Source organism: Engystomops pustulosus, chromosome 2, assembly GCF_040894005.1.
Source record: "Engystomops pustulosus chromosome 2, aEngPut4.maternal, whole genome shotgun sequence".
Classification (NCBI taxonomy): Eukaryota; Metazoa; Chordata; class Amphibia; order Anura; family Leptodactylidae; genus Engystomops; species Engystomops pustulosus.
The window spans coordinates 225,926,904-226,215,261 of NC_092412.1; the positions used below are offsets into that span (position 1 = coordinate 225,926,904).

Consider the following 288,358-nt stretch of genomic DNA (forward strand, 5'->3'; position numbering starts at 1 on the left):
AGAGGTCCGTTTGTAACTATGGGTCGTATGTAAGTCGAGTGTTCTTAAGTAGGGGACCGCCTGTATATACTTTGTCCTTTGCCTCCCCACCTATAAATTATATACTGTGAACTACTGTGCCCTAATTTCTACAGACTGTTACTACCTACTACTTCTAGACACTATTACTGACTGTGACATTATTCCTATATAACAGTGGTGGCGAACCTATGGCACTGGTGCCAGAGGCGGCACTCGGAGCCCTTTCTGTGGGCACCCAGGCCTTCACCCCAGCATGAAGTTCACCAGACAGGACTCAAAGAATCTGCCTGCAGAACCTTCCTACAATGATAGGCGTATTTGCCCTCCTCCTGTGTCCTTAGGAGGCTGAACGACTGAAAGTTGTCAAAGAACAAGGAGAAATAAATTACTGCTTAAATTGCTGTGCTTGCACTTTGCAATAAATAAGTGGCTTTTGGTTGAAGTTTGGGCACTCAGGCTCTAAAAGGTTCGCCATCACTGCTATATAATATGACCCCCATGTACTACCAATTTTTATACCACCTTGTGCCCGCACTAATAGCAAATACAGTCCGGATTTTGCCTTCTCTGAGTTTCATCCTTATGTCTCCATTTGTAGTCAAGTACAATTCCTTATAGAGGTGGTTGAAGGGTGAATACCAGCTGAGACCCTTGACATTATTTCAAAGCCAAACCACTATGGGTGCTCATTCTAGGGTGTCCCTACTCTGCCTGATACTGTCAGTTTGACACACTCCAGTGTCAGTAAGGAAACACCTACTTGAGCCTTATGTTTTATACCATGCAGCCTCTCTACTATTCCATTTTTACCCAATGTTTGCTGAAGGGAAAACACATCCATCCATAAACAGAAGTAACAAGCTGCAAATGTTTATACTGGAAAAAGATACATCCAAACCGATTATAGATGTTAGTCTAGTATGGAAATAATTCTCAAAAATTTTTTTTTACATCTTTACCACCAGATGGTGCCTGCTTGTATGTAGAAATGAATGATCAAATGAAGAAAATACTGGGTTTATGTTCTAGTGTACTATCTACTTGATTTAGAACATTTATTAAAAATTCACTTTAATAATAATTCTTTATTTATATAGCGCACACAGGTTCTGCAGCCAAATAGATACCTGTCCCCAATGGGGCTCACAATCTAATCAACCTACCAGTATGTTTTTTTGGAGTGTGGAATCGGAGGAAATTGGGATTGTGCTTGTAAAGTTGCACCAAGCATTTCTACATACAATCTGCCTGGAAATTAGAACATTTATTAAAAATTCACTTTATTATTGTATATTAAAAATGAGGCCACTCTGCAGCCACAAAAATCGTTATTCAGGCTTCCAGTATGTAAAGGAGGGAGTGCTAAAATCCAAATGAGCTCAGAAGGTCCCAGACTGGTTACAACACCCCTGAACAATAATGAACTGATGTATTTCACACTAGTGCAACACTTTCATCTTTTTCAGATTGCTGCACCGTGCCTATTTGTGTGGTGTTGTAATAATAATAATAATTTTCTATTTATATCGTGCACACAGATTTCGCAGCGCTGCACAGAGTTTACCAAATCAGTCCCTGTCCCCAATGGGGCTCACAATCTAATCATCCTACCAGTATGTTTTGGAGTGTGGGAGTAAACCGGAGGACCCGAAGGAAACCCACACAAACACGGAGAGAACATACAAACTCTTTGCAGATATTCACCCTATGACTAGAACCCATGTCCCCAGCGCTACAAGGCTGTAATGCTAACCACTGACCCACCATGCTGCTCCTTGTAACCAGCCTGGGACCTTTTGAGCTCATTTGGATCCTAGCACTCCCTCCTTTACATACTGAAAGCCTGAATAACGATTTTTGTGGCTGCAGAGTGGCCACATTTTTAATATACAATAATAAAGTGAATTTTTAATAAATGTTCTAATTTCAAGGCAGATTGTATGTAGAAATGCTTGGTGCAACTTTACAAGCACGATCCCAATTTCCTCCGATTCCTTGCGCTGTCCATGATAGATTCATAATAGCCTCAAAAATGCCATCAGACAGAGACACAGATATAATGCAGGGCGGTAGGCCTTCTAGTTGTATGCTGATGTGTCTGTCTTGTTACTTTCAGTACATAATTCTACGGATTGGCTATGCTCCAGGTAGTTTCCTTACATCCATGGGATTTCCCAACATCCAAGCGGAATGATTAGATTTGGGTGTCAGTCGTTGTTAGATCACAGGTGAGACAGACTGTGCACACTGCTCTCTTTATGTCAAGTGGAAATACAGTTCTATCTCAAGAAATCTCGTTGCTTTTTCTACTGAGGAATTAAAGGAGCAGAGGACATGCTGTACATGAGTATCATTCTATCTCAGCTCGAAGATACAGATATGTATCAACATGAAGATAATTGCAAATTTCATATATAGATAAATATGGAAAGATCGGACACAGTAGGTCTTGTAGAATGGCTTCCTTATCTGTCAGAAATTATGCCACAACTCAGAGTTTAATATTTCTAAATTGGAACCAAATTCTATGGTTTTCCTGAGATTAGGGCTTATAATTGAGAAGGGGAAAGTGGCACCACCTAAGGCTCTTCAACTTCCAGACTTGTAAAAAAAAGAGTTTTCATTTTATACCTTTATGTTGCATGAGGTCTGGTTTCTAACCTTCTTCCCATCTATTTTGTCTGCATTTAGGAGCAGTTGTACTTATAACATAAATTATGTACCATATATACTCGAGTATAAGCCTAGTTTTTCAGCACAAAAAAATGTGCTGAAAAACCTTAACTCGGCTTATACCCGAGTCAAGAAAAAAAAACAAAAAGTGAACTCACCTTCTGATGCTCCCCGGCATCCATCGCGGCTCCGACATTGGGTCCTGGTCTGTCACAGTCTTCGTGACGTCAGCCGCTTCAGCACACACTATAATGTCAGCTTGCGGCTGACGTCATGGTGCCTGCGACGGACCGGGAGGGGCTGGCATGCTATATACTCGAGAGGGCAGGCAAGCTATATACTCGAGGGGGGCAGGCAGGGTATATACTCGAGGGGGCAAGCTATATATTTGAGGGGGCAGGCAGGCTATATACTCGAGGGGGCAGTTTTGGCAATATACTTGAGGGAGCAGGCAGGCAGGCTATATACTTGAGGGGGCAGGCAGGCAGGCTATATACTCCAGAGGGCTGGCAGGCTATATACTTGAGGGGGCTGGCTGGCTATATACTCCAGAGGATGGCTGGCTATATACTGGGGGTGCTGTGACCAATGCATTTCCCACCCTCAGCTTATACTTGAGTCAATAGGTTTTTGCAGTTTTTTGTGTCAAAATTAGGGGTCTCGGCTTATACTCGGGTCGGCTTATAATCGAGTATATATATGGTAATTGATTTCTAGAACCCAGAGAGAGGGGAAGAGGTCACATACAGCAATGGGTTGGAGCCAGTTCTCCCAAGCAGGTTGTTAAAATAAATAGTAAAGGGAAACAGAGAATACCAGGATGCCGATCAGCATCCTTCTTATAAAACTAAGGCATAATTCACACTTTTTGCGGCCCCCACAATCGGTAGTGTGGAAGACGCCCCGCACTTTATCGACAATCACGGGACACCAATACAATGGCAGAGAAGGGAGTCTCCATTCCTGCTCTGCTGTAGCTTTAAATTAAAATAGTGTCCTGTCCTATATGGAGCAGAGGTGTGTATTATGGTGACCTCTCAGAAATCGGTCTGTGGTGTAGGGTCCTGGACAGGACATCAGAATGATATATGATGCAAAGTAGCTACCCCTTACCCTGGAACAGCAGTGCAAAGTGTTATCATGGTTGGTGCTGCTGTTTAGCAGGTAAAATGGGGACTCCTTGCATCATATATCACACCATGATCCATGGTTCAAGGCAGTGTCAAACTGCCCTTTCAAGCAGAAGAAGAGACATTTAACTTTTTTGGCCTTACACTTCACCTCACACCCTGTACATCTCTTTCAGCATTATTTATCAGCAATAGTGGATTATAATATAGGGGGTGGTAGTCCGGGGTCCAGGCTTTCTAGGGGGCCTACAGCCACCCAAACCACCCACCAGATTTTATACTGAGAAGAGCCTTCATCCATGAAATCCTCATGCATCTGTTCCTGCTATGTATTGAGTAATTTTGGGACTTTTGTACTGTAGGTCCTCCTTAAACCGCAGATTTATAGTGGCTAGAAAGGACACATTCTCCATTCTCAAAGATTCTAGCCCCATATGTAGGAAGTGCATCCCAGGCTCATAGGGGTATAATATTCATTCAGCCCAAGGGTCCATGTGAGCCTTAATCTGTCCCTGCCTATCAATTTTGCAGTAGCAAGAAGGCTTGTTACTAGGGTTTAAAAAAAAAAAACCCTCACCCAGGGGCGTAACTAAGAGAGGCTGGGCCCCATAGCAGATTTCTGCATGGGGCCCCCTTCCCCATAAAAAAATATATAAATATTTAGGCGGCATTCACATAAACATATGCCCACCTGGCTACAGCCTGGCAGGCACATGTCTGGAGTGCTGGAGAGGTGATCGCGGCTCACCCCTCCACTCTCCATAGAGAATAGAGCCGCATGGTCGTTGTTACGGCCATAGATAGATCAGGCTCCATCTCTTTTGCGGACATGGCTCAAAACAGTGGGTACTCGTTGTGCTCACTGTACCGAAGCACTATAGATGCCTGTGAGGGATGTATATCCAGCAGCAAATTTGCAGCCAGAAATACGTCGCTCACACGTACTTGTGAATGTACCCTTATACATGTTTATACAACTACACACATTTATACACTCCTATATACATACATTTATATACACACATATAAATTTCTACACTCGTATATTCACACCTATATACATACATACAAGTATACACTTATACACACACACATTTATGCACTCTGTTACACTGTGTATCCAAACTCATAAAGTATATACACACATACTGAATATAAACATCACATATACTGCATACACATTATATACTATATATATGTTAAACACACTTACTGTATACACTGACCATATATACACATACATGCAGCATAAAAACTCCATGTGCACACATGCTACATATACATACAGCATATACAAACACATACGGGAAATACACACACAGATTCAGTACATAGATCATTTACATACATACCATATACATAGCAAAAACACACATACATCATATATGTGCATATATTTAAATGCTTATATAAATATGTGCATGTATAAATACAGTAGATGCATATATACACTGCATATACTCAAGGAAAATACAAACACCACACAAAAGTAGAGAATAGCGGGTGCAAGCTCAATAGGACCAGGCCCTAGGGCAGTGATGGCGAACCTTTTAGAGACCGAGTGCACAAACTACAACCGAAATCCACGTATTTACCATGAAGTGCCAACATGAAATTTTAAGCAGTAACTTATTGCTACCTGTTCTTTCACATCTTTCAATTGTATTGGCGGTCTGAGGCCACCAGTTAAAAGAAGGAGGGCAAATTCAGATTATCTTTGTAGCTTCTCTCCAGGGTCTCTCTGTAAAGGAACAATGGTCGGGTCCCACATGATGACCTCCAAAGATAATGCAGTTCTGTCAAAACCTCACTTTTCCCGCAGTTCCAAACAGCCAACGAAGTGTCGAATAGCACTGAGAGAGCAGCATCCCTTAATTTGCCTGGGACTGCAGGAAGATTCGAAGTGTTTGGTGAACTCTGTCCTGGGGTGATGGCCTGAGTGCCCATAGAAAGAGCACGGAGTGCCACCTCTGGCACCCGTGCCATAGGTTCGCCATCACTGCCCTAGGGCTTTCAATATATAATCACGAAAATAGGCAGCACTCCAAGACGTCCAGCATTAGGTGAAAAAAATGTTCTTCTTTATTCCATGTTTGAAAAAGGCTCCTAGCGAGCCGAAATGTGGCTGTACTTTGTTGTACTTTTTAAACATGGAATAAAGAAGAACATTTTTTTCACCTAATGCTGGACGTCTTGGAGTGCTGCCTATTTTCGTGATTATACACAGATATATGCATATATACACAGTATATACACAGTATATACATACATACACAGTATATACACAGTATATACATATATACACAGTATATACGCATATATACACAGTATATACACAGTATATACGCATATATACACAGTATATACACAGCATATACGCATATATACACAGTATATACACAGTATATACGCATATATACACAGTATATACACAGTATATACGCATATATACACAGTATATACACAGTATATACGCATATATACACAGTATATACACAGTATATACGCATATATACACAGTATATACACAGTATATACACAGTATATACACAGTATATACATATATACACAGTATATACGCATATATACACAGTATATACACAGTATATACATATATGCACAGTATATACGCATATATACACAGTATATACGCATATATACACAGTATATACACAGTATATACGCATATATACACAGTATATACACATATACACAGTATATACACAGTATATACACATATACACAGTAGATACATATATATACACAGTAGATACACAGTAGATACATATATACACAGTATATACACAGTAGATACATATATACACAGTATATACACAGTAGATACATATATACACAGTATATACGTATATACACAGTATATACGTATATACACAGTATATACGTATATACACAGAATATACGTATATACACAGTATATACACAGCATATATACATATATATACACAGTATATACACAGTATATACATATATACACAGTATATACACAGTATATACATATATACACAGTATATACACAGTATATACATATATACACAGTATATACATATATACACAGATATATACATATATACACAGATATATACACATATATACACAAAGATAAATACATAAGTATATACTTACCTTATCAGACGCTTTGGGGCTGTATGGGTGATGACCGGGCCGTGGCTTCAGGCTGGTGTTCAGGTGGGTAGGTGGGTGATCAGATGGGTGCTTGTTTGTCCGTGGGGGGGTCGTGGTGATTTGGGCAGGTGCCGGGTGCTTGTTCAGCCGCCGGGGGGGCCGTGGTCGTTCGGGCAGGTGCCGGGTGCTTGTTCAGCCGCCGGGAGGGTCGTGGTGGTTTGGGCAGGTGCCGGGTGCTTGTTCAGCCGCCGGGGGGCCGTGGTCGTTCGGGCAGGTGCCGGGTGCTTGTTCAGCCGCGGGGGAAGGGGTGGCGGTTTGTCACACTGGGGGAGTCAGGCGGTTGCCTATTATGCTGCGCTGGGGGTGGGAGGAGTGCAGGAGTCGGCGGGTACTTGTTAGCCCATGCGGGCTGTAGAGTGAGGAGGAGGGGCATCAGTCCGCTCTGTCAGTCCGCTCTGTCTCGGCCGCCTGTGCCAGCATGCAGCGGGATAGGCAGGCGGTCACCTGGGGTCGGGGGGGGAGGGGCTTGGTAGTCACCTTCGGTCTCCCTGTGCAGGGGGCGGGCGGCTCACGGAGGGGGCGGGCGGCTCACGGAGGGGACGGGCGGCTCACGGAGGGGGCGGGTTTAGGAGCGGACACAGAGGTAGGGGCCCGGGGGCATGATCCGACACTGAAGGGACACTGAATGGAGTCCGTGCATCCCCGGGCCCCTTAACCTCACGGGCCCCGTAGCAACCGCTACGGCTGCTACGGCGGTTGTTACGCCACTGCCCTCACCCAAAAAATAAAAAAAATAATACTAAGGACATCACAACTTGGCTGCGACCAGCTGTGGAGGGTTGAGATATATGTTATGTTGCGTCTGTCATGCCAGATATATTGCTGGTTTATTGTTCTATGTCACTGTGTACCAATGGTGTAATTGTATAAGTGTATAAGCGCGACTTACTGTTTCAAAAAACTAAAAATTGTTAATAAAAATGTTTGATCAAAGAAAAAAAAAAAATCACAACTACAACTTTGTAACATACAGACAAATACAATGGGGCACATTTACTAAGGGCCCGCACACCGCATTTCCGCCGTGTTTCCCGACTATTTACGATTTGCGCAGCATTTAACAGGTTTTTTGGCGCACGCGATTGGATTTTGGTGCAATCTCGCACAATCTGGGGCGTGGCTCTCAGACAACATGACTGATTCGAACTAAGCGCAGGATTGAAAATTCAAATTGTGTCGCAAGACATGCACTCACATACACTGGGAGGAAGAAGGTGAACTCCGGCGGACATCAGCAGGGAAGCAACACATGCAGGATATCGGGCGCACGATCTTAGTGAATCGCGATCTTAGACTTCATCCTTGTCGGACAACACACCTCGGGGATCGTGACAGGACCGGGTAAGTAAATGTGCCCCAATGTGAACTATGTAAGCCTTACAGCTGCATTTTTCTCCATAGCCTCCTTACCAGTCTATGTACTGGTATACTGCTACTCCTACATTGAAAGCCTTTATAGTATCAATACCACCAACCAAAGGACTCCTTATACTTAGATATTAAAGGTGAAGATCTGAAAGCTTATGGGCCTGTTCCGAACTGCATCTACAGCAGCCACAACGGCAATGCCACTGTGTAGACAATATACTCTGGTTATTCAGAGAACAAGTAGAACATGAAAACTGAAACTTAAGAAACGCCATGTGGAGAAGATCTCCATGTGACTCTGTGTGGTCTCAGAAGGCTCTTTTATATCTACTACTATGCAAAGTGTACATGATCTGGGGAAAAAAAATAATCAGATAATGTAAATAGCACTAACGCTATCTAAGATAATAAATATTTTTGGAGCTTTGATTGTTTTCCCAGGCGTTATTCTGGTGCTGTCGGAATATCGTTTTCAAACATTAGAGCGGATTGTTAATTCGATCCATCTTATCCTTTCTATAAATTATCACACGGCTTTTTCAAGTGGCCTCCAAAAAAAACATAAGATTCTGACACCTGATAATTTCCCGTTGCTATATACTGTGTATACAGAGACAAAGGAAGGAAGGAAAGTGTCACATGGGCATCTGTCAAATGCCTGCTATAAATTTCATGTGTGATGGACTAAATATATACTGTCACTTCCCTGAGTAATATACACTGATCAGCCGTAGAATGAAAACCAGGTGGAGCCAGCTGTTTAGGAAGCCGCCATCACTGGAGTTATACATTGGGCGGAGGGGTTCTGTCCATATTGCTTGCACCATGGCAGGGAACCACTCCTAGTCCAGCAAAGAGATCTACACTACCTATATAACTGCTATACTACAAGCAAAGAAGTCCAAAATTCAGATCACCTCCAGGTGAATTCACTCCCAGCGCTCGGATCAAGAAAACCCCACGGACTCCGGGCATAAACACAATCTTAGAAGAATAACCACCGCTTCAAGAGACTGTCATCCAAAAACTTCTTACTTTATTATGTTCCAAAGGCAATGGCAATGTGCATAGATGTACAAGGCACGGCATCACAGGAAAACTACCTACGCGTTTCGCTGATGCAAGCTTTATCATAAATCATGGATTCATTTAAAGACCGCACTCTTTACCGGCGTGTGACGTCATGAACAATCGTCACGTGGCAAGACTAACACCGCCCGTTAAATGTGAACGTTTCATATTATTTTATAAACCCTTATGAAAGATACAATACTATCCTAAACAGGTGAAGGCATTCTGTATATATTATTTTACTATACAATGTTACATATGTCACACAAACAAGTCTCAAACAAAAAATAATGGATTAACTCGGTGCTTCCAGGAAGAGCCATGAGTTATTCTACGCTATTAACTCTTTGCAGATTAGCTATGGGTTATATTTGACTATAAATTTCTTTATAAGCATTAACTCTTTATAAACCAACTATACCACAAATTATCATTCATTAAAGTATAATTCAATAATAACATAAAATGAAATCTTGCCTCGGGTTCATACCATGCAGTTGGGTGGTTTTAAGAACGAACATTCAAAAAGTTTCTCTGTTCATTAACTTTTTTCTATGATCCCCTCCCCTAATGGGGTTTTTCACCTTCTCTATCCCTTTCCACATGAATGAATTTACATCAGCTTGATGGATGTCTCGAGGCAGCAGAGATAGAAATGTCTCGAGGCAGCAGAGATATTTGTTAAATTAGTGTTCCTTATGTCTGAAAGATGTTTTCTTATCCACATTTTTAAGGTTAGTTTATTGTGCAACCCACTTATTGGGACACATTTACTTACCCGGGATCCCCGAGGTGCATTGTCTGACGAGGATGAAGTCCGGCGCAATTCACTAAGATTGTGCGTCCGATATACTGCATGTGTCGCTTCCCCGCTGAGGTCCGCCGGAGTTTACCTTCTTCTTCCCGGTGCTTTGCGACACAATGGGAAGTTTAAATCCCGCGCTCAGTCCGAATCAGTCGGGTTGTCCGCCGGCCCTGCTGCCCGATTTGTGTTGCATGAAAGTCGGTGCGATTGCACCAAAATCCAATCGTGTGCGCCAAAAACCCCTTTTAAATGCGGCGCAAATTGGGAATAATTGGGAAATCTGATGGAAATGTGGAGTGCGGACCCTTAGTAAATGAGCCCAATTGTGATTTACATATAGCACAAGTTATCAAATATACTACAAAAGTAGAATTTCGACATATTGGAAGAGAAAGACACACGGAAGCAAGGGAATCGGGAGCTCCGGTCAGAACTCATTTTCAAAAGTAGAATTACAATTAATGTATGTGGTTATATCATAAGTTTTGTTACACAAGAAGAAAATTGATTTATGGTATATAAAAAAAACACACACACTAGACATCGTAGATGGCCACATTTATGTTTACCTGGAAAATGCAACCAGATTTAATTGGTTTGATTGTTAACTATACTTACTAGGGGAGAGTAAAGATCCGATGGTGGGCACCTTTTTGGATATATATCTCACTCCATGGGAAAGACACATTTTTAAATCCTTGTCCTGTTCTAAAATTGGCAAAAACTTACTAATGATTTTTTTGAAATTGGTTACTATATGTGGTGACAAATGAGATTGGTTTACTTATATTCTTTATATTGTTAATATTATCCTTTTGTTTGTCTTTTAAAAGTGTGTTTCTTTTCATTTTTGCAATTCTATTTTTTGCTGAGGACAAAACTTTACATTTATATTTTCTCCGTCTGAGTCTATTTTTCCCAGTCTGCAAGTTGATTATTTAACACTGTGTCAGTGGAGCTATTTCTATGTAAACGAACCAATTCTCCAAAGGGAATATTATCCATGGCATGTCTGGGAGGGCATGACGTGGCTAATAAAATAGTGTTGCCTTCTACCAATGTCTGGTAAGGGGATATTGTAATAATTTCATCCTGGCTCATTAAGGTGACATCCAGATAATCTATGCTCTCTGGGGGCGTAACTTTAGGGGGTGCAGAGGTTGCGATTGCACCCGGGCCCAAGAGGTTTAGGGGGCCCTTATGGTGTCACTTTCCCATATGAGAAGACTATTACTATAAACCATACATTATAGTCGGGGGCCTGGAACAGACTTTGCACTGGGGCCCATCAGCTTCTAGTTACGCCACTGATGCTCTCCCCACCGAAATGATGAGTAAATCTCAAATTCATGTTGTTTACATTTAGATACCTCAGAAAGCTACCAAACTCCGGAAATTTTGCTCCCATTGGAGCCCCCTCCACTTGCACATAAAATTGATTATGAAACATGAATAATTGTTTTTTTTAGAAGAAATTCAGTTGTCATCAAATTAAATTCTTTCAATTCTGGCGAGTAGGTACTAAATTCAAATGCTTGGATAAATAAATTGAAGCTTGATTATGTGGAATCGACGAATATACTATGATCATCTCCAGCCTCAGCAATGGTGGGTATTAGGTAAAGCTCCCCAGAAGTAGGTTGATTTAACGCAGCCAAGGAGATGATGATATGCATATGTTGTACTGCCAGTACTGTGCCTGTTGGGACTTAAACGGGGTTGGTCACTTTAACTCATGTATGTGTGTGTAAGTGTTAGGGGCAGGATGTTAGGTAATTTACTAATATACATGTATGAAAAGTTCTGCTCCACTTTCTTGATTTGTGAAGTGAAGTCTCCTGTCTTTTACCTCATCAACCAGAGATTCCTTACCATAAAATGGCCGCAGATGGAGGGTCATGTGATCTCTAACTGTCCATCAACAATCACTAGTTGATCCTCCATGGTCAGGAATGTGCGGCTGATGAGATAAAAGTCAGAAGGCTTCACTTTACATATCAAGGATTATTAATAGATGTGTATTTTGTAAATGATCTAATATCCTGCCCCCCACACCAGGGGCGCACCTGCCATGAGGCGAGTTGAGAATCTCACCTCATGGGCGCACCACCTGCTGGACTAGGGGGCGGCATTATGCGCCCGCCTGTCCATGCTGCCGCCCGCCAGTCGCCTATGCTGCTGCTGGAACCCCCACCCGTGCTGTTGTGCTGCCGCCCGCCGGCCTGTGCTGCCGTCCACCTGAGCGCCCGTCCAGGATGACACCCCCCTTGCATCCCAGCTGGCACATCCTCTTTCCCGCCAGCTGGCACATCCTTTTACCCGCTGGCCGCCGCATCCCCCTGAGCACCTGTTTGCTCGCACCCCCCCCTTCCCCTGGTCCGGTCCGCTCCCTCCGTCCCGTTCATCTCTGCTCCGCTCCCCCCCTTCATCCGCTATGAGTTTATATGTGTATATATATATTCCGTATGCATTTTATACTACATGGCGATATTCCGTATGCATTTTATACTACATGGGGGGAAGCTGTATGTATTTTATGCTAAGTGGCGATATTCTGTATGCATTTTATACTACATGGTGGCACGCTGTATACATTTTATACTACATGGCGGTACTCTGTATGCATTTTATACTACATGGCGATATTCTGTATGCATTTTATACTACATGGGGGGATGCTGTATGCATTTTATACTACATGGCAATATGCTGTATGTATTTTATACTACATGGGGGGACGCTGTATGCATTTTATACTACATGGGGGGGGATGCTGTATGCATTTTATACTACCTGGGGGGACGCTGTATGTATTTTATACTACATGGGGGGACACTGTATGCATTTTATAGTACATTGTGGGACGCTGTATGCATTTTATACTACATGGGGGGGACGATGTATGCATTTTATACTACATAGCAGTACACTGTATTAATTTAATACTACATGGCGGTGTGCTGTATGCATTTTATACTACATGGCGGCACTCTGTATGCATTTTATACTATATGGCGGCATGCTGTATGTATTTTGCATTGCTTTATTTTCACACCAAACCAATATGATGGATCTGGTCTTGGCACTACCTGATATATAACATATATGGGCGGGGCGTCTCTCTATGGCTCGCCTTAGGCAGCAGACAGGCTTGGTACACCCCTGTCCCTCACTTACACACACATTACAAAACACATGAGGTAAAGTGTCCAACCCTTTTAAGCTTGGCTTATGGTACCTTCTCCAACAGGGGCTTGCTTGCACTACAAAGAACCAACATAGTCATAGAGGACCTTGCAGCCATCTAGGGTAGGGCCAAGAGGCCCCATTTATTATAGAATTGCCATATAGACGAGAAGATGCTACATCACACTGGTTAAGGTTAACCTAGCTGATCCTGTCATTTTTACTTGTCTTATTTTCTTGAAAAGTGCTGTAATAGAAACAATGAACTCAAGATGGCCCGAAATCTTAGAATGCACCCAAAAGATCGAGGCTGAAGAATTCCAGAAATTCACTATGGTGACGTCAACGCGCGACAGCAGCGAAGTTCTCCAATCAAGAAAATGTCTGATATTGTTATGCTTTATACGCTCCTCCCTGTCTGCTTCTTTTTTCCTATTTTTCTATATAGACTGATAGAACAAATAAAGCTTGCGCAGTGCTGATTTTCCCCGGGCAATGGCATGAGTGAGACTTGAATCAGCAGAGTCATTTCTTACAATATGCTTTATTGATTGGAAACACATGGCCAACGCACACTAAAAGAGGATATCTTAAATCCTACCCTAACCCCTAGATGAAGCCGCATCATGGAGGCGAAACGGCCGTAGGGTATCAGTAGGGAAAGTTCCTAATAATATAACTGAGGGATAGACAGTCAGAGAACTCAGAGCTGCGAGCTACTGTGAGCATATCAGGAAGCTAAGAATAGTCCGCCAATAGATCAAGAAAGAGCGGGGTTCAACTCACGGCACTCCACACAACAGATAGAGTGTGTGAGTGTCTCCCTGGTAACACCAGGTTCAAGCACGGCATTCTGCCAACTCGCGGACCATGCATGAGAGTACCGGGACATACAACTGAAAAAGACCGCGTGGACTCATGCAAGCGGGACAGATATAAACATAATCCCGCGGCAGGTACAGCGATTAATAGTGGCAATTAAGATTCAACTTACATGTACCTCCTGTACAGCGTTCTAAAAAATAATACATTGCTATCTGTGCATCCCCATTAAACAAAGTGACATAGCCAGGGAAACTTGATAAACATTCTGGTGCGCTTCAGTTCGAGTGGACACATTTGGCTCACTGTAATGCAACATTGTTTCACTAAAGGATATGCTACAGATTTACTTAATCTCCAAACAGAATAAGGAGATGTCTTTGACATAAGTGTGTAACAGTCTGAACAAAACAATAAAGCTTTTGAGCTAAACAGCATATGAGTTAAGACTGTAATAATTAATAAATAAAGAATATAATCAAACCCTCTTACCAATCCCTCAACCTTTGGGATTACGTACAAAATTAATGACAGGGGTCTACATTTGCTTGCAGGGGAGGAATACCCCCAGAACTTTCCCTAATAAGTTCTTTTGAATTTCTTTAAATTTATTTTAATCACTTCCACATTAAACACAAAGAATTTTTTTAAATCATCAAATAAAAGTTATATTTTACTGCCACTTCTTCCCCCTTTCCCTATATTGAATATAGGCCCATTCACATATATTGGTTGCCATTTGTTTTTTATTCTTAAATCAGCATCTTCGCATCAGTTTTACCATCAGTTGTGCTGTTTTGAGGTGAGAAGACTAATGGCAACTAACATCAACATATTCTAGCTTTTGTTTGTATTTTCTCATATTTCCTTGGCTCGCCACAAACATTGAGTGATTTTAAAGGAAATCTACCATTTACTTTTATGCACTATGAACCAAACATATCTTGAGAATGTTGTAGCTACACGGATGCAGAAACATTTCTTGTATCATCCCTAAACTGCGTGGTTTTGCTGAAATAACAATTATAAAATTATGATAATGAGGCTCTGTTGCTCCTGTGCCTGGCTCGGCGCTTCTCCTCTTACCCTAATTATGCACTGCTTCAGAGAATGATGTAATCACTGTGTTGTGCCTGACAAAACAGAAGTAATCAATCACTGGACCATCCTCCAGCTGCTGTGTATGAGTCATCCAGCTCAGGTTGATTAGTCCTGTCTGGACAGTTCAGGAAACCCTGTGTAATGTGTTTATGTACAGCAGCCAGCATGCAACCCAGCTTTCCCAATGTACGGAATTTTATAATTGTTTTTTCAGCAAAACCACTCAGTTCAGGGATTAAACAAGATATGTTTCTGCATCAGTGTAGCTACAGAATTCTCAAGGTATGTTTGGTTCATAATGCATTAAATCAAAAGGGGTAGATTTCCTTTAAAGTGAAGGTCACCAGGTTTTACCCCACTAAATTACCAGCTCCCTCAGGTAGGGTGCAAATGTCTTTTATAGCATTCTCTGTTTTATGTTAAAACTTGTGTATACCTGTAGAAAAATCGCCTACAAAGTTGCATGCAAATGAGGTGAGAAAAGTCGCTTTGTGTCTGAGATGAGTAACTTTTAGAGGCTGAAGGTGGAGCTTCGATTCATATGCTTGTATCTTGGGCTACATAGTACCGAGAACCTTGTTTTGAATCGTTTGAATATAATTTTTCAAAATTTCAGGCATGTGGTTTTGTGATCTACAGAACCAGAGAGCATCCGGTTCCCTCCTAATTCTTTAAGTGCCTGTATCTCTGGTTTGGTTGCTCCACAAACCAGAAGCAGAAAATGGATTATTATACTGTCTGAACCACTGGTATTGCAGCTCACAGATCCACAAGTGTAATGTAATCTGAAATATGACATTCTTATCTTTAATATGGTATTAAAAGTACAGTTGAATGTAGAATAGATGATAGTGGCATCTGCAGTGACGCGTATCCTACTGCCTCTAAAAGTGTCTCACCTCAGTCAAAAAGTGACTCTTCTCAGCCAATTTGCATATTAAATATCTTGTAGGTAAACAGCCACATTTATACATAAAATATGGAATTCTAGAAAGGACATTTCACACTCTTCCTGATGGAGATAGTAGTTTAGTGCTGTAAAATCTGGTGACAAGTTTCCTTTAAAGGGAACCTACCACCACAAATCTACCTAAGGTAGATTGGGTGGTAGGTGGATCAATGGGACGTGAGGATAGCCCTTTTAAGGGCTAATCCTCACGTCCCCACACTTTTTTGATAACTTTTATTAGATATATATTCAAATTTACTTATGCGGCTACTGGGGCGTGGAGTAGCCGCATCTGAGGTTACACGAGGCGGCTACTCCACGCCCCGGTAGCCACTTTACCCCTCCTACTCAGCCATCTTCGGCTCGTGTAACCTCAGATGCGGCTACTCCACGCCCCAGTAGCCGCATAAGTAAATTTGAATATATATCTAATAAAAGTTATCAAAAAAGTGCGGGGACGTGAGGATTAGCCCTTAAAAGGGCTATCCTCACGTCCCATTGATCCACCTACCACCCAATCTACCTTTATAGGTAGATTTGTGGTGGTAGGTGCCCTTTAAAGAAGATGTTTCACAAAAGTTACTTATTTCCATATGCTGAGGAAAGTTTATTGGCTTTCATTTGGCAGAATCAGATCATATGGTGACTAATTTACTTTGCCAGCATTATGTATGTATTACAGGGCATTGAAAATATGCAGTATAGATAAACGTAGACCATACAATCAGATGACCGCCAGGGATTTTAAGAAAACACTTTTCCCCACAAAGTGTATAAATGGCAATCCATAGAATTACAGGTTTGGGTAGAAGCAGCAAAGTCTATAAGCAAACCCTTTCCACAAAAAACTTCAATACAGGAGGGGAAGAGCATTATGTATTCTTGCCATAGTGAGACCTACATTGTCTCTACAGGAAATTAACTAACCCTTTCCACGCTGGAGCAAAATAGATTCTCATTACCTGTATTCCTGAGCTTCAGAATGATTGGACTCATCAATAAGAAACACACATGCAATATCTGACACCATGGATGAGATATGAATGTCGTATTTTATACATTGTATTTTTTTATGAATACTACTTTATTCTGATGATTGCACCAATCTATTCAGAACCCAAAGTCTAAGAGCCTATGATCTACCAACAGCAACTACTGTTGTCCGTATGTCTTATCGTATAGACATCCCAGGTGTACCCCATGAGCCAGTATCTAAACAGTAGCCCCTGTTCTTGTGAACATTAACATGAATTGTTAAAGGGAACCTGTCACCTGTATACCCCGATTTTAGCCCTCCACACTTCCCCATAGAGCATTGCATGTACACTACTAAACATCTTTTGTTGCAAAAATCGGCTTTACAGAGAAAAAAAAAAACTTATATTTTATCTTTGAAAAACCTTTGCAGTTTGACTACTCCAGTCGCCAAATGGGCGGGGTTGAAGAGGAGTATATTCCCCCCACCACCCTCTGGAAACGTCTCCTCACTGCCGCATTTTCAAATAAATATTACCGCCCCTCATCCGCCCTTCGTCTTCATTTCAACGCCCCCTTGCTTGGCCCTACTGTTGACGTCACCTACTCACGTCCCGCCTGCTGCCCGCAACTCTCGCTGACCGCGTCTGGCATTCTCGCGCCTGCGCGGTCAGCATCGCTTGTGCTCTGCGCACGGACATGCGCAGATGAAGCGGTGTCGGCCGCAAGGTCCCCGCATTCATCTGCGCATGCGCCACACTACGCTGACAACACGCACTAGTTACGTTGTTTGCGTAACCCACGGCGCCTCTCTGTCTATTCTCCCAGTTCCCACTCAGTGATTGCTCCTGACAGGGTGAGGCTGCAGATACAAACCTGTGAGGGGGCTGACTGTATTAGTATAGTGAGATCCAGACTGGCACATTATATACTGGGCAACTTCATGGCATATAATAGACTGGGCAGTGTGGCTGGCATATAAAATACTGGGCATGTGGATGAAATATAATATACTGGGCATTTGGATGGCATATAATAGACTGGGCATGTGGATGGCATATAATATACTGAGCAGTGTGGATGGCATATAATAGACTGGGCATGTGGATGGCATATAATAGACTGGGCATGTGGATGAAATATAATATACTGGGCATGTGGATGGCATATAATAGACTGGGCATGTGGATGGCATATAATATACTGGGCATGTGGATGGCATATAATATACTGGGCATGTGGATGGCATATAATAGACTGGGCAGTGTGGATGGCATATAATATACTGGGCGGTGTGGATGGCATATAATATACTGAGCAGTGTGGATGGCATATAATAGACTGGGCAGTGTGGATGGCATATAATATACTGGGCATGTGGATGGCATATAATAGACTGAGCAGTGTGGATGGCATATAATATACTGGGCATGTGGATGGCATATAACATACTGGGCATCCACATGCCCAGTATATTATATTTCATCCACATGCCCAGTCTATTATATTCCATAAAGTTGCCCAGTATATAATGTGCCAGTCTGGATCTCACTATACTAATACAGTCAGCCCCCTCAAAGGTTTGTATCTGCAGCCTCACCCTGTCAGGAGCAATCACTGACTGAGTGGGAACTGGGAGAATAGACAGAGAGGCGCCGTGGGTTACGCAAACAACGTAACTAGTGCGAGTTGTCAGCGTAGTGTGGCGCATGCGCAGATGAATGTGGGGACCGTGCGTCCGGCACTGCTTCATCTGCGCATGTCCGTGCGCAGAGCACAAGCGATGCCAGACGCGGTCAGCGAGAGTTGCGGGCAGCAGGCGGGACGTGAGTAGGTGACATCAACAGTAGGGCCGAGCAAGGGGGCGTTGAAATGAAGACGAAGGGCGGATGAGGGGCGGTAATATTGATTTGAAAATGCGGTAGTGAGGAGACGTTTCCAGAGGGTGGGGGAGAATATACTCCTCTTCAACCCCGCCCATTTGGCGACTGGAGTAGTCAAACTGCACAGGTTTTTCAAAGGTAAAATATAAGTTATTTTTTTTCTCTGTAAAGCCGATTTTTGCAACAAAAGATGTTTAGTAGTGTACATGCAATGCTCTATGGGGAACTGTGGAGGACTAAAATCGGGGTATACAGGTGACAGGTTCCCTTTAATGTTACATCCACACATAATAATAATTCTTTATTTATATAGCGCATACAGATTACGCTGCGCTGCACAGAGTTTGCCAAATCATTCCCTGTTCCCATGGGGCTCACAATCGAATCAACCTACCAGTATGTTTTGGAGTGTGGGGGGGGGGGGGGGGGGACCGGAGGATCCAGAGGAAACCCATGCAAACACCATACAAACATTTTGCAGATGTTGACCCTGGGACTTGAACCCAGGTCCCCAGCACTCCAATGCTGTAATGCTAACCACTGAGCCACTGTGCTGCCCATGTCGGGTTTGTAATAATGTAAATACAATGATATCTAATGCCAACACAGATTCCACATCTGCTCAAGGATTAGCCCCGTTTAACCGGGCAAGCAGGGACTCTGTGTATCTAGGCTCATTCAGATGGCTGTTATGGGAGCCATGATTTGCGACCAGATCACAGCCCCCATAGACTGCTACGGGTCCTGCTGACGGTGCAGTGACTGGCCGCGTGTCTGTTTATGGAGGGAGAAGGGGTGAAGAGCGTTCCCCCCTCCCACCACCTTCTCTCGGCCGTCTAAATGCACCCCAAGATGAAAGAGTCCTGTCACTGTGCTCGGCTTTTACCCCACTAAACAACTAACTCAGTCAGGAAAGGTATGAAATGTCCTGTCTAGAATTCCATCTTTTATGTGAAATCTCACCCATTTGTCTACAAAAAATGTAATCCAAAGTCAGGGAGTGGTTGCAGGGGTAGTGTCATTTCAGAAGCCCATGTAGAAATAAGCTTTGTGTGTCATATTAAAGATAAGAATCTCATCTTTCAGATCATATTAGGCTTATGGCTTTGTGATTTACAGAATCGGACAACTAAAGAAAATGCAAACTGCAGATAAAGATCCAGTTGCCCCCTATTTTTTAACCCCTGTTTGTCCAGTTCTGTAGCTCACAGAACCATAGGCTTATCTTTAAGATGACAAAAAAATATTGCTTGTAAGTACTATAGATACAAAGCTACTAAAATGACACACTACACAGAGACACGAAACTTGACTCATCTCATGGGAAAATGAGGTGAGAAAAGTCGTATTTGTCTCATAGACATAGCTCCACAGACAACCTCCCCCAGACTTTATAATCTGTTGGCCGCATGTGGAATAGAAATGTACATTAATTTCAAACAGACCATTGCTCATTTTTTCCATTATACCATTCCCATAGAATTCTTATTTTCATCCGTATGGTAATCAGGCAGTCGTTGCACTTGGGCTCGTTCTCTCAGCATATTTCCTTCCTGGACTATCCACCTTCTCCCAATGAGCAAGATATGAGCAGGGAACTGTACAGGGAAGAGTAGTGCTCTGGGTGCTGAGTGTACTATATGCACCAACTGCCTTATTAGCATATGGATTTTAACAGGAATTTCTTAGAAATTGCATAATGGATAGGAATAATAAAGGTTTATTAGAAATCACAGAATATTCCTTTCCAATATGCTGCCAAGAGATTATAACATGTGGGAAAAGTGGTTGGCTCCCTTTAATATATGGTGTGTTGCTTTAGGAAATAGATGATCAATAGGAGTTTCAACATTACAGGGGAGTCCTCATCGGAGCTATAAATGACATATCCACAGCTGATATCACACCTGATGGTTGCAGATCCCACCTTTGGGACTTGCACCTATCTCTAGCATGGCTGCCCTCTGCACAACATTTCCTATTCGACTCTATGGGAGAGCAAGAAATATTATGTGGATATGTTGTAAGTGAATTAGATGAGGATACCCCTTTAACTGCATTATTATAGTTTATATGGTTGATTATGTGTTTTATCTCTATTGTTTTATGTGTATTTGTGATTGCTATGAATAAGATCTTGGTGTAACGCTCGAAACACGATGGTGACTCTATGTGTGTTTGCACTTAGCCTGAAAATGGGACATATTATGGGATATATTTTGTACTTTATTACAATAAAGAGTCAATTTATACAGAGAAGATCACCAATGTTATGCGTTGGATTCAAGCCTTTTTGCTCTCATTGCATCTGTGGTACACAAGAGGCACCCTGGCATGCTTTGGTTATCCTGATGCCATATTTTAGGTGTTTTTTTGTATCCTGATGCACCATCATATGACATTTCCTATCTAATTTTTAGCAGTGGTCCTGTAGACACACAAACTGAACCGATATTACTACAATTTCTTACCTGCAAGCATTATGTAACATTATTAGACATGCAGAGTTTAAGATCCTGGCTACTTTTACAGAACTACCTTTAATAATATATCCAAAGGATAAGGAATCATTGTTGCGAACCCTTTTAAGAAATAATAATCTATCAGCAAAGGCATGTTTGCTTTAAAATTCGAAGCATTTTTAATTGTATGCTTCTCTACATGATATATTAGTATATTGTGACAATTTAGTTATATTATCTCAACCAAACATTAACTTAATTAACCAGAGATTTGCTTATCTTTTATGTAACTAACCTGTTTATGACCTGTCTCCTGCAATATGGGGATGCACCCATAGAGGGCGCTTGTGAGTCACCAATGGAGCTCACATAAGTTTACTTGCCTGAAAGTGACGCAAAGATGTCTTAAAGAGCCCTTTGGCAGTAGATTTATCTGCAAATCAGACCATGTGAGGGGGGTTTGGTGTACAAAAGCTGTGCAGGATGCTAAGTGCTGCACTGAGCAGCTGAGAGCTCAGCCAGCAGGTGAGGACAGGGCAAGGGATCTCCTCCCAAGAAGACTTTGATATTTCCAGTCTCTGCTGCTCCTCCACTATCCAGGTAACTTGCTGCATCTGTCCTGCCCTGGACCTGAGCATGTACTTTCACCTCTTATCTGTGGGCTTCTGCTCTGATTAATAATTCACCTCTTTCTGGATATTAGCTTATCAGGGTTTTACTACTTCTTTATCCCTTGGAGTTGTGTGTTTTATTATAGAGGATTTATCCTGACTGTACTGATCTATCAGGACACTTTGTGACTCCAGATAACTGATTTGTAGAATATTTTATTTTGCAGTAAAGAACAAGTATTATTAGTATTGTTATTATTATGGTTATTATTATTTTTGAATATTTGTAAACAGTAATAAACTAATAGAAGATAGTCCCCTGTGTCAAAGAGCTTACAATCAATCTAAAAGATGACTTTTTACTGGATTGTTACTTGGTTTCTGGAGTTATTTATGCTTATTGTCTGATATGATTTAAGAATATCGGGACTATGGAAATATTCTCTATGTTATGGGCTAATGGTCTGACATGGTAAAAGGGGTGAGGGTAGAGGTTCTCATTGAAAAGTAACTGAAAGGGAAACTTTTTACAGTAAATGTTCCATGGGGAATGCCTCACGTGGAGTGTAGTTTAATATAAAGTTCTATCTTGGTATATAGTGAAACCTCTCCAGGAGACCACTCCTTTGAGAAGACCCCCTTCCTCAAAGTCAAATTATTTTTTCCCATTCTACTTTTTGGATGCTTGCCCTCTATGAGCAGACCACCCCTGTAGAAGACCATTTTTCTGTGCAAAATTGGGTGGTCTGCTCATAGAGGTATATATATCATGCAGACATCTATCTGGCTCTATCTATAGATAGATCTATCTATCTATCTATCTATCTATCTATCTATCTACATAAGACTGGGCAGATCTAAACCGATATACAGCACCACTATAGGCAATGGACCACTGGAAATTTCTTACATGTATATTTTAGATGAATTTTTAACTGTGTTTTATATGTAAAGTATAGTTATGTAAACCAGTTTTGTCCCTAAATTTATTGAAACAATAAAACATTAGTCATGCCTATAAAGAAGTGTGCATAGTGCCTATTCCACTTTTATCAATTATAACTTTTAAGATTAACTATGATTTTTTTCATATATATTATTATTATTTTATATTAGATAATAGTCCTGTAGTTAATAGTGCTGGGTCAGTAAAGGCTAGAGACTGAAAACTAAGAAAAAAACACACACACATCTGTTCATGCTTTCTTCCTCAGACTGGAGAATAGGTTTTTATTAATTATATATGCCCCTTAGGCACTTTGTTAAGTTTGTTTTTATTGGGAATCTCAACTTCAAGGAATGTAATAAAGAGATTTTAAAGTGGATCACCAACTGTATCTATATATAGACATATAAAAAATCACTTTGTTGAGGTCTATGAGTCAGGATCTCTATTAGTGGCTCATTGACTGAATGTTTGCGCCAGTGTTGAATGTGCCAGGGATGATGGGTGCAGTCATTTTGGAGGTTTTTAGACCAGATATTTTTTATAATGTGTCAACATCTACAGTTTATATAATATTAATTTAAAACTTCATAATCTTTTGCAAAATGAATTTTAGAATTAAGCGCCACTTAAAAAGTTCTGTCTCTCTAGTGTTTCTTCCACCATGTTAGTACTACAAGCTCTGTTGAACTGCATGCCCAAGACAGTTATGTCATAGCTAGATAATAATGGTGGGATACAAAATATTGACACCTTGAGGGACACTTAGGGTTGTACTTACTTTTGTTGCCAGTGGTTTAGAATGTATTTTCTCTGTGTTGCCTCATTTATAGCCACACCAAATTTCTACTGTTACAAGTTGTACACTGACTACTATACATTGTATCAAATTGTTATATATTTATTATTATCCTATGAAGATATGATAAAATATTTCCTAAGAGAATCAGGATGCTCTTACATTAGATACTGTATATGAACAATGTTGTCATAAACTGACTCGCTGGGTGTGATGTATCATTGTTTTTTTTTTGTCTATGTTTGCCATTGTTTTGGCACAGTTAAGGTACAAATTCTGTTTTGCACCTTTCCATTGCGCCAAATAAACATAGGACTGTGCAAAGTCACTTTGGCATAAACCCTGCTTGCACCAAATTCATTCAACTTTCATAGCTAAGTTTTCACAATAGGACTGAATTCATGTATTGCGACTTTCCATTTCGGCGCAAGTTTCAGCGCAGATTGGCTCTAATCCCCACCCTGGTGTGTGAACTGTGACATTTGATGGGTTTTTTTTGCAAGGTTTTAAGTGACTCTCGCAAACAACATAAGAACACTGCAAACAGATTTCTAAAGAGCAAAATCCAAGGTTAGACATAGAACTGTCGTGAGGACCCAGTGTAATGATAAATTTCTCCCATTAACTATGTGGAACTACAAATACCAGCATGCCAAAGTAGGACTTCTGTTTAGCTTTGACAACAGCAAAACAAACAGAACTTGAAAAATCAGAAAGTCTTGGTCTCTTGGTCTGTCACTAAGGATAAGGTTGAGATGACGTGAATCCGCTGTTATCTTACCTTCTCTGTGATACATCATCTAGAGAACATTTATTAACATGTGTCTTTTGAATATGATCCAAAAGAATCTGGATCTCACTTGTTACATAGTAACATATTGGGGCACATTTACTTACAATACCACTCGAGTTCACTGAAAGTGCATTGTCCATCTATAGTACTGCGTGCGGCGATTCACTAAGAACAGAGTTCACCATCTTTTTTGTGGTGGATTTTTAACATAGGGCGTGCAACCCAATTTTAAAGTTAAATATGGTGCTCAGTCCGAATCAGTCAGACCACCTGACGGCACGACCCCTAATTTGTGCCGCATGGAAGCCAGCGCAGCTGCACCACAAAAGGGTCACGTGCAACACAATCGCTGCACAGACACTTCTTAAATACCTGTGCAAACATTTTAGCCATGAAGAACGTGCACAGTCCGACTAAAGTCCGGCACAAAGCCCTTAGTAAATGTGCCCCATTGTGCTCAAATACACTCTTCTCCATCTGTACAAAGAGAAAAAGCGCATGTCTGGGGTAATCTCTGAACGCATATGAAGACAGATAACATATCACTTTTTTGTGGTCTTTTGATTTACTGGATAGAAGAACTGAGGACTGAACTTCTAAGTGAAAACAAACCATAGAAAAACAATCCCGATTGTGCCCATATATTGCATAACAGCTAAACCTGCTCATTTTGGTAGACCAGCTGTTATATGGAGCTTTCTCAACTCCCTCAGGGGTTTCAGGACATTTTAAATTTTATCATGGCCAATATTTCTTTTTCATGGGAGATATACCAGGGATTCCCCCTTACTTGTGGAGCGCAGGTGCCCTATATTTTGGAGGTAGGTGCTACTTCCATTCATAAGATAGGGGATAGATGTCTGATCATGGGGGATCACAATTCCAGGACCCCTACAATGGGAAGTACAAGTCCCCCTGAGCTGCTCTGTTCACCTCAGGATTTCCAGGATAAGCCCTTAGAGAAACCTGATATAAATCAATAGAGCACACGATGGTAGAGATACAGGACTTTAATGGAAAACATCTTTAATTACTCTATATAATGAAATGTTATGTAATGTTGTAATATACCTCTTTGTGCTTTAGTTCCTTCTTCTGTTTCATATCAGTTTACATTTAGGGACCGAAATCATCTAAATCTAATATTTCTGACAGCTGTGCTTATTATTGTATGCAGCCCAGGCAATCCTCTAGGATCTAAATATATCCACAGCGCAAATGTCTGCCCTACCCTGATAGATAGGAAATAAGGTCAGGAAGGTGTCAGTATCAACACGAGTCCTGGTTGTTTGATCACTGCTTCGCTTGGTGGAGTATTTAGAGGTAATCATTAACCAAGAGGCTCCATAGCAAAGCTTGGAATGGGACCCTCAATACAACATGACATTTTCAGTATGAAGACTTAGATAATCATAGATAGCATTGTCACAGTACACAGATAATCAATGCAGCGATGGATAATGCACACAGTGATGTCACAGTACAGGGATAATACACACAGTGATGTCACAGTACAGGGATAATACACAGTGATGTCACAGTACAGGAATAATACAAACAGTGATGTCACAGTACAGGGATAATACACAGTGATGTCACAGTACAGGAATAATACACACAGTGATGTCACAGTACAGAGATAATACACACAGTGATGTTACAGTACAGGGATAATACACACAGTGATGTCACAGTACAGGGATAATACACACAGTGATGTCACAGTACAGAGATAATACACACAGTGATGTTACAGTGCAGGGATAATACACAGTGATGTCACAGTACAGGAATAATACACACAGTGATGTCACAGTACAGAGATAATACACACAGTGATGTTACAGTACAGGGATAATACACACAGTGATGTCACAGTACAGGGATAATACACAGTGATGTCACAGTACAGGAATAATACACACAGTGATGTCACAGTACAGGGATAATACACACAGTGATGTCACAGTACAGAGATAATACACACAGTGATGTTACAGTACAGGGATAATACACACAGTGATGTCACAGTACAGGGATAATACACACAGTGATGTCACAGTACAGAGATAATACACACAGTGATGTTACAGTGCAGGGATAATACACACAGTGATGTCACAGTACAGGGATAATACACACAGTGATGTCACACTACAGGTATAATACACATAGTGATGTCACAGTACAGGGATAATACACACAGTGATGTCACAGTACAGAGATAATACACACAGTGATGTCACAGTACAGAGATAATACACACAGTGATGCTGTAGTACAGGGATAATACACACAGGGGCATGTCTGTACTATGTGCAGTTTCCCTGTGTAGTGTGCAGGGGACGTCAGATTTTCTTTATAATATATTATTATATATTATTTTCTTTATAAACCTGGCGCCCCCCTAAACGGCTCCAACAGTGTGCAGAAACTTTTTTTAGGTGCATCATGGACAACACACCAAATAGCGGTGCATCACAGGGAACACTTCTGTGTTGATAACGTTTGGACCCGAAAAGATGTTATAAACCTGATTGTGGACATAGATTTCAGAGCTGATTCTGACTACCTTCCTATTGGAAACACTTGCCCTTCATCCAGTATGGCAGCCATGTCCTGGACATAGCCTAAACATAGGTCCCCTCCCTTATTACGTTCTGGGGTAGTCAGATATGTAATTTTCCTTATAGTTCTGAAATAAAAGGGCGTCCTGTGCCTTTTGTCTCACTTGTCTAGTATCATGTTTGTTGGAGAAGGATCTTATATCTGTGTTATGCATGTGGGACAGGCAGGCTATGGACACATATCATAGATAAAGGCTGGTGCAGAGGTATTCTATAATAAGCCTCTATTTGTAAGGCTGGACATACTGTAACCAGCGAGAACAGGTGTTTCCATAAACCCCGTCACAATATTTCTTCATTATGTAAATGCAAGATGACAACTTTACTCAACTTTAAGTATTTATTTTTTTCCTATTTTTAAACCCCAGCCCCACATACGTAAATTGAGTCAGATAATATATCTTGGTTTATCTGTATTTATCTTACAACATAAACAATCTTATTATTTGCTTACCTCTCGTTACTCTGGCGACCTGTGTTTCAATCATTTTGTTTTGTCATCTATGTATATATTAGGCAATATATCGTTTAAGTTTATTCTCACTTTATTACTTTGTATTTGTTGATGTAGTCTGGTTGTGTTTAGTGGAGTTACGTGTCATGAGTGCTTCTATGTGTCATGAGGTTTGTGTATATTGATGTTCTGTTGGGTTTGTAACATTTACCTAGAGAAAGTTTTCATTGCCTTTGGTTTGCTTCCAGCAGGTTTTAGTTCTTTAACTTTAAGATGAGATTATTTCTTTTTTACAGGGACATTTACATACACAAGAGTTTTAACTGAGTATTTCCGGTTTTCTACTGATCACCTATCTTTAGGATAGGTGATTAATATCGGATTGGTAGGTGCCCCACCAATCAACTTGAAAGAAGAAATTGCAGTAGTCTTGGGGGAGATTTATTAAAGGAAACCTACAACCACAGATTACTGCCCTAAAATGCTAATTTTCTAAAAAGGCTACTGGGGCGTGGAGTAGCCAGAGCTGAGGCTAAACGGCGCGGCTACTCCACGCCCCAGTAGACTCTTTGATCCTCCTACCGGCATATCTTCGGTGCGCAGCTACGAGGAACTGCGCGCTCTCGTCCGCAAAGCCAGTGCTCTGCGCATGCGCAGAATGCTGGTCGGCAATTGGACGGTCACTTCTCCGAAGCCCAAGCTACTGCGCATGCTTCTCTTAGCTGCATTCTGAATATATGCCCGTAGGAGGATCAAAGAGGCTAATGGGGCGTGGAGTAGCTGCGCTGTGTTGCCTCAGCTCCGGCCACTTCACGCCCCAGTAGCCTCTTTAGAAAATTAGCATATTAGGGCAATAAAATGCCCTAAAGGAGGCACCTACTGCCCAATCTACCTCAATAGGTAGATCCGTGGTGGTAGATTTTCTTTAAGTTTCTGAAAAAAGAACAGTTCTAATTGCCCATGGCAACCAATCAGACTATTTTGACAGATCTCCCCCAAAGAGCACATTGCCTTCATCACAGTCCACCAAGAACAGCACCATACATTTTATTGTGGCTTTGCAACTACTCATATGAGAAACAACTAGTCATATGAGAAATTATGTCGTAGACCAGTGAAGACGAACCTGTTTAAGACAGAGTGCCCAAACTACAACTAAAACCCACTAATTTATCACAAAGTGCCAGCATGGTTATTGAATCAGTAATTTATTGCTCCCTGTTATGTCATAGTTTTCAATCGTATCAGCATTCTGGGGACACCAATACAGTAGAAAGAACACGGACAAATTCAGGGTCCCCTGAACAGGAAGAATTGTTGTTTCCGGAATCCCTGTGTGAAAACCCCTGTGGGAAATCCCTCAGCCATAGTGCAAGTTGTGCAGATACCCTAATCGGTTAGACTTCCTCTCGTAGTTTTTCAATATAAGACTGCCATTACGAGACTATTAACGGTTGTCCCTCATTGTTGGGCTGTACCAAGACTTGCTATTGCTTAGTTACATCTGATGAAGAAGTTGTTGCTAATTACAATTCATTTGCTAATTGGCAAAGATTCAAATCATCAAATGTCACTTGTTGATAGGGACATTGCAAGGTATAGGGCTTCTGTTAGAGATTTTTATCTAGGGCTTAACCGCCCTTACTTCATGTTGTAAAGGTTACTTTTAAATTAAATTAAATTAAATTTTAAATTAACTCTTTTACCTCTTGGTACCCGGATGAGAACAAACCTAGACACATCAGTCTCTAGTGTATGTAGAAAATCTTCTCCCAGTTTATTAGTCCGCAGTTGCACATATAAAAGACAGAAACATCATCATCAAAGGGGCATGACAAGGAGATAGAATACTGTAATGCTATTGGCCATAATGAATTTACCAGCACATTCTCTAAGACATTCTCCCAAACGGTTAATGAACCATAAACTATTTATTTTCAGACATGTTTATCTACAGAATGTACAGAGAATGGCTCCAGAACCCAAATATTTATGATAAGAAGGAGAACATACCGAATGTCAATCATCTCCCACATGTGCCAAGGAAAAACTTTTACAGGCAGGTTAGCTTGACAGTGGTCAGCGAACATGTCCGCTGTATCTAAAATTGCTGACAGTACGCAAGATGGCATCCGAAACCAGTGCGATCTCCTTAACAGCTTCCATTTAAAATATCTGGGTTTCGTACAGTAAAATAGCCCACCATTATTGGGTCAACAGAAGAGTTTGCAATCTTTGGGATCCTGCAAGAGGAAATATTGGGGTTGAGTAATTAAAATGTGCGCTTTGGATACCAGTTTTAAACATCTAGCCCCCTGGCATTAGATGCACCAGAATTATTAACTGGGCGGCACGATGGCTGAGTGGGTAGCACTTCTGCCTTGCAGCGCTGGGGTCCTGGGTTCGCATCCCAGGTCAACATCTGCAAAGAGTTTGTGCGGGTTTCCTCCCAGACTCCAAAAAATACTGTTAGGTTGTTTTGATTGTGAGCCTCATGGGGGCAGGGACCGATTTGACATGCTTTTTACAGAGCTGCGTAATCTGTAGGCGCTACATAAATAAAGAATTATTATTAACAGGACCCGTGCATCCACGGGGGTCCCTTGTGTCAGAAATAAAATTTACGCCATCCAAGCACTGGTATAGATTTTATCTATAATAGAGCACAAACAAGCAGTTTTTCTGATACTTCCAGAATGGGTGTGGAATTAACTTTTTGCTACATGTGCAGATACTGTAAGCCTTTATTTTAAATCTATTGGGTTGCGGTGTCCTTGCAGCACCCAACCTTAATCCCTGACCTACTCTGTCAACCTTTTTCCAAAAGGGTGAAACATGGTAAATTGACACAATAGTTATACACATAATTTCTTTTTTAAATCAGCCGCCCCGTGTTTTTCCCTTACAAGCTGCAAATAATGTAATATATTCCATTAGGTCGTTTGGGATAAGTAAATAAGATAAATACTGTGACGTGCCATGAGGTTATACAATCATCTTTATGTATTTAGATGTAATCATGTGTCCAACTTGTTTTCCCCAGTCTTGAAGCAAGTTCCAACGTTACTCATTACAGTGGTCCTTGTTTTAGTCTTGTAACCTCGTGGTGTTAAAGTTGAGATCATTCATGACGCACATAGACATAGAGATGTGTGTGGATGAAAATTAATGAGTTTTTCATTTTGTTTATTCATTTATACGTATTATTAATATATTAGTATGCTTTGCAAATGCGCTTTAATGGCCACGCACTTTTCAGAAAAATTTTGAATAAATCAGCATAACAAGTAAATACAAAAATATACAAATATATTGTATCAGAGCACGCTGGTTTTCTCAGTACAATCTCTGCTGATTTCTACATCACTATTCATAATCTGCCACTGCCGTGTCCATCAGGGCCGCCAAGTGGTATGTGATGGCGTCATCGCGCCTTTATCGCGTCAAAGAAGAGAACTGCAGCAGAGGAATGGGGAGACATGATTTTATGCTTTCTTTTTTACTACATAAGACAAGGCATGGTGTGATTGGGAGACTGAGGGTTACAGGAAATATTGAGAAGCTACCTAAATTGGAACATGAGGTGGGGGGCCACCTAAAATGGGGTATAAGGTGGTGGTTAGAGAGAGGAAGGCTTAAGCAGGGGGAGGCTACAGAATGGACAGGGGATGGGGGTACAGTAAAAAGAGAATACATTTTTGGAGCAATAGAAAGGAGAGCATTAGTTGGGAGCCAAGGAAAGGGGAGTGTAAGTTTGGGGGGGGGGGGCTACAGAAAGGACAATATAAGTTTGGGTTTAAAGGTATTTTAAGTGCGTCCAACAGCAAGGGGGCATCCTAAGCATCCAAAGAGATGCTAAAAGTGGTGGCAGGGCAACATCAGTTCGATCTATCAAAAAGTGGAAACTATACTATGTGAGCAATAAAGAGGGTTATTATATTTTGTGCGCAGACTAGGGGATGGGGTTAGGGAGACCGCTATATTTGCACACTACAATGCACATTTGCTGGGAGCACAGCATAAAGTTTGCTGTGAAGCCCAATCAATTCTTGATACAGAAGTTACTGGGGTATCAGATCTGGTATGATATCTGGTCAGTATTACTAGTTGTCAGGTCCTGCTTTATAGCAAGTAACTGTGCCCCTTATGCCAGTGGTCTCCAACCTTTTTGTATCTGGGGACCGGCTACACCCAACATTTTTTTCCAGGGACCGGGTCAGGTATCCCTTGGAAAAAATTGGTTGCCCCACAAATACACCATATCTAACCCCAACCCATATAATGTGCTATTTCCAGCAGCCCCTGATATAAATTGCCCCCTTTTCTACAGCTGCTACCCTTTTCTGTAGTGCAGCTTTTTCTGTTGTCTGTCTATATAAGAAAGGGGCTACAGAAAAGAGGAGATTATAATATTCCTATTTCTATAGCCCCACACAAACCTATAATGTCCCCTTGTCTTATGGCCTATGAGGAAAAGAAATATCATACTGTAAATATATGCCAAGGCACCTAATTTTACTACAAAAACGGGAATAGATATTGGCACAAGTATAAGCCTAGGGAGTTTTTTGTAGGGAGTTGAAGCTTAAAGGGTGAGACAGGGAGGATAAGACACAGAGCGATAAACAGCAGATAATAGTGGTGTCAGACAAAACCGGGTCAAATTCACATTCAAAGCGGCTAGGCACAGAATCGAATAGCGTTAGAATGGTGGACTAAACGAACATTAAAGCAAAGGCAAAGGGTATGAAGGGACTGGACAGAATATCAAGGGAGTAATGGACACTACCCCCAGCACTGACTGGTTCAGCCATCCATCACAGCCACAGCTGCAGACCAAACAAATTCAAACTCACACCCAGCTTTCCCTAAGGAAAGATCCTGAAAGGGAGCTGTCAATCACAGGCAGCTCATGGTTTGGTTTCCAAGCATAGAAGCCTGAAACCTAATCTCTTTTAGAGCAATTAGATAATTCTGACACATATCATGTTATAAAACATTTATGAACAAAAGGCTTAATAAATATATTTTTGCTTTCGTTTTAATAGATTGTATGTAAGATGAATCCTAAGTAACAGTAAAGAAGTGACTCCAGTACTTGTAACTAATACACTCAATTAATAAACCTAAGACAATTAGTATAAGTACATTATTAGAATTTTCTAAATGTTATAATATCTATCTCTAATATCTTGTGGAACAGGGCCAGGCCTCAATTAGTCTTATAACTTTACAACAGACGCTGGTTAATGCTGCCTTAATTCCCCTCATAATTGACATTATAATGTAGATGTTCTTTTCTTTTATACTAGATTTGCTATATTAGAGACTGCTTATGCAACTGTCCTTTAAGCTAATCCGATCAGTAGCAATTAGCTTGATGTATTTTCTTAATATTCAAGAACAGGAATTACCTGACCATGTGCCACAACTTATCTTCATATCAATTTGGAGCGCGTGTTGTCTGCTTTGTAGTATATTGTGTGTTAGAAAGCACCCTGGCTCTTAATTTGTCTGCTAATTCCCATCTGTAAGAAGTTATTGCAAATACTAAATTGCTTACAGGGTAGGCCGCCATTTTCACAATAATATAACCATTACACTTTCCTTGGAAAGCCCCTCCACGCCATTTACAGCCGAGAAGAAACCGGATTGTAAGGGCAGTAAGTCCTCAGGATGTATCTATGTCTGGGCACTCATTCAAAGATATTGGGGCTCATTTACTAAGGTTCCAAACGCCGCACTTCATCAGGATTCCCAAATATTTCCGTTTTGTGCCAAATTGCCCCGGGTTTTTGGCGCACACGATCGGATTGTGGCGCATCGGCGTCGGCATGCACGCAACAGAAATCGGGGGGAGGCCGTCGGACAACCCGACGGATTCGGAAAAACCACGGAATTTAAAAAACGAATTGTCTCGCAAGAACATACACCGGGAAGAAGCAGGTGAACTCCGGCAGACCTCAGAACAGCAGCGACACATCCAGGTACTTGCCCGCACGATGTTAGTGAATTCCCGCAGACCTGAATCCTCGTCAGACAATGCACTTCGGGATTGCGTCAGGACCAGGTAAGTAAATCTGCCCCAATGAGTAACTCTTTTGGTAAATACGGATGATCCGTACATTGTTCTCAGAATAAGACAGCTAGCTTGGTGGTTTCAATCCAATCTTATAGTTTTATAGTCGAAAGAAGATGTACTTACCCGGCTACTGCTCCCATTTCCTTTGGTGCTCTGGTTCTTCCAGTCTTCGGTGTCTGCATCAACCTTGGAGTTTCAGGGGGTCATGGGCCAGTCTGTCTCTCCTTGGATGTCACAAGTGATGTCCCTTGGTGTGTTTATGTGTGTCAAAGTGGGCCCCTTGACCCACTGAAAGTTCCAGATAAGCGCAGGTGCTGAAGACTGGTAGTGCAAAAGTTTGTAAAGTCTGTTATTTTTTCCCCCGTAATATGAGTTCTAGGTCTTTCCCAGTCATGTGCATATGCATTGCCTTTCAGGTCTTCAAGGTTACCCCTTCCAATTGTCCTACCCTCACTGCTGCTTTCTGGCATAGTATAGAATGTAATAAGCACAACTTTCCCCGTATCTGCTGTCTTGCCAAAGGACACATTTCTGCCCTTATATATTTAACCCAGTGGTGGGGAACCTATGGCAGGGGTGTCAGAAGTTGAACTCTGAGCCCTCTCTTTGGGCACCTGGGTCATCACCCCAAACAGAGTTCACCAGACAGGACTCTGTCCCGGGAAATTTAAGAGATGCTTCTCTCAGAGACATGCTAAAGCAACACATCCTAGGGTGGTTGGGCCTGCAGAAGGAACGAGAAGGTGTGGACAGGGTTGGTTATCTTTGGAGGTTTTTCTGATGGCCCCACGAATTCTTTCCTGGAGAGAATAGAGATTTGCCCTTCTCCTTTCAGCTGTGTTGGTATCCGCAGGAGGCTGAAAGTTGTGGAAGAACAGGGAGCAATAAGTTACTGCTTAAATTCCTGTGTTTGCACTTTGTGATGAATAAGTGGCTTTAGGTTAAAGATGGGCGCTCAGTCTCTAAACGTTTTGCCATCGCTGATACAACCCATTGGTCTGCATGGAACCTAAAGGTAAAGTGCACATATTGGGGTCATTTACAAAGGGGCCGAATCGTGTTTTTCCGTTGGTTTACCCAAATATTTCCGATTTGCGCCGATTTTCCCTGAATTGCCCCAGAGAAACCTCCGTATTTTAAAAAAAATGTGTAGCTTGACACGCGCTTACTGCACCCGGCCTGGCTTGGTGAACTTCAGTGCACTCAGACGGAATTCAGCGCAGCAGCGACACCTAGTGGACATCGGGGGAACTACCTTAGTGAACCGCCGGAAGACCCGAATCCTGCACAAAGAACACGCCGCTGGAACGCGAATGGACCGGGTAAGTAAATCTGCCCCATTATCCTATTATAGTGCATGTAAATTTGTACACATTATGAAAATTTTTTAAAGCAATATAAGTATACAGATGTAATCTGTTTAGATTTAATTATTTATTTAGGGACTGTATAAAGAATTCACTGTTCTGCCCCTATCCTCTTTCCAATAATATATTTCATCCCAAGTAATATCTATATTTTATGTTTCTAGTTATATGAAATGACATATGCAAGATATTTTTAAACTAGCCCCTAATGTGACTTCTGCTTTGGATCTCAACATGGCAAATTCAATTGCTGCTTAGTAATTTTGTTAGTCACCGGGATCTAAACTCCTGTGCTGTCAGGGGAAAAAAAACAATGCTTCGAGGAACCTAATATGAAGCAGTTCACTGATGATTGGAGAATGAATGACCGTGACGTGAAGGGTTTTTCCTTTCAGCTCAGAGACTGAGGCATCTCACTGGTAGGAACTACAAATTATTTTTTCAAAAATATTTCCAATCGGCAGTATAAACAATTTTGTTAGTTCAGATCTAAAATGTTTACAAAGAATTAGCGAAGATTAATGACCACAAAATTGAAAATATACAGGAGCAGATGAGAGTGGGAGGCAAAGATAAGTAGTGCATACATGTTACACAAGTAAAAGAGCAAAATATATAACAAATTAATAAAATATAATACATTTAGCAATATTGTCTAGTAAAAAAAAGTTTTCTCAAAAATTTAGCCTATATGGGAATTAGGGCTTTCTAGCTTGTAGATATTGAGCAATCGTGAGGTAAATTCATTACTATCAGACTGGTTCACATCCAAGACCCAGCATTCCCGATGACCATAGTCACAGGTGCCAGAAGCTGATGGCTCTGTATACTGAATAGTAGCCGTGCCCCATTACTGCCACTCAACACCCCACCCCCATTAACTTTTGTCCACGATATAAGAGGTGACATGCAGAACACAAAAAGACTTGAATACTAATGGATAGTAGTAGATTATATTATAAGCGGTTTGGGCAATAGTCCGGGATGAGAGCCTTCTAGGGGGCCCATGGCCATACAAATCACCTACCAAATTGTATACTCGGAAGGACCTTCCCTGTTACAATAGTAACAATACAGTTAATATATACTATGTATGTATACCATTGTAAATCCCTGTATCCCTGTGCTCTCAATACACAAATACATAAGTGCCATTTTAGGACCTTTGAAGGTCCCCCAAGAAGCTGATTCTAGTACCATGTGTAGGAAGTGAATTCTAGACTTGTAGGGGCTATAATATTATTACAGCACAGAGCCCATGGCAGTCTTAATTCACCCCTGCTAATGGAGCACGGCATATGTGGCTATTTTTTTTGGGGGGGGGGGGTCCACCATATATTGTCACAACAGGAGTCTCCTAATTCAAGCAAGAGATGAGATGCTGCTCATTCATGATGATAAGTATCTTTAGCTATTGAAGCTGTCATATAAATCATACTGGAAAGAGATGCATGGTACATACATGGTCTTTTCTTTTTATAATTGCAAATGGGGATATTGGAGGTAACGGGTGACAGTACTATTCTCCTCCTAGGTTGGTGTTCTGGAAATAGAAATCTTTACCTATCAAACATTTATAGTATGTAATTTCAATTTATTTGGTGCCTCATCATTATATAGATAAGGGTGAATATAAAGGATGGTCCATCAAGTGCAACCTATAATTCCACAGTGCTAAACAAGGATGATCGGGCCATAGTAGGGAAACATTTCTTCATTGACTTCAGTATGTATCATAATAAATCCCTGGATGAATAGAAAAAAAACTTTTTTTGCTGCAATAAACTATAATATTTTTGCTCCAGAACATGTACAAAGTATCAACCACAGGGTCGGCTCCAGGTTTCAGTAGGCCCCTGGACGACAGAGCCTCAGTGTGCCCGTTTGCAGTGAACTCACGTGACAGTATCAAAAATTCAGAAACTAAAACCTCCTGTTACCTAAAACATTCCCTATTTATCATCCCAAACAGCCACCTCATTGTTATTTTATATAAAGCCCCCCTCCCTCCTATGGGTTCATTAGATACAGCCCCCCTCAACCATAAGGATTCCTTATGTATAGCCTTATGTGGGTCCCCCAGCAGCTCTGGGCCCCGGCACTTGCCCGGTTATGCCCAGTTCTGGTGCCGGCCTGATCAGCCATCACAATATCCTGGGGAAGTGAGTTTCATAGTCTCACTCCTATAATTTGTTATTGATGCCCTTTGGATAGGATTAATCAGACAATGTGAAAATCGGACCAGAAAAAAAGATCAGGATACAGGATATTGTCTTGCCTTTGCTTTTGAATAAACCTTCCTTTATTAGGCTCCACTGTCAATTTGCTTTGCTTTCATGTAGCTAAAATTATAATTTTTCTCTAGATATATTGGTTTATTGCAACATTCTAATATGACCTTAAATAATCAAAATGTTTACAACGTTTGCCATTAAATCTATTATATTAAATCATAAGTACTGAGCCATGATCTGAAGGAAGGAAATATAACCGCGTGTGAATCACTTTGTGTTTACAGTACTAGCCAGGCAACGCAAAAGTGACCTTATAAAAGCCTGACCTGAACATGTAATGTGTAATTCTAGATATACTGTAGTACTGAATATCAAAGTGGACTTACAATTCTTACATTTTGCTTTCTGTTTCTGTGTGCATCAGTTTTCCATCACACATCAGTTACTTGTAATACAGATAGCTGTCCGGATTTTAGGGCTTGTTCCATCATGGGGCATCTGCATCAAGGTCAGATTGGCCTGCAGCATTTGTCTTGCGGTGGCAGAGAACTGTACACATTGTAAATGACTGCTGTGTATTATCGCATGATAGCTCCTGCCAACTCAGGAGTACTAATCTGTCAGGACCTTGTTGATAGATCATCTATTGGTTCGGAGGGATGGATGTTGTCATGAATATCCCCTTCCAGCTGTTTCAAAGTTGTACTTCAACATACCCGACCCCTAACCTACTCACCCATTGGTTAACAGGTCTCGAGAATATGGGTCACTAACTTCATGAAATTACTTTGACTTCTCACAACCTTGGACACAACATTTTGGATTCTTCATTCGCATGCACCTTGACTATTCACAATACAGGCGGTCCCCTACTTAAGGACACCCGACTTACAGACAACCCATAGTTACAGATGGACCCCTCTGCCCACTGTGACCTCTGGTGAAGCTTTCTGAATGCTTTACTATAGCCCCAGACTGCAATGATCAGCTGTAAGGTGTCTGTAATGAAGCTTTATTGATAATTCTTGGTCCAATTACACCAAAAATGTTGAAACTCCCATTGTCACTTGGGCAAAAGAAAAAAAATTGTCTAGAACTTCCATTATAAAATATACAGTTTCGACTTACATACAAATTCAACTTAAGAACAAACCTCCAGACCATATCTTGTATGTAACCCGGGGACTGCCTGTATTCACAATTTAATGTCATCTTAACCACCTGTGTTTAATTTGTAGAGGACTCCCCTTGGTGCAGAGCAAGTTAATGGCAATGTTTGCTTCTTATATGCATATGCTATTGTGTGGATGGTTTATTTTGCTGTGTATTTACCTTTGATATTTTACATCCATTGCTTCTGGTGAGGGAATAACACTGCCCATGACCCTTAAATGTAAAATGCATGGAGACAGCGATTGACTGTGCACCTCCTTGTGAAAAGCCATGTAATAAGGAGAAGGGTCATAGTAGAGTTAAAGAGCTTGGACTCTCCACAGTGTTAGACTTGGATCCCTTAAGCCAGCCAATAAAATCCATTTTTGGGGTCCAACACGGCCCGACTACATAATAATAATAGTCTTCATTTATATGGCGCCATCATATTCCACCACCCATTCCCAAATTCCTTAAACATTGCCAACACAGATTTCTTTCTGTAGTAGCTTACTTCATATCCCTTGCCTTGGACTCTTATAGTTCTGCTAACTGTCTCTAGCCTTCAACTTGCCTACTGGAATATTACATTACCTTGTACCTATTAAACATTCCAATTTGACCCTATAGTACTTTTTAAGAGGCTACAAATGTATACATATGGCCCCTTTGAATAAAAGTTAGGACAGGAAAGAGGGCAGACATGTAGATCAAAAGTCATTAGTTTTGGGCAGAATCCACAATGTGCCATTGGCCTGAGGAGATGCCACCTTGTCAATCCTTCAGGTATTCCCTCAAATCATCCAGTAGCATATCTTAAAGAAGAGAGATTGGCTTCTTTATTTGAGGTAGAGACAAAAGTTTTTAGCTGAAGTATAAGAAGGACAAGACAGAACAGACATATGATTGACTGAAGAAAGAGCGCAAGTATAAGGGCTACATAGGGCAGTACCACCAGAGCTCATAAACAAGAAGTGCTCACCTGAGTTAGTTGTGAGAGGCCACAACATCAGTATAGTGCACATTCAACTACTGAGCTTTATCACCATGCCTATAAATGCACATTGCGTAGCGATATTGGCTTGGACTGTAAACATCTTTTAATGATTTTTGCTATTTGCTTAAGAACTTAATAACCATCATCTATTCAGAGAAGTCCCCTCGGATTTTACTATGCAATCCTGCAGAGAATTTCCTCTCATTGTGGATACCATCGATATGCAGTCAACAACCATATGTGCCTCCTACAGTAGCGTCATTTCAGAAGGAGAGATTATCACATGAGATGCGATATCACAGGTGATTCTGTCACCACTGGAACCAAGGTAGAAAGTAGAGATTTCGGGGAAAAAGATAGTAGGACATGGTCACACTAGACAGTAGAACCTATATCTGCTTCAACTAGGTTTCTGATGGAAGGAATACACTTGGGCTGTGTGATTGCTTGAGGTCATAGGGGAATGTGAAATGTGAAAGGCTATTAGTGGAAAAAAGGCATGGATCAGTGTTTTTAATAGTAACATCCCTTGCACAGCGTCTTCATTAGGTAGGAAAGACTAGGAGAGGAAAAGGATCTACGGTATATGTATTTATATACACAAAAATCATTTAGTGGGTAAAACATGGTAGGGGACTTAATAAATATTGCATATTCATATACATGTGACATTTTTGTCCGTTGACCCTAATACACCCGAAACCAGGGAGGCTGCAGCATCCGAGAGGTAACATTCAAGCTAAGATTCTCCAAAACCTAACTTCACCTGGCAACCTGTCTAGTTTTATCTGCACCAAGTAGCACCTGCTATTTTTTGTAAAGGAGTAAGGTTAAAGGGGTATTCTTATCTGGGCATTGACATTTAATTTTATTCATCTGCTATATATATATATATATATATTATATATATATATATATATATATTTATTATTATTGTTATTTTTTTCTTTAGTTAGATGTTATTCATACAGATACATAATTTTTAATAACATCAGATGAATTTAATTAATTGTGAATGTTCAGATGGGAATATCCCTTTAACCATCTTTCCTATTTTCAGATCCTTGCCTATCAGTGCTTTAAACTGGCCATACACATACATGCATGTGTATTCTGTATGGGTAAATGGATAAAGCCACTACTGGACACCTCTCCAAGAAAAGAATCAGGTAGCCAAAATCCTTACCCAGTATCTATCTCACTGACATTAGATGTTCAGCTGGTGCCAACTAATGTTTATGGTCATGGTAAGATTTATCTAGTGGTGTGTGTGATAGATAGATAGATAGATAGATAGATAGATAGAAGATGGAGAGTTCAGAGCAGCACAGCAATCCTGGTTGGTGCAAAGTCCATATGTCATCTGGCAGGAGGGCTTCAATATATAATTTCAAGAATAGGCAGCACTCCAAAGTAGGTGTTCAAAAAACGGGGTGTCTTTATTCCATGTGCGACGTTTCAGCTCAGAGAGCCTTTCTCAAGCAGGCTCAAGATGCTTGAAAAAGGCTCTCTGAGCTGAAACGTCGCACATGGAATAAAGACACCCCGTTTTTGAACACCTACTTTGGAGTGCTGCCTATCCTTGAAATTAGATAGATAGATAGATAGATAAATGCTTGACAAAGGCTGAACACAGCCGAAACATTGCGGGAGGTGCAATAAACACCAAGTTTGTTTTTCACAATTTTGAAGTGCTGCCGTTTTAATTATTAGATAGATGGATAGATAGATAGATAGATAGATAGATAGATAGATCGATCGTACGAAATGTCTATCTATGTGCCGAGACTGATTCGGCCGTTCACCTTGAAGGGGTAGAAGTTTCAGTCTTTGACACCTTTCTTGCTGAGTATATTACACATGCTCATTCTCCATGAACTCTTGTATAGTATAAGTTATCTGGTTGGAAGCCACTAAGGAGCAATGATGAAGAAATGACAGGGCCTGCTGGCAATAGCTGTCTCCCTCCTCATGTCATAGAGCAGGATGAATCACAGTAAGTGAATAATACAGTAATGCAGTAAGACACAGGGGGATTCCAATATAGACACACAGACACATTCAATTACACCTAATACGATAACAAATTCTTTATCTTAGATTTGATTCTTCACTAAGGAAAATCAATATAATAATGACATTAAATATCACATTTATTTGCCTAAATAAGCAAAACTGTAATATTGTCCGTTTGATTAATTCCAACTTGTAGAGAAATAGGATCTCTTCATAAGGAATATCTCATATTTTACCTTTTAATTCATTAGTTGAATGTAAATTGGAAGAAACTTATCACAGCAGATTTGTTATTGTTACTAGACTAGTAACCGAAAATGAGTGGTTATTATTAGATTAGTGAATTTGGTGCATCTTCTGACATTTCCCACTAACTTGGTTGACTTACTTTGGAGCAACCTTTATCACTTTATTGACTCTGTAACTCAATCGGGGCAGTTTCTAGCACCAAGTGGGTGCCTCTACCTGTTCTACACCATACACTGAATCAATCGGATCCTTGCATTTAAGACATGGATTCTATTGGTAATCAGTGTGTCGCACAGGACTCCTTTTCTGAACTACTTAGGGGTGCACAAGATATTTTAACTACTTAGAGAGGTACTGTATACATTAATTTAAAATAGGTGGCACTGTATACTTCATTTTATTATAGCAAGCTTTGAACACATCAATTTATGATAGGGGGGCATTGTATTTCTCAATTTATTACAGGGGGTACTGTGTAGATATAAAATAGTTTTTAGGGGACACTACATAAATTTACTTGGGGGCTGTACGTATGCAAATAGTTTGAAGACAGTATTATACCGTGCCCCAATGCATTTTCATACATACAGTGTTCCCAGTGCATTTTCATATCTATATATGTCTATATATTGGAGGCAGAGTATATATGCCCTTCCCTGATTATGCCCTTTCCATATAGGGTGTGATCACTGTTAGCTCAAGTTGTGAGTATTAACCTTTTAAGTCCCACATCACTTAGAGGACGGTATCACATGCTGGATGACCCTATGATTTTACAAAAATGAAATGATGCAACTACATTTTGGGGCACATTAACTTACCCGGTCCCTCGGAGTTCCCAAGAGTGCTTTGTCCGCTGACAATGCACTGTGCCGCATTTCACCAAGATCGTGCGCCCGATATCCTGCATCTGTCGCTTCCCCCCTCAGGTCTGATGGACTTCACCATCTTTTTCCCAGTGCGTTTAAGTGTATTGATTACGACACAATTTTAATCTTAAATCCGCGCTTAGTCCAAATCAGTCGGATCGTCTGACGGCCTGCCCCCCGATTTCTGTCGCATGACAGCCGATGCCCCAAAATCCGATCGCGTGCGACACAATCCCCTGCTAAATCCCTGTCTCAGCGGCACAAATCCCGAAAAACATGAACAGTCCGATGGAAATGCGATCCGCGGACCCTTAGTAAATAAACCCCTTTATTTTTCGTCCAGCTTCCCAGTGCATTACATGTAATATTAAATGCTGAAGAAAGTACAATTTGCCCTGCATGTAACAAGCACAAATATGGCTTTGTAAATGGAAAAATAAAAATGTTATGGCTTTTGGAATGCAGTTAAATGGAGTTAAAAAAAGTAAAAGCAATTTGGCGCTAAGGTGTTAATGTACGCAGCAGATCCCCTTCTCCCTATCTAGAATTGTGGGGGGTCATTTATCTTTATTTTTCTTCCTGCTTTTTTGAGACATATTTTGGCGCCTTGCAATTTTTGTGCTTTTTTGGAGACATTTTGAAATATCCACCGGACATTTGTTTTTCTTTAATAAGCCACATTTATCTTCTATTCCAGATGTGCTAAATGTCGCAAATGACATTTATCGTTTTAAATTGTCTCAAATTTGCGACATTTTTTGGCACAAAAAACTCCACATTAAACCATACTTAGGAAAACTTACAGAATGGAAAGAAGTGACTTGCGACATTTTTAACAAATGTCTCAAAAAGGGATCTTAAATTAATCCTCCATTTAACACAAGGAAAAAGTGAGATTGATTAATTACCAAAGCAGACAGAAAAACGACAAGAGATGAGATAAATGACCCCCATGGAGTTCAGAGAAAAAAGATCAGAATAATGTAATAAATGTGATTCCCAGATTTAAAGATACATTTGGGTTTTACAATTAATCTGTGTTTTCTATGGTTGCAGGGTCAGCTCTGGAAGATAATACACTCATCTGTAACGGTCATCAGACATAATTCATACAAAGTGCCAATGGGATTCCTCTAAATTTCTTCATAAAAACCCAGAGGATGGAAAGAAAACCAGCTTGCACTGAGAGCCCGTCCTTGGGTTCTGAAAAAGAGCCCCTGACATGCAGATCCAGGTCAGAATGCAAAAAAGATGGACAACTTCTACGGAACTGCAAGCCCTCCCTACGGCTTTCTGAAGAGCTTAATAAAGTGCACCCCAGTCCTGGAGAGAGGGCTGACTCCGAGCATATGTCTAATAAATACTTAGCTGTTCAGAGTCCTGATGTGCCATGTAATGGAACCAGGAATGGGATAGATGATGGGTCAGCGCCAACGCTCACCGTGGTTCCCTCCTGCAGGGCAGAGGTGCAGCATCTGCAGACAGATCTGGGTGAAAGAGAGACATGGAGCAAAAAAATAGACTTTCTCCTATCGGTTATTGGCTATGCAGTGGACCTGGGCAATGTATGGAGATTTCCTTACATCTGTTACCAGAATGGAGGAGGTCAGTATTCAGATTATTTATCTCTATATTTATGTACTATGCATGATAATCCAACAAAAGTCAATACACTTACTCAATACACAGTACTTTCCCCTCTTACTATAGATATACAAACACAGACACGGTATATACAGGATGTGTCAAAAGTTCCAGGAATCCTTTTTATTGGGTTGGAAATTACATATTTTAATACCCCAGCAAGTAATGGGTGAGGGGGCCTATCTTTTAGGATATATTCAGAACATGGCCTGAGATCTTGAAAACCGCCACATTGGATCAAGGCCACGAATTTCCACGGGAAGGTGGTTATGTCTCATATCAGAGAAGACCAGAATTACTTCAGAAATCAATTGCCGCAACCGGATTTTTAATCACGTTATCAACACAAATATTGTGGGTCCATAACTATTAAATCCAGCACCTTTAGCTCTTGTGTTCAGCACCATGGACTACTCCGGTCTAATAGCTGTGCATCACAATGTTTTCGGATGTTGTTGAAACTTTCTGGCCCACATTTATTAAAGCTTTGTGCCAGTTTTCTGTCTGACTTTGCAATTAACTGAAAATAAAGTACAATTGGCTTGTTAGTGCTTAGTCGAACATTTATTACTGACTGATGCTTTCCGAGCAGTGCAGGGGGCACCAGATTCATGAAGACCGGGCACCAGTTTTTATGAATCTGCTGCCCCATGCACACTCCACAGGCAAACTGCACATATTACATACTGCGCTAGATTTGATAAATGTGGGGACGTGTTTGTATAGGATTGCACACCGGAATAGGTCCACCACCACTTTATTGCATCCATTAATTATTGTCCTAGCACCTGTAAGTGCATCTAATAGGAGAAATAACCCTGCTAAACGGTGGCATAACTTGAAGCTGATGGGCCCCCAGTACAAAGTCTGTGCCAGGCCCCCATCTATAATGTATGGTTTATAGTTCTAGTCTTCTCATATGGGAAAGTGACATCTTATGGGCCCCCTAAGCATCTTGGGCCCTGATTGCAACCGAAATGCTTTTCACCCCCTCAAGTTATGCCCATGCTGCTAAAAGAGATCTGCCACCGTAAAAATGATCTGGAACTGCTTTAAAGAAAATTAACCACAAAAACAAATCCTAGAAATACTCATCTCCACTCCTCTTTGTCTTGTCTATCACTAGTCTTGACACGCTGGAATCACCTAGAAAAAAAAATTATAATTAGCAGGCCAGAGTGCGGGAAAAGATGTCCGGCGCTCCAGGCTGCTAATTATGCGTATGCTCGCGAATATACGCCTCTTATGTGACGTTGGCTCCCTCTCCCAGCAGCCCGGAGCACCAAACATCTTGGCTCCGCGCTACATGCTTTTCAGTGGCTGATTTCCTGCCTGGATTTAGATATAGGTTTTTGTAGAAAGTCAGACATAGATGTAGAGGGAGTTTCCTTATTTAAGGTAGAACTTGAGATATAGGGGGACATTTATCATAGGTCTGGAAATGTGTGTCTAGTTTATGGGCCATTTTGTAAGGTTTTGGGTTTGCCTTATTTATCTTAGTGGTTGATAAATGAGCGTCGTGAGTCTATTGGATTTTTGAGACTTTTGTATGAGAAAGTCTCAAATGTTTAAGCAACCCCTTACTTCACCTGCTCTGCACTACAGGTAATTTTGAACAAATAATTCAACTTTTTCAGATGTCCACCAAGCCATACAAATCAGGCTTTCCACTGAAAAAACCAACATGAGAAACAGCAATAAAAGTTACAAAAAAAAAAGAAAACTCCCCCCGAAAATGTTATAAATTCCGACTAAAACTTATTTACATGTTCCTTACTCAGCGGAGCATACATGGTTTTTAAGACTATGTAGGCCTAAAAAGGTGGCCGACAAGGCAATCTCCTTAAGGAGTACGAATCCCTTGCTGTAAGTGTCACAGTAAGCGCAGAAACAATACAAAAAAAACAATACTTGGAAGCGAGTTTAGAAATGATTCTCTCTAGAAATAACTCAGACTTACCTTTCCAAACACCAGTACTGCATGCCCCATCTCCAGGGCTTCTGTTCTCATGAGACTGGAACTGATGATATCCATGGCTTATCTGACCACTCAGCCATTCACTGGCCTCAGCAGCCACATGACATTTATACACAAGTTACCACTTAATCCAGTGATTGGATATATCACCTTTACTTCTGGTCAGATATATAACTAGAGGTAGTGGAGGGGTCTTCTCGGGAGGTTTCACTGTAGGGGATCATTAGTGGATTATAATATAGGCAGTTTGGGCGGTAGCTTGGAGCCCTAGTCGTTTAGGAGACCCATGGCCACCTAAAGCACCAACAAAATTTTGTAGTCAGAAGGACCTTCATCCAAGAAATCCTCACACATCTGTTCCTGCTCACAATATACATGTACACAAGAACCATTTCAGGACCTTTGAAGGTCCCCCAAAGATCCTGAAACCACAGATTGAAAGCAGGCAGAAGGGACACATCCTCCATTCTCCAAGAAGCTTGGTTCTAGTACTAGATATAGGAAGTGAATTCCAGACTTGTAGTTGCTAAAATAGTCATACATCCCAGGGATCATGGCAGTCTTAATCCGCCTCTGTAGGGGATAGCTTGCCGATCGGTAGCGGGACCCGAACAGATCAAGGGAATGGGGGTCAACTGATCTCCAGATGAATGGAGCGGCAGGTCAAACATGTGCGCTGCTCCATTCACTGTCTACATCACTCTCTCCTCTCTGTCAGCATCATCGAAATGAATAGAGTAGCAGATGCACATGCGACCAGCTGCTCTATTTGTTTGGGAGTACAACGGTCTCCAATCCTCATGATCCACCACTGGGACCCCCACAATAGACAAGTTATCCCATCCTAAATACAGTAATAGACTGTATGTATTTTAATCGGAGCTTGGCTCGGACTTAAGCATTGTATTGTAGCACTGTAAAGTGTCTTTGGAAGAGGCTGGTTTTTCAAATAAGATGTTTAGGGTGCAAAAAATATGGTGAAACTGACTGTAGTAGGAAAGTGGTCATCTTCTCCAACATGGGGAAAAGTATATGTATGTGGATGTGTTATTTTGTCATCAATTTGTTACGTCCATACAGACTCGGACTGGTCCACAAGTGGAGAGGTGGATCCCCCGGTGGGCCCCTGAGTTAGGTGAGCCCCAGGCCCTGCATAAGTAGTGCTGACAAGGTACCCTCACTGTAATTTATACATAAATATAGCATAGAGCAATCATTTTTATATAATTATATTAATAGATTACGTAACAAAATTATAGCTGTGGTGGGCCCCAAAATCTGATTTTACAGGTGGGCCCAAGGTATCCCAGTCCGACACTGCGTCCATAAGTATATTGTGAAGCTTATTATAAGGGCAAGTTCACACATCATCCGCCTCCAAATCCGACCCAAACACACAACCTTGTATCTGTGACAGAAAGGCTGAGCTTCTATGGTCTCAGCTGGACCTTTGCGTCCAGATTAGCCACCTATAATGCTATTAGTTGTTATTAATAATCAAGTATTAATAACAATAATTAATAATATTAATTTAAAAAAACTTTGGAATATGAAAGTTTATTTTAACGCTAATTTATTGTTTCATTTATATTGTTCAATATTTTGTCTTGGTATAATATATTGGAATACAAAAGAAAATGTAAATGAATATTATCTTTTCATTGATTTACTAACTGGATTAGTACACACTGCTTCTCCAGCATAGTAAACCTATTTGATTTAATTGGGACATCGAACTCTTCAATGGGAACGAGAGAGTTGCAGTCATCCGTTGTATCCCGTGACATTCTTGCTGCTTTCAAAGGCTTCTAGCCAGAGATTCAGCCCAACATTCCTGGCAGATTTTTACTAGAAAGTAGTTAGATGATGATGAGTAAAGGGGGTATTCCTTTTAAAATATTCACTTATTAATGTGTAAGAGGGCATTTAGCATCAAATTAATTTGGTTTTACTTAGCTAAATTTTAATGGTTTACAATGTACAGGCAGTCAACCTACAGGATAGGTTCTTTAGGTTTGTACTTAATGTTAAATTTGTATGTAAGTCGGATCTGGTATATTTTATAATTGTAACTCCAGTCAAATTTTTTTTTGTCCCAGTGACAATTAGATTTTCAAAATTTTGTGTTTTTATGTGAACAAGGATTATCAATAAAACTTCATTACATACACCTTGTTACGGGGGGTCCCGCGACCCATATCGCGAATCGCGGGCTCACCCGTGCTCCCCGGGGCTCGTAGGCGCAGTGCCGGCGCAGCTCACCTCTCCCCATTCCGGAACCGCTGCTGTGTGTTCCTCCGTGCTGCTGTCCTGTGTGCTGTGTTCCCGTAGCCTTCTGCTTGGACCTCCTGTTGCTGATCCCGGACCGGACTCTGACGTTGCATCTCTGCCGCCTGCCCTGACCTTGTGCCTGGACTTTGACCACGAGATTGACTTCCGTCTCTGTACATCTACCTTGGCCGCCACTGCAGACAAGTCACGCCTGAGGAACGACCTGGTGGTACCATGCCGCAGCTTGTCTAACCCGCCTTGCAGCGGGCTCTTGTGAAAACCGTTTAGACCACTTAGACTCCGGTCCCAAGTAGTGGCTTGTGTCATCCTCTGCAGTGGTCCAGAGGATCCACACCTGCAAGCCTCACACACCTTACAGCTGATCATTCCAGCCTGGGACTAAAGTAACATCCATAGAGCTTCACCAGAGGTCACAGTGGGCAGAGAGGTCCGTCTGTAACTAGGGGTTGTCTGTAAGTCGGTTGTTCTTAAGCCGGGAACCACCTGTATTCAGCAATGGAAAATTTGCTAAAACATTTTTTTTTTCATGAAACCACCCACTTCATGGCAATAACATATACAGGAAGTCCCTGGTTGATGTCCCGGAGAGGTTCTTTTGGTTTGTGACTGCTTATCATGTGTATTGTTGTCCTGGTTAATATAAAATGTAAAATTCTTTTTTGTGTCTCATACATTTTTGTTACTTGAATTTCATTGTATTAATTACATGCTTTGAAAAATGTTTAAAAAGGTCAATTTAGGGGTGTCTGTCTCCATTATAAAATTTGGGAGGTATAACATGCAATGCAACATTTTCACTGTGGTGGTTATGCAGGGTTATGTGTTTCTCCACAGTTCCTAATATAAGGTTACTAGTAGAGGGGTATCTATGTGATCAACCTATTATGAATAGACCTTTTTAATAGAAACCCCCTTTAAATGCTAAAAATGTTCAGTACAGTCATCTCTGCACCGCAAGAGGAGCTCTACATGACACCTACAGGCTAGATCTGGTACTGCAAGACATTTTTGGAAATGGCAACGTCCTACTCCTAATCCTTCTTAACCACTTTTAGTTACAGGACTATGCTTCTGGTATCTCTACTGTGTATCTTGTATAAACGTGTTAGAGACTGAGACTAGTGTCTTGTTTGCAAAGATCAAGTGCCAGATGCCATTTAGTACGGAGTGGTAACTAGGTAAATATAGACTGTAGAGTTGTGCTGTGACTGGAGATGGGATCGCCAGCTCATTGTATTTGTGCATCTATTTTTATCAATTGTATAAATAATAAGAGGAGTAGACCAGCATGAGTAAACCGGGAAATACTGGACTGTATTTCATAGAAAAATAAATCATGTTGAGGATAACCTTATGCCATCAAAAGAAATCTAACACAGCTGCCTTGTCTGGTCACCCTGTCTTTGGACTTTGTAATAGCTTACTTTCACAGTTCAGCTGTTCCGGCCATTCAGATTACAGAGAATGAAGCCAAAAGCAGCTGGTACTGTTCTCACTCTAGTGGCTAGAAGCGGTAACTGCAGGTGCAGTGCCCATTAAAGTGAATGCAGAGTGATGGCCCCTCATCAAGGACATTAAAATGTATAGATAGCCCCTTCGCAAGATTTTTATTAAAGTGTTTTTTTTATTAACCCTATGATATATGTCATGTCATGTCAGTGGGGTCTACTAACTGATACCCCTAACTATTAGCTAATAGGAAGGAATGGTGGTTGTGCAACACCCCTGCCGATGCAAAGGGTTAATAGGTGTTGGGAACTTCCCCCTCTCTATGTCAGGAGCTGCCTGGTGAGACTGATCACCTCACTAGGAGATCTCTAGCATGGGCTAGGTAAATGCAGCCGTAAGTCTCTGCCTGGGAGGCTAATTGTTAATTGGACCAACCAATTATATGCTCTGTATTTGCTGAGGGGAAGGAGTAAGTTAGTTGGACAAGTGTTAGCACCTCACAAGGGGAGGTTATAAACCCTATTTTGGAAGAGAGAACATGGTCAGTCCTGGTCAGTCTGCTGTAAGAGGAGAGAAGAGAGGAGTCTAAGTCCAGGAAACTGAAGTATCTCTGGCCAGCTGCCTGACACCTTGGCCAGTCATAGGAGACTAGGCCCAGAACAGAGGTCCACATCAGGACTATGTTTCATCCCTACCAGTCCAGCCTGAAGATACTTTAACAGGCTACGTGAAAACCTCCTGAGGACCTGCTGCCACCAGCTACCTTTGCAGCTGTTAAAGCCATTGTCAGTTTGCGGAATAAAGAACTCTAAGTTATTCTTCACCAAAATGCCTCTGAGTGATCCCTGGATTAGGCTGTGTACCATCACGGTCACCCCATCCTTCATCACCAAGGATCCCATATATACACTGAGGTTTCCCCAGAGAGAAATCTACTCTGTCAGTCTCTCCCTCCATTTTCTTGCACACACCACCTGCTGGAGACCTGCCAAGCTGTGGAAGAAGCCTCCACTCCTTATACCAAGCCCTGTGATAATCGCCATGCGCAAGGCCATACTAGCCAGCCACTTCGGTATTTTAGGACCCCGACTTCCTCCAGCCACCAAAAAAGGTCAGGCCCTGGTGGGGGATGCTGCAGTTGTCAGAGTCCAGAAATCAGATATCATTGCCGTTATGGAATAGAGATAATTAATCCATAATAATAATATACAATAATAATACTTTAGTTGTTTATGTATATAAAAAAATCTCACATAAAGTGACTTTTCAACAAGCTCTGAAAAAATCAATAGTTCAAGTGAATATTAGAGGATATAGTCCGCAACTTTGATAAAGTGATACACTAACATCACAGACAAATTTAGTCTTGCTAGACTGAATTCATCCCCTGGGAGTGGCTAAAAAGGAGCAGCCCCCCCTCAGGAAACTCCTCCTCCATGTGTTGTTTTCAAATTTATCACCCGGCATATCATCGCCCCCTGCCCCCCATGGACTTCATCAACGGTGAGAAACAGAATCAAAGTGGAAAATTAATCATTTCGTTTTTGGCCTTCTTTTGTTGTTATTTTGACACATTCTCCTTTTAAGCCAAATTGCCATAGACCAGCGATGACCCAAACTACATTCAAAACCCACTTATTTCTCACAAAGTGCCAGCAATGCAATTTAAGTTGTAACTTATTGCTAACTGTAAAAGCTTTCAATCATATCAGCATCCTGAGGTTGCCAATACAGTTTAAGGAAGAAGAGGTATTATTGATAAAGGATTCTTCTAGGGTCCCCACAACAGAAAGAATTGGAAAAGGAGCTCCATTGATAATCCAGAACTGTCTACACTTACTCGATCCTCCTGCATCCCCAGCCAGCCAAAGATGTTCCACTTTAAAATAGCACTGAAAATGGCATGTCTTGGGCTGCCTGGGACCAGAGGAAGATGCCACTTTTGGCACCTGTGGCATAGGTTTGCTACCACTACCGTAAACTTTTTCATAGCCACTTACCCATGCTGCAACAAATTCACTATTGCCTTTCCATTTGTTCTATTGCTTTGTACTGCTCTCAGGATTTGTGTGCAATGTGGATACTGTAATCAGGGACAACAGAGAGGACAGGGGCCCTAAGGTCAAGCGCCCCAACAGCCCGTCTGTGTACCCTATTGATACGGGACAACCATGAAGACAATCCTTCCCTTGGTTACATGTTACAAAATAAACAAATTGAAAAACACAATAAGTGGTGGTAAACAGTCCGGGCCACAACGGAGAGAACATATAAGAAACAGAACTGCAAATATAAAATAATATTCACTAAACAAAGCCAAGAATCAAATACCAAGAGTGAGAAGTAGTGAATAACAGCAGAACAGAAAATGAGCTAGCAAAAGAATTTCACCAGCAAGGAATGAGAAGTGTGCAGGATATTTATAATGAGTAGGAACTCTGTCCCAGGTGGTAGGATCAGGCACTTACAGTCACATGGTGTTAACTCTTACTTGTCCAGAGTATGGCTGCAGAGGGGTGGTATGATGAATACCATTCACAGCCAGCCACTAGAACACAGTTCACACTGCAGGACAAGAGTAAACCATAGGAACAGTCAGCATCTCCCCAAACTATTAGCACAAATGGAGGAAGATGCAGACACAGACACAACATTGCTAATGTTTAGGTGCACCATTTGTCTTAAAACTACTCCAGTCCTTTGCTGGTAAAGAGGCAGCTTTACAAATTAATGCCATGTGAGCAGTGACTAGTCGATTCATCCCCTGGGAGTGGCTATAGAGGAGCAGTCCCCCCCCCTCGGGAAACTGCTCCTCCATGTGTCATTTTCAAATTTATTACCCTGAATATCAACTCCCCCTGTCTCCCCCCCCCCACCTTCATGGACGTCATCAATCAATGTCTGTTACTGACCGTGTCAGGAATTCTCGCGCCTGCAGAACCTGCGGCCGGACACATGCAGATAAAGCAGGGCTGGCCACTCGGTCTCCGCATTCATCTGTGCATGCGCTACTCTACGCCGCCGCTTGGTACAGACTGTAAAACCATCACACACCAAAAGCCACAGATATACATGTGTCCCGATGACTGGTTTCTGCAGCAGCTTTCCGTTTTCTGCAGCAAGGGAGCAGATTTTAACTTTTGCATTGAATTCTTCAATTAGAATCTGCAGGAATAATTGATATGTGCAGATTTTTTGCAGCATTTGGATGGAATTTGTTCTGCTTCTGTAAATTCTTCAGATTGACCACCATCGATTCTGTTGTGACTAACAACTATTAAGTGGGGGAAATTTATGAAGCGAGACCTTTAGCGTAACACCTGCATACACATTTATGAAGGCTTTTAGACCCTTTTCCCCCATTTTCCAACTTGTCCGACAAAGGGGTGTAGTCTATGGAAAAGGAGAATGACAGGGCGGCACAAAAGTCAGTGTGCAAACAAAAACTAGCTGGAGTATAGATTAGCTAAAAGCAATCCTAAAATACAACCTGACAGTCTTATACTGCACTAGAATTCATCAGGTGTCCCTGGCACTCAGCTGTTCTAACTTTTAGAAGGTGGTTGTCCTCCTAGTTAGACAATCCCCATAAATAATTAATTTATTAATTAATATTGTTAAAGGTTGTAATGCACCGTAATCTTTGTAATTTTAGGAGCATTTCTTATCCCCTATGTCATCATGGCTGTATTTGGTGGAATTCCTCTCTTCTATATGGAGTTGGCCTTGGGTCAATATCACAGAAACGGCTGCATTTCCGTATGGAGGAAAATTTGTCCCTTATTTAAAGGTAAGATGTCCTAAAGCATAGATTCGATTCACCTTACCCTAGAAGATAAAGTTTAAAGATTTGTCTCATTTTGTATTTGTGTGGTAGTGGGTACATTTCCTCATTTATGCTACAATTTTACATTGTTCCATACAAGTACAAAACAACAAAAAGAATTTGACCACAGTGTGGTTTCAAGATAGAAGAACACGCCTCTCTTGTAGGGACCTTAAGAAAATACTTAAAGGGCTTGTCTAGAGATTGACAAACACAACTTATGTCTTCCTTTACTGGCCATGGGTAATGCATGTTATTGCAAGTAAGTTCTGTACATTTCTATACAGTTCAGCTGCAATACCAGCACAAACTATGGTCAGGCGTGCCATCATTTATGGAAGAAAGTATTAATGTTTTTGATACTCCGGACACCCTCTTTAAGTTGGACGCATAATAAGGAGAATGGGTACAACGGTGTAGGGTCCTAACATCTGCCCCACTTTTGTCTTTGCTACCGACTCTCTTATTATTGCCTAGAAAGAACATAAAACTTAGAGTTTTCAGAATTATTACTGAATTCCAACAAGATCAACGTATTATTTGATATACCCTTCAACATGACCCTGACATACTTGGTTAAAGGGGTTGTCTGGAGGCTGAAAAAAATGGCTGCTTTCTTCCAAAAACATTGACACACCTGCCTATGGTTTGTGGCAGCAGTAGAGGATTATAATATAGGAGGTTTGGGCAGTAGCCGGGGGTCCAAGCCTTCTATGGAGCCCTTGGCCACCCAAACCACCCACCAAATTTTATAGTGAGAAGGACCTTCACGAATGAATCCACATACATTTTCCTGCTCTCAATACACATGTACACAAGAGTCATTTCAAGACCTTTGTGGGTCCTCCAAAGGTCCTGAAACACCAGATTGAAAACAGCAGAAGGGAAGCATCCTCCTTTCCCCAAGAAGCGTGATTCGAGTACCATATGTAGGAAGTGACCTGTAGGGGCTATAACATTCATACAGCTTAGGGCCCCGGTAGTCTGGTATTGCAATTCTGCTTCTTAGAGAGGAATGGAGCTGAAGTGTAATACCGGCACAAATCATGGTCTGGTGAGGCACTGTTTTTGGAAGAAAGCAGCCATGTTTTTCAAACTCCGGTCAACCCCTTTAAGTTTGGTATATCTAAACCTTTTCTGTTTACTCTGCAGGAATCGGCTATGCTATCTGTATAATAGCACTTTATGTAGCATCTTATTATAACACCATAATGGCCTGGGCTCTCTACTACCTCATCTTCTCATTCCGGTCTGAGTTGCCTTGGACCAGTTGCCACAACGAGTGGAACACAGAAAACTGCACCAACTACTTTCATAACAGTAGTGTGACATGGATCAACAGCTCAATCTCACCGGCAGAGGAGTTTTACACGTAAGTGCATGTAAGTGTGGTGAAGTCTAAGAGACTATTAGGGGATTTGGAATTTTCTAGAATATTGAAAATGTGTCCTAGTGAAAAGTATCCTGAAATAAGTAACCCGGTAATGAGTCTGTACGACCTCCACGCCAGACTGATGCTTCCCCGGTCTGACGTAAGTAGACTGTCAGAATAAATAGAGCAGACATAACATATAGGATGTAATATTATGTCATCCAATAATATCACTGACTGCACCATAACAGATGATGAACGTGAAATATACGAGATGACAGTTTCTATAAGTGATCAGATGTTACAGGGAATATTGTGGGTTGTTATTTCTGGAGGTTATGTCTTATGTAGAAAAAGGTCTTTAGAATCCATACAAATTTCCGAATATTTCTTACAATATTTTGGTGAGGTGGTCCAATTCTGATCGGACCTGATAGTGGGAATTGGTTTAGAGTGTGATACCAATAAGTATTTATAAATAATGGGTCACATTTATCATTAGGCTAGGTTCACTCCTATTTTTTGGTATGCTCTGAGCTTACATGCCAGGAAGGCTTTCAACGTATATGCTCAGCTTATACTGGCAGACAGAGGCAGCAGCCCTCCTGCTGAGTGACACATATACTCAGTGGAGGACATTGAAATCTATGGGGGTTAGATGCAACAATAGCGTTTATGCAGCTTACCTGGGCGTAGAACCCCAATTTCATCAGCAGCCAATCACTGGCCGCTGCCAATGTTCCCTCCTCCCCCTGCATCCTTCTGTATAAATATGCATTAATACTATCTTATTTTTTGGACTATAAGGCGCACCGGATTATAAGGCACACCTGATTATAAGGATGAATGACCAGCAGGTGGCAGACCTGTGCATAGTTCAAAGCAGCTGTTGTCTGTAATTATGGTTCATATATAAGGCACACTGGACTATAAGGCGCACCTTTGATTTCTGAGCAGATCAAAGGATTTTTTGTGTGTCTTATAGTTCAAAAAATACTGTATATAGGTATATATCATCCCTATGTATCCTTATAACGTATTGCAAAAATGTGATGTGACTCTATCCTCCTTACTGCAGTTTTAAGTAGATCTTTTGTATGTTAAATGTGACAGAGTGGATTAGACAGCTTGATAATTTTGGGACATGAGGTATTAATGTCAGCAGTGGATATGAAACTTCTTGGTCACAAATTTGGGGCAACTAGTTTCTACTAGAGGGGACTGGTGTGGACTTGCCCCTAAATTGCAATTTCATTGAGAAGTGGTATTTCATAAATCTGTCTACCACATCAGAAATCACATGATACATCCAGAGTGAGGCCTCATGCAGAGGGCCGTAACCCTGGTGTAGCATGTGGCTGGGTGGAAAAGGGGTAGGGGTTGTAAGCGTTCCTCACCCCTCGCCTCTTGGGTGGCTTAAAGTGACCACTAAACCACCAGCCTCATCAGATTGGGTAATATCCTTTTTATAAATCCGTCTTTTATGTTAAATCCTTTCCATTTACCTATATAAATTCTCATCCAAAGTCATATGCAAATTAGCTGAGAAGAATCACTTTTTGCCTGAGATGAGTCAAGGGTGGAGCTTCCTTCAGAAAATCCTATATTGGCTTTCTCAATCCTATATGGCTTTATAGCAGCATATTAAAGATGAGAATATCACCTTTCAAATTATGGTAAAAGATGTAGCTAGGAATGAGAGCTGCAAAAGTTTCTCAGACAATCCACAAGACACCAAAAGCATGACGCTAGCTGCATGGCCTTGAGACAGAAAGTGACTCTTTTCGGCTTATTTTCATATGATTTTCAAGGAAAATAATTTCAGTAAGTTATAATGGTTAATTTTACATGACTCCCCGCCAGTAGCGTGTGGTGAGTCCTGGTGGAGAGGCAGCTGCAGCCTGTATGTGCCTGTATCAGTCTTCTCTCCTCTATACTCATCCAGCTCCCTCCCCCCACCCCACTTCCTGCCATGTGCATTGGGCCAGCAGGGGAGGGGGGGATGATGTGTAGGAGAGAGAAAAATGCATGAGGAGACAAAGGCACACACAGGCTGCAGCGGCCCCTCCCCTGGGACTCACCACATGCTGCTGGCAGGGTGCCAGTTAATGGAAATAAACTATTATAAACTACTAAAATTAATCAGAATGCTGACAAAAGCATTTTTAAAATCGGCACAGCATAGACTACTAAAACCTGTTACTAGCTAAAAATTAAAAATTACATTACTGCTGACAGGTGCTTTTTAAATGAAATGATACATTACTTTTGAGTGACCTAAATATATAACCAAATAGCTGAAAGATAGATCATACTCAAATGTAACCAGTGCCGGCAAGGCTCTTTCTTTCTAATCTGTGTTCACTATTTATGACATTTAATAGCCGCCTATCACTAATTAGTGATTAGATTAATGGTTTCACTTCTACTTCCAGTCGACTCGTGCTGCAAATACACAAATCAAAAGGTCTACAGGAACTTGGAGGAATCAGCTGGCAGCTGTGTCTCTGTCTACTCCTCATCTTCATTATTGTGTACTTCAGCATATGGAAAGGGGTCAAAACCTCTGGAAAGGTCAGTATAAAACTTTGGACTTTCCTGCTTTCCATTTTGTGTAATATCAATATATTTTTACTGCACTTCAACTCTTTTTTTTTACATTTTATTTGGAAATATTAATGTTTATTTTTAAATATTTATATAAATTTTGTGTGTGTGTGTTTTTTTTACTTTATATGTTCCACATAAGTTAATAAAAGATGCCTGAAGGATATTTCTGCCCCCTGTTGGGATGTCTGTTCAAAGCTGTATTAGACCCAGCAGCTCTGGGTAAGGAGAAGGCAGAAGTGGTAATAAACCGCTTTTACCTTCTCCCTAGGGTCTCTGACACAGACGGTGCTGCTCCTGCAATTAGCAGACAGGCACATGGGTTGAAAGGGACGACTTAAGGCACTTTGCCCATCAGATCATACATTTTACAAAGAACTACTGAATGCTCACTACAGGAGAAAGAAGAAGCAGAACATATCAGAGAAGTGGTTTTACTTAATGAAGCATATTACAAAGTTTACTATTATGACCTTCTGTGTTTATTTTTGCTATTACCCCTGGTGGGGCCCTTCTCACTACTCTGTTTAGCAATAATGTCCATGACCAGTTCTATGATGATGACCCCAGCAGAGACTAGCAGAGAGCACTGGAGCCATGCCACTTAAATGGTTGCAGAAAACATGTAACTTGGGCAGCCATAAAAAGAGTCTCCCACTTTGGAGGAGCAGGCAGGTTCATAAATACCTGATAAGAGCTTTAATATAATTGGAAATGTATAATGTGTTCTTCAACTTCTGGTGAAATTACTGCTGATTGCTAAGTATTCCTTAGTATAATTTTGCACTGATAAGTAAATACTAATGTATCAATAAGGAAATTGAGTTTCATTGTCTTTTTTACAGGTGGTATGGGTTACTGCAACATTTCCATACATTGTGCTTTTCTTGCTGTTAATACGAGGGGCAACACTACCTGGTGCTTGGAGGGGTGTTATATTCTACCTGAAACCTGACTGGAATAAGTTGCTGACCACTGAGGTAGGATATATTATTGAAAAGACACAAAACTACAGTATATAAAACATTGTTGGTTCATATCATTCCCATTTGTCCCTCTATGACCTTCTGGTCCCCTTTTTGTCATTTTTCTTGCCCCAAACTATTAGTGACCAATCCATAGTATAGACCATTAATACTTGATCGAAGAACAACCAAGCCCCCTCACTGCTCCTCTACCCGTGTGATCCAGTGCATGGAAGAGAATCCAGCAAAGAAGAAGAGTTCCAGCACTTGGATTCTAAACACTGTCCGTACTTTTTTTTTTTAGATATTAAAGGGGTTTTTCCTTGAAACAATTTAGGGCCTAACTTTCTGATCAGTGGGAGCCTCAGTGATGGACCCTCAGAACAAGGGGTTTGTTGGGGTCTGATATACCCCCCCTGGACACCTTCTCAATCCCCAAGATGATCCCCTATGGAGCTGACAGAGATTGCAGAGTACAAGCTCGGCAATCTCCATCAGCTCCATAGAGATGAACGGGGAAGCCCGACCATGTGTGACAAGGGGTACGTCGAACCCCCGATCTCATGATCTGAGACCATCACCAATCAGCAAGTTAGCACCAATCTGCCCTAACTTGTTTCGTGGGAAAACCGTTTTAAATATACACAAGAAAAGAACAAGAAAATAATCAGATCAACAAGTTTAAGCAAAAAAGAAAATTGTCTGCTTTCAATCTGTGGTTTCAGGACCTTTGGAGGACCTTCAAAGGTCCTGAAAAGGCTCTTTTGTACCTGTGTATTGAGATCATGCACAGATGTATGAGGATTTCATGGGTGAACGTCCTTCTCACTATAAGATTCGGTAGGTGTTTTGAATGGCCATGGGCACCAGGATACCGGGAAATCCCCTATATTCTAACCCAATACTGGCTGCAAGTACGTATGTGTGTATCAGACTGCCGATACATATTAATAAAAGTTATTTGACCAGAAATCAGACTGTATTTGCGGTTTATACATATGTCGCTGCTTACACTTCTCTTACATAGATGAGGCAATTTATCAGTGAAATATTTCTGATTTTCTTAGCAGCCTCCACTCAGCATCATGTCAGCTAATGATGGGATGTCATTCCACATTACATCAATCTTATTATCCCAGTTATAGGACCAGATCTTTTGTTTGAACCTGTTTTCTTTTAGCTTCACTTAATGAGGGGATTGGTTTTTATTAGTCTCTCCAGTAGTGATGCAATGCAGCTTGACAGCATTTGAACATACTATACATTTTTTTCTGGTTCATAGAAAATATAACCTTTTTCTATGCTGTGTATTTGTGGGAGCTGCAACATGATATAAAAATTGATGAGTGATATAAACTACTCTAGATATCTACTTCTAGATAATAATTTTGAAACCTGATTTTATTTGGACTGTAAAACACCATAGGGAATTTGTGTAGTTGGAATTTGACCGCACATCACTGTCTGCACTTATTCATATATATATATTGCCAGGGGTGAACCTAAACTTTCTGCTGCCTGAGGTGAACTATACGATGGTGCCCCCTTTCAGTAGCTATATTTTAGGTGTGACATTGGATGTGATGAGACACTATTTTTAAGTGTCAGGTCCTGTTTAATAGCTGGTGACCGTGCCCTTACGGCTACCTCCCATCTTGCTGCAGTTGTTGCTGCCTGAGGCAAGAGGCTCAACTTGCCTCATGGATGGTGCACCCCTGCATATTGCACCCACTTTTTACAGTGCATCACCTTTTTTTGAGTCCAAGAAAGGCTCCATCTTGATCATTAGATTTGCCCTCCATTTTTTCTCCCTCCTTGATTTGCTATCAATCCCATGATGTCTCAGTTTAGTACGACATGACCATTTAGAGACAGAAACATCTCTGTGTCATGTGATTACCCCCTCTAGTGAGCTCCTTATTTATAACTGTTTAGGTGTTTCTCTTTGTACTTTTGGAGAGCCTTTGCTTGAAGACAAGTAAAAACCACAATGGCTCAAGTATAGAAACCATCTCATGCAGCTAATCAATAAACCGAGTGTGATAAAGATAGAAACTGCAAGAAAAAAGGACACAATGGAATACGAAAATACATTTCATGGGAAGCTTTACTTTTTGGATGGAGTGTACCTTTAATAAAAAAATACTCCTGATGTTCGATATTTGACATGTTCCTCCATGTTTCCTTTGTTGGCTTCTAACCAACCAAAGATGGGAGGAGCAAGTGCTTAATAACTTAATATGAAGACTTTCCGGCCTTTGTTAAATTGATCATTTGTTAGTTTTCACAGCCGTACACTTTATGCTTTGAACACTTCATTGCTCCATGATGACGGATGCTATAAGTTTCCCTCTAGGCTGTTTTTTAAATTTAATTAAATCGATAAACATTGATTTTTTTACAGTTTCGTGGCAAATGGATGAAGTTATATTCTTTTTAATGGAGTTACAATGCTCTGTTACCCATGTCACATGTTTTAAAAACTTGGCCGTTCAGCATTCATCTACTGTTGAAATCAATAGGATTTGAATCTACTATACGGAAAAGTCCCTATAGCAGATATCAACGAGTATTGAAATCGAAAAGGACTGTTACCTAACACTCGGTACCACCTTATGTACAGGTAAAAGTCTGATACTAGACCATAAAGTCAAACCCAAATCAGCCATGAGGGAGAAAGGCCAGTGCAGTCAACCAAAAAGATTTCTGGGTCATCTGAACTCCCCAGAAACAACCAGAACCTGAGGAAATGGAGTGATGAGCCATGTAACATACTTTAAAGTCTGGAAATGCCTTCTGCTCCAAACCCTTAAGACAGTGTGATTTTGCCAGTAGAAGCTAAGATCTACCAAAACCCCAAATAAAGGTCCCTTGGTGGAGCTAGAATTTGAATCCATTTTATACACCTGCAATGATACAAAGATTTATTGTGACTTTCCAATTTTGAATTTCTTTCCCGTACTATGGACCAATGGGCATCTTCCTTCATTTTGGTTGCCAGCTATTGGATCAACAGGAGTATAGATAGGAATTGATGGACCTATATCTTTATTCAGGCTCATCTTCTATATATACTCGTACTATCCACTATCAACATAAATGTGCATGCTTGCATTAAAGGGAACCTGTCATCAGGTTTTCACCACTAAACCTAATGACAGGTTCTCACAGAAGTCTTCATACTACCCCCCATGATGTTTTTGTTGTATAAAAATCCATAACTTAGATCTGTCTAAAATCACTTTAAAAAATTAGCTGGCATCTGCCAGGAAACTTAACAAGTTTTTATTATTCTCAGCTCCCTCATTCCCTCCTTCCACAGGAGTTGAACTTAAGAGAATTCCTGAGAGAGAGATACATAAGGGAGCTGATTTCTCTTTAGAAAGTCACACACAGCCAACGTCTCTCTTAACATCCTCATTCTTCCTTCCCTCAGGACTTCTCTTCAGCAAGTCACACACAGCCAACGTCTCTCTTAACATCCTCATTCTTCCTTCCCTCTGGATTTCTCTTCAGCAAGTTACACACAGCCAATGTCTCTTTCAACTTACTCATTCTCCCTTCCCTCAGGAATTTTCTTTAGGGTGTCATACAAAGCCAACATCTCTCTCAACTCCTTCATTCCCCCCACTTCAGAAAAGAGGAAACCGAGCTATGTCACATTGTTACTCGGATGAAGAGAAAACATGCTCCTGTGATTCTGTGCCAGCTGCTTCTTTCAGATTTTAACTAGATCTGAGCTATGGATTTTTATACAGGAAAGGTATGGGGCACAGTATGAAGACTTCTGTGGGAACCTGTCATTAGTTTTAATAATAAAAACCTGATAACAGGTTTCCTTTAACCAATTGTACACATTTGTGGTGGAGAGGGAGGTTGTTCAGCCAAACCAGCTGATGGCTTTCTCAATGCCTCTATATATCACTTTGTTCTAAGAACTAGAGTTCCAGAGAAGCTTCATCCCCTCATAGGCTAAAGAAAACAGTTAAGATCAGGTTTCGGTCTATTATTGAATCTAAATAAATAAAAGGCGCACACTTGAAGCATCTGTCTCGATTAGACCACGAAGCGTGCCCTGCCATGATTTAATTAGTTTTCTCTATCCATAGATAAATATTACTTGATTTCAACCGTAAAAATTGAATTTCCTTTCATCCGTGTATTTTGTCCTTACAGGTCTGGGTGGATGCAGCAGCACAGATCTTCTTCTCCCTGGGCCCAGGGTTTGGAGTTTTACTGGCCTTCGCTAGCTACAATAAATTTCACAACAACTGCTACCAGTTAGTATTGTGTGATCATTGTCCTTCACTTTCCTGGTGATTTTATTTTTTAAAGGTCCTGAAATGGCTCTTGTGTACATGTGTATTGAGAGCATTAAGAGATTTACAAGGATTGAAGGTTCTTGTCAGTATAACCTTTGGTGGGTGGTTTGGGTGACCATGGGCCCTCTAGAAGGCTTGGGCCCGGGGCTACCACCCAAACCACCCACCAAAGGTTATACTGACAAGAACCTTCAATCCTTGTAAATCTCTTAATGCTCTCAATACACATGTACACAAGAGCCATTTCAGGACCTTTTAAAAATAAGGATTATAATATAGGTGGTTTGGGTGACCATGGGCCCTCTAGAAGGCTTGGGCCCGGGGCTACCACCCAAACCACCTATATTATAATCCAATACTGCCTACCAATACACATAATATACAAATCAGAGAAAATAGGTCCACAAATGGTCCATTCAAAAACCAACAGAACTGTGAAATATTACATATATTTCACATGCGTTAATATCACTTGTTTGCACGTCATAATCTGTATATGATTTGGACACTTGTCCTGAATATTTCTATGTTTATCCCAACTTGATCCATACATGTGTTATACATTACAGAGATGCACTGGTGACAAGTACAGTAAACTGTATGACCAGTTTTATATCGGGCTTTGTCATATTCACTGTACTGGGATACATGGCTCAAATGAGAAACTTGGATGTTTCAGAAGTTGCCAAAGATACAGGTAAGAAATGTTTTCTAGATGTTTCTAGACCGTTTTCCTTATAGTATTTCCATATGGCACAACTCCACTGATACCAGCATTGGATTGGTTGGAAAGCTAACACCACAAACCCAACCTAATAGTAGTTTTTAATTTTTCTCTTCTGTCAGTCACTAATCTTTTATTGATTCAGCAACCCATCAAAGCTCTTGTCTGGGATCACAGATTTTTAAATATAAGTCCAAGGGGGTATAAAAATAACATCCAATCTATACTAAACCATCTCTGGCACTCTGATTCAGCATAGCAGCAGTTTCAGGCTGTAGCAGGTCTATGTTAATTCATCACTGGGACTTTGATTCAGCATGGCAGCAGTTGCAGGCTATAGGAGGTCTATACTAAACCATCACTGGGACTCTGATTCAGCATGGCAGCAGTTGCAGGCTATAGCAGGTCTATACTAAACCATCACTGGGACTCTGATTCAGCATGGCAGCAGTTGCAGGCTATAGCAGGTCTATACTAACCCATCACTGGGACTCTGATTCACCATGGCAGCAGTTGCAGGCTATAACAGGTCTATACTAACCCATCACTGGGACTCTGATTCACCATGGCAGCAGTTGCAGGCTATAACAGGTCTATACTAACCCATCACTGGGACTCTGATTCACCATGGCAGCAGTTGCAGGCTATAGCAGGCCTATACTAACCCATCACTGGGACTCTGATTCACCATGGCAGCAGTTGCAGGCTATAGCTGGTCTATACTAACCCATCACTGGAACTCTGATTCGGCATGGCAGCAGTTTCAGGTTGTAGCAGGTCTATACTAACTCATCACTGGGACTTTGATTCAGCATGGAGGCAGTTGCAGGCTATAGCAGATCTATACTAACCCATCACTGGGACTCTGATTCAGCATGGCAGCAGTTGCAGGCTGTAGCAGGTCTATACTAACCCATCACTGGGACTCTGATTCACCATGGCAGCAGTTGCAGGCTATAGCAGGTCTATACTAACCCATCACTGGGACTCTGATTCACCATGGCAGCAGTTGCAGGCTATAGCAGGTCTATACTAACCCATCACTGGGACTCTGATTCAGCATGGCAGCAGTTGTAGGCTATAGCAGGTCTATGCTAATTCATCACTGGGACTCTGATTCACCATGGCAGCAGTTGCAGGCTGTAACAGGTCTATACTAACCCATCACTGAGACTCTGATTCAGCATGCCAGCAGTTTCAGGCTGTAGCAGGTCTATACTAACCCATCACTGGGACTCTGATTCAGCATGGCAGCAGTTGTAGGCTATAGCAGGTCTATACTAACCCATCACTGGGACTCTGATTCACCATGGCAGCAGTTGTAGGCTATAGCAGGTCTATACTAACCCATCACTGGGACTCTGATTCAGCACGGCAGTAGTTACAGGCTGTAGCAGGTCTATACTAACCCATCGCTGGTGCTCTCATTCAGCATGACAGCAGTTTCAGGCTGAAGCAGGTCTATACTAACCCATCTTTAATGCTGATATTCAGCATGGCAACAGTTGCAGGCTGTAGCAGGTCTATACTAACCCATCTTTAATGCTCCGATTCAGCATGGCAGCAGTTGCAGGCTGTAGTAGGTGTATACTTACCCATCTCTGGTGCTCTGATTCAGCATGTCAGCATTTGCAGGATGTAGTGGGTGCATGACTTTATTTTTTCCGAAAAGTTTTTTATAAATCATAAGAGGGGAAAAAATGCACCTATTGAACAGATATGAATGGAAAACTTCTATCTAGGGTCTTACACAAGGATTTTGTGGAAAATGCTTTAAAATTGCAATAATGAGGCTCTACCATGTACTAAGTGAGAGAAAATATACCTGTATATATAGCTGCAAAGGGGTTCCCTATGTCTGCTTCCACTCTTGTACCCGGCAGAAGTTTTAGGTAAAATATTACGTTATATGTGTTGAATTCACTGCCCATGATGTCAAGCCTGTTGTCATTGTGTAAGTAATACTATGATCTCCTCCTTCACATACGGAAGATGCGATTCTGCAGATGTGTGCACCTTATTTCTTTCCTTATGGCGGTCAATCTGTTGAGTGATCATGTAGTAAATACATAAGAACTCAACAGGCAACTACATTAGTCATTCATGTTAGATTATCAGTGGTATTTCACTTTCCAGGACCTATTTATACCAGTCCAAGGCATCGGCCAGGGTGGAGATTACAGATGGGTTAGTCTGGCTTAGTCTGCACATTTTACTGTCAGAGTCATTGACCATCAAATCATCCAGTGAACTGCAAACTATTTCAGATATCTGACTGATGTAGGAAGACAGTGTAAACACCCAGCGCTCGGTGTCCTTAATGAGGACAACAACATCCCCCAGCTATGCAGCCAAAGTAGTATCAGGGAGAATATAGTATCCTATAGTCTATCACAGTATATACGTGTGTATGGTACTTATGTTACATGTGAACCTCATTGCTGAAATTAGATCATGTAATGGAAGTCTGCAAAACCCCTTAATCCCCTCTATTTTTGCTGAAGTCCTTACTGTCAGTCCTTAAATTCTTTTTTGAAGAGTTAAGGTCCATGACTGTAGTGGCAAAAGATAGATTATTTGGCTCTTTAGAACGTTTTTGATAGATGTTATTTTTTTTCATTGATGTTTCATTTTGATGAAAATGTTGTTGACTAATAGCTGTATAAACCTACAATTAAAGTAAAAAGCTGCGTCAGATTTATCATTCATCATGAGCCACAGTGATAAATCTGCCGTAGTCTGTCAAGTTTTAGTTTACACTGTGCAAATATTGGTCAGTGTTATGAAAGATCCCTATTGAATAAGATATAATACTGTTAGAGTGGCAGTTATTTACTGATAAGCAATGACCTTTCATTCATTTATCATCAGCAAGTGTGACCACCTCTGTAAAAGCAGAAGATTTGGTATTTTTCTGGTCTAAAATATGGAATTGTGTTTTAACACAATATCCAGTAGATAAGTCAGCTGTTTCTGACAATCAGTCTTGGATTACTTATAAGACCAAATAATTCACATTGAGAAAGACTGTGAGTAGGAAGCATTCAATAGAGTTGACAATCTTCCCAGGACACTACAGGCCTCTGTCTGTATTTAAATTACTAAATTAATGACACCTAAATTATTAGATTATTGATCGAGAGTTGTCAAGCGAAGGGTGGTCAAAGAGAAAGCCTCTTCTTTCTAAAAGATGGCAACACTTTTTAAAGGGTTTCTCCATCCATACTGGAAAACCCTGTGTGGACCGGTGAGGGGAAAAGAAAGATTAGTGTTACTCACGTCTCTCCAGCTCCCTGAATCTGTATCAGACTGTTCTGTCACACTCTTATCACTACTGGCTGAGCCAGAAGTGTTGTAGGTCAAGAAGGTCAAGTGGATGTAGAAGTCAATCAGTGGCCTCAGCAGAAGAGAGACGTCACAGTGACGTTGGTGTCCTCTGTTGTGACTTCTTAGACCACTGATTGGACTCTGCGATCTATCGGTCAACTAAGCGTCTCAACAAAAGGATAGAGTGGCGTGACACGAAAACAGAAACTCAGTGGGTGGAGTAGCTTTTATTTTTTCTTGTCCTCACTCATGCACCCATAGCATTTTTCATTAATGATAAATGAGTGTAAACATGGCCAACTTCTTTCCACATTATGTGTAAAATTCTCATCTATTATTTATTTTTGCCTGATAAGTATCTTTGAAATTGTCAATTTTCATCAACTTTCGACTAATGTTAATAAGCCGCCCCTATGATTGTCCGGTTCATAGTTGAATTTTGGTATGAACATCTGCCTAGTGTCCTCCAGAGAAGAGACAATGTTATCAGCTTGAGGCGCCTTCCAAGAACTCTGGTTCTGATAAAGTAACACTGTGTCATGATCATTTTTTTTAGTTGGCGATTATGTCCTTGCAGAGAGGAAATGAAGATAGAGACTATGAGTGATCTGTACTATGTGAAGTATTTGCAGAAGATTCCTGAGCTCACTGTAGCCTGATAATCTTATCATCACACTGGGTCACCATGAGGCTGACAAGATATATTGGCTATGAAAACGTGATAGTACAGATTATATAACAGCAGTGCAAGCTTAAACGTATGAACATGACTGAATAGCTTTATCTATAATAATTATTCTACCATAGAATGATCATCCATAACATTAAGCTGTGCTAATTATAGTGTAACAGTTACCTCATGGCACCAAAACATCTCTGACACAGTCCACATGTTCCACCAGCCGAACTTGACCAAAACACTGTTGGTGGTGCTCAATGACCCCACATTTTGATGGGTAAAGTTAAGATATTACCTTCTACATGGTACACTCCTTGGCCACAATAGGTATGCAGGTCTTTATGTGCAGCTGCCACAACATATGTAGAATAAACTGTTTAATCCAGGTGCCGTATATTTTATTTTGCATACTTTCTGCATACTCTCCATCTGGCCCGAAACACCATGACAACTTCTCCTAGCTCCGGAGTTTGGTATCTCTGTGCTTTTCAAGCACATGCCTAGATAAAATGATTAGTTTTCCCATCATTTACATACTACTCATTCTAAAATCCCTTTATTAAATCCCAATCCCAATTAAATCCCAATCTAAATCCCAATTAAATAGCGGTGTGCCAAAAAATAACCTTTTTATGATTTTGTCCCTTTGCTGTCAAAGTGTGCCATATAAAATAATGATGCTCATTCCATATGATGGCCATACACTATATGACCTGCAGAAGGTATATGCACCATGAGAGAACATTATAATCAGATGCATATATTTACAATATTTTAAAATAAAAGTTATTATGTCTTCACTCTCAGGGGGAGATGTATCATAAGTCTCTTAGAGCACAACTATTCTAGTGGCCCCTGGCAACCATTCAGAGTTCAGCTTTCATTTCCCCACAGCTGTTTATAAAATTAAAGCTGAGTTCTAACTGGTTTCCATGTGCAACTAGAACAGTTTTACCCCAGAAACTTGATGATAAATCTGCCCCCAGTGTGCATGTGTTGCACCTCTTGTCTAATGGCTAGATGGTAAGGAGTCAGTGGTAAACGAAATCTGTAGTGAGTAGCATACAGCACAACCCACGTGCACTGAGAATGGAGAAGGGGCGGACTGGTCTTCAGGGTGGGAGCCCACCGCTGGAACGTGAGAATTGCTTGCTGCGGTAAGCTTGACGTCAGCGGCGGGAGGGAGAGGGCACTCAGCACTCTATCCTGGCAGGGAGCCAGGTAAGCATAAACAAATGATTATAAATAAATAATATTGTTCTGTAAATAAGACAAAAGCAGCTTTGGTATGATGATATAATATGCTTTTAGAATCTGTCATCATTGAAAAATTACCTACATGATAACAGGTTCCCAGGGGCGTAACTTGAGGGGATGCAGATGGTGCGGTCGCACCAGGGCCCAAGTGGCTTAGGGGGCCCATAAAGTGTTACTTTCCCATATGAGACTAGTACTATAAACAATACATTAAAGTTGGGGGCCTGGCACAGACTTCGCACTGGGGCCCATCAGCTTCAAGTTACGCCACAGCAGGTTCCCTTTACGTTGCTGCACTCTGATGCTTTGTGATTGGTGCACTCTGCTTCCAGTCCATTAGACAATTAGGGATGATCTCACATACATCAAACATAACCATTGAGGCCGCCCATTGGAATGCCCCTAAACTGGACAGGCACCTACTTTGAAATAGGGTCAAATAATATCAAGAAGTAATTCAATTCCTCAGATACACATTCAGACGCTGTACTATTGCTTTATGCAATGTTTTCTTGCATCATATATACTAAGCTTCATACACTTGTAATATCTCTTATTCCAGGACCCAGTCTCCTATTCATCACCTATGCAGAGGCGATAGCCAACATGCCAGCGTCCACCTTCTTTGCCATTGTATTTTTCTTAATGCTGATTACACTTGGACTGGACAGTACGGTAAGAGAAATACCAGCGTAGACATATCGCCTGCGGTGCTACAGATGTGCTCAGATGTGTTTGAAGCTTCTTCTTCCTTTGAACATTTATGGCCACATTTTTTTTTTTTGTATGAAAATTAAACATTAGGAATGATGGCCCTGCTCACAAGAGCTTATGAGAAGAAATAACTGAAAGATTTTTCTTAAACGGGATCACATCTTGGGGGCTCCCGCTATGCTAAGGGGCTTTGCAATCACAACAAGGCAGTGGAAAATAATTTCAGCAATATCTGAGCTGCAAAAGCGAAGCCTTCCCTTCTGAGCATTGATGTGTCCCCAGGCAGTGGATTGAGTGTCACACGCTGAGCCAGGGGCATAATTAAAGGGGGCAGAGGATTTGCTCGCAACTAGGCCCAAGAGGCAGTTTAGTAGGACAATAAGGTGTCTCTTTCCTATATGAGATGACTAGTTCTATAAACCATACATTATAGTTGGGGCACAATATTTTTGGCTCAATGAAACACTACAGGTTTTTAAATGCATCAAAAGATGAGCTTCAAAAGCTAAACGTCCTTTAGGTGATCCCAATTTTTACAGACTTACAGATTTTAGTAAATTGTGTTAAACTTCCTTACTGTGAGTATTTTTTGGAACATCTGCATATAAAGACCCATCAAAGTCACTGAATTGTTTCCTTAAAATATATATACACGTTTTTTGAAATTTTCTTGAAAATGTTGCCAGTATTTCTATATCTGAGAAGTGACGCATTTAAAAAAATGCACTTTTTCCTATATTTTCACCTCTCTAAAAACCTCTCTTGGGTAAGAGTTATAAAAGTTACTAACCCATAAAGTGACACCTGTCAGATTTGAAAAATGGGGCAATGGCTGCAACTGGTTGTGTCCTTAAAGAGGTTTTCCCTCAAAAAAAGTTAGGTCCTATCCACAGGATAGGGCCTAACTTGCTGCTTGGTGGGGGTCTCAGACAGATCACGAGAACGGTGGTCCGATTAACCCCCGTCGAACCCCATGTTGTTCCATAAGATGAGTGGAGCAGCCGGTCGTGCATGGCTGGGCTGCCCCGTTCTTCTCTATGGAGCTTATGGAGATTGCTGAGCGCTGTACTCTATCCTGTGGATAGGGCCTAACTTGTTTTGTGGTAAAACCCCTCTAATGGGTAAAATACGTAACAAAATAGTGATATCTAATTTTATGGATTATCATGTATAACCATGTTCTCTGTGTAGTTTGCAGGACTGGAAGGTGTTATTACTGCAGTACTGGATGAGTTCCCACACGTTTGGGGCAAAAGACGAGAACTTTTTGTCTTCCTTTTAATTACCCTCTGCTTCCTCGGTGCCCTATCTACCCTGACATTTGTAAGTAAGAACAATGCCCCAATCCACAGAGATGTGTGTTTGCTATTTATTACTGTGTATTTTTAAGCATAGAATTGGTGGCGGCGATGAGGACAATGTGGTTGTTGGAATAGAGAGATGAAAGTGAACTTAATGAACTTTGTGGTTCTTTAAATAACTACAGAGAACTTTCACAGGGAACACTTGATATTGAATTTTAGCCAATTAGGTTGATAAAAAGCTGCCAAGTTCCCGCTCATGCCCAGATGTGTTTAAGGCCAAAAGAGAGAGTTATTCATAACAATACGGTATTATATTTAACCATTCAATGAATAATAATAGTGTCAAAGATATGCTACATTGTTTTTCTGTAAAAAGGGATGGTCAAGATTTCCACCAAAACTTTGTGTCTTGCTAATAATAAAAAAACAACTTGGATATGATTGGTGGCTAGATTGCATATATACTGTAAATATAGTATTATACTATACATATACATAGTATCACCATACCATACATTTACTAGTCATATATAGTACTGCTATATCATACATATAAATAATAACTATATGCATATAAATAATACACATTCAAATAATAACTAATATTTTATATGTACAGGCAGTCCTGGGGTAACGTACAAGAAAGGTTCTGTAGGTTTGTTCTCAAGTGGAATTTGTATGTAAGTGGGAACTGTATGCAGGGCCGGTTCTAGAGAAAGTGGGGCCCTGGGCAAAACTAAAAGTGGGGCCCCAAAATAAAACTATTTTATGACCAGTCACAGTCAGCAAGAGGCTCCTTTAGTTTGGTAAAACAAACTGTAATATGGAAGAATTTTATAGGAGATAGATAAATGATAGAGAGGTTTATGGGCAGCACGGTGGCTCCGTGATTAGCACTACAGCCTTGCAGCGCTAGTCAACATCTGCAAAGATTTTGTATGTTCTCTCTGTGTCTGCGTGGGTTTCCTCCGGGTCCTCTGGTTTCTTCCCACACTCCAAAAAATTACTGGTAGGTTGATTAGACTGTGAGGCCCATTGGGGAGAGGGACCGATATTTTCTGAAAGCAGACACTTGCCCCATTTTCAAAATTGCATCAAAGATTTTATAGACATAGGCGCCTTCATGCAATTTTGATTCAAATTGAAACATTTTATTAAAAATACTTAAAATTTGACTTTGATGGCAGAAAAATTGATCCAAACATGGACATTTGTAGAGTTCACAAATGTGCCCTATTGATATGTTCACATGAATAAATCCACATAATATCACTAAAACTGTAATAACTAGATATCTGCTTTTCAGCTAGACATTTTTAGACAGTCACAACCTGCAAAATATATCAATAAAACAGAATAAAAAGTAAAGGCGCCATAAAACCTATAGAATTTTGAAAGTAGACAAACAGGCGATACATTTGGCAATTCAAAATTTCCTCTAAAATATGTACAAATCCTGATATTTATATAAAGAAAATCTACTTTCCTAAAACAGTAAGATGTGAGGAGAGCATACATACCCCACATGTGTATATTCACCAAAATATGCAGCAAAGGGAACTGCAGAAAATTCACACAGATGTATCATTGTCTGTTCCTTACACAATGGTAAACCAAATAATTAACTATATATCCATTAACCAAGCTAATGAGATAATAAAAGTCACTTATAGATGTGCGCCAGTGTATTAGCTGCACAATAACAGAACCCTCCGCGCTTCATAAGAATGAGAGTGAGAACGTCATAACATCGGTGGAAATAATGGAGGATGATGCGAAATAAAAACTTTATTCCAGGACATGTGTGTTTTTGGTGTTACATATAACTTTATGGACACGTTCTGGTCGCTGTGTAGTCACATTAAGCGAAGAGGATTGAATGTACATCGTATCAGTCAATTTTCCCAACTAAAAATAACTATCACAAAATAAAAGGGAATAAGAGAGAATGGGCCACATTTATCACTTTTGTGCGCCAAAGTGTAGTAGTTGCGCCTAAATTCTGGCGCACTGTTTTCCAGAATTATCACAAGCTACAACCATCTGTGATAAGTATATTTCCTGCCTCTTATTAATCACTTTACTTTAACACAGTTTAGGCGCAGTTTAGGCGTAATGTTAGATTCAGGCACTTACATGTAATCCTGCTGCAAGCTCCTCTCTGCTTCTCCCACAGCCCAGAATGAAGATAACCCTCACAGCAGCACCCAGGTGTGTGACACCCAGCACCCAGTGACCTCCTCAGCAGTGGCTTCTCCTGGAGGGGATCCCCCAGTGCTGGTCTCCTGCTGCACCCCTGTAATTCTGGGTGAGGGTATCCCCCTCAGACACACTGGTGATGCTGTGCAGAATTACATGGGGGACACTTGTCAGTAATATGTGCAACATTCTGTAACGTTCTCTTCTCTCTTGCTTTGAGCTCAGGATTCTGCAGAATGTTTTGTAAATAGAAGGTGATGAAGTGTAAATAAAGTCTGCAGCTCCTGTCTGCAGAGTATCTAATGACTGTATTATCTGTACTAGTGTCTGCAGAGTATCTAATGACTGTATTATATGTACTAGTGTCTGCAGAGTATCTCATGTCTGTATGATCTGTTCTAGTGTCTGCAGTGTCTGATTGAGCTTTGCTGCTAGAAATGAGCTCTTCTGCAAAGGGGCTCAGTGCTTTCTTCTCAGATAACGCCACCTTTGGGCTGGAGTGTTTTTGTGCCCGTTTTTGCGCCTAAATGAAAAGTCGCAAGTGATGAATATCATTAGGCGCATCAAAACATCTGGATTGCTAGGATAAATGAGGGAAAGCTGGTTATTTTTGCTGCGCAGCTAGTTTGGCATTTAGTCGCAAAAATGGCACAAAAACGGTGCGCCTGAATGAAAAGGCGCAAAAACAACAGGAAAAAACGATTGATACATGTGGCCCAAAGTGTGTTCTTAGATTTGCATAGAGAAGGGTTAAAAACATGAATATTAGTTGATATTATCCCTTCTCAAAATGTAGTAACATATAAAGTGAATATTTCCATTATCTGTGAGGTGCAGCAGCTCCTGTGTGCAGCAAATGCTCCCTGCAGCCTGATGGCTAAGAATCTGGAGATGGGGGAGACACTTCAGGGGGCTGTATCTCTGGTTCTGTGACACATAGAACCTCACTTCTTTTTTCCTATGAAAGAAGAGAGTCTCCTCTTTTATATGAATCTAAATTTGTGTTTCTAAAATGTAGGAAAACGGAGATATTTATATATAAAAATGGCACCTGATATTCTCACTTTAAACCTGAATATCTCTGGATCCATAGCACCTAGAAACAAAATTCAAGATTCATTTGAAAGAAGAGATTCTCCCCTTTCTCCCCGGGGGCCCTGGGCCACCTTTGCCTACCCATAGCGCCGGCCCTGACTGTATGTTTTATAATTGTAGCTCCAGACTAAATTTTTTTGGTCTCTGCGACGATTTTATATTTTAAAAATGTTGGGTTGTCATAAGAATCAGGATTAACAATAAAGCTTAATTACAGACGCCTGTGATAACTGTTATAGCTGATTATTGTAGCCTAGAACTAAAGTACAATAAATTACCAATATCCAGAGGGCCGGTTGTAACTAGGGGTCGTCTGTAAGTCAGGTGTTCTTAAGTAGGGGATCGCCTGTATTTAGTAGGGCTTCACTACACAGAAAAGTTTTATTTCTATGCCTTACAAATACGCTGTACTTTTACATAACTATCACAACTATAATATCACATCTATAATCATAACCACTTATATTATTTCTCCACCACTGCAGATACAAGAGCTTTTGTTATCTGTTCATAGTGAATTGAGATGGAGTGACCCCTTTACTGCTGTTTACATAGACGTATAATATTATTTTAGAAGAAAAGCTACAGGGGGCTTTGATTTAGTCGAAATGAAACTTTGACATTTTTAAACTTGTACAATAGTCAGCACAAGTGCACAGGTGGGTTATCTGAATGAGGAGGCGCTGACAGCCATAGCTAGTGGGAAAGCACTCCGGATATTGTATGACAGATAACACAAGGATATTAGGAATGATGGTGGTACAGCGCAGGTGTGAGGGGTAACCGAGACAATAGACGCTCATTGTAGCTTGGTGTTTGAATTAGTGTTATTACAGGCAGTCCCCGGGTTACATACAAGATAGGGTCTGTAGGTTTGTTCTTAAGTTGAATTTGTATGCAAGTCGGAACGGAATTTTATCATTGTAATCCCAGCCAGAACTTTTTTTGGTCTCTGTGGCAATTGGATTTTAAAAATGTTGGATTGTCATAAGAACCAGGATTAACACGAAAGCTTCATTACAAACACCTTTTATAACTCTTAGAGCTGATCATTGTAGCCTAGGACTAAAGTACTAAAGTACAATAAATATCCAGAGGTCCGTTTGTAACTAGGGGTCGTATGTAAGTCGAGTGTTCTTAAGTAGGGGACCGCCTGTACTTTGTTTTACTGCAAAGTGGATGTCTGCTTTCATGAGCATTATGTCATGTATAGCTTAGAACAGTGATGGCGAACCTTTTAAAGACAGGGGCCCAGATTTATTAAAGCCCCTGCACCAGTTTTTGCACATGTATTTATAAAGTGTCCGCGACACATTTGTGTCATAGCCGCACTATTCTACACTGAAATGGGTGTTCCGGCGCTCAGTTGGACCGTGCAACACATTTATCATGCAGTGTCCGACAGAACTGTGTCGCATGCTCTATGTTAAAAAAAAATTCGTGCACTTTGTTGGGGAAGTGCAGGGGGTGCTAGATGTATAAAGAAGTTGTGCCAAAAATCATGAATCTGGTGCACCCGGCACAGTTTGCACTGCTTTTGATAAATGTAGACCAGGGTGCCAAAACTACAACCAAAATCCACTACTTTATCACAAGGTGCCAGCATGGTTATTTAAAGGAAATCTACCACAAGGATGTGGTGCTACTAAACAAAACACACTTACATGCTTCTAATAGCTTAGTTTTTGAGAAAAACATCTTTTCAAATTATGCAAATGAGCCTCTGGGGCTCCTGTGTACATCAAAGAAGTGTGAATAATTAGAAGATGATGTAGCCAAAAGGAGCTTCTGTGATGTAGACAGGATCCCCTGGGGCTCATTTGCATAATTTAAGTTTTGTAACCTAATTGAAGGAATAATTGTCGGGCCTGGAGCAGAAGCTACAATAATCATCCAGATTTGTCAATACCTTCCTGTATCCTGGTCCTGTAGTCCCAGGCAGCGCTATCTCTGCCATATGACATTTATCAAACACACCAGATTCATGATTTGTGGCGCACGTTCTTCATTTATCTGAAGCTCCCTGCACTACTCCGACAAAGTGCACCACTTTTTTTTTGGTGCGCCTTTAACATAGAGTGTGCTACACAATTCTGTCAGGCACTGCATGATAAATGTGTCCGACTGAGCACCGGAACGCCCTTTCAGTACAGAATTTTGTGTTGTGCCAGGTACAGTGACACTTTATAAATACAAGCGCTAGCAGTTGTGCAATGCCAGGGAAAAAAATGGCGCAGGGGTTTTGTCACGAACCCGACTCACCGGAGTTCACACACGGGGATACCTACTCTATGGAGTCCCAGAATTTAGCCCTTAAAATCCGCCCACTTCCACAAAATGGCGTCCTTACGCTAAATTTATTCCACGCAATCTCAGCATCCCATCAATCCACTGCCACCACCCACGAGTTACTTACGCAAAGATGGCCGTAGGCACCTCAACCACACAGACAATGCACCCTGATGATAACTCAGCACATGCACTCACTACTTACACGATATTACAATTATAAATTCACACAGAACATGCAATCGCTTACTACATGGACTATGCTAACAATGACCTCTGGTAACGTGATTCCCTTCAGAGACTCAGATTCTTTAAGGCTACAAGCAGAGGCTTATTAAAAGTTTTTAATTTACATAAAAATGCAGTACACTCAAAGAATTAAATTGTCAGATAAAATAAAAAAAAAGATTAAAACAATACACATACGATACTTACAAACAGTTAGGATGAAAGAAACAAAAAATTCTTACTAGTGGAATAGGAAGAAATTCTTTGGCCTGAGGACAGGGCATAGACATCGATCCAGCCTTCTATTGTCATAGAGTCACCCAGACTGAATGACCCCATGTGGCTGTTTCACTAATTTAAACCCAGGGGTATTTTGACCCCCACCCCTGGCTGTGATGTCGCTGTGAGGGGGGGGGGGTCTATCCCCCTCCCATCAGTGAGGTACTTTTTGGGTCTGGGTTTTTATCAAAACCATAACTTTTGATTGGAAGATGGCACAATTGTGCCATGGCTTCCGACCAAACGGGTACGTTATTCCCATCAACCACATACCAAACTCGGGGTGTCTTAGCCTAACATCAGGGGTGTTGTGCTATTGGCTGCCTTCCATTGCAGCTAACGTTCTGATTTTCGGTCCAGGAGTGTGTCTAGACCCCATAACTGTCCTGTGTAACTGGGGACCCATAATTATGAACTATTCCCCAGTTATGGACAGCTTTGATATTCCCTTTGTCTAAATTTGGAGGGAAAAACTAAAGTCTGCGGGTTCTTTTCATCCCCCACATCTCTGGCCAAAGGTGTCAATTCTACCACTTAAGAAGACCATGCTCCTCTGATTAAACAGAGACTCCCTGGGGTGTTATAGACACACTGCCAGGCTCCTCTTCCTGGCTGGTCTTAAAACAAATGGAGCCTAATGACTCATAACAGGCAGAATGAAACAACACAAAATAAAAAATATAAAACAAACAAACTGTGGAGGAGTAATATTATTATCACAGGCTTTAATAAATCTGGGCCTCTGTCTTTAAATGTTCTAATAGCACAGAGCATGGCAAGTCCTGGGCTGTCTGGGACATGAACATTCCTCTCCGGTGATGGCTTGGAAGGAGGGGAGGGCTCTGAGTGCCCCCTCTGACACCAGTGTCATAGGTTCGCCACCACTGGCTTAGACCACGTGATCATGCTGATTATTTTCATTAGGTGTAATAGTAGTTGATTATTACTTATAGATTGGTGGAGTATGGTCCCACTAGTGCTGGCTAAATGAAGCAATAATTTTGTGCTTAAAGGGATTGTCTGGTGACAACATACTACAGTTCCTTGGTTATAGAGTGGCCGTCTCAAGGATATATCAAGAGGTTCATCAGCATTTGACAAATTCCCCCCATTGTCCAGTAGTAATTGATTATAAGCTTTTCATCAAACTTTGCAGAAATCAGAGATACAAGTTAATCTAAAAAAAACTTTGTAAAATATCATTTTGGAAGATAGTGCTTCTGTATTCTCTTATATCGTTGTTCTCATGCTCCTTCCCTTCTTCCCTGATGACTCAATCTTCTTTCCTAAATGTTTTCCAAATTCCATCTTACTAGCAAAAAGGATAGAAGCCCCTGAGGGGATGTATTACATTACGGCTCCATGCAGAGGGGGGCATGGAGTTACAACAGCTAGGTCTCCACCATTACAGAATTGTTGAGAATAAAAGTCACATTTTGCACCTCATATGTACTGAACTAGTGATCCTGAAAAGTGTATTGAATAATTATGTACAAAATTGTGCAGTGTTGTTGTGATTAACATTTTGGAACTTGTTCTGCATTGCAGGGGGGTGCTTACATGGTGAAGTTGTTTGAGGAGTATGCTACAGGTCCAGCGGTTCTCACTGTGGTCTTCCTGGAAGCCATAGCAGTATCATGGTTCTATGGTAAGTATTACATTCTGCTTCACTGTTCTTTTGGACTATGGTAACGTGGGTCTGAATGTTATCTGTTGTTTTGTTATTTAACATGAAAAGTACCTTTGTTTTAGGTATTAACCAATTCTGCCGTGATGTAAGGGAAATGTTGGGTTTCACTCCAGGCTGGTTTTGGAAGATATGTTGGGTGGCTATATGTCCACTGTTCCTTCTGGTAAGTCACTTGTTTTTCTAGTGTCTAGTGATCTTAATTGTAATAGTTGTTTTTAATATAATATAGAGTATACATGTTCTTTATTGCTTATGTGGCATATTATGTGTCACATATTCTTACAAATGTAAGATTATGTGATATATACAGGGGCACATTTACCTACCCAGTCCTGTCACGATCCCCGATCCAGACTGCCCGACGATGGTGAAGTCCGGCGCGATTCACCAAGATCGAGCGCTCGATATCCTGTATGTGTTGCTTCCCCGCTGAGGTTCAGCACAAATCGGAAATAGTCGGGAAACCAGACTGAAATGCAGTCCGTGGACACTTAGTAAATGTGCCCTACAAAGTTCTCCTTAATTTCCCCCTATTTGGTTTAAGAGGTGTTAATAAGGTTGTTTTCCTGGGTACCTGATACCTTCGTTTCCAGCATTCGGGAAAAGGTAGACATGTAGCTCTGTGGGAACGCAGGAGAACCTGGTCCTGACAAGTTATAAGGTATCCTGGTGTTAGTTCCAGAGGGAGCTACTAAAAGTGTGTCACACAAGTAGGTCGGAATACACCGTAAGATGCACCGGTGGACTGCGGACAAGGGTAAACTAGTGCAAAGTGCTGTGGCAAGAGTAGAGTAGTGTTCCTGCAAGAGCAAATGGTTGACTGAAGCCAGAGGTTGGGCTGGGAGACCGAGGAGAGACAATGCAGATTTTCATGGGTGCAGAGTATTCAGTCACATAGACACCACATATTGGCAAATAACTAACAACCACATTGAGTCAGCCCAAATCTGATAAAAGCTGGAAACCCCCCCATGAGAGGCCACAGGCACTAATACAAGAACTTAGGCATACATCTCAACTTCTAGGGCCCTCCTATGGACAAAGCAAATATATAATGGCCCTAATGCAACTCAGCAACAAATAATGCCCCTCTTCCCTCACATCTAATGTGTAATTTTTTCCCCCCTTTTTGGGACCACCACTCGTTTTACTGCTCACATAGGTGGCCTGCTTTACCCCCATCCCCCTTCACTGCAGATAGGGCCTAAGTTATTTCCTAGGAAAATCCTTTAATGTAAATGGTTGACGATTGCCGGTTATCTGCAGACATTCTCCTGCGGTTGTGCACTCTACGGGCCACAACCAGGTCATCTTGATTCAATGTTTGTGGCCAATGTCAATAAGAAGTGTCTGTCTGGGCCTCAACCACCACAGGGATAGGACGGCAGTGAAGGGTGTGAGAAAGTGAGAGGTATTGTGTGGGAAAACCGCTATCTGTCTTACAGGCAGATGAAATGCTGGTGGTAAAAGCCCTGGGTTTGTCTGCAGTAACCCAAGGGTTAATGCAGACATGATAAGCAGGAATAGTCTGTTTTGTCTGTGTTGGCCTAGCTAACACAGACACATTTGTAATGTCCGTACTGGGCCTGCTTATTATGGAGTAGGGGTAGGCTGGTAGTGGGACTCCTACTCCACCCGGGCTTCGGTCCTGGGCTTTTGTATAGCCCACAGGTGCAGGTCACAGGCCTCGTTAGGGCCTGATTTAGTCTGCAGGCCAGAAGCAGTAGGGGAGGCCCTACCTGGAGAGCTGAAAGCGAGATTGCATTCTGACAGCAAAGGTAACTGAGGGTCTCCTGTCTTGCTGCTGGCCAAGAGCGTGTGCCAGGCAGCCTGGTACCCGGATAGCTAGGGTCCGTCAAATGTATTAGACAGCGCCTAGCCGGGCAGGAATTACTTTTATAATGTTTTTGCATGTGCCTAAGCCAAGGCTGAATTTGTGTTCTGTTTGGCAAGTGTGAATAAACACTTAAGTTGGACTTTTAAACCTGCGTGTGTCACTGCTTCCTGCACTGCTACCTGTCAACTACCAGAGCAATTCCCCACATATGGTGGATTGGAGCGGGCAAAGTGCAGTGAAGTATACACTAGTGCATGTCCTGGAAGTTGACAGCACTGAAGCTGCAATCCACAGCCATGGAGGAGTTAATCAAGCAGCTTGTCCAGTCCAACGTGCAGCAGCAAGAGACAAACAGATTGCTGCTCCAGCAGATAACAGCCCTGACCGCTGCTCAGCAAAGGACTGTCCCAGCAATGACGGTGAAGGACGCCAGGAAAGAGGTCCGCAAAGCTATGACCAAGATGACCGCCGAGGATGATGTGGAGGCCTATCTGACAGGCTTTGAGAGGGTGGCCACCCGAGAGAGGTTGCCACAGCAGCACTGGGCAGAGGTGTTGGCCCCCTTCCTCGTCGCTGATCCCCAGCAGGCATACTACGACCTGAGAGCGGAGGATGCCCAGGACTACACCAAGGTAAAGGCAGAGATCTTGGCCCGACTAGGAGTGGATCAGCATCTACGCGCTCAAAGAGTGAATAGCTGGAGATACCAGGAGGCGCTACCACCGAGGGGGCAGATGCACCAACTTGTTCACTTGGTCCGCAAGTGGCTTCAGCCGGAGACATCAACCCCAGCCCAGATGGTCGAGAAGGTTGTTTTGGACCGTTTCCTGAGGGCCTTGCCGGGTGAGATCCAACAATGGGTGGGACACGGGGACCCGTCTGATGCCGAGGCACTGGTGGGGTTGGTGGAGAGATTTTGTGCCACCCAGGCCCTAACAAAGAAAGCCCCTTATACCCAGGCGGGCCCTAAGGCACGGAAGGTCGTGTCACCCACAAATACTTGGCGCAGGACAACGCCCAATGTCCGTGAAGTACCCCAGGGGAGGAGGAGGGGGGAGGCTCCCACCTGTTGGACCTGCCATGAGCCAGGTCATATTGCAGCCCATTGCCCCAATTCCTCAGAGCCCATGGACTGCAGTTCTGCCAGAAGGGTTTCTCTCTATGCTGCCCCTGTCTACACAGCTACTAGCCCCGACTCTGCTGATGAGCGCCACCTGTGCCGGGTGACTGTGGCAGGGCATCCAGCGTTGGCCCTGCTGGACTCAGGCAGTCGGGTGACCTTGATTAATGGGTCCCTCACAGACCCCAAGGCGGTCACAGGGCGCACAATTGGAGTCCTGTGCATCCATGGGGACGTAAAGGACTACCCCACCACAGTTATTAACTTCCAGACCTCTTGTGGAGAGACACTACATGAGGCAGCGGTTGTCAAGAACTTGCCCCATGACCTTATCTTGGGACGGGACTTCCCCATGTTCTGGACTCTATGGCGGGGAAACCAAGAGTTGGGGGGTTGTTCTCCTGTGTTGTCTGGTCAGATCTCTGAAGCCGAGCCTGATGACTCAGACTCTGGAGTTCCTGCCGTAGGGGTGACCGCCACAGAAGATGGAAGTGTAATGTTTCCCCTAGATGTTATGGCAGGCGAAACTGAGGAGGTAGTGACAGGACCGCAGTTGTCTGATTTGGAGGTATCCCGTGACAACTTTGGTACTGCCCAACTCCAGGACCCCACTCTGGTCCGCGCCAGAGAAAATGTGGTAGAAATTAATGGCGTACCTCAGCACCCAGGTGCGGATAAGTTGTTCCCTCGTGTGGTGGTAAATCAGGAGTTATTGTACCGCATTGATAAGGTCCACGGTGAAACCCGGGAGCAGTTAATGGTACCTCAGCCATATCGTCAGATGGTGTTAGACCTTGCACATAAGCATGTGATGGGAGGGCACCTAGGTACCACAAAAACTCTGGAACGCATCTTGCAGCGTTTTTACTGGCCAGGAGTATATGATAGGGTAAAAAGGTATTGTGAAACTTGCCCTGATTGTCAATTGCATGCTCCCATGGTACACTTTAGAAGTCCGTTGGTACCTCTGCCCATTATTGAGGTACCCTTTGAAAGGGTCGCCATGGATTTGGTCGGTCCTTTAGTTAAATCTGCTCGGGGGCATCAGCATATCCTGGTAGTCATGGACTATGCTACCCGATATCCTGAGGCCATCCCACTGCGGCACACCTCTGCGAAACTAATTGCTAAAGAGTTGTTTGCCATGTTCTGCCGGGTGGGACTTCCCAAGGAGATCCTCACAGATCAGGGGACTCCTTTTATGTCAAAAGTCACCAAGGAGCTATGTCGGCTCTTTAATATTAAACAGTTACGCACCTCTGTGTACCATCCTCAGACGGATGGATTGGTAGAACGGTTCAACAAAACTTTAAAGAGTATGCTAAAAAAGGTGGTAAACAAGGATGGGAAGGACTGGGATGTACTATTGCCATATTTAATGTTCGCCATCCGAGAGGTCCCACAAGCCTCTACTGGGTTCTCACCGTTTGAGTTAGTGTATGGCAGACATCCCAGGGGTCTCCTGGACATAGCCAAGGAGACATGGGAACAAGAGCCCACCCCCCACAAAAGTGTAATAGACCATATCGCAGATATGCAGGACAGGGTGGCAGCCGTCATGCCCATTGTCAAGGAGCATATGGAGGAGGCACAAAGAACTCAAAGCCGGGTTTATAACAGGTCAGCAAAAGTAAGGAGCTTTAGTCCCGGTGATCGTGTGTTGGTGCTAGTCCCCACTGTAGAAAGTAAGTTTCTCGCTAAATGGCAAGGACCGTATGAGGTTATAGAGAAAATAGGAGAGGTGAACTACAGGATACGTCAGCCCGGACGGAGAAAACCCGAGCAGACTTATCATGTAAATCTGTTAAAGGCCTGGAAAGATAGAGAGAGTCTGCATACAGAGATGGTTCTGGCTAGTCCACCTCCTGCGCTACCCTCACAGGCTGCAGATAAGCCTGTGCCGGAGGCAGAACTGCGAATAGCCGATACCCTTACCAAAGAGCAACAGCGAGAGGCTCGAGAGTTTGTAGCAAGAAATACAGATGTGTTCTCAGAGTTGCCAGGCTACACATCTGTAATTAAACATGACATTGTCACTGAGCCAGGGGTAAGGGTAAGATTAAGGCCGTACCGAGTCCCTGAAGCTCGTAGACAGGCCATATCAGAGGAGGTTCAGAAGATGCTGAAGCTAGGGGTTATTGAGGAGTCCAAAAGTGAGTGGGCCAGTCCAATTGTTCTAATTCCCAAACCGGATGGGACGTTGCGATTTTGCAACGATTTTAGAAAATTGAATGAGGTGTCTAAGTTTGATGCCTATCCCATGCCCCGGGTGGACGAGCTTATTGAGAGACTAGGGGGTGCTCGGTACTTCTCCACCCTGGATCTAACTAAAGGATATTGGCAGGTACCCCTGACAGATAGGGCTAAAGAAAAGACAGCCTTTATCACCCCTGAGGGCCTTTTTCACTATGTTGTATTACCGTTTGGGCTTCATGGGGCCCCCGCTACCTTTCAACGATTAATGGACATAGTGTTAAAGCCACATAGGAGATACGCCTCCGCCTATCTGGATGATATTATCATCTACAGTCAAGACTGGGCGAGTCACTTGGCCAAGGTACAGGCCGTAGTGAACTCGCTAAGGGCAGCAGGCCTGACTGCAAACCCCAAGAAGTGTGCGCTAGGAATGGAGGAGACACACTATTTGGGGTATGTGATCGGTCGAGGTATAATTAAACCTCAGGTCAACAAGATTGATGCTATACAGGGTTGGCCTCAACCAGTGAGCCCAAAGCAAGTCAGGGCATTCCTGGGCATTGTAGGGTACTACAGACGGTTTATACCAAACTTTGCCACCGTGTCCGCTCCCCTGACAGACCTGCTGAAGGGTAAAAGGCCTGTCATGGTGCGGTGGAATGAACAAGCAGAAGGGGCTTTTCAGGCATTGAAGTCGGCGTTGTGTGGATCCCCCGTCCTTATTACGCCAAACTTCAAGAGAGAGTTTATTGTGCAGACGGATGCGTCAGATGTAGGGCTGGGAGCTGTCCTGTCTCAGGAGGTGAATGGCGAGGAACACCCCATTACCTACCTGAGCAGGAAGCTCACGCCAGCTGAAAAAAATTACAGTATCGTAGAGAAGGAATGTCTGGCGATAAAGTGGGCATTAGAGTCCCTACGGTACTACTTGCTGGGACGACAGTTCCGTCTCATAACTGACCACTCTCCTCTCACGTGGATGAGTAGAACTAAGGAGAAGAATGCCAGGGTCACTAGGTGGTTCTTGTCCCTCCAAAATTTCAGTTTCATGGTGGAGCACAGAGCCGGGAAGCTACAGGGCAATGCGGATGCCTTGTCCCGAACGCATTGCTTAATGTCAGGAGTTCGCCCCGGTGGGTCTGAACTGAGGGGGAGGGTATGTGAGAAAGTGAGAGGTATTGTGTGGGAAAACCGCTATCTGTCTTACAGGCAGATGAAATGCTGGTGGTAAAAGCCCTGGGTTTGTCTGCAGTAACCCAAGGGTTAATGCAGACATGATAAGCAGGAATAGTCTGTTTTGTCTGTGTTGGCCTAGCTAACACAGACACATTTGTAATGTCCGTACTGGGCCTGCTTATTATGGAGTAGGGGTAGGCTGGTAGTGGGACTCCTACTCCACCCGGGCTTCGGTCCTGGGCTTTTGTATAGCCCACAGGTGCAGGTCACAGGCCTCGTTAGGGCCTGATTTAGTCTGCAGGCCAGAAGCAGTAGGGGAGGCCCTACCTGGAGAGCTGAAAGCGAGATTGCATTCTGACAGCAAAGGTAACTGAGGGTCTCCTGTCTTGCTGCTGGCCAAGAGCGTGTGCCAGGCAGCCTGGTACCCGGATAGCTAGGGTCCGTCAAATGTATTAGACAGCGCCTAGCCGGGCAGGAATTACTTTTATAATGTTTTTGCATGTGCCTAAGCCAAGGCTGAATTTGTGTTCTGTTTGGCAAGTGTAAATAAACACTTAAGTTGGACTTTTAAACCTGCGTGTGTCACTGCTTCCTGCACTGCTACCTGTCAACTACCAGAGCAATTCCCCACAAGGGTCAGGACTGGAGCATATGGAAGCAAAACAGCGGATAAAAAATGTTGCTGCAGACTTGGAGCAACATTTTTTCTGGAACAGGAAAGGACAATAATGATGAACCTTTCAAAGATCAAGTGCCCAAACTACAACCAAAATCCACTTATTTATCACAACGTGGTCAACACAGCGATTAAAGCATAGTATAGGCATCCTGTCAGCAAACGGTTAAGAGGAAACATAATATGATGGTAATTAACACTTTTAAACTTTACTAAGAGGTCATTCCTGGGCTAGAAAAAAGGAGGGTCTTATGATGGTAATTAACACTTTTAAACTTTACTAAGAGGTCATTCCTGGGCTAGAAAAAAGGAGGGTCTTATTTTTTTTAATGTCTTTAATGTCACTCTGTTGGCTATAGAAAGTATGGCCTAGTCCATGAAAAAGAATTCACTGTGAAATTTTTACAACCGTTTGAGAAGGTCCTGCATCACACTGCTGTGGGGATAACATATTCAACCCCTGCATACTTCTGTTCATTATTTAGTTGTGAAAATGGACTTTTTAAAGTATGTAAATGAGCCTCAGGGGCTCATGGATACGACACAGAAGCCCTTCTCGCTCCGTTGGCTACTAATTATTGATGCCTTCCTTTAGCACTCTTGCTCGCCTATCCCTCCTTTCCCTTGCCAGAGAGCCAGTGACAGCGGACAGAGCCAGATGTGGCTTCTGTGATATACAGAGGAGCCCCTGAGGCTCATTTCCATAAAATCTTTTTTTTTTTCAAGAAGAATAACTCATTAACAGTTAAATAAAGAACTGATCTTGTTTCAGGGAGCACAGGTATGTTTGGGTTAAAACAGCTAAATCCATATGGTTGATTTCCTATAACTCTGTGACCTTACACAGTTGCATATAATATAATTCATTTGGGGAAAATTGGATCTCGACAGGAGGCCCCATCCATGATTGGTGGGTGTCCAAGACCTCCCTGTAATCAGTATTTAAATATGTTTTGCTATCGGGAAAACCCCTTTAAAGACGTTTTATTGTGTAGCAAGTAGTAGCCAAAATGTATTCATGTAGTTTATCCAAGCACAACATCACTCCGCATAGTGGTCGTGATAACAACTCCGAGATCATTTAGTCTACTTGGCACCAGAGATATATGTGTTATAAAAGCTTCAACACATGCGCTGGAATACAGAGGTCTGAACATCATCATCCTGGAAGCTGACATGGAGCTGGCACCTATCTGTGGCTTTAAATAGTGTTTTAACCCTCTCTAGCCAGTTTTATTTTGGTTATTAACCTCTTGTCTGCCTTCTTCACCCTAGAGAACCTGGAGGATGGCTGATGTGGGAGTGCGCTGTAGCTTGTAGCATAGGGCAAATGAATTAGGAGAACAGGTTTACGATGAGGTGAAACACTGCAGAGGCTGCTGTTTACTCTCTTCACTTTTATTACTAGTGTAAAAAAATGGAGAGATCCATGGAAGATGAATAGAGCAATGGTGCGGGCATTAGACATTCAGAGTACAGTGGAGCGAGGGTAGAGATGGTTGCCTAAGAGTGAATTCTTATAGAAAGCACAGACTTCTTCAATCAACTAATTATACGTATCATTGGCTTATATACCTTGCAGAAAAAAAACACTTTTAAATAATCCATCGTGATAAACCAGGGACACTTACTCATAGATCCAAGCACCGTGACTGTGGTAATCTTCTTATATTTGTTATCCATGGCCTTCCTTCTAAAATCGACTTTTAAAATTATGCTAATAAGGGGGTGATACCAGAGCCCCCCAGTGCTGTAGCTTTAATGACTGTTTTACTGTCTCCCCCTCTGCATTTCCCCCTCTCTCTGCCTGCTGTATTCTCACTGCAGCAGAGAATGTTTCAGCACACAGTGGAAGGGGATAGTGCTTCTTGCACATTGTAACAGCCTGTGAAGCTACAGCAGGGAAGGGGCTTTGGTAACACCCCCCAGAGCCTTTGGCTCAGTTGCCTTATTGTAAAAGTTGATTTTAGAAGGGTAATTATAAGAAGATTACCACAGCCACAGGCCCACATTTACTAAGGTGCTTTTCTGTTGGACTTTTCTGCACGTTCTTTTCAGTTAAAACTGCTCGTACTTGTTTAAGAAGTGTTTGTGGCTCATTTGTGTTGCACGCAACTGTCTTGTGTTGTGGCTGCACTTTTCTTCATGCAACACAAATTTCTGCACTGAAATGGCCGTTCCGGTCCAAATGCTAAGTCTGACAGAAATGTGTCGCACTCCCCATGTTAAAGGTGCTCCAAAAAAGAAATGGTGCACTCTGTCGGAGCAGTGCAGGGAGCAGCACAAATCCTGAATCTGGCGCCCCCTGCACACTACACAGGCAAACTGCACATAGTACAGACTGCACTGTTTTTAGTAAATATGGGCCATTAAATGGAATCGTACCTCTGTGTGTGTTGTTGGTAACAGCAGGATTGTGAAAAATACATTTATATTCCATGATTGTAGCTGGGCTTTCCTATTTGACATCCCTCAGCACAGTAGTGATGGGTCGATCACCTACAAGAAAGGCTCTTTTAGGTCAGATGTCAGCTCTTCTCTGTGAGTTAACAGCTCACTTTGTCCTGCCCCTAAATGGATCAAGCCCAGTCCTATTGTGCGATCAAGCCCCATTTTAACCCCAAAAAAATGTTAGAGGTTCACCAAAAAAAAGTGGTACACAGTACAGGTGGCGCTAGATTCATGAAGAATGTGCACCACAAATCCTGAATCTGGCGCCCCCTGCACTATACACAGGCAAACTGCACATAGTGTAGTTTAAACTGTTTTTGACAAATGTGGGCCAGTATGTTGTCAGTTGACAGTAACAAGTGTCCATGATTAAATTTCATCTAATGAACATTTAATATGAATTATTTGATATTAAAAAGATTTTTTGAACTTACAATAGAAGCCTTAAGCTGCTAGTTCATTGGAAAAACATTGAAAATAGGCCCCCTTCTACGCTGCCTTGTCATATGACCCAATACCCTCCTTTTATAGTCGTGGATGGACCTGATGCGGTGAGGAACCCATTATCATAGGGGCCAATAACATGAGCAAGAACAGGGACATTTAGCAATGATCCTCCTCACTACTTCCAGTCTGACTAGAGGAAAGACTGGGCTGTGCTATAGGGGGTCACAAAGGATTTGGATGCCTGAGGAGGGTAACTGACCTTTATTTTATTATTTAACCACTATCCCTTTTCAGGGCCGGATTAATGGTGGTGGGGGCCCTTTGGCGCAAACTGGTAGGGGCCCTTCCAACAATGTTTTTGGAACTATATAGCCAGCCCCTGTAGTATATAGCCTGCAGCCCCTGTAGTATATAGCCTGCCAGCCCCCTGTAGTATAGAGCCAGCCAGTCCCCTGTAGTATATAGCCAGCCAGCCCCCTGTAGTATATAGCCAGCCAGCCCCCTGTAGTATATAGCCTGCCAGCCCACTTTAGTATATAGTCTTCCGGCCCCTATAGTATACAGCGGCCAGCCCCCTGTAGTATACAGCCGTCAACCCCCTGTAGTATACAGCGGCCAGCCCCCTGTAGTATACAGCCGCCAACCACCTGTAGAATACAGCCTGCCCAGCCCCCTGTAGTATGCAGCCTCCAGTACTCCCTGCATCGGTGATCTCCCCCAGCGATGGCAGCTGTGTCTCACTGACACAGCTGACATCCTAGACCCCTATGTGCGATGCGTATCGCACACAGAGACAGTCAGTGATTGAGACTGACTGTCGGAAACTGGTGGGGGTCCCTTTAAAAGTGAAAGTGGTGGGGGCCTCAGAGCTCAAGCCCTGGGACCCCTCCTTTAATCCGGCCCTGTCCCTTTTACCAAAACCCCTTAATGGAATTTATATGATGCTCTACTACACAAATACAGGCAGTCCCTGGGTCACGTACAACATAGGTTCCATAGGTTTGTTCTCACGTTGAATTTGTATGTAAGTCAAAACTGTATATTTTACTATTGTAGTTCCAGACAAAAAAATTTTTTTGTCCCAGTGACAATTGGAGTTTCAAAATCTTTTGCTGTAATTGGACAAAGGATTCAGTACAGACACCTTACAGCTGATCATTTCAGCCTAGGAATATAGTAAAGCATCCAGAGAGCTTCACCAGTGGGCAGAGGGGTCCGTCTTTAACTAGTGGTCATCTGTAAGTCGGGTGCCTTAAGTAGGGGACCGCCTCTGTGTCCACAAAACAGGACATGCCCATGCTGGCCATTTCACTGAACGAAGAAAATTGTATAATTTCATCTGTAAATGGACTGGCCATTAAGTAACTGGTTTCCAAAATAGTGGTGTATAAAACCAGTAGAAGATTAAGCTAAAAAATCTGCTAAAAATAATAAAAGCAATAAAATATAGGTACAATAAAATATGGAGAGAGAGGTGCCTGAGGAGACAAAAAGCAGAAGTAGGGTTCATCTTCATTCTCTTTCCCCGGGGGTGAGAGGAGTAACAGGAGGACACATGCCCCTCAGTCCTTCGCCATGTCATATATATATATATCAGTAGTCTGATGCTTACTGTTAAAGAATTAATCCCATCAAGATAGTTAAAGAATGTCATCCTAGGCTGTATGAAGCCTAAGGGCCATATGTGATATAGCAGATGTCTGTGGAAATGATTTTACAACATGTTGAACATCTCATTGGTCAGTCATTGGAAATAGATGTTATTGATACAGGCAAGTGTTCTTCCATTGAGAGGAGCAGACATCACAAAGGCATCTCTAGGTCATCTCAATCATGGATACATTGCCTTGAAGATTCAACAAAAATCAAGTAAAAACACATATTCGCAGGATATGATGTTAGCTCTTTTCTCTATTACCTAGAAAAAAATTAAACACAAATTTAAAATCAGTAGTTCTGTTGATAGGAGTAAACTTTGTAATATACTTTATTAAAGAAATACATCCCCGTGTCCTCAGCATTCTTCCTTATATAAGCAGTTTGTGTAAATCAGCTTTCTGTCCTGTATCCACTGACAGCTGAGGGATAAAAAAACCTGATAAAGTGTCTAATGACTTAACTCTGTACAGACAGTCCCTGGATAGTCTAATCTCCACATAGAGCTGAATCATGGAAATATTCTCTAGGTATGGAAAGAGTTAATCTTTAGTTTCCTTGTCTGGTGGACAGAACTTAGATACACTGCTCGCTACAGGAGAAAGAAGGTGAAAGAAGGCACAGAGGACCGTACCTTAACGCTTTCCTTAATGATGTATATTACAGAGTTTACTATTATCACCTGCTCTATAAATTTCCACAATTTAATAATTGATTCAAAGGTTTAGTTACTCTTTAATTATTACATTATTACTACTTAAAGGGAACCTGTCACCACACTCACCCCCTCAAGCCCACAAACTGTACCTTCTTTTGTAATATGGTCATGACGTGGAGGTGTTTTAGTGTATTTATAGGTTGCAGCATAAATGAAAAATCATCCTTTATTCTTTTGTAGGATGCAGTTAGGAAGTCAAGTAACTCCGCCTCCTGCAGTCAGTTTACTCTGCCCACTCCATGCATCTGGTGTCCCAGCCCTGCTTCCTAGATCTCCAGATAGCTGGAGAATGACATTGCAGTAGGACCCCTGATGCATGGAAGGGGCAGAGCAAACTGACTGCAGGTGGCGGAATTACCTGACTGTAGGAGGCGGGATTGTCTGACTGCATTTGGTGGGGTTACCTGACTGCAAGAGGCGGGATTATGTGACTGCAGTTGGCGGATTTACCTGACTGCATTTGGTGGGGTTACGTGACTGCAAGAGACGGGATTATCTGACTGCAGGAGGCGGGGTTACCTGACTGCAAGAGACGGGATTATCTGACTGCAGGAGGCGGGGTTACCTGACTGCAAGAGACGGGATTATCTGACTGCAGGAGGCGGGGTTACCTGACTGCAAGAGACGGGATTATCTGACTGCAGGAGGCGGGGTTATCTGACTGCAAGAGACAGGATTATCTGACTGCAAGAGACGGGATTATCTGACTGCAGGAGGCGGGGTTATCTGACTGCAAGAGACAGGATTATCTGACTGCAGTTGGCTTGGTTACCTGACTGCAATACTTCAAAAGAATAAAACAAGATTTTTCATTCATGCTGCTACTTGCTAAGAACACCTCCGGGGGACGTACATATTACAGAAGAAGGTACCGTTTGTTGGCTTGAGGAGGGGGTTAGTTTGGTGACTGGTTCCCTTTATAAAAATGATAATCTCTAATATGGAGATTTTTATCCTTAAAATACAAAAAACTAAAATGTTGGATCAAAAGAGATTTTTAAAAAATTGTCTAATTTTAATATTCATTGACTTCATTCAGTTTATAATTTCAAGCACATCCGGTAATACATTGGAAAAACTGATTACCGTATAATTGTTATGAAGAATTCTGTGATTTAACCGCTGGCCTCACGAGCTGTGCTCTTAATCTGTCAGAACTTTCTTAAAGGGGTTTTCCTCTATACCTCATGTTTTTTTTAAGGTGTGTATAAGTATGAGGGGGAAGGGGCAGGATATGAGGTAATTTCCCAATATACATCTATTAATAGTTCTGCGCCACTTTCCTGATATGTAAAGAGAAGCCTCCTGTCTTTTACCTCATCCGCCGGATATTCCCAACCATAAAATGGCCGCAGATGGAGGGTCATGTGATCTCTATACGTGGCACACAAATATACATCCTATCACCAGATTTATAGAATGTTTTTCAAAATGACATTAAATAGTTTTTGCTTTTTTTCTCCACAGTTCATATTATGCAGTTTTCTGTCCAGTCCTCCCGAGCTGCGTCTATTTAACTACACCTACCCGACCTGGTCTGTGGTGCTTGGTTACTGCATTGGCACCTCCTCATTCATCTGTGTGCCCGTGTACATGGTCTATCGGCTGTCTAGCACTCCGGGGTCATTAAAAGAGGTAAGTGACAGCACTGTTAATTATATTGCGCTAAGAATGATAAATGAAAACAGGTATTAATGGAGAGTTTTGCCCCTTCTTGTAAATTGAGGTAACTTCTTAAAGGGAACCTGTCACAAAAAACAACGACTATGCTTTTGCTTTTAGAGCAGGACGCGCTGAACAGGTTTAGATAGGATATTATAGAATATTTATGTAGTTTAACTTTCATTGAATTAAATCCTATTCTTGAGTCCAGTGGCCTTTCCCACCATACAGACATCATATCGTTTATACCAACTCCTACTATTCCTTTATAACTTGCTGCCTGCAGATAGGACACTACGTAATATCTGCTCAACTTCTCCTGCTCTGTAACATGCTGCCTGCAGCTAGTACATAATGTATAATCTGCTCAGCTCATCCTGTTCTATAACATTCTGCCTGCCAATAGGACACTATGTACAGTTTGCTATGGTCATTCTGCGCTATAACATGCTGCCTGCAGATAGAACACTATGGGGCACATTTACTTACCCGGTCCGATCATAGTGCATTGTGCGGCGATTCACTAAGATAATGCGCCCGATATCCTGCATGTGTCACTTCCCCGCTCAGGTCTGACGGAGTTCACCTTCTTCTTCCCGGTGCATGTAAGTGCATTGTCTTCGACACAATTTGAAAGTTAAATCCTGCGGTCAGTCTGAATTAGTCGGATCGTCCGACTCCCGATTTCTGCCGCAAAAAAAAAAAAGATTGCGTGCGACACAATCCCAGTGCAGACCCTTGTTAAATACCCGTCAAAGCCATGCAAATCCCACAAACAGCAAACAGTCCGACAAAAGTTGAGCAGCGCGACCCTTAGTAAATAAGCTCCTGTGTACTTTCTGCTCTGCTCATCCTGTTCTATAACATGCTGCCTACAGAGAGGTAACTATGAACTTTCTACTTAGCTACTTCTTTTCTATAATAAACTGCCACAAATCAGATTGCACGTAATATCCTATGCAGACAGGATGCTATAGAGCAGTATTTGCTATGTACAATCTGCTCTTGCTCATCCTGTTCTATAACACGCTGTCTGCATATAGGACGCTATATCCAATTTGGTCGTCTCCACCTGCTTATACAAGCTGCCTGCAGATATGACACTATGTCCATTCTTCTCGTCACCCCCTGTTCTATAACATGCTTCCTCATGATAGGGTCTAATGTGAAATCTGCTCAGCTCCTCCTGCTCGATTACATGCCTGCAGATAGGACACTATGAGCTGTTTGCTTAGCTTCTTCTGCTCTATAATATGCTGCCTGCAGGTAGGACACCAAGTACAACCAGCTCAGCTGCTCCTGCTCTATAACATTTGGCTCGTAGCTCCCATTTGTCTCAAAACTACACTTTTAACCAGTTCCAACACATTTCTCTCTTGTCTTGTGTCTTGATATCTAATGCAAAATACAAAGTAATTATGTAATTACTTCAATTAAGTTAGTATTTTTTTTATAATCCATCGAAAGGTACAGTGCTTCCTTTTTAACATATAAAGGATTTAAACACCTTGGAGGTTTATTTTGTAGTAAAATAAGAAACTGAAAGTGTTTCAAGCATTTTGAAAAAAAAAAAAAGCTTTATTTGGCAGGAGGGGCCTTATTAAACTAAATTTATCTAATTAAATTACTGTTATTAAACTAATAATAAATATTATACTTACCTCTCTCCCTGCTGCAATGGCCGGTAGTGCCGTCCTAACCACTCCTGCATCTTCTTACAACAATCGCCTTCGCAGGGGTGTAACTAGGGCTTCTGAATAGGGCCCCCCCTTCCCACTTAAAAAATATGCATATTTGTATACTGACACATGCAAGTTACAATCACACATGTATACACTCATGTGCACACATATAGAGCATATACACACACATACAGTGCCATATACAGCATATATACATAAATACTGTATATACACACAGTATACACATACAGCATCATATACATATGTACAATGTACAATGTGCAGTATAATATGTATGTAATGGTGCACATCCTCTATTCTTTAGTGTGGCATGTCAGATTATGGGTTCCCCTGACACTGCAGGGCCCCATAGTAGCTGCTGTGACAGCTACCCCTGTAGTTACGTCCCTGAGCTTTAGGTTGTAGCAGGCGTGCCGCTGTGGGCACCACACTCTGTAAACGAGCAGAGACCAACAGTGGCCCGCACCATGAGGAGGTGGTATATAGAGGAGGTGAGTAGAAGATGTTTAATATTTTCATAGTTCCCACAGCTATATAAAGCTTTTAAAAAAAAAAAAAATCCCAGACAACGTCTTTAAATAAAAACTAAACACAGAATTGGTTGCTAACTTTATTCTCTCTTCTTCTTGTCTTCTGATAGCGTTTCATCAAGAGTATAACCCCAGAAACGGGAACAGAAATACCACTGGGAGGTATTCACATGAATGCGGTGTAACCTGGAAACAAAACATTGTCCTCTCCTGTTTGCAGACGCACCCCATTCTGTGCCTAAGGGAAACTTTTTAAACCTCGGACTGTCTATGGTTCAACTCTCCACACTGCAGTGGATCATGCAAAAGAGGCTGACCGGGCACAGGTTACGTCCATACAGTTATAACCCCAACAAGTACAGGGTGCAGAGTATTAAATGTCTATGATTGAATGACAGTATGCATGCGTCTTATAATGTCGAGAACATGTTCTTATTTTGATAGTGGGCACCATATTCTCTGACATGAGAGCAAACAAATCATTGTATCTTAACCATTTTTAGTAGCTGATACACTAGCGCTCGATGTAGGATCGGAGGCAGGGGCACAGTATTACAATCAAAGATACACAAAAGTCATCAACCATAAAGTTAGATAAAGCTAGTAAAAATAATACAGAAAAACGAATGAAAGACGGATATTTACATATAATAGGTTTGTGTGGAACACCCATGCTGCTCCAGGATTCAGTAATGTATCAAACTCACAAGTCCAGAGATAATCATATGCAGGCGCTGGTATCTGCAGGTTCTTGGATCTGTATAGGGAGAGTGGTAAAACTGAAAACCAGTAAAGGTTTCCTCTGAAGTGCCATAAAATCGTACCACTAAAGAGTGTTGGACTGGAGATATATACCCTACCAAATTCACTTTGTCTTCTGCTGTATGGGGCCCACCGGATGATCCTCCGATTCCCTGGTGGGCCAGTCCGACACTGCCAGTAAAATATGTAGAAATAATAAACATGCTAACAGTCTCAATTTTGCAGGGACAGTCCCGGGTGTCACATTTGAAATAAGCAGGTTTTACACAAAGGACACCTAAAAAATTTGCCATAATTTAGCTGGTTTGGGGGTATACCGTGAGGAGAGGGCTTCCATTTTTGCAGATGTTAATGTTGGCAAGTATGAGATATCTGTTCTGGTTTGGAACTACTACCAGGATGAATTCTAAACATTGTATTTTTACGTTTTATCTTCTACAGCTTTGAGGTTGATGGCTTTCTGTATTATAATATATGTCTGCATGTTGAGGTATTTTATGTATCCCTATCATAATCTGTTCCTGACCCTCCTACTGCTCAATCTGCGGGGTAAAAGAGGCAAGAACATATTTTGTATATCCCTAAATATGCTGGTAAGACCATCCAAACCACTTATAAGAAGACATCATAGTGCACTTAGCACCATCACAAAGCACTTACCTGTGAACTCTGGTTTTACATTTACATGGAACCCTCCACATTCCGTACCAATCTCAGTCGCACAATACACATAATACTCTCATAAGTGGAATAATAAGGGAGCATTTGTTATGGAAGGTACAGATAGATTCTGCAGAAATTTTACAATGTAATTCAAGGCTTACGGGAAACGTAGGGAGCTAGAGTAGTGCTACAGTAGTGGAAGTACCCTACAACTCATAGCTAGTATGGAACTTTGATCTGCCTCATAGTAGAAAAAGTATTATATAATAATTTAAAGTATATTTAATATATCATAACAGTTTATATATTTTTGTATTATACTGAGGAAGATGTCATACTGCACAGCATTGTGTCAGCAGAACATTGCATATGACGTGTATTTACGACACTTATTACAATCTGTGGACATTTTATTTTCATATAAATTATTTTTTTTCTGCATAGGATTACCATAAAAATGTGTAAAATAAAAATAATAGACAGACACATTATTAAGATTTGTTGGAACATTCCGCGTCGCCGATCACACGTCACATTATATCTTTCCCATTGAAGAAAAGCATCCTAGATGTGGTCAGCTGTGTACAATACTATATGTATGTAAAAGGTGTGATGACGTCTTCCCCTTATGTAAAGTGTTCCTGGAAATGTCCTTCAATACAAATGGAAGATATTAATAATGTGCTGCTTTGTGGATTTCCTTGTAGCTGTGCTGTTATGCTATATCTCAATTCTACAATGTTCTGTGCAAGTAATAAGACTCTCCAGAATCTTGAGACATAGACCAGGGTTTGTTACTCACATAATACTCATTCGATTCATAGTAAATAATGAATTCTGTCCTTGCCCTAACTCCTGTTAAGATGCATATCATCTTCTTTGGAACTGTGCACATCTAGTGACCACTAAAAGTACAATATTGCCTCTAATGAATCTATTTTTTGCTCCTATCTGCAGCTACAACAATCCTATCTGTCCTTAAAGGGGTGGCCACTATTTTACACAAGTTGTCCATGTGCCTTTGTTGGCTTAAAGGACATCTACCACCAGGATCAAGGATTGTAAACCAAGTACACTTACATGTGGGACCCCTCTGATCCGCTCTTTATTTAGATTCCTATATCCTGGTTTTTACAAAAAACTCTTTCAACTCTTTTAATATTATGCAAATGATCCTGAGGGGCCCCAGGTACTATAGATGTTAATGGATGATGGATCCCCTCAGGCTCATTTGCATAATTTTAAAGCCTTTTTTTCTTACAAACAAAGGCATAAGAAGCTTAGAGAATAGCAGATCCTGCCCAGGGAGCACACACCAGCATGTCAGAGTGTTTGGTTTACATTACTTAAACCTGGTGGTAGATGTTCTTTAACAATAATCCCCGAATGTTCAGGGATTCAGCTTTCCTGCTACTTACATTTGTGCTGTCTGTAGGCTCTCCCGATTCTTTGTTTACATATGTGAGCACTGATTAATAGGAGCTGCAACAGCAGAGTTATGGCTCATCCTGCTCCCCTCCCCTCTTCTGGTGTCTGTCACTGAGGATGGACATTCAAAAGAGAGACACAGTGGGAGATGCCACGAGACTGGGCTGGAGGAGTGAAGAGAGATGAAGCTGTGTATATACGTAGATGGTAGCATGCTGAGTATCTCCGCATCCGCATTGTACTGGCATACAGTTACCACTGTACATGGTATTGCATGTGTAGGGACTGTGTGCCTATGATTTTAGGATAACTCTCCAATGTAACCACAGAGGACAGATATAATGGACCGACCAAAGAGCAGAGGACAGGACTCTGAGCATCATAGTGATATATGATACAAGGAGTCCTTCCTTCCCCTGGAAAAAAAAAGAGCAATGCCAAACTGTAATCCTGATTACAGCAGGGAAGAAGGGACTCCTTGTATCATATATCACTATGATGTACCAGTCCAATCAGGTCCAGTCCCTGGCACTGGGGCCAGTCTGTGAAATTTTTTCATACACCGTGGTAATGTTGCTTCATTCAGTGAGCAGTGACAAACGTCTATGACAGAAGCGATAGTTGCGATAGCAAATTGTAACGAAAAAAAAATTATGGTTGGTTTTAGGGAAAGTGAAGGGTTATAGAGACAATACTGTGCATTCTGGAGAGCAAGGGTTCTGAAGTGTCTGGTACGGTCCCAGTCACCAGGACTCCTCATGAATACAGTAGTGGGGATAGCAGTGGCCAGAGCCCCCCCCCCCCCTCCTTCCCTGTCCTAGCTGTATTATAGACACATACTTGATGTATATTACACATCCCAGTGTGAATTAATGGCAGCTTATATGACTGGCAGCTATCTACTGCAATCTCATCATGAATAAGGCAGGCGAGACCAGGGACCCGCAGCCTGAGGAATCCCAGGATGTTTTCTCCTCCATATGACAAGTCCAAATTATCTGCCATAGTTAGGGCCCCCTGTTACAGGTGTCACATAATAGTTACCCAAAAATTTTTATACCTCGATAAATATTTTGCGATTGATATGTTCCTGTATGTACATTGTAAAAGTTATGATACATGTAGCTCATGCAATAAGGTATTTGTTATTTTTATGCATACTGTAGCTAGAGACTGCAGTGAAAGCCCTTTGTGAAATACGCAAAAAAATAAAAACATGATAATGACTGTTATCAGAAAAAAGGCAGACCTTTCATGAGAAAAAATTGAGTTCTGCAGAAACCCACACTTATCCTTAAAGGACATCTACCACCAGGATGAGGGATTGTAAACCAAGCACACTGACATACCGGTGTGTACCCCCTCTGGTGGGATCAACTTTTCTTTTACCTTCTTATGCCCTGGTTTTTATAAAAAAAAATGATGCATATGAACATGAGGGGCTCCAGGCTCCATTAACACCTATGGAGCCAAGAGCCCCTCATGCTCATTTGCATAATTTTGAAAGCCTTTTTTTCTTAAAATCACGGGCATAGGAAGCTTAAAGAAGATCAGATCCTGCCAGAGGGGACACGCGACAGTATGTCAGTGTGCTTGGTGTACAATCCTTGAACCTGGTAGTAGATGTCCTTAAATGTTGCTAACTTTTTATTATATTTTGCTCTTATAGGATAAAAGAAAATATATCTATATATAATGCACCATATTTTTCGATTTAAATTTGTTTCTTATCATCCTTCTTCCTAACCTGCTTTATAATCTCTGCTGAATTCTGTGTTGCTAGCAAGATGGACCTCACATGGAGAAGGGAGGAGGTGTAGTGAGTCACAGCAGCTAGGTCTTCTCCTAAAAAACTAAAAGGGTGCAGAATAGTAAAGAGTATCATCCTCCTTGTTAATCTACTAATCATTTCTGCATTCTGTGTTGCTAGCAAGATGGACATCACCTCAAAAAGTGTTAAATTACATACAGTATATTGAGAAAGGAGGGGGAGTGAGTCACAGCAGCTAGGTCTACTCCTAAAAGCTAAAAGAGGACCGCAAAGTAAGAAATACAGGACGCAGTTAAAACGACATATTTGCTTTAAGTAGTAGAACACTATTAGAATCATGTCAGCCATTTACCTTGTAGATGTTGAAGTTATATTGACTTTTTTCATATGTAAAATGTCTACAAGTAGCTACGAGGTAGGTCAGCAAGTCAACTGGTCACACTATGGTGGTGCATCATGCTCTATGGGTGTGATACATGCTTTCTTCAATCTTGCACATGCATCTTCTTCTCACTTTAGGAGGCGGACGCATGCGCACAAGAGCTCCTGAAACCATCAGTAGGGAGGATGCACAACATTTTTGATGATCAGGAGCCAAGATTTATTAGCCATTTAACCAAAAACGATTGCTAAATTATTCAGGTTAAAGCTCAAATGAAACCTTTTTCATGATTTGTTTCCTTAGATGTCGTGCCCTTTAAAGGAAACCTACCACTTGTAGTGGCAGGTTTCCGATGGCAATACCGAGCACCAGCTCAGGGTGAGCTGGTGCCGGAGTTTATTTTAGTCAGTGTTTTAAACCGCGGTATCGCGGTTTAAAACACTTTTTAAACGTTGTAGCCGGCGCAGGCAGGTACGCGCTCGGCGCTTACCGTGCGCGCGGCTACATAGGAAGTGAATGAGAGCCGCGTGCACGGTAAGTGCCGAGCGCGTACCTGCCTGCGCCGGCTACAACGTTTAAAAAGTGTTTTAAACCGCGATACCGCGGTTTAAAACACTAACTAAAATAAGCTCCGGCACCAGCTCACCCTGAGCTGGTGCCCGGTATTTCCATCGGAAACCTGCCACTACAAGTGGTAGGTTTCCTTTAACACTTTTGGTAACGCCAAACAATCCAAATGATCATAATAATCAATATCATACAACTGCTGCGATATCTCCAATCTAATGATGTGCATCACATTATATTATCTAAATTGTTGTTGCAATTTCTTTTTTTTTATTGCTTTATTATTTTAACATTCATTTATTCACTGTCTGTAGCACGAACAGAGAAAAATGAAAGTAAAACAGCAAAATCCCCCTACATTTTATTTTACACTGAATTTCTTTCAAACATAGAGATATAAATCCATTGACACAAAGGTAATAAGTAAAACCAAAAATATTTTTTTAATGACTTTTTGCAAAGTTGCCTAATGTATTTGTTTTCTGCAATGATGCAGATCTAAATGGAGGTGCCCTTTAACCAAAGAGACAGTCAAGGTTCAGTATGAATTGTACGATATTACTTTGCATAAGGCATGACCATAAAAAAGGCTCATCCTTAAATTTCCGGGAGATTACTTGGTTGTCTAAATGTATAATAAGAAAACATGCTTTTTTTTGGATCTTATATTCCAATTGCATTTTTCACTTTTACAAGTAGCTCCGGCAGACACCCCAATGACAAGCGGCAGCTGTGAGATAACCACAAGAAGTATCTGTACATTACATGACATTTGTATGGTTTGTGTTACACTTGTTGCTGTGATTTATATCAGTAAGTAGATATAAATAGTGTAATATGAGGATTACAGTACAAGCCAATCACAAGCCTCGGGGATTTTTATTGGTGTTACAATTGACCACTTAAAAGGACATCAGGATTAAAGACTGTATGCAAATGAGCCTGAGGGGCTCCAGGCTCCATTAACAACTATGGAGCCTAGATCCCCACTGGCTCATTTGCATACAATCCTTCATTCTGGTGGTAGATGTACTTTAATAGCGCTTATATGCCAGGTCCTGACTAATGAAGAATCACACCATAGCCCGAATTCACCCATCTCTACCACCAGGTGCACTACCTTTATGTCCATTTGGCGTGGAGATGGCATAAGGTAGTACAATTCCTGGCTTTAGGGGCTTATACACCAGAAAACTAAAGGGAAGCAGTCAGGAGGCGATTTGGACGACTAAATTACCCAGGTATTTATGGACTGGTGGTTCAGTGTTGTGTAGCATCCTATATCATGTCTAATGAAAAATCAAAAATATCCCTTATACTTACCTTGGTCCACAGCTACCAGAGCCTGTGCAGTGCTCCATTGAGTGCTATGAAGGCTTCATTGAAGCAACGCACAGTAGCCAGGAGAACCAGAGATGGGTCCAATGTGCCTCTTCAGACTCATCTCTAGGCAAGTAAAAGCCAAAGACCATGACGATTTAAGGTGATTTGGGAAACTAATCTACTGGACAAAAAGTAACGAAGTGGGAAATAAAGAAGATTAGAGAGTGGATTGAAAAGAAAAATGGGGGGTGTACTTTCCTTTCATAGCAGCCCCAGCACAGCGCCAAGGCTAGTCATTCTTATGCCAGGGTCACAGCTGAGGCTTGTGGTTGGCTGCAGATGTTATCTGGCACAACCTGGACATCTCTACCGACTAGTAACCGAAAGGAAGGAGAAGCTCATGCTGGAAACAGCCCTGAGAAAGGGAAGTAAGAGTTCTCCTTACAGAGCCGCCATGTAGGCATGTCTTTTCTATTAGCCATGCACACTCCACTAACAGATTATGGGAAAATATGCAAAGTTTTCCAGGATGGGATAAGAAAAACCACGCCTCTTTTAGCTACCATGTAAGGCCGCTCCCTTGACACGAAACAGCCCTGAGAAAGGGAGTAACCCAGACAAACAGTCTGTTTTTCACATCCAATTTGTTTCAGTATGCCATCCAATTTTCTTGGATCCTCATGAACCATAGTTTATAATTGTTCCGTGAAAAACGGTTCTAACTAGGACTTGCTCTACATGGGGGATGATCTATTAAAAAGTTTTGTATTTAGCACCCTTCAAAAAACAGTTGGCACGTGGCTGATATTCACCGTTCTGTGTATCTGCCTTTAGTCTATGTAAAGTATTACGGGTAGAGATGATCGCACCCAACGGTTGGGTCCGGCCGCACAACCCGGAAATATTGCTGGATTGGCTGTTCGGCTGATGCCCCTAGCCACTATGATTGGCCAGCTAGTCTCTAGGGGCATCAATTTGCCAGATTTTCTGTTCAGCCGCCAATCCAGCAATATGTCGGGGTCGAGCCCTGAGCCCAATCGTCTCTAAATAAGGGGAAATTGCATGAATTAAATAGACATAGTAGGTTACTAGGAGGTCCGTAATTTCCGCTATATATAGTTACTACAACAGATTTGGTTTTCTCATCATTATTATGAGTTGGGTATTGGTTGATAATTGATATGATCTGCAATATCTACAATTGTCACATCACATCATACTAAATAAGACATACAGTAAGGGCAACATATAATATTTGAAAAGAAATGACCTACGTAGGAATTGATTATTGACTTTGAGCACTTGATCCATCATATTTCATTCCATAGATACTCGATGCTATCCATTTCAGAGAATATAAGCTTTTTCCAAGACTGTTATTCGGTGTGTAATCAGATTGCTGATTCTTTTTAATAGCACAATGGCAGTGTAATACTAGGAGCTGGTTCTGTGTGAATAGTGTGCACCCAAAGCCATCCTGTGGTATCACAGAGAGGTACCAGCTATTGGTATATACATAATTATATTTATATATTTGTGATGATCAGGAATAGTTAAGCCTTTAGTAGAGCATGTAATTGGAGTTCTATTTGTATATACCTATATATTCTATTCATTCACCTGTACATTACGTCTCTGTATTAAATTATGCAGCCATTCCACTTATGAATGTTCCAAGACGGATTGTAAATCATCAGTATGTGCCTTGTATTGTAACTGTTACTGTAAGAAAATTACTGCCATAATAAATATATCAACATACAAGCACTTGGTCTTATGGATTATTTCACATCTTGATAGGGGCTGTCTTACTATAATATAATATGACATGATATTACTCATATACGGTAACTCTGTTTAGATAGTAGAATAGGGTCTCTTTTCTTCTAAAATCAACTTTTTCTTAAAGGATGAACTTAGTCTTTTTCCAGCCTTATATACTATGAACTTTTAAAATTATGCTAATGAGCCAGGAGTGCAACCCTTATGAAACTTCCTGTGCAGAAACTTCCTCTCCTGCCAGGGAATTACTGCAGGCAGAGGGAGCAGGGGTAGGGTGAGAACAGTGTAACCCCCTGTGAAGCTACAAATTGGAGGGGCTCTGGTAACAATGCCATACCACTCCTAGTTCATTAGCATAATGTTAAAAGTTGATATTAGTAGGCGCCCATGGATAATAAATATAAGTAGATTTCCACAGTCACGGTGCCTGGATCTAAGAGTAAGTGTCCCTGGTTTATCATGATGGATTTTGATGGTAGATTTCCTACCAAACAGCAATCCAAGTTGTTAAGAGTGGGTATAATAGAGAAGGCACCAACCCTATTTAGAGAGGGATGAGTCAGCTTTACATATATAGTGCACAATATTAAAAGAGTAAAGAGAAAACATTTTTTTATTTTTAAAGGATTTCACGGCGAAGATCGGGATTTTATGTGACCAGCCATTGAATTCAATGGGAGATATATTACAGCAATTTTGCCGTTAAAAAAGTGCCAACATCCAAAAAGATAACTATCAGTTGCCAGACCAAAATCATCCACAAAGTTGTTTTTTTTCTTATAACTTGGTTTTGTTAGATTAAAGTTAATGGAACTTTAAATACGGATCCATCTCTAACTACACAAAAGAGACTTTGACAAAAGAAGGATAACACCACCGGATCCAGGTCACTGGACAGACTCACTACAGTTAACCCACTGCATAGCTCTGCTCCCATTGAAAGAAATGGTCGTACAGAGGGCACAGCTTACAGGTGGACACACAGAACAGGTGAGCACTGAGGAATCCTAACAGCTCATAAATATCAATAAACAGCCAGTAGACCAGACCCCCTATAAAAGGAACACAGTATAGAGAACACTAATAAAATGATACAATCTTGTACAAACATTCACAAACTGTTCCGTTTATAATATTGCGGAGCATAACTAACCTATGGGGAGTTGTGGTTAGAGATATCTTGAAAATAATGATCAAAGTTTCCTTCTCAAAAGAGATGTCCTGTAAGTCTATTATACCGAGAATAAAATTCTGTCCTAGGAAATCTGCTCTGAATACGGGGCTACAGTTTGGAGGCTCTGACACTGCTGTATACAGAGAACTGAGCACAGCATGAACAAGAGCGTGTTTTCCACCCATGTATGACTTTGTAGAATACAACATAGAGCAAAACCCTTTTAGTCAGGCACAGGGTAATCTAAGTGTAAGGAAAGGAAAAAAAATAAAAAATGGTGAAATAAGATGAAAATGTCAAAACATGTGATACATCTATTAAAGGGGTTTTCTCACGAAGGAAAGTTAGTCCCTATTCCATGAATAGGGCCCTAACTTGGAGATCAGTGGGGGTCTCAGTCCTGAGACCCCTGCAGATCGTGAAAATGAGGGGTCCGTCGCTCCGTCAGACTAATGAAGCAGATGGCCGCGCATGACCCTTCTGCTCCATTAATCTCTATGGAGCTAATGGAGATCAGTGAGCGCAGCGCTCGGCAATTTCCAGCCCCTCCATAGAGATTAATGGAGCAGAGCGGTCATGTGTGTCGTTTTGGCGATCTGCGGGGGTCTCAGCACTGAGACCCCCACTGATCACCAAGTTAGTTGTGGGAAAACCCTTTCCCCTTCACACTTCAGTCACACTTGCCTATAAAACATGGAAATGTTTGAACTGAATTCTGATTTCATTCCCAAATGAAAAAAGGTTTTCATTGTGTAACTCCCTCTCTTAGCTGGTTGTACTGCTGCTCCTGGCTGTGTCAACGCTTTCTCACAACCTTTTAGTTTACAATTTGCAGGGTGGAAAAATTGTAGATGGAAAGACATCCAAGTCTTTAGGGAGTGCAGATCTCACATACTGCTGTCAGTCTGTAGAGGAAAGGGGCGACCTCAGCAAGGTGCGCAAAGAGAAGAGCACATACTGCACTACTGTCTATGAAAGGAAGGGAAAACTAAATCTCTTATAACAGGAAGAAGAAATACCGTATATAAAAAAGGGAGGCAAATATAACCCATAAGCCGTAATGGTATCCAGGCTTTGTGTGGGGTTATTTAATAGATAAAGCGCAGAGGAATCCCACACTTCCAATCTTATTTCTATACTGAGACCAATTATACCAGTAATTAACATGGAGGGTGTTTATTACCTTTTCTTCCTGCACTGGGTATATACTCAAATAACTATAAATAATTTGTTTACTTACCGTATACACTGAAGTATAAGCCGACCGAAGTCGAGGTCCCTAATTTTACCACAAAAAACTGGAAAAACTAATTGACTTGAGTATAAGCCTAGGGTGTGAAATTTAATAAAATGTCCAGCAGAGCCCCCTCAATAATACAATGTCCAACAGAGATCCCCCATTAATGAAATGTCCAGCACAGCTCACTTAACCCCTTAGTGAAGTGGCCTGAAAAGGCTCTAGTGATCGGGGCATTTTAGAATTTTTTTTTTTTATTTGCACGCTACCATAAAATTTTTTACGCTGTTTTTTTTCGGGACACATATCGCTTGTTAAAACACAATAAAAATTCGTATTTTTAGTTCTATTTGGAGTTGAAATTGGAAAAAGTCTTTATAGTACATTTTTTTTATATTCAAATTAACTCAAAACCGACATAATTAATGAATTCCCTATTTTGTTTCAGTCGTTTACATAAATAAACGGGCAACCGGCTGTTTTTTTTTGTAGTGCAACAGGTTTTTTTTTTTAATTGGGAAATGTGAATGTATGAATTTATGAAGTTTTCCCCTGTAACTGAGGGCGCCTTCCAACGTGGCGTTTTTATCGCGTCTTTAAAATGCATCCAAAAGGCAAGTGGGAGGGGGGTTTGCCTGAAACGCATGTGTTTCCAATGACCCCCTTTAGACCCGGCGGTCACATGACCAGGCTCCTTCAGCGCGATGCTGTGAAGTGAAGAGAGAAGCGATAATGAGCCGCATCTCTCTTCTCCCTAGGGTGTCCGGGTGTCTCTGACGTGTAAAGTTAGCAGGCCGTCCATAGGGCGTTAAAGATAATACACTCTGTACTTACCGTCGGTTTCCTCTTCTCCCCACGGTTCCAGCTTCTTCTTGTAGCTTCCCAGGAGTGCTGTCATTGGCATGCCTATGCGTTCTGGCCACGCACGTGCTATGACGTGTCCAGGTGACGACACCGCTACGTCATAATGAGCGTGCACACAGTACTCATACATTATGCCCTGCTGGGAACCTGCGAGAGGAAGGTTCAGCTGCGAGGAGAAAAGGATCTGCAGGGCGCGCTGGAGATAAGTACTGAGGTTTTAAAAAAAAATAAAAAATAAAATATACTTGAGTGTAAGCCGGGTGGGACTTTTTCCAGCACAAGAATTGCAATTAAAATCTCAGCTTATACTCAAGTAAATGTGGTAGTTTAGATTTGTCTATAATTGTGATTTAGATAACAGTAATGTTACACTTTATTCCTAGATTTCCCTGCATCTCCTGCAGATACAGGTTATTTTACATTCATTTGAAGCCAAAACCACATTGGGCCATTATAACGAATGTTTACTTAGAAAGTACAATTTACCATTTGTCCAAAGCAAAACAAAAAATCCAAGTAACACATAAATATATCAATCATTTTATCAATCCAAAAATGAGCATTTCTGACCAGAGAAATGCGATGGTGACATTAAAGTGACTTACAATGTCATCTGCAGGTAATTAAGGTCTTTAGTCCTCCTCTTTCTCTACATAGGATTTTACTGCAGTTCTGGCCATTTGTCTTGCAAGATATCTGTCTCTGGCTGATACAACAGTTTCTTCATTACTGCGTTTTGCAAATTTGTTTGTGGAGGAGTTATCCTTCTCTGATATTTCCTCTACCTTGCGCTTGGATTCAGAAATTGTTTCATTATCGGAAGCCGGATCCAACTGAGATGGTGAAGGACTGTCTTCTCTTTTCTCAGGGTTTTTGTTAATTTTCTCTTTGACTGAACTATCCTCCTTCTCGCTGTCAGTTTTGTCTCGATATTCTCTTTCTGGCCTGTTGGTACGATGGCTTTCTGCCCTGTCTCTGCTATCTGCTCGCTCTGACCTGTCTGTGCGGTCCCGGTCCGTGTCATCCTTGTCTGACCTTTCTGCGCGGTCCCTGCCTGACTTGTCTGCCCGTTCCCTATCTGTACGGTCCCTGTCCGACCTGTTGGCGCGATCCCCATCTGCATGTTCCCTGTCCAACCTGTCTGCGCGATCCCTATCTGTACGGTCCCTGTATGACCTGTCTGCGCGATTCCTATCTGTACGGTCCCTGTCCGACCTGTTACGATATTCTCTATCCAACCTGTCAGAGCGATCTCGGTCTTTACCAGTTCTGTCTTTTAAATTTCGCTCATCACTTGTTTCCTTATGTTTTTTCCTCTGCTTGTCTTGGTAACATTCATCATCGTCTCTGTGACGATATTCTTTTTCTCTTTTCCCACCCTTGTTATTGCGCTCTTGATCTCGCGCTCTCCTATAATCTTGCTCTTCCCTCCTGCTATGCTCCTTAGGTCTTATCCCTTCCTCATAATCTTCAGTTCCTTCTTTATCATAACCCTGTTGCCTGTGAGATTTGCTTCTCTCTTTTGTGTTTTTTTCATCAATCTTCTTATTTTTTGCCTTGTGTTTTTGGGATTCATCGTCCTCGCTCGAGGAGCTTGTGTGCCTATCACAGGTTTTTCGGGCCATTTTGTCACTATTCCTGGATCGATTTGAAGTATCCTTCTCATCTTCACTGGACTCGGTTCCCAAGTCACTATCGGCGTCAATGTTTTGCTCATGGTTTCCATTATTAGGTTCATCGGAATATCCTCTTGTTTTTTCCTGTTTCACCCTACATAGGGAAACCAAGAAGACAAGAAGAATATATACGTTATCGCAATGAGATGTATTCAAGAATATCAATTCTAGTTTACCATTAGGTAACTGACGTGTCCTAGACAAAGGATAGTAGTTTAACTAGAAATTTTTAACAAACATAGAAAAATCTACCCTAATGAGTCTGCTGTAATGTAGAATTGTAGGATTGAATTTTCCACAAATCTGAATAAATACCCCTATTCTTTCTGCTGGCACAAGCAGGCAATCCTAAAAAGTGCATATCAACAATGCCAAACGTAGAAATGAACATGCTACTCACTCGGTGCTTCTGAAGCTGCACTCGGGAGCTTTCTCCTCACCCACCGTCTGGTTTAGCAGATGTCTATAAAAGCCGCTCAGGTCTCTTTGCTTAGTCACATCCAGAGAAGCTAAATCAGGAGACAATAGGACAAGGTATTTAATGTAACATCTACAATCTTTCATTAGATGCAGTAGTAGATATACTAGAGATGTAATTTCCTTAACATGCCATTGCAGTACTAACAATTTACCTCATCTGACACAGCAACTGGATAAAGGAAAACTGGTGCCATTTTAGGGCCGTTACTTGTGGTTTATAATGTTTTTAGAATTGTCACATAACACATAACAGCCGGTCAGATACAGAAAATTACTTGAACCAATTATAGGAGCACTAAACAAAAAGGGAGAAAATATATAAGAAGTCTATATCAAGACTTCTTTTTGTGTCCAAAATTATTCAACCTTACTTATACAGGCAGTCCCCGGGTTACGTACAAGATAGGGTCCGGAGGTTTGTTCTTAAGTTGAATTTGTATGTAAGTCGAAACTGTATATTTTATAATTGTAGATCCAGACAAAAAAAAAATTGGCTCCAGTGACAATTGGAGTTTAAACATTTTTTGCTGTAATGGGACCAAGGATTATCAATAAAGCTTCATTACAGATATATTACAGCTGATCATTGCAGCCTGGGACTATAGTAACATCCAGAGAGCTTCACCAAAGGTCAGAGGGTCTGTCTGTAACTATGGGTTGTCTGTAAGTCGGGTGTCCTTAAGTAGGGGACCGCCTGTATCTGGCTGAAAGCTCCTGCTACTGCCAGTTGTCTATCAGTAGGAGACAAACATTGTCAAGCTGAACCCCCAGGCTGCGTTCACATGTGGCATTTACAATGCGTTCCTGGGTGACCACTGCGGCCCAATACTGGGATAAGCTAAGCACTGCTGGGGGTTCTAATGGTCACATGTTGTTGGGATGATGTCACCGTTGCCACCTAAATTTGCAAGCGACAGACGGTAAATAACTTTTTTTTTTTAAACCCTTTACTGCAAAAGGCCACATATTTGTCCATCCCAGACAAGCCCTTTAAATCCTCACCTTCTATGGCAGCTTCTCTCCTCTCCCGCTCTTCCTCTTCAGCTTTCTCCTGAAGCTTTTGTTTATAAGCAGATGTGACAAAAGCCTCTTTGTCCTTAAACTCATCCCCTTCCATTTCACGTTCTTTCTGGATCTTTTTCTCCATTCTTTTTTCCTGTTCCTTCTTTCTTTCCTCCACGGCTTTCAGGATGTTCTGGATATACTTAGGCTGAGTGAAACATACGAGGTTTAATTATGTCAAAGCTAAAGAAAATCAAAATCCTTCATGATAAACCAGGGACACTTACTAATAGGTCTAGGCACCGTGACTGTGGTAATCTTCCTATAACTGTTATCCATGGCCTCCTAAAATAAACTTTTAAAATGATGTTTATGAGCCAGAAGGGGAGTTACCAGAGCCCCTGCATGCTGCAGCTTCACAGGCCGTTACACTTTGTAAGGAGCACATCCACTTCCCCCTGCACTCTAAAACTTCCTCTGCTGCAGTGAGATTACATCTGGCAGAGTAGAGATGAGCAGTCCCGAAGTTTCGGTTCGGGTTCAGGCGGAATTGGGGGCGGGCAACCTGGACATATTGCTGGACTCACATCTGAAAAGCCAAATCTGCAAATTAATGCCCCTTAGCTACTAGCGATAGCTGAGATTGGCCAATCATAGCCATGGCTAAATTCTAGGGGTGTTAATATGCCAGATTGGCTGCCGAACGGTAATATGTCCAGGTCGCCTGGTACTCCCCCCTAAACCAAGTATTGAAGACTTTGGGTACACTAATCTCTACTAATGATGCAAGAGGGCTTTGGGGGACGTTAGCAGAGCCTCTTTGTACTGCAGTTTCCCTGACTATTACAGCATGACGACTTCTCCTGCACATTATAAAAGCTTGTGAAGCTACAACACAGAGGGGCTTTGGTAGACGGAAAGAGGCCATTGATAACCACAAAGAGCCTGGATCTATAATTAAGTGTCCTTGGTTTATCATGATATATTTTGATGGTAGATTTCCTTTAAGAAAATTCCAAAGCATGCACCAAACATTAAAAAAATTACATTGCAAACATTAAAGGGAACCTACCACCACAAATCTACCTATAAAGGTAGATTGGGTGGTAGGTGGATCAATGGGACTTGAGGATAGCCCTTTTAAGTAAGTAAGCACTTTTAGTAAGTTTTATGAGCCTTGTATGCAAATTTTTTTATGCAGCTACTGGGGCGTGGAGTAGCCGCATCTGAGGTTACATGGCGCGGCTACTCCACGCCCCTGTAGCCTCTTTTCTCCTCCTACTCACCATCTTCCGCGCGCAGCTGCTCGTAGCTGCACTCCCTCGTCCGACGAATCTGCCGTCTGAACATGCAGTCTCAGATGCGGCTACTCCACGGCCCAGTAGCCGCATAAAAAAATTTGCATACAAGGCTCATAAAACTTACTAAAAAAGTGCGGGAACGTGAGGATTAGCCCTTAAAAGGGCTATCCTCACGTCCCATTGATCCACCTACCACCCGATCTACCTTTATAGGTAGATTTGTGGTGGTAGGTTCCCTTTAAAGGAAATCTACCACCAGGATAAAGGACTGTAAAGCAAGTACACTAACATACTGCTGTGTGCTCCCTCTGGCAGGATCTGCTTTTCTCTTAGCTTCATATGCCCTTGTTTTTAAAAATAAAAGGCTTTAAAATAATATGCAAATGAGGCTGAGGGGCTTCAGGGTCCATAGATGTTAATGCTTTTTCTTAAAAACAAGGCTATAAGAAGCTTAAAAGAAGACTGGCTCCTGACAGAAGGCGCAGACACCAGTATGTCAGTGTGTTTGGTTTACAATCTTTCATCCTGGTGGGAGATGTCCTTTAAGTAAACTTGTACTTGCTATGTGTTGATACCTAATAAAAAAAAAAATTAGTTTTCAGCAAAAAAATTAATCATTCATAGAAGTTAAAATATTTTAGACTTGAGATTACATTAACCTAAACCAAACAATTAAAGATAGTACATAAAATGTAACTTATATTAATCAGTATGGAGATACCTTTCTATCTTTTCCAGCGAGCACCTTAGCTGCGGTTTCCTCCTTGGTCTTCTGCATGTCATCATATACATTGTCGTATTCATACACGGATGCATCCTCCTCCAGGGCTTTCTGCATTTCCAGCTTGGTCTTGGAATAGTGAGATATATAAACATGAACATTTCTGCAATTCATCATATTTTATTACAATGATCTCAGCATGAAGAAGATAATCCCCCATTAGATCTCCAGCAGAAAGGTCAAGTTCAACATCCCACCTGCGCTCTTCTAGGTAATAGTGAGATTAACCAGACTCCTACACAAAATATATACGGCGAACTGCGATTTACACAAGGCGCTAGGTTGCAACACTTTATATGATATACGATCACTGCTGAGATACTAAAGAGAGATTTAGTTTCCAGTATACAGAGGAGTGCTGCTAGCAGGGCTATGGTTTATAAAAGCCACATAGTGGAGGGTCCCCCGTTATGGACCTTTATCATTGAGCCAAAGTACAAACAAATCTCTCTTTTGAGAACACACAATGAGGCTTATTCATCAAGGGTCCTGCGGCAGCAATTTTTTTTCGAGGGATCGCAATCGCGCGGCTTTCAGGTGACACAAATTGGGGGGCGGCCGTCGGACGATCCGACGGATTTGGACTAAGCGCAGGATTTAACATTTAAATTTGTGTTGCAAGCCAAGCACTTACATGCACCAAGAAGGTGAACTCCGGCGGACCTGAGCGGGGGAGCGAGACATGCAGGATATCGGGCGCAGGATCTATGCGGATCGCGGCACAGTGCACAATATCTGTATGAGTCTCAGGCACTTCTTAAAGGACATCTACCATCAGATTACCTGATGATTATTACTTACCTACCCGTCCCGTCCTTGTGTGTCCCAAACTTAATTTGTTGTAACTGTGCAAGCCTGCATTTCTATGAAAATCAGTATATAACATATGCATCCCTGTGGATAGGGCCTAACTTGTTTCGTGGGAACACCCCTTTTTAAAGGGTTAACACCCGCAATCACTGGTGTTATTGGTAGGTGTTTGCTGCATTACGCCTACTTTACAAGAAGGTTCAGAGTTTGCATTGGACTTTTAATTGGTGAAGAAATTTTTATCCAGCAAATAATTTAGTATTTAGTAGTTCTAGTAGAAATATTAGGGCAATAGTCTTGAAGTAGGTTGGGCAACTGCGGTCAGTATTCCCAATGCAAACCTATCAAACATTATCTTGTCAATGTCAGTCTGATTAGAAATGAGCGGCATGAATACTACTTCCACAAGTGAGTTCAATCATTGCGATGGAGTGGAGAGGACGCCTTGAGCTGAGCCTTAGAGAGAATTAGTATAACCTGGCTCAAGAAGCTGAAGGTTCTGCAGAGAAAGTATATACTTCACGTATTCTTCAAAATGGTGTAAAACAAGAATTTTACCATCTCTACCCTTTATTATACTGTCGTTTTAACTGATGCATAGTATAAGATACCTGTTTCATCACACGTTTCTTTAGGGCTTCCCTCTGTAGGGTCTCTCCGACGGACAACTAGAAATACATAAAGGAAATAAGACACAGTTTGAATACATTTGAATACTTTCGCATTAAGAAACATTTTTAAAAATTCTACACAAAAGTAAAATTGTTCCAAAACTTAAGTAAAGCAAACTTTGGAGTAGTTTTTGATAACCATCAAATCTTTATGGCTTTCCCCTGAAGCAGCTTCTTGTCTATGTGTCAGATTTCTAGTGACTACCACCACATTTCCTGCAGCCTTGTTATCTGCAGCAGCCTACAGGGGGGTCATGTCTTCAGTTCACATGTCAGAAATGTAGGGAACTAAGATACAAGGCAAAAGTTGCACTGAAACAACACCCCCCTACTTGTGAAAAAAAACCCTGAAAATTAAATTAAGAAACTACAATGGTATCTCGCTGAAAGACCAATTATTTTGCTATCGCAAACCATGCAGAGTAGATTTCTTCTTACTGATGTATGGCTCCCTGTATATATTAAGCATATTAGTGATTGGGAAGACTACATTTTTATGCAATTTTGAGTGGTTGTTTGAAGGAGGTTTCTTGCTTAAATTTTTATAAATATGCAAACCATGCAAATGTTGACGCAAACTGCAGGATAAGATTTGTTCCCCACTTGAGTCCAATAGGTGTATAGAATACTCATGTCTACAGCAATGGTAGGTATCGTCTCTCCTTTAGGCGTAGAGGATTCCCCCTGTCTATGGTGATGGTAGAACTGCCTATCCTCTAGGCATAGAGGATTCCCCCTGTCTATGTGATGGTAGAACCTCCTCTTTTCTAATTGTTGAGGTTGCCCCCTTGTCTTCAAAAAAGGATTCAGGTATATTTACATTCAATGTGGTCTCCTCTTAGTCGTCTTTATACTAAGTTGAATCACCCCCAGTTTTGTAATCTGTTATTTCACTCATTGCTCGCTGTTTGTTATCCACAGGATACGGAGCATGTGATCAAGAGCAGTAGGATTGCAGGATGGCACCCTGTCACTCCACTCTATGCGAGTGCCATAAGCAACTGGACACAGTGTTCGGCTATAATGGAAAGGCAGGACCTACTGATTTACCAATTATGGCAAATGCCCAGCCCCTATTATCGTGACCTGTGTGGATACACTAATCATAGTGTTACAAAAAGGCACAACTGTTAAAAGTCTTTGTACATTGACTACAGCACCATTTACTTTAGTCATCTTTCAATCGGACTGAAACCTTGTGTCCTCAGAACATTCACTCCCTTATATTAAAATAAACTGTAAATAAACCGAGTGTGAACCAACAATATAACTAACAATTGTATATTCTCATACAGAAGAACAAAATCATGAAAATAACAATTGATTTGTGAATGATAAATGAAAATATTAAAGCCTTTGGAGATCTGCAAATGTTTGTTCTTCGCTGAGAATAATCTACATTACATTAGGTAACATAAGATAAAAGATACACCACTTACAAGTTGTGTCTGCAGCACAGGAATACTTCATGCCTCATCAATGACATATATCCCGGCAAGTGCAGTACACAAAGTACATGTCAAAAAAATTGCAGAAAAGAACCACAGACATCAATTTTCAACAGTAAATAAGTCTCTGCTGTCAGGCTATGATGACTATAGAGAAGGCTCCTGAGAGTGCAGGTGGCAGAGCGCATTGTGTGACTTGCATTCAGCTGTTATAAAACACTGGATATTACCTCTCCTGTCATCGGCGCTCACTTACATACACACAGCTGGATGCTACATATGTATCCCACAAGACCAGAGCAAATAATTGCACATGGGGCCTTTTCTTACAAACCTCTAGAAAAATATTTTTTTCATTTTTCATCTTGTTATTAAGAAAAAAAATAAAATTAAGTGAACGAAAGCATCTAGAGTCATGGTTGTGATCAATAGACCTTCACATTCTGTGTAAAACCTTACTAAAGGCCCAATGGGCTTTAATCATCGCCCTCCATTCTCCACTTTAACATTCCCCTTCGACAAGTCCAAACATGTTCGCAGGGATAAATCAATAGTACAGAACAAAAAAACCCCCAATAAGGCAACTGATATATAACACATGAGCAGCCCAGGACTCTGTAGGTCAATTGCACCTTATTACATAATATCTAAATGTACTAACATAATACACTTTATAACAGATGGAAAATTATGCAATTTTCCACAGGTAGTCAGGTCTAACAACGCTGCTTTTGCATTGCACAAAAGTTTTACAAAGTCTTATAGGTGCACCTACCACCCAATCTACCTTTATAGGTACATACGAGGTGGTAGGTTTCCTTTAAGGCCCAAAATAGGCCAGTTACCAAGGGGTTAACTTATATAAAAGGTTTTCCTGGTGACAGCTGTATTCTCTTTATAAAGTTAATCAGATTCTGTACTTCTCTGTACAGTGTTCCTACGTTTTCCCTGGAATTCATATCTTGCATATTTGTAGAATTATAATTGACATAAGAATGGAACATTTCTGCCCCCCTTGGCCTTTAGTAGCCCCCCCTGTCCCAGATTAATACAACTGTTCCGACACACAAGTTATGGCACCCGTCCAGTAATTCGTACAGTATAAAGGAAACTAGGGCAGTGCCTTGTTACACACAGAGCTCATGTGCCAAGAGGAATTGATGAAACTTTAACTGTGTGTTGGCAGGTTGTACTACATATATTCTCACGGCTGTGACTATTCCCTCACCGTGCATAAAAGGGGTGTCCTCCTCAGTATGCTCTAGGTCGCATGTTCACGGTGCACAGAGATACGATGAGCAACACTGTACTGAAGGTGCTACTTCATGTAACTCAGATTAAACCTTCACTAGAGAACATGCTTCTAGCTGATAATAAAATTTCAGGGGAAAAAAAAATTCCGATGCACCACATAAGAGTCTTACCTTTTATGACCATTACATTTTTGTCTTCTACTATGACTAATACCTATGACTTAGCAGCACAAAAACAAGATACGCTGAAATCCACCACTCGTGTAAGAGTCTCCGAAAGGATTAAATCTCACTGTAAACTGGTCTGATAAGGCTCGGAGTACCAGGTACGGCTCATTTATAAATGAAACAACTGCGCGTGAACTTAAACAAAGGCCAATGTTGCAAAAAAATGCGGAGAATCTGCCAATATGTACGTCAAGCTGAGAACAGGCTCGTCATACGGGAAGGATCGGGAGGCCTGGACTGGTCAATGTTTTCCACTCTCAGGGAGCACATTAATCACATGTAGCCCGTGGTGGGGGCTTGCACAACCTATGCTTACAGGAGGATAGCGAATCTAGCTCCCCAGATTTTATTTTGGATCTTGCACGTAAAAACCTGGAATCTGATTTCGTTCTGAAATGATGACTCCTACTGAAACATGTTGGAGAGTCATTGTATTTAAATGCAGTTAAACATTTTTGGAGCTTAAGTGACGTCAATCAGATTTCGACTTCTTTACAAAAAGGCTTCCTCTTACATAGAAGATCTACGTATATTTGATGGTAAGCTTTCGAGAATACTAGTTCTCTTCGTCAGGCATGATGTTAGCTCACCATCAAATATACTCAGCCTCAAAAAGGTATCGCCTGATTTCTTCACTCTTCTTCTGCTCTCCATGGCTAACACCATACTATATCTACACTAAAACATCTACTGGAGACATAAGACTCCACCCTAAAACTATAAAAACCTATTGCATGTACAGTACATTTATTGCAATTGCTGTGAAATTTCTTGCCATACAATACATGCGTCAAACATATTGAGAAGTAGAGATAGAAAGGGTAGATTACTGACCACATTCCAAAAAAACCTCCCCGGAAAATAACAAAATGATCTTCTCTTTCAGTAGATGAGACGTAGATGAGACAACTGTGAGGAACATATACATTCATGTTTGTACACTAGACATTAGAACCTCTTTAAGAGTAACTAAACCTTTGAAGTATTTTTTTTTTATTTCTGAATTAGATTAAACTTTAAAAATATAATTTATTAAAGGGGTATTCTCATTTCAACTATGGCGACGCTGACAAGAGGCAATACATCCATAGAGCTGAATGGAGAACGCCTGAGGTTGCATTTCACTCTCTCCCTTGAACTTGGGTGTGGGACGGAGGCCAGAGGACCCCAGTTCCTGGGATATGTGTGGATCCAAGGTAAAGACGCCACATCTATTTATGACATACCCGGTGGATAAGTTTTAAATGGTTAAGATGGGAATACACCTTTAAGAAACAAAAAAGCTTCCCCATGCCTTTTTTCTGCTTCTTTCTTCTCCAGCAGTGAGCAGCTTCTCTGAATGACTTCTCAGTCCTTACACAGTAAATAGTTAAAAGGAGGCTGAATATCCTTTTCTGACAAAGATAATATTTCACTTGATAATTCAGTCACTGTAACAAAGAAGGAAAGGCTAGTATGTATAGGCATAAAGTACATTTCTTTTATTAATTCAAAATATTTCTTTAAACAAACGCCATGCATAAAAAATTGCTTAAAAACAATTAAAAGTGTGGAGACACACATAAAGAAACAACGAGTGGACCAAAGCAATACATATGGGTCCACACTCAGCCACGAGTACTTAGAGGTACACAATCAATTCCCACAAAATCACAATAACCCATACAAAACGGTCCTGGATGACTAGAATAATAGGGTACAAACAACGTCCTAGGTACTCAAATCAAAAAGGAGGTCACAAAATCAAGAGATGGGAAGCTTGGGTCACAGTGTTACTCATGGCTGGAGGCACCCCACGCGTTCCGTCGCAGACCTGCGACTTCCACAGTAGACTTCCTCTTGATTTTGTGACCTCCTTTTTGATTTGAGTACCTAGGACTATGTTTGTACCCTTGGGTTACCCTATCACTCGCCAGTTGTTTATCCTTCTACTGTTGAGTACCTTAGTGAACTAGGGACCCATGTTGATTGATGTAGGGACTACTGCAGAAGTCTTCCTATCTTCTACCTCCTATTATTCTAGTCGTCCAGGACCGTCTTGTATGGGTTATTGTGATTTTGTGGGAATTGATTGTGTAGCTCTAAGTACTCGTGGCTGAGTGTAGACCGATATGTATTGCTTTGGTCCACTCGTTGTTTCTTTATGTGCGTCTCCACACTTTTAATTGTTTTTAAGCAATTTTTGATGCATGGCGTTTGTTTAAAGAAATATTTTGAATTAATAAAAGAAATGTACTTTATGCCTATACATACTAGCCTTTTCTTCTTTGTTACATATTATATTTAGTGTGTGGGCTACTTTGTGACCACTTGGTTACTACACACATCTCCACTTATTAAGTGTAAAGAATTCAGTCACTGTCGGTAAAGTCGTCAGAAACTTTATCAGCCTTTCCTTATCTATCTGCTGTCGGTGTGAGTAAAGAAGGGAAAGACGATTTGGGCACGAAAACCTCTTACCCTGGAGCCGGTGAAGTCAATGAAAATCACTTGGTGCGCTTAGGATCTCCTGAACCAGGCTTCTGGTCATTGGAATGAATTGACATGCTGAGTTCATTCCAGTAATCAGAGGTCCAGGTCGGGAGTTCCGATCTGCGCATGAAGTGATTTTTTTTCTGACTGCACCCGATCGTGGGAAAGAGGCCTAAGTAGACTACAAAGTATAATACAGTTGTGGCCAAAAGTTTTGAGAATGATACAAATGTTAATCTGCATCAGGTTTTATAATGGTAATTTGCATATACTCCAGAATGTTATAAGGAGTGATCAGCTTAAAAGCAATTAATTGCAAAGTCAATATTTGCCTAGAAAAAGAACTTTTTCCCCAAAAACACATTTCAACTTCTTTGCAGGCCTGCCTTAAAAGGAGCAGCTAACATGGTTTCAGTGATTGCTCCAGTAACACAGGTGTGGGTGTTGATGAGGACAGGGCTGGAGATCAATCTGTCATGATTAAGTAAGAATCACACCACTGGACACTTTAAAAGGAGGCTGGTGCTTAGCATCATTGTTTCTCTTCTGTTAATCATGGTTATCTCTAAAGAAACACGTGCAGTCATCATTGAACTGCACAAAACTGGCCTAACAGGGAAGAGTATCGCAGCTAGAAAGATTGTTGACTGAGGTGCAATCTATCGCATCATCAAGGAATTCAGGGAGAGAGGTTCCATTGTTGCCAAAAAGGCTCCAGCAGAGGTCGCACTAACATTTTTCCAGAAGGGTAAAAATACTCCTCTCACCATTTTTGAGGAGTATTTTTACCCGAGGAGGAGTATGAAAATTTCGGTAGCACACTGCGCACACAGCACACACTACACTCACACACTGCGCACACACACTACACACTACACTCACACACTGCGCACACAGCACACACTACTCACTACACTCACACACTGCGCACACGCTACACTCACACACTGCGCACACAGCACACGCTACACTCACACACTGCGCACACAGCACACGCTACACTCACACACTGCGCACACAGCACACGCTACACTCACACACTGCGCACACAGCACACGCTACACTCACACACTGCGCACACAGCACACGCTACACTCACACACTGCGCACACAGCACACGCTACACTCACACACTGCGCACACAGCACACGCTACACTCACACACTGCGCACACAGCACACGCTACACTCACACACTGCGCACACAGCACACGCTACACTCACACACTGCGCACACACTACACGCTACACTCACACACTGCGCACACACTACACGCTACACTCACACACTGCGCACACAGCACACACTACACTCACACACTGCGCACACAGCACACGCTACACTCACACACTGCGCACACACTACACGCTACACTCACACACTGCGCACACAGCACACACTACACTCACACACTGCGCACACACTACACACTACACTCACACACAGCACACACTACACTCACACACTGCGCACACACTACACACTACACTCACACACTGCGCACACAGCACACACTACACTCACACACTGCGCACACAGCACACACTACACTCACACACTGCGCACACAGCACACACTACACTCACACACTGCGCACACAGCACACACTACACTCACACACTGCGCACACAGCACACACTACACTCACACAACACTACACCTACAATCACACAGAACATTACACTACACTGCACACACAGAACACTACACCTACAATCACACACTCACCCGTCCGGATCTGCGGGCAGGTAGAGATGGAGCAGGACAGGGAGCAGCAGCCCCGCTGTCCACAGGTATCGCGGGGCCTGCGCTCTCGCTCCGGAGCGCTGCTGACACAGATCACTGTGTCAAGCGTCGCGCTGAGCGGTCCGGCGCGCGCTGTGATCGCGCGACATTTACCTCTTTTGCAGCGCGCGCCGGGCCGCTCAGCCTGCGCGCTGCAAGGAATAATTGCCAAGCGTAACTTTACGCATGGCAATTATTTTGGGGGGTAATGGCGCCTCATCACGCGTCTATGACGCGTGGTGAGGCGTTAATGCGACCTCTGGGCTCCAGGGTGCCCAAGAAGGACCAGCAAGCGCCAAGACCGTCTCTTAAAAGTGTTTCAGCTTGGGGATCGGGCTACCAGCAGCGCAGAGCTTGCTCAGGAATGGCAGCAGACAGGTGTGAGTGCATCTGCACGCACTGTTAGGTGTCAAGGAGGGCAGCAAAGAAGACATTTGTCTCCAGAAAAAACATCAGGGACAGACTGATATTCTGCAAAAGATACAGGGAGTGGGGTAAAGCCATTTTCTCTGATGAATCCCCGTTCCGATTGTTTGGAACATCTGCAAAACAGCTTGTTAGGAGAAGACAAGGTGAGCGATACCACAAGTCTTGTCTCATGCCAACTGTAAAGCATCCTGCAACCATTCATGTGTGGGGCGGCTTCTCAGCCAAGGGAATCGGCTCTCTCACAGTCTTTCCTAAAAACACATCCATGAATAAAGAATGGGACCAGAATGTCCTCCAAGAGCAACTTCTCCCAACCAAGAGCAGTTTGGTGATCAACAATGCCTTTTCCAGTATGATGGAGCACCTTGCCATGAAGCAAAGGTGATAACTAAATGGCTCAGGGAACAAAACATAGAGATTTTGGGTCCATGGCCTGGAAACTCCCAAGATTTTAATCCCATTGAGAACTTGTGGTCAATCATCAAGAGACGGGTATACAAACAAAAACCGACAAATTGTGACAAAATGCAGCAGCGATTGTGCAGGAATGGACGGCTATCAGTCAGGATTTGGTCCAGAAGGAGATTGAGAGCTGCCAGGGAGAATTGCAGAGGTCCTGAAGAAGGGTCAGCACTGCAAATATTGACTTGCTGTATTAAGTCATTCTAACTGTCAATAAAAGCTTTTGTTACTCATAATACAATTGCACTTGTATTTCTGTATGTGATAAAAGCATCTGACAAACCAGAGGGCAACAGATTATGTGAAAATATAATATTTGTGTCATTCTCAAAACTTTTGGCCATGACTGTAATCATGTCTTATTGACTACTACTGTTTCGTTAAAAGTTTAGATGTGCTTGAAAATATGACTTTAAAGGGGTGGCCGCTGGACAGGGGACTGAGGAGTGATGTGCCATACTCAACGGCTTAGTGATGAGAACCAGCAAGTAAGGGAGTATGGCACTGTGGCTAGATGGTCATGTACTGGATTGCCAAAAAGAGAAAAAAAAGTCAACAACCCAGATGACCCCTTTATAAATATACCAGAGCTAAAAGACTTTTAATATATAGGTCAGGGGCAGAATAGATGTTTTTAGCTGATTGATAGCTTTGTTTCACCTCTACATGATAAAATGCTCCACCTGCCTCTTGTTTGGCGAGTTTGTCTACAGTACAAACAGTGCATTGTGAACGCTTTATAGGGACAATTTCCTGTTGTCTTGCAGGCACTGATAGATTACAATTTCTTGTACCTTTTATATTACTCTCACTTATCAACAGGTCTTTTATTAAAAGGTCTATGAGTATAGTCACAAGTCAGTCTTCTTTATTTGTCCACACAAAGTCTTTTATTTCTAGGTACAAAGCTTTCATTTGAGTCTATTTTTTTTAAGGGAACAAGATTTTCACCCATACTGTTTAACTAAAGACAGGCTGGTCCATAGTCACACAGCTTCAGCTATGGATCATTGCCAGTGACTGAACGTGGATTAACATGTCAGACTACATGTTACTAATGTTACTTACATGCAATGAGGAGGGATACCGTAATAAAATACACATGGCTTAAGATAATTATGGCGATGTCAAGATCACTGCACTTTTACATGGGTGGTGTCACATACAGCTTATGTCATGTGCCAGGAATCCCCACTTGAAACCATACCCATATGGTACAGCCAATGAGTGCACAATGGGAATCCCTTTCAAGGTAATCTACTATCAAAATCTATCATGGTAAACCAAGGACACGTACTCCGTGACTGTGGTAAGCTTCGTATACCTATTATTCATGGCCTCCAGCCTTCTTAAATCTTTTAAAAGTATGCTAATGGGCCAAAAGGGCTCTGGGGGTGTTACCAGAGCCCCTTCATGCAATCTCCACCTCCGCCTAAACACCTATCCCCTCTGTCTGCCTGCTGTAATCTCACAGAGTGGGAGGGGTGGTGGTGTTCTAGAACAATCTAACAGGCTGTGATGCTACAGCAGGTACGGGTAACGCCCCCCCACAGAGACCTTCTAGCTGGTTAGAATACAGTTGATTTTGGGAGAAAGGAGGCCATGGATAACAAATATAACTAGATCAGCACCCTCTATGAGTAAGTGTCCCTGGTTTATAATGATGGATTTTGATGGTAGATTTTCTTTAATCCCTCCTAGTTACCTGCAACTTTTTATAGGGGTTCGCTTATATTTATGTATGTAGAATAAAGTATTCTATTCTATTCTAGATCCATGTCTACGGCCTCGCATCTTACCTGCACTGATGTAGAGTTGATCTATAGGGAGCTGCCTTCTTTGAACCTACACTGGGGCACATTTACTTACCCGTCCAGAGGATTTCACTATGCCGAGATTCACTAAGAACGTGTGCCCAATATCCCGCATATGTCGCTTCCCCACTCAGGTCTGTAGCAGTTCACCTTTGTGGTGCATTTAAGTGGTTGCATTGAAAGTGAATCCCGCACTCAGTCCGATGGCACACCCCCGAATTCTGTCGCAAGAAAGCATCAAAATTCGATCGCGTGCAACACAGTCCCCTCTTAAATACCTGTCACAGCTGTGCAAAACCCAAAAACTACGGAAAGTCCAACGAAAGTGTGTCCGCGGACCCTCAGTGAATAAGCCCCAATTACACTGAGTACAACTAGACCTTTTGCTCCTGAGAAGAATATAGAAGAATATACCAGAGAATTTACATGCCATAAAAATGGCACTTTGTCGTATAAATTACCAGAACGATCTGGTAGTTGTCCTTTTCTCAGACCTAAAGTAAAGCCTTCTATACATAATTACTACTTTTACATATAAAAACATTTACAATACTAGAACTATATGTCATAAAAGGAACTGTATACAACAGGTTCTTCCCGAATATGTCACAAAATCGTTTGTTGGCAACCAGTTCAGACTACCCGTGTGCAGTGAGGTGCTACAGTGTGGATATTATCCTTCTCAATGTGACCCGTGTCCTTCTTCTTTAGAGAACATATTTGGTGTGGCTTATTATCACATATTTTACTATGTGAATACAACAGGTGGACAAATAAAAACCTAATAGGTAAAATACAGCTACAAAATACTAAGAAGAAGGGAGGAACCGAAAACAAATAGAATACTCACAAAAAGTTATATTTGGCTTTCAATGAAATTTATGGAAAAATGTTAAACATTCATGCAGCAGTGATACTATATCACGAAAGCAGTGAAAGCAGATAATGGAGACTTCTCCCTCTCAATCTAATTTATTGAAATGAAAGCCAACATCTGGGCTGGGTATACTTCCACAAAAAATTATCAATTTATAAATAACTTTTCATGTAGCCTTAAAGATCAATAACAGCTTGACCATGACAAGCTCTTCACGAGTCGACTAATTCTCTTCTGAGGCTGAGACATCCCTCTCTTCTTGAAGGGTGGCCCACAAGGCATTGAGGTTGTTGAGCCTCTACATGGGACTCAATGGGATTCAATTCTGGAGAAAGTGAAGGTCACCCCATCTGAGGTCCACAGTCTCCAGCAGTTGGTCCCTAATGAAGTGACATTGATGAGGTTGCATATTTTCATCCATAAAGATTCATGGAGAGAGACAATGACTGAATTATTGATGTTATTCAAGTAGTATGGACTTGACACTGTACCATTCACAAAGAATAGGGCAGTTCTGTATTGTCTAGACCCCTTGCCCACACTATAACATCAACTACAAAAAGCTTGTCTAGTGACAACAGTGGCTAATGCATATCGTTCTCCTTGATGTCTCCCACATTATTGGCACCCAGCATGTATGCTCAGTGAGAATTGACTTTCATCAGTAAACAAAAATGGGGCCCTTTAGTCCCTCGTCCAGATATAGATGTTCTCTGTTCTAAGCAAGATGATGAAGCCTGTGCCTAGTTGTATGGTCGGCTATTCTTGCAGGTCGTTTAGCATGCAGACCACACTGATGTAAATGGTTTTTAACGGTCTGACGTGATATTTGGGTGCCTCTCATCTCCCTCAAATGTACTTGGAGTTGTGCAGCATTCATCAACTGGTTCCACAGGGAATTGTTGATAATCGAGCGGTCATCAGTGTGCCCAAAGAATGTCCAATTCTGTGCCCTTCTGTGACTCTTCTAGTCTCTCTGTATCTCTGTCACAACCTGTCTTGGTCTCATGATGTCAAAATGTGAACAGCATGATGAGGAGGACTGTCTAAATACCCATTCTATATGAACAAGAAAATGTATTGGGTCAAACACCTGTTGTGAATATTATACATAAATGCCTTGTCAGAGAACAGCAAGTTGTGCAAAAAGTAATGAAACACTGAGCAGCTGGCAATATGTATTCTAAGAATATCATGATGGACAACAAAATCAACCTATTATAGGCAATGAGAGTCATTGCTAATAAATACAACAATACCATAAGTTAAAAGAACAAACATGTGCGTCTTGTGTGTTGGAAAATCCTGATGTTTTGTACTGTCTATCTTCACCAATTCTGTCGCATCTGTCAAGTTGAATTCATTGAAAGGTGCAAAGCAGAATATTGAAATATTACAGGTTATGGTAATTAAATAACTGGATATAGGGAGCATTTGTCTTCCTATAAATATGGTAACTTAACTGATGTTATCTCTGATGGTAAGCAGACATTTTCTTGCTGCCCTCATTTAGGACTCTTAAAGGGGTTTTCCCACAAAACAAAATTCTCAATTTTCAATCCCCTAGTGATCTTTGCACAATAAAGATCATTTTAAGCCCTAACTACAATTTTACTTAGTTTTATTGCTATTTTACTCCCTAGGCTTGCCAGTGCAAAATCCCAGGATGTGGGTGGGGACTCTCTAAGCAGACACTTCATGATCCATCTAGTTCTGTGAGCTGACAATGTGGTTAGATTATCAGGGTACAAGTTTATATACACTTTCATCTGGCTTCTGACTTTGTACTAACACACTGACACATAAAAAGAGAGATGAGACAGATGAGAGATGCAGGAGATGCCTATTACACAGAGAAATGACAGAGGCTGACGGACTTTTACACTGTCAGCTCTGCTACATCTCTGTTCTCACAGATATGTGCCTACCTCTCCCTTCCCCCGGATCACTTATTTGCCTGGAGTTTGTAGTTTGCAGCTTCTCTTTCCTCACAATGTGGTGCTGGCAGGAAGTGAATCAGTGTGAACTCTGTGCAGGGAGGGTGGGGCTACAGGCACAGAGCAAGAAAGACAGAAATCTCAGCTGCACGGAGTCACACAGGAAGCCAAGATGGCAGCCTGACCCTAAAGTTAGAAGTTACAGGGCCATGTCCAGGCCACGGCAACTGAAATTGTGTACAGCAGGAATGATAGTGACAGGTTGGACTTGTATCTGTGAAATGCTGTATTTTTATTAATAACAGTGAATTGTTATTTTGCTATCCTGAGTACATATAAGAAAATTGTCTTCCTGGGAATACCCCTTTAAATTCTCTTGAACAGATACCCAACAGTTTCCCTTACCTTTGCTTGCTAATTTACTATCACTAGTTATGCTATCAAACACAGAGGTGCAAGTTGATAAATAAATTTCATGGTTTTTGGGAGATTTTATGCAGCTAATAATGGCTGATGTATATAAAATGTTTCCCAAAAGGATAAAAAACCCTGAGCACTAAGTTGTTGGCAGGATGCCTTTTCAGTTGTTCTTTGATGTGTACCTGTAATTTCCGTTCTGCCCAAACTCACTGAATCCTCCTTCTATATTAAATATATAAAACAGGAAAAAAAGTTACCTTATAAATGGAGCATGACTCTCATAAAACATTTATGGGAACACTTTACACAAATCACACTGAACCTGAAACAATGAAATGACCTATAATAAAACAGAAGTCATGCTTGATGGTGAGCAAAAGAGGTGTGGTTATCGTTGTCCCATTTATGAACACGTATTTACACATTTCCCCAGAATCCCCTAGTTAAGCATCAATGGCTATAAGTCTCCACACGCCTGCAAGGCGGCCTTAATTGGCAAAGTCTCCTTAAGGAGAACTCTTACTCCCTGACAGAAGTAATATAAACAGAGGAGTTAAAAATCCTAGAGGATCAGCAATGGAGAAGAGCAAAGAACTACTCAAACAATTGATTATTGAGATAAAGTTACCTAAAAAAAAAGTTTTCCAGGGGTTTGGAAAGGGGTTAAACTGGATAAACTGCAAAGAACTTTACAAATTAGAACTTTCCAAGATACAAATCTAAAGCCCCAAGTTCATAGGGTTCCTATATGAAAAGCAGTTTCACATCACGTACAGGCAGTCCCCGGGTTACGTACAAGATCGGTTCTGTAGGTTTGTTCTTAAGTTGAGTTTGTATGTAAGTCGGAACTGTATATTTTATAATTATAACCTGAGACAGAATTTTTTTGGTCTCAATGAGACAATTTGGTTTTAAAAATGTTGGGTTGTCATTAGAACCAGGATTAACAATAAAGTTTAATTGCAGACAACTTTGGTAACTGTTAACCCCTTAGGGACCCTGGGTTTTTTCGCTCAATTCTCGCTCTCCACCTTCAAAAATTTTGCAAAATGAGCCGACGTTTTTATTGCTGCCATTTTGAGGACTGTGCGACATTTTGATCCCCTTTCATTACATTTTTTATGTCATGTAAAAAAGTGCTACGATGACTTTGGGGGGAGTGATGATCAAAGGAAACATGGTGGTGCTCATGCGCCAGCATGCTTTCAGTGCCGCACCCGCCTTTGCCGGCAGCAAAGAAAAGGTTAGCATCCGCGGTCGGTGCAAGCGATGGGTCTTTGCTGCGATATGCAGCAAAGCCCATCTCTGTATGAAGAGGGTTCAGCCCGTGAGCCCTCTTCATACACCCTTCACTGCTCTGTGGTGGATATATCCGTCACAGAGCGTGAAGGGGTTAAAGCTGTTGGTTGTAGCCTAAAGCTTAAGTACAGTAAATTACTTACATACAGAGGTCCGTTTGTAACTAGGGGTCGTCTGTAAGTCAGGTGTTCTTAAGTAGGGGACCGCCTGTATTCTGAGCTTCAGGACCATTTAATCTAATGTTGTTTTACAAACAAACGATGGTCCATTGTTGTTGCATCCGCTCGCATTATCAGTGTCCGATCACATGCTGATGACTGTAGAAAAGACTCCCTGAGCCATGGGCATAAAAAGCCCCTGCACGGTCAATCAGAACATGCAAAGGCCCATAAAGTGCCACGTGAATGAGCCCATAGAAATGAATTTCTCTGTGCGACAGCCATAGAATCAATACATGGCACACAATTGAAAACGTAGAGGGCTTAATAATAATAATAATAATACTTTATATAGCGCACACAGATTACGCAGTGCTGCACAGAGCTTCCCAAATCAGTCCCTGGCTTAGAATTAGATTTCCATATTCCTTTACAGATCGTGTGGTGCATACCCATTACATGGTAAAATAATAGCCTGATGAAAGGACAGGAAAGAACTTAATATCAATGAACCCGTGTGATTTACCTAGGAAAACAAATACTGAAAACTCTGATAAATGTATTAACTTGAAATAAACGGCTATAAAAACAAGGTAAATTTTGTAGGAAAAAAAAAATGCGGATGGTAATAATGAGGGAATCATAAAGATAGACACTACATCTGCGATGCTGGGTATGACAAAACTGCTAAAATATCTCATATATATATATATATATTCAAAGAAAACTATTATACCACAATAGCCCCGCTAACTAACAAACCTCACAGGAGTAATTGTCTTTAGATGCGAATAACAAGCCTTGTTTCAGAGAAAAACACGGCCACCCTATCAGTTGTGGGATCGCTGTGAAGTGCGAGCGGTCCCCCGGGCCGGACTTTATTAGAGCCCAGTTATAAATACAATGGAGGGAGACAGAGATGCTCTTCCCACTGATAAGTCTCAGGAAATGAATCTCTCCCTGAGCGCTGCCCCTTATCTTCTAAACGCCAGGAATTAATACCTTACTAATAAAAAATGTGATATTAAGTAAGCAAAAGGGAAAAAGAAAGGTTGATAGCATCAAAGCTCTGAATCAGTTAAAGGCCCGGTGAGCGGGAGGTCTTATTACCTTATATTTTATCCCTGTGCTCTACACATTTTAATAACACCCGTCATCGCGGCTGATCAGCAGGGGCACGGCGCGGGCAAGTTTTCACCAAACGGGAACAAAAGCATGAAAGTTTGGAGGTTTATCATTGACTAGAATCAAATTATGACATTTTTGTGTCCTGCATATATTCACTAGAAGGATCTGTTTAGCACATTATTTGTAAATCTATACGTAAAAAGCACAAAAATCCAAAAAATTAAATGCATGTGTAAAAAATTTCCCAGTGTGTCATGGCAGAGGAAGCCGCTGTGTGGAGTAAATCAGGTTTTCATGTAGCTTACGATTTCATTAGAAAAAAAGAGATGTAATCCTAGAATATTTTTTGGCTATTTAACAAAGTTTCCCACTGGTCACAAGAACGGAGCCCTGGAAATCCTGAGAACGGGGTGGAGTGCCAGGACGACCATGTGTCCTGACACTTCATTAAATAGTATGGAAGTGTCAGAAATTGCAGAGCACAGCGCTCAGTAGCTGCTTCATTCAAGTAGTGAAAACGGGACCCCAGTTTTCCAGATTGCTGGGGTTTGTTCTCGTAATCAGTGGGAGTCCTTGCTATCAGTTTGTTCCACTATCCTCCAATTGTGATCCGTGTCATATGACAGAGCCTCAGGTCTTCACTAGTCTGGACCGTCCCTTTATCTGTGTATATATAGGACATCTGTGTATATATGTGAAACAACAAAGAAATGTTTGCCTTGAAATATTTAAATCTATCACTATCTTAAATGAAATCTACTACCATAATCCATCATGATAAAGATAGATAAAAACTTACTCCTAGATCCAGGCACCATTACTCTAACTACTGCTAATTAGCTTATATTTGTTATCCATGGCCTCCGCCCTTCTAAAATCAACTTTTGAAATTATGGTAATGAGTGAGAAGGGCTTTGGGGGCATACAAATTCACAAGCTGAATGACACTGTGTGCTGAAACTGAGACAGTGTAACAGCCTTTGAAGATACAGCACGGAGGGCTCTGTTAACATCCCACGGAGCCCTTCTGACCCATTTTAACAGTTGATTTTAGATGTATGGAGATGATGGACAACAAATAGAGGATTACCACAGTCACGGTGCCTGAATCTATAAGTGTCCTAGATTTATAATGATGGATTTCCTTAATATTCCACTACAGACATATAAACCTATATGTACAGATGGGAAATATTGTGTCAATCTTTTTACATGGTGCCTTGGTGCTAAAAATAGCAAATTGTACACCATGTATGTAATTACATGAAATCACAGCAGCCTCCATGGAAGATGGAGAGGAGTAGAAGTCCATGAAGGCTGCTGTGACTTCATGTCAGATACATACATAGGATACAGTTTGCTATTACTAAGAGGGTAAGGGACCTGAGATGATGTCACTCTGGTCACATGACATGAACCGTGACCAGTAAGGGGGCATAAGGCATGGGGAGGATAAGATGGGAGGGGTCAACCAAGCAGGACATGCCCCCTCTAATGCCAGGCAATACAAGATAAAAGGTGATTTATGTGGATGTAAGCGAAACAATTTTTAGCTAAAAGAAGGGGGTCAGGTAGTTAATAGAGCTCTATGGGAACCTGTCACTGGCTGTATATCTGCAAATGTGGTGACAGGTTACCTTTAAGGATTGTCGAAGATGCGATTGATGTGATGCTGCCCTTACCACAAAAATGCAGCTAGGAGAAGTGTGAATGGAGCTTTTATTACTTCAGATAATCAGATGTGATGGGAATGTCCTTAAGGTTATCCTGCAATCTGCCAAAGGATAAGTATTTGGTCTTAATTACTGTCAGCTTTTCTTTCTGTGAATGAACTGGAATTTGACCTCATCCATTATTATAACACATTACATAAGACTGGAATTCGAACTTTTGATTTCTGATCTATTTGAGATACTGCCCCAATTTACTGTTGACCCGTTGCTTTCATGACTGGAAATAATTCCTTAGCAAGATATGAATATTAGCACTACAGGTCACCTGTTAAGACGTGCTGACACATCTAGGAAGGGGGAGGGGATAGTGAGTAAAATATACCTTATTTATAAAGGGATAACTGCAAAAACCAGCATTGATTGGGGGCAGCAATTTTATTTAAAGTAGGGCACTGGACGTCCACTGGAAATCCCCAAATTGTCTGGCAGCGGGTCACATGACCTATGGCTGGACAGGCAGAGGAGGAAGGTACCCACCCTGGTAAACCTTCTTACTCATGCACAAATCCTTTAAGGGGTTAATCACGGATGTTAAAGGGGTTGTTCACTTTCAGCAAATAATTGATATGGTTTGTGTAAGGAACTATACAATTTTTCAATATACTTTCTGTATCAATTCCTCACTGTTTTCGAGATCTCTGCTTGCTTTCCTGCTATGGAAAGCTTTTATGTTACTTCCAGTGGATACAAAATCGGACCATGGTCACACAGGTGCACGGCTCATTAGTATAGCAGAGAGTAATCAGAGCCGTGTGATATAACAAGCAGCGCACCTGTGTGACCATGGACATCTGTCCACTGGAGGTAAACATAGAAGCTTTCTGTAGAAGGACAGCAAGCAGAGATCTTACAAAACAGTGAGTAATTGATACAGAAAGTATATTGGAAAATTCTATGGCTTTTCATTATACAAACCATATCAATTATTTGCTGAAAGTGGACAACCCCTTTAATTTAATAACACCCATTATAAGCCTTACCAAAAAAATAATTCAATAGTTTTCCTTTGTTAGGTAGGCTTTTACCATTCATCTTGTTTTTGCTTATGTCTTGTAATATCCATAATAGTACAGTATGCTGGTGACGAATAACAGTACCACAGTCCTCAGTCACAGAAAATCCATGTGACCTCCTAATTAATCATACTAATAGAAGTGATTGCCTGGCACTAGTTCTGACCACTACCTATCTCTGACATGAAGTGTCAGACTCTGCTAATCAGTGACCAAACTCTGCTAATCCAATCGAAAATGTCTCCAACTCCGGTGAGGGTTAAGGGCAACATAAATGCTAACAAGTGGGACCGTCCATTATCACCAGCACAAGAAACCCCCCAACAATCAATGGATTTGAACTCCTTTCTGGCCATGAGGGTGGGTTGGAGTATTACACTTTCAGATGTAACTGGGGAGAGACTGGAACACCACATATAAGTCGCCGGTCACTTAAAAGAATCTTCCTCATGTGTACAGTGACCTAAACACACTAATGGAAACACCGAATCCCAATCAGCCAGTGGGGGACATTTACATAAAGTGTCGGTGTCTGCATTGACTTTGTTGCCGACCTGCTCTCGTAAAGAAGACACACATTAAATATTGTGGAGCTGTGCAGATAAATTTCTGGCTTCGAGACTATTTTCTGTCCCTGGGACCAAAATCTGTCCCGAGAACCAGAAATGTGTCCAACAGTCAGAGAACAGGCAACAGTGCAATAGCACTGATTTGTGTCCCTGCTAGACACAATGGGGGACATTTACTATGGCGTTTCCGCCAGTTTTGTGGCGCTCTCACCACATGTTCTGCTCTCCTACCTATTTATTAGCTGTCGGGGACAGAAAAAATTACTTTTTCCGTCTGCTCCGACTCTTCTCCGAAAAGGGGCGTGGCTTTGGCGGAGTGGAAACTCAGACACAATTAATATGTGTCGCAGCCATTTTTGGGCGCTGTAAACTGGCGGAAAGTAGACCAAAAGAAAACTGATCTAGCAGGGACTGTTGGACACATTTCTGGTGCTCGGGACAGATTTTGGTCCCAGGGACAGAAAATGGTCTCAGCACCAGAAATGTCTCTGCACAGCTCTACAATATTAAATGTGTATCTTCTTTCTGAGAGCAGGTCGGTAACAAAGCCAATGCAGACACCGACACTTTAAGTAAATGTCCCCCAATTTCTTTTGGTCTACTTTACGCCAGTTTACAGCGTCCAAAAATGGCTGTGACACATATTAATTGTGTCCGAGTTTCCACTCCGCCAAAGCCACGCCCCTTTTCAGAGAAGAGTCGGAGCAGGCGGAAAAAAGTCATTTTTTCTGTCCCCGACAGCTAATAAATTGGTAGGAGAGCAGAACATGCGGTGAAAGCGCCACAAAACTGGTGGAAACACCATAGTAAATGTCCCCCAGTACGTGTTCCTGAGAATCCACTGATCTACGTAAAAGGCTGGGACTATGCAACAATTACCAATGATTACAGCGGTAACATTAAGTTTCTTAGCAATCTGTGCTAGAAGGAACGTCACACGCTGGGCTTTCTCTTGCTACAAACATCACACTTGGCTTCGTAGTCTTTAGAAAGTTCCCTGCTCTGGAAGAAACTCAACTAATGAATCACCTTTGTTATGACAAAGCAGTATCCTTCATAGCTCAGGGGCTTTAAAAATGGCCTATTCCTCTGCCCTCATAACCCTCTTTACTTTAGGGAAGAACAAATGGTTCTGAAAATGACAGATTACAGAGTTTCCTTATACTGGCAAAGAATCAGCAAATAAACCTTCACCTCCCGAATCAGGAACACATTTATGTACGTGCTGCAAACAATCTGCAGCTGAAACTGTCTGGTCCTGCGTACACGGCCCCAAACAAGTCAATTAAAAGCTAAAAACTGTAGTAAAACACCAGCATCTAAACATACAGGACCCAGAGGGAAAATCTTACCATTTTCAAAATTTGGATGAAACTCAATTTTTCATTAATTTCAGTTGGAGGCAAAGATTAGCGCATATTTTAACAAGTAGAATCACCACATAAGCCACCTCAAATTTCTGAACCCGGATAAGCCTCATAGTATATGGAAAATCCATGAGCGGAGCTGAGACTTATGCCAGCTTAGCTTTATGCTGCACATGCAGGGAAACATTTAGGATGAAGGCACACGTGGCGTTTTGTGCACATTTTTGGCCCATTTTTAAGCAGTCTGTTAAAAAACGCGTGCATTTTTGAAAAATTAGTGCATTTTTGAAAACGCATCTGTTTTTGACAGGTTCGACCAATTATCTTAATTCAAACTGTTCAAAAACGGATGCGTTTTCAAAAAACTGACTTTTTGACGGACTGCTTAAAAAAGTGCCAAAAACGCGTTCAAAACGCTACGTGTGTTATCACCCTGAGGCTGCGTTCATACAAGACATTTACTTTGCGTTTTGAAATGCAATGAAACACCCGAGGAGAGGAGATTTGCCCAATAAGATTGCTGTTAACATTTGCATTTACAAAACGCAATGGGTTAGCATTGTGTTAACACACAATTCTTAACAGTAATGTAATCAGGCAAATCCTCTCTCCTCAGATGTAATATTGTGTTTCAAAATGCAATGTAAATACCACGTGTTAATGAAGCCTTACGGATCATATTTTTAAGAAGGACAATCAAAAAACGCTGGGGGAACGTGGTCATAGAGACTTTGCCAAGGACAATGGTATTATACTGTATATACTCAAGTATGAGCCAACCCGAGTAAACATTTTCATGTGGCATTTGAATTTACAAACCCCAGGGGACAGGGCTTGTTCTTGGCATCTGCATTTACAGTAAAACACTTACAACTGGCAGGGCGGAACAGAAAGAGCTGTGGCTCAGTTCCCAAGTCGGAGGGACAAGAGATCTGCACAGCCGCCCGCTGTACACCGCAAGTGGAGCAACGAGACCCACGTGAACACCACATAGAAGGAACACACGGAGGATCGCATTCACCCATTTCATCTTTGTCCGATTGAAGGTACTGTTCATACTGGACATGTCTATGCATTTGTTCATGTATTTCATCTCTAAATGACGTAGATGCAGAGGAAAAATCTATAGACTTTTCTGACCATACGGAACATTGGACCCCCATTCCTTTTCTCTCCTCTCTGCGCCGTCATTGTTTTTGGCAACTGGTTGATTTCCTTTTTCCAATAATTGTTAAGTTTTACTTATTGCCTCTTACCCCTGAGGAAGTCACCAGTCAGGTGACGATACACGTGGGGTCTGCTCCACATCCCTCCCCGTCTGACTTGGCCTGCCTGCTGCATTGGCACGCACCGCCGTTCGGATAGTTATTGTTGATGCACTGCCCCACTTAGTGGCATTGCATTCCTTTACAGGCAGCCTTGTTCTGATTACCAGGTTTCATCACATCCAGCATCATTCTGCCATTTATTTTTCATTGTCTAATTTTTCCCTACATTGTCATTTGCAGTCTGGACACCTGGTGTCATCATGTACATCCATTTATACATTCCTTAATATTGTCTGTACGTGGGAGGGACTACAGGGCTCATTCGCCCTTGGCAGCCAGATACACTTTTTGGTGTGTATCTTTTTGAGTGTTTTTATTCTTCTTTGTCCTGTTTATATGTGTGGTTGTTATTTACAATTAATAAATTTTGTAATTTATGGTTAGTCCTTTGTACGTATCCCATCTTGTTCTTTAGTGTTGTCATATGTTGCATTTAGGGATACGTGGACATCATTCTTTAACAAACTTTTCCAGTAGTGCCCGCTCACATTATAGTATATACAAGTTTTACTTATTGTTATTATGTGGGCAGCATGCTTGACTCAGCTTTCCCAAGGTCCTGAATGTTATTGTTTTTTCAGCAAAACCACTCAACTCAGGGATCAACCAAAATATGATCCTGCATCAGTGTAGCTACAGCAGTCTCAAGCTATGTGTGGTGCATAATGCATCAAATCAAATGGCAGGTTTCCTTTAAATTTATTGTATTAATTGATGTATTTGCCCTTCCCTATCACAGCGAAGCTGCGGTCACACGTTGTGTTTTGGTTGAATTTTGAAATGCATTACAACAGCTGAGGAGAGGAGATTTGCCTCATTATATTAAAACATTATCATTTGTGCTTACAAAACGCATTGTAAATATGTTAACACATGTGTTAACAAAACACACACGTTCACACATTATGCAACGCATTTATAAAAACGCACATGTTAACAGTAATTAGGCAAATCACCTCTCCTCAGCTGTTGCAATGCGTTTCAAAATGCAACATGTGACCGCAGCCTAAAGCACAATCCAGACTGCTGACTATTCGTTACTCTCACCTCTTCATCAGAATCATCGGCAAAAGCTGAATGTTTGGGAACACAAGTATTTTTCTGTTGCAGTTTCTTGGGAAGAATGAGTCCATACCTGTGGAATACAAGATCCAGATGTAAATATTTAGTAATAACTCTATACCTCAACATAAATAAAGTCCATTTCACAATCAGCATCTCATAACGTCTTACAAGATATTTTCTTGGAAACCTCCAAATGCTGAGTTAGTACTTCTGGGGCTACGTGCTACTGTCTTGAAGTGCAGCCAGACAATATACTATGCAGTCTAATCTCACCTGGAAGTAAATTTTAGCCTAGTTGCAGATGAGTGTTTAACACGTATTTGCCCTCATTTTTCAGACCATTCTCCTGGCCAAATGCAGGTCTGCTGGTCACAATCCATGATGACAAGCGTATGGGGTGGGGTTCAGGAGGCTTGTGTTCAGAGTAGGATATTCATTCATTATATGGCAGTCAACACGTGCTTATAATATTCTCATTTGAAAAGCTTGCATGGATTTTCGACTTTTGGAAAGCTTTTTAAAGGCTGGAGTGGCCGTTTTAGGAAAGGTCATCATTAACAGCTTGATAAGGGACCAGAACACCCCCTCCCCCCAATATTCAACATTACTCTGACAACTTGGGGTTTTTAACGGGGTTGTCCAGAAAAACCTGGCCACTTTCTTCTGAAAACAGTTCCTCTCCTGACCACGGGTAATGTGTGGTAAGTAAGCTCCATGCGATACCAACCCAAAGGGCGATGCCACACATGGCCTTTTGGGTCCGTTTTTAAGCATGCATTTTCAGTCCATTTCAAAAACGCATGCGTTTTTAAAACGTATCCATTATTTACCATTTACCATGTGTTTGGCTGCTTTGAGCCTGTTTATCTATTAAGATAAACAGGTTCAAAGCAGCCAAAAGCATGTTAAAGGACACCTGTCATCAGGTCTCTGTCACTAGTCCTATCACCTCTACCTGTTGGAGCAGCTCACAAGGATCCCATCACAGCCTTTATCTAGTCAATTCATATTATTAATAATTGCAAAAATCATCTTTTCTTTAATATGTAAATGAGGCTGGTCACATGGTGAGAGGCAGTGATGCCCCCCCCCTGTTATCCCCCCCTCTCCGCCCCTGCTCATGTCTGTGTGTAATGTCTAGTAAAGCATTGCTAGTGTGTGTGCTGCATCTGCTGACAGGCTGCATCCTCCGAATATACAGGTGAGAGACACAGACATCAGCTACACATGAATCTGACATGTTCTGCTGTAACATGGCTGCCTGGAGCTGTTGTATCTCTCCTATACACACACACACACATGCACACACAGGCTGCAGGGGGCGCCAGCACCAGGAAGCACATCATTATACAGCCTCACACCATTATACAGGCTGTCTGTCATGCACTGGGGGTGTGGCTGTGCCGCCCACTAATGAATAAGCTGGACAGCTTGAATATGCCAATGACTCATTGGACATTTTACAGGTCATTTGCATACAGCTTTAGGACCTCATTGCTTAGGTTTACAGGCATGTAGAGGGACAATGAAGGGTTAGAGGCAATGCTCTCTAATGGCAGTTTATGAAAATATATTTAGTCTAGGGGGTTATTTTGCCCGACAGGTTCTCTTTAAACTGTTAAAAAAACACATGCGTTTAAAAACAGGCTAAAAACGCATGCTTAAAAACAGACCAAAAACGCCATGTGTGGCATCACCATAACCATGGTCAGGTGTGGCGCTGCTATTAGAGGAAAGTAGCCCTGTTTTACAACCCCTTTAACCAATATATGACCACTATGAAGGGTCTTTGTCGGGTTACTGTGGCTCACTACTATCAACTTGAATGCTAGCAGAGCTTTCATACTTTCTACAGTTCTGACCGGATGTACTGCATAGTTCTGGTACCGGAGATAGCCGAGAACAGTTGACAAAGCCTCTGCAACTTTCATACATTAAGTGAACAAAAACCATATACGAAAGGTTCCTCTGATATATCTAATGTTTCCATTTTTACATTAGTATTTACATGATAACTTTAGTCACTGTGATACAGTCTTGGTTTACTATGGGAGATGTGAATGTGTAGACTATTGCTGCCCCCTGCAGGACACTGGTAGCTAAAACTTTCTAAAACGAAATCAATTCCTATCAAGTAAGAGATAAAGTTATGTGTACAGCTCAAAATATTCACCTTAAGTGTCCTGTCACACGTACCCCTAGCGTTGCGTTTAAAAATGCAGCACTAGCGTTCGGGAGCAGGCCTCGGCCCGATCGCATATGCGTTTCTATGGAAATGTATGCAATTGGTAACCAGATTCTGGCTACGTATCACTACTTTAGTGCTATGCAGTGAAGAAAGGAAACGGCAGAAGCGGTAATAAACCACTTCTGTCTCTAACAGCTAGATACTCGGTCCGGCTGCCACAATCAACACAGCATCAGTGTAAGAGAAACTGTAAACTTGTGCCCTACAACAGCTTTTTTCAGTGGTCATTGGCATCTTTGCCTTTTTGTTTTTGGTTGATCCCACTCGGATTTATTTATTTATTGATATTGCATGGCTATTGTCAATTTAAAGAAAAAAAAAACACAATTCAACCACCACTGCGAGTGCCTCCTTTCTGGAGACAGGATATCTCTGATTCTTTGGCCCTAGAAACACAAAACACCCGGTTATTAAAGGGTGTGATTCTCCTTTACAAAATTACAATATATACTCGAGTATAAGCCTAGTTTTTCAGCACAAAAAAAATGTGCTGAAAACCCAAACTCTGCTTATACTCGAGTAAAAAAAAAAATATAGGTTTTACCAGGTTTTTGTGGTAAAATTAGGGGCCTCGACTTATACTCGAGTATATACGGTATATACGGAAATGTGTTTGTAGGTGCCACGGTTCAGAAGATATGACAGTTTGAAATGTGCCCCCTTATTGCAAAAAAGTTGCAAAATATCAAAAAATTGCACGAGAAAAGTGCTGTTGGTGAACTTTTGCAAACTGAAAAACACTAAACCACACCCATAGAATGGTAAAGAAAATGAAAAAAAATGCATGAAGCATAAGATGGTAAAAAAAAAGTTGCAAAATTATCATCAGTTTACAAAAAATAAAAATTACAATAAAAGGCAACACACTCCAAAAAGTCACACAGTAACAATAATGCATTAGGCCTGGTGTATTGTGTTTTAAGCCTTGTTTAACCTCAAACGCACTAAAACAACAAAATAAACTCAGCTGTTCCTGCGGGTCACCAAGGCTTTTCCATGTGCACTCAGCTCATTATTGGTTGGATGTTTCTGCATTTTAATGTAAAGGGAACCTGTCATCACTATTCTCCACAATTGTACCTTATAGATCTCTGTAAGTGTGGCATAATGTTATGTGTTTATACTTAAATTTTATGGATTTATGTGTTTTAACATGTTCCCTTAAAAATTAATCAAAAACACAAATCATGAACATTCACGGTACCATTGAGTTATGCAGTTTGTTGAAAGGTTAAGGGCATTTTTATTATAACTTTCATTTATTATATCAGATTAAATGACGGTAAGGCCCCTTCCACACTTGCGCTTTTCACGTGCGTGTTCTGCGCGTGCTTTTGACGCACAGAATTGCATTGCACTCTGACCCATTGTAATCAATGGGCTTTTTCACACGTGAAAAACGCACCATACAAGTCTATGGAGATGCATCAAAAACACATTGGGGGACATTTACTATGGCGTTTCCGCCAGTTTTGTGGCGCTCTCACCACATGTTCTGCTCTCAGACCTATTTATTAGATGTCGGGGACAGAAAAAATGACTTTTTCCGTCTGCTCCGACTCTTCTCCGAAAAGGGGCGTGGCTTTGGCGGAGTGGAAACTCAGACAGAATTAATATGTGGCATAGCCATTTTTGGGCGCTGTACTCTGGCGGAAAGTAGACCAAAAGAAAACTGGTCTAGCAGGGACTGTTGGACACATTTTTGGTGCTCGGGACAGATTTTGGTCCCAGGGACAGAAAATGGTCTCGGCGCCAGAAACGTCTCTGCACAGCTCTACAATATTAAATGTGTGTCTTCTTTCCGAGAGCAGGTCGGTAACACAGCCAATGCAGACACCGACACTTTAAGTAAATGTCCCCCATTGCACTCTGAGACACTTGCAAGTGCAATGCGTTTTTCACGCATCAATTGCCATCGAAAAGATAGAGCTCAGTCCTGAGACACTGAACAAACTCTGACTGAAAACTGATTGCACTCCAATGAAAAATGTTAGTTTTTCACTGACCAAACCCTGATCGCACCCTGATCAAACTCTGACGTGATCTGCAACGCAAGTGTGGAAGGGGCCTAAAATGTTTATATATACTTTGTTAAGATTTTTTAGGATCTCCTTCTGATTAATAATGTTAAAGGAAAACTATCATTAGCCTTCAGGCAAAATAGACTAAAAATAAGCACCCAGTCTCCTCTTCAACTTGATCCCGGCGGTGTTCTTCTTTAATGTTGACAGGCCGGGATCACCCAGAATAAAGATTTATAATTAGCAGCTCGGAGTGCGGGGACAAGATGTCCGGCTCTTCAAGCTGCTTACTATGCACGCCCCCACACCTCCCCTGACATCACCTCCCTCAACTCCAACACCTGGTCCATCTAACAGTGCTGAGTTAAATGTAGCTAAGAAGTTCTTACTGCTCCCAGGTCTACACTAATAAAAATAATAATAATTCTTTATTTATATAGCGCCTACAGATTATGCAGCGCTGCACAAAGCATGACAAATTGGTCCCTGTTCCCATGGGGCTCACAATCTAAACAACGTAACAGTATGTTTTGGAGTGTGGATGGAAACAGGAGGACCCAGAGGAAACCCAAGCAAAAGCAGAGAGAACGAGCCGCCGGTGTTTCGCGTTAAATTAACGCAAAACACCGGCGGCTCGTTCCCGATCGCAGGCGTTTCCATAGAAACGCCGATGCGATCGGGCCGAGGCCCGCCCCGGTGGGCGCGACTTTGTCTGCGTTTGCGTTTGCAAGCGCAGACAAAGCGCCCTGTGTGGCGCCGACCTAAATTGTGTCACATGGAAGCAGCGCAGCTGCAACAAAAAAAGGGTTGTGTGTGTGCCACAGTCACAATGCACCCACTACTTTAATACCTTAGTAAGTGAGCACCCAGAGAATAAGCTGCAGTGTTGTGCAGGGAGGAAAAGAGGATCCAGGAAAGGAGAGAATTTTTTTGTTTGCTCTTAGATGTCAACAAGTTTTGCTTATCCGAATGCAGTATTTGGTTTCTGGGTTGATATTTTTTGCTGTGCTGTGGTTTGTAGGATTTCTGGGGTGGCATTTTGTGTTGTACTGTGGTTGTTGGTACATCTGGGATGCTGGTTACTGGTGAGGGCCCTTAAAGTTGAGCAGTATGATAATGTGTGTTGTTCACCCCTGCACTAAATCCTTAGATCTGGAATAGAACAGACTTTTAACAGAAACTTCATAATTTATTATATATTTGAGGACCATTTTATCACGACTTCAAAATAACCCGAAATAACAATATGAAACACATTTCAAGCGGATGAATTCTGCCCCCAAATGTTTGTGTTGAGTAAGCAGCTATAAAGCAAGTATTTAATAGCTCCCAATGCACCTAAAATGTGTGTTTTAAATACTAATACAAGGACATTGAAACTACAAGTCCCAGCATGCCCTGACAGCTGTAGCAGGACAATATTTGGATGAACAAGCTGCAGACACCAGCTCTAGGCGTCCATATGTTCCACAGAGACCTGAGTGACCAGGCTATAATGAAATCCAGTCAGATACAGGTATCAGTACACCACGTATTCAGGGATTTGGAATACAACCTCCCCTCACACTCCTGGTCGTCATTATAACCCATAACAAATCTTCCCTGCTTTTACTTACTGTTTCCCGGGAGCCGCCATCTTGCCTGCAGACTGACTCTGAGCGACGTCCACAGCTGCACATTCGACACTTGACTCCGTTTCTATTATGCAAAGGGCCACGGTACAAGCGTTATAATGTTTTACATAAACTTAACAACAAATAGATACTAAATCTGTATCATCCAGAGAGAAAGAAAAGCGAATGTAAACGAAAAGCAGCGTTACGAATCTATATTAAGGAACAGCAAGATACCGGAAGTCGCGCAAGTGTCTTTTGATAGAGAATTACTTTAGTCGTTCGCAGATTCGATTGTAATTGCTAATGAAACAGTGAAGGTTGAGATTGTACCCAACACAACCATAAATAAATGTTATTTAGATTAAATTATAGGCAACATATAAAATGACATATAAGATTGCACAGTGTGCTTATTTTACAGCATATAACGTATGACCGCCTCCTTTTTTCTTTGCAATGAAATTCACAAATTCAAGGACTCACTTAAAGAAGTTGCTGCAAGTAGAATTGTTAAACCCTTACCTCACTGTAAAAGCCATGAAAGACTCTCAAGTCCTGGCACATGCCATGGAATTGTGAGTCCCTCCCCTTTAGGGTTACCACCACAGCTTGTGAGCAGGGCACAACGTGGGCCGTGCAGGATTGGACAGCGATGGTGCATTAACTATAGCCTGTACCGGTTCCTGACACAGGTTATAGTACAATTCTAGGCCAGGTTTGGCTTGGCAAGAACATTAACCCCTTAAGGACGCAGGGTTTTTCAGCTCATTTCTCTCTCTCCAACTTCAAAAATCCATAACTTTTTCATTTTTACGTGTACAGACCTGTGTGAGGGCTTATTTTGTGCGTAACAAATTTTAATATCCCGTAATGTTATTTATTTTAACATGCCGTGTACTGCGAAGCTGAAAAAAAATTCCGAATGTGGAAAAATTGAAAAAAAAACGCACGGTCACGTTCTTGTGGGCTGAGTTTTTACGACTTTCACTCTTCGCTCCAAATAACACGCCTACTTTAATCTTTGGTTCGGTGTGATCGCGGTGATACCAAATTTATATAGGTTTTATTGTGTTTTAATACATTTTCAAAAATTAAACAAATGTGTACAAAAAAGAAAAAAAATTTTTTGCCATCTTCTGACGCTAATAACTTTTTCATACTCTGGCGCACGGAGATGTGTGAGGGGTCATTTTTTCAACGTTTTCATTGCTACCATTTTGAGGTCTGTGTGAAATTTTGATCATTTTTTATTTCATTTTTTATGTTATGTAACAAGGTGTAAAAGTCGCATTTCGGACATTTGGGCGCCATTTCCCGCCTCGGAGGTCACCGCCACCCGTAACCGTTTTTATATTTTGATAGATCGGGCATTTTGTGACGCATATGTTTGTGATTTTTACTGTTTATTATGTTTTATATCCGTTCTAGGGAAAGGGGGGTGATTTGAACTTTTAATATTTTATTAATTTTTTTTATTTTTTAACCTTTTTTTTATTTTTTTTTCACTATTTTTTAGACCATCTAGGGTACATAGTCAGATCGCTCCTACCATATACTGCAATACTTCTGTATTGCAATATATGGCATTTTTGCAGCACATTCATTACAATGAGCCACTGGCTCATTGTAACGAAGCTGCAGATGCCAGATAGTCTCGGGTCAAACGAAGACCCGAGGCTACCATGGTAACCGATCGCCGCCCCCCCCCCCCGATGACTTTCGGGGGCGCGGCGATCGTAATAAAGATGGCGCCGCCCGCGCGCCGCCGGCGACTTTGACGGCGGCGTTGAAAGGGTTAATAGCCGCGATCGGTGCAAGCACCGACCGCGGTTATTAGCGGTGGGGGTTTGCTGCAATATGCAACAACCCCCACCTCTGTATGAAGAGGACTCAGCCCGTGAGCCCTCTTCATACACCCCTTATACCTCTGCGCCGTAGAGCTACGGCGCAGAGCGTTAAGGGGTTAATCCGGGGGTTGGAGCCTCTTAAAGGAAATCTACTACTAAACTTAGTAGAAATAAACTACAGATATTTACCTATAGTCCCTTTCTCCTCAATTCCTGTGTTGGTCTTCTTTAACCTTGACATGCCAGGATCGCTGTAAAAAAAAAAAAAGAGCAGCCCAGAGCACTGGGAGGTGATGTCCAGTGCTCCGGGCTGTTAATTATTTACGCCTCTCACATGACGCCACCTCACATGATGTGCGTCATGAATTCACACCTCCTGCGCAATAGATACCTCCCTCACTCAGCAGGGTGATGTGAGGTCATGCGAGAGGTGTGAAGAATTAGCAGCCCAGAGCTCTTTATATATCTAATTTTTTATAGCGATCCCAGAATGTTAAGGTTAAAGAAGACCAGCGCAGGAAATAGAGGAGAAAAGGACTATGGGTGAGTATCTGTAGTTTCATTTTACTTTGGTTTAATGGTATATTTACTTTACCATATGCAGCTCAACATGCAAACCTGCTGTAGGCTCCAGCAAGGGTGATGCCATATGTAGCGTTTTGAACGCGTTTTTGGACCGTTTTTAAGCAGTCCGTCAAAAAAACGCATGCCTTTTTTCAAAACGCATCCCGTTTTGACAGGTTTGACCAATAATCTTAATTCAAACTGGACAAAAACACATGCGGTTTCAAAAAACGCATACGTTTTTCAAAAACGCAAGAATTTTTTTATGCATGCGGTTTTTGACGGACTGCTTAGATACGCGTTCAAATTGCCACGTGTGGCATCACCCTAAGCTTGTTATCTCACCCAAGTGAGGAATTCACAGTAAGGGTGAAGACACACATGGCGTTTTTAGGCCGTTTTTAGTTAGTGCGTTTTCACATCGTTAAAAATGCATTCGTTAAAAAACGCATGCGTTTTTGGAAAACGCATGCGTTTTTGACAGGTTTGACCAATTATCTTAATTCAAACTGGTCAAAAACACATGCGTTTTCACATCGTTAAACTAAAAACGGCCTAAAAACGCCATGTGTCTCTTCACCCTAAGGCTAATTAAGACGAGAGTGTGCACAAATGGGCCGCAAACAGGGGAAAGTTTGCGTCTCGTTACGGCTGGGTGGGGATGGCGGGTGGTGAATGAGCGGACACACTGCATAAGAATAGGGTCTGCTCTGTATTTTACAGCGCGGCAGACGGCTCAGTCATGGTTCTTACTGCACCGTGACCGTACACAATAGACTGTGGGGGCTGTGAGCTAGCTGCAGTTTTTGTACAACAAGCCCAGTTAGGAACTGTAGGATTATAAAGATGGTCATCCAGCTTAGGTAGAATGTTGAGGAACAGCCATGAAGTGCAAATCGAGGCAGCCGCTGCACACAGCATGGAACTTCTGCTTTTTGATACTATCATGAATGGTCAGCGAATGGGCAGCCATCTAGCATGTCATCACTGTCTTTCTGGGAAGTAGTGTGAAAGAATATGGCAAGAGGGGACAGGGGGAGAGCGCTAATAGTGTTACACCTTTCTTAAGAGGATAGAGGTTTGGGTGAAAGATTGTGCTCACCGTATAAGGTTGTGCTAGGATAGGCACAACGCTATGAGATGTTAGAGGTTTAGATGGCAGATGATCTGGTGCTGCCTCCCGGTGGAGGATCTCTTGTGTGGTATAGCCGTATCACTCAGGAGTTTTTGGATAGTAGGGTTATATTTGTGATTCAACCAGATGGCGCACTCAGAGTGTATTATACAGTTTGGTTTATTAAGGATCTTAAAACACAACGCGTTTCGAGGTTACAGTACCCCTTTATCAAGTGTACAAAGACTGTAGGAGACAAGCAGTGACAAAAGGAGAGGGGGAGAAAGGAAGTAAAATTGTAGTTGGTACTTGTTTAGCAACAGAAGTGCAATAGTAGTATTGGTAATAATTCATTGTACCCAAAAGAATAAGTTAAAATATGAATAATTAAATATTAAATGTTAAAAAAATAATACAAATAACATGATATAGTTGATACAAGATAATATATGTGAGGAAATGCTTAATAGCTCTAAGAATATACAAAACATATAAAACAAGGGTTCGAATAGGGAATGAAGGAATAAAATAAATAAATGAATAATCAGTTGATACATGATCAGTTAATCAATTGGTTAAACTTTTCAGTCACCCCCATAGAACAGGTCCCCCCTGGGAACAACAGATAAAAACTCTGTCAGAGAGAGATGTATTGGATCTACAAGCTAAACTGCTTAGTACCTAACGGACTCAACGAATCCCTAGAGAGCACCAACTTTTAACAGAACCCCCATGTAACCAAGTTACTCTCCACATACCCCCTATGCATCTACTAACCACCGATGCATATACATTCTAGATTTATTGACATTTCCCATTATCCATATGGTTGAACCTTCCGTCTTTTATCACTTGCTTATCATCATATTTCCACCACCCTAACATTTGCCCATGTATTTTATACATTTGTACGCATTTACACCAGTACATTACCTCATCCACTTTCATCTTCCATATGTTGCAAACCTGCCCCCTAGTACTATCTTCCTCATACTCCAAGCCCGGATTAGCGCATTGAATAGCTTCTTCAATCCCTAACAATACCTGAACACTCGTCACGATCATCTTCCATCACCACTACGAGGTACCGCTCAGGACATGCGCATTGCCCCACAAACTTGTGTCGCATCCCTCATGGCTGACATCTTGTAGGTTTCTAGCGCTACTGCGCATGCGCCCGATAATTTATGGCGCGAGCCTCTCCCCACCACGAACAGTTAAATACCCTCTCACCACGCCATGTCCCTTAATGCTGTGGATGATACATACAACACCACTAGCACTGGTAAGCATATACAAGCATCCATCATTAGTAGCAGCATTATCAACTATTTATTTATAATTCATTACTATTATTTTTCTTAATGTTTTATATTGTGAATTTACCGTTTAACCAATTGATTAACTGATCATGTATCAACTGATTATTCATTTATTTATTTTATTCCTTCATTCCCTATTCGAACCCTTGTTTTATATGTTTTGTATATTCTTAGAGCTATTAAGCATTTCCTCACCTATATTATCTTGTATCAACTATATCATGTTATTTGTATTATTTTTTTAACATTTAATATTTAATTATTCATATTTTAACTTATTCTTTTGGGTACAATGAATTATTACCAATACTACTATTGCACTTCTGTTGCTAAACAAGTACCAACTACAATTTTACTTCCTTTCTCCCCCTCTCCTTTTGTCACTGCTTGTCTCCTACAGTCTTTGTACACTTGATAAAGGGGTACTGTAACCTCGAAACGCGTTGTGTTTTAAGATCCTTAATAAACCAAACTGTATAATACACTCTGAGTGCGCCATCTGGTTGAATCACAAATATAACCCTACTATCACTGTCTTTCTAGCACAGCATAGAATTTAAATATGAAAGGGTAATTCTGTGGTTGATTGGAAACATTTCAAATTGACCAGCAGGAGGCAAAATTTGCGGTCGTCTGGTGCTGCCATGCCCATCCTATCAAAGAGAAATTTTAGGGACCTGCATCCGAACTTCCTAACAACAGGGCCACAGCAGGTGAAGGAAGACAGCCAAGGTTGCAACACAATTAGGGCAAAGGTCTTGGAAACCAGACTACTACCTACTAACCCTGGCTGTAGGCAGAATGCAATGATACAATCGGGAGCGGGGTTTTTAAGAGAAAGGCTGGGATAAGTAAATTTTTATCAGTGATAGTGTTTTAATTTTTAGAAACAGGGCAAATCCTGATCAGGCAAAATCAGTAATAGACGCACAGCAACTGTGATACCAAAGTCAATATGTCTGCTGGGATAACAAAACTTACTATAGACTCTCCCTCATTCTAAAGAAGAATGCACCCCCAGTCTGACGTCATGGACCCAAAGACCTCAAACACAGAGCAGGACAGTCATCATAATAAATAAGGATAAACAACGAGCCTCTGTAAACTATACACTTTCCCGTATTTGCTTTTATACCGATTTGCTGATTAATTTGTTTATGTTTTAAGGTTTCAGGATTTCTGTGGAGTGAGTTTGTTTATAAAATACATTATTAGCAAGTCCCATTGGGACTGTGAGACGCAGAATACTGTATTTCAATGTTTCAATACAGTCCTGGTCCATTTGGGGATCGTTCTCATGCCTTCTCTTCTCCATTAGTCTCACAACCAATATGTCCCTTCTCCATTCTCATGTCATCCCTGTGGCATGTACTAAAATAAACATTTTATGTTCCGCACACTTCCATTGTCCCCTAATAGTGTTGTTCTTTTACTAACCGTACCACTGTCCCCTAAATAAGGCCATAAAAAGCCTCCCTGAACATAGAAGTATCACACAAATAAGTGTCACAAGTAAAATACTCCGACCGTTTATTGTATCCCCAAAACTTTATAATGTACCCACCAAATATGTACCCATCCTTTATATGGTCCCATATTTTACATTACACCCCTCCTTTGTAGTCTTCACACTTAATTATGCCACACCGCTAATTGTGCCACCCAACTGCATCGTGGCCTGACATATAATTATGCACCCCACATTTGTGCCTGTGACTCTCACACTTTAATGGGTATTCTCATGAATAGTATTTGTGTCATTTCCCAGGATATTTCATGAATACCTGATAGTGTCAAAAACCTACATTTGAGTCTAGGGGAGTGATGAAAATCTTCGAGCCCTGAATTTGTAAGTCAAACTGTATATTTTATAATTGTAGTTCCAGACAAAAAATATTTTTGCCCCAGTGACAGAGTTTAAAATTTTTTTGCTGCGATAGGACCAAGAATTATGAAAAAAACTTCATTTCAGACAGCTTACAGCTGATCACTGCAGCCTGGGACTATAGTAAAGCATCAAGAGAGCTTCACCAGAGCTCACAGTGGGCAGAGAAGTCCGTCTTTAACTGGGGGTCGTCTGTCAGGTGTCCTTAAGTAGGGGACCACTTGTGTGTACATATAATATGGCCCACAAAATGTCCCCATACTAGTGACGAACGGATCTGTTGAAATTTGGGTTTAGCCAAGTGCTTGCACTGATAGTGGGTGTTAACTGTTTAAATGCCACTGACAAAGTTGCTAGTGGCACCTGCATGCCAGTAAAATTTTAAGAGTTAACGCTCATGATCCGGCGGGGGTGGTGATTTAAATCTGGCCTCAAACTTCTTATAAAGTTTGGGGTTGGTTTCAGGGACCTGAACTGGCAAAGTTCAACACTATCCTAAACTTAATGTCCCCCCCCCCCTGTTGGGCACCCTTCCTAATTATGCCCACTGAAAAAAGCTCCCCACCTAATAATACCCACACAAAAAAATGCTTCTATACTGAATATTTACCTCTTTTGCTTCCTTATACTGCATCATTTTGGTGCGCAGGTCAAGGCGGAATAACATCACTAACTTGCGCCCCTCTGTTCCAGGCTCCTGTAGTCATCACCTCTTTCAGGACTCCCAGATACATAGTGCAGCATCCTGGGTTCTGTTTTGGTGCACAGAGTTGATGGGAGATAAGTACTTTTGACCTAGGGATACCCCATCTGTACATAAAGTATACAATATTTCTTCAGAGCCAGGATATACACGGCTATAATCTCAACCCATATACTGGTAAAAGTTTCCCATGTGGGGATATAAATTTCTTCATCACTACTTGCTCCATTATCTGGCAGTTTCCTAACCATTAAAGGGAAGATCCTGATAACAGATGTATATTAAGGACTTGTTCTATTTGTAGTCCTCAAATATGTGATGGTTCTCACCAAGATGTACAAGAAGGAAATATCTCCTCAAACAGGTTGTGTCATACAAAAACATTTGTTCCATATTCATGGGATATGATTTATGATTGCAGGAGGTCTCTCAGTGGAGATGTCACACAATGCACATGACTTCAGATGTTGCTTTGTACCTGTGGACCTTGTGGGTTTGCCCATCCCATAGTAGTCATTAATGTAGTGCAGGATAGAGCTATGTCCTGGTCTTCACTGGCTTCTATATGTCTCTACTGCTGGAACCCACACAATCACACATTTATCCTCTTTCCTCTGGACTCGACCTTTACGTTTTGGAAAAGACAAGACTGAGGAAGTTTATGCCTTAATGAATTTTTTTTGTAACCAGGGACAGGTGGGTTGCACTTTCATGTTTCACTGTCCATAGAAAAATAATTGTGTGCCCCATCCTTAACCCAAACCTTTCCCATGTCCCCCTTCTTATAATGCCCTCTTCCCTGTACCTGCCCGCTTATAATCCCTCCTGTCCTGCAGCTGCCCCCTTATAATCCCTCCTGTCCTGTAGCCCTTTCCTTATCTTTTCTGTAGCCTTCTTGCAGCACCCTTGTAATAGTGCCCATCCTCTTATAGTTCCCTCATTTCTGTAGCACCCTTCATATAGTGCATCTTTTTTGTATCCCCTCCTTATGGTACCCCCCTTTAATGTAGCCTCCTTCTTACAGTGCACTCTTTTCTGTATCCTCCCCTTTATAGTGCCCCCTTTTATGTAGCCCTCTTTTTATGGTGCCTCCTTTTTTGGGGAGCCCTCCATATAATGCCCTGTTTTCTCTAGCTCCTCCTCCAAGGGAAGTCCACAGAAAAGAAGGCATCATAACACCCCCTTTGCTCTAGCCTCCCAACTTATAATGGCCCCCTAGATGTAGCCACTGATCTATACCTCCTCCATACAGATCACAAAGGTAATGGGGCATGGAATCGAGTGGACCACTGACCGGTCTTGGGCCCTGGCTCGGTGGTCGGTAACCGCTGTATTAGAACCCTCCATGAAAATCCAAGGTAAATAAAGACACAGACACCAAGATGTAAGGGGGAAGGGAAATATTTTATTTATAGTTTTGTATTTAATGTGTTATGTATTTTTATTTTATAAATCTAAGCGGTATATTACTATTACTATTTTCTGTATTGCTATTTATTCATAAAATCTAAAAACTATGAGACTTCACCTATTTCTTTTTAGCTTTTTAAAATATTTTTATGTTATTTATATTAATAATAACTTAGATTTAAAGTCCACATCATAGTCTACATTATCTTACCTAGTGTTGGGGAGGGATCTATATATTCACTTCTATAATATTTTATATCTAAATGATTATTATTAAACTACACTTATTTTTTTTTTTAGATTTTAAATTAATAATTTCTTACCGACACTATTCACTTTATAACCTACATTATGTAACATTATGTGTGTGCATGGGGGGGGGGGGGTTCTATATCTTTACTTTAAATAGGTTGTCTACTTTCAGAAAATAATTGATATGGTTTCTGTTTTAAAAACTTATACAATTTTCCAATATACTTTCTGTATCAAATCCTCACGGTTTTCTAGATCTCTGCTTGCTGTCCTACTATAGAAAGCTTCTATTTTAACTTTCAGTGGATATAATCTGCCCATGGTCATGTGATGGCACATAGGTGCACGGCTTGTTGTATCTTCTCTCTGTGATAATAACTGCTCCTGCACCTGAGTGTCCATCATAAGACCATGGACAGATTTCTATCCACTGAAAGTTAAAATAGAAGCTTTCTATAGTAGGACAGCAAGCAGAGATCTAGAAAACCGTGAGGATTTGATACAGAAAGTATATTGGAAAATTGCATAACTTTTCATTACACAAACAATATCAAATATTTTCTTTAAGCTATATTACTATTTTATGTATTGCTATTTATTCATGAAATCTAAAAAATATGAGACCACTAATTTTTCACAAATTTTTTTTTTAGCTTTTAAAAATATTTTTATGTTATTTATAGTAGTAATAACTCACCTACACAATCCACATTGTAGTCAACATTATCTAACCTAGTGTTGGGGAGGGATCTATATATTTACTTCTCTAATATTTTCTATCTAAATTATTATTACCATATATACTCGAGTATAAGCCTAGTTTTTTAGCACAAAAAATGTGCTGAAACCCCAAACTCGACTTATACTTGAGGGGCCTCGGCTTATACTTGGGTCGGCTTATACTTGAGTATATACATAATAATAGTAATTATTATTATTATTAAATAACACTTATTTTTTGAGATTTTTTTAATATTATTTCTAAAATTAATGATTCCGTATCTACACTATTCACTTTATAACCTACATTATCTAACTTTATGTGTGTGCGGGGGATGTATGTTTTTACTTCTTAAATATTTTCTATGTCATTTATTATTATGAGACTATACTTAGTTTTTTTTTACATTTTAATACTTTTTTTAATGTTATTTTTAAAATTAATAATCCTTATCTGCACTATTCACTTATAACCTATGTAACCTATATTAACTGACCTAATTTGTGTGGGGGGAGTGGGAGATCTACTTGTCTAGTTATTTTATATATTATTTTTAATTACTTATTTTATTTGGGGGGATTACAAATCTATCATACTATACCTATTTATGGCTCTGTATGATCCTGAGGAAGGCAAAAACCTCCTTGATGAGCAAACCAATGCTCCTCAAGGTGGAAAAATTCCTTCCTGACCCCAAATATGGCGATCGGAACAATTCCCAGGACCAAAGCCGGTATCTACACCTATCCTATATATGTATGTGTGTGTCTATACCTACATCTATCTAAGTGTCTATCAGTGTATCTATGTGTGTGTAGTGTGTGTAACTTACCAGGCCTGTGCTGAGCAGGACACACAGGCCTCTCCAGGAGCCGGACGTTTCTTCAGGAGGGAAGTGATGTCAGACGCTGCCGGATATCAGAGGATCGAAGCCAAGCACCGAGGCAACGTCATGATGGAAATGTACAGCAACCTGATGTCATAGAGAGGATGTTGTAGGCGAGCCGAGGTCTCACACAGCAGCAGAGGTGGGTACAGGAGGCATTAAGTTCTGGGCAGTGGCACGGGCTGATCCTACAAGACACAAGAGGGAAATGTTACTTCTACCACTTGTACATATATAGACAAGAGAACTAATGTAACATGAAAATATTTATTCTTATGAGATTTGTGTCTTATATATAAATGTGGAAATTTCTGTAAAAAGCTCAAAACTGTATTTGCCAATATCATGTATTGTTAGTCCTGCCCATGAGGGAGCCAAGGTGAACCAAAACATATAATATGTATATGTTGTGTTATATTGTGTGTCATGTGTATATAGATGTGTTGTAATAGGTGCTTAGATATGTATATATGGAGAACTCACCAGTCTTAGATCTTACAATCTGGATCTCTCCATCATCCTAAGAATAAGCAGAGACATAGTAATTGTTAGGAGCAATAATAATGAAGAACAGGAGGGAGAAGATTATGGAAGAGACTACATCAGGTTAGTAATGACTATTACATGTAAGCTTTGTACAGGAGAAGGATCTTACCGGGCCCAGCTAGGTGACATGTAGGAGAATTCGGCCACGGGGTTAGTAGGTGTTTCATCTCCCGGCCACTGCAGGTGTTTGTTCTTCAGAACGGCCCTGAATGGTGTAAATGGGGGCTGTGCTCTCCCGGCCTCAAGATCCTCCCAGCCAATGCTGTCAAAGAAGGGATGGTGTCTGATGTTACCGGACACACCCAGCCGCATCTCAGGATTTTTTCGCAGCAGGTTTTTAATCAGATGTTTTAAATCGGAGGCCAGCCAGGGTGGTATTTCTGGCATTTCGGTGATGATGGACTCAACCGCCTCACTCCTGATGGGCCCATAGTAAAATGGGGAGTATCCGGATGACATTATGGACACAACAATCCCCAGGCTCCACCAGTCCACTGCTGCGTCATATTCCTCATCCAGCAGCACCTCTGGGGCCATAAAACAGGTTGTGCCCACCACTCCACGGGTCTTATTGGAGGAGGTGACACCATCGCGGGCAAGGCCCAGGTCGATGATGCGGATGTGCCCACTTCTATCCAGCATGATGTTTCCTGGCTTTAGATCTCTGTGGACGATGTTATGTCCATGGAGGAATTGGAGGCCACATACTATCTCTGCTGTGTAGAATCTCACATTATCGATGTTCAAGCTGCCGCACATTCTGATTAACGCCTGCAGGCTGCCGCCGGACAGATACTCCGTGATGAAATACGCCCCGTGCTGAGACTGATGTGCGGCATACAGATGGCATAGAAATGGGCACTCTCGGGCTTTTTGGAGTATCCGTCGCTCTCTCATCAACATTGCTGTATTGTCCGGTGTTTTGAGGACAACTTTCACGGCCATGAAGGTGTTTCGGCCGGGGAATGACGCCAGGACCACCTAAAGAGAATGGGAAGGGGAGATACTTATACATTTATTACGTACAGGGTAGTTAAGTGATCTGCTGGGGGTCAGACATTTATGTCGGCTATGACAGTGGGGTACACTGAGTGATCTATGTGGCATTAAGAGCCTCATAGCGCCCAAATGTCCATAACACCACTTTTTTGCCATTTTGAAACAAATAAAAAGTATAATAAATAGTGGACAAAGGGTCATACAGTCCCCAAAATGGAAAATGTCCGTTCTTCTCACATACAAATGACGCCTCACACAGTAACGTACATGACATATAAAAGTTATTGGCCTCAGACCTTGGCAAAATAGCAAAACAAAATTTTGTACAATAGATTTACATTTTTATCTATACTAAAACATAATAAACCTGTATACATTTGGTATCCCTATGATCGCACCAAACCAGAAAACAAAGGAGAATTGTCATTTGGCGCATACAGTAAAAACCGTTAAATTAGAGCCCACAAGAAAATATCACAGATGTATTTTTTGGAGAAATTTAACCACACTTTGAATTTTTTTCCAGCTTTCTAGTACATTGCATGAAATATATAGAGCTATTTAAACTGAAAAAAGAGATGGCTTTTGAAATGAGAGGTAGTAAAAACCAGAAACTCAAAAACAAGTCCTGTTGGGGTCAAAAAAAGTCTGAAAGTTTTTATTGAAAACGTTACACATTATAAAGGTGGTGCTCATTCATTACATGATATAATTCATAGTATATAAGGCTGGAAAAAGAACCAAGTCCCTCAAGTCTAAACTTTAAGAATTTAGTGCACTAACAGCAGACAAGTGGTATAAATACAATGATTAATCTCTCCTATACATCTCTAAATGATGAAACTTTCTGCCTAATGCCACTACTAGGGGGAGCTCCGTGCATAGAATGTAATGCAGCTTTTTATAACTCGATGAATGCTAAAAAATCATATTTCATTGAGCTCCCCCTAGTGATGACTGCAGGGAAATGCAGCAATCTTTGTCAGAAGAAGATCAGCCTAAGGCCCCTTCCCCTTACAGGCCCCTTACTCGCTCTGTGGTCCATCTATACTGGATGTAAGCCATTCAGTAGCAATTACACTTTAAAGCTGAGCAGAAGGAAGCAAATACAATGTAGAAAACATAACCATAAGCATATCACATAGGTTTACATAGAGGAGACTGGAGACAGATTCTGTGTGATGGTGGTCAATGAGATTTATACATCTAAATGCATGTTGGAAGCAGTGAGGATGTAATGTAGGCAGAAGTATATATAGTGTCTTATTGGCCTTTGTGGAGCAAGGAAATAAAAAAAAACAACAATTGGGGAGATTCATTAAGTCTTATCTGAAGGAGCAGGCACATAAATCCCCCCATTCCAGCAGGATTCCCTATTTTCGTGAATTGCTTTCCACTTTGGGCATGTCGAGGAGCGGGTGGTGGGTGATCATGGACATGAACGCTCTAGGATGGCGCATGTACTATAGTCACAGACTATAGCAGAATTCTCCATCAGTTCAGACCTGGGCTTAGCTCCGAACTAGGGTAGATTGCACAGCCTCTTAGTAGGTCCGGTTACCGGAGCACTGGCGGGGTCAATTTTAATATTGCAGTTTTAAACCCAAATCTTAATAAATCCCCCCCCCCCCAATGTGTTTTTCCTAATCCCAGTGTCATCCCATATACATATGTATAGAAATATTACTCTAGACATTCACCCATTAAAAATATCTTCCCTCTTGTCAGAATAGAAAGGCTGATAACAGAAAATAATGGCAAATGACATAAATAGGTTCCCAGTCCCTCTTATAAGAAATGATGCCACTTACTTTCCCAAAGCCGCCCCTACCCAGCACCTGATGGATGGTGAGGCGGTAGACATAGAAGTCGGGGTAGGGGCTTGATGTTACAGGGTCCTGGCTGCTGCCCGGTCTTGGCCCGTCATCCTCTAATAATCCGGCAATCTCTCCTCTCCTCTTTATCTTCAATCCGCTCTCGCTGTCCTCTTCTCTCTTCCTCTTCACCTTTTCTCTCTTCCTCTTCTTCTCTTCTCTCTTCCTCATCTCTTCTTCTCTCTTCCTCTTCTTCTCGCTTTCTCTGTGTCCTGTAGACGCCATCTTTGGGAATCCAGTAGAATCCAATCCAGTCGCTGCCTTCGACAGTTGAAGGTAACTGACAGTTGGCCGTGTGCAGGTCACAGGTCAGAGGTCACGGAATGCTCAGGTGGCACCTACCTGCCAGTAGGATCATGTACCTGCTCTGCCATCTATACTGTGGGCAGCAGCCATGGTAGTACAGTGTCCAGAGGAATTAGTATATTTATATGTATTATTGTATTGTTATATTAGTGGTAGATGGGCAGAGGATGTGACTTATGCCCGGGCTGGCAGCGGTGCCCATATCATACATCACCAGTGCATTGGCTGCAATCTGGAAAAAGTGCAGTTATATAGAAATTGATAAAATCTGGGATGAGGGTCACTAAAGAGGGGCTCATCTGAGATAATATTTGGTTCTGAAGAGTAAAATGTTTAAAAGGTGAATCTAATAAGTGTTCAACCATGGTTTGAACAGTTTTGCAATTTTCCAACATTTCTGGTTCCAGAGGGGATACAACTTTTTGGGGGAGAAAAGGTACCAAAATGATTTCCTACACCCAGGTTATGCAATATTAACTCCATATAACTCATGTAGAGGTAGATACTGGTCATTTTCAAGTCTCCATATTGTCCTCATAAGTGATTATAGCCCTGTAATAATGCAGTGACTTACAGGTCTATCTATCTATCTATCTATCTATCTATCTATCTATCTATCTATCCTGCATTAGTAGTACTAGTGGTACTGTATTGGGTCTATGAATGTAGGATAGAAGCTGTAGCAGTCCTGTGCTGTGGCATAGATGAAGGATAGAGGTAGTCGTACTGTGTTATACTCTTAGATGTAGTATAGGAGTAATAGTTATGTAACATGTCCTTTATATGTCAGATAGGAGTAGTATTTCTGTGTTATGCCCTCTATATGTCGGAGAGGAGTAGTAGTACTGTATTATGCTTGTATATGTAGGGTAGGAATAGCACTCCTACCCCACATATAGTTCTTTGTCCTGTTCTTATATGTAGAATAGGAGGAGGAGTTCTGTGATGTCATCACATTTGACGGATAGGACTAGTAGTTCCTTGCTGCACTTGTTTAGTTAGAACAGAAGTCACAGTACAGAAAAAAAAAATATATACAGTATTTTTCGGACTATAAGGTGCACCGGAGTATAAGGCGCACCATCTATAAATGCCTGCTAAAACGTCTAGGTTCATATATAAGGGCGCACCGGATTATAAGGCGCACATGATTATAAGGATGAATGACCAGTAGGTGGCAGACCTGTGCACAGTTCAAGGCAGCTGTTGTCTGTAAGTACGGTTCATATATAAGGCGCACTGGACTATAAGACGCACCTTTGATTTCTGAGAAAATCAAAGGTATCTTAGTGCGCCTTATAGTCTGAAAAATACGGTATGTGTATATATATATATATATATATATATATATATATATATATATATATAAATATATATATATATATATATATACCCAGACACTCAGGGGCATAATTAGGAAAGGCTGAACCCCATAAAAGACTTCTGAATGTAGCCCTACTTCTGTCTGTAAAAAAATGCATACTTGTACATGTTTACACATTCAAACACCTTTCCAAACTCATATATACATTTATATACTATTATACACGCGCATAAAGTTCTACACAAACAAAAGAGTGGGCCCCTTTGCAGTTAACTTACATGGCGGCATTAAAAATTTTGAAAATATAAGTTTCCTGTTCCCTAAAATATTCCCTTTGTTTATCATACCAAACAAGTCCCATCATGGTTATCTTATATACAGCCCCCTTATGGTTATTTTACATAAAGCTGCCCTCATGTATTGATTATATACAGCCCCTCACCCCATGGATTTCTTATGTACAGCCTTATGTGGGCCCCAACACTTGCACAGGTATGCCCAGTACTGGCGCAATGGCCAAGGCTGTCATCATTTAGCACTGGCAGATCTGCTGTGAAGAGGTCTGTTCACAAGGATTTAAAAAGTTCTTAGAACCGTGACCCATTTGTTTTCTAAGTCCAATAGACTCTATGTGGCATATTTATCAGGACCTCTGCGCACCACCATGGGCGCAGAGGCCCTGAAATAATCGCAAATGCTAGGTTATTGCTAGCTTTTGCGATTATTTTTCCCAATCCGCCACCTTCCCCCTATGTATTAAAATTATTTGAGGGAATTTTCTTATTTAGTGACATTTTTTTTTTTTTTTTCGCGGGTTTCTAAATAGTTTATTCAAAGAGAATAATATCTATTATAATTTCTGGAATTAGTTAGTTATGTGGAATCACAAGATATATTTAAGATATGCAGGGGTCACAGGGTGATTAGTTGAGTTGGAGAGGTATATATTACCCTAGGAGCACAGTGTGGGCAGGGACAGTTTTAGACAAAGTGGGGCCCCAAAATGAAACTTTTATGAGCAGTCACATTCAGTACAGTATATCATGAGGGGCCCTGGACAGGACAGGGGGCCCTGGGCAAACGCCCAGTTTGCCGCCCCTTAGTGCCGGCCCTGAGTGTGTTGTTATTCTGTTATTCTGAGGACAATATACTGTAAGTGACTAATATTTTGGAGGTACAATGATAAGATATGTTACAAGGAGCTGAAGACTTCTGGGGGCGAGATGTCCACAAAGTTATAATGATGGCCAGTTCCTGGTAGTGCTTTTGCTGAGAAGCTATTTTGGCCTGCCATAACGTAGAGTACAGAACTGGACACAGATAATTCTGTGCACTTTGTAGTGGCCCAGATATGTAGTTCTAGCCTTTGAAGTGCCAAGGAGCTGACCCATCAATAAAAATTCATGTTCAATCCCTTTAAGCTGCCCATACACAGGATTCAGCTCACAGTTAATGTGCAATCAATCGGAAGAAGTCGGTATGCAATTGCCAGACACTTTATTTTGTACTCTGAGGGAGAGTTTAGGGGGTGTAGACTAATTATTAAAATAGGGAAAAATAGGTTGACATATTTACATGGAATCATTTCACTATTTTCCAGTTTTAAAGGAAGAATAGTTTAGACTATTTTAGGCTTATCCCTATATTGTGTAAAATTCCCTCTTTGTTGCATCTGTAAAGTGATCCGGCTTCTCGGCTCAGGGGATTGCACTGCTGAGAAGATCTTTTAGCATAGGAAACATTGCTGGTATGTGTATATAGATCTATAAATATACGTGTCAGTCACTTAGCACCTCATTTATTATTTCTACTTTATTTCTATTAATATGCCTTTTTCTTCTAGGCATCTATCATTGGTGTTGTGAGTCATCAGATGTGCATTTGGACACAAGTTTGCTTTATGTTCCTTTATGACTTCAGCAATCTGCCATATATATCCCCGAGCCCATGTGTAAAATTATTTGGAAAACTAAACCAGTTTCTTAATATCTGTGGCTATGTATGTATAAGCCTTGATCTTTGGTTGTGTATCTTTATATAGCAACTCCATACAAGTGAATGAAGGTTTGGGCCTTTGGGTGGGAGACATGTTTCTTTTATGGGACAAACCCTTTAAAGGACTTGGATATTGATGGATTGTCCTTAGCTTGGGTCATCAATATCAGATTGTGGGTGTCTAACATAAGGTATGCCTATCAATCAGCTGTTTGAAGATACATTTCCACAACCCATGTCTGGTCCAAATGAATGGCATTGTAATGTAAGCAAAGGCACTATACCAAGTACCTTGCTTGATATGCAGTAAAGAGGTCACAGACCAGGGGTGCGCCTGCTGCCCAGCAGAGAACAATGAGCGCTTCTGCAATATACCCCATCGGGGCCTAGCCTTTTTGGGCTTGGGGGCACCTAGATTCCCTTTGGTACCTGAGTAGCTGGCTGAGGGCGGCCTAGGGCTCCCCTGTGTCACAGTTGCTGGGTACCAGAAGAACAGGCCTTGTCCACGCCTGGCAGGTGTCCAACAGGTATACTCACAAGAAAGGAGAGAGAGGCTACAGGAGTAGGATAGTTCTCCCTGGGAAAACCCCAATGTAGGAGTAGGAAACCCTTGATTATGGTAAATGGGGCGCACTTTATGTTAGAAGCTCTATGCAGGGCTCAGGCTCAACGACTCCTATTAAATCTATGGGTAATTTAGTTTCACAACACACTGCATGGCAAGGGTGTTGCACTTCCATCATCAAGCGCTTATTGGTGCAGGAGGGCAGGTAGTGCTGATTACATCTGACAAGTCCTTACTGCTCCCGGGCCTCTCCTGCTGCTCCGTATCATGACTCTAGTTGTAGAAGAGAGTACAGAACAGCTGACAAGTACTCACTGCTCTCAGGTCCTCTCCTGGAAGCAGTGAGTACTCATCAGCTGTCATTGTATTCTGTTCTGTGCTCAGCGCTCTGGTCCTCTCCTGCTACGCTCTGGGTTTTGACGCCAGCGAATAAAACCAACTTTAGCAAATAGACCAGAGCTGCCTACAGAGAAAAGGCTGCAGAGTACACAGGGGGAAGAAGAGGAGCCAAGGGAAGCTGAGTATTTGATTATTTTTTTGTCAGCTCAGGGGGTCCCCAGCATTATTAGAACAACTCTCCAGTATTATTAGGGGGCACTGGCCCGTTTTTAAGTAATATTAGAGGGCTCTGATGGATCTCCTACAATATTAGGGGTACTCTGGAGGCTTTCCGTCAATATTAGATGGTCTAGTATTATTAGGGGGGTATTAAGGGTGTCAGCCTTCAGACCCAAAAGGCTGTGCACCCAGCTCTAGTGGGTGCCCAATATTGGATCCTCATGATGACATAGTCTTACAAAACATCTTTAACTACCTAAAATAGTGTGTATGTTTATTTTAAAGTGAAATTATGTTACGGTCTGGAAGTGGTTAACATATGTGCTACATGCAACTATATAATGCATCTTGCTAGATCCCTCCAGCAAGTGGCTAACACTTTCTAAGGAGAAGCTGAATCTTCTGCTGAAATAAAAGTGTGACTTTTTCCAACATTGAGTGATCACCTCCTCATAGGTTGTAAGCTCTTGTGAGCAAGGCCATTACTCCTATTGTTTCATATGACTAGGTTATTATTATGTCTTATTTTTGTTGTATATGTAACCCATGATTTGTACAGCAGAATATGATGGTGCTATAGAAATAAAGAATAATTTATATACTGAACACCTGAAGGTCTTACATGATACACATGGCAATCTTTCTCATTTCTCTTATCTTTTAGGAAATCATATTTACAGTCTATATAGGTATGTCCTGGCAGTTTAATATATTTTAGAAGATTATTCCTGGAAACACGGTCGCTTCTTCTTAATTGTCCCTTTACAGGAATACGAGGCCGGGGACAGATTATCTCGGAGATCAGGAAGCACAATAACAAGAGCATCTTATCACGGTGGGATCAGTACGACAGCTCTGACCCGTCTATTGGCAACGCATTATCAGCCAGAAAAAAATAACAGACAGATGCCGTTTCCCAAATTTTGTTTTTATTAAAAAGATGTTCTTACTTGGAATGTTATTACAGAGATGGAATCTCTCTGTCGCTATTCAGAAAACTTTAACCACTTCAATGCAATAGAGACAGAAAAGCGAAATGGCGTATGACTACAGGATAATACTAGACCTGAGCCATGAGTGGCTAAAGGTGCATCTATGATAATTAGTTCCCTGTTAGGACCCAGTCACTTGAATGGAACATAGCTAAAAGATCCTACTACTGAGTAGACAACATGCAGGTGAAGGGACCAATGTACTATAAAGAGGCAGCAACTCCAGGTCACGCACAATGTTACCCACAAACAGTTAATCAATGGGGTGCCAAGGGTCAGATTACTAATGATAACTCCTAACTATAGGACATCAATAGTGTAGTAGTCCTTAAAGGGGTTAGCCACTGATAAGAAACTTTACCAAATCCTAATACAGTCACCCATATCGAACTTACCCTGGTTACGTTTTTCTGTTGGCATGGGTCACATTACCCACTTGCAGCAGGGCTCGGGACTTCCTGTGGCATCCCGTGTTCTGCTGGCCTTTTCGGATAAAGGAGGCTGTGCAGCCATTTCTTTATCCACGCACCTCTATAATAACCACTCCCTTATCAGTGGTTGGCGAATTTTATGAAGCAGCGACTGCACGACCCTCTCCATTCACCGGAAGTCAGAAGGACACCAGATGTCATAGAAAGTCCTGTGTCACTGGGATAAGTACTTTATGGGACCACTTTTAGTGTTTTGTGCGTAACCTGATAAAGCTTTTTATTAATGGCTCACCCTAAGTCTTTAAAGCTTTTTTTTACTGCAGAAATAAATAGAGCAGGTGATAATAGTAAACATTGTAATGTACTTCACTAAGTAAAACAGCTTTTCTGTGCCTTTTTTCTGTTCTGTTTCTCCTGTTGTGAGCAATGTATCTTAAAGCCTTCTGACATCCATACATGGCCGGCGCTGGGATCAAGATGAAGATGAGCGGGGTAAGTATTTACAGGTTTTTTAAATGTTTTTTGCATGGTTGATTTCCTTTAAAAAGTTTTCTATTATCATCTGCACTATGAATTTATTAAAATTTGACATACATTTTGTTACACTTTAAATATTACCACTATATCATCCACCATTAATTGCTACCTATCTCCTTTCTATTTGTGTATATTCATTAAAAAAAAACCTTAAATGGATATTCCCACTTTGACAAATTAATGTTATCGTTTGCATGATGAAAAATTATTAAATGTTCCAATATACTTCCTGTATCAATTCCTCACAATTTTCTGGACCTCTGCTTGCTGTTCTATAGAAAGCAGCTGTACTTCCAATAGACAATAATCTGTCCATGGTCACACAGGTGCACGGCTCGTTAGCATCATAGAGAGTAATCAGAGCCGTGTGGTATAACGAGCCGTGCACCTGTGTGACCATGGACAGATTATTGTCTATTGGAAGTAAGTACAGCTGCTTTCTGTGCACTACAAATAAACATAAAAGCTTTCTATAGAATGACAGCAAGCAGAGGAATTCATACAGAAATTATATTGGAAATTTGCATAACTTTTCATTACTCAAACAGTATCAATTACTTTCTGAAATGGGAAAACCTTGCTGAAGTAGGACAGCATATAAATAGACAATAAAAAGACAATAAAAGAAACAATGTTCTCTTTCTTTTTAATTCACATTGGGAGAGATGATGACTGTGTGTTCTGCATCTTCTGGCTGAGCTCCATCAGTGAGAGGCAGGTGAAAGCCCAATTATAGAGATGTTCTGCTGGGATGGAGCCATGTTTCCAGACTGCTCCTCTGGGAATACCTGAAATATATTTTATACGGCAGTGTAACTTATCTTACCCAAATAAATTCAACATAACTGTTATGTTTGTATATTGATTTCTTCTGTGATTCTCATATAAAATATATAGGTTGATACTATAGTTAGAAGAAGTTTATATGATGTTGCTTCCCTAGCAATGTATTCTTGTTTGTACATTTCCACATCAGGCATACATCTGCAAAATGGGTTGGCATAAGAAACAGATCTTAGATCCAAGAAAAAGGAATGCACAATCTTTTGGGAAAAATCTTTCCTGATCTAAGATTTGAACACAATCTTGCCTCTAAATAAAGTGTTCTTGTATGTTGCTTTAGTAAAATGGGAGATCAATTTTAAGAGAACCTTTCACCACCTGCATCAACTTCAACTCTTTTCATTCTAAAATGCAGCTCTGCTAAACCTGGCATAGTTGAAATATACTCTTATTGGGATCTCAGACAGAGCTAGGCTTTCTGCTCTAGCTGAGAACAACCAATCTGACAATAGGGGGCTGTACAATGTTAGATGGGTGGTCCTGCTCTACCCATCTGACCACAGAGATCTGAATATATTGGCATTGTATACTTGGAGACGGTGCAGGCTAGAGAAATTCTGGGGCAGAAACAGTGGCACAATGCCTATTAAAGCATGTAAAGAGTTTGCGGTTAGTGAAAGGGGGTGAAAGGTCCCCTCCAAGGGGTACTTTTTATTTACCTTTAATGTACTTAGACAGGATTTCGGGGTTGAGCTGTACAGACTGGGCAGTAGGGTCAAACGACAATATCTTCCGTATCAAATCACTATTAACTTTCTATAAATACAAGAAAGGACGTTGTTTATATTAGACATTTTTAGGACAAGTCACCAAGTCTTTCCAGATACCATACAAAATAGAGAGTGTATTACAAAGTATTTAGTACATTATTCTTGAATGTATTTTTATTATGAAAAAAAAACAAACATATCTTGTACTGATGTCATGTTCTCTATTACAAATCTGAGATGAATTCTTAATTATGTTGGCTACTACTGTAATCCATCAGAAAACCTATAATTTACTATGTAAGGCCCCTTGAACACGACTGTATACGGCCTTATGGAACAGAAGCTAGCATACGGCCGCCATAGGAATGCATTGTGAATGGCGTGGTATGGCCAGCACACACTTGTGTCACCGTACCGTGCAGTTTGCCGGAAAAAAGGTATAGCATGCTCTATATTTTGCTGTGAAAAAAGGCTTAGCAGCATGCTTCACTGTGAAGAGGGGAGGGGTGTGGACAGGGCTGCCGCCATCACCCGGCAAGCCTGGGCCCCAGAGCTGCTGGGTGGGCCCATTTGTGGCTACATCTCCGTCCACAGCAGCCTGGCAGTGACTGAGTGCTGGCGTCGTAAGGCGGTCCAGACCCGGTAGGAAGCTGGCCTGCGTCTCTGCATTGGGCGTGAATATAATGCATGGGGGGAGAGGGCTGCATATAGTGGGCGTGAGGTGAAAGTATATAAACCATGTTGGGGAATGGGCAGCATACTAATCTTTGGGAGGTGAGGGGGGGAGGCCCGGCTGTATAGAATTAATCCATGGGGAGTGAGTGCATATAATGAAACTATGGGGGCAGGAGGCTGCATATAATGAACCCATGCCGCTATGTGAGTTTACTGCAAGGGGCTCTACTGAGGCTCTATTGCCCAAGGGCCTACTGAAACCTGGAGCCGACCTTGGGTGTGGAGATCTAGCCCCTCCACCTCTTCAGACAAACATGTGCTAACCCTAGGTCCTAGGGTCCTAAGACGTTTGTGTGTAAGGAGCCTAAGTTAGTTTGGCTTGGTGTACAGTGTCATCTGAGGCCTATAAACCACATGTGAAACCTGCGTAGCTCGGCTGTGGCCCAGTAAGTAAGAAGTCCTTCTGCCACCCTTATTTATATTTTAGGATAATATTATAGACCATGTATACTAATCTCACATGTGACCCACCAATTTGCATTGATTCCAGCTGTGAATTTCCTCAGACTCAGCCCATTCTGGACAGAATAGAAGTAACACGGCCTTGAGGATACTATGCACCATGACTGGGGGCTCCTTGTAGCTCTTCAGTTCAGCAAATGACTGGTGGTCTAGCTTACTGACACACTGTCTCAGGTCTTGCAGCATGAAGCGATGGAAGAGTACTCCCACTCTCCTCTGTCCTGGCCCTCGTTCTGCCTCTGCAGTCATATAATATAAAGGAAAAAAGTGAAGTTATAATGTAGGGTTCACCAGTCATCCCCCGTGTCTAAATGGACATAGAACATCATCTAAAAGAAGTATACAATTTTTAGCATCTAATAAGAGAGGAGCCTAATTCTCTGTGCTGTCCCGAAGATACAGTTAAAGGATTTGTCCACGTTCAGCAAATAATTGATGAAAAGTTATACAACTTTCCAGTTTACTTTCTATATCAATTGCTCTTATTTTTCAAGATATTAGCTTGCTGTCATTCTATAGGAAGCTACTATGTTTACTTCCAGTGGATAGAAATCTGTCCACGGTCATGTGATGTCACACAGGTGCACGGTTCCTTATATAGCAGAGAGTGATCATAGATGTTTGATAGTACCGGCTTGTGCACCTTCGTGTCCATCACAAGACCATGGACAGATATATGTCTACTGGAACTAAACATAGAAGCTTTCTATAGAAGGACAGCAAGCAGAGATCTTGAAAACTGATATGAATTGATTTAGAACACATATTGGAATACTGAATAACTTTTCATTACACAAATAATATAAATTATTTGCAGAAAGTTCAGTTCAGCAATTTGTTAACATAATCAGGTAATATCTGAATATACCTATACACAGGAACCATAAGAAGGAATTTACTGTCAGACCAATGCAGCACAATTGTTCACTTTAGAGTGATTGAGTTGAGTTGCATTAGGCTAATTTCCCACTACTGTTCCTTACCTCTCTTAAAAAAAAGTAAAGAACAGAGGTTTAACATATCAATTAAAAATCCCATTGACATCAATGTAAATTTTAAAGGAAACCTACCACTTGAAATGGTCGGTGTAAGCTGCAAATACTGAGCTCCAGCTCAGGGTGAGCTGGTGCCGGAGCTTACTTTCCTTATTGTCCTAAAACGCTGTATCGCGGTTTAAACACTTTTTAATGTTTCTGAAGCTGCTTCGGCGCACCAAACGCACGACCGTGCGCACGGCTCTCCGGCACTTCCTATGTAGGCGCGCGCACGACAGTGCGCTTGGTGCACCGAAGCAACTTCAGATATAAACATTAAAAATTGTTTAAACCGCGGTTTAGGACAATAACGAAAGTAAGCACCGGCACCAGCTCACCCTGAGCTGGTGCTCGGTATTTGCAGCTTACACCTACCATTTCAAGTGCTAGGTTTCCTTTAAGTCATCGGTTATGGTCTGTTTGGCAAGTATCTGTTATCTATGCGGAGGAAAATACTGCAGCCTCTGTCCAAAAATTTATTCTGTCCAAAAAACACATGAATAACGGATATCTGCCTAAACGTAACATAACGGATGACATAAAATTTACATTGCTGGTCAATTGGATTTTAAATTGATAAATCAAAGCTCAGTTAAACCTCAGTTCTTTAATTTTTTTAACGTATATAAGGAATGGGAGTGTGAAATGAGCCTTAGTTGCTATCTTTGTCCTGTTTTATGCTGATTTGGAGTGAGCTGAGCTTCTCTGCTATTAAATGGGATAATACTGCACTCTAGTGGTAAATAACAAGTATGCAGTTTGTTACATTTTGAAGTCACACATTTGATGTAAAAAGTGAATACTAAAAAAAAAAATCTAGTAGTTGCACGTGTAATTGTTATAGAAGATACCTAAGACGGCCGTATTCTGGGTGTTGCTAGATGATTCGTCCTCCAAAATTTCATAACAAGCTCCCTGTAGCATCTGCAACATTTTCTGTAGATCCTGGTACTCATGGGCTGGTAAATCTCTGCAGTGGCCTGTGTTCAGATCCAACACTCCCAGAGCTCTTCCTGATGGGTCACGAATGGGTACAGCAATGTGACGTTCTCCATAAGCATCTGTTGTGATCACTTCTGAACTATCGGCACATTTAAATAGATAATCCCTGTCCAAATAGAGATCTTAAATTATTCTCATAATCAAAATGTAATCCAACGTTTACTAAGAACAGAAGAAATAAAAGAAGTAAAAAATCAACATAATAAAACTGATTGCGCAGGATCATGCAAAGCATGAGAAGTATATGCATGTATTTGCTGCATAAAACGCGTAGCAATACATTGTAAAGAGCCATCTCATATAGGCAACTGTAAAGAAATATACAGCGCATTGCAAAAGTATTCAGCCCCCTAGAACTTTTTTACTTTATACCACATTTTAGGCTTTAAAGATATAAAATTTTAATTTATTGTGTGAAAAATCAACAAGCGGACACAATTGTGAAGTGGAACAAAATTTATTGGATATTTTAAACTTTTGTAAAAAATTATAAACTTAAGTTAATACTTTGCACCTTTTAATGTGATTATAACTGCAAGTGGCTTGGGGTATCAGGTCTCTATCAGTTTTGCACATTGAGAGACTGAAATTCTTGCCCATTCTTTCTTGGGAAAACAGCTGGAGCTCAGTGAGGTTGGATCGAGAGCGTTTGTAAATAGCAATTTTTAGCTCTTTCCACAGATTCTCAATTGGATTTGGGTCAGGATGTGACTTGGCCTTTCTAACACCTGGATACGATTATTTGTAAACCTCTCATTGTAGATTTTGCATTATGTTTGGGATCATTGTCTTGTTGGAAGATTTATCTCCGTCCCAGTCTCAGGTCTTTTGTAGACTCCAACAGGTTTTCTTCCAGAATGGTCCTGTATTTGGCTCCAGCCAAATCCCCATCAATTTTAACCATCTTCACTGCCCCTGTTAAAGAAAAGCTCAACCCATGATGCTGCCACCACAATGTGTGAAAGTGGGGATGGGGTGTTCAGAGGGATTAACTGTTTTGCTTTTAAGCCAAACATATCGTTTGGCATTGTGGCCCAAAAGTTTGATCTTGGTTTCATTTGACCAGAGCACCTTCTTCCGTATGTTTTGTGTCTCCCAGGTGGCTTCTGGCAAACTTTAAACATAACTTTTTATGGATATCTCTGAGATATTATTTTCTTCTTGCTCCTCTTCCATAATGGCCAGATTTGTGCAGTGTACGACAGATTGTTGTCCTATGGACAGACTCTCCCACCTCAGCTGTAGATCTCATGGGCCTCTTGGCCAATCTCTGATCAGTCTTCTCCTAGTTTGAGATGAAAATTTAGAGCGGCGGCCGGGTCTTCCATTACAATATGACCGCTTGCACATGGCTCCTTGAGATAGTGTGTTCCTTCATGATGCACAACCCAGAGACTATCACAGAGCAGGTGGATTTATAGGGGGACTTCATTACACATAGGTGGATTATATTTATCATCATCAGTCATTTAGGACATCACTGGATCATTCAGAGATCCGCACTGAACTTCTTGAGGGAGTTTACTGCACTGAAAGTAAATGGGCCTAATAATATTGCACGGCCCAATTTTCAGTTTATTAGTTCTTACAAATGTTCAAACTATCCAATACATTTCGTTCCACTTCACAATTTTGTCCCACTTGTTGTTGATTCTTCACCAAAAAATTACAATTTATATCTTTATGTTTGAAGCCTGAAATGTGGCAAAAGTTAAAAAAGTTCAAGGGGGCCGAGCAATATATCAATAAGAGAGATAGATATATATCAAATAGATAGATAGATAGATAGATAGATAGATAGATAGATCCTTAGCAGCACAGCAGAAGTGGTGGGTGCAATAGGTGGTAATTCCTAGGCGAAGAATGCCAAATATATTCAAGTGAAGAGGCAGCACTCCAATAGATGTTGAAAGGAAGGGTGAACCTTTATTCCATTATGGAATAAAGGGAGAAAAAAAGAAGGGGGGGGGCACAAGAGGAAAGTGGAAAGAATACACGGTTGAGGTCCTGAAGGGATGGTAATGAGGGAGGATTCCTGGGCGTTTAAGTAAACATATCATAAAAATCCTGGGTACTCTGAAAAGTTTCCCATGGAGCCCACATACTGACTGTCTTGCCCGGGTCTGCCGAGTCATCAGCATGATATTAGGTTTATAACCATACAAAGTACTGTCCCAATTAACAATAAACTCATTCAGTTGGGTGAAACTGACCTGAACAGGTTGTCCCGTCTCCTCAGTGTGGCTGGAGAAGTATAGATTTCAGACACTCCTGTGTTGTTGTCTGTGTGCATCATGTTCCTAAAAACATATCCCTGCACCTGTGTAGGTAGTAATAAGTAAATGTTAAAAGTTATACCTCTTGTGTCATCCCCTTCATCCTCATAGACTGTAAGCTCTTGTGTCCTCCCCTCATCCTCATAGACTGTAAGCTCTTGTGTCACCTCTTCATCCTTATACACTGTACGCTCTTGTGTCACCCCTTCATCCTCATAGACTGTAAGCTCTTGTGTCACCCCTTCATCCTCATAGACTGTAAGCTCTTGTGTCACCTCCTCATCCTCATAGACTGTAAGCTTGTGTCACCCTCATCCTCATAGACTGTAAGCTCTTGTGTCATCCTCTTCATCCTCATAGACTGAAAGCTCTTGTGTCACCCCCTCATCCTCATAGACTGTAAGTTCTTGTGTCACCTCCTCATCCTCATAGACTGTAAGCTCTTGTGTCAACCCCTCATCCTCATAGACTGTAAGATCTCATGTCACCCCTTCATCCTCATAGGCTGTAAGCTCTTGTGTCCCCCCCCCCCTCATCCTCATAGACTGTAAGCTCTTGTGCCCCCCCCCCTCATCCTCATAGACTGTAAGCTCTTGTTCCATATGATTGTTCGTACTCTGTAATGTAATATTATATTTGTATATGTTCCCTATGATTTGTAAATCACTGCAGAATTTGATGGCGCTATATAATTAAAGATTATTATTAATATAAAAGTTAATGTTTAAAATCTGTGCACTGTGACTGTGGTAATGAAGGTTTTCCTCAGTATAAAATTTGGTGGGTGGTTTTGGTGGCCATGGGCCCCCTAGAAGGCTTGGGTGCCTATATTATAACCCACTACTGGAAATACCAATACTAGAGCATCTTGTATAAGAATGTAAACATCTTCTAAACAGGACTTAATTGTAATGATATAACAATGTTACAAGGAGAATGATATCACTTAAATGCTACAGACATTTCTAATAGGGATCTCAAAAGTTGTTTGCCATACAGTAATTAAATGTCTGCCAATTACTAGTACACAATGTCATCGAGTATTAGTACCTTATCTACACTCGGCTCCATTAGGTAGGTGTTGATAGACCGAATATTGGGAGCCCGGCTGTAAATCCATGCGAGTGCACTGCTCACCAGCTGTATTATATTCCTCTGCCTCTGCACGTGGTGATATGCAGTACTGAAAGCATTTGTCACACCCTAGGGAAAAGAAAACCAACAATATGATATCCTTCAAAAAAACATTATTAGTTCATAGAAAAAAATAATCACATGTCTTAGAGAGAATTGTAAAGGGAACTAGGCAGACATGAGGACAATCAAAGCTCTATGAAGAATGGTCAAAATTGGTGCTACACTACCAAGAATCTGCAGCGATAGCCTACGCTTCAAGTACATGGACAAGATGAAAGTCTGTGTGTACCCAAGGAGCCATTTTTTAAAGGCTTTATTGTATTTAAAATAAGACTTGAAAAAAAAAGTTTTTCAAATTCAATATTCTACCAATGTAATGTACTGCAAAGCTGCAAAGATGGTTCTTTTTAGACACATTAGATAGCTTTTGGTTGCAGGGTTGAACCTAAAATTTCAGCTGCCTGAGATGAGCAATAGAACAGCGCCCCCTCCACCCCATCCAGTAGAAATATACACGGGGTCCCCTACTTAAGAACACCCATTTTACTGTACTTTAGCCCCAGGCTACAATAAAAAGTTATCAAAGGTGTCCGCAATGAAGCTTTATTGTTAATCCTGGTTCTTATGACAATCCAACATTTTTAATATCCAATTGTCACAGAGACCAAAAAAAAATTGCCTGGGGTTACAATTATAAAATATACAGTTCCAACTTATATACAAATTCAACTTAAGAACAAACCTACAGAACCCATCTTGTATATAACCCAGGAACTGTCTGTATCAGGTTATTTTTTTAGTTCCTCCACCCATGCTGACATGTGGTGTGAAGAATACTATTTTAAAGTGTGAAGTTCTGTTTTGTATCAGGTGACTGCAACCCTGATGCTGCCCCCCATATTGCTACAGGTGGTGCTGCTTAAGGCAAGAGGCTCAGCTTGCCTCAAGGCTGGTGCACGCCTGTTTGGTATTGAAGGTTAATATTTCCAATAACTGTACAGGCAGTCCTCTAGTTAAGAACACCTGACTTACAGACGACCCCTAGTTACAAACGGACCTCTGGATTTTGGTAATTTGCTGTACTTTAGCCCTAGGCTACAATAAACAGCTATAACAGTTATTACTGGTGTCTGCATTTAAGATTTATTGTTAATCCTGGTTCTTAAGACAATCCAACATTTTTAAAATCCAATTGTCACAGAGACCAAAAATGTTTTGGGGGTTACAATAATAAAGTATACAGTTCTGACTTACATACAAACTTAACTAAAGAACAAACTTTCAGAACCTATTTTGTACGTAACCCGGGGACTGCCTGTATTTTACAGTCCAAAATACATAACTGTATTGTATGATGAGAAATCAGGACACTCATGGCCAAACCATACAGAAGGAAAGAACTGATGTCGTCTATACATACCTGATAAAAAATAATTTCGTGTGTGAGGAATATATTCCTATCTCGCGGTTCTCTCAACGTGTCAATACTAAGGGTACCAAATACTCTCTGCTGCGTGTCCATGAGTGGCAGAATAATTAGTGAACCTTTTCTTTCTTCCTCAGACCTCTCTGTATTCCAGAACTGGATATTACCATGATACAGAACCCGTGGGACGTGTTGTGGTAGCCCACTATCCACTGCTGCAAAGCTGAATATTTAGTAAACAACACAAAAATCAGGAATAATTTAGAAAACAAAATATGAAATAACCAAAGGTCTAGATCAATATACAGGCGGTCCCCTACTTAAGAACACCACACTTACAGGCGACCCCTAGTTACAAACGGACCTCTGGATGTTGGTAATTTACTGTAGCCCAGTCCTGAACTACAATAACCAGCTATAACAGTTATCAGAGGTGTCTGCAGTGAAGCTTTATTGTTAATCCCGGTTCTTATGGCAATTCAACATTTTAAAAATTCAGTTGTCACAGAGACCAAAAAATTGGGCTGCGGGTTACAATTATAAAATATACAGTTCCGACTTACGAACAAATTCAACTTAAGAATGAACCTACAGAACCTTGTATGTAACCCAGGGACTGGGTTTAGATTTAGACGCAACATGAACATACTCATTCTTAGGCCCCATGCACACGGTCGTATGGGAGCCGGTGATACAGCTGCACAATTTGCGGCTGTGTCACTTCCCCCATAGAGGTCTATGGCACCTGGTCACCATGCGGTGAGCACACAGTGGGGGATTAATTTATTTAAATGTCCCCCCAATGTCTCACCGTACCATGCCATAGCCAGTTGGCTGCACCACTAGTTGTAGACACAGCCGTTCGGCTTTCAATGGAGAAGGGAGGGTTGAGGAGCACTCACTCCCTCTCCCTTCTCCACCCAGCTTTGTGCTACACCCAGGTACAGCCCAGGTGTAAGGGGCCTAACTATTTATTAAGGATTTTACAGGTTTTGTGTTAATAAAGTATTGGGTTACTGTCGTACCTCACACCCTTCATGTCTCTGGTCAGTGTCTTGTTAAGTACATATGTGGCGTCTTCAGAAGTACATGCGACATAGCGCAGAACTTCAATCCACCTGTCGCTCTCTAAAATTTGCTCTAGAAGAGCGATATTGGTGCTTATCTTCTTGTTATTCCCGTGAGCCTCAGCATCCTGTTTATAGAAAATAAATCTTTAGAAGTTTGTACATAGTGATGCTCAGTGCATGCTGACAACATGTTGTCTATACATGCCTTATACAGGGCCTGAAATACAGCTCTGTACACTGGCTCAAACCTTCCACCGCTGGTTTCAGCCACTGATTGGATGTTCTGGAGCCACTTCCTGCGAGAGGCTCCTCGGAGTTTCTCTGCTTGAGTCCGCTCCACGCTGGTGGTTAGATATTCTACCATGTTTTCATACTCCTCTTCTTCTGGACCTGGAAGCTGCCGGATCAAACTCAGGATATACTTGATGAACTCAGTTACTGACAGCTTTCTTGATCCACGTTGAGACTGTGAAGAGTTTAGGCTTTCCCTTCCTAAACAGAAAATTAAAAATATTTTCTTTGAAAATTAAATTTTCTTTGATCCTGGGCCCCAGCTTATAATACAGATACCTAACTATAATAGTTTTTCATGGTATTGGTCTTGTAAGATGTGAATGATAGACCTTGATTACAATAGACTGAAAAAAATGGAAAAAGAAATCTACTATCAAAATCCATCATGATAAAGCAGGGACATTAACTCCAGAAATCCAGGAACCATAACTGTGGTAATCTTCTTATATTTGTTAACCATGGCCTCCTTTCTTCTAAAAATCAAGTTTTATCATTAAGCTAATGAGTCTCTGGAGTTTTTTTTCCCAGAGCCCTTCAGTGCTGTAGCTTTACAGGCTGTTACAATGAGCAGAGCAGGTCTCCTCTCAACCTGTGCTTCCTGCTGCTTCAAGATTACACTCCCCAAAGGGAGGAGGGTTGGGTTAGGCACATTGGGGGTCATTTACTAAGGGCCCGAATCACGTTTTTCCGTCGGGTTACTCGAATTTTACCATTTTGCGCCAATTTTCCCTGAATTGCCACAGGTTTTTGGCGCACGCGATCAGATTGTGGCGCAGCAACGCCGGCATGCGGAAAAACCACCATATTTTTTTTAAAAAAGTGTCGCTTGACACGCACTTACCTGCACCCAGGATAGCTTGGTGAACTCCAGTGAACTCAGACGGACTTCAACGCAGCAGCGACACCTAGTGAACATTGGGCGCACTACCTTAGTGAATCGCCGGAAGACCCAAATCCTCCACAGAGAATGCGCCGCTGGATCGCGAATGGACCGGGTAAGTAAATCTGCCCCATTGTGTTCATTGTAACAGTCTTTGAATCTGTAGTACCGAGGGGCTCTGGTAATGCCCCCAGGGCCCTTCATGCTCAGTAGCATAATTTTAGAAGTAAGGAGTCCACAGCCACAGTCACCGTGGTGCCTGGATCTATGGGTAATTGTCCCTGGTCTAATGAATGATTTTGTTGCTAGATTTCCTTTGTTATATAACGAAATCTTTATATGAGCCTGCTTTCTTTATCTCTATGCCGTGTGAATTCCTCTGTGTATGACTTTAGATACACTGCTCACTACAGGAGAAAGAAGGAGGATGAAAAAAAATCACAGATAAGCTGCTTTACTTAAATGGATATTCCCGACATATGAACTTCTGACACAAAAACCCATAATGCCATGAATACTGTAAATGAATACAACACAACTCAATGTCATTAATCACAAAACGGAGCTTAAATAACTAGCAAAATTCACAAAATGTTATGGGCTTTCCATACTATGCAGTTATATCCAAGATGGTTGCCATCTACAACTACTAATCCCATGATTCCTTAGTTCTCAGTAACTCCTCCTCCCTCTTATGTCCTACTCCCAGTGATGATGTAACAGACTGTCCTGCTCTGTTACCATAGTAATGATGTGACCTGCTTTGTTACCATAGTAATGATGTGTAACTGCCATCACTGCACATTACATCACTGAGATGACATCTCACTACAACACTGTCCATTCTGGATGCACTGCAACCTACCGGCTACAGCCAAACAGAGTGGTGATCACGTGACCAGCCCAGCCAGGAGCAGGACATGTAATGTGGACATGTGACCAGCGGCCATCTTCTATCCTGTTTCTCCTCCATAGGGACAAAGTCACAGGACTGATTAAAGGGGCGGTAGCATTTTAATTCTCCATCATAGTGTATGACCACAACATACACTATTCAAATGACAACTAATTACATATTAGCTTATATGTATATGAATTATACTTATTCCTGGAATACCCTTTTAATTAAGTAAATTATAAAGTTTACTATTATCTCCTTCTCACTTCAGCAATAAAAAAATGTCTTCAAAGGTTTAATCAACAAAGTATAAGTAGTCATTTTGTACACTCTTATTTGGGTTTACAAAAGCACAGCTGACCTCTAGTCACCACCTCGGATTCCATCCCTTCTTTGTATTTGGCCAAGACTCCTTCTACCTCTTCCAGGTCTAAGAATCCTGAGCCATCATTGTCCCATTTTTCAAAGAGGGCCTGTAGGACTAGCTTCTGTCGCGCAAGAAGAGCATCCCGACGCACCTGTGGGAAGTAGAATAATTGGGTATTATATTCTATATCATTTAATATTTAAATGATAATCCCTTGAAAAAAGAGGGCATATAGGCAAAGGAAAAATAAAAGATATACAGGCTGTCTCCTACTTAAGAACACTCGACTTACAGACGACCCCTATCTACAAACGGACCTCTGGATATTGGTAATTTATTGTACTTTAGCCTTAGCCTACAATAACCAGCTATAACAGTTATCACAGGTGTCTGTAATGAAGCTTTAGTGTTAATCCTGGTTCTTATGACAACCCAACATTTTTAAACTACAATAGTCACAGAGACCAAAAAAATTTTGTCTGGGGTTACAATTATAAAATATACAGTTCCGACTTACATACAAATTCAACTTAAGAACGAACCTACAGAACCTATCTTGGACGTACTGTACTGTATTTCATGAGTATTTTTTGTGCAAAACATTCATAAAAATACAGTTTAATAATTAATTTTTACATTAAAGGTTACCTGATGGTAGATGATTACAATTTACCACCCGGCCCTGGGTGCACTCATCTTCTTTTAGTAGAACTTGCAACGGCCGCATTTAGTAGAAATATAACTTTATAAAATATGCAAATGAGCAAAGTGTTCTGCAGGGCACTACTGTGCCTCACTGCTATGTAATTTATTCCTACTTGTTCCGCCTACAAAGTAACATCACATGTCTCTCTCTCTCCCACACATCCCGCTGGGCAGTGCTGACAATGTTGTTCCTGTGCATGCGCAAGTTTTGCGGAGAGGCCTGGTAACGTCACCGGCTTGTAGGCGGAGAAAGTAGGGCTTGGGGCATGAATAAATTATATAGAGGTGGAGCACAGTGATGCTCTGCAGTGCACATTTACATATTTTGAAAAGTTATATTTGCGGCCCTTGCAAGTTATACTAAAAGAGGATGAGTGCACCCAGGGACGGGACGGGGAGGTGAGTTGTAATCATATACCATCAGCTAATCCTTTAATGTTAACCTAGATATATTTTTATATGAACATTTCTTTACTATACTCTATGACTCATTATTATCCCAAACACAGATGAATAAAGTAATACATGACACAAATATAAATTACCCGTATATACTCAAGTATAAGCCGACCCAAGTATAAGCCGAGGCCCCTTAACCACAAAAACCTGGTAAAACCTATATTTTTTTACTCGAGTATAAGCTGAATTTGGGTTTTTAGCACCATTTTTTGTGCTGAAAAACTAGGCTTATACTCGAGTATATACCTGAAATAAAGTAGCACACCTTTGCCAACAAAGCAATTCTCTCCTCTTCCGTCTCAACATATTCCTTCTGTATAAAAGATGTCAGCTCCTCTACAGCTGCCAGTGGAGCAGCCTCTCCCACAAATGTCTCCATCAGCTGAACAAACTGGGGCAAGTTAAGGGCGCTGTCATTGAAAGCACTAGGAATACGTGACGGAGCCCGGCTATTAATATCTGATATAATGGTTCTTAAGTCTGAAAAAAAAATTAATTAGATTTAATAATACAAGATTGGTAATGAACTTAGTTGCATCAGTCATAAAATTACATCAATATTTTTATTGCAAACCGTAAACAGGTGAAGTGAAACCTTGATTATCTGGTTACATGAAGGATATCCCAGGGAACGGGTGATCAGTTAGTTCTTGAAGTGAGGTATAGAGGTAGGAAATATACCAAAATGTGCAAAGAATTTGCCAACTTTTAGAGGTTTGAATTTAAGTTTGAAAGACTGGAATGTGCTGGTGTGCAGTGATTAGAAGCTACCAAAGTTGGTACAAGGAAGGACAACCAGAGAACAAGTGGCACAGTTGTGTGTGCCCAAGACTTAGTGATTGGTTCTCAGCCTTGCTTATTCTACAACCTTTAATACAGGTCCTCATGTTGTGATGACTTCATAACTGTAATTTTGCTACTGTTATGAATCATAATCTTAGTCACAGTGATCCCCCAGTAGCCAGTACAGCCAGTAGTCACAGTAATGCCCCCAGTAGGCACAGCACATGCCCCAGTAATCATAGGAATGCCCCCAGTAGCCAATAGTCACAGTGATGCCCACAGTAGCTGCAGTTGGGTCCCTAGTAGCCAGCAGTCATAGGGACGGCCTCAGTGGCCTGCAGTCACAGGGATGCCCTCAGTAGCCAGCAGTGACAGGGATGCCCTCAGTAGCCAGCAGTCACAGGGATGCCATCAGAAGCCAGCAGTCACAGGGATGCCCTCAGTAGCCAGCAGTCACAGGGATGCCCTCAGTAGCCAGCAGTCATAAGGATACTCGCAGTAGTCAACAGTCAAAGCAATGCTTCCAATAGCCAGCAGTCACATAAATGCCCCAGGAGCCAGTAGTCACACAGATGCCCACCACAGCCAGATGTCAGAGGGATGCTCTAAGTAGCCAGCAGTTACTGATACCTCCAGTAGCCAGGTGTCACAGTGCCTGCCCTCAGTAGCCAGTAGTCATAGTGATCTTCCAGAAGCCAGTAGTTACAGTGATGCCACAGTAGCCAACAGTTACACTGATACCCCAAGTGCAACCATACACAACAGTGTTATTCTTTCAATGCCTCAGTGGCAACTGCCTCTTTTCATACTGCAAAAATGATTAGGGAATAGTTTGAGGAACATGGAAAAGAGTTCTAGGTATAGACTTGGTTTCAAATTCCCGTAGACCTCAATCTGATAGAGTACCAATGGTGAGTGACTGAAAAGCAAGTTCAGTACATGATGATCTTATCTAAAAATGTAGAACTTAAAGGGTCTGTCGCTAATTTCTTGAAATGGGATCTATATTATTAAAAGTTAAAACAAAGAAAACATTATGGTTCCTTAAAATGCCTATGGAGCATATTGACCTATCTTCTAGAATCTAGACAATGGACAATAGTGGAAGACAGGCATTAGACAGTAAATTTACTGTATTCCTGATTTTATTTCTCATTGTTTGAAATATGAAACACTACCTAATCTTCTCTGCCTGAAGAGCAAACTTCAAAAGAAGTCACAAAAATGGAGACTTTAGATGTTGCACATAAAAAAATGTAATTTTATAGTGACTGAAATCTGTATGTTGTGAAGGCAGCGTATTTCCAAGAATCCATTTTCTTCTGAGATGGTCTGATTATATTTACAGCCAGGCTGCCAGAAGTTTCCTTTGATCTTACTTCTTATAAAACACAAGGGTATTAGTGAATGGCCACTTCAAAGTAAATGTCAGAGGTTTCACACACTAATTTCACATGGCCTAGAACATAAAGGGCGAGTGATTTTTACAGACAGATCTTATTATTTTGATTTAAAAAATCCACCTGCAGAGCTGGCTATGGATAGACCTCATAGTCATATTTAAAGGGAAAATATTATGAACCTTGTCTGTAGGTGAATTATTAAGAAGGGCAGGCTGAATCACTTTAGATCAGTAATTAAATCTTAGGTTTTCAATATATACTTATATAAGTGGGTATTGAAGATAAAAAAAAAAAAAACACCAAATAGATATAGCTGTATCATGTAGTTATATGGTGCACAAATTGTTTTTCTGATACAGCATGCAGATACATAATGATATACCATGTTTGCAGCCTTTGGCGCCGGAAGTACAGCTACATTCTGTAATGGTACATCTCAGTAATGTTTGGAGCGTCAGGCTGCGCATGCAAACTTCTGCTCCATTCACTTCTATGGTATTGGCTAGAGATAACCAAGCAATTGCCTGGCAATCTTCAGTTGCTCTCATAGAATTTAATTGATCAAAGAGGTTTCCAATGGTCAGCCAAAGTGGCGTAACGTGAAGCTGAAGGGCCCTTTATTCTGTGCCAGGTGCCCGAATAAAATGTATTGGTTATAGTAATAGTCTTCCCATATGGGAAACTGACACCTTATAGGCCCCCTAAACCTCCTGTGCCCTGTTGCGACTGCACCTGGTCAGCTAACACATCAATATGATACTGATGTCTTTTCCTTGCCTGGAAATCTCTTAGAAATTATTAATAACTTCTCTTAGGGAAATCCATCTTTGTATTGACAAAAAAAAGCGTTTTAGGAACAGATTCCCCTCTACTTTGTACACGTTGTCAGTGTAGTCTATAAGAGACATCGAAGAAATGAGTTTCTGAGACGACTACAACATGGAGAGGGTATACATTTTACAGCCTGGAAGCAATGGGCCATGTGGCCATAGAAAGTGACTGCTGACACTCCAAAATGGGCAGCAATAGGACCTACCCTATAATTTTACAATGATGGCAGTTGGCTCGTTCACAGCGCGGTGATTCACATTTGCTCACAATGTATGCACCATACTGTGAACGTGTCCAATAGAAGGCAAAGGGGCTGTGAGTTAGCTGCAGTTTTTGTGCATTGCTTCCTAAGGAAGTAAAGAGGCATAATTGTTATTTCTCATGGTCACACATTGTACTACTGACTTGCAAAGTTTGTTAAAGGGTGTTGTATGATTATCAGGATTATACATTTTAAATGTAATCCCTGTATAGGGCTGCAAAAGAGGTAGGCTCTTATCACCTGTGAATTTTGATGCGGCATCACGGTATTCTCCTTCACTTCTATCTCCATATGAACTGTACCTGATAGCCAGATCTGAAGTCAGCAGGTCACCTAGAGAGATAAAGGGTTAACTATTGGGGATATGAAATGATTATACAATTTTTTTTCATGGTAAAAACTAGGTGTGCTTCTTCCAATTTTATCCACCAAACTAGATTGGGACATCAAATGAAGTCATGCTGCAATAGTGGATTATGATATAGGTGTTTTAGGCTGTAGCCAGAGGCCCAAGTCTTCTAGAGGGTTCATGGCCACCCAAAGCACCCACAATAATTAATTCGGAGAAGGACCTTCACCCATGAAATCCTCGTACATCTGTTCCACCTCTAAACACACATATACACAAGAGCGAGCCATTTCAGGTTTCATTGAAGGTCATGAAACCACAGATTGAAAGCAGGAGGAAGAAACGCATCCTCCATTCCCCAAGAAACTTGAGACTTGTAGGGGCAATAATATTCATACAGCCCAGGCTTAATCTGTCCATGTCCTCCTACCCTGGCGTCTCCCAAGGAACCAGGGCAAGTATAATATGTGTAACCCTATTAAGGTTTTATACTTACCCTGGTAAGGTTTTGTATAACTGGCTAAAAGATTTTATGCACAATATTTATATGGTATTATTCTAACTTTTTAGTGGTTTGTTATTCACCTGACCAAGGTTTGCCCTCAATAAAATGTCCCACTCTGCTTCTACCATCTTCAGTCTGATGATCTCTTGTATCTTGCTCTCTATGTGCTGCACCTGAACAATTACAAAATAATAAAACAATATCCATTATAATAATTTCTTCAGGTGTAATACTCACATTTATAGTTGATGATATATTCTTGTTGCCTTTTAGTAATAAATGAGACCTTAATTTAAGATATGTCAAAAATATTTATTTTCATCACATTGGTGTAGCATGCATTTTTGCTATTGTGCCTACTTTCATCAAATAATTGATATTGTTTGTAGAATGAAAACTACAATTCCTCAAGGCTCTTTAGATCTCTGCTTGCTGTCACTCAACAGGAAGTTTCATTGTTTACTTCCTGTTTATATTAACAGGTCCATGGTCATGTGATGTCACACAGATGCATGGCTTATTATACCACAGAGAGTAATTAGAGCTGTGTGATATAATGAGCCATGCACCTATGTGACATCACAAGACTAGGAAATGAAATTTCCTGTTGAATGATAGCAAGCAGAGATCTAGAAAACCATGAAAATTTGATACAGAATGGAAAATTGTGTAATTTTTCATTACAGAAACAATATCCATTATTTGCTGAAAGTGGACAATCCCTTTAAAGACTGTTTCAAAGTTCAGCTGATCACCAATTGAGCTTTATTTTTAAAAGTGGTTATTTTTATGAGACAACTCATACATCTGATAATTTACTTTGATCCACATGGTACCAATAGTTATCAGGACCACAGTCATCTGTACACTTTACCTTCTCTGGTGTCATCCGACTGAGCTTCCTTCTTTCCTTCTTCTTCAGAACTGCTTGCAATAGTAGAATCTGTAGTAGTAGGGTTTTCTCCTTTCTCTTCTGCCTGATTATCTCCTTCCTGGAACTCAGCCCAGAAATCAGATGGATCCATTTCTCCCAATTCAATTATTGGCCCTAAAGGCAAAAAAGTAAAGCCAAAATTAAAGAAATGAATCTTTCTTTTAAACTTAAAAAAAGTTGAAACATATTTCCAGGGAGACCTATGAGATGGGAGTAGATACACAATTTATCAGCCTCCCACCATGGATGTTTGATGTTTGGCTAATTTAATCAAAATGGACAAGTTTGGCTCACTTGTAGTCCAATGTTAATGGGCAGGTAAAAGTAAATTTTCATTCTACCAACTCAAAATACTAAATATTATTATCCACTGTGTAATATTACCAGTACCAACTGCAGGAATATGGTAGGAAAAAAATGTATACCCATATTAGACCATTAGCAATAACAAGGTTACAAATAGCAAATTTTGGGAAAGGAACAATTTAGACATATGGTGCTGTGCAACTCCCTAAAGGAAACCTGTCAGCAGAAATTGAGCTAATAAATCACTACCAGTATGTTGCCAGCAGCTGGACACCTTCCAGATCATGTTTCGTTCATGTCCAATTGTGGTGGCATTACCCAGAAAACAACTTATAAGTGAGATGTAAACTGATTGTATAAAGTCATGGAGGCGGAGACTTTAACACTGAAGTCAAGCTCTCTTTTCCTCAAAACACCCCATCACTGTAATTATATGCCCAGCATACAAAGACATCACTAACCAGATCTCCTGAAGTCTGATGCATGATGTCAATCACAGAGGAGGAGGTGTTCAGAGCTCACCACTTTGACTTCGGTGTTAAACTCTTTGCCTCCATGACTTTATACTACCAATTTACATCTCAGTTCAAAGATTTTTTTTTGGGATTATGCCACCACACTGGGCCATAAAAAAACAAAAACTAGAAGGTTATGCGCTGTATGACAACATGATGGTAGGTCAATTGATGTAGGTCCTTTTGCAGTATATTGCTCCACTTCTTAGAAACACCATATACTAGATAAAGCTATACTGAATTGTCATACATAGCAGGTTTAGTAAGCAAACAAAATGAACATGTAATATCTCACATTGCCGAGGGTTGCGTGGCTGCCATGTCTCTGCCTTTGAACTTAAATCGTCATAGAATTTTTCCAAGAGAGAAATAACTCTCTGCCTGTCTAGAAAGCCGACCTACAAACACAAGGAATACACAGAAAATAGGTATTTTAACATTTTCTTTAAAGAAATTGTCTGAAATTTTTTTTCCAAACAAGTATGTTAGGACGCTTATGCTCTTTTCATCAGTGAAGTTGAAAAGCTCCTGAATCATTTCATTAGTTTATAATAGTGTGATTAACATTACCTGGCTCCCTGGCAGCAGTGTGTGGTGAGTCCCATGAGAGGCAGCTGCAGCCTGTGTGCGCCTGTGTCTCCTCATGGATTCTTCCTCTCCCCTATACCATCCCCTCCTTCCTTTCCCTGCCAGCTCAATGCACATAACAGGAAGTGGGGACCATGGCAGGCTTAGTCTGCCTCTATACATGCTCCTGGCAGGGAGCCAGATAATGATAACTGATATAAACTACTGAAATGATTCAGACAAAGGCATTTTTAAAATCAGCATAGCATAGGCTATTTGAAGCTGTCAGTAGCGAAAAAATGACATTGCTGGTGACAGGTTCCCTTTAAAGAGAATTTGCCATCGAAATTTGCCAGGAAATCTACCATCAAAATCAAGCATGATAAGCCCTGGACACTTTGAATGTGGTGATCTTCTTATATTTGTTATTTATGGTCTCGTTCCTTCTTAAATCAATGTTTATAAATATGCTAATGAGCCAGAAGTGCACTGGGAACGTTACCAGAGCCCCTCCGTGTTGTAGTTGTCCAGAAGCACTTTCCTCTTTTCACTGTGTGCTGAAACTCCCTGATGCAGTGAGATTACATCAGACAGAGGGAGGCTGAGGGAGCAGGGGAGGGTAGACAGAGTAACAGTCTGCATACCTCCCAACTTTTGGGTTAGACAAAGAGCAACAAAATATATACGGTGCGCCCTAAACTACAACCATTGCCCGGCCCTTTTTCCTACCCACAGAATAGTATAATATCAACTTTAAAGGAGTTGGCCCCTTTACCTCAGGTTTTTTGTAATGTGTGTAAGTGTTGGGGGCAGGATAGATATTAGGTCATTACCAATATAGATTTATTAATAGTTCTGCTCCGCTTTCTGCTTCCTGTCTCTTACCTCATCAGCCAGAGATTCCTTACCATAAAATGGCCGCTGATGGAGGGTCATGTGATCTCTAACTGGCGATTGTTCATGGACAGTTAGAGATCACATGACCCTCCATATATGTATAAAAAGATTACCACAGTGAGTGGTGTCATAGGTGCTCCTGCGACCCCGTGGTGTGGCATCCAGGCGCAGCGGCAGCAGTCTGACTCACCTGTCCACACTCCAGCGACAGCTCCTGTGATCCGGCGCATGTGTCCCGACTCTGTGAAAGGGCCAGCACGCCTCTAATTGGTGGTGGCGGATCGCTGCCCTGATATATTGCCTGCCTCTTCCTGTGACCCCTACCGGATCTTTATGCCCTGTTGCCTAAGACAAAGCGCTATATTGAGATTATTATGATCTACCTTTCATGACCTTTGCTTTGTTTACTGACCTCAATTCTCTGCCACCTGTCTTGACCTTCTGCTATGTCCCTGACTCCGATCCTGTGCCAACCTCCTGCCTGACTACGACTCTGATTCTGCCTGCCGTTTCTGTACCTCTCCTTGGCCACTACTGTGAGCAAGCCGCGGCTGTGGAACGACCTGTTGGTATCCCGCCGCAGCAAGTCCAAGCCGCTTTGTGGTGGGCTCTGGTAAATACCGGGTGCCACTTAGACTCTGCTCCGCACGTGTGCTGCACCGTACCGCTTCCATAGGGCACCATGCGCCCATTGCTGTCTATGGGGGACGTATATCGGCCGTATATACGTCCCCCATAATGTAGTGTGAATGTAGCCTAAGAGCTACTACCCATACATTGCCACAACTGATATGTTACAACAAAATGATAAGACCCCTTTCAGAAACATAGCATAAAAATATAAACGGATCACATTGAACCAACCTTTCCTGAATCACATGCAAGAAAGAGATCAGAAAATTTTTGTCGCCAAATATCATGGCGGATGGTCTCACGGAACATGTCAGCGCACTGAGCCATGTGCTGCAGGAATTCCAGGAATAAGTCGGTGCTGAGATGACTAATAAATGGATACACATACTGCAAAAAGAAGGTTAAGACCATGAAATAAAGGCATATGATACATTAGATGGGTATTGAAGTTTATGTGTAGGTCAAGAATGTATATACAGTAGGATATTCATGTAGGTGTTACAAGTAAAGCAGACTGCTCTCTCAAGTGTCTGTTTCAAATAGGAGGGATATGGGAGTTTTTTTACAATTTGAAATAGACAAATAGGAGCGGTTTCCCGAGGGTGGAGGGGAAACTGCTTTTCTCTGGCCACTCCCATGGGACTCTGCTCTACAGAGAGAATGCTAAATTTTAGTCTAACTTACCTTTTTATCAGAAAAAGGCTAATTTTATTATAAAAACATGTTGGCAACATGCACACTATTCTATATGGGGACATGGGGGAGCCATAACAAGGGCTCCCGATAACAAGTTCCCTCTAAGGCACACAATACATAATACCAATGCTCCTAGGACCAGTTTATAAAATGCTAAATAGATTGAACATAGTAGTTAAATTGTGCACTCACTATAGTATCTAGTAAAATATAAATTATTCAGAATAAATTACATCATAATCTTGTAGTTATTATATCTGAATAAATATTTGGATATTATTTTATAAAGGGTTGGGTTTAAAATAGTTAATGCAACAGATCATTTTTCACCTCCACAAATTCTTCCTCATATAACTTCTGCTCCATTGTGTCTGTAGTCTCCAGGTCTTTACTGTGTCCTACCAAAACAAAATGTTATAATGTATTCCAAATAAGTTTGACAGGAGACATTTATTTCCTATAAACAACAACGGCCCCAAATGATTGTGAATACTGGGGTCCGCTATTGCACAGAGCAGCAGTGTTAATATATAGCCATTCACTTGTTCACATGTATATAATGGTGCACATCCTCCATTCTTTAGTGTGTCTGGTTGGATGATGTTGGCCCCCTGACACTGTGGGCCCCATAGCAGCTGCTATGTCTGCTACCACTGTGGAATAGAACTGATAGAGAACTGTACATCACTATTTCCATTAGTCTTGTTTGAGAAGAATATCAATATTAACATTTCCAATAGTGGTTCTTACCTGGTTTGGGATCTGAGGCATTTTGAGGGGTGACTTCAAAATAGGATTTTAAAGCGCTTTGGACCTATATTTAGGGTGAAGACATAAAATATTTAAATGAAATTTGTCATCAGAGAATTTCCCATGTCCCCACAGATATTAATCATAATATCCCCCAACAGTTATACAGTTATAACATTTCTGTCATTTACTGTTAAAAAGAGAAATGAGATCAATGTTTTAGGTGTCTCCCTGCCAGCATGTTTCCAGTGCAGTGTGACAAGCATTTCACGGAGGGTGAGGTAACCTGCTGCATGCTCAAACCACTCCCCAGGGACACAGGAAACATGCTGGCAGGGAGCCAGGTAAAAGATAGTATTTCTCTTTTTCACAATAAATGGCAGAAATTTTATTAAAAAACAGTTGGGGGATATGATGATTAATATTTGTGTACATTTTACTTTACTTATAAAACAATCCTTATTTTTATATTAATGAATTGCAAGTGCTCCAGGGAGAGTCCAGATGATTCAAACTTGATGGCAGTTTCCTACAGACCCAATAAGTGGTAGTTTTCCTTTAACAAAGCAGCCTTCCACTTACTAAACTCTCTCCTCTACAATCCATTCTTAATGCAGCAGCCAAAATGGTCTACAATCCCTACGCTACACAGATGCCCCCACTCTGTGTCAGTCACTACACTGGCTGCCCATTACCTTCCATATTCAATTGCAATTATCTACCCTTTTCCACAATGCTACGCACCTCCTTACCTCTCTGCCCTCTCAGTCTATCGCCCAACCCATGCCTCCTGTGATCTACTTTCTTCCTTAATTCAAACCTCCCACCTGTGTTTTGAGGACTTCTCCAGAGCTGCACCTATACTCTGGAATGCACTACCTCGAACTATCAGGCTAATACCTTACTACCTAACTTTCAAACGTGCCCTAAAACCCATCTTTTCAGGCAGGAAAATTTTTAACTGCATATAACATTAACTTTCTATGTAATCCCTTGTCACTTGATATCATTAAACAGGTTACTCTGCAGACCGATGCACCCTGTTTCAGTAAATATCAAAAGCGGCTGGTGACTGGTTCATTCAGAATTATTTATCTATTTAGTTAATTATTTTAGCCGAGAAGAGGTGGAAACAAAAGAGATGTAGACTGTGACAAACAAAGTTATGTACACCCTAGTGTAAAGACATTAGCGAAATTAGCATATGCATCTAAGGAATTTTATAAGGTAACTGTGAGGTCTAAAGTGCTAAAAAAACAGATGGATGTTTGCTATAGTTAGTAGAGTGTGGTAATATGAATGGATTGCAAAATATAAATCGTATGACAGTCTTCTTTAAAAAATTGGCTGGACCATTGTATAAGTCACCTACTTCATCCTCATAGACTCTTGAGAGCAGGGCCCTCGTTCCTATAATTCCATCTGATTTTGTTATTACTCTGTAATGTCTTGTTTTATTTTAGTATATACCCTATGATCTGTTCAGTGCAGTGGAATATGATGGCGCTATATTAATAAATCTTATTTCTATTATTATAACACATAATAATATAAAACATGAGTGTTCACGTAAAATCAGCGTAAATTTAACCTTACCAGTGCCAGTGGAATCCTGCCGCTAACATCCAATGTCCATTCTTGGAACTGCAAAGACAAAGCTCCTTTCCTCTTCTCCATGACCTGACTCTGGATGCCTTCCACTTGTTCTCTGTTATTTTGATTTTCCCTCAATTCCTCTTTTAGCTGACCGAGCCTGTGCTCAACAAAATTATAACCAATAATGTAGGAAGCAATATCTATAATATCATGGGTTAATAAGTAAAAATCTCTGTAAATATAGAGGGAAAATATGCAAAATTAGTTTTCCAGGATAGGATAAGGAAAACCATGCTTCTTTTAGCTACCTTGTAGGTCATGCTTGATGTCAAGGGAGCTGCCTTAAAAGGTAGCTAAAAGAGGCATGATCCACAGGCAGCAGGACTCACGACTTCCTGTGACGTCTCATGTCCTGCTGGCTTCTGCGTTTGAAATGGGCTGTGCAGTCATTACTCCATCCAGATATGAGTGGTTGGAGGTGTCTGCCAAAGACACCTGCACACCCTCCAACTTCTGATATGGGAGTGGTTGTAATGGAGGGGTTGTGCATATAGTAATGTCTGTCGGCCCCATTCATCCACCAGAAACTAGCAGAAAATGGGACATCATAGAAAGTCCTGAGTTCTGCTGCTTGGTGGACCCTCTGCTTTCGGTGGTGAATGGGAAGCTTTATCAGGGTAAGTATAGTATAAATTACCCCATTAACTTATACTTATACGGATCTTGTTAAAATTTTCTATAAGTGGCCAACCTCTTTAAAGTGTCAGAAAATAGATTCTCTTCGCAAACGTCTTTGAAATTGTGTGTAAATAATATACAGCATAATCACACTTGTAAAAAGTAGATTCATCCATCCTTACCTATTATATTTCAGATCAAACACATTGTTTTTCAGGTCAGCAACAACTTGCTCCAAGCCCCGAGTGTAGGCTGTCTTCTCAGTACCAGAAAAGAACTCAGGATTTTGTCTCATGAGGAACTCTCCTAGGTAGTTAACTGGATCAAACTTTACTGAATCATCTTCGAGAACTTTTTTCTTTTCTAACTCCATGAGAAGGGACTCAACACCATGCACGACTGAAGGCATCAACTGATCAAGAAGATAAGTTCTTGTTTCTACAGAAGACTTGTCCTGGCTAAACCACTCCCTTGCCAATACATCAGCTGGGGATTCCTTCTCAATTTTCGCCTTCTGTTCTTTTTGTATCTTTATGTTTTTTAGTGTTTTCTGTTGTACTTTTAAACCTCTCTCTTGCATTTTATCTGTAAATATCTTCCTGTAGCCATTCTCTGTCTCAATAGATTGGGACTTAGTGTCTTTTGAAGCATCTCTGAAGTCACTTATCATTGAATCACTGTTCTCTGTGGAGTCACTACAGTGACCTAGCTCCATTGTTCTGTAACAAATAAAATAGTAAAAAAATTTAATCAGAAATTACCCTAAAATAAACTTGAGATGTGACCCTAATAAATCTGGCACCTTATACAATTCCATATCCAAACTGTTCACACTTATTAAATGTACTTTAGGATGTCTTTATCAGAGGCAAACTTTTGATGCATAGTGATCAAAAGGTCTAAAAGTCCTGTACACCGAAATTTAAAATAGTTATAGTACCGGTATATGGCGATATGTAAAGAAATAAGTTTAAAGATTTACATTTTTTAAAGCTATTAAAACCTACATAGGTTCGATCTCTCAATTATTGTCCTGACCGAAAGAACAAAGGGAACCTGTTAAAGAAAGCCTTTACGAAAAATGGAGCAACGGCAGGGGTTTATTTGTTAATCTCAATTTACAATTTTTTTTGCAGCTTACACAGAAATGTTAAAATAAAAAAATGTTGAACTTTGGTTGCGCTAATTAAAATGGTAGCTCAAAAATGGAAAAAGGCTGCAACGTTCAGTGGTTAAAGGGGTTGGCCACTATTAAAAAGTTTACTAGGGTACGTGCAAGAACCTAATAGGGTTACCCGTATAGTGCGCCTACCCTGGTAAAATTCATCTTATGGATAAAAAGTGTTGGTTTACAAATTATTTTTCCATCTTTAGCTTAAAATGGAGGATTTTCATTGCCCTTGTCACTTCCAAATAAGAAAGAAAATGCAGGGCCAATGGCTGGCCTCTGCCAGACGCATGAAAATGACAAAAACGGGCGTGAAAGTTTACATAAATCTACGGAATAAGCCGGTTATGACACATGCCCTCACTATGTTTTTTTACTTTGCTTTTTTTTTGTTTGGTTTTGTTTTTTCTATATTTTTCTCCGTTATGGTTCACATAATTCCATTGGCTCAATAGGCCAAATATATAAGAAGTAGTGATATCTGCCTTGGTGCAGTTTGCCTCACTAGTGTGCAGGATGTGCCAGATAATTCAATATCGGCACACGGCGATCAATTATCTGGCACAATCTGCACTGCTAGGCAATTGTGCACCTTTTTCATCATGGTGCACTCTCAATATACATCATGCAACACAATTGGGTCGAGTCGCAGTAAAAAAATGTGTCGCAAACTCCGACTAAGCACTAACACACTCCTTGAGGTGCAGAGTTTTCTAAAATGTCAGACAAAGAGCTACCGCGACATAATAGTGGCGTAAACACTTTATTAATACATGTACAAGCAGATTAAACATTCTTTTTAGGGCAAGTTAGACAAAAACTGGCACAAGGACCTTAAAGGAAACCTACCATTTCAAATGGTAGGTTTAAGCTGTAAACACCGAGCACCAGCTCAGGGTGAGCTGGTGCCGGTGCTTAGTTTCGTTAGTGTTAAAACCGCGGTATCGCGGTTTTAACACTTTTTAAACTTTATAGTAGAAGCCGCTTCGGCGCTGCGTGCGACTGTGCGCGCGCAACGCCTGCGGCATTTCCTATGTAGGCGCGCGCAGCGCCGAAGCAGTTTATGCTATAAAGTTTAAAAAGTGTTAAAACCGCGATACCGCGGTTTTAACACTAACGAAACTAAGCACCGGCACCAGCTCACCCTGAGCTGGTGCTCGGTGTTTACAGCTTAAACCTACCATTTGAAATGGTAGGTTTCCTTTAATTTATCAGGGACAATGACTGATTAGGAATATGCAAAATGCCCTTTTTTCAGAAAAGTCAACATGTCAAAAAAGTGACCAAAAAATGAACCAATTATTCAGAAAACATGAATGTTTTTCAGACCACAAAAAAAAGAAAAAAGTAAAAGTGAGTGTGTGATGCCTTTACAGAGACTGGTGTAAAACACATCTTAGTTTTAGTAAGTCTATAAAGTTTACTTTCTGGTTATAGTTTTCCTATAAAAGTAAACACATCAGTAAAACAGTATGTAATGATCTTTGTAGATGTTCTTACCTGTAAAGTGATATTGTGGATTGCTAATGTCTGATACTCGCTCTCCCCATAGACAGGCCTGAGCGATGTGTTGTGCTTGCTTTGGTTGCTAAGTGATGGATCAGGAAGTGACTAGGCCTCCTCCATTCCTAGTCATCTCTACTGTGAGAAATGCCCTGCAAAAACAGTGTGAACAAATGACGCACAATATGCCACAATGTTACTGAACAGTACAGCCAAAAATCACCAGAATTATGACTTTTAAAAAATTTTCCTCTTAATAGTTTACAAAAATACTCTGAGAAAAGGCCACAACATAGATAAGCAGAAGGATGCGAATTTTATGTAGCATGCCACTGCCAGTCACACCAAAATGGATTTGAGATTTCAAGGGGTTGTCCCATAAATGTCCCACGAAGCAAGCTAGCCCCTAACTTGCCGATCGGTGACGGGATCCCACGGATCACAAGAACAGGGGTCAGATGTTGATTCTCGGCAAACTCCATTAGCTCCATTGAGATGAACAGGGCAGCATGCGCATGTACGAACGGCGTCTCCAGTCATCTCGGGGTGCGATGTAGGGACATCTGACCCCCGTTCTTGTGATTTGGTGGAGTCCTATCACTGATAATCCCACGATCAGCAAGTCAGCCCCTATCCTGTGGAAACTGGAGCAGTTTATGACTGACTAGTCTATCTTTTACGCTCTTAGGCTACATTCACATTGATGTGTGCCCGCCGTACCGTAGCGCGGCGGGCAGACGTCAGCACCGGGGAGAGAGGAGTGCTGCTCACTCCCGCCCCTCGCCATAGAGGAACTTTGCGCGCTGCGCCGTATTCCAGAGAAAGATAGGACATGTCCTATCTTTCTCCCGGCTATGGAACGGTACGGTGCCGCACGTGTAATGCTCCGTACCACTTCAGTAGGGCGCCGTGCATCTATTGCCGTGTATAGGGGACATATATACGCTGTATATATGCCCCCAATGCATTCTTGTGAATGTAGCCTTAAACCATATGGGGTAGATTTATGATAGGCCGGTGCAAGAAACTCATTGTTTCTACAAGCCCTACACACCACTGTACATATTATTACTGGATTGTGATTATGTGTTTATTATCCCTCTGCTGTGACATCAATGTTAATTGCCTGCATTTTTCACATTGGTCATTAGGTTAGTTGGCGGTGATAATGATTTTATAATCTGTGTGAATAAATAACTCATCAGTACAATGACATCACAACCTTTATTACACATGTACTTTGACTTTGTTGTGTTTAATCTTGTATTGTCATATCACTGTGAATGGTTTCTCTATACTTTGATACCACTGTGTGTACTATCTCTGTACATGACATCACTTTGTATTATCCTTGTACTGTACTGTGACATCCCTGTGTGTATTATCTCTGTACTGTGACATCACTGTGTGTATTATCCCTGTACTGTGACATCACTGTGTGTATTATCCCTGTACTGTGACATCACTGTGTGTGTTATCCCTGTACTGTGATATCACTGTGTGTATTATCCATGTACTGTGACATCACTGTGTGTATTATCCTTGTACTGTGACATCTCTGTGTTCATCAGTGTGGAAGCATTCTGTTTAATATTTCTGTACTCTGACATTACTGTGTGTATTATCCCTGTACTCTGACATCACTGTGTGTATTTTCTGTACTGTGACATCATTGCGTTCATTATCCCTGTACTGTCACTTCACAGTCTATTGTCTATCATTGTTTATTTTGTACCATTACACTTCTTTGCTTATTAACCAGGTCCTGTACATCACTATGTTTAATATATATGTACTCCCACTATTTACTATCCACCTTTTAGGAAATATTTGTATACATTATTCAGGTTTAAAGACATAATTGTAAGAACTTTTCCTGTATAGTGACGTGACTGTGTGCATTTCACACATTTCTTGTCCCTCCATTTATTTTTTTAACTTGATGACCTATCCTAAGGATTACATGTGATCAGTATATGGATACAGAGCTGAGGTCTGGTGTTATGTAGCAGGCTGATCAGAACCGTCCACTGGACACCTAGGCAATTCCTAAATGTGTAAGAAATCTAATTACATATACCACACATATCTTTGATGAATATCTAAAAGGTCACTCAAGGAATAAGCGTTGAATTAAATACTCCTCGATTACCTGGAGATTATGTATTAGACCGTATTATCTATTATTACAGGTAAATCTTTCTTTTGTGCTATTTTATATTTTTTAGAATTCACTAGTAATGTCAGATATTCACCTGCAGGGGGCGGACTGTTCCTATAAACAGACCAAAGCTGACAACAGTGTTATCGCATCTAAGGTAGAAATCCTTGCCAAACCAAATTTTGTAAACGAATTGCACATAAAAGCTTCCCTGGGGCAGTGATTTAAGAAAGTGTTTTTTAATGTGATGTCAAATAGTCTTAATCGAAGGCGATAGATCTGCTTTGTAATGTAGAGATAAAGCAGATGCTCCTGATACCTACTGGAGATAGGCTAAAAGCCATGAGTACATTACTATAATAGAATACACAGCTGTACAAGATAATAGGGACCTGTGGTTTATATGTTTGTTGATTGAAGTTCCTTTATTAAATTGTCTCAAAAATGAAAATAAAAAAAGGACAATGTCCCGCGATATACAACAATTGTAATGTATATTTTAAAACAAAACAAAGAATACACAGCTGTAGAGTCTTGTAAATGACAGATCAGTATTAAAGAAAAGAAATGTGACACATGAAGGCCACAATAAGGTTGAATTAAAGATCATATAATTGAATCTATATCTAATTGAATCTGATTCTTATATTTGACTGATGACCCAGGGACACTTATTAATAGATCTTCTTATATTTGTTCTTCATGGCCTCCTTCCTTCTAAAATCAAAAATTAATAATGTTAATGAACCTGAGGGGCTCTTGGGGGTTTTAGCAGAGCCCCTCCACACTACAGCTTCACAGACTGTTAGCTTGGGGGTTCGACCCACCCTCCTTCCCCCGTCTGCTCTGCCTCATACCTACTCAGGTTTACTCACTGCATTTGCACTTTTTTCATTGAGGTTGTAGATTGTTTACACTTGCATTGTCCAGGTTATTGCTGTTTTATCTATGCAGGATTGAGGGTCCACTTAGGAAGGGTACTTGTCTGCTGTGGTTTACCCCTGGGTCTGGGACTTCGTTCCCTGACCCTTTTGGGGGACAGTTGTGCTCTTGGCAGCACTATTTTAAGTTGCATTGCTTTTCCTTGTTGTTAATTTATTGCTATTTTGATGCATTGTGGCATAAATCTTTAATTATCTACTGCTGTGCCGTCCCGTCGCTTATGGATATGTCATGGGTCAAACTAATACCGAACATCCAAAGTTTCAAAAGTGCTCTTTCTATCTTTATAGGCAGCCTATCACACTCGCTAACTACATGAAATGTCAACTCTCTCTTTATTAACCCATTCTATGTCCTCCTCCCGTTGGTTATCCAGCAAACTGCCTTTCGGCAGTCACTATCACTTGGACTTTGTATATAAAATGTCAGCTGATTACTGGTTCAAGCAGCAGAATTTTTATTTATTAAATTATTTTATACTGTTCCCTTATAAATAATAGCTGGGTGATTATACAAGCTCCTAAACCTCTTGTGTCCTCCCCTCATCCTCATAGACTGTAAACTCTTGTGTCACCCCTCATCCTCATAGACTGTAAGCTCTTGTGTCACCCCTCATCCACATAGACTGTAAGCTCTTGTGTCACCCCCTCATCCTCATAGACTGTAAGCTCTTGTGTCACCCCATCATCCTCACAGACTGTAAGCTCTTGTGTCACCCCTCATCCTCATAGACTGTAAGCTCTTGTGTCACCCCCTAATCCTCATAGACTGTAAGCTCTTGTGTCACCCCCTCATCATGATAGACTGTAAGCTCTTGTGTCACCCCCTCATCCTCATAGACTGTAAGCTCTTGTGTCACCCCCTCATCCTCACAGACTGTAAGCTCTTGTGTCACCCCCTCATCCTCATAGACTGTAAGCTCTTGTGTCACCCCCTCATCCTCATAGACTGAAAGCTCTTGCGAGCAGGCCCCTCACTCCTATGGGGCGGCGGTTCCCCCTGGATACACACATGGGAGGAGATTTATGTTAGGTCACTTAGAACAGAACTGTTTTAAATGCCCATGGCAACCAGTCAGAGCTCAGCTTTCATTTCCCCACAAATGTTTATAAAATTAGAGCTGAGCTGTGATTGGTTTCCATAAGCAACTAGAACAATTTTATCTCAGAAACTCAGAAACTTATGTGCAGCAAGCAAGGACAGTCCACTCTAGAAGCGCATCTTCCCGAAGTCAAAACGTTCTTTATGTTTTTGTTACAAAAGCCATATAAAAGGTGTTTAAAAACAACGTGTTTCGGCATTGGACTAATGCCTTCATCAGGTTAAAAACCAATATAAATAAAAATAGGTATTTATATAGGTATTTATATTGGTTTTTAACCTGATGAAGGCATTAGTCCAATGCTGAAATGCGTTGTTTTTATACACCTTTTATATGGCTTTTGTAACAAAAAAATAAAGAACGTTTTGACTTCGGGAAGATGTGCTTCTAGAGTGGACTGTCCTCGCTTGCTGCACATTGGATTTTACTATTATACGGGTCTTACCTTTGGACGTGGTTACCCTGTGACTAGACAGCCACCGCAAGCTGCTCTTCCTCGTGAAGAAGACACCATCTATTATATGCTTATATAACCCAGATCAGAAGGTGAGCATGTTACTTTCTCATTTCCAATAATTATTTATCACCTGCACTTGAGTCTCCTGCGCTTTTGTTCCCCTATATCCTCTCGTCCACTTTTCTACTACCTCAGAAACTTGATGATAAATCTCTCCCATGGTGGTGATATTGACTGTTTTTTCTACTTTAGTATGTATACTTATATATTGCCAATGTGTCCAGTTTTGGTCCACACTTGAACCTTGGTGGGGTTGATCTTCAGCCACCTGTCAGGGTTCTGGGTCTTTGGACTCTCTGGACCAACCTGGGAGATGGTACTAGCCGACACCTGGGACCAGAGTCTAAGTGGCACCTGGTCTTCACCTGAGCCCGCCGCAAAGCTGGTTGGCACACGGAACTCAGGAAAGCAGGAACAGGCTGGAACGCAGGAACAGGATAACGGGAACACAGGAATGGAACACGGGAACACACAGGAACACTGGAACGCAGGAGAGCTTTCACTTCACAGGGAATGGCTGAAGATCCATCAGGGAATGATGGGAGCCGCCGGATTAAATAGCAGAGCCGGAAGTGACCAGCGCCAATCACCAAGATGCTGGCCCTTTAAATCCTGGAGACCAGGCGCGTGAGCGCCCTAGGGAGCGACGACGCACATGCAGCTTAGTCGGGACCAGAGCCGAATCGTAGAGAGGGAAGTGCGGGCCTGGCGATGGGGCAGCACCACAGAGAACCGAGACATGGATGGCGGGGACACCCGTGACACCACCTTTATTGTGGTCTGAATCAGCACACACATTTTATGTTTTTGTGCTTTATTAAGTGTTTTTAGAGGATCAGCACACACATTTTGGGGCTCATATACTAAGGATCCGAGGCACACATTTTCGTCGGGTTTCCTGACAATTTCCGTTCTGCGCTGAATTGCCCCGGGATTTTGGCGCACGCGATCGGATTTTGCTGTATCGGCGCCGACTTGCCCGCAACAGAAATCAGGGGGCGGGCCGTCGGACAACCCGACAGATTCAGACAACGTGCGGGATTTAACATTTAGAATTGTGTCGCCAGACACGCACTTACAAGCACCGGGAAGAAGTAGGTGAACTCCAGCAGACCTCGGCACAGAAGCGACGGATGCATCAACTCGGGTGCAGTTGGACCGCGGGACCGCAACAGGACCAGGTAAGTAAATCTGCCCCTTTGTGTTTTTGTGCTTTTTTAAGTGTTTTTAGAGGATACCAATAAAATATATGGATTTTATTTAGAGGATATTTGTTGGCCTGCTACATAACACCAGACCTCAGTAGTTTTTGTTTTCTATATACATACTGGTGTTAGGTCTTTGTTATTGGGCCCAGACACAGACACAATTTTGATATTTAAGCTATAGAATTTGATGGCGCTATTTAAAAAAATTATTATTATTTTAACAAAAAATTAAAAACTATATAAAATCAGATGTTTTTGTGTTGGAGTTAGTTGGAACGGTTTCTTTTTTTTATATAGTTATCAGTAACTGTGTTCATTAAGTTCTATGTTCACTATTAAAACTATTTTGCATAAAGATCAGAAAGCATTTAGAATATGGGAAATTCATTTTCACTGCATTATATTGTGAAACATATAATCTCAGTAAATGTCTGGCTGCACTGATTCTTGCATGAATATTGTTTCACCACACATATACCGTAATTATTAAAATGCTGACTATCAGACGGACTAAAACCTCTCATTCGGCTGATGTAAAATACACGCATTAGACACACTAAACATTATATATCGCAAACAGATTTTTTTTCAGACAGTTTATTATAAACTGCTCACAATAATAATTATCTAAGAACTTGAATTTAGAACCTTGTGGGACATCTATGGAAGTGTCTTATATTCCAACCAAGATTATGCCATGAAGAATGGACTATATACATCTGTATTGTCTGATGTCATTGTATCACATTTCACTCTCAGCTTTTAGGGAAACTAATTTGCTGAATTTTCCTCATATAAATTTAGTAATGTCTCTCATGTTTCCCAGCGGCTTAGCTAATAAGCTTCAGGCACCATAACAAAATATAGAATAGGGTCTCAACTGTAGCACATTTCAAAAAGTTTGAATAATACACACAGTGATGTCACAGTACAGAAATAACACACAGTGATGTCACAGTACAGAAATAACACACAGTGATGTCACAGTACAGAAATAACACACACAGTGATGTCACAGTACAGAGATAATACACACATTGATGTCACAGTACAGGGATAATACACACAGTGATATCACAGTACAGGGATAGCACACACAGTGATCTCACAGTACAGGTATAATACACACAGTGGTGTCATAGTACAGGGATAATACACACAGTGATGTCACAGTACATGGATAATACACACAGTGATGTCACAGTACAGAAATAACACAAAGTGATGTCACAGTACAGGGATAATATACACAGTGATGTCACAGTACAGGGATAATACACACAGTGATGTCACAGTACAGACATAATACACAAAGTGATGTCACAGTTCAGGGATAATACACACAGTGATGTCACAGTACAGAGATAACATACACAGTGATGTCAAAGTACAGGGATAATATACACAGTGATGTCACAGTACAGGGATAATACACACAGTGATGTCACAGTATAGGGATAATACACAGAGGGATGTCACAGTACAGGGATAATACACACAGTGATGTCACAGTACAGAGATAATACACACAGTGATGTCACAGTACAGAGATAATACACACAGTGATGTACAGGGATAATACACACAGTGATGTCACAGTATAGGGATAATACACACAGGGATGTCACAGTACAGGGATAATACACACAGTGATGTCACAGTACAGGGATAATACACACAGTGATGTCACAGTATAGGGATAATACACAGAGGAATGTCACAGTACAGGGATAATACACACAGTGATGTCACAGTACAGGGATAATACACACAGTGATGTCACAGTATAGGGATAATACACAGAGGGATGTCACAGTACAGGGATAATACACACAGGAATGTCACAGTACAGGGATAACACACACAGTGATGTCACATTACAGGAATAATACACACAGTGATGTCACAGTACAGAGATAATACACACAGTGATGTCACCAGACAGGGATAATACATACAATGATGTCAGGAATAGTACACACAGTGATGTCACAATACACGGATAATACACAGTAATGTCACAGCACAGGGATAGTACACACAGTGATGTCACAATACAGTGTTTTTTCGCAGTACATGGATAAAATAAACACTGATGTCACAGTACAGTGAGAACATACACAGAGCTGTAATAGTGTAACAATAATGTACTTTTATATGTACAGTGACAATATGAACATATATAATAATGTTTATAATTTCCAGGAAAGCATTGAATAAAATAGCAGAAATAAATTAATGGTTCCTGGCACTTGCTTTGACCTTCCAGTTATGAGTGGCTGACGGCTCAGTTAGGATGTGGTGAGGGTGTAGAGGGGGCATCACTGAGAAAACTTATTTGTACATTTCATCCCCAAATCCTCAGTAAAGTCACCACGGCACGACATCCCTGCATATATGATCCCTTCAAGAAGACATATTCTCCTTGACTGCATCCAGGACCTTCAAAGCAGCCAAAAAAGTGTCCTTCTGTGAAGAAATGAGGAGTAGATAACTCTGAAACATTGGTTATCTGCAGATGAGACTTGTTTGGCTCAATCTCAAATTGTACTACAAGGCGTTTTGAAAGACGGACAACGACATATAGGAAGATCCTGAAATCGGTGCCAGTACCGATTGTGGCATCAACAGCAGAGGGTTTGAGCTGAACCTGGAATGGTTCTGGTCCACTCATCACTTGTCATGATCTATTTACAAAGGTTTTCTTCTCAATAAGAGATATCTCCTCAACATGGCTAAGAACTTTCACAGGACGGCTCCCTACTTCACCAATGCATCATTTGGACGCTTAAAACATTGAAACCCATGACGTAAAACTGAATTGAATCCAGCAGGAGCGTAACTAGAAGAGGCTGGGCCCCATGGCAAACTTCTGAATGGGGCCCTCTTCCCCTGTTAAAAAAATACATATTTATATACTCACACATGCAAGTTATAATCAAACACAGTATATATACACCATAAATACATACATACTGCAATATACAATACACACATACATACAATACCATAAACAGACATGTAGCATATGCTACCAATATCCTGGATTCTGGGGCCCCTTGACACTGTGGCCCCATTAGCAGCTGCTTTGGCTGCTGCCACTGTAGTTATGCCACTGGAATACAGGAGTAATGGGGAGTGTATTGACTTGAGTATAGAGGCAAATGGAAATCTTGCTAACATTTGGGCCGCTTTACATGAGAACCATAACTGATTTAATGAACCATTCGGAGTTTCACCGTAAAGAATAGTATGGGAAGAATATACAAGTGACGGCTTGAAGAAATTTTGGGCCTGGGAATTGGGCAAGTCAGTGACCACATAACCTCGGATGGGTTAGAAAGTTATTAAGGTTTACCACCTGCCCATAGCCGTAAGTGTTGAAATAAGGGAACAAGCATCTGGTTCTCGGTATCTGGACTAGAAAGAAAAACTTTAACCCGGTTGAGTGATTTTATGAGTATGTTACAGTCGGACTTCCTCTTTGCTCTCCTGGGACTAAAGCACTCTGCCTGTGGAAACATATGAATGTACATCCAAATGCACAAAGAGGCTAAAGGAAATGTGATCATAGCCTTCCCTGAATACCGCTGTTCTGGAGATCCCTACTGTCCTCTACTAGACTGCAGCTGAAGATTGTGGTGGCCATAACAACATGACAACCGGGCAGAACCCCAGGAATGTGCACAGGAAATACCGACTGCAAAACTCAGATGATCACAGATATTGTAAACTATGATCATCAATATAGGGTCTTATTAGTATTAGGAGGCATCATGCAGAAGGGAGGATTGGGAGGTGTCCATGGCCATACAAGTATCAGCTCTATCTTTCTAAATGTATTAAAGTATAAAAGTTATTCCAGCAATTTCCTTCTTCCATTGACTCATGCCTTTGTTACACTTTAACAAGGGGTGTAATTAATTGTGAGTGAACTGTACATCAGGTGATAATAGAAACTCGGCTACAGCTTGACCTTTTATGCAATATAATGCAATAAATATCATAAGATATTACCGGATTACACTAACCGGAGACACTGACGTACTGGCTGTGTCGTAAATCACCTGGAATGCCTATAAAGATTTGTCAGATGTCTTTTGGAAGAATTTTGTAGAGCTAGCAGGTCATGTTTAAAAGATTTACACGGTGCGTTTTGGTTGCGTTTTCATTGCGGGAGCGGTACGATGCATCGCACGTGCGGCACCGTACCGTTCCATAGCTCGTAGAAAGATAGGACATGTCCTATTTTTCGACGGAACCTATGAAGCTTTCTTGCTGTAATAATAATTAATCATTTATTTATATAGCGCACACAGATTACACAGTGCTATAGAGAGCTTGCCAAATCGGTCCCTGTCCCCAAATGGGGGCTCATGGTCTAACCAATCTACCAGTATGTTTTGGAGTGTGGGAGTAAACCGGAAGACCCGGAGGAAACCCACACAAACATGGAGAGAACATACAAACTCTTTGCAGATGTTGGCCCTGGGACTTGAACCCAGCCAGGTCCCCAGTGCTGCAAGGCTGTAGTGCTAACCACTGAGCCACTGTTGCTGTGGTGATATGTATGTATACACATTATAAATGTAAGTGATGTACAGAGGGAAGTAAAGCTATAAGGCATTCTCCTCTCAGCTTCTTTTGTCATCATAATCTGAAGTTTACTTTAGGACTTCTATCTAAGTAATTGTGCATAATATGCAGCTATCTATCCATTCACTGTGGACAACGGACTAACGTTTGTTAGGTGTCCATCATTTTCCATCATAACACAAGTCTGTACCTCACCTATAGTAATTCATCAGTTATACACCTGTCAATTGGATAAATAGTAAATTGAATGTTGGGTTGGGACTACACACATAGGCCCACATTTAAAAGGCCCGCACATGTATTTATGTTGCGTTTTCGCCGGTATTGTGTTGTGTACGACATTAGGGCAGATTTATCAAGCTGTCTAAAAGTAAGAATGTTCTTAGTTGCCCATGACAAACAATTACAGCTCGGCTTTCATTTTACCAGTGCTCATGAATATTTTAAAGGCGAGCTGTGAGAGGTTGCCATGGGCAACTAAGAACTTTCTTACTATTAGACAGCTTGATAAATCTGCCCCATGGTGTTTAGTCCGACATAATTGCGATGCTCGTCCATTAAACTAAGTGTATCAGACAAAAATTGGTGCACTCAGTTTAAAGGGAACCTGTCATCAGCCATTGGCCTAATAAACCACTACTTGAATATTGTGAAGTAGTGTAACACCTTCTAGTTTTTGTTTCTTTCATGGTCCAGTGCGGTGGCATCATCCAAAAAATCAACTTTGATGTGAGATGTAACATGGTTGTATAATGTCAAGTAGGTGGAGAGTTTAATACTGTCAACAATGAGGGGATCTCTGAACACCTCCTCCACTGTGACTTACATCATGCATCGCACTTCAGGAGATCTGGTTAGTGATGTCTCTTGATGCAGGACCATCAATTACAGTGAAGGGGTCTTTCTGAGGAAGAGAGAGCTTGACTTCAGTGTTAAACTCTCTACCTCCTTGACTTTATACAACCAATTTACATCTCACTTCAAAGATGATTATCTGGATGATGCCACCATACTGGGACATGAAAGTGACGTGAAAGAAAGGTGATCTGGAAGGTGTTCAGATGCTTGGCAACATACTGGTAGAGGTTTATTAGGTCAATTTCTGCTGACAGGTTCCCTTTAAGTGCTATCAGCGCATGTAGGTTGTTCTTCAATAATTTGGTACAGTCTGCACATTAGTGAGGCACATGGCACTACATGCAGTGTGCCTTACTATTGATAAATGTGTGTCATATTCTTTTTGTGTAAGTTTTTCCGTGCAGTTTCATGACAAACGTTGTGCAAATCAACTTACTGTTCTCATTGAACAGCAGATAGCAGGCAAAGGGCCAGAATGGTCAAACAGCAGATTTAGATTCTGGTTACTGGAGTGGAGATGGAGAGTGGTCCGCAGGAATAGTGCACCAGCCTGGTAGTTGAGGTGGAGCTGTGTCCAAACTGTGGAAGCTGCAGCTCTATGTTAGAATCTCCTGACTCAGTTCCTGGGTTTGGTTTCTGTGACAGCACTGGGGTGAGCTGCACACACATTTATTAAGGGTCTGTCGGACGTATTTCGCAATTTTTTCCGATTTGCCCTGAATTGCTCCGGGTTTTTGGCGCATGCGATCGGATTGTGGTGCATCGGCGCCGGCTTGCATGCGACACAAATGGGGGGGCATGGACGTTGCACAACCTGACTGATGCGGACAAACCGCAGAATTTAAAAACCAAATAGTGTTGCAAGATCAGCACTCACATGCACCGGGAGGAAGAAGGTGAACTCCGGCGGACCTCAGCGGGGAAGCGACACATGCAGGAAATTGGACGCACGATCTTAGTGAATCGCAGCAGCCCCGACTCCTCGTCAGACAATCGGCGGCGTCAACGGGACGGGTAAGTAAATGTTCCCCATTGTCTCTTCACTCTGGGATCAGACCATGTGCTCTCACTACACATGGGTTTTATACTCCCCCTGGTCAGGTGGTAGCACCTTTCAAATCACACTCCAGTTTACAATACAGCCAAATACTTGGATAACTACTTACACTCATTTAACAGTTGCCTTTCCAGGCAGAGGCTACAGCTGCAATTTTACTATATTCTCCTAGCATTATCCTCTGGGTGAGTTGTGCAGGAACACCATAGAGATCATGAGGGCGCATTCACATGATGCGATGCGTTTTTGATTCATTCAAAAGGCTTCAACCTTGATCACATGTTGAAGTAACATTGCATTTTAGCAAATGCAATGGAAGCGCTTCAACATGTGATCAAGGATGAAGCCTTTGGAATGCGTCAACAACGCACCTAAATATGCGATGCAACGTATCGTGTGAATGCACCCTCACATGGAGAGGGTGCTATTCACATCTACCACATTGCCTATACGTTGGCAGGGGTGTTGCAATCACATACTGATCACATATATTTCACGCAACATGTTTTAATGTAACATGTTAGATGCATATACCGAGCAGTGAAGGAGAGCCGGTGACGCCACGCGCGCACCGTCGCGCGCTTGGTGCGCTGAAGCTCCTTCGGCTGTAAACAATAAAAAGTGTTTAAACCGCGATACAGCGGTTTAGGACACTAATGAAAGTAAGCTCCAGTACCAGCTCACCCTGAGCTGGTTCTCGGTATATGCAGCTTACACCTACCACTTCAAGTGGTAGGTTTCCTTTAACACAGCCTTATGACTGTGTCAGTGATCACCACATATAAGCCCTCATACACATGAACTTTGTTTTCATCCATGTGATATCCGTTTTTTTTTAACCTATGGCAAACTGACACATTCATTTCAATGGCCCCATGTACATGAACGTGTTTTTATGGATCTGTGTCAGCAGGTCTTATTCCAGTTGTCCCTGTTTAGTGGCTCAGTCCTTCTCATAGTAGAAATAGTCTACAGAAACGGATGTCATACATATACCGTCCATATTTGTGGATCAGTTGTTGTTTACAGAATCATGTTACCCTTTAAGGGTTCAGGAAAAGCTAGTGACATTATTTGCTACCCTTCAACAATATCGGATGACGTGGATTCTTTTTGTGGATGCGATACGTTTGATACACGGACCACAAAATAGGAAAGCGGTCTGAGAACTGCTCACCCTATCATGGTACTCTCACATGTGCTGGTCTGTAATATTAGGTTCAGAACATGAAGAGGGGAAACTATAAAGCACAGATGGTACTATAAAAACTGATGGAAACCTGTGCGTGTGAACATAGCCTTAATTAAAACGAAAAGATCGTCCATCATTCCGTTTTCCCCGGCATTCTCAGCTTTGTCTTAATTATCCAGTCTTTCATTCCAGTTGATTATTGATGCTCCCCCTCTCTCATCCAATCTCCAGTGACTTCCATTTCTGATATTTATTAGCACCCATCCATTGTGTGTGTGTGTTTTTTTTTTTTGCTTCCCTTCAGTCATAAATTTGCCATCTATAAAAACTGATTCCTCCTCATCATCTCTTGCTCCCAAGGGGCTGCTGATGGGATGTGATGTGCACACTGTATAATGAGCTGACTTGGGCGCGGCCGCGCGGGGGTTAAACACCCTTTCTTCGCCGGCGGGGTTAGCGTTGTCCTGATAATTTTGGGACAAAATCGAGTATTTATGGCAGGTCTAGGTGAGACTGTTTGTTACAATATGGAAATGAGCGTATTTATGTAGGTTTGGTTTGTTATATAAGTGGTAAAGCTCGATGTTACGGCGCTGCAGGTGTTAAACAGGCGTGGCTAAGTGACGGCTGACAGAGTGCGCATGTGCGGTGGGGACATACACACGGCGCTGCTGCCTCTCCTCTCAGTGTGGGGACAGGCGGCGGGTGTAAGGGGGCTGAGGGCAGCGGATATTGGGCGTTGTAGTATCTGAGAAGAATCCTCCCGGTGAGCGGGAATCACCTCCATCATTCCATGGGATAATAATGACAGCCCGGTGCTGCTTCTCCAGCTACTAGATGGCTCTGGTGACGGTGCAGCGATCCCCCACCCCCAGCACGACCTCCAGCCCCTGCGTGTCGGTGAGTGATGAGGATGATGAGGCGCCGCTGCTTTCTCCCATTGTCTCCCGCTGCCAGCTCTTCCTGCCATATAGTGTCCACCGGCGCCTCAGTGCGCATGCGCGGGGGCTGCTGCTGCTGTCTCCTCGCCATCCTTCTGCTTGTCTCCTTGCTGTGTCCAGCTGCTGCCGGCAGGGGGCACATGTCCTGCCCTGGCATTGTCTGCCCCTGCACCTGATTACTGGGACAAGGCTAGGCCACCACTAATACTGGGCAGGGGCACCTACCTGCAGCCATCACTTACTGGTTGGGCTTCATGATGTGTAGAAGTCATTGGAGATTGTCTCTGTAGACTTGTGTTATGTTATACAGAGTTACCCTCTGCACGGCTTGGGCCCAGTTCACACTGGCGTTCAGATTGTGTTCTCTTCTGCCACTAAAAAGACAGAGAAGTCTCCTAAAGAACAGAAGTCTCGGGGGTGCGTTTAAATGTGCATTGGTTAGGTTTGGTTTGGTGTCTGTTGACTGGAGAATTATTTTCAGCCTAATGACTGTAGTATTAACGGAAGACCAGGGGGTTTCCCACGAAACAAGTTATAGGGCCTGACTTGGTGATTGGTGGGGGGTCTCAGTGATGAGACCCTCACATATCACTAGAACGGGGGATCTGATGTAACCCAGTGGGACCCCTTGTCACTCCCCGAGGTGAGCGGAGCAGCAGGAGGTGCTTGGCCGAGCTGCCCCGTTCATCTTTATGATGGAGCTGACAGAGGTTGCTGTGTACGGCGCTCGACAACCTCCATCAGCACCACAGAGATGAACAGGGCACCCTGGCCATGCATGGACAAGGGGTCCGACTGCATCTCTTGATCTATGGAGGTCTCATCAGTGAGACCCCCACCTAATAAAAAATTGGGCCCTATCCTTACTTGTTTTGTGGGAAAACCCTGTAAAGGGGGAGATTTATCATATGCTGGCACTCGTGCCATGCCCCCTACAAAACTACGCCAGGTCCGATGAATGTTTGCCCACTCTGCCGCCAGCTGCGCCCGTCCACGCTTACATGGCATGAAGGTGGCGTAGTTTCAGGAATTATCACAATTTCTTGCACTTTTGCCTTTGGATTATCTAATTTTTGGCTTTAGTTGTGTCACAGTATTTTTGGGTTTATTCTCTAGTGTTGTAGCATGCAGGGAGGTAGGAAATGGTTTAAATTGCATTATATCGGAAAAATTGATAGGTAAATTCATATTTAGATTTTATGATTTTGGTTTGTAAAGACTAAGGGGAATTTGTGTCGGTTCCTGAATTTATCATGGAATTGGTGAATCACGGATCTTGCAGTGACCACAGTGCAGGGGTTGGGACTCGGAGTGCAGTAGGCTGATAAAATGGGTCACAGCATGGTCCATGATTCATGGACTGACCACGGTGGTCTGAAACTGCCCTACCTGACAATATCCGCTGGTGTTCACATCTTTTGACAAAAAAAATTGTCAAAATATAACGACATGTTCACTGGCTTGAAATGTCTGGAGTCATAATGAAAATCCAGCATAATCTAGTATCTGTCAAGTACAACGTATGTGTGTGTTATACATGGGTGTGAACGAAGCATGTGCTATGATTATTCACATCTTATAGAGCAGGAGGTGGTGAGCAGACTTCATATATTGTCCTATCTGCAGGCAGCATACTACAGAGCAGGAGGAACTGAAAAGATTGTACTTGGTGTCCTATATGCAGACTGCATGTTATAGAGCAGGAGCAGCTGAGCAGATCGTACATAATGTTCTATCTCTATGCAGCATGTTATAGAGCAGGAGCAGCTGAGCAGATTGTACATAGTGTTCTATCTCTATGCAGCATGTTATAGAGCAGGAGCAGCTGAGCAGATTGTACATAGTGTTCTATCTCTATGCAGCATGTTATAGAGCAGGAGCAGCTGAGCAGATTGTACATAGTGTTCTATCTCTATGCAGCATGTTATAGAGCAGGAGCAGCTGAGCAGATTGTACATAGTGTTCTATCTCTATGCAGCATGTTATGGAGCAGGAGCAGCTGAGCAGATCATACATAGTGTTCTATCTCTATGCAGCATGTTATAGAGCAGGAGCAGCTGAGCAGATTGTACATAGTGTTCTGTCTCTATGCAGCATGTTATAGAGAAGGCTTGGCTAAGCTGCTTAATTTAAAATTTTCTGAGAGAAGATTTAGTATAAATTCTAATATCTATCTCTCCTATTTTTCTGTCCTTCAAGGTAGTCATGGAGGCGGAGCCATTAGTGATCATATGGTTACACAGATAGCTGTCAGTTGTTCATAGAACTGCTCCCATGAATAGGTCACATAGACCATGATTGATTTTCGACTATTAAGGAGACAAATTTTTTTTTTTCCGTAAATTACAATGCTCAGGACAAAGTCTAATGGGAGAACCTGCACTTCCTCTCTGTTCTGGACCCAATCCTGGCTTTGATTTAAAAGGACACCTGTCAAGTCGATTTGGGACACTAACCCATTCAAGGGTCCTCTTCGACTGCTGGTTTAGTGTCCCAAATCTGCCTATATGATCTCTGTCCTTGGGCACATTACAATAAAAATCTAACTCTTACGCTGCTGCTGTAAGTGAAGCATGCTGTAGTACAAACTATCTGTACAGGTACGTTGAGAGGATTACGGCAATGTCCGGGATGTCCAGGACACACCTGGGAAGACGCCCACAGCGTATGCTCAGCAGAGGCTGGGGATGGTTGCCATACAGTTGCATCTGTCCCTCGCAGCCTCTAATGGCCTCTGCTAAGCATATCCTGCACTGTCCAGCAGGAGATATAGTGTAGACCCTTATGCTTTATCATCCAGTGTTTTCATGTTGGCCGAAACCTATACTGAGCAGACAGAGGCTAAAAGGAGGCCTCCGCCTGCCCATACTTGGCTTAGTGCACTTTGCCTGTGTAGTGTGTAGAGGGCGCCCGTTCTTCATGAATCTGGAGCACCCTGCACTGCGTCGACAGAGTGCACCAACTTTTTTTTGGTAAAACTTTACCGTGAGCCGTGCATGTTAAAAATGGCGCATGGTCCGACTGAGCACTGGAACACCCCCTTCAGTGCAGAAATATGTATCAGGCATAGTGCAGATGCGACATAGATGAGTGCAAGCAGTTTGCACGAGAAAGAACGTGCAAAGTCAGACAGAAAACTGATGCAAGGTCTTTAGTAAATGTGCCCCATTCGGCGTAAATGCCAGGAGCTTACACTGAACTTGTGCAAAAAACATGATGTGACTCCATCTATTATCCCAAGGTTTTCTTTCTCCTGATCAGGACCATGTGGCCCTGTAGTGCTTCAGGCTGTTTTCATTTAGGTCATGTGTACAACACATGATGTATCCCCCACCAGCAACCACGTCTGATATAGTAATGACATAATACTCACATGGGCTGTAATAACACTGAAGGTCCTCACCAGGCACAGGAGGAGATGACTGGGACATAAGAGATGTAGGAGGCATGTACAGGCCCACTGGTGCGGATGTCTGAAAACCAGGTTTTTTCATCGGAAGCTTCCTTATAAAACTAGGCCATCTATACCTTCTTGCCTTTATAATTGCACATTGATCCCCCATTTCTTCCTAATACTGATCAGATTATGGGCATGTGAAAGTGGCCTAAAGCCAGCAGCACACGACCGTGGTCTGTCTATGAAACCTGGACCAACCACAATGCAGAGGATAGGACTCAGAGCATCATACAATACTTGGAGTCCCTGCTTCCCAGCAAAACGGCAGCGCGCCGTACTGTGGGAAGCAGGGACTCCTTGTATCAGAATCCCATCTTCTGCACTGTTGTTGGCCATTGAAATCTGGCCACAGTGTGATCCATATTTCACAGAATGACCGCTGCTGTATGTCGCTGGCTTTAGGCTGATTATGAACGTCTTCTGCATCACAGGAAAAAGAGGATAACCCCATTTCACATTGCGAGGTCAGAAAAAGAAAAGAAACTTTACTGCATGATGCACTGGGAAGAGACCTAAAAAATAAATGAAAATGATCTTTTGTGAATTGTGCTATGTTGGCACATTGTGTGTCGCCCTTACTGGTCTCGTTGGATGCTGCATTATATTTTTCCAGATGAGTAAAAAATATTCCTCTTAGTTGTAGTTACCTCCCCCCAGAAACTACAACTTTGCAGACCAGGCCAGTTCTCATAATGAAGAAAGATGTAGATGATGCGGCCACTACAGAGAAAAAAAAGTCTCATGCGTATTTTTGAGTGAGACTTTTTTTTTGTGAGGAGTAAAACTGCCTGTGCAAGTGTTTATGACACTTGTACAGGTGATAATGCGACCTCTTCTCATGGAATGTTATTTAGGTATTTTGTGTGTATACATACATATGCTTTTGGTTTCCCATCTGTGCTGTGGAATGAATGACTCCTTGTATAATTATTTGTCCGGGCACCTTGTTGGTTAGCGCCCACGCCATCCCAAATTAGCAAAGCGTGGCGGTAACAGTCATTGTATTACGTTGCCTTCATTGAGCTTTCATTTCCCTCTGCATTGTGTCTTAACCCTTTGTTTGGTGGGACTGCGCCAAGAGTTATTGCCTTCCCCTAAAATCCGGAGTTTTGGCTTACTTAGTGGAGCGTGGTCCGGGATAATCCTGTATGATCGGCTCTATGGTGCAGCACCACGCTGCTTCTATGTGATACGCCAAGCAGCTGGCTGTGCTTACTACATCTTATGCATTTTGGGCACACAGCTGCTTGTATAATACAGACTTCAGTGGTGGATAATAATGTGCATAATTTATGAGTAGTAAACGTACTTCTCTCTTTTTTTTTCTAAAGGAAGAGGCTTAATAATGATAATGTATTATGTAGCCGGCAGCTGATTTGATGCTTTGCAGAAGACGCGGCCATTAGAACAGTCTTTGAGAAATGACTCGGACCATTACGGGTCTTTTGACATGTTAGCGTTACCATGACAAGCAAGTATGTGTAGTAAATTGATTAGCGCACTTCAAGATTATAAGAACTATGCCTGGAGCTTGATTTATTTGTAGGATTATTTGCTTGGCACATGTTGTCTTGGTTATACCATCTGTTTTTGACGTGTATGTATGTATAATATATATTATTTATAATTTTTTTTTTAAATGTTATATATAAATACATTATAGGGACGTTTTCAAGTATCAAATTGTTAAAGGGTTTTTGTCCATTGGAAAAAAAAAATTCGCTAATTTTATTCCCCCAATGATGTTTACATAATAAAGATAATTTTTAACCCTTTACTTTACCCTTACTTTAAATTTTAGTTTTATTTTTGTGGACGGGGACTCAGTCTAAGCACACACTTCATGATCCCTCTGTGCTGTGAGATGCTGTGTGCTGACAATGTGCTTAGATCAGCAGGGTACAGGGTTTAGCTACACTTTTCTATTTAGATTCTAAAGATTCTACTAATATGTGACAGGTTGAAAACAAAAATGAGACAGATCAGAGCCATGAGATGGATATGAGACACAATGACACACTCAGTTCTTCTACCTCGCCTATAAAACACAGTCAGCACTACTATGCCCCTCTCCCCTCAGATTCAGAGCTTATCTTGTCAGTAGAGAAGCTATTCATGTCAGAGGAATCTGCTCGACCATAGTCAGGAGTTTATGGTCGTATCCAGGGACAACCAAAATGTAAACCTAAGAACTGATAGAGACAGGTTGGAATTATATGTGTGAAGTGCTGTATTTTTTTATTAATAACATTGAATTGGAGAATGTGTTATTATGTGATCCTGAGTATATTTAAAGGACATGTACCATCTTAACTGACGGTAGAAGTGTCCTAATAAGAAGTGTTCTTCAGGACTTCTTTTATTCTAACTTTATATGCCAGGGTTGCCGCAATATAGCGTTATTAAAACTATTGTAATTAGCTTGGGGCACTCTGGCTACCTCACCGGAGCGCTTCTTATTTTAATAAAACTGAGGGTAGATGTCCTTTTTTAAGAAATGTTGTCTTTGTCTGAATACCCCTTTAACAATGTAATTGGTGAGGGACCCACTGATCACGAGAATAATTGAATGACGCGCCAGGTCCAGCATCCGTACTGCCACTCTATTCATTGCTATGGGAGCACCTGAAATTTCTGAGCACAGTGCTGGGGTATCTCCTGCATTCTTCTAGACTGTGAATGGGAGTGCTGGAGATAACCAAATGCTTTGCAGTTTCCAACACTCTTTGTATTGAATGGTATGGCAGGATGGATTCCCCATTCTCGTGATCTGTGGTGGTCCTGGCTTTCTGACCCCTAACTACCAACTTGTCATACCCCTCTGGTGGTCAGGATTAGTTGGCTACGACATGCTGTAGAAACCTTGTCCCCTTGTTCAGGTGGGACTTGTATGAAGAACCTGCACGTTAGACATGGTTGGGACCGTTTAAACTACAGACTGGAATACCTCTGTAATTTAGCTGATACAGTAACAAAATGTAACTACATGGCAATAAAGCGGCCATTGACTTAATTAACATGAATAGACTTATAATCGCAAAATTATTCCTATTACTTTGATCTTTATGAATCCTCTTGATGTCCCTGTGCCCTGGGGCCAGAATACCATTTTAATTTGGTTATAAACAGGTGCACTATTCAATAGAGTAATTGGCCTTTTTATTCTAAATTCTTGTGAATATTCCCATACTGGCGCTTAAAGGGATTGTACCAAGATTTAATTATTAAGTTCTATCCATGGGATAGGGGATATCAAACTGATCAATGGGGGTCCCTGAAAGATCCCGAGGACATTGGTCCCATTCTCAATAAGGTGGCCTGTTGTTTTTAGGCGGCTACGACACTATACTGGTTCTCACGGAGGATGAATGTTTAGCTAGTGTATTGATAGTCTCTCTCTCTCTCTCTCGTCGATGTTACATCATTGTCAACACCTGCAAAGAGTATACAATATACATACATAATATATATATATTATGTATGTATATTGTATACTCTTTGCAGGTGTTGACAATGATGTAACATCGGTTCTGCTGTTGTCCAATAAGCTGCAGAGGTAAATATTGGAGTCCTGTATTTGGTGTAGTGCAGTAGAGTAATAATTGACACGTGGAAAGTCTATTAGGCTCCTGCAGATCCAATTTATACGGCGGCTTGTTGTGTTGATTGATTAAATGGAAGACGCTACAATAATCTGCTTTCGCCCAAAGTGAATTACGTAAGTGTAACTTTAGTGAGATAAGTTCATCCATTATATGACGTTGTGTACTTGATCCTATTTCTCGTTCCTCTATGTCTTCAACGTCTTGACAATTCCTTTTTTATTTTCATATCCTATAATTTAATAAAAAAGTCCCTGCATTTTGGAATGTCCATCGTAGCCATTGCAGGGCCCATAGTCCTGTCGCCATGATTTTCACCCTATATAGCTGTCTATTTACATCTCATCCAAAGTGATGGTGGACCCTGGTGCTCCAGTGTGCAACAAGGGTCAATATGTGGACTCAGTGGGGTACGTAAAGAATCCGTAGGGAGTAAAAATAAATGCACTGAAAGTAACAGAGTGGTGAGGATATAATGTCCATGTGGGTTAGGGTCTATGAGACTCAATGGTCATGCGGTATTGCCCTATACAAAACCCTGATTTGGACCATAAGTCTATCACACCCTGTTCGCCTAGCCTCGGAGCTGAGGTCCTATTTAACCGCAGTCCCGACTGGAACCTGACCCTGCAATAACTGGCCATGTTATTGACCTATTATAGCAGGTAACGTCAGGTATAGCGTGGAGCACCAGCGTCTTGGACACCATCTCCAAAGGAGTTACACAAATGCCCCTACTGGGAGGTTTGAGCTGTACATAACTCCTGAGGTGAGCCCTCTATTGCTTTAATATTTAGAGGGGTTATCCGGGTTTAAATTTTTTTTTATGTCCAGGCTGGGGCAGGATAGTTAAACATAATAAACATGGACTTACCTCCTCCGGCGCCGCCGTTGTCCCGCGCCGCGGTCCCTTCGATCCGTGCCCCTGTTTGTTTACAGGGGCACGGAAGCCGCGCACAGGGAGCTTCCGGTCCACGATGTGGACGGCTCCTCCCATGCGTCCCTATCTCTCAGCGTTGTAAGCGCTGGGAGATGGTGCGCATTGGAGCTTCCGACCGGCCGGAAGCTCCCTGTGCGCCGGTGTAATGAAACCGGCGCACAGAGAAGACCGGCCGCGGCGCGGGACATCGGCAGCACCGGAGGAGGTAAGTACATGTTTATTGTGTTTAACTAGCCCTCCCCAGCCCGGACATAAAAAAAAATTTAAACCCGGATAACCCCGCCCCCTCATGAATACGTTGGACAACTTTGCGAGCTGTCTGACAATTACACTATACCCTGCTACCGGAGGTTTCCGGTAACGCTATCACTCTAACACTACGGCGTTTGATCAAGCACTAGGAGCTGCTTGCTTTAGTAACATCTCCTAGTGCCGATAAATGGGGTGACAGGTCCTCTTTAATATTTATCTATACAGCTGAGGACACCTCAGGCCTACTCTCACACTCCTATTCATCTTCTTCACTTGTAGATTGGTCATCCATGCCGAGGAACTCCACATCTGGACAGCAAAGATCCAACTTTACGCGTCTTTGTTAATCCTTGTAAATAAACGTGTGTGTGTGTGTGTATATATATAATTTCTCACAAATCACTAGCTGTACTCCTTTTGCAATTTGTTAAGTGATTTTCCAGGGACTCTGAGCCCCCCCACCCTTAGCCCTTTTTGTATTTTCCTCGACTACACCTAATGACCTCCTAAAAATACCTGATACCTTCTTTTAGTAAGTATCTTTAACGCAGTTGTGCCATGGAACCCCCCCCCCCCCTCCCCCCCAGACTTTTATGTATTTCTACTACTTGTGTGCCCTTTAGTCTTTGCTGTCTTTTTCTATTAAACCGTCTGATTTTTACCTTCTAGTGCACATGGGAGTTGAATTGTTTCTTGCATGAACTTCTGATTTTTAGGCATTTCTGGTATGTAGAGGCCCGGTATATGTATAACTTTTCTTACTGTATATCCTTTCACCCGCACATATGGTTTTATCTGCTATGTACCCGTATGAATGTTTTGAAGTTTGTTTTTTTTTGCAGAACTTCTTCATTGCTGATAAATTCAGTGGGGATTTATCATGAATTTTTTAAAATTAATTTTACTGGAGTCATGGGGTTATTGGGTTTTGTGATAAAAATAAGCCCTCCAGGCTCATCCCAATTAGCCTAATGGAGCTAGCTAGAGTGTTATCTAACACTACAAAGGATGGAACTCTGGCTCGCTGGGGAGGGGGGGGGGGTAGCTATTAACTGACACCTTTTGCAGCCACAATGTCTCTAGAAGGCTTGAGCAGATTTTCCCCCCCATTTTCAAACAGAAGATAATGAGTCATTAAACGTTTGGACCAATATGTTAATTATGGAGTTCTAATCCATCTCAGCTTAAGGGGGACTACATTTGGGGATTTTCTATAGTCAGGGGATTCCAGGTGGGTCCATAGCAAATGGGCGAGGTTTGGTATCAATGCGATCCAGGGATTCACCTGGATCCAATGATAACAGAACACTGACCCTACGACATCCCCTTTTAGAATCTATGACTTCTCCAAGGTTCTGGACCTAATACCAGGTTGGAGGGACCCATGACCACTCCTCGGGGTGGGCAGAGGTGTGTCTGCACCCAGTATTATCTGAACACCCCTGATGCCCCTTGTCTTTTGTCTGGGAAACCATTTACCATCAAGATCTTAAGGTGTGGACTATCAGGTTCCATTAGGCCCACACAAAAGGTAACTAACTTATGAATTGGTGACACTTGTAGTTCTGCGTTCTTATTTGTACTCTGCTTGCATGATTGTTTTGTTTGTTATATTATATATAGCAATTGAATATAAAATTTAAACCTGCGTTGCTCTTTTAACTTGATCCACGAACCCCATCGTCCATGTTATAAACCTATACTCCTATTTCGGACTGGCCTTATTTTAAAGAGAACTGGTGGCAGCTTTATTGGGTTGCTAAGGTTCTGTTTCACTGAGGCTAGTGAAAGGGTTCTTCTAGCCATTCATGGTTGGGATTTATTGTTGTGCCATATCCATATCAGGGGTTGGAAATGTCACGGTTTCCTTCACAGGGTTACTGGTGTTATTTCTAGGCAGAGTAGCCTCTTGGTGCTTGGTGCTGTGTGTGCAGGACACTCTTTTAGGAGAGGAGCCGGGGTCATGGTGCTGTGTGTGCAGGACTCTCTATATTAGGAGAGGAGCCGGGGTCATGGTGCTGTGTGTGCAGGACTCTCTGTGAAGAGAGGAGCCGTGGTCATGGTGCTGTGTGTGCAGGACTCTCTATATTAGGAGAGGAGCCGGGGTCATGGTGCTGTGTGTGCAGGACTCTCTGTGAAGAGAGGAGCCGTGGTCATGGTGCTGTGTGTGCAGGACTCTCTATATTAGGAGAGGAGCCGTGGTCATGGTGCTGTGTGTTCAGGACTCTCTGTGAGGAGAGGAGCCGGGGTCATGGTGCTGTGTTCAGGACTCTCTATATTAGGAGAGGAGCCGGGGTCATGGTGCTGTGTTCAGGACTCTCTATATTAGGAGAGGAGCCGGGGTCATGGTGCTGTGTGTGCAGGACTCTCTATATTAGGAGAGGAGCCGGGGTCATGGCGCTGTGTTCAGGACTCTCTGTGAGGAGAGGAGCCGGGGTCATGGTGCTGTGTGTGCAGGACTCTCTATATTAGGAGAGGAGCCGGGGTCATGGTGCTGTGTGTGCTGGACTCTCTATATTAGGAGAGGAGCCGGGGTCATGGCGCTGTGTTCAGGACTCTCTATATTAGGAGAGGAGCCGGGGTCATGGTGCTGTGTGTGCTGGACTCTTTGTGAGGAGAGGAGCCGGGGTCATGGTGCTGTGTGTGCTGGACTCTTTGTGAGGAGAGGAGCCGGGGTCATGGTGCTGTGTGTGCTGGACTCTTTGTGAGGAGAGTAGCCGGGGTCATGGTGCTGTGTGTGCTGGACTCTCTGTGAGGAGAGGAGCCGGGGTCGCTGGGCTTTGTGCAGGACTCTCTGTTAGGAGAGAAGCCGGGGTCATGGTGCTGTGTGTGCAGGACTCTGTTAGTAGAGGAGCCGGGGTCACTGGGCTTTGTGCAGGACTCTCTATATTAAGAGCGGAGCCGGGGTCATGGTGCTGTGTTCAGGACTCTCTATATTAGGAGAGGAGCCGGGGTCATGGTGCTGTGTGCTGGACTCTCTGTGAGGAGAGGAGCCGGGGTCATGGTGCTGTGTGTGCAGGACTCTGTTAGTAGAGGAGCCGGGGTCACTGGGCTTTGTGCAGGACTCTCTATATTAAGAGCGGAGCCGGGGTCATGGTGCTGTGTTCAGGACTCTCTATATTAGGAGAGGAGCCGGGGTCATGGTGCTGTGTGCTGGACTCTCTGTGAGGAGAGGAGCCGGGGTCATGGCGCTGTGTTCAGGACTCTCTATTTTAGGAGAGGAGCCGGGGTCACTGGGCTGTGTGCAGGACTCTCTATATTAGGAGAGGAGCCGGGGTCATGGTGCTGTGTGCAGGACTCTCTATATTAGGAGAGGAGCCGGGGTCATGGTGCTGTGTGCAGGACTCTGTGTGAGGAGAGGAGCCGGGGTCATGGCGCTGTGTTCAGGACTCTATATTAGGAGAGGAGCCGGGGTCATGGCGCTGTGTTCAGGACTCTATATTAGGAGAGGAGCCGGGGTCATGGTGCTGTGTGCAGGACTCTGTGTGAGGAGAGGAGCCGGGGTCATGGCTCTGTGTTCAGGACTCTCTATATTAGGAGAGGAGCCGGGGTCATGGTGCTGTGTGTGCAGGACTCTCTATATTAGGAGAGGAGCCGGGGTCATGGTGCTGTGTGCAGGACTCTGTGTGAGGAGAGGAGCCGGGGTCATGGCGCTGTGTTCAGGACTCTATATTAGGAGAGGAGCCGGGGTCATGGCGCTGTGTTCAGGACTCTATATTAGGAGAGGAGCCGGGGTCATGGTGCTGTGTGCAGGACTCTGTGTGAGGAGAGGAGCCGGGGTCATGGCTCTGTGTTCAGGACTCTATATTAGGAGAGGAGCCGGGGTCATGGTGCTGTGTGCAGGACTCTGTGTGAGGAGAGGAGCCGGGGTCATGGCGCTGTATGCAGGACTCTGTGTGAGGAGAGGAGCCGGGGTCATGGTGCTGTGTGCAGGACTCTGTGTGAGGAGAGGAGCCGGGGTCATGGCTCTGTGTTCAGGACTCTATATTAGGAGAGGAGCCGGGGTCATGGTGCTGTGTGCAGGACTCTCTCTGTGTGAAGAGAGGAGCCGGGGTCATGGTGCTGTGTGCAGGACTCTGTGTGAGGAGAGGAGCCGGGGTCATGGTGCTGTGTGCAGGACTCTGTGTGAGGAGAGGAGCCGGGGTCATGGCTCTGTGTGTACAGGACTCTCCCTTAGAGGTATATACAGACACGTGATCCCTCGCCCATTGAATAGCCTTGAAATATTCACATATAATTTGAATCCTTGTCTGGCAGCAATAATCGTTTAGTTCGGTCTGTGCTGCCAAACTGGTTCTCGGGGCGCGTTGTCTGAAGCCATTAGCCTGAGTTATTGGCTCCTCAGACAATTACCCCCCTCACACGTGGGGCTTTATCTACTGCACTTATTTCTATTAGTGCCTCAGCTGGTCTGAGCATCCTGGCCGGGCTCACACGTGCCATCTGTCATGGACAATGCTCTCCCTGACACTGAGGCCCACAAGACGCAGGGGCAGGAGTCGGGGAAGTCCTGATGGATTTTATTTCTGTGATAATAAATGACCCCTTTGTTATGTGGAGGACACTATTTATTGGGTGGCATTTAGCAGGGCAAATTGATGAGTTTTTTTTTTTTTTCAGCAAATATCCTTTTTTTTATTTTATATTTTTTTAATTCCGGTTTAAATCTACTTAGACTGATTACATATATTTTTGTAACCTAAAACGGTCCCTTGTCCTGTTCATAGGTTGTGTCTAGAGATGAGCGAGCACTAAAATGCTCGGGTGCTCGTTATTCGGTACACACTTTTCCCGATGCTCGAGTGCTCGTACCGAATAACGAGCCCCATTAAAGTCAATGGGAGACTCAAGCATTTTTTAAATAAAATAGAACATTAAAAGAACAGTGCATAATAAAATATTCCACATGTTTCCAGATGTTTTAATTGTTAGAACACATTGAAATAACACTATTCTTCACTTTACAGTTGTTCGCGCGTGTCTCCCGCTAAGTTAGGTGATGTGCGCCGAACATCTGGATGTGAAGAATAGTGTTCTTTGAATGTGTTCTGCACTTAAATGCTCCTGTGTTCACTGTTTTCACAGTTTTTATTCTATTCTTCACATTGCAGGTGTTCGCGAGTGTCTTCCGATAATGTCGGAGATGTGCGCGTACATCAGCAATGTGAAGAATAGTGTTATTTGAATGTGTTCTGCACTTAAATGTTGGTGTTTTCACAGTTTTTTTTAATGTTTTTATTCTATTCTTCACGTTGCTGATGTGCGCGCACATCTCCGACATTATCGGAAGACACTCGCGAACACCTGCAATGTGAAGAATAGAATAAAAACTGTGAAAACAGTGAACACAGGAGCATTTAAGTGCAGAACACATTGAAAGAACAATATTCTTCACATTCCAGATGTTCCAAACATCTCCTAACTTAGCGGGAGACATGCGCGAACACCTGCAAAGTGAAGAATAGTGTTATATCAATATATTCTAACAATTAAAACATCTGGAAACATGTGGAATATTTTATTTTGCAATAAAAATACTTTTCTTCACTTTATTTTATTAATTTAATGCTCGATTTCGAGCAGCCGAGATACTCGTCCGAGTAACGAGCCGGTCCGAGTATGCTAATACTCGACCGAGCAGTATATTCGGACGAGTATACTCGCTCATCTCTAGTTGTGTCCTGTAACCTTGCATCTGGTTTCTGAAGTGAATGAGGCTACAGTGCTTTGTGGCCTTCTCCTCTTCCATCACTCCAACGTCTGGCACAGGCGTCGCATTGTGTGAAGTTACTGTGCCAGGACGCCAATGTCCCGTACCTTCTGTGTATTACTCCCTTGTTCTACCATAGACACCAAAGCAATGTTTAAAGCACTGCATCGGCTACCGCCCAGTTCACTGGAGAGCCAGGGAGAAAGGACCGATTCAGTCGGCGATGGGACCATAGGGCCACGGCGGCCGCCAATAACACATATATTATAATCGTCATTGGTGGGGATGGATTCCCTTTCAAAACTTGCCTTTTTTTCCCTTTTTTTAAAAAAAAATCCCCTCCAGAGGTATATGCTAATGAGCTAAAAAGAGTCATTCTTTTGCCTTACATGAGTCACTTTTAAAGACTAGAGGGGAAGAATCACTGCCCTATGTTATCATCCGGCTTTGAGCTACAGAATCAGAGATACAGGTAGTTAAAGATCTAGTTTCTGCCTATTAATTTATCTTTTGCTCACATGCCCCAAATCTGGCCCATATCCAAAAAACAGGATTCTGTTTGAAAGACGGGACTCTTTTATTTAAAATGACACCAGTACTATAGCTCTAGTTACTATATAACCCAAGATATGGGCCCCTGAATTTGTTTCACATCCATCCTCTAAAAGTGACCTCTCTTCTGCAAAAAGTGACTTTTTTTTTCTAGTTAACCATGTGACAATTAACATACATGGCTATGCTAGAAAGGACTTTTTCATACCCTTCCTGAGTGGGGTCATTAGTTTTAGTGGAGCTGTTATGCACATGTCTATTGCTCCATTAAAATAGTGAACACAAATTTTTGTGACTAGTGAGGTTCCCAGTGGTAGATCTTAAGTGGGTGATTAATATTTTTCAAGGGCCAACCCCTTTGACCATTCAGTCCTGAGTGTAATGCAGGTTTGTATACGCTTTGCTGCTGTACTTGCTGGCAGGTATGTATAATATATGGCTGGGCCCTGCTGCCCTGCAGGATACCTGATGACATTGTTCCCAGCACTACAGTATATGGAGTCACACTACTTATAGAAGCGCGTCTTTCCGCGTGGGATGAGTGTCCCGCGTGATGGAAAATGCTGATTCATTAATTGCATATTTTTCTAATCGTGTAAAGCTGTCACTATATGTGTTCATTAATTACACAGACTGTAGCAGCCAATTCAGTTGCTAAAGATGTATAATGAAAGCTTTATGACTCACGCCAGCCAGTAGTACTCTTGGCGCGTGTCCTGGATTTTCATTATTTTTTATTTATTTTTTTTTTTTTAATACACGAAGGAATGAGACGGATTTGCCAGAGAATCCCTTAGCTGCTTTTACTTCCTGACGTCCTGGTATCCTCTCTTGTATACCAGATTTGTTATCTATTAGGGCTATATACGCAGACTGGATCGACAGCTACGATTGCAACTTAATGATAAAGTTGTGATGTGAGAGGTGCATTAAAATCTCGATAAAGGCACACATGGGGATGTATTAACGCACTTGCGCCACAATTCTGGTGCTTCTGCGCATAAAACACTGTCTAAAATGCCTTGCACCACAGTTATCAAGGCTTTTAGACCATTTTTTGACAGCTTTCCGACCTGTCCAAATAAGGGGCGTGGCCTTTGGGGAAATGGGTGTGGCCTAGCGAGAAAGGGACATTGCTTATGGAAAATCGACCATGAATTCTGGCACACAGTTTAGACCAACTAAAAGTAGGTCTAAAGTAGGAACAGACAGTGTTATCCTTCACCAGAATTCATCATGACCGTGATAAATCTGGCGAACTAAAAGACTAGTGTTTTCCAGCTAGAAACTGGTGGAACCTGAGACATATTGTTAAATCCCCCCCACTGTGTGATAGCACCCTTAGTGTGGGGGAGGCTCCTGCTGCAGCCAGTTGTGTTGGGGCTGAGAGTGGGGACTACTCCTGCAGCAGCCATTGTTTTGGGGATGACAGTGGGGGCTACTTCAGCCAAATGTGTTTGGGCTGAGAGTGGTGGTGGCTCCTGCTGCAGCCAGTTGTGTTGGGGCTGAGAGTGGGGACTACTCCTGCAGCAGCCATTGTTTTGGGGATGACAGTGGGGGCTACTTCAGCCAAATGTGTTTGGGCTGAGAGTGGTGGTGGCTCCTGCTGCAGCCAGTTGTGTTGGGGCTGAGAGTGGGGACTACTCCTGCAGCAGCCATTGTTTTGGGGATGACAGTGGGGGCTACTTCAGCCAAATGTGTTTGGGCTGAGAGTGGTGGTGGCTCCTGCTGCAGCCAGTTGTGTTGGGGCTGAGAGTGGGGACTACTCCTGCAGCAGCCATTGTTTTGGGGATGACAGTGGGGGCTACTTCAGCCAAATGTGTTTGGGCTGAGAGTGGTGGTGGCTCCTGCTGCAGCCAGTTGTGTTGGGGCTGAGAGTGGGGACTACTCCTGCAGCAGCCATTGTTTTGGGGATGACAGTGGGGGCTACTTCAGCCAAATGTGTTTGGGCTGAGAGTGGTGGTGGCTCCTGCTGCAGCCAGTTGTGTTGGGGCTGAGAGTGGGGACTACTCCTGCAGCAGCCATTGTTTTGGGGATGACAGTGGGGGCTACTTCAGCCAAATGTGTTTGGGCTGAGAGTGGTGGTGGCTCCTGCTGCAGCCAGTTGTGTTGGGGCTGAGAGTGGGGACTACTCCTGCAGCAGCCATTGTTTTGGGGATGACAGTGGGGGCTACTTCAGCCAAATGTGTTTGGGCTGAGAGTGGTGGTGGCTCCTGCTGCAGCCAGTTGTGTTGGGCCTAAGAGTGGGGGCAGCCTTTGCTGCAGCCAGTTGTCTTTTCAGCCAGACAAACCATAGTAAAGGTGAAAATGACTGTGCAGTTAATATTCTTCTTTAAAAATATAATACATTTACTCTAATACCACACATAAATTATTTTTCTCATGTAATTTCATTTATTACTTCCAATCTATTCTGGGGGGTAATAATCTGTTACCCAGTCACCTGTGTACACTGTAGTAGGAGCAGAAGGTACTATCAAAGGTTAATAGCGCAGACCTTTATATCTTTGATAGTTTTCATTCTGTTCTATGCTGAAGTCTTCCGGGGAGCTGCCTACATTTATCCCAAGGATTATTCGGGCAAGTACGTCTTGATCTGAGGATCCAACTAAGAGGTTTTTAATGGCTGAAACTTTAAATATGCAATAGAATCTGGAATTACAGCGACTCCTGGCACCAGACCTGCCCTCCAGGAGAGCCCAGCTGTACAGAGCTCCCATTACATCCTGTATCGTAAGGTGACGTCTAAATGAGAGGAGCCATTTATAGGCTCCATTTCTCACTCGGGAACATGACTGTTCAGCTTCGTGTAGGTCAGAGGGAAATGTTCTTGTACAGGAAGGAGTTGTACACGCTCAGAGCGTCCAGGAATGTCGTCCCCAGGAATGTCAGCGTAACAATGAAATGAAATAAGATGGCTGAACGTACATGTTCACAGGTTACTAAAAGTTGACTTTTAGGCACTGTGCTTGGTAATGAGGTAGCGTCCTTGTGCCCATCAGATATTGATCATAAGTATTGGTGATCCTCGAAATTCTCTTTGAAGCACATCACTTCCTTGTATCAGGTTGAAATCCATATATCGGATCGGAGATATGTCAGTTGTCACTGATTTATTGATGACGCTACATCAGACCCATTTATTTGCTTTTAAAGGGATACATTGTGCTCGTTATTGATACACAACACCTCTCAGGTACAGGTAGTGTTTATACTTTGGGTTCTAACTTGGTAGTTTTAGGCCAATCTCTATTTTGGTCTTATGTTGCACAGTGGTTATAGGTGTAGTCTTTAACAAAAACAAAAATAAAACTTGGTACTTACCTCTGGCACTCCCCGCAGCTCCTCTATCCTTTTGACTTTCTGTGTTATAGCACTGATGGAGAAGGGTGCATGAGCTCTTCCCCCGCACACGTTATAATGTCATCAGGTGACGACAGCGTGCAGAGACAGAGCATATGAACCAGTCTCTAACCGCGCTGTTACACAGGAAGCCAAGAGGGACGAGAAGAACCAGAGTTAAGTACTCAGTTTTTTTGTACATTATATGTATAATTAATGTGTATAATCTGAATGGGGGTATACTGGAGTATATACCGTAGTTACCTTCTGTCGGTGTATTTAAGTGTTAAAGGGGTTAGCCGGGTTTAAAATTTTTTTTATGGCTGGGCTGGGGAGGGATAGTTAAACATAATAAACATGGACTTGCCTCCTCCGGCGCCGCTGATGTCCCGCGCCGCGGTCACTTCGATCCGTGCCCCTGTAAACAAACAGGGGCACGGAAGCCGCTCCCTGTGCGCCCTTGTACTGAAACCGGCGCACGGAGAAGACGGGCCACGCCGTGGGACATCGGCAGCACCGGAGGAGGTAAGTACATGTTTATTATGTTTAAATAGCCCTCCCCAGCCCGGCCATAAGAAATTTTTTAAACCCGGATGACCCCTTTAAATAAATTCTTATGAAACTACACCTCTTCTTCTTTTTTTTTTTTTTTTTTTCTTTGGATTTCGGTTGCCTTCTGCCCACTGGGGTATTGTGCTGCTGGAGACAGATGTTATATGTTAGTAAACAGGATTCTTAGCAATCTGCTTCATTTGCTCAGAGGCTTACATTTACTATGACTTGGTGCTACAACGTTTCTACCTGTCAGTATTTAGAAGGATTAAAAGGTTTTCGGTGAATATGGTTCAGGTTTCAGGCCCCGTGCCTATCTGGAAGTTCTGGATGGTCAGAGGAGCCGCTTCACCAATAACTGGCCGCCTTAGGGTGAAGACACACATGGCGTTTTTAGGCCGTTTTTGGGCCGTTTATAGTTAGTGCGATGTGAAAACGCACTAACTATAAACGGCCCAAAAACGGCCTAAAAACGCCATGTGTGTCTTCACCCTTAGGGTAATGCCACACATGGCGTTTTGAAACAGTTTTTGGTCCGTTTTTAAGCAATCCGTGCGTCCACACGTTCAGTTTTAATGATGCAGTTTTTGATGCCCAAACCAGGAGTGGAGTGAAAATAAAGGAGGAAGTCCTCACCGAACATGATCCACACCTGCTTTTGGGTTCAAAATTTGCATCTGAAAAACTGACCGTGTGGCTGCACCGTTTTTTGGCCCGTTTTTAAGCAGTCCGTCAAAAAATGCAGTTTGAATTAAGATATTTGGCCAAACCTGTCAAAAACGTTTGCGTTTAAAAAAAAAAACAAAAAAAAAAAACGGATGCATTTTTCAAAAACGCATGCGTTTTTTTGATGGACTGCTTAAAAACGGGCCAAAAATTGTTCAAAATGCCACATGTGGCATCACCCCCTAGACTTGGGATGTTGTTTCCGTTTTCCACAAAACTTCACTTCCTGTGTTGTCCCGTGGTCTGAGGATGCCAGTCATTGGAGCTTGCAGTTGGTCGCAGGGTTCGAAACCGTACCATAGCGTCACGGCAATCGGAGTGGGGTAGGTATGTCCATATGTCCTGCAGCTTCTTCTGCCTTTAGTAGAGACCTCATGTTGTTTTTGTAGATCTTGGTAATGTCTTGGATGAAGTATTTTATATTACACATAGATGAAGATGCCTCACATTATATATGGAGGAACCTAAAACTATTGTCCCAACCTAATGTTATTAATCTGGTGCATAAGAGGTGCGGCCGTGCCATGTGTGCATACCCCGTCTAGCTCGCTCTAGCTGTAGTGTTCACTATGTTTCAGTTTGCCCTTTACAGAGAAAAAAACCCTATAGATTGCTAAATTTTGTTTATACTTACCGGTATCTGTCCAAACCAAAAAATTTTTTGCTATGAACTTGCTAACTTCAAATATGCATAATTGACATTGAACATGTAGACAACACTTGAACCAAAAAGAAGAGAGTTCCAGAAAAAGTATATATTCAAATATTAATAAATTTTATGGTAGAAAAAATCTAAAAAGATATATATATATATATATATAAATTGGTGGACAACTGTGCCCAGGCAGATTATACCCCGGCACTAGACAATATATACAATATTTCGCACAGTGGCAACATTCAAACTGCATGATAAAGATGATGACATAAATTATCATGTAGGCACAGGTGAGAAATATGTAGCAAAAACCTGGTATGGGATTTGTACACATCAAAAATATGGGAAGACAGTAAATACATGAACAAAAAATGAGCTGTTAAGTAATCATAAAGTACATAGAAACGTCAAGCTATCCTCACCCATAGTGCGAATGAGCCCCCCCAAGTTTTTAGGATTTGTGCAATGAGTAGACACCTCTGCTGACCCCGGGCCTGGGTCTTATGATGGAGGCATGTGAGGGCACATGTGCGAGCTCCTTCTTTTCTCCTCTAATTAAACCTCATGAATTCTGGGCACGAGATGAGACAATCTTTCCAGTATAAAAACAACACTTCCTTTTTTTAATGCGATTCAGATTTCCAGTGTATTGTTCACGCTGCTTCAGCATCATTACGTGGTTCTTAATTTTGGGGAAAAATTGCACATTAATTGGCAGTGGTGCAATAAATCCTGTAAATTTAGAGCAGGCGATCTACGGCCTGACTTACATTTCTTCTCTTACTAAAACTATCGACTTTGATCATTATGTTTAGCTGTATATGACCAGCAGGGACACGCTGTGTGGGGGAGATTTATCATCAAGCTTCTGAGGTTAAACTGTTCTAGTTGCCCATGGAACCAATTATGATACATTTCCCCCATAATGTTCATGTGTTTTACAACGATTGCCATTAAAACGCACGGATGCATCAAAATTACGAACTGCACACAGAAACCAATTTGGGTGTATGATTTGGGTGTATGAGTACTACTCCTGGTAGAATTGCACTATAGGCGCAGGATACAACTTGTGTGCCGCCGGCTGAACCCACTTGGTGTGGAGTATAAGCCGAGGGCCCTAATTTTACCACAAAAACCTGGGAAAACCTATTGACTCGAGTATAAGCCGTGGGCAGGAAATGCATTGGTCACAGCCTCCCCATTATACAGCCTGCTGAACCCTGCCTCACAGTAAATAGCCAGCACCTGTCCCCCAGTATATAGCCAGCCCCCTGCCCCAGTATATAGCCTGCAGCGGGGGAAGCCGGAAAGGTGAGTTTTGATATATTGTTTTTATTCGAGTATAAGTAGAGTTTGGGTTTTCAGCACATTTTTTTTTTTTTTGTGCTGAAAAACTAGGCTTCTACTCGAGTATATATGGTAAATGCAATTCCTGGCCATGCACCAAGAATTGGGCCTATTTTAGGGCTTGTACACCACATTTCAGAAGCGCAAGCATGCTCTATCTTTTTCCCGCCTACGGTAAGATACATTGACAAATTGTATTGCCGCATATTGGTCGCACAAACGTTTGTGTGAAAAAGGGGCCTTAATCCTGCAGCCAGACAGTTGTGTCAGAACAAACTTGCTTTTGTTCCACAGGTCTTTCTTGCCCCATTGCCCAGGGGTTGTTTCAGTGTCAGAGACTTGATCTGCTATTTGAACCCATCCGAAACGTAAATGGAACCGGTTAGAGCGTTTTGGGACACTAAACCACCCACAGGTCCTAACTGTAAAGTTTACCAAGCCGTGGAGGGACTTGGTAAAGAGCGATATGGGACACTAAACCACTGGTCCCTAAGGCCTGTGGGTGGATTAGTATCCCAAATCGCCCCTGACAGGTCCTCTTTAAGTCTAACCCCTATTAATATCATATAAAGTATGCTTACTGGGCGCATTTTAAGAAAAGAAATGCCATTTATGTATCTGTTTATTTTATTTTCTATTCTGTTTTATTGATTTGCATTCGGCTTTGTCCATACTCTTTATTAATGTTTGCCAATATTTTATGCATTTTTGCTTATACTCGGTATGCCTCCAGTAGTTATGTGTTTTGGGTTGGGCTACACACAACTACAGAGATTTTGTTTTAATTTATATATTTTATTTATTATTATTTTTTTTTTTTTATTACAATGAGGGCCTCTAAAGGTTATTAACCACATGGATTAATGGTTTTTAACGCAAGCATACTCACGCTGCCGACTGCCCCCGAAATGGGATTGATTCTTCATTTAACTGTTAACTTGTGCAAATGAGCCTCAGGGGCTCCGGTGTAAGTCATAGAAGCCCTTTCTGGCTTTGTCGGCTCTTTTGGCAGGGGAAGGGAGGAGAACGGCAGAAGCACCATAGGAAGGCGTGAAAAAGTAGCAGCTGATGGAGCCAGAAGGGGCTCCTGTGTTTGTCATCCAGGCTCATTTGCACAAAAAATAAGTTATTACCAGCTAAATTAAGAATGGATATGGTTTCAGGTGGTACCCGCCAATGTGTAATTATACTTTATTTAAAATCCTGGCAAAGATAAAAAATCACTGAAATTTCATAAATCATTTGCATCAAAAGCCACAGGGTCGGCAAGTGTAAATACACCCTAATGTTCAAGCAAGGTATAATAGTGCTCTGCACTTGGTATGTGATTTACATAGGTAATTACATGGAGAAACCGGCTCAATAGCATTTCAGTCATTTAGGGAAAGTATATCTTCTTATAATTGTCTTGTGTAATTCATTATTGTTTATGGAGAGGATCTACGGCCTGAATGTATTTGCTGCATAATTATTTCTATTTTGTTTCTGCCGCTCATTATAGTATTGTCGAAAGCGGAGAATGTGGGAAAACAGGAATCTACCATCAAAATCCATCTTGATAAGCCAGGGTCACTTACTCTTATATTTGTTATCCATGGCCTCCATCCTTCTAAAATCAAGTTTTTTAAAATTATGCCCATTTGTGATCTAGCTTTACAGGCTGTTACACTGTCCCACTCTACCTGTCAGTGGGGGGAGGGAGGGACAGTGCAACAGCCTATAAAGCCTAATCCCAGATGGACTACGGTAGCACCTCAGGCTCATTTCCTCATTTTAAAAGTTGATTTTAGAAGGATGGAGGCCATGGTTAACAAATATAGGAAAGGTCAAGGAGCCTGGATCTATAAGTTAGTGTCCCTGGTTTATCATGTTTGATTTTGATGGGACATATGTGACTTCATGGACCGACCACAGTGTTTTGGACATGACTCCTTGCATCATAATAATATACGATACAAGGAGTCCCTGCAGAATAGAACGCTGAACTGTAATCGCTATGATGCTCAATATCTCATCCTCTACCATGAAAACAGGACTCTGCATGGTCTGTGATTCCCAAATCATTTCAAGGCCACAGAGATTGTGGAGTTTGCAGATAATGGAAGCAACATGCCCAACATTCCAAGCACAATCCGGGTGAATGCCAGCTGTTTCGTATGATCATAAAGTACAGTAGACTGCATAGTCACATGCAGAACATTATTACTATGGACTCCCTTTCTAAGTTAAATACCCTGAATATGTTATAATTTCTTGAATGTGACCTTTACTGTACAAATATTTGCATTGTGGCCATTGCGGCTACAGCCGGCCGCATCTTGATTATAAATGACTTAAAGAGAACCCGTCATGCAAAATAACCCCCCTAAACTAAATATATTTTCATAAACTGCCATTAGAGAGCATTGCCTCTATCCCTTTATTGTCCCTCTACATGCCTGTAAACCTAAGCAATGAGGTCCTAAAGCTGTATGCAAATGACCTGTGAAATGTCCAATGAAGCATTAGCATATTCAAGCTGTCCACTCTATTCATGAGTGGGAGGTACAGCCACACCCCCAGTGCTTGACTGACAGCCTGTATAATGATGTGAGGCTGTATAATGATGTGCTTCCTGGTGCTGGTGGCCACGCCCCCTGCAGCCTGTGTGTGTGTGTGTATAGGAGAGATACAGCAGCTCCAGGCAGCCATGTTACAGCAGAACATGTCAGATTCATGTGTAGCTGATGTCTGTGTCTCTCACCTGTATATTAGGAGGATGCAGCATGTCAGCAGATGCAGCACACACACTAGCCATGCTTTACTATACATTACACACAGACATGAGCAGGGGGAGGAGAGGGGAGGGGTAACAGGGGTGACATCACTGCCTCTGACCATGTGACCAGCCTCATTTACATGATAAAAAATAGATGATTTTACAATGAATAATGTATGAAATAACTAGATAAAGGCTGGGATGGGATCCTTGTGAGCTGCTCCAACAGGAAGAGGTGAAAGGACTAGTGGCAGAGACCTGATGACAGGTGTCCTTTAATCATCCTGAGTGCTCGCAGTCCGTGCTCTTAATAACCCGTCTGCTCTGAGTAAATTAAAACCTCGAAAGTGCCTGTACCGTGTCATCCTAATCTGATGTTATACACCCGGCAGTCCTAGGAGTCTTCTCCTGACCAGCGTCCAGGACCACATCTCCCCTCCTAAATCTAATTCTACCCGGGAAGAGATTAAGTGGAAGATCCCGATTAGATGGGTACGGGGTCATCTACTGACTATTTCGTTATTAACTACTTCACTGTCGCTGCTCTGACATCAAATGGTAGCTATGTTCTTATCTAAAAAACTTTCCAACCATGCAGCAAAAAAAAAAAAAAAAAAAAAATGTATTACGGAATACAGTAAAGTGAAATTATTTTTATAGTTGTACAAGCCTGTACAAACTTCAATACAAAGTATATTTTCAGCCAGTCCCACCAGAATCTACAAGTTGGCAAGTTGGGGGAAAAATTGAACGCTCCTCACACCTTACCTTTCCATCGGATCCTGACAGCTGCATGGCTCTGGCAGGCTGGGCAGTACGACCATTCAGATGAATAACCGTATTGCCCATTGAAGTGAATGTGGCTGGGGTGCTATCCTTTTTAAAACTGTATGGTAGGGTAGTAGAACGTTTTATGTGTGCAAAGGTCTTACATCAGTCTTATGTTTATGTCCAATCCAGCACCGCTGCCCCTATAATAAAAGATATATTATTGCCCATTTTACTAGGCAATTATTGGAAATATCCTTTCTTCCTTCCTCTTCTTATCCTCAGAGAGCTGAATCATCAGGGGAAATATTTTCTAGATATGGAGTTAGGGATCCTGTTCTGAACAGATACTCTGCTCACTGCAGGAGAAAGAAGCATAAAAAGGCGCAGAACTGCTGATTTGATTAATAAAATATATTCCAAAGTTTACTATTATTAACTGTTGTATTTTATTTTTTAATAAGATTGCATCAAAAGAAAGAAAAATATGCAATAAAGAAGTGTTTTTGAATAGTTTTAGTTGCTTCTAAAGGACCTGTTGTTGAGATGCAGTATAGATTTCAATGTTGGTTGGTGCTCATTCACATTGGATGGAGAAAGGATTGCCGGTGTAATAGTACAGATGTCCCTGTATATACGTGGCCTTGGATCTATCTGCAGAGTGTACAGCATGTGTGTCCTCATTGCACAGCGCCTGGGACCTATAAATATTTTAGGCTCTTCTCCTCTCGTAGCGCAGCCACTTGTTAACCTCTGCTGCGTTTCACTCTTTTACGCTTTTACAAATGAATCTGAACCACTTGCCAAAATAACTGGAATTTACAACCGCGGAAAAAGAAATGTTTGGGAGTGCCTTGGCTGCTGCGGTCATTCCATATGTTACACACTTGTATAAGAAGAGCTGGAGTATCTGAAGTCTGCTGTGCACGTGTCCATCTCTTTTTATTTTCTTTGCTTCTATAGCACCAACATATTCTGTAGCGCTCTCCAGACATTGGGGAGGGGGTTATCAAACAACAGACATTGTGCGCTAGCTCTTAGACTGTCTTAGGAGCTTTGTTGTGTTTTCCGATTTATCACGGTGGCTTTGGAGGCCGAAACATCAGTTCTATAACAATGACAACAGGAAACTGCTGTCAATACAATGCCTCCACACCCGCTCATTGTCCTCACCGTCCTCAGTGGGGATTACAATCTAAATTCCAGATCGGAATATCTTTATAGTATTGGAGGAACTGGTTCACCCATGGGAAAGCCATGCGGACATGAGGAGAACCAATATAGCTGCAGTCAGATATGAAGTCCAGGCCCCAGCACAAACCACTGAGCCCTGCAGCACTGGCCAAAGACTGTGCTTACTGGACACGGATAATGGGGCTTATTTACTAAGGGTTGCGGATCGCACTTTCATTGGACTGTTCACGGTTTTCAGGATTTGTGCCGCTGTGATAGATATTTAACTGGGGATTGTGTTGCATGCAATTGATTTGTGGCGCAGCGGCGCCGGCTTTTATGCGGCAGAAATCGGAGGGCGGCCGTCAGACGATCCGACTGAGCGCGGGATTTAAGATTCTAATTGTGTCGCAAGACAATGCACTTACACATACACAAGGAAGAAGGTGAACTCCGGCGGCCCTGAGCGGGGAAGCGACACATGCAGCATATCGGGCGCACGGTCTTAGTGAATCGCGTTAGAGTGCATGATCATCAGACACTCTGTACTTCGTGAACTCCAGCGGCGTGCTCAGTTTTTCTGCAGCACCACCACTGGAGAAATGAAGTATTACACCATGTACATTCAAATCAATAGGGTGTCTGTGTAAGACACAACAGGTCGGGTCCTCGAGAGACAGATAAACTCTTTGTAACCACTTTCTATATGGGCCAGGTGAGGACCATCTTTAATAAAGAATGCCCACTCTCATTATTAACTGTACACCCCCTTTAAGAAAACGTTGAATAGCTTTTTGTTTATTCCTTTAGCCTAATAGAAAAGAACTTTTTTTCCCTTTTAGTTTGCAAAGGCTGAACGTGTGTCATAAGGCTGGCATGTCTGGTACAGGGAACGCAGTGTAGAGACAGAGAAGCTATCATTATAGTCTGGACGCTGCGGTTTGACACCCTGTGATATTCCTCCACCGCATATGTGTGATCACAAGACTGCGTGTTATATTCTGCCTGTGCGATATTTTTGTGGAATTCTGTAGGAATCCAGCTGGAAGGAAGTGCGGATTCTCATGTGTAGAATTTACGGCTGACTATCGGTCTACAGATGAACTTTTGTTGCTTTTGGATTTCACTGTCTTGGCATCATCAAGTGAAGTTTCCAAGGGATGAAGGGTTACCTAAGGCCACCAGTAGGGGTTTCTCACAATGGCAACGCTCGGTTTTTGGTGGTTCACTACAAGGAGGTCTACACACTGTATTCAAGTGGGAACATTTAAGCAGAAATATATAATATACACGCGGTCCCCTACTTAAGAACACCCGACTTACAGATGACCCCTAGTTACAAACGGACCTCTGGTAATTGGTAATTTATTGTACTTGGCTCTAGGCTACAATAAACATCTATAACAGTTATCAGAGGTGTCTGTAATTAAGCTTTATTGTAAATCCTGGTTCTTATAACAAATCAGCATTTTTAAAATGCAATAGTCATAGAAAAAATTGGAATCTGGTTACAATTCTAAAATCTACAGTTCCGACTTAAATACAAATTCAGCTTAAGAACAAACCTACAGAACCTATCTTATACGTAAACTGGGGACTGCCTGTATTTTGGAGTGGTGTTTTGTCTGTCCTATAAACGTCAGAGGCGTGCTAGTGAGATTGTGAATTTATAGGAACATAAACCCATCTTCTGGGGTATTCACACTCCTATTCATTAATCAAGTTCACAGCTGCACCACTTTCAGAAGCTTAGTTTGGGTGCTCGCCCTTCTCAGTTGTTTGACTCTCCACCTCTTCATGCATAAAAGTAAAAAATTGGCTGCACACCAAAATATAAAAAGAGTGGGTACTTTATTCACCCAAGTGCTGCACTTCCTGATCGCAGGCGTTTCCTTAGAAATGCCGATGCGATCGAGCCGCGGGCCGCCCCGCTGGGCGCAGCTTTGTTTTGCGTTTGCAAGCGCAGACAAAGCGCCACGTCTGACATCATCCATAGGCTCAGGTCACATCTACCTTCAGCAGGTTCCGTTACCTGTTACATTGGGCTATATAAATAAAGATTATTATTATTTTTTACTAAATAGCAGAAGAAATTGCATAACAGTGCATAACCATAAATCCGCTTTAAAAATTATTCATTGAAGTTTATGGGGAAAGGAAGACCTTTTACCTTTCTATTTGTCTTCAGTTTTTAGTTTCCATTATGGTTTCCTAAAACAGAGATTGTTATTAATATTACACAAGTTACTCATGTACCTTTACTGACTTGTAGATAATCCCTTTATGTTTATCAAGTGATTCAGCATTCCTGCTACTTTTATTTTGTGCGGTGTGTAGACCCTCTGTGCTTCTTTCTTTACATCTCTGAGCTCTGTTACATAAGAGGCGCTGCAGCAGCACAGTATAACTCCCTCTGCTTGTCTGACCGTATGGACAGACTGTGTGGTGAGAGAGAGGGGGACGTCACAAGGGAGACCTGGAAAAGTAAGTGAGACTGTAGCTGTAGCTGTGTGTGTATGCAGAGGGCAGCATGCTGGGAACTGAGTAATGCTGCAGTTTTCAAGGGAGGCAAAGACGTATAAACTTAAAGACATCTGTAATAGAAGAGATTGAGTGGCCAACCCCTTTAAGTTCACACTTGCGTTTGTCATGTTCCCTTTCTATTACTAAATACCAGAAACAATAGTGCAACAGTCTGCATCATTTTTTCTGCTCTTCATAACTAGAGGTTGTCTTTCATATATTGAAGTGTAAAGGGAATGGAAGATCTGACGCAAGTGTGAACTGGCCCTTACATATCGGAGTAATTTTACACCCGTCAGGTTGTTTTATACAGTAGTGCAGCAGCATTTTTTTTCCACTATTAGTGACAGATGGGTAACAGAAGGCCCATTAAAGTCTAAGGGTGAAGACACACTTGGCGTTTTTAGGCCGTTTTTGGGCCGTTTTTAGTTAGTGCGTTTTCAGATCGTTAAAAACGCATGCGTTTTTTACCAGTTTGGATTAAGATAATTGGTCAAACCTGTCAAAAACGCATGCGTTTTCAAAACTAAAAACGGCCCAAAAACGCCAAGTGTGTCTTCACCCTGAGGCTGGCGCCACACGTGGCGCTTTTGTCTGCGTTTGCGAACGCAAACGCAGACAAAGTCGCGCCCACCGGGGAGGGCCTCGGCCCGATCGCATCGGCGTTTCTATGGAAACGCCTGCGATCGGGAACGAGCCGCCGGTGTTTCGTGTTAATTTAACGCGAAACACCGGCGTCTCGTTCCCGATCGCAGGCGTTTCCATAGAAACGCCGATGCGATCGGGCCGGGGCCCGCCCCGGTGGGCGCGACTTTGTCTGCGTTTGCGTTTGCAAACGCAGACAAAAGCGCCACGTGTGGCACCAGCCAGAGGGTGAAGACACACATGGCGTTTTTGGGCCGTTTTTGGGCCGTTTTTACTAAGTGCGTTTTCAGATCGTTAAAAACGCATGCGTTAAAAAACGCATCCGTTTTTTGAAAACGCATCCGTTTTTTGAAAACGCATGCGTTTTTGTCCGTTTTCCATTGCGCAATTTCGGAAAAACGGACAAAAACGCATGCGTTTTCAAAAAACGGATGCGTTTTTTAACGCATGCGTTTTTAACAATCTGAAAACGCACTTAGTAAAAACGGCCCAAAAACGCCATGTGTGTCTTCACCCTAAGGGGAACGGAAGACCACCTTCTGTTATAAGTTTACGTTATGCTCTACTAAAACGAATACAGGCAGTCCCCGGGTTACATACATGATCGGTCCCGTAGGTTTGTTGAATTTGTATGCAAGTCTGAACTGTATATTTTATAATTGTAACTCCCAGAGTTAATTGCAGACAGCTGATTATTGTAGTCTAAGGCTAAAGTACAGTAAATTACCAACATTCAGAAGTCCGTTTGTAACTATGGGTCGTCTGTAAGTCTAGTGTTTGTAAGGGACCGCCTGTAGTGTAATAGAAAACCCTTACACAGGTGTGAACTGGGCCTAAGATGATCCAGGCCAACATATACATGTGTGGTTCTTATAGGGGACTGTAAGATTCCTTCTTGGAGCATAGTCCAGTCTAGTTCTAATTTTGGATACTGGCACTCGCATTATGGGCTGCTTTATGGTAGGATTTGGGCACTAACAATGCATTGCACCGAGGCGTGTATCCTGTTGCGTACGTTCCTCTTAACCTTTTGAAATGAGGGTGATTTTGGAGTTTTTTTTTTTTTTTTTTGTAATGTATTTTATTTTTTATAGAATTTGCTAAATAAATATTAGAAAATTAATAATCGTCACAAGTTTTTTTTTTTTTTTTTAATGCAAGGTACGTGTCAATTCCAAGTCATAGGAAAGTTCTTTTAAAGGATGGAATTGTCCAGTCGAATATTTGAGGGATTTAACCATGTTTGTTGGGACAATCCCTGTATGAGTGTGACAATCTTCATATTGTCTGACAATGGATTCATTGCGGTTTATTCCTAGTGTATGAATAAATAATTAATTTGCATTTCTGACTCGATGACAAGTGTCGCTGGCTCCAGAGTCCGTGTAGATACAATAGTCCTCTGCTCCAGCGTGTGCCTGGAGAATACAGGATAATGGAGAGCGGAGACTCATCCCGCATGACAGCAGATATATGACATGCCAACGTGGTGCCATATTGTGCCCACACCAGACAATGCAGACGCTTTATTATCTGATTATAATTGTTGTAAATTGCCCATTTATTCTTTCGGCTGAATGTGTTGGTGTTCTGTATTATAAAGGGGGATGTCGGATCTGTCTTTATTGTTCTGGATTATTCTTCATTGAGCACAAGATGGACGGCATTTATGCGAGATTAAACACTTTACAAGACGCTACGCGGACGGAATTTGCAAATGTGTATTGAATTTAGATGCATTAGTTTATACTTGCTTTATTGAATTTGTTGGGGTAATCCAGGCATTTTGCCTTGTGTGGTTAATTTGTGGATAGGAAAAGCGCCAGACGCTGGCTACTTTTTTTATTTTTTGTGATTTGTCCTATTGATATATTCTAAGAAAACCATTTGGCAGGAGGCTTGCTCTTGCCTAATTTTTTTGGAACTAGATTTAGATATTTATCATTTATGGATATGTAATGTATATGTTCTCTGCGGAAACTGGGCAATCCTACTGATTTCTGGGGGGGCAGGTTGGTCTGGATAAACCAATCTTCATTCAACTATCTTGCGCTCAATGATCTTCATCAGCTCCATAGAGATTAATGGAGCAGAACGGTCATGCGCGGCCGTCTGCTCCATTAGTCTGAGGAGCGACGATGAGTCCGTTGGACCCCTTGTTTATGCAATCTGCGGGGGTCTCGGCACAGAGACCCCAACTGATCAGTAAGTTAGGCCCTATCCTGTGGGGAAGACCTAACTTGTCTTCTTGGGAAAACCCTTTAAGGTGTGTTATGTTCCCCGTGTCGTCATCCCTCCTCAAAGAACCCTGTGGTGGTATCTTTATGACCAAAGGGTTGCTGAATTTTCAATAGGTTCCGTAAAATTCTTGTGTATGGGCAAGCCTGGGGAACTTCATGATATTCCTCAGCCTGACATCTGGCATACTGTAGCCATACTTTTTAACATATCTATTTTATCATGATTAATAAAGTTTGTTTACTGTTTTTCTACAATTTTGTGCATGTTATTCCTCTTGTGCTCTTTATTGTGTAATGACGTCTGGCTTATACGCTAGAAGTAACTTTTGCCAAATGTATCCCTAGGACTCCAATTGCCGAACTAACACTAAAACAATGGCGCCTTTGGGTTGGTGTAGCGATACATCGTCCATGGCCTCCACCTTTTTCCACCAAGGTGGGACACGGTCCGGGGCTTACTGTTTTCTGATTTTCTATAGGATATCTCCAGCATTGCTAGTGGATGTCGGACTTCAGGTGGTCTGTGATGACTCTCTACACCAACACCCAACAGCCTTGAACAGGTCCTTGCTTGGCTTCTGTAGATAGGCGTATGATAGATTTTCCATTCCATGCCTCTCCATCATGGAGCCTCTTAGATAGGAATTATTTTAACCTACTGATAAGACCCCTCCATTATGCAGATGTTTGGTCTACAAGCACCCCAGTATCTGATGGGGAAGGTAAATGATTAATTGTGTAATGTAAGAGCGCACCTGTGCTGCTATATATAGGGCCGCTGCGTGATGTCATTGTGTATACAACCTCTATGTAATTACATGCCTGGAGTGTGCAAAGATTACATCCAGCGTTCAACAGACGCCGCTCGGAAACGTTTGATGTTAATAATAACCCAGGTGCTCCGCATTTTGTTTCAGTTTTTTGCTTGTAATCTTTAGATGATGCTGCCGTTCGGAGCCTTGCATTAAAGGAAATCTACCATCATGATAAACCAGGGACATTACTCATAGATCCAGGCACTGTGACTGTGGTAATCTTCTTATATTTCTTATCCATGGTCTCCTTTCTTCTAATAACAACTTTGATTAAGGATGCTAATGAGCCAGAAGGGCTCTGGAAAATATTACAGTAGCAGTAGCTTCAGAGCCTGTTACACTGTTCAGTAGCACATCTTGCCCTTCCCTCTGCCGGCCTTAATCTCACATATTGCGAAGGGGGGCTGCTCAGCCCATCAAGCTACAGCACGAAGGGGCTTTGGTAATGTTCTCCAGAGCCCTTCTAGTTCATTAGTTCATTAGCATAAAAGTTGATATTAGAGGCCATGGGTAATAAATATAAGATGATTATCACAGTCACAGTGTCTGGATCTATGAGTAAGGGCTCATTCAGATGGGTATTTTTGACATCCTTTTTTTTTTTTTTTTGCAGATGACATACTGATCCATTGATTTCTATGAGTCTGTTCACATTTTTTTTTTTCCCCCGAAGTGCTGACTGTGATAAAAAAATTGCAGCATGTACATTTTTTTTTTAAATGTGGGCCATGGACCTCAATTTAAGTCAATGGATATGCAAATGTTGCAATCAGCTGGGCTAAAAATACATCCGTTTTTCTTTCTAAATGGACTGAACATGCATATTATACATCCATGTGTTTTTCAGACATGCAAACTGTACCCCCTTGCCTGATGGCATGAAATCACAGCAGCCTTCATGGACTTCTACTCCTCTCCATACTCCGTGGAGTCTGATGTGATCAGATACATTCTTGGGGTACAGTTTGCTAATGCTAGAAGGGTAAAGGACCTGAGATGTCACCCTGATCATATGACATTATTGCTGAATCCTCAGAAGCCACAGGGAGGAGCTGCTGGATTCAGCACGAGGGAGGCCAGGCCCCATATGACTCGCTCTATATATCCCTGGATACCAAGTAGATTATTTGGGGATCTGGGGGAAACTTTTTTTTTTTTTAGCTAAAAGAATGGTGTTCTTTAATAGGGCTCTATGGGAACCTGCCACTAGCTGTATTTGTAAAAAAAAAATGTGGTGACCGATTCCCTTTAATCTGATCATAATTAAGTTACTGTAGCGTTTGAAATGCTTAGATCTTTTTATTGCATCTCCGCTGACAGTACAAAAGTGCCCTGGACGTGCCGCGCTGCTATCTTTGTTGGTATTGATCTGCTGATTCCAGATTACTGCATCGGACGTAACGGAGGGTGGAGGTAGACGGACGCTTTGGGTGAGCGGACTATATTTCTGCTCCATTCCCTTCTATGTGCACAAGCCTGTAGATTCCAGCACCCCGTGTACGAGCCGGCTGCCTGAGAGACGGAAGATAAAGCGGGTCCTATTACTGCACATGTTGCTGTCCCTGTCATCAGAGTGTGAGTGGAGCTCAGTACTAATCTATTATGTGGCCTTATGACTTGATCGAAAGTGGGACCAGTGTGTTTGTGACTGGTCACTAGTCTCTCTTGTATTATAAATTTGAAATGAGGAACACTGACGGTTCTCAACAGGTGGGCGCTGATCACGAGTGTGTTAGGAATGTACCGTACTTAAAAGAGCACCCCCTTTTTTTCTGAATGCACCACTCATTTATGTGCACTTTTGGGTATTGCAAGTTCATCCCATTCAAGTGAAAGAGTTGTACCACGATTGATATCAGTCTGATAGGGGAGGGTTCTGATTGCTTGCAACCCATGTTCACGAGAACAGACCAGCACCACAAGAACTGGAGTCCACTCTTGCTAGTTTAATTAAGCGACAGGACGGGCACACCCAAAACTTATTGGAGTGGCAGAGATGGCGGTATGCTCTGCTTGGCAATTTCCGGTGCTCCTATAAATAGGCTCGACCTGATGCTTTATGAATTAGTCAGGACATGCCCCATATCCTTGTGATCGCTGGGGGAACCCATACCAATCAGATGTATTGTTATCCCCTATCCACAGGATTGAGGATAACTCTTTTTAAAGGAATTATCCCAGCATCCCAGATTTTTAACTTTTTCTTAGAATAGGTACAAATCTACACTCCTGGAATAGGTCTCAGCAGAAAAGTTCTGACCACTGGGACCCCTACCAAGTACTGGAGGAGGTATCCAGAGACTCTTACAATACCAGGCACAGCCCATATAGGGGTTATTTCTTGGACCATCTTATGGTCAAGCCTGTAGACCGGATACCATTCCTTAGACATCTTATTTGATCTTCAGTCCTCTTTTCCTGCCTTACGCGGCTGCATCCTGGAGCGGTCCCTCATGTAGGCCGCAAGAGACGTCTTATTGTTCATGAGCGGCAATTAATGCAGTCGTTTGATGAGCACACACTCGGGATAGTAAGCGTTTTACAAGCAGATTCTCATGTGTCTCGCTGGCTAAACATCATGTTTTCTCACAGGATCACAGGGTACACGGAGCTTCTTCCTGAGAAACATGAGGCCGTACACGAGGAAATGTGCTGAAGGCTCAGTTCCTGCAGGATACCGCTTTATGGGGGGGGGATCTCGTTTTCCAAATCCTCTAAGAAGTGATGGGATGAGACGCATCCTCTTGAATCATGGAAGCTGCAAGGCGGAAAGGCTGGATTTTCAAACCGTGATAAAATCCTTAAACGGGATGGCATGTAACAATCTGATCAGTGCTGGTCCAACTTGTGGGACTCCCACTGGTCACAAGAACGAGTTCCAAACAATCTGTAGAATGGGGGGCCCCATTCTTGCTCAATAAATGAATGAAGCGGCAGGTTGAGTATCCATAGTGTCGCTCCATTTTATATTATGGGCTCGTCAGAATGGCTAAGCACTGTGACTAGGAATGACGGAGATAAGCCAGACATTTCTGACACTCCCTTAGTATTAAATTGAGCTGCAGTATTGATGCCCAACCTGGCACTTTACTCAGTTGGTGAGAATAAGACCCTGTTCTCATAATCCCTGAGGGTCCCAGCAGTCAGATCTCCACCAATCAGATTGTTATCCCCTGTCCTATAGATGGTTGTTAGTGTAAAATAGGGCATGTTCCTCAGAAACCAACGTTAAGGATGTTCAAGGTTTGTAGCGTGAAAGTGAGTAGGAAAACAAATGGTGATGAAACTTGGCGTTACATTGGTGAATAATCCCATCAATAATACAATTTCATAGCTATACATCTCTTAATAGGCATTATTTTACTGGTTTTGGGACAGCTGGAATTATTTCAGGCTCCCATTTTTCCTGAGTACAGGCAGTCCCCGGGTTACGTACAAGATAGGTTCTGTAGATTTGTTCTTATGTTGAATTTGTATGTAAGTCGGAACTGTATATTTTATCATTGTAATCCCAGCCAGAACCTTTTTGGTCTCTGTGACAATTGGATTTTAAAAATGTTGGGTTGTCATAAGAACAAGAATTAACAGTAAAGCTTCATTACAGACACCTGTGATAACTGTTACAGCTGATCATTGAAGCCTAGGACTAAAGAACAGTAAATTACTAACACCCAGAGGTCCGTTTGTTACTAGGAGTCGTCTGTAAGTCAGGTTCTTAAGTGAGGGGGGGGGGTCCGCTGTAATACTGTCAAATAGGAGGAGCCAGGTTGTGTGACCTAGCCCAGCATTGACCCACCTGACACCAAAGTTTCAGTTTATTTCAGGATACAATATAATACTAGGCTCTATGCGGTCAGTTCAGTGACCCTGAGCTGCAGCATACAGCCCTGAGGTCACCCATCTGACGGAGATCTGAGAATCTGCATTTTGGAGATCAAAGTCGTAAAAGCACCCGTGATTCGGTGGCTTATGTGCGCTTCCCAACACCCGTGTGTGCAGACTTTGCATAGAAAAGCCGGAGCCCGTACACCAGCTTCCCTGCACAAGCTCGGGGTGTACTGACCTCACCTACGATGCTTCATGCAGCTAGTGTATACGGGCCCCTAACCCCATTATAGGTTCCAGTTAAAGGAAATCTAACATCAAAATCCATCATTATAAACTAGAGACACTTACTCATAGATCCAGGCACCGTGACTGTGATCCGTGCACCATGACAAAATCCTTAATTGAATATTTGCTACTACCATCAAGATATTATATTTCTTATCCATGCCCTCCTTCCTTTTCAAATACATTTTTAAAATTCTGCTAATAAGCCAGAAGGGCTCTGTGTCTTAACCAGAGCACCTCCTGCTACATCTTCACAGGCAGTTACAGGCAGGAGGAAGAGACGCTGTAATATCCCATGAAGCTACATCTTGGAGAAGCTCTAGTAACACATCCCAGAGCTCTTCTGACTCATTAGCATAATTGTAAAAGTTGATTATATATATTTATATATATATTTTTTTTTAAACATTGAGGCAATAGATAACAATATTACCACAGTGCCTGGAACTATGAGTACTGTAAGGAAGCCTGCCATCAAAATAAAGCATGATGAGAAAGGGACACTTAAAGGGTTAATGTGCAGTATGTTTCACGCAAACACAGAGAGAACATGCAAACTCTGCAGCAGTTCACCCTGGGACATGAACCCAGGTTCCCAGCGCTGCAAGGCTATAATGCTAACCACTAAGCCATCGTACCATTGATTATATCTGGTTATCTTGCCATGATTTTGACTGGTTATCCTTCATGGGAAGTTTTATGACCTTTCATTTTAAGACATATTCAGTAAAAGTTATGTTTTATTCAGTGTTCCAATACCGCAATTTTGTTTGGATTTTTGGTCTTTTTTTGGTAGGTGGTTTGGCACCTTGGTTCTTGACTCACACTCTTAGAACCCTGAATACGTGACTGCTATTCAAGTAACTATATTATTCCATGAAAAGTGTTCTGGGCCAAATCATTGGTGCATTATGGGAGTCCTATTCCCACTTATCACCAAGGATTTGGGCATTTCAGAGGATTTTGGTTAGATTTCTTCTGCTGCGTTGTATATAGATGGCTTTGTAGACTTGGTGATATATACCGCTAAATAAAACATCTGCTCATTGACTTGTTGCCAGACAACACGAGACGCTTGGCGCGCTGGTAGCCGGTCACCTCCATCTCTTGTCCTAATGGTGACTTGGGGGCTTCTCCTGGGACCTGCTTCCCTTCTGCTGCTTCTGCTCTTTGCTTCTGGGCCTCCCTGAGCCACTTTCCTGCCTCTTTAGCTCGACACTTGAAAAGTGACTTTATTCCATTTACATTACAGAGTTCTCAGTTGGAAGAAAGTGAAACTGAAGTGTTCTGCCGCCAGTGCGAAGATTCAGAGCTCTTAAATGGTACCAATGTACGTAGGTATTCACATTAGCATAGACTGCTTGTTACGCCCGTCACACTGCAGCTCATTTATAATATATATAATATTTTGTGGCCTTACACTGTACAATACCCCCTTTTCTATGGCTGACACATGTTTTAAAATGTCTTTACTGTGTACAATGCCCCATTCCTCTTCTCCTCTCATTCTGCCCCCCCTTTTCTGCTAACATTCTTAATGTGCCCCTCTCTCTGCTCTCCTTCTTATCCCCCCCCCCTCTTATTATGGCCCCCTTCTCTGCTCCCACTCTTATTATGGCCCCCTTCTCTGCTCCCACTCTTATTATGGCCCCCTTCTCTGCTCCCACTCTTATTATGGCCCCCTTCTCTGCTCCCACTCTTATTATGGCCCCCTTCTCTGCTCACCCTCTTATTATGACCCCCTTCTCTGCTCACCCTCTTATTATGGCCTTTTTTATGCTGCTCTTCTTATTGTGCCACCTTCTCTGTTCCCCCTCTTATGTACCACCTTCTCTACTACCCTCTTATTATGGGACCTTTCTCTACTCCCCCTTTTATTATGGGACCCTTTTTTACTCCCCCTCTTATTATGGGACCCTTTTCTACTCCCCCTCTTATTATGGGACCCTTCTCTACCCCCCTCTTATAATGGGACCCTTCTCTACTCCCCCTCTTATTATGGGACCCTTCTCTATCCCCCCTCTTATTATGGGACTCTTTTATGCTGCTCTTCTTATTGTGCCACCATCTTCTGCTCCCCTTCTTGTTATGCCCCCCCCCATGCTCCCCTTATTATTGTGGCCCCCTCCTATGCTCCCCTTATTATTGTGCCCCCTTGTTTGCTTAATAAAAATAGGTACATTCTACTCACCTTTCCTCATTCCCCTGCAGCAGTCCTCTCCTCTACCATATCTATGTGTTGTTATGACGTCGATGCACCTGTCGGGCTCTGCTGTTTACAGATGTGGGAGGCTTGGCGGTGATACAGAGAGCTGACAACTCACCATAACAATGCATCCAACTCGCCCTCGCCTGTGCCAGTGAATATTGTCCGTTCATTTAGTCAGTTCAGTTGTTGTTCTCGCCATGTGGAATATTTTAAACCTGACGTGTCTCCAAATGAAAATAATTAATAAGAAGGTAGCGCCTACATAAGTTGATGAAAATGGTTGGGTCTACAGAAAAATGGGCAAAATTTTGGTCAGGTGGCTTCCAAAAGGGGGACATTTGGGAAGGAGGGTCTACAGAAAGGGAGGATTTAAGATGGGTGGGGTGGGGCATAAAAAAGGTGGGGACCATAAGTTGGGGGACACTTTAAGTGTGTGTGGGGCTAAGAGAGGCTGGAGAGTTTGTGTGTGGGGAAACTGAAAGGTGCTAAAGAAAAGGAGGAATACTGTGGGGCCACTAAAGGAGGCATTATACTTTTTTTGAGCACACAGGACACTTCCAGTAATGTCCAGTGGATGTATCCAAAAACATACCTCCAATCACTGATATGGGAGTGGCTCTGATGGAACGGCATGCACACCATAATGTCTGCACATTCCCCTCCATCTGCCAGATGCCTGCAGGACACGGGACGTCACAGCAAGTCCTGAGTCCTGCTGCCCGGGGGTCATGTGACTGGTAGTCAACGGGAACCTCTATCAGGTCAAGGATAATAAGGATGAGCCTATTCAACTACTATCTCCGATCAAGTATTAGAACTGCATCAGATGCTCGTTCATGTTTTTCTGGAATTCCCAGGATCCGGGGAAGAATAGGGAGGCTGTATACACATTGGATGGTTGGCTGGTTCCGGCTAAGTATTTGGATTCAGATGACGTTATTTTTCTCAATATTGCCAATTAGAGAAATGTACTACTTTCACTTTATTTCTATTTATTTTCAAAGAATCCGTATTTTAAGGGGGTTTCTATTGAAAGACGTTTATGGCATATCCATAGGACCCGTAGATGCTGGTCCTGATGAAGCTGCTATGGCACTTTTTATGACTGCTATGTCCCATAGGAGTTGCAGAAACGGTATAAACCTTGGGATCTAGTTTCCATAACTGCTTCCTTTCCATGGGAGCTACAAAAACCACATAGTTCAGTGGAAACTTGGGACCACGAGAAGTAGCATTGCAGGATATAGGTGGGGGGACATTTAACTTATGTAAAAATCACTATAAATTACAGTGGCTGGCCCTATAATAATAATAATTCCTAATAATTCGCAATCTAATCAACCCACCAGTATGTTTTGGAGTGTGGGAGGAAACCGGAGAACCCGGAGTAAACCCAAGCAAACACGGAGAAAACATACAAGCGCTTTGCAGATGTTCACCTGGATGGGACTTGAACCCATAAACCCAACGTTGCTGTGTTCTGAGGTTTTGGATTCAAGATCCAACATATTCAGAACTTGGTCAATCGCCTTTGGGAACTGGTTTGCTGCTGATGTTCCCAGTCCCTTTCAGTGCTATATATCAGCAGAAAAAAAATATGGATACTACATTCCTTGTGTCACTGGTGTTGATCTGGGTGCGCATTATTGCGTTTACTTGGTCTTGAACCATTTTTTCAAGAATTCATGTGGATTTGCTATGTAGGAACAAAACACGTGTCCATTATCTTTGGAGAAATGTCTTTTATATAAGAGATCGTGATCTTTTCTTGTATTATGCGCTGTGGATGGAATTTATTCTCTAATACCAGAATTCCTTGTGTGGGTGGTGAATAACCTACTGAAGAGCTGACATCTCACCTTGTGATATTTGCTTCATGTGTCTGGGTCGAGATGCTAAAGTTACAGGTACAGGTTGGTAAAAAGGAGGGATTGAAAAATATACTGGACACATTTCTTAGGAGTCTGGTGTATTCATGAGGAATTTTCCCCTGCTCTTCCTACGATTCTTAATGGTAATCGCTGCATTTATCTGCATATTCAACGGACTATAAATTCTGGAACCACTCATGAATACACCAGACTCATAGGGGCACATTTACTTACCAGTCCCTGCGCGATCTCTGAGGTGTGTTGTCTGACGATCCTGTCGCAATTCACAAAGACCGCACGCCGATATCCTGCATGTATAACTTCCCTGATCAGGTTCGCTGGAGTTCACCTTCTTTCTCCCGGTGTATGTAAGTGCATTGTATGCGACACAATGTTATATGTTAAATCCTGAGCGTTGTCCAAATCCGTCGCTCATCCGTCGATTGTCCGTCGCTCATCAACCGCCATCCCCAGATTAGTGTCGCGTGAAACCTGACGAAAATGCTGTTGTGGGACCTTAGTAAATAAACCCCATAATTTTTGTTTTTCCAGTTTATTGCCCTGTTATATAATTTAGCATAATGTTTTTGGATTCGGTAAAAAGGTGGAGAGCGGATCTCATCTTATACTAGCGCCAGCGACTTGTCCACTCTAGAGAACCCCCTGGTGGTCTGACTAGATTATATATTTTAGTAATGTATTCCCCACAAAATAACTGGGTTCTTAGAACTTTGCTTTGTTCGTTTTTTTTCCTTCTGGGAAACAAATGAATAAACTTACAACTGGGTCTTCTCCTTTTTTGATAAGGTTTGTCCCTTTCCAGTCCCCATCCTATTGACCAAGGTACTGGAAACTCCTAGTAGCCAGGACTCAGAGTTGTAAGAAAAGATACTCCGGACGCTACCTGTGACCAGCCGACTGCTTTGTATTGTCCCATCTGCTTCCCTGCTTTGTATTGTGAGGCAGGACCAGGCCAGGTGGTAGGAGGGGGGGGGGGGGGTGAAGGATGAGAAAGTTTTAACTAGATTATCGGATGCAGCGAAAGGGTAAGGGTTTTAAGGATTAAGTAAGCGGATGCTGTACACAACCAATGATTAAAAATTGTGCGGAGTCCGATGTGACTTCTGCTGCATAATCTGATGATCTTTCTTCTCTTTTTCTAATTATTTTTCCCTTTTATGTCTGGAATAGTTTCTTATATGAAATGTAAAATTACTAGAGCTGACTATTAAATGTCAGATTTCTAGTAAAAAGATATTTGTAGACCTATTGAGGTGCATTGCTTTTATCTGTTGAATTTTTAAGCTTTCGTTTGTACAACGTTTCTGCTCACAGACTGGGATCATATTCGGTTTGGTGGCAGTGTATGATCAACTGGGGTGAAGGACCTTGCCCTAACCGAATGGAGGAAGCAGAGATTACAGTTAATTTTGTGTGATTGGAGCATCTGGTTGAATGGAATTTGTATAATTTTAGGCGTTCTTTTTATTATATTGTGAATACTTTTTATTTTATTTTTTTGCTGGTGACAGGTTCCAATAGCCTATGCAATGCTGATCTTAAAAATTCTTAAACATTTCAGTACTTTATGAAACTATTTCACACTACCTGGAGTTCCAGCGGGAGGGGCAGCAGTCTTCGCGTGCGACAACATTCCCAGCACAGACACCAGTTAAATACCTTGCAAAGCCGAGCAAATCCCAAAAACGGTGCAAAGTCTGCCGAAAGTGTGATCCGCAACCCATAGTAAATGAGCCCCTATGTCTCCTTCTCAATGCATTTTTTCCCTCTACTCCACACCATCCCCCTTTATCTCCTGCCTTCTCAATGCACATGACCGGACGTGGCAAGAGGTGAACAATTCATGAGGAGACTGAGGGTGATGCCACACATGGCGTTTTTGGTCCGCTTTTAAGCATGCGTTTTCAGTCAGTTTAAAAACGCATCCGTTTTTGTCTGTTTCTCCCAATTATCTTAATAGATAAACAGGTTGTAAGTAGCCAAACGCATGGTAAACGGGCAAAAACAGATGAGTTCTTAAAAACGGACCAAAAACGCCATGTGTGGCATCGCCCTGAGACATGGGGACACAGACTGCTGCAGACCCAGGATGAATGTACACGGTATATTCAAAATGCAGAGGAAATACATGGGTGGTGAGGTCTAATACAATAAGGAAGGGGGTACACCTGGATAATTGTAAGTATAGCACACAGGTGCAGTTCCCATTGAAGTCTATGGAAAGGCTTCAACCAGGTGTGAACTCTGCTCAGCTCTGGACTTGGTAGCAGATGAGTGAGTAGCGCCTGTATTATGAGCCGGCCCGGCCTGCGGTTGGGTAGGTTTCTTGCAGCTGTCGCTTTAATCCCTGTTTGTTGCGATGATGTGTGCGGGCTGTCTCGGCACCTGTCACTCTCTGTAAGGTAATGATGACTATCTCTTTGCATACAGGCTGGACTTGTCTGGTTTTACTGGCGGGGGTGTATGTTTGTTATGGGTGAGTGGGTAGAGTGTTATCTGCACACACCCTCCATGATAAATATATGGGTGACAGAGGTCACTGGGCTGTTTTGTATGATTGTAGTTCACCTAGGGTTAATGCTATTGCTCGTTAATTCTAAAACATGGCAGTGTATTGTTCCTGTATCTCCGCCGTCACTTAGATCTGTGGTCTGTTACATGGATCCATGGTTGATAAGTGTGACCTTTCACAAAAACTTATTTACAGTTTAAATTTTTTTTTCATATGATTAAATCTTCCACCAGGATGAAGGATTGTAAACCCAGCACACTGACATGCTGGTGTGTGTCCCCTCTGGCAGGATCTGCTCTTCTTTTAGCTTCTTATGCCCTGTTTTTTTTTTTTTTTTATTAAAAGGTTTTAAAAAAATATGCAAATGAGCCTGAGGGCCTCCAGCCTCCATAGGTGTTTATGTAGCCTGGAGCCCCTCAGACTCATTTGCATAATTTTAAAAGGGTTTATTTGTGAAAACCAGGGAATAGAAAGCATTTCCTGCCAGAGGGGGCACACACCGGTATGTCGGTGTGCTTGGTTTACAATCCTTGATCCTGGTGGTAGATTTCCTTTTAAATTATGTTTTATCAGGCCGAGCCAGGACTTGGACATATTGCCTAAAATGTAAATTCAGATTTTTTGTTTGGTCTTAATCTTAACTTGGAAAAATGTTTTCAACAAAACCTCTCTCTGTGCCCTATATATTTGGGTTGTTCCCACTTATTTCTGTAAGCCCCCCACCTCTCTTTATGTCCTCTTTGTATAACCCTGCCCCCCACCACTCAATGTCACTCTATATGCTGGTACCTTAAACCATCAACTAACAGTGCAGATATTGGTAGGTAGGTGGAGCAGCTGTCTAGCTGGGGGGGAGCTGGCAAATTTAAGACTGATGTTGACATCAAAGCAGGAACTGACTTTTTTAACCCTGGATTTCACAATTCTAAAAAAAAACTTCTGAATTGTGGTGAACTGATTGGGTGAATTAATTTTAAATTGATTTCTTTAATCCTCCAGCCCTAGGTAGTTCTTTGTCAAAAGTCGGTGGGGAGTAATTGGTGTACACAGATGGCACGTATTTTCTTCTCTCTCATTGGTTAAGCTGCACACATGACTAGTTTTCCACCAATCGGAGGCAAGTAAACAAAATTTGAAACATTGTAACCAGCACCCCCCTCCCTAATATCCATAATGGGCCATTGGATTCCTTTTTCCCCCCTTATTACACATTTTTTGTTTTGTCTTGTGTAAAGAACTTTTTATAATTTTGTAAAGCTATTAGAATCTTGATAGTACATGGAGTGTTAGTATCAAAGTCCAAATCCTGGTATCATGACAACCGTAGATCAGATAACGTGCTTAGTGTGACTGGTTTCCTTACACCTATATGCAAAACCACAACAACAACAACAAATTTTATTGGTAGAATATGTAAAACAGGAAGCAAAAAAAGTATCTTCTCCGGGGACGGATGTAAAAGTATATAAATAGCTGTAGGATAACCTGGACCATTGTATGAGTAGGTGAAGGCTATTTCCTTGTAGGTATATAGAAGATGTTCATAAAACATTGCTATCTACAGGACAATACGGTTTGTTATTGTAACCAAGGTTATAGTGAAACTTTCCTATGCTTCGTTTTCTCCTAGTCTGGAGTGTGGCCTCTTTGTACTTGCTGTTACTTGGTTACCAGTGTTTATACTCGTTGCATTATAATGTAACCACATGCCCCAGGCGTCACGCGTATACATGGACTCTCTCTTAATATGACAGTCATTGGACTATACAGACGTCATATAATGATTTTTCTGGCAGAATGTAGAGAAGAGGTCACGTATATTCAGATGGATGAATAACCGTAATAAATATGATCATGTGAAACAATAGGATGGAGGGCCCTGCTCATAGGAGCTTACAATACTATACATGTCCTCTATTTGAGTCTTAAAATCTACTGTACTTTTGTCCTTCCTCATCACCTAGCGAAAAATTTACATTATATTTTTTAGGTTCATGCCAATTCCAGGATATTCCCTTTTTAATCCATATGCTAATGAGGCAGTTGGTGTACTTGAGTGTGTCCTCAGCAAACAAAGCACTGATGTTACCTTCTTAAAACCACATCCCTATAATTTCAGGATTGACCCATGCTTCTGATAGGATAAAGCTGGTTATCTACACACAGATAGTAGTGCCTGGGTTGCTAAGGACATGCCCTGAGTGCACCAACTGCCCTACAACATAATTAAAATGGACCATCTCAGAAACTTAAAGGGGTTTGCCCATGAACGATAGTTCTCACATTTTTATCCCCTAGTGATGTTTATAAAATAAAGATTTACAATATTTTGCTGATTTTATTGCTGGTTTTAGTCCCATCACTCAGTGATGCTCAGTGTAAAATTCAGCAGTGTGGTTGGGCACTAGTTTAACAGGCACTTTGTGAACCATCCGTGCTATGAGATGCTGTGTACTGATTGTGTGCTTAGATTATCAGAGTTCAGGGTTTAGCTACACCTTCATTTCCCTACTGACCATTCTACTAGTTTCTGACACATAGAAAAAGAGAGAGGAGACAGATCAGTATCATAACATGGATATAAGACACAATGACACTTTCAGCTTTGCTACCTCACCTATAAAACACACATTTGGCATTGCTATGCCCGCTGCTCTGGGATCAAGACCTTATCTTGTCTGTAGTGCTCTCTGCCTCCTGCCCCTTCCCCTGCAGTATTCTGTCAAATGCATTATCTTTTGTTATATACAGTGAATTAGAGAATGTGTTATTTTGTTTTCCTGACTAGATTTAAGGTTTTTGTCTTTGTGAATACCCCTACAATCAAAAACAAGCATGCACTCGGGACACTTACTTTATAGATCCACCATGACTGTGGTAATCTTCTTCATATTTGTTATCCATGACCTTTTTCCTTCTGATATCAGCTTTTAAAATTATACTAATGAGCCTGAAGGGATCCAAGCGGTGTTACCACAGCTGTAGCTTCACAGGCTGTTACAATGAGCAGGACATGTCTCGCCTGCTCCCTCCCTTCTCCCTCTGCCTGTGTAACAGCCTGTGAAGCTAAAGCACTGGTAGGCTCTGGAAACAGCCCCAGAGCCCTTAAGCTTCATTAGCATAATTTTAAAAGTTGATAAGGGAGGAGGCCATTGATAACACATCTAAGAAGATTAGCGCAGTCACGGTGCCTGGATCTATGAGTAAGTGTCCCTGGTTTATCATGGTAGATTTTCTTTATAATTTTGGTCAATTATTATTATTAAAGGTATTTTAGATATTGTAGCGTATTTCTGTTTTATGGATGGATTCTGTTAAAAATCTTGAGTTTTAGGGCTTCTGCAAAAATTGGTTGAACAGGTTATGTGTAAATGTGTACTGGGACCAACAAAAATTTCCCATAATGGGATTTATTTCTGCAGGAATAGCTGGATGTCGGAGCATTGTGACAGCATTGGGCTACTTTCACATGGCTGTGTGGTCCTTGCTACATGAACCATGTGGAGGCTTTATCTATGGGAAGTCTAGTGGTGCCTAACAGCTGCCTCCTCTCTCCGGCAGCTGCAAAAATGTGTGTTTTAAGAAATAAATATTACATGTAAAGAGCGGAAACTTGTAAGGGGAAGTTGTGTCTTTCTCACCTGTGGGGGAGCCTGTATTTCCTCTTTTTGTGCCTATAGACAATGTAAATGTCAAGAACTCCATACAGTAAATATTGTGTACATCTGCTATATATACAGCTTCCATATAGTTCTATATATAGGTTTATGCCATTTTATGTGGCACCGGTCATATATAAGTTATAAAATGAATAATGACTTGCAGTATACACTCGGAAAATCTCCTGGCAGGAGGCCCAGCTTTGTGCTTGAATGCATGCGGGCTATGCTGGCTGTATTGCTACTCATGTGGCCAGAAAAGGTTTGGTATGTGGGAAGACTTATTTTTATCAGCCTTAAACAAACCTCCTTGGGGCGCGTTCACATGTGGCGTAAACGCATGCATTTTGAGACGCAATACAACGGCTGAAGAGGGAAGATTTTCCAAATTACGTTGCTGTTTGCAAAACGCAAAGTTGACAAAATTGTGTTAACGCGCGGCAACGGAATGTATAGGTTAATGGTTGCGTTTTGTAAATGCAAATGTGAACCGCAATGTGATTGGGCAAAACTTGTCTCTTAAAGGGGTTTTCCCATGAAGAAAAGTTAGGCCCTATCCATGATCCATGGGATAGGGGCTAACTTGCTGATCAGTGGGGGTCTCAGTAATTACAGATTACAAAAACGAGGGGTCCTATGTACCTGCGTCGGACCCCTTGTCGCTCCATCAGACTAATAGAGCAGACGGCCCCACGTGACCATTTTCTCTATGGAGCTGATGGAAATTGCCAAGCGTTGCGGACCCCTCGTTTTTGCAAGTCTGCAGGGGTATCGGCACTGTGGCCCCCTCTGATCAGCAAGATAGGCCCTATCCATGGGATAGGGCCTAACTTTTCTTTGTGGAAAAATCCCTTTAAGCCGTTGTATTGGGTTTCCAAACGCATGCATTCATGCCACGTGTGAACGCAACCTTCTAATGTTTGACATATTATATATATATGTCGCTGTCAGTCTATTAAATTACTCCTTTTATTGTGTAATGTTTAGTTTATGGATCCGCATAAAGTTCAGTGCCTAAAATATGGAAAATAACTTTCTTGCCGTTCATTCTCTGCTCTGCTATCTGCACCTATAAAGACCCATTGGTCCTTGTATGCGCCGGTCCGATTTGAACGACTGTCTTTTAACATTACCTGTTGTGGGTAGGAGTCACTTTACTTTGTAGCTCAGTAATACCTGACTCCCACTCACTGCTCGCGTTGTAATAAGGTCTTGTGATTCCTCTTAGAAGGTTGTGTGGACTCTTTACCATCGATGTTGCTGCGTCACGTCTTCGTGTTTTTCCTGTTTCTTTCCCATGAGACAGAAGTGGAAGTCCCATCAATGTGTTCCCCAGACCAGGCATGTTAATGAATTCTACACATTCTGAGAATCCTAAAATAGACACGTTTGAAGTCCGTTTGTTGCAGAGACCAGATCTGAAGTTCCTAATGTCTACCAAATGGTATAGACTTTTCTGGGAATTTACCATAATTATCATATTCATTACCAGTTTTATGAAAAGTCAATGTTTGATACTCATTGGCCCACATTTACTGTAAACAGTGTAGTCTGTACAATGTATTGTTGTCCTGTATAGTGTGCAGGGTGCGCTAGATTGAGGATTTCTGGCACTGCCCCGACACTTTTTTTTTTGGTGCACCTTTAACATAGGGCGTGCAACAAAATTCTGTTGGACTTTGCATGATAAATCTGGTGCACGGTTGTCTGAAACTGTTTGATAGCAGGACTTGAGGAAGCAGGCCAAGCAGATTGTGCAGTTCCATGCGGTACTACGGGGGAGCCTTGGAAATTGTTGAGCACGGTGCTCAGCTGTCTCCTGCACTTTTAAAGACTGAGATTGGAAGTGTAGGAGATACCTAAGCGCTGTGCTTGGCAACTTCCGACACTCCTGTGGTATTGAAGGGAGTTGTAGGATGGATGCTTGACCTTCTGCTTCATCAATTAGTAAGTATCGTTATCGTGATCGTTGGGGGTCCCAGCAGTCAGATCCCTACCGATCAGATTGTTTTTCCTCTATCATGTGGACAATAAACCTCTAGTTAAAAGGAAGTCTAACAGCTCCCACATCACACCACAAATAAAAACAGCATGTACGGTATACCTTTGCTATGTTATTTATTTGCAACCAGGGTTTGATGTGGGTCTGCATGTGCATGATCTTTTTCCCTATATTCCTTTGCTCTATGGCTCATGGAGTGGTCAATTCAAAGAAGACCTCCAGTGGAAGCCCAACTTTCGATCCTTGCAATGTATCATTAGTGGGGCAAACTGTTTGCCTTAGTAATGTGCAAAAAATTCTGAAAAACTTAAACTCTGCTCATACTCAAGTTAAAAAAAAAAAAAAAAAAAAAGGCCATACCCCCCTTTCCAAGACCCCCTGCAGGTCCTCTTCTTTTTTTCCGGCAGCAGCTGTTCTGTGCAGGTGCACACACTACTATGTCAGTGGCGGCTGTACTATATACTGGGCGGGCTGGCTGGCTATATACTGGGGGGCAGGGGACTTAAAGTTTAGGATATAAATACTAGTCTCTGTGAATGTGTTGCCACCAATGCATCTCCATAGTTTTTTATGTGGGAATTGTTGAAGTATTAGTCCTGGCCTCTCTGTGGATGGGATGAGACGCCGTATCTCCTGGTAATAAATCATTCTAATAACGGATCACGGCTTAGGACCTGAGGGGGGGGGGGGGAACCTCTCGGTGAGGCTGTGATCTGCATATATAATTCCTCTATTAACCTTTTAAAATCTGACGGGAAGGATTTCCTATGTCCTCCGAGGACCATGGAATTCAATCCCCGCACTCCATTCCTATATGGATGAGTGGGCTTTATAGCTTCTAACCTATCATCGGTCACATCTCTGCGGACATAAAATCTGCCCTCTGTGTCATCCCTTATGACCTTGTAGTAATGGATCATAATAGCGGATTATTTGTGCTGTCTTGATCTTTCCTGAGATGAGGCGACGTGGGAGAACACACGAAAGCCGCAGCAGTCGGTGATAGTTTGTATCAGTGTCTACACCAATACAGTAAAGCGAGATTTTTCCATGAAAAATGGACTCCTATTAACTGCTACCAGGAGATTGAGGCTCCTATATTGATGTGGCATGTTAGTTTCTAGAGGTGATTGTGGCGGGCAGTGTGTCGGGGTGATATCGGGGAGGTAGGTACGCTGCAGCTGGCACCACAGCTGCTGCAGATCCTTGTTTTGAAGAAGCAGTTGCCTTGTTCTGTCAATGATTGACATGTAGCTCTCGCTTCCTCTTCGAAAACAGGTTTTGAAGAATGATAAAACCTGTTTTTTAATAATTGAGAGAGAATCTTTATAGCCGTCATAAATGCATCCTCTCCATATCAGGGACCCCAGCTGATAATATTATAGAATACTCTGCAGCTGTCGCTTAAAGGGGTTTTCCCATGAAAGAAAATTATCCAATTTCAATCCCCTAGTGGTGATCACACAATAAAGATCATTTTCAACCTTTGACTTTACAATTTTGCTCAGTTGTATTGCTGTTTAGCTCCTATCACTCCTATCAGTGATGGTCCATGTAAGATTTCAGAGTGTGGGCAGGGACTCTCTAAGCAGACACATTATGATCCATCTAGTTCTGTGAGCTGATAATGTGGTTAGATTATCAGGGTACAGGTGTATATACACTTTTATCTGGCTTCTGAACATTGTACTAAGACATATACTCACCGGCCACTTTATTAGGTAAACCATGCTAGTAACGGGTTGGACCCCCTTTTGCCTTCAGAACTGCCTCAATTCTTCGTGGCATAGATTCAACAAGGTGCTGGAAGCATTCCTCAGAGATTTTGGTCCATATTGACATGATGGCATCACACAGTTGCCGCAGATTTGTCGGCTGCACATCCATGATGCGAATCTCCCGTTCCACCACATCCCAAAGATGCTCTATTGGATTGAGATCTGGTGACTGTGGAGGCCATTTGAGTACAGTGACCTCATTGTCATGTTCAAGAAACCAGTCTGAGATGATTCCAGCTTTATGACATGGCGCATTATCCTGCTGAAAGTAGCCATCAGATGTTACAGGGTACATTGTGGTCATAAAGGGATGGACATGGTCAGCAACAATACTCAGGTAGGCTGTGGCGTTGCAACGATGCTCAATTGGTACCAAGGGGCCCAAAGAGTGCCAAGAAAATATTCCCCACACCATGACACCACCACCACCAGCCTGAACCGTTGATACAAGGCAGGATGGATCCATGCTTTCATGTTGTTGATGCCAAATTCTGACCCTACCATCCGAATGTCGCAGCAGAAATCGAGACTCATCAGACCAGGCAAAGTTTTTCCAATCTTCTACTGTCCAATTTCGATGAGCTTGTGCAAATTGTAGCCTCAGTTTCCTGTTCTTAGCTGAAAGGAGTGGCACCCGGTGTGGTCTTCTGCTGCTGTAGCCCATCTGCCTCAAAGTTCGACGTACTGTGCGTTTAGAGATGCTCTTCTGCCTACCTTGGTTGTAACGGGTGGCGATTTGAGTCACTGTTGCCTTTCATTTCCGCCCACAGAACTGCCGCTCACTGGATGTTTTTTCTTTTTCGGACCATTCTCTGTAAACCCTAGAGATGGTTGTGCGTGAAAATCCCAGTGGATCAGCATTTTCTGAAATACTCAGACCAGCCCTATTGGCCCCAACAACCATGCCACGTTCAAAGGCACTCAAATCACCTTTCTTCCCCATACTGATGCTCGGTTTGAACTACAGGAGATTGTCTTAATCATGTCTACATGCCTAAATGCACTGAGTTGCCGCCATGTGATTGGCTGATTAGAAATTAAGTGTTAACGAGCAGTTGGACAGATGTACCTAATAAAGTGGCCGGTGATTGTAGAAAGAGGGATGAGACCAATCAGAGGTGAGATGATGAGATCCATGAGATGCCTATAACACACAATGACACAGACTTCTCCTACACCTCTGCTATTCCACAACACACTAGATCTGCTGTACCTTCCTGCTGTGCCTCCGCAGATATAGAACTTATCTGTCTGTAGCTGCCGGCTGGAACTCGGTGTCTGTGTATGGGTGTGAGCTCTGTCCTGGGGGGCGGGACTAGATGGCAGGGAGCAGAGAGAGAGAGAGAGAGAGAGAGAGAAACTCGGCTCCATGGCAGTCACACAGAAATCCAAGATGGCTTCCCCGACCCGAAGTCAAAAGTTACAGGGTTGTGTCTAGGGGCATCTGAAATTGTATACACCAGGACTGATAAAGGTTGGACTTATATCTGTGAAACCTTTAAGAAACTTTCTTTTGTGGGAATACCCTTTTTAAACTTTTAAATACCCTTTTTGTAAAGTTTGGGGATCACTTCTTATTGAAACAGGGTCTCTGCAGACCCTGGGGTTTGTATTGTACAGTATTCCCAGGTTATTTCTCGGCACATTTCAACCAAACAAAAAAATCTATCACTGATAGTGGATATCACTGTTATCAATGTTAAGAGCCGATTCTATAACTAGACGGAAGGGGCAGGGTCTTCTCAATGACATCTATCCAAGGGCTGCACGGTGGCTGAGTGGGTAGCATTTCTGCCTTGCAGCACTTGGGTCCTGGGTTCAAATCCCACCCAGGGTCAACATCTGCAAAGAGTTTGTATGTTCTCTCCCGTGTTTGCGTGGGTTTCCTCCGGGTCCTCCGGTTTCCTCCCACACTCCAAAACATACTGGTAGGTCGATTAGATTGTGAGCCCTATGGGGACAGGGACCAATTTGGCAAACTCTGTGCAGCGCTGCGTAATCTGTAGGCGCTATATAAATAATTAGTATCTATATATATATTGGTGACCAAACCGAAGACTGATGGCTTATTCAAATCCTTAATCTTGCGTCAGCTTTGTACAGACATGTTTTCTACACACACCAATCCTATAATTTTTTTTATTGTATTAATTCAGACATCCCCCCCCCCCATTTACCACTAGTTTGTGGAAAAACAAAGATAAACCACTACCCAATTGATGGGAGTCCTCTGAGGACACAAGACATTTTGGAAATGCCATAGTATGGGGAACAGGGACAACACACTTCCATGAACATGTGAAGAAGGTTAAGAATAGACTATTATTTCCCTTTACGTTACTAACGGTTGGTTTTCATTAAAGTGATTCTCCTAAAATCTACTGATTTCTATTTATTTCCATATAAATACAATATACTGGAGAACAATCTATGATAAATTTGATTTTTTTTTTTTAAAGAAATAATGTAATCTCTTACGCTGATCTGTGTGATTTTGGTCCACTCTTCTTACAATCTCTTCCACAGTTCTGTGACAGAGGTTTTCTATTGTGTTTGGATCAGGACTCTAGGCTGGTCTTTTCATTGTTTCTGTGTTTCCTGTTTCATGGAACTGCTTTAACCATTTTGCTGTGTGACAGGGGCCATTGTTCTGCATGAAAATTGTTCCCTGATTTGAGTAAAGAACGCGATGAAGGAACCACTGGTTGTTGAAAAAGGTTCTGATGCACTTGAATTCACTCTGCCATGTAACTGTATGAGAGGTCCAACTCAGGCTGCAGAAAACATTCCCCAAAACATGAAACTTCCTCCACCACCTTTCACTGTCTTCTTTACACAGTCTTTCCCCAGTCTTTTGAGTTCAAACTTTCTTTCATCACTAAAATGAACTGTGACGCAACCCCCTCCTCCCACCTCCACACAACCTGCTTTTCAGTAAAAATTAGCCTGGATCTGTGATTCTTTCTTCTAATGAGAGGTTTGGTCAGTGCAGAGCGGGCTTTCAGTCCAAATGCTCTTAATAGTCAAGCCACTGTATGGCAAGACAGATCTTTACACCGTTCAGTGCTAAACTGGCGAGCAATTTCAGCTCCATTGTTGAAACGATTTCCCATGGAGATTCTCCGCATTAGCCTATCCTCTTGCATATGTCTTTCCAGGGTGCTCAGACTTTCTGGGGGTTCTTGAATGCGTTTGTGATGTTTTAAAGATGCAATATTCCATAAATTACAGTTTTGGAACCACCAACTGCTCTTGCTATGGACGATGGGGTCAACACTAATTCCAGCAGGAGTGGCGGTGCAAAAAAACCCTGCACTCCATTTTTAGGGTAATTTTTGCCCATTTTCAATCAAAGCTGAATTTTCATGTAGGAAATTAAAGGTGTTTGCTTCAAGATCAACTAATGCAACATTAACCTGATCATAGAATGTGAATGTTCTTCAGCTTCTCACATGGACCAACTTTCCTCCAATCCATTGACTTCCTAGTCCAGTGGCCTTTCAGCCCATGTCGATACAAAACACTTTTCACTGTGGATAATGACTCTCTCTCACAAGCTTCAGCCAGCATCTTCACAAGGTCTTCTGCTTTTCTTCTTGGGTTGCTATCCACTTTCGGACCAAAACACAATAATTTCCAAGACAAAGAACCCACCTGCTTCTTGAACGGTATTGTGGCTAAACAATCCCATCTTGTTTGTACTTGTGCATAATTCTTTGTATCGATGAACCAGGCACCTTCAGGTATCTGGATGTTGCACCCAAGGATGAACCAAACTTGTGCAATTCTCTACCTGAAATCTGGCATTTCTTTTCAGGTGTACCTTCATCCACAGGTGTGGCTCTAATTAACTTAGATGTTGCCGATAAGCTTGTCAGAAGCTTCCAAGACATGACATCATCATAAGAGCTGTCCCAAATTGTTAAAGACATAGAATATATAATATTATTATATATTAGAGACAAAGTAATATTAGTGTAAGCTCTTGATTTTTGCAGAAAGTTGTAAAAATACCATTAATATTTCACACTCTTATTATTATGGAATTTGGCAGATATAAATCATTTTGATAATCCTAGTTGACCTAAAACAGGAAAGCTTTACTCTGATTTCATGTTGGGTAGTGAGAAAACCATGAATATGTGTCTTTTTATCTAGTGTATGTAAACTTCTGGTTTCAACTGTATATGGTTTGTGTATATTTTATATCCATATACCTCTTGGAGCCCATCCCTAGAATTTTTGTAGTATACCGTTCTATGAAGCTATTATCCTGCATGATATTCTCCTGCCCTCTGGTGGGTAACAGTGGAATTACCTTTCTCTGTACAAATACGCACTGAACATGATGATTTTGCATTTAGCAGTCTTTATGGCTTAATTTCTTCATTTAGTTTGTCTTGCGTTGTTAAGTTCTGGGCCATGGGTTGCTTATTTCAAGTTCTCATTGCACCTATTTACTAAACCATATTGGGTATGTACAAGTTAATAATTTTAGACTAAAGTAAAAAATGGGTGGGTAGCACTTCTGCCTCGCAGCACTGGGGTCCCGGGTTCAAATCCCACCCAGGTCGACATCTGCAAAGAGTTTGTATGTTCTCTCCATGTTTGAGTGGGTTTCCTCCGTGTACTCCAGTTTCCTCCCACACTCCAAAACATACTGGTGGGTTGTTTAGATTATGAGCCCCATGGGGACAGGGACTGATTTTGTCAAGCTTTGTGCAGCGCTGCGTAATCTGTGTACGCTATATAAATAAAGAATTATTATTATTATTATAAAAATAAGTGGCTATGGGGGATCATAAACCATATATATTAGGGGTGACACTAATAGTTTACGCAGTTTTTTTTTTTTGCACATATGCTCATTGCTAAATATTACTCTGCACGTAAAGCTGAGTAAATATTACTAATCAATAGAGATTAAATATTTCTATAGTTCCTACAATCCTGATTCTTCGTGTGTCCTGGTCACCATGTGAAGGATCCATTTTTTTTATAACATGCAAATCTTCATGTTTGTAGCTTTAGAGATCCCCCCCCCCCCATAGGAATCCTTGTATTATAGGGTATATTTTAATGTGCCTGCACACTTTGAGTAGCGGCCTACGCTTGGCCATGAATTCTCATTTTGGCTGACAGCTATTCAATCTTTGTCTTGTATAGATGTATTCTATGGGGAGAGGAGGGTGAACCACTGCCAGACATCTCAGGTGGAAGATTACCTCCTCTGGGAACAAAGGATCTTCCATTCTTCATGTCACCCTGCCAGAGGCTTTCTGAAAGGTCTAAGCATAGGATATGCAGAACAGTAGATGGGGCAGTAATGGGGGCAGTAGGCCTGATCACCACCGGTCATGGAGAAGGCGATGATGGCTTATCCAGAGACCCCAGATACGCTCAAAGAGGGAATAGGTGTCCAATCGGATGTCCATGATCCTTTCAAATGTCATGAAATTAAATATCACACTGTAAACCCAATTTTAAAGGGGTTGGCCACTTTTTGTAATGTGTGTGTAAGTGTTGGGGGCAGGATATTAGGTAATTTCCCATTATACATCTATTAAAAGTTTTGCTCCGCTTTCTTGATATGCAAAGCGAAGTCTCCTGTCTTTTCCCTCATGACCCAGATATTCCTGACCATAAAGGGTCAAGTTATGTTCTATAACAAATCCACACTGTAAATATCTGTCATGGTGTATATTGTTCCAAATAGAAATAAAGGCGCTGGAAGTAGAGTTCCAGCCTCGGCCAGCAGAGGGCAGCGTATTATCAGAAGATTAGCGTATACAAGATGTGAAGGCTGATGATTGGTTAGATCCAGGTCAGGTGCGGTAGGTTAAGAGTTAAGATTTTTAGTCAAAATGTACAGTAGCAAAAAAAAAAAAAAAAGCCTCCATTTAGTTGCTAAATAATTTTTTAAAAACTAGTTCACATAGTGTAGTGATGTTTTTTTAGGCATGATGTGTGATCTCCTGCCCGCAGCATAACCCGTAGGTTAGGCTTTAGTTGCATAAAGGTGTCTCTCTGTGTAACACAATGTAACTTTCCATGGAAACTCATCCAGGAATATTTTATAAAGTGAGTCTTTAAAAGATCTCTGGTTTTGTAATTTTTGGGTTGCAGCACAAAGCGGAATATTTGGCTGAATTCACCCACAGAAAGTTTTTCCTTTTTCTCTTTAGGCCAGAAAATAAAAATGCCAGATTAAAAAAAAAAGCATGTTTAAATGTTATAAAAAATTCTTCTTAAAACTGACCAGGAAAGAAAAGCGCTGATTCTCACTATGGATTAAGCTGCATTCACACAGCCGTATGGGGGACGTATATAAGGCCGCCGTGTATACGTAGGATATATGTCCCCCATAGACTGCAATGGGCGCACGGCGCTCTACGGGAGCAGTATGGTGCTGCACAAATGCCATTTTCCACTATGGAGAGGGGCGGGGGTGAGTAGCGCTCACCCCCTCCTCCTCTCCCCGGCGCCGATGTGTGCCTGCCACGCTATGGCCGGCTCTTGTCAATGTGAATATAGCCTTAGACATAGTCCAGGTCCGCCTTGTTCTATTCCTAGCGTCCTACGGTGGACATGCATGTTCTAAAAACCCAAAGTGTATTGCAGAAAAATTAATGAAAATTCCATCCCTACAAGGGGCAGCTCACTCCACAGGTTTTCAAAATCTGTAGCAAAATTACTTTACTATTGTAATCTGTGGTTAAAGGGAGTTTGTCAGCAGATTAGACCATACAAAACTACAGACAGTGTTTGGTATCTGTTGAGTTATACTGAGAGTGTTGTTAGTAGCAGCAAGACTCTCAAAAATGCATTTATATTCCAGGATTGTAGCTGCACTTGGAGCAGAGAGAAGGGGTTGTGCTGCAGTACAGTGTAGGGATCTCACACACTAGAGCACCCCCAGTTCTCTGAATCCAGCTACAATCCTGAAATATAAATGCATTTTTCACAGTACAGCTGCTACTAACGCGCACAAAGTAGCAGCCGGACTGTGACACAGATCTCCAGGTACATAACTGTCTGCAGCATCAGAAACGACTGGAAATTTTTGTGGAATCTTCTTCTAGTTTGCTCGAGCCGGTCCCCAAACCGTATGTAGGTGACTTACATCTTGTGTTAATATCCATAAATGGTGCAGCGTCCCCGGGGCTGGACTTCATATCTGAGGAATCGTTCCTGCAGTGGTTGCTCAGTATCCTGCGGCTTTGTCTCTTTTCATCAGTTTCCGATTTGTGTTAATTAAATATATTTCAGACCGAATTCTCACATTACAGCAAGAAAATGAAAAAGCTTGTCAGCTTAATGGTCTTACCGAGATCCAATTATTCTCCCGATGTAACTCGTACACGTGGCCTTCTGTAGTAAGACAACAAGTGGATTTCTTTAACTAATGTAATAATGTGTCCTGCCACTCAGTTTAATACTATGGCAGTGTTGGCAATTGTAGCACACAGTGCTCTGGTATCTATGTCACATTAAAAAGATTGTGAATGGAAGTGCTGGAGATAACAGAGCGCTGTAATCAGCAATTTCTGAAAGGCTTATACTATTGAATGTGGGGGTTGGGGGCAGTTTGAGCATGTGCTTTGCTGCTCCATTCAATAGTATGGGAGCTTTGGAAATCGCAAAGCACAGCGCTCTGGTATCTAAAGTTTTTAAATAGACTGTGAATTGGAGTGCTAGAGATACCAGTGTGCTGTGCTCTGCAGTTTTTGAAAGTCTCATACTATTGAATGGAGGTGCAGTTTGTGCATGTCTGCTTCTGCTCCATTGAATAGTATGGAAGTTTTTGAAATTGCCATGCACAGCGCTCTGGTATCTCCAGCACTCACATTCTATTTAAGTGCTGCAGATACCATATATCAGTATCACAAATTAGTAAGAACTGAAGCCCTTTTCTTGTGATCAGTGGGGGTCCCAATAGTACCCACGATCAGATTGTAACCCCCCCCCCCCCCCTATCCTCTGGTTGTTGAAAAGGATGGCTGCTTTCTTCCAAAAACTGCTCCCCTCCTGACCATGGTGATGCATGTAAGTTCCGTTCCTCTCTCTACAGTTGAGTTGCAATACCAGGACAAACCATGGTCAGGCGTGGCGCTGTTTTTGGAAGAAAGCAGCCATGTTTTTAGTTCTCCGGACAAATGATTTTTGGAATATTTATTAGTACTATTAATATTGCCAGGGGAGTTTCCCTGGGATTGTTGTGGGTTGTTACAGTTTGGAACACAATGAACAGTCCGGAGTGTAACTTATTTATATCCTGCTGCTTATTGATGGGGAGCAATAGTAAATTAGATGCGGTTGCCAAATAGTCTGTTTATAACTTCTATGAATGTTATGAATTGCTCCGTGCTGCACACGATGTATATGAGGAGTTGTGTAACCCGCTGTCTGGAGTACAGGTACTGCGCATGCATAAGTAATAGGTTCGCCCATGGATTTGTCTGATTGATTTGCAAATCCTATTTATAGATCTGTGTAGGACTGGATATCTATGTACAATGTAATTAGGCTTGTGCTGGGTGTACAGACGAGTGCCTACAATCCTATGGCATGTATGGTTACTCAGTGGTTGGCACCATTGTAGGTGCAGGGATGCAAGTCAAACCATAAACAATACACTGTATGCATGGAGTTGGGGGGGCACATTTGAATTACATGCGCTCAATAGCGTATTTTTCAGACTATAAGGTGCACAAAAAATCCTTTGATTTTTTTCAGAAATCAAAGGTGCGCCTTATAATCTGGTGCGCCTTATATATGAACCATACTTGCAGACAAAAGCTGCTTCGAACTGTGCACAGGTCTGCCACCTGCTGGTCATTCATCCTTATAATCAGGTGCGCCTTATAATCCGTTGCGCCTTATATATGAACCTAGACGTCTTAGCAGGCATTTATTGATGGAGCGCCTTATAATCCGGTGCGATTTATAATCTAAAAATACGGTAATATGCAGACAATAGCTTGTGGTTATATGTAACAATTGTACAAAACTCTTTCAATAAATTGTTAAATTAAAAAAGAATACATGCGAAGGAGATGTGACAAAGCACAGGCCCTCCTAAAACATCTGGGACCTCTTTGGTATGAAGTTGAATCTACACGGGTCATGAGCAGCTCAAAGAGGCTCCGTCCACTGTTTAATTTTTTTTACTTTCGAGATGCCTTGTTCATCTCTATGGAGCTGACGGATATTGCACCACACTCAACAATCTCTGTCGGCTCCATGTACAGGGCATCCGGCCATGTGCGACCCCCGTTCTAGTGATCCGTGGTGGTATAATCGCTGAGACCCCCACCCATCAGCTTGCTTTGTGGATTTCACCCCATTAAACTACTAGTCCCCTCAGGTCAGGTATGAAATGTTATTCTAGAATTACCTTTTTTATGTGAAATCTCACATGTTTACATCTAAAAAAAATAAAAATCTCCTCCATAATCATGTGAAAGTGAGCAGAAGTTAGTTATATTTTGGCTGAGATGAGTCAACTCTAGAGGCTGCTTTTGGTTGTGTGCCCCTATTTTCGGTTCTGTAGCGCCTTATAACATTCTTCTGGTGTCATGTTAAAGATAATAATCTTGTCTTTTAGATCACATCAAACTTGTGCTTCTGTGATCTACAGAACCACTGGTAAATGTATTGGGCCCATATTCAATTTACTTTTAGATTTTCCGAATATAATACTTTATATATTGTGTCTGACTAAATCAAGTCTAACATGGAATCATTGTCTTTGCAGGAGGCGGACAGCGGGGAAGAAGAGTGCCGGTCGCAGCCTCGAAGGTAAATGTCTGTGATTTTGTACAATTTTTTTGGATGGTCATAACCCGGGCACCTCTGTTATTGTCATGCTGTTGTTACACGCCAGGACACAGTTTCTGCTTGTTACATCAGGTGTACGGTAACAGGAAATGGCAGCAACTTTCTAGTTCTGTGTAACCGTGGGAGACGTCATTCCATTCCTGGAAGGGTAATAACAGGGCCCTCGGTTAATGGCTAATAACAGGGAATCCGTAACTTCCCGTAACTTTATTATTAGGCTTAAAGGGGATTTATCGCCTCCCTTTCTAATGTGGAAATGACATGTGTGGAAGCCTGGTCTTACTGTGTAGTGAGTGACATCATACATTGCTCCAGCCCGACCTGTCTCCAGAGTGTCATTGTTCTCTTCTATTGTTAAGTCTTCTGTTGGAGTAACTAGTACATGGGATAAGTGGATAAGAAAGATTGAAAGGTCCTATCCCGCCTTTTATGGGCATCATGGTGGCTGAGTGAGTAGCACTTTTGCCTTGCAGCGCTGGGGTCCTGGGTTTGATCCCATCCAGGTCAACATCTGCAAAGAGTTTGTATGTTTGCGTGGGTTTCCTCCGGGTACGCCGGTTTCCTCCCACACTCCAAAAATTACTGTTAGGTTGTTTAGATTGTGAGCCCCATTGGGGACAGGGACGAATTTGACATGCTTTGTACAACGCTGCGTAATCTGCGCTATGTAAATAATGATTATTTATTATTACTAAATGTGGTTTTTATTTTCCTGGATCTCCAAATGATCGATTTCACGAATCCACATTCAGTTTTGATATGTGCTTTAGATGGATATTGCTTTGGCAAACTTTTCTCACGCCTAGATAATCTCCATATAGCTGAGGAAGAGGGGAGTAAACCCTCTCAGGCATCTTAAAGGAAAACTACCATCAAAATCCATCATGATAAACCAAGTGCACTTACTCATAGATCCAGGCACCAGGACTGTGATAATCGTCTTATATTTGTTATCTATGGCCGCCTTTCTTCTAAAATCAACTTTTAAAATTATGCTAACAAGCCCAAAGGGTTCTGGTGTCACCAGAGCCAGTCCATGCTGCAGCTTCACAGGCTGTTACACTGTGCAGGAGAACTCGTTATTGTACATATAGCCTAAGGCTGTGCTCGAGTTTTTGTAACTAGACAATTGCATCTTTTATACAGTATATGTAAAGTTTTATTATTGGACGTACATCATCCTGTGTAAATGGGAAAGTGCCTATTGGTAAAATTGCACAGGATTGCAATTTACATACAGACAAACTACCAGACGTCCAAAATTTACTGGAAATGATGGTTTGCTTATGTGCACAGGTCATAGATTCCACTGTTGCATTTCTTTTACTATGTTGTTTATGACGTCTGGATACTCCTTCCGTTTTCGATCTGGGTTATTGGGAGAAGCCGCAGTCCTGAGGAGTGATTGTGTTATCAGTACACGCTGTGCCCGACCACAAGACGTCTTACACAATAACACGGCTTCCGCCAATGCTGCAGGATCTCGCCACAGATTTATCTGCTTTGTTTAGGTATTTCTTTGCCAGGTAATAGTCAGTTTATTTTCCGTTGACCTGAGATTTCAGGACACTTTGTGTTATATCAGGGTTGAGAAACAAGTATTTACGTCTTATGAATCTTGTGATACCGTAGTCTTCAGCATTGTGCGGACTCATTGTTCTAGTAGTCACACATTTTGCTGTCGCTGCAGACAATGCCCTGGCCGGTTTTACATAGGCATCATGTAATAGCACCCTTAAAGGAAATCTACCCTCAAAGTTAAAGGGGTTGTCCACTTTCTGCAAATATTTTAAATTGTTTGTGTAAGGAAATGTTATACAATTTTCCAATATAGTTTCTGTTTCAATTCCTCACGGTTTCCGAGATCTCTGCTTGCTGTCATTCGATGGAAAGCTTCTATATTTACTTCCAATGGACAGAAATCTGACCATGGTCACACAGGTGCACGGCTTGTTATATCACACAGCTCTGATTACTCTGTGATATAACGAGCCGTGCACCTGTGTGACCATGGTCAGATTTCTATCCACTGGAAGTAAACATAGAAGCTTCCTATAGAATGACAGCAAGCAGAGATCTAGAAAACTATGAGAAATTTATACAGAAAGTATGTTGTACACAAACAATATCAATTATTTGCTGAAAGTTGACAACCCCTTTAAGCATGATTTACCAGGGACACTTGCTCATAGATTCAAGCACCGTGACTGTAGTAATCCTCTTACATGTCTTAAGAATGGCCTTGTTCCTTCTAAAAATCATTTTTTTAATTATGCTAATGACCCTGAAGGGCCCTCGGGGCTCTGGCTTCACAGGCTGTTACAATGCACAGAAGCACTTTTCCCTTCCTCTGTCTGCTCATACATTGGGAAGCCCTTATGGGTCATTAGCATTTTTTTTTTTTTTTTTTTTTTTTTTTTTTTTAGAAGGGAGGAGGCCATGGAAGACACAAATATAAGATGACCACCACAGTCCCGGTGTCTGGATCTATGAGAAAGTGTTCCTTGATTATCATGATGGATGTTGATGGTAGATTTCCTATAAAGGACATCTACCACCAGGATGAAGGATTGTAAACCGAGCACCTTCTAGCAGGACCCGCAAGTCTTTTAGCTCCTTATGCCCTTGTTTTTACAAAAAAGGCTTTAAACATTATGCAAATGAGTCTGAGGGGCTCCAGGCTACATAGCTACTAATTGAGACCCTAAGGTGCATTTGCATAATGTTTGAAGCCGTTTTTTTTTTTTTTTTTAAATAAAGGCACGAGACACTAAAAGAAGAGCAGATCCTGCCACAAGGGACATAAACCGGCATGTAAGTGTGCTTGGTCTACAATTCTTCATCCTGGTGATAAATGTCCTTATTAGGGCCATTTGAAACCAAATCAACTGCAGATCTTTGTGCATCTGTGCTTTAGTAGTGTCTCAAATTGCCCTGGCTGATATTTAAAAGTAAAAAAAAAAAAAAAACCTTTTATACCTACCTAGTGACTGAGTCCAGTAAGGCAAATTGGACTCTAGGCGCCGGTGCAGTAATGTAGTGAAGCTGGAGTAGTCCCCCCAGTCTTTACTGTGCTGTACCTACAGGTGCTACACGGGTGCTCAGGTGTACTGAAGGGTGCTTAGGTGTGGAGTGCACTGGACCAAGGTAAGTATGTTTTTGGTTTGTTTTTTTTGGTTTGTTTTTTTGTTGCAGGTACGGAGGTAAAAATACAGTGCAATCTGCGATGTCGTAAGGACCTGTCGGTGGTTTAGTTTCCCAAATTGCCCTGAAGGGTTCCCTGCTCTGTAGTCTAATTGTTACTTTCCAGGAACTGCAGTAGTTCTCCTCCTGTGATCTGTCCCGTGTGACTGAATTTTAAAGGCAGATCACTATGGTTTACCTCAATACTTCATACAACCCTGTAAATCCATCCTCCACATAAAACTGCCTATAACCCCACAAGGCGAGTCTGTTCCCTTTCATTTTCTATTGTCCTACATGTCACTGGCTTTTCCTTTATCCCCAAATTGCTCGATAATCACAACTTTCCACTGCTGTGCATCCCGTACACGTCGGATAGGGATGAGTGAAAGCTCCAGCGACTGATCCGAGCAGCGACTACTTGCTTTATGGACGAGGCCGTCATTGCTCTCGATCCCATGGAGATAGAAGTCACAATTTCTCATAGTTGAAAATCTGGTTATTTTGGTTGTCTAAAGAATTGGCCCAATGCAGACAAAACGGTTAACACGACACAAGGGAAGCTGCACCAAGCACCCAACACACTGTCCAAACCCTGTGACTGTTTTGGACCTAAATAAACGCTTTTTATGAATTTTTGGAACGTGTTTGTCTAAACGTAATTTTTTTTATTTATTTTTTTTCTTTGTTGGGTTGACATTTTACATTTTGTGCCGGATCAATTTCACAGAAAGGTAAAATCCCTTCTGTTAGACTATTTTTAATATGTAATGGGTGTAGGGGAGGTTATGGGTATGGTGTATGTCACCAAAGAACAAGTAGTGTGGGGTCATTGTATATTTATGATTAACATGGGTTAAAGGGAACCTGTCATCTCCTTCTCCAATCCAAAACCTTGTCCTCAAAACGTGTTTTTATAGCCAGACAATGCTGCAGCGTGCCTCCAAAAAAGTACTTTTATTCCTCCTATCCCCCCCCCCCCTCCCGTAAGATAAAGTCAGAGAGATGGGGAAGTTTGGCAATGCCTCCTCTCTCCAACGTCACTCAGCATCCCATCCCATGAGTTCTCATGCTGAGTAACGCTGGAGATAGACGCCCGTAGAAAGGGCCCACAGGAGGCTGATCCGTCATGAAGTCTTGCATGTAGTGCAGCCGTGTGCTAGAATGATTTCCAGGCTAGTGCATATGCGCTAACTACAGGAAGTCCCCAAGTTACGTACAGGATAGGGTCTTTAAGGTTTGTTCTTAAGTTGAGTTTGTATGTAAGTCGGAACTGTATACTTTATTATTGTAACCCCAGCCTAACTTTTTTTTTGATCTCTGTGACAATTGGATTTTAAAAATGTTGGGTTGTCATAAGAACCAGGATTAACACTAAAGCTTCATTACAGACACCTGTGATAACTGTTACAGCTGGTTATTGTAGCCTAGGACTAAAGTACAATAAATTACCAATATCCAGAGGTCCGTTTGTAACTAGGGGTCGTCTGTAAGTCAGGTGTTCTTAAGTCTGCCTGTATAATTAAAAATTGAATTACAAAGGCATGGATGTGCTTCTGGTCTGCACCTTTGTGGGGGTTTTTTTTTATATCCATTGGGGTGAAAAGTAAATGAAACAATGAATATGATTGTACATACTGTATGTATAAAGTTACTGGAGGAAGTGGTGGTTTTATTGTGGCCATCGTTAAAGAAGTTCTCCTGGAATAATACTTTTATGTTGGTCTCTCCTTGTAAAGGACATCGGGTTAAAGGTAATTGAGGTATCGGTATGATTTTTTCCCCTTTTAAATTTCTGCTGTATGTTTATTTTCCTTGTATACCTGGAAAAAATCTTTTACCATCTTTTACCTCATGTACATCACCAAAATTATCTGCTTCTCCACCGGCACCACTTTTTATCAATTTTTTTTTTGTTTTCATGTTTGTCACAGCCAGACGAACATCCACAAATGTCCCCATCATGTAATTTTTCTATGACTTTACAATTGTCACCTTCAAAATGTGTAGAAAATGGGTTATCGTCCGAGTTGCAACATAACATACATATATATATATACTCAATGACTTCCTTGTTTTCTCTCTTTTTTTTTTTTTTTTGTTACCTTTTTTAGTTGTAATCAGTTTCTTCCGTGTAAAAGAAGAAGAAAAAAAAAAATTTCTGCCCTGACAGATTATCTCACCGCATAAGCTTGTTTGTAGTAACATTAACTTCCGGAACAGACAAGGAAAAAATACTTGCACAGAGAACATGTAAAGATTTTTTTTTTTTTTTTTTGTTTTGTTTTTGTTAGCGAAGTAAATTCTGTAATTCCGTGTAATATCAGTGAATTTTTATGCATGTCCTACAAAAAAGGCCTAAGAATCTGAGACCACCACCTACTCTCAGACCCTAACCCTGACATCACTTGGACTTTTTTTTATTTATAAAAATATACCTAAAAATAATAAAAGTGAACAGGTGTAATGTTTTTCTGAATTCTTTTATAAGGGTTTGTAAGAAATGCTGTAATTCCACAAATACCATTGAAGGTGATAGTGACCCTTATTTTTGAGATATTTAGTGTGAAGAAACAAGGCCATAAATAACAGAAGATTACCACAGTCAGTGCCTGGATCAATGAGAATGTGCCCCTGATGTATGATGGATTTTGATGATAGATTTATAATAATTCCTTTATATACTGCAAACACAGATTCTGCAGCGCTGTACAGAGTTTGCCGAATTGGTCCTTGTCCCCAATGGGGCTCACAGTCTAATCAACCTACCAGTAGGTTTTTGGAATGTGGGAGGAAACCGGAGGACCCGGAGAGAACCCACGCAAACACCGAAAGAACATACAAACTCTTTGCAGATGTTGACCTGGATGAGATTTGACCCAGGTCCCTGGCGATGCAAGGTTTTAGTGCTAACCACTGAGCCACTGTGCCCATTAACTGTGTTAGTAGCTGCGTTTCCAAGATTTCAGATGGTAATGTTGCCAGGGGGATCCAATGACTTCAGTTAGCTAGGAGCCCGGCTACATGTGTGCTGTACCTAGTAAAGCCGCTACATTGCGCATGCACCAAATTGTCATAACATTTGCTGTAAAGGTGAGGCGGATATCACAATACACAGTGTGCATGATCCGGGAGTCCAAAGGGGAACCAAGTACTCTGACCCCTGCAGCCTGTCCCACCTAGAATCTGGGGAATGCAACCACCTACACAAGTTTATGTAAAAAAGAAAAAAAGTTTTGGAACCTAAACCCTAGGTGCATGAACGTTTTGGGGTCTTTAAACCTACTGACAGGTTCCCTTTTAAGTGGGCCAGCAAAAATTATTTTTTTTCAGATCCCCAAAAGTTAGATTTTGATGCACATGTTGTAATGTAACTGGATGCTACATGATTTCTCTACATTTATATTCCACGAGACCAAAGATATAATTCTAGGTGTATTTTTTCAGTAGGACACATTAAGAAACGCAGGTTCTACAAGCATGACAAAGAGAACATTCACCCAGAGACCAGTTTGTGAGGTCTCGGTTTCATGGTTGTCCCTCTGGGCAAAAAACTTGTGAGTAATATTATACCTGAGCCTTAGTCATGTCCTCTCACACCTTCCCGGGCAGGGGTGGTCTGCTGTAGGTGTTGCTTGACAAGACAATTATAGGTCATGTTAATGGTTTGCAGGAGATTAGTCTTTGAGAACTTGTTATTATTTATTATACTTTTTAGTGGATTTTAGTTTTTTACTTGTATACATTTTTTAATCAGACATTGACTCGTACAGATTACAAAGTACAAATGTATATAAAAAAAAAAAAGTTGCGTTGAACAGATGGTCCGAAACGAACCCCCCCGCCCCCTCTTTGTTTACAATTGCTCAGCAGATTACCGATCCGGTCTAAGATTAGGAAATCTGCCTTTTGTATTTGTAAATGATACACATGACAGGCAGATGGATAGGACAGATAGCAGAGTATTAGTCACCTTGTGTTATGGTCTTTTACATCCTCAGATTGTGCTGACAATCATTTACCCAGACTAGACCTGAGCTTGAACTATAGACTTGCCAAGGCCTGACGTGTCCTTACAGTCAGCAGGAGTCTGGGTCGTGTAACAGAACAAGTCCAATCACAGAACTATTATTCAGGACATAAAAGATGATGGTAGAGACACTTGTACAGGATCAGTCACCTTGTTCTGTATTATCAAATGTATAGAAATAAAACAATTCCCAGATTTACCAGATGTAAACAGCAGGCAAGACTCCCAGGTAGCGCAGAGTCCATATTTTCGTTGCCTGGTTTACATCCGGCTTCCTATACTTCAATGAAGTTATCCATACACCGCAGTCCGCTATCCCCCACCCTATGTGCATACACATATGAGCTCTGTTTGGCAGAGCATGCATGTATTTTCAATCAAAAGAAAAATAAGCCGCTCCCAGATACCGTCGTCAGTCAATAACTTCTCAAATGTAGCCGTCTTCTTCTGTGCCAGTCTATTATCCAGCAAAGATAGTTGGGAGTCCTTTACACTTCCACTTATGCTCAATGGAGTCTACCAACAGGTGTGACTATACAAAGCCAGTGATAAGTAGCAGCCCTGGTGATCTGTGTAACCATACCTTTTTGTGTGGTAGCAGTGGGACTGTGGAAAAAATTAATTCCATGATTGTAGCTGGAATTAGAGCATTCGGGGTCTACGATCTCTTCACTGAACATAGTCCCTGCCTCTGACCTGAATAAGAGCTGTAACAGGCTTCTGGTTAGATATTATAGCAGTGGGGTGGGTGTGCTGGGAAGAAGTTTGAGTGCAGAGATACAGCAGTTATATTCCAGAATTGTAGCTGGTCTTGGAACACCAGAGGAGTCTCTTCACACTGCATTCAAACTGCTCCCCAGCCCCTCTGCTGTAATATCTAACCAGAAGCCTGTTACTGTTCTTACAAGGCAGTGACGGTGGCTGTATTCGGAGATCTCACACACCAGCTTTAATCCTGGAATATGAATGCATTTTTTATACAGTTCTGCTGCTACTAACACACAAATGTATTGTTACACTGATCTCCAGGGCCAATAATTAACACTGTCTGAACATACTCTGTAATCTGTTTCAGCCCATCAGTGTAGACATCTTGGACTACAACTTTAATAGTCATTGATCTGCACTGCCATCAACTTTCTATAAGTCTTAGTTTCCTTTAAGAAAGTCTGACTGATCACAAGACGTAGCTTAATACTGCCGACTTAGCAGACCGCTTTAGGGAATCCTAACTATCTGCACATGGCAGCTTGGCAAGAGGTTGGCACACCTTTCTAGCAGCTGGCAGACAGCCCAGCTCCGCTCCATCTGTTAGGCTTGAATCAGCACGCTGACTTAAAGGAATGTCCCGCACCCTTCTGACTGGGTGAAGCTGAGGCAGCGTTTTAGGAATACCCGGACTTTCTGGGATAGAACAATTTTTGGAATTCTCTAAACAAACGCCACGTCCCCTCCACTGTTATGTTACACACTTGTATCCTTCTCTTCCAGCTAGTGACTGTTAACTTATGTTTTTTTTTTTTAGGGTTTATTTATGCAACCTGTTGCTAGTGGACCCTGGGTGCCAAAATGTGGGTGTTCTCGTGGGAGAGCAGAATTGTAATTGAATCAGTCCACTTCAGTGCCAAGTCCTGGCGCAGCCGCCAATTATCAGTGTTACGTCTGAGTCATTGAGTCTTTCAATTAATAATACAGATGCTCATCAGTAATTTCATCTTAGATATAAAAGTCACTCCCTGGTTGTTGAATATTGAGCAAGAGATGTCTAGTTCTATGTAAGATTTGATAGAATTGGGTCTTCTTCTGGAGTCATCTGATTCATATTGATCACCTCTCCATAGAATATGACAGGACTCCTATTCGTCCTGATTTACACCCCCCACACACATATATACCTTGATTGACAGCTCTGCCAATGGCACGTGACCATGATGTGCCAACAATGGTCACAAGCAATGTCTAGCTTAATGTTTGCTATGATAGAATTTAGGAATTTCGTGTCCTTGATCTACACCTTCAGAGTTTTTTATATTGATGACCATGGTTGACGGCTGTTGAAGGCAGTGAATTATTGCTTGTTGGCAAGGTAAGTCCGACGGCACATAACCGTGGTCGCTCCTTAACTCAAGGACCACACACAGGCCAGATTTTACGGACCAACCACAGTGCAAGGTACCAGAGTATGAACATCACAATAATTCAGTGATCATATCCATTATTACTGTATTTTTCGGACTATAAGGCGCACAAAAATTCCTTTTGATTTTCTCAGAAATCAAAGGGGCGCCTTCTAGTCCAGTGCGCCTTATATATGAACCGTACTTACAGACAACAGCTGCCTTGAACTGTGCACAGGTCTGCCACCGGCTGGTCATTCATCCTTATAATCAGGTGCGCCTTATAATCCAGTGCGCCTTATATATGATGGGCGTTTTAGCAGCCATTTATTGATGGTGCACCTTATAATCCGAAAAATACGGTATGAGTCTCATCCTTTGCACTTTGACAGAGTTATTGCTATGACTTGATTTAGTAGTAAAGTTATTCAAGGAGTTATCCGTCCTGACCTGGGAGGATACATCAACATGACTTGAAGAACATTGTCTTGTACCTTTTTAGTCTAGGCAGCGGCCACCATGACCATTAGATGTGTATATATCTCTCATGTGACGTCTTATTTACTCTTTGGGGGAGATTTATCACTGCTGCTACGCCAGTTTTCTGGAGTAGAAGAGGTGAAAGTATTGCAAATTCTTGTGCAGGGCAATTAAGGTAGAGACTACTCCACCTCTACGCCATGTGGAGGTGTCATAGAGGGGAGCACAGTAGGCGGGCACAGGGGTTTCCTACCCCTTTCCTGCATAATTTTAAAAAACCAAACTACATGGCAATGTACATCAAGAGGATGAGGTTTTCATTTAGATAAACTAATGAAAACTAAGCGCAGTGTCTGGAGGAGAACCTGTATAATTTGGAACAATTGATAAATATATGCAGAGTGGCACACAGGTTTTAGTGTGCAATCCCAAACAGTCGATCAGTGAAGTGACCGGCCATGGACTAAGCAGGACTCTTACTGGCTCTCCTTAAGAGTCCTATCTGGATTCTTGTAAAAATCCTGGTAAAGTCTTATAAACCAGTACATGACAGAGCGCAGCTTCTCTCAGCTCCCACATACGGCTGCAGAAACTACCGAACCAGCTTTAAATTTAGCAATGAGACATCCATCAAGGGCGCCATTGTTTTCCCGGACCTGGACATGTTTATAGACACAAATCCACTGCCACAACAAGCTGTAAATGTTGTCCAGCATGTAAGATATTAATACACCAATTGTCTGATGCCTTCCTCTTGGCACCGTTTCCTGTCATTATACCCAAAGCTGGGAAGTACCTCGACTATTAACTTACTGGTAATAATAGAACACAAGGGCATCATTTGCCAACTACACCTTTCACTTAACAAAAATTGGCACCAACACAAAGGGTTATGGGTTGGTAAGGAAGACATCAAGTCCAGCCGTCTATTTGAGGGGATAATGGGAAACTTGAGCTGCCAAGTAATTTTTTATGGGTACAAAATTACAAAATATTACAATATGTGGAGCTTGTCTTGCTTAGGCCACTGCCCCATGCGTGTTATATCGAAAGCCGCCAATGTTGGGTAAGAAACCTCAAGCCTGTCTGGCTCCTCTTCCTCTTGTACTTTCTCTTCCAGTTGTAGACAGTGATTTATTTCACTCATGACCTCAATAATTTTTACTGTTTGCAATTTTTTTTGAACATTTTTGGTTATGGTTTATACTGTAGTTTTTCAACACCGTTTTTTTTTTTTTTTTTGCTGATAAAGGATCACTCTGCTTATATTCGGGTACATAAAGAAATAAACTGTATACTCCCCTTTCCGACGTCTCCCGCTGGTCCTCCTCTAGATCCTCCTCTTGATCCTGGCACATCAGCAAGTGGCAGATGTCTTAGTCCGTGCATCCGCAGGGGGCTGCTGGCTATATACTGGGGGTATGGGCTTGTTTGCTATATATTAGGGGGCAGGGTGCTGGCTGGCTATATACTCCAGATACGGGGAACGCGCCCTTCTTCTCCTCCCTATATGACTTGTACGTTCAGCGGAGGTTGGGAATGGATGCAATGCTTTGCATCTGTCCACTATTCTCTCCAGTTGCCTCTGCTGAGTATATATATATGTTGCTCAGCAGGAGGGAGCAGGATAAGAAGATGTAGCTTGTTGCATCACCGGGGCCCTGGATTCAAGTCCCAGGGTCAACATCTGCAAAGAGTTTGTATGTTTTCTCTGTGTTTGCATGGGTTTCCTCCGGGTCCTCTGCTTTCCTCCCACACTCCAAAACATACTGGGAGGTTGATTAGATTTGTGAGCCCCATGGGGACAGGCACTGGTTTGACCAAAACTCTGTGTAGCGCTGTGTAATCTGTGTGTGCTATATAAATAAAGGAATTATTATTATTCTTTATTATCGTTCCATCCTGTGTTTTGCACCGTATACGACATACTGAGTAGATGGAGGCAAATAGGATGCTCCCATCTACCAGATGGGGTGTGAATGTAGCCTAATAAGGGTGATGCCACACATGGCGTTTTTAGGCCGTTTTTAGTTAGCGCGTTTTTCAGATCGTAAAAAATGCATCCGTTTTTTAAAAACGCAACAGTTTTTTGAAAGCGCATTTGTTTTTGTCCAGTTTTCCAAATTTGCACAATTTAAAGGACAAAAACGGATGCGTTTTCAAAAAACTGATGCGTTTTTAGAAAACGTGCCTAAAAACGCCATGTGTGGCATCACCCTAAGGTTTCTTTCTAGCTAGAGGGCAGTTGTTGGTTTCATGATTTGGCAGTGAATTTTAGAACAGTTTTTATGGAGCTATAATTCTGCTTTATAGAATAATTTCTGCTGTGAGCAGAGTGATTTCTTCTCGGGTGTTTTATACCCTCGGTGTACACAGAGCACTCACTTAGTCGCATGATTTTACAGCTTTGTTGATGTGAATAAATCACGTTTTAGTGTGTGATGCGTCTCATAAATAACGGAGTGTCTTGTTATTTCTGTAGCGCTATTTCTTTCTGGTTTATCTCTTGAACCATATAAAACTACCATAGTCGTTTCGGTTTCATTTGGTCAACACCTTAAACTTTAATCCAAGGGAAACCTTAAAAAAGCAAAACCTGTCATGGACTTTTTTTTGGATGTGTACAGGTGACTTTGGTATGGAGTAAATTTGGGTTCCTTCAACCGCTATCAGGACCCACCTATTAAAACACAGTGAGGGGATTTATCATACGCCGGCATATGACCACCCCCACCCCTGTCCCACCCTATACATCAAAAGGCTTAGGTCACCAGATGCATCAGTGGGACGGCTGTGCCGGACAGTAAAGCTGTGCCGGGCCCCACCTGGTGTAGTTTTGCATAAAACTACACAGGTTTTTAGAAAGTAAACAAGTACAGGACATGAAAGCCCCGTGCCCGCCCTCTTAGCCGGTGGCTGCACCCTCCTGGGTATCCTCCACACCCACATTGCATGTAGTGACGTAGTCACAAATAAAAAATAAAATGATAAAAAAACATTTAAAAATGTATAATTTTGCAGCACTTGTTCGCCAAAACTAATCCATTCTTAGTCATTGTACCAAGTTTGCATGTTAGGCCTATCCCACTAATGGGTGGAGAAGCAGGACAAGCATGTTTCTGACCCTCCATCCAATATAATGGAGAGCACAGCTCCCTTACACGATTTCTGGCACTGAAATAGGCGGTGATCGGAAGTAGCGGAGATACCAAAGCCCGGTGCTCAGCAATTTCTGACACTTCCATACCATTCAAGCGGCAGGGCACCATGGAGCGGCAGGGCACAAGCTCATTCCGCTGATTCATTCATTAGGGAGAACAGAAGCCCGATCCTCCGAAATGCCACAACACTCAGACCCTCTCCAATCTGTATGTTATCCCCTCTCCTTAGGAATGGGGATAACAGGCAGATTTGTTATGTACCTCCTCTATTTTTCACATGAGTCAAAAATGTATTTTATGGCAAAGTTTTGCCAGATTTTTGCATGTTAAACCCCCCCCCCCCCCCCCCACCTTCCCGCCCAGTATCAGAGAAATACAGATTTTTATTTATTTTTATTTTTTTCCCCATGGAGAGTTGTCGGCAGAGAGATCCTGTGTGAACAAAGCCTTAAAGTTAGTGAGACACCTGTCTATCTATGGCCACTTTTAAGAGCCTGTACTGATCTCTGTATGTCATGTATGCCGTGTGTTGTGTCAACAGACATGCAAAGCAGATCGTCGCGTCCCTTGGGTCTAAATGCTCGGATTGTGACCTCTGAATGACGTCTGATTTCCATAGATTCCCAGGACCCTTCGTTGCAATTGTTGGAAGGTTTTGAGTCTCGCAACAACAAAAATCAAACCAAACAAGAAGGTTCTAATTATTTGTGGGATATTTTCGACTTCCTGGTCTATTTGGCGGTCGCCAGCTGTAATCCTCACTCCTCCTCAAATTCCATCTTGAATCTGAAAGCTTTAGTGAGCGACATATTTTATGCATCCTTAGTCACTCTGGATACACTGTATCGCGGGGCCTTTACCCTCAGGCTTTTGCTTGGAAACTGTTGAATTAGTAGAATAACAAGACCTTGCGGGGAGCGAAGGGGAAGAATTTGCCTTTTATCTTCTCCTCATTGGGACCCGGTATTGCTCAGGAGAAGTGCAAGTAGCAATCGGGGTTACAGTTTATTAAAGGGAACCTTTACACAGATTCATGTCACCACGTATTACTCTGCGAAAAGAATTGTGCAAGAAAGTTTAAAGACCCTTAAAGGGAATCTGTCAGGGGCAGTTTGAGCCCAATAAAACCGCTATCTAACCCTTATACTGGTGAGGTATAACCAAGCACAAGCTCATCTCTGCCGCTGCCCCATGCAGAGAAATCCAGGTAACTGGTTGGGGTCCGTATGAATATCCTGCGCATGCGCACTTTACGACATGAACCCAGGGGAGAATAACTTGAGTCACAGTACAGTAAAGCGGACAGTACCCACAGCATGCACAGTTAAGATGTACAGACCTTTCTTCCCCGGTTCCCCTATGTATGTACCGGAGGCTTATGTGGACCCATCTCATCGGACCCATGGAAACTTCTCACCTGGAATTCTGCTCATAGTGGCAACAACAAAGATGACCTGAATATCTTCATGACCCTAAACCCAAGCTCCACAAAGGTATGCCGGAAGTTTAGTGTACCCAAACTTCCTGTTGAGGAAATCTACCATCAAAATAAAAGCATGCATAACCCAGTGGCACTGTGACACTGGTAATCTTATATTTGTTATCCATGGTCTCATTACCTCTAAAATCAACTTTTAAAATTATGCTAATGAGTCAAAGGGGCAGGGCTTTGGGGCTTACACGGGCTGTTTCATGATCTTCCATTCCCGCTTGCTCCCTCAGCAATTCTCCCTCTGCCTGCTGTAATTTTCACACAGCGGGAAGTGCTCCTGCACAGTGTAACAGCCTGTGAAGATGCAACAAGGAGGGGCTCTGTTTATCAGCATAATTTTAAAAAATTGATTTTAGAATGAAGAAGGCCATGGATTACAAATATATGAAGATTACCACAGTCACGTTATGTTTAGGGGATGGGGGGGGGGCGGGGGCGTGTTATAATAACTTAATAATAACTTTGTAAAAGCGCCCCTCGGCTTCCGAGGACTTTAATTTCTCCTCCCCCATTTGGCTATTACAGATGACAATGTGAGGCACAATGTGGCAGATTTTTGTGTAAATGTGGATTGAGAATTGAAGCACCAGTTTGTCATTAGGAGTTTTTTTGGGGGGTTTATCTTCATAGGCCAATTTTTGGCTGAAATCGGAAAAATCTTTCCCACCAATCACTGATCATATAGATAAAGTAATTAAATTTGGGAATATATAATGGGTTGCAGGAGGTGAGAGGAGCGTGTCCTGGGACCTGTGATTCACCTATTACTCGCTGTACAGTACTTCCAATTCCTCGCTAATTGCTGTATCAATATTAATTGTTATTTCTGGATATGTTTAGGTTTCCCGTGCAGTCGCACACCCTTCTCCGGATGACGTGACTCACTGTTCTCTTCTCTTTATATAATTGTACAAGAGTATTGTTATAAAATTCAGCTATGTTAATCAATATGGATTACTTCTGTATAAAACAAAATGTGAAAAATAAAATGGAATATGGAACTTCTGTGTCGACACGTTAGTAGCAGCGGGACTGTGAAAAAAGCAATGTAGCTGGATTGGGAGGACTCTAGTGCACTGGTGTGTAAGATGTATTCACTGTACTGCTGTACAGCTCCCTGCACTGATTGCAGCTGCAATCCTGTAATGTAAATGTATTTTTCACAGTCCTGCTGCTACTAACACAAGTAAGTAAAGTTATGGTTACACTGATCTCCAGGGCCAATACCTAATAATGTTTGAAGCTCTTTTTATGGTCAAAAATAACAGGATGGATCATAAAGGGGATTAATTAACCTGCTACTGATTTATCCACATGGATAATTGGAGGCAGAGATGTCGTGTATGAACACCTGTCCATCTATGATCACCTTTAAATGTCATGTATGCCATGTGCTGGTTATGTCCATATACATGCAGAGAAGATCATCCGGCGCCTTGGGTATAGATGTTCTGGGAGGTTAGCTTTGGTTTCAGCTCATTCAGCCCATAGCTGGGTAAAAATATTTCGCCCTTAAAGGGGATGGGTCATAAAAGGGAATAATTGTCTGATTGTTGACAGCCTGGATAAGGAAACGCCCAAATATTTTAGAATGTGGTACTGAAGATCTCTAAATGTGTCCCTTAGGGAATGGGAGCCTATGCACATATACTCAACCTTCTCTTTATTAATTTGTATACGTCAAACACTTAACAAACCTATTTGGAAGCGGAGATTCTTTAAGATTACACCAACATCATGTCTGTAGCTACTATAGAGCCAAAGATGGGGACGTTTAAAGTAACACTCCACCTGCAGCCTTTAAACTTGACTCGTCTCAGGCAAAATATGACTCTTCTCGTCTCATTTTCACATGACTTTGGAGAAATGTTCTTTGAGGTAAAAGTGTGACATTTCACATAGAAAAAAGAATTCTAGAAAGGACGTTTCATACCCTACCTAATGGGGCTAAAAGTTGTTTAGATGTTACAGTTCTAAAAGCTGATGTTACTTTTATAGCTTTGACAATGTTTCAACAATTTTACAATTGTCTAGAAATATTAAATGACTTTGTTTCCCAGTTTTTGGGTGTAAAATAACAAGTTATACAGCGCTGCTATGGTAACTTTGCAAGGTTCACAGGCTACTGACTGATAACTTGCAAAACTATTGAGAAATCTGCCCAGAACTTTCTCTTCAGATAATCCAATTCATAGGGGTGAGCTGCAGTACCAGATATAACCCATGGACCGTTGTGGCGCTGTTTCTGAAAGTAAGCATCCAAGTTTTATGCAGAATTTATGTGTTAACCCAGATCCTAGGAGCAGATTTAGCTTTGCTTGACCACTACATTGTGCTGACCGAGCGTTTACTAGTCTTTGCACCTCTCATCTGGATTGATGCTATAACTATATAAGGTCTGTCTGCGTTACATGTGCTATTACTATGCTGGGATATATTGGGCATGGATGCAATGTAACACCGAGAAGTTGGAAAGTCCTTAAAATATATTGGGGGGAATATAATGAGCGGATTTAAATAATAAAAAAAAAAAAGTCCTTTATGCTGATGCCAGAACGAAGGGGGCAGGTAATATTCCTTTACCACACGGCTGCAATAAAGCCTCTACGTATAATAAGCTAGACACAGGATTATACCCCTTTGCTACTAGCATCCTCATGTAGGATATCAAATCTTCTTTCTAGAATTCCCTCTTTTATGTAAAATCTCAACCATTTAACTTCAAAAAAAGAAAATCCCCTCCAAAGTCATGTGAAAACGAGCAGAGAAGAGACAGATTTTCTCTGAGATGAGTCACGTTTAGAGGCTGGAGGGGTAGTGTCTTTTTATATGTCCATATGTTCTGGTCTATAGCGCCTAATAACATGCTATTGGTGTCATATTAAAGATAAGAATCTCACCTTTCAGACTTGAACCAGTGATACAGGCAGCAAAAGGCTTAGCTGGAAAAGGAGATAAAAATCCAATTCCTTCCATTTTTAAACAGCCTGTATCTGTTTCTGTAGCTCACAGAACAACAAGCCTGTTGTGACCTGATATTTTCTTATTTTATTTATATATATATATAAGCATGTTTCTAAGATAGGTGGCGTCTAAAGTGACAGTTCCCGCGACTCGTCTCAGGCAAATGTGACTCTTCTCGGCTCATTTTCAAATGACTTTGAATTAGATTTTTATAGGCAAGTGGGTGAGATTTTAGATGAGGGAATATTAGAAAGGAACTTACCCAGGACTGATAGTTTAATAGGGTAAAACGTGGAGATATGTTCATCAAAATCTGTAAACATCCAAAAAATAAATTTGTTGCCAGCCACATTGACTTCCTGCCTTGTGTGCTTTACTAGGCCCTACTTGTTGTGGCTTTCAGTTTTTTGCTTTAGGATCTTTTGATCTTGCACATTGTGTTTGCCTACACACACGAATCAGGGGGTGAGTCAGGGCTCAATCACTGTCTGTAATGCTCATCATCGCCAGTATGGCAAGAACTGACTATATTATGTGGATACCATGTTCCTGTCAGGACACTTGTGTGGGTTCTTATATGTGAAAGAGTGATTCTCCAATGTTCTTGGCTGACGCCCCCAGATTCAGAGCTGAGAGCTTTACCTAATAGACTACAGTCTTGGGTCCAGGGCCACCACTTCTGTGCCCTCATATGATGTTGGCAAGTAGTTTTCTAAAACGGGTAACCCCTTTAAATTTTGTCCCTTTTTAGATTTTAGTAATAGTTGCACAGATGAGGCCAGAAAGATGAGAAACTTTCATATGGTAAGAATTTACACTGAAGTCTCTTTCTTTTGTCATAAGATCCGGCTTCACTTGAAGATGAGTATTGTTGTAATTGTTCTACAGATTATAACTATTTACTGCAATGGAAACGCGTCTAAAATGTCCACGTGCCATGGTCTTCTATAACAGTAGGTTTACACCAGCATTATGGCTTCCATATAACAGGTAGAGTATGGATCTATTTAAAAAATAAATGTAAAAAATAAAACCCACATATGTACCCTACTCCTGGTACTTCTGGTTCTGGACGTTCCACGGAAGCTTAAAGGGGTTGTCCCAAGTTTAGAAGTTAACGCCTATACACGGTGATCCTTGTGGATCCAACTGATCTGAAGAACGGGGATTGCACATCGAGCGGCATGTCGAGCCTGTACCCTGCTGCTTAATTCTATCCTATCAGAGTGCTAGGGATAGGCGGGCGCTGTGTTCAGCTCATATGCTCAACCTGCCTCTCCATCGATTAGGGATCCATGCCTGTGCTTTGGATTACAGGGGCCCCAGCAGTCGGACCCACACCTATCCTGTGGATAGGGGATAATGTTTAATCTTGGGATAACCTATTTAAACGGAACCTGCCATCACATAGGTCATTTTTAATGATGACAGGTTCCAATAGGCTATTGTCCATTTCCACATGCGCAGTGAGAAGTGAAAATCCTTAATTCTCATTGCGCATGACGGAAAGCCAGAGCTCACCACGCAAGCGCGAGGATTGCTTGTGGTGGTGATCTGATGGAACCAGGTAAGATAAAATCTAAGATTTAGATGGGCTAACAATAGCCTACTGGAACCTGTCATCATTGGAAAACAACCTTCTCGATGACAGGTTCCCTTTAAGCCAATGAGTGGTCTCTTCAAATCTGCGGAAATTCGGAGGTGTGTGAAAGCCGCTGCCACAAAGCACCCTAAATGGATTTTTATTATTAGGCTAAATTCTCACTGCCGTATGAGGGGGGGGGCGCCTTATATACGGCCGATATATGTCCCCCATAGACGACAATATGCGCACGGCACCCAACAGGAGCAGTACAGTGCAGCACACGTGCGCCACCGTACTGCTCCGTATCCCGTAGAAAGATAGGACATGTCCTATCATTTTTCCAGAATACGGCACCATATATTCCTATTCCTATGCTATGGTACTGCGGGCAACGGCAGTGTGAATGTAGCCTAACTATTATTTTTATAATTTATTTTTAGAATGTGATTAATTCCATGGTGATGTTAGGTGTTTAAGTACATTACTTGTAAGAACAAATTGGGACAAAAACTACCCTAAACAAGTGGAAGGTAGACCCTGCCCATGAAGACTGACAATTGGAGATAAGTGGACCCAAACTTTAAGTTCCAGTCCGGGGTTTGGCTGTATCCTGTGGGACCCAGACACATTGCCGGATTGGCAGCCAGTCCGGAAAATTGAGGCCCCTGGGTACTAGCCATGGCTGTGATTGGTTAGGGGGTCTGCTCATCTGTACTGACGATCCATATACAGGCAGTCCCTGGGTTGCGTACAAGGTTCTGTAGGTTTGTTCTTATGTTGAATTTGTATGTAAGTCGGAACTGTATATTTTATCATTGTAACCCTGAGCCAAATTTTGGTCTCTGTGACAACTGAATTTTTTAAAATGTTGGTTTGTCCTAAGAACCAGGATTAACAATAAAGCTTCACTGCAAACCCCTTTGATAACTATTAAAGCTGTTTATTGTGCATTAAATTACCAACTTCTAGAGGACTGTTTGTAACTAGGGGTTGTCTGTAAGTTGGGTGTCTTCAGTAGGGGACACAGAAGTTGCTGCAGGTCAACCAATGGGTTTAAGTCTCTGCATATGGATGAGATGGGATAAAATCGCATAAGATTAGCCACGGCCGGCTGGTGTGGTCATACCACAAGTCATGATATTATTTATCTCTATGATACGTGGCTTAGAAACCACGTTGTACAGTAAGCGGTGGAAGGATTGGCCCCTCATAGATGTATGTGGCCCGTCTCTGGACTGGAGGTGCACATCGTTACCGCTCTACCCAGTAATGGTTAAACAAGAATATATATACATTTCCTGTTTTTACACAAAGTGCAGACGACGTCACGCCGTGTGTATTCTGAATCAGAAAGCGGCTTGTGGCCGAGGTGAAACAGGAAGAAAAGCCAAATATCCACATCCATCACTGAACAAACATCACTTTGAATATGCAAAGAGAGCAAATTGTGCTGAGACAACACACACAGCATGCACCCCCCTCCTGGAAGTCCTATGCGCTTATCTGATGGTATATGATCTGCCGGCCCTCGCATGTGGATGGACGGGGTCTCTGGGTAGTTTTTAAATGTCCTGAATTCCTCTGCCGCTGCTGGGTATCTATAGGGCAGTGATGGCGAACCTTTTGGAGACAGAGTGCCCAAGCTACAACCAAAACCCACTTATATGTCGTAAAGTGCCAACATGACACTTTAAGCAGTAACTTATTGTCCCCTGCTGTATCACAGGGTTTAATCGTATTGGCGTCCTGAGTTCACCAATACAATAGAAAGATGATGGAGAAATTTGGATTGCAGCTTCCCTCCTGGGTCCCCTGAAGAGGAAGAATCAGGGGACCCAGAGCAGGAGGTCCAATAACAATCCATCTCTATCCACACCTTCTTGCTCCTCCATTAGTCCTGACAGCCAAATAGCACTGAGCATGGCATGTCCTGGTCTGTATTGGATCACAGGACAAAGCCTTTAATCCTAGCTCGCAAACACTGTGTTGGGGTGAAGGCCTGGGTGCCCACAGAAAGGGCTCCGAGTGCCACCTCTGGCACCAGTGCCATAGGTTCGCCACCACTGCTATAGGGTATTCTAGATTACGGTGTCTATATACAACTCACCGGGCACATGGTAGGTATGAGTAAGGCTATGTACTTATTGACCTACACGGGAGGGTTGAGACCATTTTTGTAATGGCTGACACTTTTATTAGGATAACCAGCTTCTTGGTTGGCTTATTGGGTATGGAAGGTGGTGGATAGTACCTGGCAGCTTTTAGAACTGCAGTTTATAAACCTTTTGAGGACCTTTAAAGGTCCTAAAAGGTCTGATATAAGAAACATATATTGGGGCTCATTTACTTACCCAGTCCTGGGATCCAGCGGCGCATTTTCCGACGAGGATTTGGGTCTTTCGGCGATTCACTAAGGTCGTGCACCCGATGTCCACTAGGTGTCGCTGCTGTGCCGAGGTCCACCGAAGTTCACCATCCTATTCCCGGTGCATGTAAGTGTGTGTCAAGTTTTTTGAATCTGTCGGGTTTTCCGACTGCCACACTCCCCGATTTCTGTCGCGTGCAAGCCGACGCCGATGCGCCACAATCCGATCACG

General features: G+C 41.8%; 5 protein-coding genes across 6 annotated transcripts in view; 2 read left to right on the forward strand and 3 right to left on the reverse strand.

Moving 5' to 3' along the window:
* The first annotated feature begins 22,102 nt into the window (after positions 1-22,102).
* SLC6A4 (solute carrier family 6 member 4) lies at positions 22,103-99,326 on the forward strand. Its single transcript, XM_072138344.1, has 14 exons — positions 22,103-22,250; positions 43,903-44,451; positions 53,865-53,999; positions 55,188-55,407; positions 57,843-57,981; positions 58,860-58,994; positions 63,156-63,259; positions 63,871-63,998; positions 69,851-69,963; positions 71,194-71,325; positions 78,945-79,044; positions 79,149-79,249; positions 92,831-92,998; positions 95,369-99,326. The coding sequence occupies exons 2-14, from the start codon at positions 44,007-44,009 to the stop codon at positions 95,441-95,443; spliced, it is 1,995 nt and encodes a 664-aa protein (XP_071994445.1). The 5' UTR covers positions 22,103-22,250; positions 43,903-44,006; the 3' UTR covers positions 95,444-99,326.
* Positions 99,327-107,566: 8,240 nt separating this feature from the next.
* Positions 107,567-142,797, reverse strand: NSRP1 (nuclear speckle splicing regulatory protein 1). The gene is made up of 7 exons (XM_072138345.1): positions 142,603-142,797; positions 136,700-136,787; positions 113,873-113,929; positions 112,392-112,520; positions 110,370-110,577; positions 109,288-109,396; positions 107,567-108,981 (listed from the first exon to the last, which is right to left on the reverse strand). The coding sequence occupies exons 1-7, from the start codon at positions 142,620-142,622 to the stop codon at positions 107,844-107,846; spliced, it is 1,749 nt and encodes a 582-aa protein (XP_071994446.1). The 5' UTR covers positions 142,623-142,797; the 3' UTR covers positions 107,567-107,843.
* A 9,499-nt stretch (positions 142,798-152,296) lies between these two features.
* LOC140116751 (protein kinase C theta type-like) lies at positions 152,297-157,045 on the reverse strand. The gene is made up of 4 exons (XM_072133184.1): positions 156,663-157,045; positions 153,962-154,833; positions 153,790-153,826; positions 152,297-153,494 (listed from the first exon to the last, which is right to left on the reverse strand). Exons 1-3 carry the CDS (start codon positions 156,948-156,950, stop codon positions 153,802-153,804), a joined length of 1,185 nt encoding a protein of 394 aa, XP_071989285.1. The 5' UTR covers positions 156,951-157,045; the 3' UTR covers positions 152,297-153,494; positions 153,790-153,801.
* A 7,017-nt stretch (positions 157,046-164,062) lies between these two features.
* EFCAB5 (EF-hand calcium binding domain 5) lies at positions 164,063-192,237 on the reverse strand. Its single transcript, XM_072138346.1, has 21 exons — positions 192,105-192,237; positions 189,619-190,155; positions 188,759-188,915; positions 187,163-187,226; positions 186,743-186,810; positions 185,948-186,103; positions 183,915-184,017; positions 182,739-182,912; positions 181,945-182,037; positions 181,251-181,343; positions 177,997-178,211; positions 176,562-176,718; positions 174,334-174,620; positions 174,084-174,253; positions 173,053-173,281; positions 171,546-171,698; positions 170,433-170,539; positions 168,069-168,325; positions 166,193-166,422; positions 164,936-165,032; positions 164,063-164,221 (listed from the first exon to the last, which is right to left on the reverse strand). The coding sequence occupies exons 2-21, from the start codon at positions 190,149-190,151 to the stop codon at positions 164,085-164,087; spliced, it is 3,480 nt and encodes a 1,159-aa protein (XP_071994447.1). The 5' UTR covers positions 190,152-190,155; positions 192,105-192,237; the 3' UTR covers positions 164,063-164,084.
* Positions 192,238-206,366: 14,129 nt separating this feature from the next.
* Positions 206,367-288,358, forward strand: part of SSH2 (slingshot protein phosphatase 2) — a 148,812-nt gene continuing 66,820 nt past the window's right edge. Inside the window, exons 1-3 of one of the 2 annotated variants that reach the window (XM_072138348.1) lie at positions 206,367-206,640; positions 244,110-244,187; positions 266,667-266,710. In XM_072138348.1, the coding sequence (XP_071994449.1) occupies positions 206,578-206,640; positions 244,110-244,187; positions 266,667-266,710 (185 nt within the window). In that variant the 5' untranslated portion in view covers positions 206,367-206,577. The remainder of the gene's footprint in view (positions 206,641-244,109; positions 244,188-266,666; positions 266,711-288,358) is intronic. The other variant, XM_072138350.1, reaches the window with a different exon arrangement.

What these genes read in the sequence shown, in the direction of transcription:
- SLC6A4 (XM_072138344.1), top strand. Translation starts at nt 44,007, where the DNA reads ATGGAAAGAAAACCAGCTTGCACTGAGAGCCCGTCCTTGGGTTCTGAA. An exon ending in CACTTGGACTGGACAGTACG is followed by an intron (nt 69,964 to 71,193) that starts GTAAGAGAAATA and finishes TTCTCTGTGTAG; the next exon opens with TTTGCAGGACTGGAAGGTGT. An exon ending in TATGTCCACTGTTCCTTCTG is followed by an intron (nt 79,250 to 92,830) that starts GTAAGTCACTTG and finishes TTTTCTCCACAG; the next exon opens with TTCATATTATGCAGTTTTCT.
- NSRP1 (XM_072138345.1), bottom strand. Translation starts at nt 142,622, where the DNA reads ATGGCGGCTCCCGGGAAACA. An exon ending in ATGGCGGCTCCCGGGAAACA is followed by an intron (nt 136,788 to 142,602) that starts GTAAGTAAAAGC and finishes TGTATTCCACAG; the next exon opens with GTATGGACTCATTCTTCCCA. An exon ending in AGAAACGTGTGATGAAACAG is followed by an intron (nt 112,521 to 113,872) that starts GTATCTTATACT and finishes CACTATTCCAAG; the next exon opens with ACCAAGCTGGAAATGCAGAA.
- LOC140116751 (XM_072133184.1), bottom strand. Translation starts at nt 156,950, where the DNA reads ATGGCGTCTACAGGACACAGAGAAAGCGAGAAGAAGAGGAAGAGAGAA. An exon ending in GTAGGGGCGGCTTTGGGAAA is followed by an intron (nt 154,834 to 156,662) that starts GTAAGTGGCATC and finishes CATTCTCTTTAG; the next exon opens with GTGGTCCTGGCGTCATTCCC. An exon ending in ATGTCACCTAGCTGGGCCCG is followed by an intron (nt 153,827 to 153,961) that starts GTAAGATCCTTC and finishes GCTTATTCTTAG; the next exon opens with GATGATGGAGAGATCCAGAT.
- EFCAB5 (XM_072138346.1), bottom strand. Translation starts at nt 190,151, where the DNA reads ATGGAGCTAGGTCACTGTAGTGACTCCACAGAGAACAGTGATTCAATG. An exon ending in TTGCATGTGATTCAGGAAAG is followed by an intron (nt 184,018 to 185,947) that starts GTTGGTTCAATG and finishes TTGTGTTTGTAG; the next exon opens with GTCGGCTTTCTAGACAGGCA. An exon ending in AGACGGGACAACCTGTTCAG is followed by an intron (nt 168,326 to 170,432) that starts GTCAGTTTCACC and finishes CTATTTGGACAG; the next exon opens with GGATTATCTATTTAAATGTG.